At 40.7% G+C, this 235,578-nt stretch overlaps 4 protein-coding genes and 1 pseudogene across 11 annotated transcripts; 2 read left to right on the top strand and 3 right to left on the bottom strand.

Moving 5' to 3' along the window:
* The first annotated feature begins 59,132 nt into the window (after positions 1–59,132).
* Positions 59,133–64,868, top strand: ptger4c (prostaglandin E receptor 4 (subtype EP4) c). Its single transcript, XM_088320173.1, has 2 exons — positions 59,133–59,969; positions 62,665–64,868. Exons 1-2 carry the CDS (start codon positions 59,133–59,135, stop codon positions 63,226–63,228), a joined length of 1,401 nt encoding a protein of 466 aa, XP_088176299.1. The 3' UTR covers positions 63,229–64,868.
* A 3,507-nt stretch (positions 64,869–68,375) lies between these two features.
* On the top strand, positions 68,376–151,771 carry LOC148376602 (uncharacterized). 6 transcript variants are annotated; one of them, XM_088348945.1, is made up of 7 exons: positions 68,425–68,507; positions 70,968–71,059; positions 84,456–84,556; positions 102,994–103,076; positions 128,533–128,572; positions 136,031–136,142; positions 150,763–151,771. In XM_088348945.1, the coding sequence occupies exons 2-7, from the start codon at positions 71,003–71,005 to the stop codon at positions 150,805–150,807; spliced, it is 438 nt and encodes a 145-aa protein (XP_088205071.1). In that variant the 5' UTR covers positions 68,425–68,507; positions 70,968–71,002; the 3' UTR covers positions 150,808–151,771. The 6 variants fall into 6 exon arrangements, 3 of the variants coding, with proteins under 3 accessions (XP_088205087.1, XP_088205071.1, XP_088205079.1); XM_088348953.1 differs by lacking the exon at positions 150,763–151,771 and adding an exon at positions 142,758–143,205; XR_015852183.1 differs by lacking the exons at positions 70,968–71,059; positions 150,763–151,771 and adding an exon at positions 142,758–143,205 and having other exon boundaries at positions 68,376–68,507.
* LOC148376603 (uncharacterized) lies at positions 71,601–126,132 on the bottom strand. Its single transcript, XM_088348934.1, has 5 exons — positions 125,908–126,132; positions 121,203–121,459; positions 78,620–78,684; positions 77,506–77,710; positions 71,601–75,231 (listed from the first exon to the last, which is right to left on the bottom strand). Exons 2-5 carry the CDS (start codon positions 121,276–121,278, stop codon positions 74,741–74,743), a joined length of 837 nt encoding a protein of 278 aa, XP_088205060.1. The 5' UTR covers positions 121,279–121,459; positions 125,908–126,132; the 3' UTR covers positions 71,601–74,740.
* On the bottom strand, positions 149,530–208,763 carry st3gal3b (ST3 beta-galactoside alpha-2,3-sialyltransferase 3b). Of its 3 annotated transcripts, XM_088348903.1 has the most exons (13): positions 208,410–208,763; positions 201,171–201,314; positions 195,898–195,960; positions 195,419–195,460; positions 190,233–190,275; positions 188,535–188,627; positions 182,950–183,044; positions 178,343–178,406; positions 178,153–178,248; positions 176,939–177,125; positions 158,279–158,425; positions 156,414–156,560; positions 149,530–151,357 (listed from the first exon to the last, which is right to left on the bottom strand). In XM_088348903.1, the coding sequence occupies exons 2-13, from the start codon at positions 201,286–201,288 to the stop codon at positions 151,268–151,270; spliced, it is 1,185 nt and encodes a 394-aa protein (XP_088205029.1). In that variant the 5' UTR covers positions 201,289–201,314; positions 208,410–208,763; the 3' UTR covers positions 149,530–151,267. The 3 variants fall into 3 exon arrangements, with proteins under 3 accessions (XP_088205029.1, XP_088205039.1, XP_088205047.1); XM_088348913.1 differs by lacking the exon at positions 195,898–195,960; XM_088348921.1 differs by lacking the exons at positions 195,419–195,460; positions 195,898–195,960.
* Positions 194,026–194,202, bottom strand: LOC148376601 (U2 spliceosomal RNA; annotated as a pseudogene).
* Positions 208,764–235,578: the final 26,815 nt, after the last annotated feature.

Genomic DNA, 235,578 nt, shown 5'->3' with positions numbered 1-235,578 from the left:
TCTGGCTTACGACTCGCTTCAGACCCCGACCACGTTTTTGCTCTCCTGTCACGACTACTGACCGGCTCTTTCCGTCCCTGACACCGCCATCGCTCGCCACGGTGGAGCCACTTCCACGTACCAGAGCAACTTGCCTCCTGCGTCCAGCGAACACCGGATCGTGGGCACAGCCCTTTCTTTTTCCTCCAATAAAACTTGTGAGAAACGCAACGCAAGTGGGTCCTGTTTCCGTTCTGGTCCTGACACAAACTCTCTCAGTTCTTATTTGATAACATATACAGGGAGTGCAGAATTATTAGGCAAGTTGTATTTTTGAGGATTAATTTTATTATTGAACAACAACCATGTTCTTAATGAACCCAAAAGTCTCATTAATATCAAAGCTGAATATTTTGGAAGTTGGAGTGGGGCTTTTTTAGTTTTAGCTATTTTAGGAGGATATCTGTGTGTGCAGGTGACTATTACTGTGCATAATTATTAGGCAACTTAACAAAAAACAAATGTATACCCCTTTCAATTATTTATTTTCATCAGGGAAACCAATATAACAGCTCAACATTCACAAATATACATTTCTGACATTCAAAAACAAAACAAAAACAAATCAGTGACCAATATAGCCACCTTTCTTTGCAAGGACACTCAAAAGCCTGCCATCCATGGATTCTGTCAGTGCTTTGATCTGTTCACGATCAACATTGCGTGCAGCAGCAACCACAGCCTCCCAGACACTGTTCAGAGAGGTGTACTGTTTTCCCTCCTTGTAAATCTCACATTTGATGAGGGACCACAGGTTCTCTATGGGGTTCAGATCAGGTGAACAAGGAGGCCATGTCATTAGTTTTTCTTCTTTTAGACCCTTTCTTGCCAGCCACGCTGTGGAGTACTTGGATGCGTGTGATGGAGCGTTGTCCTGCATGCAAATCATGTTTTTCTTGAGGGATGCGGACTTCTTCCTGTACCACTGCTTGAAGAAGGTGTCTTCCAGAAACTGGCAGTAGGACTGGGAGTTGAGCTTGAGTCCATCCTCAACCCGAAAAGGCCCCACAAGCTCATCTTTGATGATACCAGCCCATACCAGTACCCCACCTCCACCTTGCTGGCGTCTGAGGCGGACTGGAGCTCTCTGCCCTTTACCGATCCAGCCACGGGCCCATCCATCTGGCCCATCAAGACTCACTCTCATTTCATCAGTCCATAAAACCTTAGAAAAATCCGTCTTGAGATTTTTCTTGGCCCAGTCTTGACGTTTCAGCTTGTGTGTCTTGTTCAGTGGTGGTCGTTTTTCAGCCTTTCTTACCTTGGCCATGTCTCTGAGTATTGCACACCTTGTGCTTTTGGGCACTCCAGTGATGTTGCAGCTCTGAAATATGGCAAAACTGGTGGCAAGTGGCATCTTGGCAGCTGTACGCTTGACTTTTCTCAGTTCACGGGCAGTTATTTTGTGCCTTGGTTTTTCTACACGCTTCTTGCGACCCTGTTGACTATTTTGAATGTAACGCTTGATTGTTCGATGATCACGCTTCAGAAGCTTGGCAATTTTAAGAGTGCTGCATCCCTCTGCAAGATATCTCACTATTTTTGACTTTTCAGAGCCTGTCAAGTCCCTCTTCTGACCCATTTTGCCAAAGGAAAGGAAGTTGCCTAATAATTATGCACACCTGATATAGGGTGTTGATGTCATTAGACCACACCCCTTCTCATTACAGAGATGCACATCACCTGATATGCTTAATTAGTAGTAGGCTTTCGAGCCTATACAGCTTGGAGTAAGACAACATGCATAAAGAGGATGATGTGGTCAAAATACTCATTTGCCTAATAATTCTGCACTCCCTGTACATTAGAGATGTACACTTACTTTACAGTCGATATTTATCAGACAGACAATGGCAAAAACAAAGGGCATATAATTGATCATTACCTATTAACTATCCTTATATTGTTTTTATCTTATTTATATCTTTCAAGTAGTTCATTTCATAATTTCATGTTTATTCTATAGTGCCACTTCTTATCTCACAATGTACAACAATGTTGGCTGTGTTATGATAAATTATATTATATCATATTATATTGATACCATGCTGTATTTCAAGGCAACACTAACCTTTTGAAGACATGTCTACCTGAGCAGTGCAATCGTCAGGACCAGAACGGAAACAGGACCCATGTGCGTCACGTTTCTCACATGTTTTATCAAAGGAAAGAGGAAGAACTGCGCCCACGATCCGACGTTCGCTAGGCGCGGGAAGCAAGTCGCTCTCGTCCTCGGATTGTGATCCAAACACGGAAGTGGATCTTCCGTAGCGAGTGATGGCGGTGTCAAGGACGGAAAAACAGGTTGATAGTTGGGACAGGAGGGCAAAAACGTGGTCGGGGTCAGAAACGGGTTGTAAGCCGAGACGGGAGAGCAGACGTGGTCGGGATCAAAAACGGGTCGTAACCGGAGACAGACGGGAGCAAAAACGGGACAGGTGGGAGTCAGGGTCGAAAAACGCTTGCCTAGTATACACTGAGGTTCGCAGACAGACTGACAAAAGGGGACAGACAGGACAGGGTTTAAATAGGGACAGGCAGCCAATCAGAACCCCAACGGCACAGCTGAGTCACATCAGTAATCATGACAGCAATAGAATTTTAAATTAAAAGGGAAAGAAGCAAATGATCTCATATGGCAATTAAATTGTTTCATTTTAATAGTTTTTTTTATATAAAGTTAGAAAGATACTCCTTGTGCAAAAATATGAGTTTTCCTTAGTTTTAGTCTTATTTATTTAAGTATTTGTCTTTTTATTTTATTAAAAAAGGCATTAAAGTCCTTATTTTACTGGAAAAATTGTTAAAATGTACTAAATAATACATTAAAAAAACCTACATTTTCTGCCAAAGGGTAAGATTATTTTGCTGCGTATAGCCTCTATATAAGTACACTGTATACACATTATATATGATATTGGTTATCGAGCTAAAACAGGGTTCACCAACATGGTGACGGCGGGTACCTAGTAGCCCCCGAAGAAAATAGCTCAACAGTGATGTGTCATTGTGATTTTCTAGGGGGGTTCTTGGTTTTAGCTCACTATGATGTCACCGTTTGCTGCCTTCTTATTCTGCAGGCGCAAATATGTTTAAAAATTATAGCTCTTGGAAGTATGACACAAATCACCCAAGTTTGTTTTTTGTTTTATTTTGACAAAAATATTCTTTCTGACCTGTTTCATATGACGTCAGGGTTGGGTAGGGTTACTTTAACTTGATTACTTTCAATGACTTTTGGATTACTCCAATACCAAATATGCAAATAAAAGACGAAAGAAACTAAATATGAATAAAATGACTAAATTTTGTGCAGGCTTGGGGAGTAACGGAATACATGGAACAGCAAAAATGATGTTGCCGGAGATCAAAGAGATCAAACCCAGGAGAGAAAGCTTACCACGTGTTGTGAGTCATCATTTTATTCATATTTATTTTCTTTTGTCATTTATTAGCATATTTGGTATTGGAGTAATCCAAAAGTCATTGAAAGTAATCCAGTTAAAGTAACCCTACCCAACCCTGTATGACGTACATGTCTTTCTTTTTTCCTCCTTGTATCAGCAAATCCGGTATTTGACAGATAATAAACTTGAGTTTGCTGGGCAGATCTAAAATGTCAGTCTTGGGGGGGAAGAAAAGAGTCATTTCTTTTATAGTGTTGAAGACACACCTCTAAAATGCAATTTAAGCTTTATATAACACATTGCTGCCCTGGAGCCAAAACGTCAATTTCTTCAGTTTGTCTAGCGCAAGAGGTGACTGGTTGCGGTTTGCTGAGTATGACTCACAAATCCCACTTACTGTTTACATTAGTCGGTACACACTATGTATACTTAAGTGATGGCAAAAAATACTTTGACTCCAGAAATCATTTGTTCTTTCTTAATTGCAATGTAAATTTGTTGTACTAATACAAACTCCATGGGGGTCTGTCGCAAGGCTGTGTGATACCACATTTTCAAGTAATGAAATCGACCGATAATTTTTACAGATACTATATATCCAGAATATATATATATACCGTAAATTCTGGACTATAAGCCGCTACTTTTTTCCCTAACTTTCAACCCTGTGGCTTATTCAGTGATGCGGCCAATTTATGTATTTTTTCTAACGGCCGCCAGCGGCGCTCGAGTGTTGCTACCATTAACTGCCCTGTCAAAGCTATATTATTATTGTTAAAGCTTTGAAAACTCTCTCGGTGTACCGTCTTTCTTTGTAAATATGTGTAACCCATGTATAATATGCAACTGTATATTTTTGTAATTTATTTATTTGTATTTATTTTAGACACTTATTCTGTTATGTTTTGCACGTGTGAAAGAAAAATGAGGGGCGGAACAAACGCGGGGTGCCGAGTTTAAGTGGGGACCGCTAAAGGTGAGGAACAGACAAGGAAAGAAGAGGGGGTAAAAAGATGGTTAAAGAAAAAGAAGTTGCGTGAGTAAATGTGTTCATCTGATATATTTTTCCCACCCTTACATTTGGAAAAATACACTTTTTTCCTTGGATTACTTTCAACGGGACCTGGACTCTGCAGGTCTGCATCAAACCTGAAGTACCGGTATCATTTTCCATTCATTTTGACGGCTGTGATTTTTAGACTTTGGACTTTAATGAAGGACAATTAGTTGCAATCGCGGGACTTGAAGTCGGGTTTGGGTTGATTTTGTGTTTGTGTTACATGTTAAAATGTGGGCGCATGCGGCCTATATACAGGTGCGCTCTATAGTCCGGAATTTACAGTGTGTGTGTATATATATATATATATATATATATACATGTGTGCGTGTACAGTGAAGAAAATAAGTATTTTAACACCCTGCTATTTTGATAGTTCTCCCACATAGAAATCATGGAGGGGTCTGCAATTTTCATCATAGGTGCATGCCCACTGTGAGAGAGATAAACTAAAAAGAAAAATCCAGGAATCACAATGCATTATTTTTTTAACGATTTATCTGTAGCAGACAGCTGCAAATAAGTATTAGAACACCTGAGAAAATGAATGTTAATATTTGGTATAGTAGCCTTTGTTTGCTATTACAGAGGTCAAATGTTTCCTGTAGTCTTTACCAGGTTTGCACACACTGCAGGAGGGATCCTGGCCCACTCCTCTACACAGATCTTCTCTAGATCAGTCAGGTTTCTGGGCTGTTGCTGAGAAACACGGAGTTGGAGCTCCCTCCAAAGATTTTCGATTGGGTTCAGGTCTGGAGAGTTGTGTTAGAAGACCAAGCCACGACCCTTCTTCAATGCTCTGACTGAAGGAAGGAGGTTGTTCCTCAAAATCTTACAATACACTGCCCCAGTCATCCTCTCTTTAATGCAGTGCACTCGTTCTGTCCCATGAGCAGAAAAACACCCCCAAAGCATGATGCTACCACCCCCATGCTTCACAGTAGGGATGGTGTTCTTCGGATTGTACTCTTCATTCTTCTTCCTCCAAACACGCTTAGTGGAATTATGACCAAAACATTCTGATTTGGTCTCATCTGACCACAAAACTTTCTCCCATGACTCCTCTGTATCATCCAAATGGTCATATGCAAACTTAAGACGGGCCTTGACATGTGCTGGTTTAAGCAGGGGAATCGTTTCTGCCATGCATAATTTCAAATCATGACGTCTTAGTGTATTAAGTACAGTAAACTTGGAAACAGTGGTTAAAGTCTTGCATCTGATTCAGGATGATACATGGAGTGCAGGAGGACTTTTAATGGGCGGACCAGGGTCAGAAATATAGATGATACACAGGTGTTCAAATACTTATTTGCAGCTGTATCCCACAAATAGTTAAAAAAATCATGCATTGTGATTTCTGTATTTTTCTTTTTAGTTTATCTCTTTAACAGTGGACATGCACCTACGATGAAAATGTCACACCCTTCCATGATTTCTAAGTGGGAGAACTATCAAAATAGCAGGGTGTTCAAATACTTATTTTCTTCACTGTATATATATAATATCTTCAACAAGCCTTCTTCACTTAAATATTCTAACGAGGTTGTTTCTTTTTCCGATGTCACACTCTTAGATGAGCCACCTGGAGCTGAGTCACACAAACTTTTGTTAAACAGTAATCCCTCGACACTTGGCGCTTCGGTTATGTTGGTTCACTGCTTCACGAATTTGAATTGAATTGTTTTTAATGTCAGTGATATCAACGAATCGGGCATGCATTGTGTTCAGCAGACACCACACAGCAAATGCTATTATGAGGGCAGGTTGTTTGTGTGTATGGAGTGGGTGTGACTGTATGCAACTGTGATAGGCTGGTGTATGCTGTCATTCAAATAGCAGGGCGGGTCACGGGCAAACTTGGCCACCAAAACTGCAAAGCAAAGTCACGGCTAGTATTCTAGCGGCTCATTACATTGAAGAGAAATTAATCAATGAAATCGGACACTAAAGAAAGTCAGAAAATACAGAGAAATAATGATCACCAGTGGGTGCCTCATAGACTATTAATCGGGTCTGAGAAGGGACTGTGGCGGCGTCGGTAGAGAAAACAATATCGGGGCTGCAGGTACGGCCTACTGCGGCTAGGTTACGTAAGAGGGAGAAACTATCACCCATAAAACGGATGACCTAGAGCCGGGGTGTCAAACTCATTTTAACTCGGGGCCACACGATAGAACAAACATTCTGTCGGGGCCCGGACTAGTGGATTAGAGAGAAAGAGAGAAAGAAATAAGAGAAAGAGGGAGGGAAAAGGAGAGAGGGCGGGACAAAGAAAGAAAAAGAGAGAGAAGGAGGGAGAGAGCGTGACAAACAAAACAGGTAAAAAGTCATGAGAGAGGGAGAAAAGAAAGGGAGAGGAACAAAGAAATCCAAAGGGAAATAGAAAGACAGAAGGAGAGAAACGTGAAAAGAAAGCGTGAAGTCTATGAAGAGAGAAAGAGAAAAGAGAGAAAAGGAAAAAAGGAAGTTAGAGCAAAATAAGTTAAAAAGACAGAGAGAGAAAGAGACAAAGAGCAAAAAAGGAAGAGAAAAAGAGAGACACAGAGAGTGAAAGAGACAGAGAGTGGGAGAAGAGGGGTGGAAAAGAGAGAGAGAGAGAGAGAGAGAGAGAGAGATAAATAAATACATAAGTACAGTTTCTTTGTGGGAGGCACCTGGCTTTGGCAACATCAAGTTGACATATTTCAACCTGCAGCTCGTTTTTCTCTTGCGCTTCTCTGAGTGTTGTCTCGCGGGCCGGATTCAATCCCTTAGCGGGCCTGATCTGGCCCGCGGGCCGCCTGTTTGACGCCTGTGACCTAGAGCTTCAACGCATGGGAAACCGCAACATCTGGGACAGTTGTACTTTAATCATCGTGGAGACCTGGCACAATCGAGGATGCCCAATGCTAGTGTGCAACTAGCCAGCCACTTTCTAAATCGCTTTTTTACACTGAAAGAAGAAACCCTCCAATTTTGTTATACTTTTGTATAATGACATCAAAGGCCATTCATTCAACTGCATTTTTGTCTTCTGTAAATCTATAGTTGTTTTGTGTTACAGTCGTATACCTTTAGTCGGTAAGAACGTTATCTCTGGGTAAGTTTGACCCTTGGGGGCTTTTATGGGTTTGTCGGATTTTCACCTTATGCTGGGGTTCTCGTCCCTATTAACCTTGACAACCGAGGGACTACTGTATTGTACAGTATTCCCTCTCCGCTTCGAGGTTCGGGTTTCCTCAATAGGTTCCAAGGATAAACAACCACTTTTAAGAATTACAGCTTTACTTTAAAAGTGCCAGTACACTCAAACAAATCAGAGAACTGTCACAGACCAGAAACGGACACAGGACCCAATAGCGCTCGTTTTCTCAGTTTTTATTGATGAAGAGGGAGAGTAAGGCTTGCTTCCGTGTCTGGCGAGGATTATCAGAGACAGGCGGGAATAGCAAGTCGTTGGCCGGGACTGGAGATCAAAGGCGGTGTCGAGTTCGTAAGCGAGGTCAGTAGCAGGAGGCAGGCAGGTAACGGGGCAAAACCGGTCAGGTAACAGGCAGGCAGATCGGGGCGTAGTCAGGTCCGGAAACAGGTCGTCAACAAAGATCAGGCAGAAAAAAGCAGAGCAGGAACGGAGTCGGGCGAAAAGGCTTACTGAGCTTAAGGCAACAGTTCGCATAACGATCTGACGGCTTCTTCTCTCTTGGAAGCCGGGGGTTTGAAAACAGCCAATCAGCTGTCCGGCCTTTTGGCACCAATTAAGCTGTGGCAGGTGGGCTCAATCGGCTATCATGACAAGAACTGCCTTCTTTTTCCTGGGTGCTGATTGGAGTAATCCAAATTATTCGTTTACATAAAAAGTGACGAAAAAATAACCATGTGCGCATACCGTTTCTGAGCAATCAGATCAGGGGCTTGGCACAAGCGACGCCATTAGGCAAAGCGACCTTGTTTCTGCATTTAAATTTTGACAGTCAATAAAGAATGATTACATACATATCACTCACTCACCATGCTCGTTTACCGTGCTCCACTGCCATCTATTTACAAGTTATGTGTACTTCGCGGAATGATGGCGTCACTTTAAAAGCTTTAGTATACTCAAACCATTCAGGAACCAGCCTTGGGAACTGAGCAATTTAAATGACTCATTCACATGCCTAGTGACTAACGGATTGCCTTATATACATGCCATTTACGAGCTATATGATCGGGAGGGAGGAGGACAAGCTCGAAAAAAACGATAACCCAAATAGATGGCGTTCCTGCATTTAATGTTTGATGTCAAATAAAAGATGATTTCATTTGTGTCACTCATCAAAATCATCAAAGTACCGTGCTTTTTTGCTCTCGCTGCAAAATTGCGCTCCATTGATGCGTCCTATATGTTTGCAAGTTGTGCTTATACATGGTTGTACCAAAAGAATGCACTTACACTATACATGAATGGATACAACTGTGACATACAATATATAGGGAATAGAATTATCTTTATTGTCGTTTATTACACTGTCGTGAACATTGCTTACAACAAGATTATACGTGGCACTCCAGAATAAACATGTGATAAAATAAGAAAATAAAATAAAAACAATGTGTCGGTAAACAGGAAAATATTTACAAAGTCGTGCTCATGGACTGGCCTAAGTTGTAACAGAGCAAGAGTCCAATTACAAATTGTGTAACGACATTATCAGCAACAAGTTTCCAAAATAAGAGTAAAGAAAGAAAATGTGAATACTGATTTTTCTGAGTAACAGTGGCATTTTCGCCATGTATGTATGTGTGTATATAATACATATATGAGTACGTATGTATTACTGTGTATATATATATTACTGTGTCCTGCCACGTGCAGAAGTTTGTTGATGGCTCTGCTATCGTGGGATGTATCAGAAGTGGGCAGGAGGAGAAGTACAGGAAATGGATCCAGGACTTTGTCCAATAGAGCGACGCTAACCACCTGCACCCGAACGCCACCAAAACCAGGGAGATGGTGGTGGACTTCAGGAGAACTAGAACTCACCCGGTTCCTGTAACTATCAAAGGAGAATGTGTAGAATTTGTCCAGACCTACAAATACCTGGGTTTGCAGCTGGACAATAAACTGGACTGGACACCCAACACAGAAGCTCTATGCAGGAAAGGTCAAAGCCGACTGTACTTCTTCTGAAGGCTGGCGTCCTTCAACATCTGCAAAAAGCTCCTACAAATGTTCTATGAGACTGTTGTAGCAAGCGCCCTCATCTATGCGGCAGCGTGTTGGGGAGGCAGCGCCAAGAAGAAGGAGGCCTCTCGTCTTAATAAACTGGTGAGGAAAGCGAGCTCTGTTGTGGGCACAGAGCTGGACAGCCTGACAACAGTAGCTGAGAGACGGGCACTGAAAAAGCTGCGGTCAATCATGGACAATTCATCACATCCACTACACAGCATTATCTCCAGACAGAAGAGCAGCTTCAGCGACAGACTGCTGTCACAGTCTTGTTCCACGGACAGACTGAGGAGATCATTTCTTCCTCATACCATGAGGCTCTTTAACTCCACCCGGGGGAGTAAAAGCCCACATTAAACCACACCCCCACATTGCATATTACCCAATTTTTATTAAAGTGTAAATTCTATGTAGCACTATTTAAATACTCTATTTAAATACTCAACACTATCAACACGTGACACTGGGTATTTATGTACTATATTCCTTTTACTTTAATATTGTTTTATTTTCAACACAAGGATACTGCTGGAAGTGTGAATTTCCCTACGGGGATGAATAAAGTATCCGTCTATCTATCTATCTATCTATCTCTATCTATCTATATTGCTATTTCTCACTCTTAGACATTTAGACATCATGGAGGGGTAGGTGTATGTCCACTGTGAGAGATAAACAAAAACAAAAACAATCCAGAAATCCTGATATCTTGATGCATGATATTTTTAACGATTTATTTGTGTGATACAGAAGGAAGGAAAAAATGGCTTTTGCTTGGTGTTGTGATTAATGTTGGCTATATCAGATTCATAATTTTGTGATACTGATATCCATCGAATCCCTAAAAATCCGTGCCGATGACCGGCCTGCCCAGTAATATATATACAGTGGAACCTCGCTACTTCGCGGTTCCACGATCGCGGGTTCAGAGCTTTGCGGGTCTAAAAAATAATAATAATAAAATAGAATAATAAAAAAAAAAAAGAAAAAAAAAAAAATATATATATATGCAGCACGGCGGCGCAGTGGTTAGCGCATGTGCGGCACAGTTCATGTCTTGGGAACCTCTTGCGTGGGTTCAAATCCAGCTCCAGACTTCCTGTGCGGAGTTTGTATGTTTTCCCCCTGCTTGCATGGGCACTCCAGTTTCCTCCCACATTCCAAAGACATGCATTTCAGGTGAATTGGCCGGTCCAAATTGTCCCTAGGTGTGAATGAGCAAATGAGTTGTCTGTCCCTGTGTGCCCTGCAATTGGCTGGCAACCAGTTCAGGGTGTCCCCTGCCCACTGCCCGATGATTGCTGGGATGGGCTCCAGCACCCCCGTGACCCTACTGAGGATAAGCGGTGTAGCTAATGAGATGAGATGAGATGATATATATATATATATATATATATATATTTATATATATACATATGTATATAAAATATAGGTAGATATATATAATGTAGGTAGATAAATATAATGTAGATATATATATATATATATATATATATATATATATATATATATATATATATATATAATATAGATAGATAGATATACTTTATTCAAAAACAAACAAACTATATGACAGAATTATGTTGAATAAATATTTTGTACAGTGCAATGTCTGAGACTGAAAAGCTTTGGGGTACACCTGAGTACTCAGTCTATATACAATGAAAGTGAGTCAGTCTTTTATTGAGGCATTGTGTGTGCGTAGGAGGAGCCTTGAGACACTGCCGACGAAACAAGAAGCTTCAGACGCACTAATGGTCCATCAACCAGACGAGGTAGAGACTCATCCGCTTCCACTGTCTTTGTTTCTACCATAAACGTCATTTCAGATTTTGGAAAAGAAGCTGACGTGTCTTGTACATATGATCTGACCTTTCCAAAAGTGTTTTATTGGGGGGGAGCTCGATGAACATGACACCAAATGTCATCTTTGCACCATTTTGGGTGAACTTAACTAAGACGGCGTATATCTGTGAAAAAGAGGAGGGTTTTGGCAATTGCACTAACATTTGTCAGTAGCTTTTTTAATATGAATGATTAAAAATGCAGATTTTATTGTCATTTTTAGCTTTTTCATGATTGTTTTTAAAATCCTATTTCCTACAAATACTTGCTCCAGTATCATCATTTTTTACACCTACACTGGTGTTTGAAAAACCACCTCATATTGAACACCACAAAAAAAAAAAAGAACTCATACTAGTCTTCAGGAGGAAAGGCAAGAACCCAGCACCACACATTATAAAAGGAGACTGTGTAGAGAGAGTCCACTCTTTCAAATTCCTGGTTGTGCACATCTCCGATGACCTCTCCTGGTCTGCAAACACCAGAGCGGTGGTAGGGAAGGCCCAGCAGCGACTCCATTTCCTGAGAGTGCTCAGGAAAAATCATCTGAAACAGCAGCTGCTGGTGTCCTTCTACAGAGCCACAGTGGAGAGCATTCTGACATACTGCATTACGGTGTGGCATGCTGGGTGCACGGCAGCAGACAGGAAAACACTTCAGAGGGTCATCAACACTGCCCAGAGAATCGTTGGTTGCTCTCTACCCAGTCTGGAGGACACTGCATCCTCTCGCTACCTCAGCAGAGTAGAAAACATTATCAAGGACTTTTCTCATCCCGGCCACCATCTCTTTGACCTGCTGCCTTCTGGCAGACGCTATAGGTCACACAAAACAAAAACAAACAGACTCAGAGACAGTTTCTTCCCCAGAGCCCATCCTAAATGCCCACACTTCTTATGTAAATATTGTGTAAATTATAACCTTTATCTTCTTTGTTCCTTTATCTTCTTTGTTTCTTTTATCCTCACTGTTAAATGTGAACCTGGAGTGCCACGTCCAATTTTGTTGTCACAATATGTTCAACCCATTTTGTAACAATGACAATAAAGGTATATTCTATTCAATTCGATTCGATGTATAAAGTCTGCTAAAAAAAAAACATTTAAAGGTGGAGGCGCATTTTCAAACTTTCTTACTCTCTGCCGCCATCAACTGGCTTAAAGCAGTGTCTGAAATAACGCCTGCCCAGACGCTAAGGGCGTGAATCTTTTAAGTCGGGCGAACAACTTACAAAACGTCTCCGCCCGGGTGGCCGACAACTTTTTCAAGAAAAAAACAAAAACAAACGTTTGCCTGTTCCGATTTCGAAATATTAGTTCAGTTTGGAAATTTCGGATTTTCGGTTCGTTTGGCAATTTGCATACTCTGCAGCCAATCAGAAGCCTGCATCGAATAACTTCGTGCTTCCGGACTTTCCCGAGCGTTATAAGGTCGTGCATTTGCATATCGTTTTCCAAAGTAGACGCACAGAGAACACAAGAAAAATAGAGAAGTGGTTTGGAATCAAGCCAAAACCTCAGCCCCAGAAGAAATATTCAAAAGAAGCTAAAAAAAATTGATGATGCTACAAAACGTAAATTAAAAGCATCGTGGAAAGAGGAGTTCAGGTTGCTTGTAGCCAGACGACACAACGCAAATATTGCATGAATGAAGATGAGTCAATACAGGTACATAGTGATGGCAGATGGAAAACAGCGATGTCATATACATGCAATGAATGTAATAAGTAGATTTATAATTAACTTAATTTCAAAGTGCTGTTCTGTTATATATTCTGATTATCAATCCTTAATATTTTGCAACAACGGGGTTTTTTGCGATTAGTCGTCTTATTGTTGTGAAAAATGGGGCAGGCAACTTTATGGCTGGTTGTCTGCCCTGGTGTCCGCTAACTTTTTGGCATGAGTTTTAGACACTGCTTAAATTCATGACTGCAACTCATTCATCAAGTACTCGATTTTCCAGACTGTAAGTCGCAGGTTTTTTTTGTAGTTTGGCTGGGGGTGAGACTTCCACCTGGATGCGACTTATCTGTGAAACACATTTTTACCATGTATGTAACTCTAGGCTTTTGTTGATAACTACAACCTTGCCATGTTGTCCCCCTTTTTTTAACGGAACGGGATACGAACGTTCCGAAGATACGGCGTCATTTCGCCAGAGTAAATATTTTCACCTTGCTCAAAATGGATTTCTATACAGGGAACACATGATCTGTGCTTGACAGTTCTATTACATTTTCCCCCAAAATTTTGATACAAAGTCATTTCAGAGTGATTTGTTGGCGGACAGTTTTCAGCACACACCGATAATTTATAAAAACAACTTGAGAAGAGCTGAGCAAAAATGGCACCGTAAAGAAAATCATTTTCTGCAGTTTATATGCTGCAATAAGCAGAAGGGAAGTTTGTAAAGCTTGTGTCGGTGCAAAAAGTGAGGTGTGTCATAATGGTTGCCCATTGCCACGAGAGTTTGCGCACGAGAGTGTGAATAAGAGTTCCAGTTGTGTGTTCAAAGAACGGGTGCCGACTGTGTCGCTCTTCATCGAAGCCATACGTTCTCTGTATATTTCTCTAAACCAAGGAGTGATCCAAAACCCTCCCCAAAACGACACGCTACACTTGTAAGCTACTGGCAAAAAGCGGAAATTATATCTGATGTAAGCGATATGGAGGCGGAAAGAGGAAGCGGCGCATCGCTGCCGTGACACCATAGTTGAAAATGTATTTGGATTTAGTGATTTGGAGTTGAGCTGATAGTTTGGTAAGAATGTGCTTTATGCTAGCGTTATCTGAAGAATATGTTACAGCGTTACTGATATTAATGGGCATGTCAACCATGTAACGTTACGTTCGTATACCGTACGAACTTATTTAGCCCGTTGTTCTCTTTTCTTTTAAATTGCCTTTCAATATTGATTACACGTTTGATTTTGGTGTTGAATTTTGTCAAATAAATTTCCCCTCAAATAATGCGACCTATATTCCGGTGCGACATATATATGTTTCTTCTTTTTTTAATTCTGCATTTTTGGGCTTGTGCAACTCTGTAGCGTCTTTCATTTTGGAAAATTTAGTTTGTGCCATTCTTAAAAGCACTTAAAACAACGCTTACTTTTTTAAAAGTGTTTTGGGGGGTTTGGGTTTGCAGTTGGACTGTATTTCAAACACTAATTTTCTTACTTCCGCCAGTTTCATCCTAGAATAACAGAAAGCCATGAGCACTAGCATGCATTGACTAGGATTTTCAGAATGAAAAGACATCAAAGCTACTCTATCACAGGCCTGATTACACATCCATCCATCCATCCATTATCTGCACTGCTTATTCTCAGTAGGATCGCTGGGGTGCTGGAGCCCATCCCAGCTATCTTCGGGCAGTGTGCAGGGGACACCCTGAACCGGTTGCCAGCCAGTCACACAGAGAGACAGACAACTCACTTGCTCATTCACACCTAGGGACAATTTGGACCGGCCAATAAACTTGACATGCATGTTTTTGGAAAGTGGGAGGAAACCGGAGTGGCCGGAGGAAACCCGCGCAAGCACGGGGAGATCATGCAAACTCCACACAGGACCGACACATCCCTGCTACATAATGTTAAACCCCAACAAGATATCAATGAACAAGACATGCAAGGAGTTGCTGAATATGTTGGAACATAAACCAACTTAAAGTAAGAAGGACTGCATAGGATTGTCGTGATTACCTAACTGGAGCCACCTGAGGTAATCAGCTGGTGTGCTGGAACGCGATTTCCTGATTGGTGGAGGCTTTCTACATAAGCTGTCAGCGTCCAGAGATGGACGTTCGAGTGTACTCCTCGTTTCCCTGAGTGAGCCTCCAACATTCAAGGTACCACGATCCCTTTGTGTATTCCAAGTCTGATTCTCGTTGCCTGACCCTTGTCTGTTAAAAGTTTACGATCTACTCTTCCGTCCCGGCCACCGACTTACCTGCTACGTTACTCGTCACGCGTTTTCACCACGGAGTTGCCATATCGTCCAAAGAGGCTTTCAGCTACCAAGAGCCGACGTCCCAAGCCTGCTCCACCGAACCTTGACCAAATAAATCCTTTAACTGACGCTATTGGATCCGAGTGCTTGTTCTGGTCCATGACAGAACACTCGAACCAAAAAATGGATCCAGCGTCATTTTTTCCCACCTCCGAGAAATGCGGAAATGCCGAGCAGGAACCCGCGCTACAGCGCCTACTACATACCGAAGGCGCGGTACAACAGATCGCCCATGACGTATCCACACTGGTCCGGCAAGTACAACGTCACCAACAATTTTTTGAGCAACAGTGCGAAGCTTCCCCGGCAACACGACCACAAGATCCGGTTCCGCCTCTTTCTGATCAGGTCGGCAGTGTTGAACCACGAGTAGGTTCGCCAGAGAGATTCAGTGGAGAGCCCGCCCAGATCCGCCCCTTTCTCATAAATTGCCGATTAATTTTTGATCTACAACCGCGAGCCTTTGTGAACGAAAAGACGAAGGTGGCCTATGTAATAAATCACTTGACTGGCAGAGCCCGCCTTTGGGGAACGGCAGAATACGAACGAGGGGCGACAGCATGCACCTCTTTTAGTTTGCTAAGCCAGGAAATGATTAAAGTATTTGATTCTGGTTCCTCATCAGTCGATGCTGCTCGTTCCATCTTGAACATCCGCCAGGGGAGACGCTCCATTGCTGACTATGCCATTGACTTCCGCACTCTAGCAGCCCAGAGTCACTGGAACGAAGAGGCGCTGGTCGACGCCTACCTCCATAGCTTGTCCGGTTATCTCAAAGACGAATTGGTATCCCACGCTCCTCCGGTAACTCTTGACAACGCTATCGAACTGACCGCCCGGATCGACCGTAGGGTCCAGGCAAGACGCAGAGAGAGAGAAAATCCCAGCCAATCCATCACCAGGCAAAGTCAAGACATGAGTAAGATACCGAACCCCCCAACCACTTCTACCGCACCTCATGAGATGATGGAGGTGGACCGCACCTTTCTCTCCGTCGAAGAGCGCCAGCGAAGGCGGTCCCAACGGTTATGTTTTTACTGCGGCGGCCAGGGACATAGGGTGGTCAATTGCCCGTTAAAAGCCAACGCTCGTCGGATATAGGGGACGTCCGATTGAGCTCGGCTTTAGTATCGTCCCCCAAGACTGATAGACCTGTTCTCCGGGCAAATCTCATTATTTCCGGTTCATCTCAGCCCTTCCATGCCCTGATTGATTCTGGCGCCGAAACAAATATCCTGGATTTGTCACTCGCACACAAGATGGGGATACCTGTTAAAACCCTTCCTAACCCGGTATCGGCTCGGGCTTTGGATGGTCACCTATTAGGCACCGTATCCCAAATAACTGAACCCATAGAACTACAGTTGTCTGGAAATCACAGAGAGAAGATCCGATTTCATTTACTTCACTCCCCTAACCAACCCCTTGTTCTGGGTCATCCTTGGTTGGTGCAACACAACCCCCATTTCGACTGGCGCACTGGGTCGATACTTGAATGGGGCATGGACTGTCACCAAACCTGTCTGCGAGCCGCTCCTTACCCAAATCATCCTGTTTCCACGAGGGCCCCACCCAATCTGTCCAAGGTCCCAGCCTGTTACCACCACCTACGGGAGGTCTTCAGTAAAGCTAAGGCCTCTTCCTTGCCCCCTCATAGACCTTATGACTGCGCGATTGATCTCCTGCCAGGGTCCGCTCCTCCTCGGGGCCGCCTCTACTCCCTGTCCATTCCCGAGAGGAAGGCCATGGAGGAGTACATTTCCGATGCCTTGGCGGCTGGTATCATTCGACCCTCCTCTTCTCCTGCAGGGGCGGGGTTCTTTTTTGTGGGAAAGAAGGACGGGTCACTCCGGCCCTGTATAGATTATCGGGGCCTTAATGAAATCACGGTTAAAAATCGCTATCCCTTGCCTCTGCTTGCCTCTGCATTTGAGCTTCTACAGGGGGCCACGATCTTCACTAAACTTGATCTGCGCAACGCCTACCACTTAGTCCGTATCCGGGAGGGTGATGAGTGGAAGACAGCATTCAACACACCCACCGGTCACTACGAGTACCTGGTAATGCCGTTCGGATTAACCAATGCTCCAGCCGTTTTCCAATCCTTGATAAATGACATTTTACGAGATGTGCTTAATCGTTTTGTTTTTGTGTATCTGGACGATATCTTAATTTTCTCAAAGTCCCTCGATGAACACCGAAAACATGTCCAGCTGGTTCTCCGTCGTCTCCTAGAGAACTCTTTATTTGTTAAAGCAGAGAAGTGCGAGTTTCACGCCAAGACAGTCTCGTTCCTGGGCTACATCGTGGCGGAGGGGACCCTTCAGATGGATCCTGCGAAGGTATCAGCAGTCACCTCTTGGCCTGTCCCTGAGTCTCGGAAGAAACTCCAACAATTCCTTGGCTTTGCCAATTTCTACCGGAGGTTCATCAGGAACTACAGTTCGGTGGCAGCTCCTCTCACGCTTCTTACCAGTCCTAAAGAGCCATTTCGGTGGTCTTTTGAGGCTAATGCAGCTTTCAACCGTCTAAAAACTCATTTCTCTACGGCCCCCATACTCCAGGTGCCTGACCCTGCGCGCCAACTGGTGGTGGAGGTGGACGCCTCAGATGTGGGAGTGGGTGCTGTCCTGTCCCAGCGGTCTGACAAGGACCAGAAGATGCACCCGTGCGCCTTCTTTTCCCGGCGGTTGTCCCCGGCCGAACGCAACTACGACGTGGGGGATCGTGAGTTGTTGGCCGTCAAGCTAGCCCTGGAGGAATGGCGACATTGGTTGGAGGGGGTAACGGTGCCGTTCATAGTTTGGACTGACCACAAGAACTTAGAATATATTAGATCGGCCAAGCGGCTCAACCCTCGCCAGTCACGTTGGGCCCTGTTTTTCACCCGCTTTAACTTTACTCTGTCCTACAGACCCGGATCTCGTAATGTGAAGCCCGACGCGCTCTCCCGGCAATTCCAGAATTCCAATGAAACACCTCAGGATCCCGCAACGGTCCTTCCAGCTTCCCGTATGGTGGCAGCAGTTTCCTGGGATATCGAGTCCCGAGTCAGAGAGGCGTTACCCGATCAGGCGGGCCCCAGCTCCTGTCCCGAGGGTCGACTATTCGTCTCCGAACCCTTACGGTCCGAGGTCCTCCAATGGGGGCACAATTCTCACTTTTCTTGCCATCCGGGGTCGGCTCGGACTCACAGTTTCTTGTCCCGACGCTTCTGGTGGCCTACCATGGCCAAGGACGTTAGGGAATATGTCTCCGCCTGTCAAGTGTGCGCCCAGAACAAAGCATCCCACCAACGTCCGGCCGGTCTGTTACATCCACTTCCGGTTCCCCGCCGCCCATGGTCCCACATCTCCTTGGACTTTGTGACGGGGTTGCCAGTATCCGAGGGGATGACGACTGTACTAACTATCGTGGACCGGTTCAGTAAGATGGTCCATTTCGTGGCACTACCAAAGCTCCCCTCCGCCAAGGAAACTGCATTGATAGTCCAGCAACATGTGTTCCGCCTCCATGGCATCCCTCTGGACATTGTTTCTGACCGGGGTCCCCAATTCTCATCCGCGTTTTGGAAGGAGTTCTGTCGTCTGTTGGGTGCCTCAGTCAGCCTCTCATCGGGGTTCCACCCTCAATCCAATGGTCAGTCTGAGCGAGTGAACCAAGATTTGGAAACGGCACTTCGCTGTATGGTCTCTAGTGAACCGTTGTCTTGGGCTCGGCAATTGGCATGGGTGGAGTATGCTCACAATTCCTTGGTTAGCTCCTCCACTGGAATGTCCCCCTTCCAGTGTGTATATGGGTACCAACCCCCTATGTTCCCTAGTCAAGAAGAGGAAGTAAACTGCCCGTCAGCTACGGCGAACGCACGCCGTTGTCGGCGAACTTGGGCTCGTGCTCGGGCCACACTCCTTCGGGCAAGCAAGGCTCATTCCGTCGGGGCTAATCGACGGAGGAGTCCTGCACCGAATTACCAGGTGGGCCAGAAGGTGTGGCTTGCATCAGCTGATCTTCCACTGAAGGCTGAGTCGAGGAAACTGGCTCCTCGGTATCTTGGTCCGTTTCCTATAGTAAGAATTATCAACTCCTCAGCAGTCCGTCTCCGTCTACCAAGATCTATGAGAGTGCACCCCACGTTTCATGTCTCCCGAATCAAACCCGTCAGCCAGAGCCCGTTGGCACCCATTCCACCTCCTCCCCCGGCTCCACGCTCCTTGGACGGGGAGCCTATCTATACAGTGCGCCGCCTGCTCCGCTCCCGACGCAGGGGTCGGGGCTTCCAGTACTTGGTCGATTGGGAGGGATATGGTCCGGAGGAGAGATCATGGATTCCCAGCAGGCAGATCCTGGACCGATCTCTTGTGGCAGAATTCCATCGACTGCATCCTGACCAACCAGCGCCACGCCGTGGTCGTCGTAGGTCCGGCGCTGCTACCCTTCCACCGGCGGACCCACCCGCTACCGCCCCTTCAGATGCGGACGAAGGGGTGTCTATTCACTCGGAAGAATTCTGAGGTACTGTGCTGTTTGCTCTCAGTTTACCTGTGGATGTTTTTTTTTGTTTTTTGTGCGCTGCAAACGGATTTATTATCCGTCCCCGGGGATCGCTGGTGTGATGGTGACCTTCTGGGGTTCATCGGACGACCTCTGGGCCCTCCATTTTGGATTATTGGTGATGTATTTTGAGTTTTGGGGGATTATTCGTAACTGGCCTGTGACTTTTGTTCCTTGGATTACCGGTGTTTCCATGTGACGTGTTTGGATTTTTTTTTTTTTTTCCCCTGGGGGACTTCTGGAGCCGTCCCTTGAGGGGGGGGTTCTGTCGTGATTACCTAACTGGAGCCACCTGAGGTAATCAGCTGGTGTGCTGGAACGCGATTTCCTGATTGGTGGAGGCTTTCTACATAAGCTGTCAGCGTCCAGAGATGGACGTTCGAGTGTACTCCTCGTTTCCCTGAGTGAGCCTCCAACATTCAAGGTACCACGATCCCTTTGTGTATTCCAAGTCTGATTCTCGTTGCCTGACCCTTGTCTGTTAAAAGTTTACGATCTACTCTTCCGTCCCGGCCACCGACTTACCTGCTACGTTACTCGTCACGCGTTTTCACCACGGAGTTGCCATATCGTCCAAAGAGGCTTTCAGCTACCAAGAGCCGACGTCCCAAGCCTGCTCCACCGAACCTTGACCAAATAAATCCTTTAACTGACGCTATTGGATCCGAGTGCTTGTTCTGGTCCATGACAAGGATATGTTGGAATACCAACTCATTTTAACAAAACAAAACATCAGAGAATGCGAAAAACAAGAAACATTTCCACACATTGAGAGAAAAACTACAGTGCCATGATCATGGAACCATGAAATACAATCCTGAAACACTAACTACCTCTAACTCAGGGGTGTCAAACTCATTTTGACTCGGGGGGCACACGATAGAACAAATATTCTGTCGGGGGCCGGACTAGTAGATTAAAGAGAAAGAGAAAGAAAAAGAGAGATAAAGACATAAGAGAAAGAGGGAGGGAAAAGAAGAGAGAGGGCGGGACAAAGAAAGAGAGAGGGAGAGAGTGTGAGAAACAAGAGAGATAAAAAGAGACGTCGTGAGAGAAGGGGAAAAAGGGAGAGGAAGAAAGAAATCCAAAGAGGAATAGAAAGACAAGGAGAGAAAAGAAAGCGCGAAGGGTAGGAAGAGAGAAAAGGAAAAAAGGAAGTTAGAGCAAAAGAAGTTAAAAAGACACAGAATGAAAGAGACAGAGACAGAGAGAAGGAGAAAAGGGGTGGAAGAGAGAGAGAGAGAGAGAGAGATTGAGAGAGAGAGAGAGAGAGAGAGAGAAGGAAAAAAGGGGTGGAAGAGAGAGAAAGAGAGAGAGTAGTCGTTGAGTAAAATAATGAAAATAATCCACAGAGTGCATAATTTGACCACTAGGTGTCTTCGTGAGAGGCACCTGGCTTTGGCAACATCAAGTTGACATATTTCAACCTGCAGCTTGTTTTTCTCTTGCGCTTCTCTGAGTTTTGTCCCGCGGGCCGGATTCAATCCCTTAGCGGGCCCGATCCGGCCCGAGGGCCGCCTGTTTGACGCGTGTGCTCTAACTGAACAAAAATGATATTCACACTTGGATACAACAATAACCAGAATGCCAAGATGACGAAAACAAGAAAAATATTGTTGGAGCAATAACTATTTCTAACTGAACAAAATGTGCAAGAAGTAAGACGAAGAATATATACTTACACATGGACATAACAACAACATGAGGGCCAAGACCATAAAACACAATGATGGAACACTAACTGAACAAAACATGAAACCAAGATGTGGGTATAATAATAACGGGAGTGCCATGACGGTGAAACCATAAAGTATCGAATTTACCAGACATGATAGTAAATGAACAAGGAAGAGAAACCGTGTTGAAATAAGGTACAGAGAGAAACAATCCCCCGACAAAGCAGCGAGTGTCCTTAAATACTCGAAAGAACTCTTTGTGAGATCACATTTTTACGACATCGAGGAGTAAAACTCCACTGAACGCACTGAAACAGAACATGCAAGTACAGAAAGTACACAACATGACATAATCGCAGTCTACAAACTCATTAGTCAAGTCACGTCATGTTTATTTGTATAGCCCTTCTCAATGGTCTCAAAGAGCTGCACAGATCAAAGACTATTGCAAACTACAGACTATTATGACCAATATTCCCTGTAATTTTCCACGGGTGTGAGCGTTCACACAAAGTCGGTGAGCAACGCTTGAAACAACAGTGAGCAACCGTAATCCCAAGTGTGGCAAGATAATTCATGATCAAACATGTCCAAAACTTGACATCACGTTACATTTTTCTGAGTTTCCGGCAATGCAAAATGATTTTTCTCTTTTGAATGAATTGAAAAGGTTGTAGGGCCTACAAACGTCGTTTGTTCTTACAATTCTTTCACAAGATTTCCATTTCTTTTTATTTCCTGATATATTTTGTCACATAATATTAACATTTTGGGGGGCTTATTTAGTCGGTTGTAAGATACAGAACTGTACTTAATCACATTTTTTAGTGGAAGTACAATGTTGAGATTCACTTGATATAATTGGAAATTATTTGAATGCAACACAAACTTTTTCTTCTTTTTTCCGTTTTTTTTTCCACCTTTTTTTAAAATTCCTTTAAAAAAATCTCATTGTGTTTATTTTTTCCGACCTGTTACTTTTTTCTTTTTGTTCTCTATTTACTTTTTTCCTACATTTTTTTCTTTTATTTTCTTCTGGCTTTTTTCTAAAATGTTTCCTTATTTTTTTCTCTTCCTTTTGTTTATTTTTTTCTCAGCTTTTCACTACTTTTTCATGTTGGTATTTTTTCCTTTTTTGTTCTATTCCCCCCTTCCTTTAAGTCATTTTGTGCATCATTTTACATAATATTTGGTCATGTTGGGATTAAAGAAGCAAAAACAACCTGAAGAGCCGTTTAGGACCCGAAAGAGCCGGTTCCTTTTAGTGAGCCGAGCCGAAGAAGCCGGTTCTCGACAAACTACTAACTTTACTCAACTTCGTTATACTTCGACTCGACTTCAAAATACCGCATTTAGGACGCAATGTCAGGGGAACCCGTGTATTTTTAGCTTCATGCACTGTAACTTTGACTTAAGTGGCTTCTTAATAAGTAATTTTGAGCCCTCATTTTTGTGCGCTGGCTAGATTTTCTTGTGCGCTGAGAATGTGCGAGCAGTGCAGCTTAGAGGGAACACTGATTATGACACCATCCCCTTATATTACCTTTTTCAAACCCGATGACTTAAAAGTAAATCGAAATAACAGAATGGAATCATATGTGCTTTTTTCTCATTTTCACAAGTGAAAGGCCAATGGCTAATGGATTTTGTTTGGCAACTCCCTTTCAAGAGGATAACAAGTCGACAAAGTCATTCAGCTATAGATCCAGGGCCGGCGCTTCCTCCATGTAGACTCCTCCATGTAGAATTTATTATCTTTTTATTTCCTGATATATATATATATATATATATATGTTCTACTCTTACACTGTGACTAAATGTTTTAAAAAGTGTTTCTGGTGCTACAACAGATTTTTGCTTTTGTAGAACAACAATATTCTGTTGATGGAGTTGGCATTGTAGGTGACATTATGATTTGCTTTGTTGTAATTGTAAGGGAAATTATAGTTTGATTATAGTTTGAATGTGCCTTTGTTTAATTTAATCCTCAAAAGTGACTCAACGAAGCCAAAGATTGTTCCCGTTTGCCCGTGTCCCTGCGTCCTACACGCATCATTTTTGCTGGGGACGCATAGTCTCAAATCAACGTGCGTCCCCGGGACGCAACTTTTTTGACACAAAATTGTCATTATTACCCGATTACATTTTTTTTAAACAAAGATTTACCGCACTCCAAACTTTTCGTCAGGCAGATCCGCCATTGTTGTTTTGGTCTCGCGGTTCGAGTTTTCGTCTGCACGCCGATCTCGAGTTGTGTGGTGAAAGGTCCGTCTCCTTTTAGAGAACCGGCTTTTTTGGCTCAACTCATTCAAGAGAGCCGGCTCTCAAACGGCTCACTTGCTTTGATGCATTATATTAAGAATTATGATGTTGTATAAAGAAGTAAAAAAAAGGAAATATAAAAGGAGAAAAAAAAAAAAAAAACAGGTTTGTGGTTATCCCTTTAATCGGTATATTACCAACAATAATTTGATGCAGAAAATGAATTAATAATTTGATGATTAAAACTGAATGAATATATAGATTTTTATTATATATTTGTCACCGATTTACAATTTCAACTTCGATAAAACAAAATTTTGGGGACCCATAGATCCATGTTGGGACCCATAGATTTTTGAGCATGCAAGTCCCCGGGACTCATCACTTTTCGTAGGTAAAATGAACACTGCTGTGGCTTGCGAAACTATTTGGCCCCCTTGAACTATGTGACCTTTTTGCCACGTTTCAGACTCCAAACATCAAGATATAGAACTGTCATTTCTTGTGCAGCATCAACAATAAGTGGGACACAATCATGAAGTGGAACATACTTTATTGGATATCTTCAACATTTTTAACAAATAAAAAACGAAAAAGTGAGTGTGCAAAATGATTCAGCCCCTTTACTTTCAGTGCAGCAAACTCTGTCCAAAAGTTCAGTGAGGATCTCTGAATGATTCAATGTTGATCTAAATGACTAACCATGATAAATGGAATCCACCTGTGTGTCATCAAGTCTCTGTATGAATGCACCTGCACTGTGATAGTCTCGGAGGTCTGTTGAAGCGTAGAGAGCATCATGAAGAACGAAGAACACACCAGGCAGGTCCGAGGTACTGTTGTGGAGAAGTTTAAAGCTGGATTTTGATACAAAAGATTTCCCAAGATTTAAACATCCCAAGGAGCACTGTGCAAGCAATGATATTGAAATGGAAGAAGTATCAGACCACTGAAAATCGACCAAGATCGGGCCGTTCCCCTAAACTTTCAGCTCATACAAGGAGAAAACTGATCAGAGATGCAGCCATGAGGACCATGATCACTCTGGATGAACTGCAGAGGTCTACAGCTGTCTTGAAATTTCCAGACAAACTTCAACATGTTACCTAGTGTTCTCTTTTATTGATGTTTACTATGTTTGTATACTGTAACTCAATGCAAAATCTATTTCACCACTTGTGATGCCCCTTCTCAAGGTTTCTTTTTTCTTCACACCGAGGTTTTAAGTTTTTCCTTGCCCGCATGTTGGTTTAAGATCAGGCGATGGTGTAATTGTAATCCTGTGCAGTCCTTTGAAACATTTTTGTGATTAAGGGCTATACAAATAAATGTGACTTGACTAGGTGCGAGAATCTGTCCATAGGACAACAATCAGTAGTATACTGCACAAATCTGGCCTTTATGGAAGAATGGCAAGGAAGAAGCCATTTCTTAAAGATATCCATAAAAAGTGTCGTTTAAAGTTTTCCACATGCCACCTGGGAGACACACCAAACATGTGGAAAAAGGTGCTCTGGTCAGATGAGAACAAAATCGAACTATTTGGCAACAATGCAAGGCGTTATATTTGGCGTAAAAGCATCACAGCTCATCACCCTCAACACACCATCCCCACAGTCAAACATGGTGGTGGCAGCATCATGGTTTGGGCCTGCTTTTCTTCAGCAGGGACAGGGAAGATGGTTAAAATTGATGGGAAGATGGATGGAGCCAAATACAGGACCATTCTGGAAGAAAACTTGATGGAAATCTGCAAAAGACCTGAGACTGGGACGGAGATTTGTCTTCGGACAAGACAATGATCCAAAACATAAAGCAAAAGCTACAATGGAATGCTTCACCAAAAAAACATATCAAGGTGTTAGAATGGCCAAGTCAAAGTCCAGACCTTAATCCAATGGAGAATCTGTGGAAAGAACTGATAACTGCTGTTCACAAACGCTTTCCATCCAAGCTCACTGAGCTCGAGCTGTTTTGCAAGGAGGAATGGGCAAAAATATCAGATGTGCAAAACCGCTAGAAAGCTACCCAAAGCGACTTGCAGCTGTAATCGCAGCAAAAGGTGGCGCTACAATAATTTTTTCGTTTTTTATTTGTTAAAAAAGTTTAAAATATCCAATTAAGTGTGTACCACTTCATGATTGTGTCCCACTTATTGTTGATGCTTCACAAGAAATGACACTTTTATATCTTGATGTTTGAAGTCTGAAATGTGGCAAAATGTCACAAAGTTCAAGTGCGCCAAATAGATCCGCAAGCCACTGTACATGTACATTTCTGCATGTGTATTTCTTTAAAAATGCATATATTTTTTCCTCATGCACTGCTGAGGGACTCAATCAAGACTGTACCTGCATATACAAAAAAACAAATCCATCAACCTTTTCCTCTTGGCCGCGGCCCCTCTTTGTAAATTTATGACCCAATGTGGCCCATGAGTCAAAAGGTTGCCCACCCCTGCTCTATAATTTAGACTTGTACAGTGTTCATTTGACCTGTGAAAAGTGATGGGTCCCGGGGACTCGCATGCTCAAAAAACTATGGGTCCCAACAGAGATCTATGGCTCCCCAAAATTTAGTGCGCTCCATGCCCTTACAAACTGTCGTATTTTCCCTTTTATCTTTTTTTTTTTCAAACATGTTTATTGATGTAGTTTAACATGTTGTATTGTACATGTGTTTCGTCATAATCATATATATTGTTACTTACCGGTAATATTTTGTTGTGAGATACTGAGTTGCTCTACATGAATGAGGTTTATTATAAAAAAAGTTCAAAAATGAAGCAGCTCGGACGTTCACTGTAGAAGGAAAAAATACATGCAAATATATCTAAGTAGAGCAGCACGGCGGCGCAGTGGTTAGCGCGTGTGCGGCACAGTTCTGAGGTCGTGGGAACCTCCTGCGTGGGTTCAAATCCAGCTACCGGCCTGACTGTGCGGAGTTTGTATGTTCTCCCCGTGCTTGCCTGGGTTTCCTCCGGGCACTCCGGTTTCCTCCCACATTCCAAAGACATGCATTTCAGGTGAATTGGCCGGTCCAAATTGTCCCTAGGTGTGACTGACAGAGTGAGTGAGTTGTCTGTCCTCGTGTGCCCTGCGATTGGCTGGCAACCAGTTCAGGGTGTCCCCTGCCCGCTGCCCGGAGATGGCTGGGATGGGCTTCGTGTCAAAAAAAGTTGCGTCCCAGGGACGCACGTTGATTTGACACTATGCGTCCCCAGCAAAAATAACGCGTCGAGGACGCAGGGACGCGGGCAAACGAGAACACTGCTTGTATCATTTACGGGTAGCCAGAATGATTGAGTTATTATGGATTTTATGATAGATGTGGAAGAAGATCCAGTTTGTGCAAAATATGTTCTACTCTTACACTGTGACTAAATTTGACCCTGTTTCACATCGATATGTGTATCAGAGTGTAACTTTTTATTTAAAACCCTTATTTATGAACCCCACCAACAGTTTTTTATGTGCCCCCCCTCTTTATATAAATAAAGTTGGCTGGCCTTGCCGGCAAAGTACAAAACCTCAACAACCTTAGTACTCTGAATTGCATTCTCGACATTTGTGTTTTACGCCTCACGCCGTCACAACTATGAAATATGAAATAAAAAGGCCATTGTGGAAAACAATTAAAGGGACAGTGTGTAATATTCAATGCCTCATAGAGGTACAAAAAAAAATCAGAAAAAAACATTGATTTGAATGCCAGGCAAAAATACATGAACTATCATACCAATGTTAATTTTGATAAAAAAAAAATCACAGGTCGAGAATTGTGTATTTCATTTACATAGTGGGATCCCTACTGAGTTGTCGCCGCCGTGTTTTTCTGCCATCTTGCTGCTACGCTGCGCTCCTGGCACTGGTTTTTGTTCGTGTCAGACATTACAGTTCCATCAAGTGGTCAAATATGACACACTGGGGGGTACTAAATTTGAATACATTGTTATATAATAAGTGATGTTCGAAAGCATTAATAAGGTTTCATTTTTATTTGTAATATTTTGAATTATTCAATTCAAAGGAATAGTATTTCATAATGATTTGTCACGGTTGCCAGGGCGCCCAATTTACCCCGCTCGTGTGGCGCCAGCTGCGGCTCGTTAACACATTGGCTTTCTGTCTACTTTAAGCTCAGTGCTCTCACTCTTCCTGTCTTGGGATCAAGGGATCCCAGTTCGAATCCCGGCTTGTCCGTGTTACATGTCGAAGTGTCCTTGGGTAAGACACTGAACCCCTAATACCCCAATAAGCAGGTTAGCGTCTTACATGGCTGCAATACAAGGCCGCTATTGGGAAATGTGAAGCACACTGTAAAGCGCTTTGGGAAGTCATTGACTTGAAAAGCGCTATATAAATGCAGATCATTTCATTTCAGTCAGTCCGTCATCGAACCTCTGCCCCGCAAGACGTGGGTTCTTACTCGGTCCTGTTTTCTTGTTGGTATTTTCCAGTCCGGTATTGTTCCCGTTTATTTTTGTCCTGTTTAATATCGTTTTCCAGTTTCGTTTCCGTCTACTAATGTCCTGTTTATTATTCTCTCCAGTTTTTGTTCCCGTCTTGTTTGTTCCTGTGTATTTTTGATGTCCTGTTTCATCATCTATCCTGTTTCTCTGTCCCGTCCTGTCCGGCATCGACCCCATCTGTCCTATATCAACTCGGGCAAATGAAATGTATCTCGTCGGTCTCTGGCTTCCTGTCTTTCCATGCCAGACCGCTGTCTAACGTGCATTACTCCCCATTTCCTGTATAACAAAAGGCTTGTGTGAGAACGTCACGCGTTTGGGTCCTGATCCTGTTCTGGTCCTTGACATGATTGCAACCTATTTTTAAAATAAACATTCATATTACATTATATTACCTGCCTGCCATTGCACCATTTATTCTCATTATGATCTATTAGGCTCTTGTTTTTCTTTTTAAATCTGTGCCCTTTAGAGTGTCATACAAATCTTCTCCTGTCTCCTCATTAATGCTGATGAATGTCGACTCAAGCAAATTATAGTGGGTCAAGACTTTATAAAAATAGTGAGAAGCTATCGAAACGACAATAAGATTTTTCTTACTTTGCATTCAAAATAACACATACAATGTCATCAGATGGCCCTACAATGATTAGCTGCTTGTTTTGGGGGAGAATGGATCTCCACAAATCTGTTCGGAACACACGTGTCAATATTTTAATCACCAATACTTAAATTCTTAAAGACTTAGCATTGGAGACGAACAATAACTATGTTTCTTCCCATCAATTACTGATATACAGTGAGGATACACTCTCTTGGGGGGAATGGCCGGAGAGCGATCAACTGCGCCTAATCAGTCTCAACTACCTGCACCTCATTATTTCTGCTCTTTATCGACTGGTTCCTCCGCAGGGTGGCTGGGCTCTCCCTTAGAGATAAGGTGAGAAGCTCAGTCATCCGGGAGGGACTCTGTGTAGAGCCACTGCTTCTCCGCATTGAGAGGAGCCAGTTGAAGTGGCTCGGGCATATGATAAGGATGCCTCCTGGAAGCCTCCCTCGGGAGGTGTTCCGGGCGTGTCCCACCGGCAGGAGGCCCTGGGGACGACCCAGGACACGCTGGAGAGACAATGTCTCTAGGCTGGCCTGGGAACGCCTCTGGATCCTGTCGGATGAGCTGGAAGAAGTGGCTGGGGATAGGGACGTCTGGGCTTCCCTGTTAAGGCTGCTGCCCCCACGACCCGACCCCGGATAAGCAGAAGATAATGGATTAATGGAAAAAAAAGATCATTTTGTCTTTTACAGTTTTTCTGTATAAATCGGCTCAGGAAGTATGATAAGTCAAGTATGCCTCCAAACATGGTACTTTAACAGATTTGTTATGCCACACCCATGGCAAGATCCCTGTCCATTATCCTCACTCTGGGTCAGCCTTCTACCTCAGCCAGCAAACGTGGGAAAGATCACACTCAGCCCAGCTGCAGTCGCTTTCAATGACGGTGGCAGCCTTCAAAAGCTGCTAGAGACAAGAAACCAGTGCTGGAACGTGTCAGGACCAGAACAGAGACAGGACCCACTTGCGTTACGTTTCTCTCAGTTTTATTGGAAGAAAGGAAAGGATTGCACCCACGATCCAGTGATCGCCGGTCGCGGGAAGCATGTCGCTCTGAACGCGGAAGTGGGACTTCCGTGGCGAGCGATGGCAGTGAAATTAAATGTTAAAATGTACCGTTTACCAAATTGTTCGAATTAGTTATCCGACTCCATTAACCAAACACAACCTACATACACCTAACAATGCGCGCTTGTTTCTTGATGGAAAAGATGAACAAGAGAAAGCCGACATTTTCACACGGGGGCAGATTTAATTTCATTAGCAATTTAACTAAGTGTAATCCATCGAAAATGGCCGAATTAGTCGAATTAGTGTCGTCGGAGTCTCTGGGAAACCCTCTTTTCAAGTCCTCTCGCTTTCTCCTCTCCGCCCACGTCTTTCCGCAAGATGGTGTCCCGGCTCCTCCCATGGGCGTGCCAGGGAAGCCCCACGTGGCCTCCACAACCTCGCCTCGATGTCTGGAAAACTCAAAACAGCAGAGCGTTTCTCAAAACATTGCCTGCCGTCCTCAGTCATCAGGGCCTTTCTGCGTCGTCGGGTGTGCTGATTATCTTATCAGCCTTACATCCCATTCCCGCCATTGCTGTTAACAATATTCTCCACTAGGTTGCACTGACCTCGCACCACAGCCCCGCCAGTGAATATCTTTTGCATTAAATGTAATTTGTATTCGATCATACAAAATCCTTTATAGTCAAATGTATAAAATCCCTCTGTAGCCAGGACAGGAGAGCCAAAAACATGGTCGGGATCAGAAACGAGTCGAAAGCCAGGAGAGCAGAGTAGACGTGGTCAGGATCAAAAAACGGGTCGAAGCCGGGGAACAGACGGGAGCAAACACATGTAAGACGGGGTGGAAAAAAGCTTGCCAAGAGTAAACTGAGGTTCGCAGACGGACTGACAACAGGTGACAGAAGGGAGTGGGTTTGAATAGTGACAGGGAGCCAATCAGAGTCTGAGGTAGTTGGTGCCAAGGGAGCGGGAACTGGTGCATCACATCGGTAATCATGACAGAACGTTGACCAATTTGTGACTCTCTCCGCGCCAAAAGCCTGTCTCCAACCTCTTTTCCGCCCCACCTTCGCCAACCTGAATTCATAAAGACCCCCTTCAATTTATGGTCTCCCCCACCTACACATGCCTTTTATTTCAATATTTCAACAAATCTTGTCCTGTGAAGCTGAGGTCTGTGAATCGGTTCCTTGGGTTCCTGGCGCATTTGATTACTTGCACCAGGCAGGCCTGACAATATTTACTGTATGTTTTTAGAGACCAATAACAGCTGTTAATGGAAATATCAGCGTAGTGACTTTATTATGATTTGCTTCCAAAAAAGTTCCTCTACTCCAGGGGTCAGGAACCTTTTTGACTCAAAGAGCCATAAGAGCAAAATATATTAATTTGTTTTTGGGAAAGAGCCACACCATATACTGTATTATGAGACAAATTTACTAAATTGCTAAACCTGCACCCCAAACAAAAGCTTAGTCTTCGGCACATTATTTTTTGATGATTTGATAAAAATTATGAAAAGAGAATAATGCCAGAGCCCGTGTACCAAAATCAACAATCATACCACTTTAAACTTGTCTCTTTCTTGCAATTACTCAAGATCGGTTAAACTCATTTTGACCCTTTTTTTCATACAAATTGGTTTCAAAACCAGATGCAAGCAGTTATTTTGCAAATACGTCACAACATTCTGCAAACAGGGAGCCTGATGTGCTTACCTTTGGCGCAGACGGCGTAGGGCGAGAGATGGGAGGGAGTGCTTGCACTTTTTGCATAGCTCCACCCATCCCTCCCACTCACCCAATCAAATAACTTTAAATTCTCTTCCGGTGTTTTGGCGTATTTACAGTTTGTTCTGTGGATGTCATCATAAGGTATCTGAACACTGAACACAAATTGTATATAGTGAGCTTTTATATAAAGGATTCTTTAGCGTTGTACAGCCAAAACGAGTTTTTTTTGTGTGACACCTTGACTGTAAATTGTAGTGAAAAACGTGCCCTATATATTCTGCGAAGTACTACTTTGTTATTCAGTTTTGGTTTAGTTTTGCGTGCCTGAACAGTATTATTGGTTCAAGTTTTGAACAAGATGGAGAAAATTTACATGCAATCAAATTTGTATCTGAGCCACAGGTACTCATAGAAAGAGCCATAGGTTCCCGACCCCTGCTCTACTCAGTGTGCATACCATAAACGTTTTTGTTGTTTTTGTTGTTTTCCTGCCAAATAAATTCATATCTCAAAAGCACGGATTGTAATCTCATCTCATCTCATTAGCTGCACCGCTTATCCTCAGTAGGGTCGCGGGGGTGCTGGAGCCCATCCCAGCAATCATCGGGCAGTGGGCAGGGGACACCCTGAACTGGTTGCCAGCCAATCGCAGGGCACACAGGGACAGACAACTCGCTCGCTCATTCACACCTAGAGACAATTTGGACCGGCCAATCCACCTGAAATGCATGTCTTTGAAATGTGGGAGGAAACGCAAGCACGGGAAGAACATACAAACTCCGCACAGGAAGTCCGGTAGCTGGATTTGAACCCACACAGGAGGTTCCAGAGACCTTAGAACTGTGCCGCACACGCGCTAACCACTGCGCCGCTGTGGTTACGGATTGTAATTTCTCACATAAAATAAGTTCTCAGCGAAATAAATAAAACGTCCCCGAGAAAAAAAACTTCATAAATCAACGACAGTGACAAGCCTTTTCAAAGAGTATCACAATGAGCAGACAGAATGACAAAGCTGCAGTCTAACTTTACTGTTTTGAATCATGCCGGTTAATTAGAAGCCCTGAGACAGCTAGCAAGCTCTGCGGACTGACTTTGTTCAACAGGGGAAAATAGTCTTAATTATGCAGTCCAATTACCCTTGCAATTTCATGAACTGTATCGGGAAGAGGAAAATGGTGCCAAGCATGTTGTTGTTCTTGTTTTTTTTGGTCTATGTTTATGCTTTATTGATTAAAATCCGACACTATAACACATTAGCGACTATAAAAATTAAACCATAATTTACTTCATCTATAGTATGCAATCTTATAATGTCATTTAGTCCATAGCATATAGTCCATTATACACCCATTCATTATCAGGGTTGGGTAGGGTTACTTTAACTTGATTACTTTCAATTACTTTTGGATTACTCCAATACCAAATATGCTAATAAAAGACCAAAGAAACTAAATATGAGTAAAATGACTAAATTTTGTGCAGGCTTGGGAAGTAACGGAATACGTGGAACGGCAAAAATGATGTTGGCAAGCTGTTTGGATTTATTTGCATTTTGTTTCTGTCGCATTTTATGTTCGTTTTGCTGGAGATCAAAGAGATTAAAGCCAGGAGAGAAAGCTTACCACGTGTTGTGAGTCATCATTTTATTCATATTTAGTTTCTTTTGTCTTTTATCAGCATATTTGGTATTGGAGTCATCCAAAAGTAATTGAAAGTAATCCAGTTAAAGTAACCTTACCCAACCCTGGTCGCATTTGATGTTAGTTTTGCTGGAGATCAAAGAGATCAAAGCCAGGAGAGAAAGCTTACCATGTGTTGTGAGTCATCATTTTATTCATATTTAGTTTCTTTTGTCTTTTATTAGCATATTTGGTATTGGAGTAATCCAAAAGTAATTGAAAGTAATCCAGTTAAAGTAACCCTACCCAACCCTGGTCGCATTTGATGTTAGTTTTGCTGGAGATCAAAGAGATCAAAGCCAGGAGAGAAAGCTTACCACGTGTTGTGAGTCATCATTTTATTCATATTTAGTTTCTTTTGTCTTTTATCAGCATATTTGGTATTGGAGTAATCCAAAAGTAATTGAAAGTAATCCAGTTAAAGTAACCCTACCCAACCCTGGTCGCATTTGATGTTAGTTTTGCTGGAGATCAAAGAGATCAAAGCCAGGAGAGAAAGCTTACCACGTGTTGTGAGTCATCATTTTATTCATATTTAGTTTCTTTTGTCTTTTATCAGCATATTTGGTATTGGAGTAATCCAAAAGTAATTGAAAGTAATCCAGTTAAAGTAACCCTACCCAACCCTGGTCGCATTTGATGTTAGTTTTGCTGGAGATCAAAGAGATCAAAGCCAGGAGAGAAAGCTTACCACGTGTTGTGAGTCATCATTTTATTCATATTTAGTTTCTTTTGTCTTTTATCAGCATATTTGGTATTGGAGTAATCCAAAAGTAATTGAAAGTAATCCAGTTAAAGTAACCCTACCCAACCCTGGTCGCATTTGATGTTAGTTTTGCCGGGGATCAAAGAGATCAAAGCCAGGAGAGAAAGCTTACCACGTGTTGTGAGTCATCATTTTATTCATATTTAGTTTCTTTTGTCTTTTATCAGCATATTTGGTATTGGAGTAATCCAAAAGTAATTGAAAGTAATCCAGTTAAAGTAACCCTACCCAACCCTGGTCGCATTTGATGTTAGTTTTGCTGGAGATCAAAGAGATCAAAGCCAGGAGAGAAAGCTTACCATGTGTTGTGAGTCATCATTTTATTCATATTTAGTTTCTTTTGTCTTTTATTAGCATATTTGGTATTGGAGTCATCCAAAAGTAATTGAAAGTAATCAAGTTAAAGTAACCCTACCCAACCCTGTTCATTATTTGGATTTTTTTTTTTAATTTTATTTAATTCCAGTTTAATTCCCTTAAATTCTTAGTTTTAATCCTGAGTCTTAATCTACGCTTTGGAAGCGGGATTGTAAATTTTGCAAAGCGGTATCCTTATAACTAAAACGAGAAAGTTTGATCACTTTACCAAGATTTTAGCTACCTGCATTGGCTTCATGTTAGCTTAAGATGTGATTTTAAGGTTCTGTTGGTAGTATACGAAATCATGCATGGACCTGCTCCCTCAAATCTTTCAGATTTAATTCCCCCCTTTGTTCGGGTCCGGAGCCTTCGCTCTGAAAATGCTGGTCTAGTAGTGATCCCAAGAGCCAAGAAGAGATCCGCAGGCTCAAGAGCGTTCTCTATTCGGACCCCGGAGCTGTGGAATGCTCTTCCCCCTGAGATTCGATCTGCAAACTCAGTGGAACTGTTTAAATCTCGGCTTAAAACTCACTTCTATTCTAAAACTTTTTTATAACCTATATTTCATGTTGAGAATATCTGTGTATTACTTATTATTGCAACATCTGTTGCAGCCCGGTCATACTGGAAGGGGGATTACCTTCTCAAGGTTTCTTCATTCTCCTCATTTCAAGGTTTTTGAGTTTTTCCTTGCCCTCATGTAGGTTTTAGATCAGGGGATGGTGTAATAATAGTCTGTGGTTTGCAATAATTTATGGTCTATGCATGTCAGGCACCAGGACGGAATCTAGGAACCAATTGCGTTTGTTTTAAAGGAATCTTTATTGGATTGAGCTGGCAGAACTTGCTTTGGAAGCCGATGGTTGTCGGTCGCTAGCAGCGTTGGACGGAATGGCAGCTCCGTGACAGGTAGGCAGAATCGATACGGCTTAGCGGGCAGGTCAATGGCCAGGGCAGGAGTGCAGGTCGTAATCGTGGGGCAGAAACAGGTCGATACCGAAGGCAGGCAGGAATCAAACAGGAAAGGTCTTTGGTACTGGAATCTGGCAAAACACACAGAGAGACACAAGTACGGTCTGACACCCTCCTTTTGGCCGCTGACAGCTTAAGAGGAGGGTGCCAGCCAATCAGAGAGCGCGCTCCTGTACGCCAAACGATTGCCACAGGTGTCTTCATTTTGGCAATCATGACAATGCAGCCCATTGAGACTCCTTGTGAGTAAGGGTCTCACAAATAAACTTGACTTGACTTGACTTTTGGGATCCTGTGGTGCCACCTTTTTTAAATGACATGCTTTCGACTAGTGTCCTCAAGTGGTGAATTATAACAAACCGGGTTACACGTTATTGTATTCTGAGTTGGTGATGGTAATTGCCATAAGGCGAGGGATAGAAACCTATGGTTATTAGCTCATGTTCGCTTCTGCCTTCACTTCAATGGAAGTCTTTTGGCCCATATCTATTAGATCAAATATAATAGATCAAATTTAGATCTAAAGCGGCGCCGCCAGCGAGCGGCTGCCTTTTCCAGCAGCTGACCTGTTATCTCTCACTTTTTGTGATTTATTGTTTTATTGTCTGCTCCTATCTTCGGTGTTTTTCTTCCCGTTTGACAACTACACTTTGGATGACTTTCTATCCTATGGACATGGGTTTTTGCGCACAAAAATGCGTTTATTCGAGGAATCAACTCCCTGCCCTGAAGAATTCTCGTGCTGGCGTGATGAGGGGGGCCTATGGTGGAAGAAGAGCCGGAGCTAGCTAAGCGGCTAGTGGCGTTATAAGTCTTCGGTACCATCCGTAATCATGGTAAATGTGAACTCAATCTGCTGTGTTTTGCGGAAACGTGGCTCACGTTTAGCATTCCGGACGCTAACGTGTAGCCACCCGGAGCTACCCGGAGCAATCCGGCTTCAGCGCCGCTATACAGAGACACGAAGGCCTGGGGGAATCGGAGAGGAGGCAGACTTGCTAACACGAGGTGATGTATCCCTGGACACAAGAAAAGATTTCCATCTGCCGCAGGGATATCGAACTTTTGGACTAGCGTGTGACGTCATCCACTCTGCAACAAGCACCCCTAGGGCATCATGTTAATCTGTTAATAAACAACGGGGTAGACTGCTGTATCTATCTATCTATTAAAAAAAAAATCAAGATCGTTGCGAGAGATTCTGAACCAAGAGCAAGATATAGAGCATTATGGGAGGGAGTTCAGTCGATAGCATATCATTATTTCCACTATATCGTGACGCAAACCAATAGCAAACCAGCATCTTATATTACGTCAATCAATAGCAGACAGGGATCTTAAAGACAAAACTTTGAAGTTTGTAAGAGCAACCTAAATAGTTTGATGTTAATGTCGTATGTTGAGGAAAAACATTGTATTCCAAATCGAACCATGATAATATTGTAAGCTATGAACACTATTACCTGGGGGTCGACTGTATTATATAATAAGTTTTTTTATCCCCAAAAAAGTCTGTACTTCTTTAAAAAAGCACTTTTCCCGAATGGTCTTTTTATTTCAGATGGCCTTTTCATGGATGAATTTATAAAGCCAAGGCACTTCACTCCAACCCTTACGGCATTAAAACTAGTTATGGACTCAAAACTTGACGTCTTGTACTTTTATTTGATATTTTTTTAATAAATCAGGTGCTACGGGCAAGGTATTTTAGCATCCTACACGCTTTTTCCCATAAGACTTTGGCGTTGGTCATCAGTGCATCAGTGCATCTTTGTATGCTGACTGCCCACATATACACCCACCTTCATTAAATCGCACCATTGAGCCCACTGTGCATTTAAGCGCTTGTCTCGCCTTGAATTTTTTTTTATGTTTGCTCCATCTCGCGTAAAATAACTTTTCATTAGACACGCTGAAATATAAAGACTCCTTGCCACCTACTCTCCGTGAAGTGCGATCCTACATGCATCCCACTCCGTCTAAAATGTTAATCTCATTTAGACTCTCAGCCGGGATCCGGGTTTTATTCCCACCGCTGCTTCCAACTAATTTGGATCATGTGTAAGTAATTCTCAAGAGACACATGCAGGCAACATAATAGCTAACAGTAATTCGGCAAAGCAGACTAATATTATTTGGGGATTCCGCTAAGGGTAAGAGGAGAAGACAATATTACATCTTAATTTCGTATTAATGATACTGTTGGGGGGTGAAAAGCTGTTGATGAATGTTTTTAAATGAACACCGGACCAAGTAACTTAAGATTAGCTTTAAATATGATCCGCAATTAAGTGCTTTTATCAGGATCAACTGTTCCATTGTCCCCGTAAAGATAATCAATGCAAATCAATGCTATAATTTTGTAAAAACAATCAAATTAGGACGTAATGCGTGCAATAGGGAAACAATTGCCATCGCCATGTTGAATTTGTTGGTGATAGGAATGGAGAGGTGTTGTAAAAGGATAGTGGGATGTTTGGACGCGTTCTAAGGGATGGACAGGGCACGCGTATGATGCCGCAGGGGTAAACCAGTGAAAGCTGTTGCGCCCTGCTGTTGAACAAAGAGTGTGTTGTGTCACCATGGCCCGAGTGACATGGCAGCTTTCTTGTGTCCCGTTCATCTGGAGGGACGAAAGCTTGACCAATTTAGGTGCCAAGGTGCCTAACTTTTTTGGGTGTTTGGGCATTTAGGTTGGCCATGGTCCAAAAATGTTTGTGTGTGTTTTTTTGCTATGTTTTCGCTTTTTTTGATTTCTTTGTTATTGTATGTGCTTGTCTTGCTTTCTGTCATCCCTCTTGAGGGATATGACCAATGTAGATAGATAGATAGATAGATAGATAGATAGATAGATAGATAGATAGATAGATAGATAGATAGATAGATAGATAGATAGATAGATAGATAGATAGATAGATAGATAGATAGATAGATAGATAGATAGATAGATAGATAGATAGATAGATAGATAGATAGATAGATACAGTAGCTAAATGCTAGCTAGCTAGATAGATAGATACAGTAGCTAGATAGATAGATAGATAGATAGATAGATAGATAGATAGATAGATAGATAGATAGATAGATAGATAGATAGATAGATAGATAGATAGATAGATAGATAGATAGATAGATAGATAGATAGATAGATAGATAGATACAGTAGCTAAATGCTAGCTAGCTAGATAGATAGATACAGTAGCTAGATAGATGGATAGATAGATAGATAGATAGATAGATAGATAGATAGATAGATGGATGGATGGATAGCCATAGATAGATAGATAGATAGATAGATAGATAGATAGATAGATAGATAGATAGATAGATATTGAATTTTCACTCACAAAACTCAAGGTTGATTGAAGAAGACATTAATGTAATTTCTTTCAAAACAGAACACTGAACTCTGAAATATGTCTTGTGTGTTTAATGTGTCAAAACTAGGACTTTTGCCAATCTGTGCACGTTTTGTCATTCCTCAGTTATCTTGCATTTGACATTGAAACATTATATAGATGGCCATTTTCTTAGGAATCTTAACTTTGTTCTCAAAGATGGGGGACATTTAATATGACCACTTTCCTTTCTAAAATGTAGCCAACAAATAAAATGTTCCGTTCCCCACCTCCCCATTGTGTATGCTCAATGGTTAGGATGGGTTGTTTTAAGAGGTTTCACAGAGAGGTGAGAAGGCATTTTCTTACTAATCACATACTCAGCCAGTCTGCCTTTGTCTTTTGTCGTAGTGGATCTGAGCTACTCATACTTTAGATGATAATTTCCCGAAAAGTGCATGCTTTTCACACTCTCTCAACATGCAGAGCGTAAATCATACTAAAATTCAAGGCTCAAGTGCGAAACACTTCCATTAACTAAGGCTTGAAAGCCCAGCCAGGTTGGGTTCAGGTCTGAGGCAATACTTTTACGGTTCACATTTCACGGATGCCCTACCTGCCTGGGTCGTCAAGGCACCACTGAGGACACAACTCTGGACAGCATTTTCCACTGCTGACGGTTCCTGGCCTGTTTTTGGGTCGTAGCAAAGTTGGCACCAGTCCATTCTTTAATGTTTTTGGCCCAGTCTTCCTCTCCACGGTAGTGGCGTAAAGAATCAGTAATGTCCTGCACACAATACAAAATCTAACTTACAGCAATGTTCGGATATTTTTCGACATCCCGAAAAAAATGTTTGTGTCTACTGTTTTTTGTCTAACGGTCGTAAGCAGGGGAGCGTCTGTATTCAAATTGATGTTGTTGTTTTTTTACCAAATGAACGTTTTTTTGTACCACTACAAGGTGATAAATATTACACCCCGACCCTTTAATAGAAATATTAAACTCGTCTCTGCGGCTGCCCCGTTGGCGCCAACAGCCCTGAGCACTGATTGGTTCCCTGACTCCTTTTAAACCCCCGGCTTCCAAGAGGAAGTTGTCAGACCATCCTGCGAACCTTCACTTTTGCTAGGCAAGCTATGTACCTTCCAACAATCTCCTGCCCTGTTTTCTCCTGCCTGTTACCTGTTGCCGACCTGTTTCTAGACCTGTTTCTGCCCTGCTCTTCCGTCCCGGCCATCGACCTGTTTTGCCCTGTTTCCTGACTGATACTTGTTGCCGACCCTTTTTCTGGACTCGTTACCGCCCTTGCTCCCCTGTCCCGGCTATCGACCAGCTTTCCTGCCTCCCACGACTCTCCTTGCTCGACACGGAAGTGCCACTTCCGCGTTCTGCCATCAGCTACCCGTGTCCGACGAACGCTATTGGGTCCTGTCTCCGTTTCTGGCTTGTGACAATTTTTAGGATATGTTCTACTACAAAAACGTGGCAGGTAGCTTTCTCTGTCATGATTACTGATGTGACTCAGCTGTGCCCGCTCGTTTGGCGCCAACTGCCGCGGATTTTGATTGGCTCCATGTATTTGAACCTAGTCCTGTCTGTCCCCCGTTGTCAGTCCATCTGCGAACCTCACTGAATGCTAGGCAAGCCATTTTCGATCCTGACTCCCACCTGTCCCGTTTTTGCTCCCCTTTGTCTCCGGCTATGACCCGTTTTGCTCCTAACCATGGCTCCTCTTCTGTCCCAGCTTACGACCACTTTTATCCCCAACTACCTCTTCTCTCCTGTTCTGGCTTACGACTCGTTTCCGACCCCGACCAAGTCTTGCTCTCCCAGTCCTGGCTACTGACCAGTTTTACGCCCCTGACATCACCATCGCTCGGGACGTAAGATCCACTTCCGTGTTCGGATCCTAATCCGAGTACAAGAGCTGTTTTGCTCCTGACCAGGTCTACTCTCCCGTTCTGGCTTACGACTCGTTTCCGACCCCGACCAAGTCTTGCTCCCCCAGTCCCAGCTACTGACCAGTTTTACGCCCCTGACACCACCATCGCTCGCTACGGAAGATCCACTTCCGTGTTCGGATCATAATCCGAGTACAAGAGCTGTTTCGTGACCACCTCCTCCTGACCAGCTCCTGACCACCAGGTTCCACAATAGTCTTGTCCCCCTGGCCATTAGACTGTTAAATCGTCATTCAAACACATAGTAAATCTAAACTGCTGCTAATCTGTACATCTGTTGGTTTTTGTTTGACTTTTTTGCACTACTGGCAGTTCTTTATAGCTAGCCACTCCTTGCACATCTGTTCTCCTCTGCACTATTGTACTACAGTGTTATTGTTACTGTTTACCTGACTTGTTTACCTGACTGTCCATTTTGCACATCTGGTTAGCTGCTCCTCTTGCACTCTTTGCACTACTGTAAAATACTATACATAGCCATAATTATTTAGTATATTATTAGTACTCAATACTCCAACTCAATACAACATTTTATTTATATCTGTACATTTAAAGGAAACGGGTCAGATGTGCGGGTCAGATGTATCGACATTTCGTTCTGTATACACGTGTACTAGAATGACAATAAAGTAGATCTGAATCTGAATATGAATCTGAATAATCCGAGTAAAAGAGCTGTTTTGCTCCTGACCAGGTCTGCTCTCCCGTCCCGGTTTACGACCTCTTTTGTCCCCGACTACGTCTTCAGATTACTTAATCAACTATTCGTTCAAACAATTAATTGACCCTAATATATGTTACTAGTGCCATGAGATAATGTTTCAATTTAACAAAGGTATCTTTTTATACTCGCCTATTCTAATGCTCCCGAAGAGGACTGTACGTCTTGTATTAAAGTAAAATCAATATGAAATATATCTCCTCCTTGTTGTGAGCAAACGACATCCCTAATTGTGTGTGAGACACAACCGGCATCACTTCTGACGCTCCGAAGCTCAATCACGCTGAGCACCTACGTTGTTTTGCCATCAACGTGGCTCATTTAGCCCTTCCTTAACATGACTGAAACCTCCAATATCCTCCTGCAGCTGCATGACACACAACTGCAAAAACGCCTTAGAGAGCGTAATATCCGTAAATGAATCCTCGAACCCCCCCCTCCTCGGGGGCCACATGCAACCATACAGATTGGTCCGACAACGCTTAAGTGGACAGCACAAGACTGATCACAGTACACGGTCGTCTAGAAGCCTTTCAAGGAAAAATTGGTGGAATTAGCCCGGAAACCAAAAAAAAATGAAAAGCGCAAAACAGATCAAGGAGATGGGAGGGGGGTAATAAATGAGCCTAGACTGCCTTGAGGTAATGAGCTTGGTGAGCCGTGCAGAATGGAGTAGCAAATTTGGAGCGTCAGCAGGCAAAAAGCAGGATGTAATGATGTCATGGTGGGATTGGGCTAAAGGATGACGTTTTGTGGCGTCACTGGTAGATCGAAGTTGCACACATGGCGCAGTGACGCATCTAATCCAATCAGGTGACTCAAAAAAGGAAACTTTACCTGCAATATTTGATGGTTGCCTACCTGTCAACCTGTACTTTTTTGCCGTAAAAAGTACGTTTATGATGCATTTTAAGACGTGTATGATATACAAGAAAATCTGTACGGAAAAACGCAAATTTGTCAATGATGGGTACCATCCGGTATACACCGACTATCACCAAACGGCAAATCAATCAAGTCAAACGAGTTTGCCGCGGTAGCCTCTATCTCGGTATCGTTTTTTTCGTTGCAAAACGAAGCGAGCGGTTTGATGCCACTGTGCGCATCCGTCTGCGGCCAGGGGATATCCCATCATGCATCATTCCGTGGTAGTTGTGTAGTGAAAGGAAGTCCGTCTCTTTTTAGAGAACCGGCTTTTTCGGCTCAACTCATTAAACGGCTCACTTGCTTTGATGTATTATCTCTCATCTCATCTCATCTCATTAGCTGCACCGCTTATCCTCAGTAGGGTCGCGGGGGTGCTGGAGCCCATCCCAGCAATCATCAGGCAGTGGGCAGGGTACATCCTGAACTGGTTGCCAGCCAATCACAGGGCACACAGGGACAGACAACTCCCTTGCACATTCACACCTAGGGACAATTTGGACCGGCCAATCCACCTGAAATGCATGTCTTTGGAATGTGGGAGGAAACCGGAGTGCCCGGAGGAAACCCACGCAAGCACGTAGAGGACATACAAACTCCGCACAGGAAGTCCGGTAGCTGGATTTGAACCCACACAGGAGGTTCCCAAGACCTTAGAACTGTGCCGCACACGCGCTAACCACTGCGTCGCCGTGCTGCCCTTGATGTATTATATTACGAATCATTATTTTGTATAGCACGGCGGCGCAGTGGTTAGCGCGTGTGCGGCACAGTTCTAAGGTCTTGGGAACCTCTCTGTGTCAAATCCAGCTACCGGACTTCATGTGCGGAGTTTGTATGTTCTCCCCGTGCTTGCGTGGGTTTCCTCCGGGCACTCCGGTTTCCTCCCACATTCCAAAGACATGCATTTCAGGTGGATCGGCCGGTCCAAATTGTCCCTAGGTGTGAATGAGCGAGCGAGTTGTCTGTCCCCGTGTGCCCTGCGATTGGCTGGCAACCAGTTCAGGGTGTCCCCTGCCCACTGCCCGATGATTGCTGGGATGGGCTCCAGCACCCCCGCGACCCTACTGAGGATAAGCGGTGCAGCTAATGAGATGAGATGAGATTATGTTGTATAAAGAAAAAAGGAGAAAATGAAAAAAGACAGGTTTTTGGTTATCCCTTTAATCAGTATATTACCAACAATAATTTAATGAAGAAAATTAATTATAATTTGAATAAGAAAATTCTACTCAAATATATTTGCCTGTATTTTTTCCTTCTACAGTGAATGTCCAAGCTACTTAATTTTTGAACTTTTTTTATAATAAACTTCATGTCGAGCGACTCAGTATCTCACAACAAAATGTTCATTAACAATATATATGATGTAACGAAACACATGTACAATATAACATGTTAAACTACATAAATAAACACGTTTGAAAAAAAAATATGGTGTAAGATTATTTTGTATTTTGTAAGGGAAAATACTACAGTTTTTAAGGGCATGGAGCCCTGGAGCGCGACAGGTATGTGGTTGTAGCCAGGGTTGGGGAGTAATGGAATACACGGAACGGCGTTTACGTAATTAGCATACAAAAATGTGTATCCTGTTACATTTATGGAAAATATAGACGTAATCAAACAACAAGTAACTTTGCGGGATTACAATTTTATTTCAAAGCAGAGGCGAATTTTTGTTTAGAGCTTTGGGAGTGCTGAGAACTCAGAGCGATGGCTTTCATTCGTAGATATAGCACGGACATAAAATATATTTTGTGCAATTGTTTATTACATCGATGCAGACAGCGTCTCTTTTCGCACACTCGAAGCCTAGACTGTATTGATTTACAAAGGGTTCCGTCCAGTAGATATAGGACACAATTTCAACTATAATTTATTGTCAAGGTGTCACACCAACAGACCCCCATGTGGCTGTAAATCGCTACATAATCCTTTATGTGTCATGAACCGGTACAGGAGGAGAACCCAAATGCGTGACATTTCTCACACAAGCTTTTATTTTACGGGAAATGGGGCATTCATGCACGTTAACCCAAACGGCAGTGATTCGCCGATCGTTGGGCGGAAGACATGAGGCAGCAGTCTGGTGTGGAATGACAGGAAGCCAGAGGCCGACGAGATCGATACCAATTGCTCGAGCAGATATCGGACGGATGGAGCGATATCGGACAGGACGGGACAGACGGGATTGATATCAATACTGGATACTGAAAACTGGCACTGGAGACTGGAGTCCGATAACAAGCAGGACGAGATAGACGGAAACGATACCAGACACTGAAGATCAATCTTAAACAGGATGAACTAGACGGGAACAAAACTGGAAATCGATATCAAACAGGACAAAATAGACGGGAACAATACCGGACAGGAAACGCGGGCAAGAAACCGGACAGACTCAAAACCGGACAGACTCAAAACCCACGTTTTGCGGGGCAGAGGTTCATTGACGGACTGACAAAGGGTGAGTGAGAGCACTGAGCTTAAATAGAAGGGAAGCCAATCTGTCAACGAGCCGCAGCTGGCGCCACACGGGCGGGGCCAAATCGGCGCCATGGCAGTGACATTATGTGGAAGCTCATTAAACAATCCCTATTCATTGTTAAGACACGTTATAAGGTATAGCCATAGAACAAATTTTAACCCAAAACAAATTTTTACCCAAGAGCTCTAGCAAAGCACTAGCAACAATTGGATTGGGTGAGCGGTACGAATGGGCGGAGCTATACACAGGGCGCCAACACTCTTTCTCCTTGCCCAGCGACGTCTGCACTGAAGCTACCTGTACATTGGTGTCCTCCTCTGCAGTATTTTGTGACATTTTTTACAAAATAACTTGTTTCAAAACATTTTTGCAACACCTACTTTTCAGGTTTTTCTTTGTAAATATAATATAAAATGTTGAAATCATTTGTGTCGCACTTGTTGTTGAGTCTTAGAAGATATTTTGAGTTTTTAGCTTTAAGTTTGAAGTCTGGAATGTGGCAAAAGGACACAAAAGTTATTGGGGGGGGCAATACTTTAGCTAGGCTCTGTATATGGAAACATGATTATTTGACTACATTCGTTTTTCCGTTTGATTTTACGCACAGAGAACACAAGAAAAATGGATTAGCGGTTAGGAAAACCTCAGCCCCAGAAGAAATATTCATAAGAAGCTAACAAAATTTATGACGCTACAAAACATAAATGTACATTAAAAGCATCTTGAAAAGAGGAGCTTGGAGCAGACAACTCAAAAATTGCATTAATGGGCGGCATTAGAGTTTGCAGGGTCGATTCTCGGCTCCTCACTGTTATATTTCGAAGTGTCCTATGGCAAGACACTGAACCAGATAGCAGGTCCACTGGAACTTCGGTTTTCGAACGCCTCTCAGTTCGAAGAAATCAGAGTCCCACCAAAAATTTCGAGAATTTCTGTCTTCGCTGTTTGGTCAAAAAAGTTCGAACGCCGGTAATGCGTGAGTGCGTACGCTAGGGTGCGTTGCTGAGCGGCGTACGGGTGTAGTTCGCTCTTTTCCTGACCAACTGTTATCGCGTGCGGACGTGCTTCCTTTTGCTTTCGCTTTTAATATAGGTGTACCAAGTGTTTTAGCCCCTAATTATGCCTCCCAAGAAAGTCAGCAAAGTTGCTACAGGTGAAAAAGGAAAAGTACAGTAGTGCGTACAACTATTGCATTTAAGAAAGAAATAATAGCAAATTATGAAGGAGGTGTGCGAGCGCCTTCTGCTGACCACCACAAAGGTAAGAAATCCTATTCATAATTATTTTCTTTATCCTTTTTTTTTTTTTTTACACGTTCATGTTAGCGTAATCTTTCGTACGGGAGATAACGATAACGCGAACGTACAATTAGCCTGTGTTAGCATTATGTTTACGTTGAACATTCAGGTAAACATTCAGGGTGTCGGAACGGAGCCCAACATTCAGGGTGTTGGAACGGAGCCCCCTTTCCAATGAACCACTCACCACTTGTTGTGGAGACCCGGGTGCGAAATGACTTGTAAACCACCTAATTTTTCTATTTTTACACGTTCATGTTAGCGTAATCTTTCGTACGGGAGATAACGATAACGCGAACGTACGATTAGCCTGGGTTAGCTTTATATTTACGTTAAACATTCAAGGTAAACATTCAGGTTGTTGGAACGGATTAAAACGATTTACAATATTTTGAATGGGGAAAAATGATTTCGGTGATCGAACGAATCGGTTTTCGAACAGGGTTCTGGAACCGATTATGGTCGAGAACCGAGGTTCCACTGTAGGAATAACAATTATTTTAATTAAAAAAAACAACCCGGTGACATTTTCAGCCTTTTAAATACCACATGGCAAATTACTACCTCACTAATTGTAATTGGTTGAGCACACATACAAACATCTTCATTATGGATCGCTTACCCTATTAAATCCCGCCCACCTTTTTTATGAAAGATGATTTTGAACACAGTGCTCTCTCGTGATTTGGCAGTTTGATGTTTGCGTCCTTGATGCATCGCAGACATTTTTCTAGTCATCAGTTCTGTGAATAAATACTAACTTCGCTTACGGTATTACTCAAAGAGTCCTGGTACACTCAAACCAATCAGAGAACAGCTTTCTGTGTCCTGAAAGCTGATTGGAGCATTTTGAATGACTCATTTACATGCATAGTGACTAACAAATAATCCTGTATGCATTTAGTTTACGAGCAATCTAATCGAGAGGAGGGAGACGGGAACGGGCGACATAATTCCGATAATAGACATCGTTCTGGCATTTAACTTTTGACATTAAATTAAGAATGATTTTATTTTTGTCACTCGGCAAAATCAATCAAAATCAATTTACTCTCTAGGTTCCATTGGATTTACAAGTAGTGCTCGCGGATGGCTTGTTAGAAGCATTGACTTACATCTTATATGGTGTTTTTTCTTCCCGTTTTGACAACTACACTATGGATTACTTCTATCCTATGGACATGGGTTTTAGCGCACAAAAAATGTGTGTATTCAAGGAATTTCAACTCCTTGCCCTGAAGAATTCTCGTGCCAGCGTGATGAAGGGGCCTATCGTGGAAGAAGAGCCGGAGCTAGCGAAGCGGCTAGCGGCGTTATAAGTCTTCGGTACCATCCGTAATCATGGTAAATGCGAACTCACGACCAAATAAGATCATCGAGTGCTGGTGGAAAACATCGAAGCGCACAGGGAGCGCAGTTGCTGTGTTTTGCGGAAACGTGGCTCACGTTTAGCATTCCGGACGCTAACGTGTAGCCACCCGGAGCTACCCGGAGCAATTCGGCTTCAACGCCGCTAAACAGAGACACGAAAGCCGGGGGGAATCGGAGAGTAGGCGGACTTGCTAACACGAGGTGGTGTATCCCTGGATTTTCACAAAGAAAAGTTTTCCATCTGCCGCAGGGATGTCGAACTTTTGGACTGGCGTGACGTCATCCACTCCTCTACAAGCACACCTAGGGCATCATGTTCATCTGTTAATAAACAACGGGGTAGACTGCTGGAAGTGTGAATTTCCCTACGGGGATGAATAAAGTATCTATCTATCATCTATCTATCTATCTAACTATATGTGGACTCTAGAATTTTTACCGTGGGGGTAGAGAAAACAACTTAAATACACATGCAATGAGGCACAGTCAGAAATACAAATAATTTAACCCTACATCCTATTCATCATTTAGAGAAAAGAAAGCAGTATATATGTCAGAACCAGAACAGAAACAGGACCCAATTGCGTGACATTCTCACACAAGCCTTTTATTTTACGGGAAATGGGGAGTCATGCACGTTAGGAAGCTGGGCTGGCGTGGAAGGACAGGAAGACAGAGACCGACGAGACAGATTCCAATTGCTAGAGTGATATCAGACAGATGGGGTCGATACTGGACAGGAAGGGACAGACAGGATTGACAACAAATCAGGCTATCGATAACTAACAGGAGAAACTAGACGGGAACGAAAACTGGAAAAAATAACAAACAGGACCAAAATAGACAGAAACAAAACTGGAACCCGAAATTAAACAGGACAAAAATAAACGGGAACATGACCGAACTGAAGATAGCAACAGGAAAACAGGACCGGGTCAGAACCCACGTCTTGTGGGGCAGAAGTTCATTTGACGGGCAAGAGAACGCTGCGCTTTCTATGAACAGAAAGCCAATCTCTCAACGAGCCGCAGATGGCGCCACAAGGGCGGGGCCAATTGGGCACCACGGCAACCGTGACACACAATGGCGGGGCCAATTGGGCATCATGGCAACCGTGACTCACATGGGCGCAGCCATTTGGGCGCCATGGCAACCATGACACTATAAACTATAGCAAATCACCAAACGTTTTATTGTTTTTCTTGAACCTATCAATAAAGTCTATGTGCTATGTTGAATAAAAGGATCAATAGATAGGTAATACTCCATTATGAAAACAAAGTAGATGCGATGAAGAAAAAAATACTGGATGCTTGACTTACTATCACTAATTCTGCTGTTTGGGGCTGTGTTTTGCGCCAAATCTTAGTTTAGTTTCATCTTCCTCCCTCCATCTCACTATACCCCCTGCCCGCCTCAGCACCATAGGGAGCAGAGCTTTCAGCCGCTCTGCCCCCCAGCTCTGGAACTCATTGCCGCCTGACCTCCGAAATTCTGCATCCCCTGTCCACAGACTCCCAGACTCAATACTCACCTCTTCAGACTAGACTATTCTTGACTATAAGCCTCACACACTGCTACTTTAACTATAATGTGTTTTATTGGCTATTTATTACCGTATTTTCCGCACTATAGGGCGCATTGTGTTATAGGGCGCACCCCCAAAAAATAGTTTTTGGTCCTATATCTTCCATAAATAAGGTGCACCGGATTATAAGGCGCTACAATGGGAACGTCGACAAAACAGTCAGATGGTTCAGTCCAACTGATTACCCCCTTAACATTCCCAAAGCTTGCAAAGAAGCAAATATGTGTCGTAGACACGTGCAGATGTGGTGTCCGTACGATGTCACTCAAATGCATCATTTCAAATATCAGGTTAAAGTCTTGGGATTCAAGAAATGCCAACCATTCCTTAGTTTCTATTTTCTTTTTCGCTCGCAACTTTACTGTGCATATGACAATAAACACTTGGAATTGAGTTGAATTCACTCAACTCATCACAGCAACATCAAGATCGTTCTAAAACAAGATACCGGGAAAATATTAAGCCGCATAGCTCACCTAAGTTCTCACGTTCAATAATGATACGCAACCATGGTCTTCTTACAACCGTGAGTGTAGTAAATCCAGGAGAGTAAAATGTTTACAAATACAGACTAATGAAACATGTTTCTTTATGGCGTACTTTAGCAAGCTTGCTACGCCATTGCTAAACTCGGCCGATTGCAGGGTTTGTTTTGGCCATCTAGCCAATCCGAGGCTCCGAATAACTTCAGCCAATAGCGATCGATTTAACGGATGATTGACACATCTTTTTCGGCCAATTGCAGGGTTTGTTTTGGCCCTCTAGCCAATCTGAGGCTCCAAATAACTTCAGCCAATAGCGATCGATTTAACGGATGATTGACACATCTTTTTCGGCCAATTGCAGGGTTTGTTTCGTCCCTCTAGCCAATCCGAGGCTCCGAATAACTTTAGCCAATAGCGATCGATTCAAATGATTGACACATTGGTTAGCCAATGAAACGCCGGTATATAAATCCCAGCATACACCGCGGAGTACTCCACGTTCGGGGGGAAATCGAGTCGGCGGCTGTTGAGTAAGTTGCGAGACCTTGCGAATTTAATATTGAGCCATATATAAGGCGCACTGTGTTATAAGGCGCATGGTCAGCTTTTGAAAAAAAATAAGACTTTTAGGTGCGCCTTATAGTGCGGAAAATACGGTACTTGCTTGTTTCACTCTTTCATTAATATGTCCAGCGACCTTGGGTGTCCAGAATAGCGCTTCGAAGAAAAATATATTATTATCATTATATATGTATGAATGTGGGCAGCACGGGGGCGCAGAGGTTAGCGCGTGTGCGGCACAGTTCAGAGGTCGTGGGAACCTCCTGAGTGGGTTCAAATCCAGCTCCCGGCCTTACTGTGCGGAGTTTGTATGTTCTCCCCGTGCTTGCGTGGGTTTCCTCCGGGCACTCCGGTTTCCTCCCACGTTCCAAAAACATGCATTTCAGGTGAATTGGCCGGTCCAAATTGTCCCTAGGTGTGACCGAGCGAGTGAGTTGTCTGTCCCCGTGTGCCCTGCGATTGGCTGGCAGACAGTCCAGGGTGTCCCCTGCCCACTGCCCGATGATTGCTGGGACGGGCTCCAGCATCCCCGCGACCGTACTGAGGATAAGTGGTGCAGCTTATGAGATGAGATGTATGAATGTACAGTATGTAAATGCATCATGCCCTTCACTTGTCATTGATAACAAAGCCGACAGATGACCGTAAATCGAAATCGGACCGGTAATCCCCCGCACGAGACCGTTTCTATGACGTTCGAGGATTCCTTTTAAGGACTCGGCTGTGTACGCGGAGAACCAGTGAGATACGACCGAAAGCTCATTAAAACTAAAACGGCAGACTCGATTTGTGGAAGGATTCTCCCGGCTTCTTTTTCCTCCGTCATCGCTGAGGAGGAATCCACTTAGACGGACAAAGACAGAGAGCGCCAGCGTCCGACCTCGGACTCATCCGTCTTCGGTTTCATATGACAAATTATTTCATTTCCGCAGATTCGATTTCGATTTTCGTGGTGCTCTGGCTTCCAGGGTGGTGTTTTTGTGTTTGCGTTTTATTCCTGTCTCCAGGTTCAGTTGAAATTGAACGTATGTGAGATGCAGCAATTTCCTAGCTAGAAAGCAAAGTTTCATGAGTTCTTTGGAGCGGATCCGGTGTCCATACGATGTCACTCAAATACATCTTTCCAAATATCATTCGGAAGGTTAAAGTCTTGGGATTCAAGAAATGCCAACCATTCCTTAGTTTCTATTTTCTTTATCGCTCACAACTTTATTGTGCATATGACAATAAACACTTGGAATTGAGTTTAATTTAAAAAAAGACCCATCACAGAAACATCTATATCACTCTGAAACAAGATACTGGGAAAATATATAGCCGGAGTAGCTCACCCAAGTCGTTGCGTTCAATAATAATGTGCAACCATGGTCCTCTTATATCCGTGAGTGTAGTAAATCCAGGAGAGTAAAATATTTACAAATACAGAATGGTAAAACATGTTTTTTCAACCAAACTTGCTATTCACATTCATCTTTTTCGGCCAATTGCAGGCTTTGTTTCGCCCCTTTAGCCTATGCTAGCCAGTAAATGATAAAAAGGATCCGCCCCCTTTACATCCGAATAACTTTAGCCAATAGTGATCGATTCAAATGATGATTGACACATTGGCTGGGAAATGAAACGCCGGCATATGTATCCCAGCATACACTGCGGACCACATCGCCCACGAGGAAAAATAGCCTTGAGAGCACAGCTATCAAACAGGCGGCCAGATCAGGCCCGCTAAGGGATTGAATCCGGCCCGAGAGACAACACTCAGAGAAGCGCAAGAGAAAAACAAGCTACAGGTTGACATATGTCCAAAGCCAGGTGCCTCTCACATAGACACTGTACTTTATTTCTTTCTCTCTCTCTCTCTCTCTCTCTCTCTCTCTTGCTCTCGCTCTCGCTCTCGCTCTCTCTCTTTTCCACCCCTTTTGTCCCACTCTGTCTCTTTCACTCTCCGTGTCTCTCTCTTTTTCTCTTCCTTTGTTGCTCTTTGTCTCTTTCTCTTTCAGTGTCTTTTAACCTCTTTTGCTCTAACTTCCTTTTTTCCTTTTCTCTCTTTTCTCTTTCTCTCTTCATACCCTTCACGCTTTCTTTACTCTTTTCTCTCCTTCTGTCTTTCTGTTTCTCTTTGGATTTCTTTCTTCCGCTCCCTTTCTTTCCCCCTCTCTCACGACTTCTCTTTTTATCTCTTTTGTTTCTCACGCTCTCTCCCTCTCCCTCTTTCTTTGTCCTACCGTCTCTCCCTTTCCCTCCCTCTTTCTCTTACTTCTTTATCTCTTTTTCTTTCTCTTTAATCTACTAGTCCGGCCCCCGACAGAATGTTTGTTTTATCGTGTGGCCCCCGAGTTAAAATGAGTTTGACACCCCTGCTTTAAAGCCAGCAACAATAGTTCGAAGATAAGGACTTTAGAAAAGGGTACCAATAAGTAGCTAATGTTATGGTCAATACATGCTTATTATTGTAATACATCCTCAGCCAGAACAATAGGCAGTTGAGAGGACTGTTATTCTGTATTACGGAGCAGAATAATGGACTGAGATTTCTGGTTATTAATAAAAATAAAAGAGTACAATTAATCTTTAAAAAACGATTTTATAATAATTTTACATATCGTAGAAATGGTGGACTGGCATCCTGGGGTAATGCATACCAGGAAGACAAGACAACGCCGATCACTTTCCCCTTTTGAACCATCTCTTCGTATTTGACAGAGGAGATTCAAACGCGGGGGTCTTAAACTCAATTTGCTTGGGGGCCGCCCGAGCCAGGGTCGGTGTGAGGTTAGGAAAAAACGGGTTCCCCCTGGGATGATGAAAACATAACCCTGTTTTTAAATATCCATCCATTTATCCATTATCTGCACCGCTTATCCTCAGTAGGGTCGCAGGGGTGATGGAGCCCACCCCAGCTTTCTTTGGGCAGTGGGTAGGGGACACCCTGAACTGGTTGCCAGCCAATCGCAGGACACACAGGGACAGACAACTCGCTCGCTCATTCACACCTAGGGACAATTTGGACTGGCCAATTAACCTGCATGTTTTTGGAATGTGAGAGGAAAACAGAAATGCCCGGAGGAAACCCGCACAGGGAGAACATGCAAACTCCACACAAGAGGTTTGATCTCATGACCTCAGAACTGTGCCGCACACGCGCTAACCACTTCCCCGCCGTGCTGCCCAAAAAAGTTAAATGTCTAGTAAAATCATGGGGGTGGCGGCATGATCCATCCATCCATTATCTGCACCGCTTATCTTCATTAGGGTCGCGGGGGTGCTGGAGCATATCCCAGCCATCCTCGGGCAGTGGGCAGGGGACACCCTGAACTGGTTGCCAGCCAATCGCAGGGCACACAGGGACAGACAACTCATTCGCTCATTCACACCTAGGGACAAATTGAACTGCATGTTTTTGGAATGTGAGAGGAAAACTGAAATGCCCGGAGGAAACCTGCACAGGGAGAACATGCAAACTCCACACAAGAGGTTCGATCTCATGACCTCAGAACTGTGCCTCACACGCGCTAACCACTGCCCTGACGTGCTGCCCGTTTTTAAATATGTTTGTAAATTTTTTTAAATAAGAAATCAAACACATCAGTCACAGATGAATCCATTATCCATGTGGGCCGCACTTAAAGGGACAGTGTGTATTGTTTGGCGCCTCCTTGTGGTTAAAAAAACCCAACGACAATATAGATTAAAATAAATATTAAAAAAATACATGAACTGCAGACGCTCCCCTACTCACGACCGTTCGACTTACGTAAAACGGTAGATATGAACATTTTTTTCGGAATGTCGAAAACTATCCGGACATTGCTGTAAGTTAGATTTTGTAATGTGTGCACCTTATTCCGAGTAAAGCACATTATTGTAGTACTTCTTTCCGCCTCTACGGGCGTGTGGCACTGTGAGAGGTCACCCGGCATCCAACCTGAACGAGAAATCCAGCTTCCTTTTCCTAGTTCGTGTGTAAACCTTCTATACTGTATCTCCAGCGCACTAAGAACTTTGACAGTTTTTTTGTTTAATATCTTGTGCATCCATTCAAGATGGTTGGTGTAAAGTGTAAAGAAGAGGCGAGCCGTTTCTTTTGAAATGAAAGTGGAATAAGAAAGCTTGATGCGGTTGAGAAAATGGTTGGATCGCATTGTTTTCAGCCAACCCCACACCATTGAGGAGGAAGTCTCCTAAGTCTTTAAGCTCATCTTCCAAAAGTAATTTAAACTTCACTTCATAGAGCATATTATTTTATGTAATCGTTATATGTTAGTAAAAACAATACAGGTTACTTATACAAGCCTTAATCATTCTTATATAAACCTTAAACATACAAAATATAGGACTGAAGCAACGTACGAACAAATTCAACTTACAGACGATCAACCTCGTTTCTAAGTAGGGCAGCGTCTGTATTATATTATTATTTTTTTAATTACTCGTCGGTCGAGAAATGTGAGCTTATTTTACGTAAACATGAAGCTCACCAATTGGAGCTGCCATATATATTCGTTATCTTGCTGCCAAGGGTACCACCAAAAAACTCATGTTTACACACGAACTAGGAAGAGGAAGCAGAATTTCTTCTTCGGGGTGGATTCTGGGTGAGCTCTCACAGCGCCACATCCCGCTAGTGGCGGAAAGAAGCACTACAGTAATGTCCTGTATTCGTAAAAAGGTGCACACAATGGAAAATCTAACTTACAGCAATGCCTGGAAATTTTGTGACATCCCGAAAAAAAATTTCGTATCTACCGCTTTACCTAAGTCGAATGGTCGTAAGTAGGGGAGGGTCTGGACTGCCTTTCTTTTTAAAGTCAGCTACAGTGGGTCAAACATAAGCAGTTTACAAGACAGTGCTCAGGTCATCGGATTAAATCCAGCTACCAGCCTTTCTGTGTGGAGTTTGCATGTTCTCCCCGTGCTTGCATGGATTTCTCTAGGCAGACAGGTTTCCTCTGACATTTTAAAAACATGCATATCAGGTTAATTGGCCGGTCCAAATTGTCCCTGGGTGTGAATGAATGAGTGAATGTGTATCTAATATTATCGTCAATATATGCGTATCGATGTTTTACATCCTTCATGAGCTACCAATAAACACACACACTCGAAAACACACACACTTCCATATCTGTCAACCTGTACGTTTTTGCCGTACAAAGTACGTTTATTATGCATTTTAAGACGTGTACGACGTACAAGAAAATCTGTGCGGAAAAACGCAAATTTGTCAATGATGGGTACCATCCGGTATACAACAATTATCAGGAAATGGCAAATCGATCGTCAAACCAGTTCGCCGCGGTAGCCTCTATCTCTGTATCGTTTTTTTTCGTTGCAAGCGAAGCCAAAGGTTTGATGCTACTGTGCGCATGCGTCTGCCGCCTGGGGATTTCCCATCATGCATCATTCCGATCTAGATTTAATTTGGTAGTTGTGTAGTGAAACGAAGTCCGTCTCTTTTTAGAGAACCGGCTTTTTCGGCTCATTAAAACTCGTTAACTCATCAAAGAGAGCCGGCTCTCAAACGGCTCACTTGCTTGGATGCATTATATTACGAATTATTATGTTTTATAAATAAATTAAGAAAAAAAGGAAATATAAAAGGAGAAAATGAAAATAGACAGGTTTGTGGTTATCCCTTTAATCAGTATATTACCAACAATAATTTAATGCAGAAAATGAATTCATAATTTGAATAAGAAAATCTATTATTCTACTTAATTATATTTGCATGTATTTTTTCCCTCTACAGTGAACGTCCAAGCGACTTCATTTTCACTTCACTTTTTTTATAATAAAGCTCATTCATGTCGAGCGACTCGGTATCTCACAACAAAATGTTAATTAACAATATATATGATATAACGAAACACATGTACAATATAACATGTTAAACGACATAAATAAACACATTTGAAAAAAAATATGGTGTAAGATTATTATATAGCTCAGGAGGTACAGCGCTCGTCTTGGGATCAAGAGATCGCAGGTTTGATTCCCGGCTCCTCTGTCTTATATGTCTAAATGTCCTCGGGCAAGACACTGAATCCCTAATGCCCCCAATAAGCAGGTCGGCCGCTATTGGTGTGTGAGTGTGTGTGTGAATGGGTAAGTGTGAAGCACATTGTAAAGCGCTTTGGGAGGTCTTCATTGACTTGAAAAGCGCTATACAGTGGGACCTCGCTACTTCGCGCTTCTACGTTCGCGGATTAGGAGCTTCGTAGGCCTAAAAAATAATAATAATGAAATAAAATAATAAAAAATATATATATATATTTATTTATTTATTTTTTTGAGCATTTTTGAAGGGGCGTCGCTACTTCGTGGTTCCACGTTCGCGGGTTCAGAGCTTCGCAGGTCTAAAAAAAAATAATAATAAAATAAAATAATTAAAAAATATGTATATATATATATATATACATATATATATATATATATATATATATATATATTTTTTTTTTTTTAAGCATTTTTGAAGGGGCGTAGCCGTAGCTACTTCGCAGATTTTCACTTTTCACGGGTGGTTTTGGTCCCCAGTAAACCGGGTCTAAATAATAATAATAATAAAATAAAAAATAAAAAAATATATTTTTTTTTTTTTTTTTTTTTTTTGAGGTGCACTTATCGCGGGTGGTTTTGGTCCCCATTAACCGCGATAACCGAGGTCCCACTGTATAAATGGAGACCATTTACCATTGGTATTTTTTAAGGGAAAATACGACAGTTTGTATGGGCATGGAGCCCTGGAGCTTGACAGGTATGGAAAACATACACACTTCCCCTTTACAATTTGACTCGGCTGGAAGAAATTAGATCCTCAGGCAGGGTTGGGTAGGGTTACTTTAACTGGATTACTTTCAATTACTTTTGGATGACTCCAATACCAAATATGCTAATAAAAGACAAAAGAATAGAATAGAATATAATATGTCTTTATTGTCATTGTTACAACATGGGATATGCTGTGACAACGAAATAGGACGACTCCAGTTCCACATTTACAGTGAGGATAAGGAAACAAAGAGATAAAGGAACAAAGAACTAACTGTCTTTGTTGTAAGTAGGCTTTGTTTTCCTTCGGGGAGGGGGGTGACGAGGGGGGTGAGGGACAAACAGAGTTGGTGGATACAACCAGAATGTTTGATGTTTGATCTTACATTACACATAGTCCAGTGTTTTTCCCGAATTGCTCAGTCCACATATTGAATGGATTTGGGAGTACAGTCCATAAACATGCCCGATTAAAGTCACCGTCGACGATAAAGCTCCGTTGGGGTGTGCAAGCTGCTGTTTATTGATAGCAGCGGGCAGGAGATTTAGCGCTATGCTAACGTTAGCATCCGGTGAAACGGTTAGCGGTGGAAAGTAAACTGCAAACACAAAGACCACAGTTAACTCTCCCGGTGCATAGAAGTGTCTGCACGATACTGCTAGAAACTCCATATCGAGTGAGCAGTGTGTGTCAATGGTTCGGCTGTTATTGTAGCGCGTAGTCTCCAATCCCTGTTTTTACCGGAGTCACCGTCTCGTTCGAGCTGGTGATGTAATGCGGCGTCGGGAAAGCCAAGACTCCGTGATGACAAAAGTACTCCAATTCCGGACGTTGTTGGTGGCGATCCGCAGCTCAAAGAGATCAAAGCCAGGAGAGAAAGCTTACCACGTGTTGTGAGTCATCATTTTATTCATATTTAGTTTCTTTTGTCTTTTAATAAAAGATCTCTTTGATCTCTTTGATCTCCGGCAAAACTAACATAAAATGGGACAGAAACAAAATGAAAATAAATCCAAACAGTTTGCAACATCATTTTTGCCATTCCATGTATTCCGTTACTCCCCAAGCCTAGTCATTTTATTCATACTTAGTTTCTTTTGTCTTTTATTAGCATATTTGGTATTGGAGTAATCCAAAAGTAATTGAAAGTAATCCAGTTAAAGTAACCCTACCCAACCCTGTATATAAATAAACATGACTTGACTTGACTTGACTTAATGTAGCGGAGTAAGAGTACAGTTTCTTCTTCACAAGTCTACTCAAGTAAAACCAAAAAGTCAAGTGGTTTAAAAATACTCCTAGAAGTACAAAATGTCCCAAGACGTACTCAAGTAAATGTAACTCGTTACTACCACCTCTGGCTATTCAGGGTTGGGTAAAGATTCTTTAACTGGATTACTTTCAATTACTTTTGGATTACTCCAATACCAAATATACTAATAAAAGACAAGAGAAACTAAATGTGAATAAAATGATGACTCACGACACGTGGTTAGCTTTCTCTCCTGGCTTTGATCTCTTTGATCTCCGGCAAAACGAACATAAAATGCGACAGAAACAAAATGAAAATAAATCCAAACGGCTTCCCAACATCATTTTTGCCGTTCCATGTATTCTGTTGCTCCCCAAGCCTGCACAAAATTGAGTCATTTTATTCATATTTAGTTTCTTTTGTCTTTTCTTAGCATATTTGGTATTAGAGTAATCCAAAAGTAATTGAAAGTAATCCAGTTAAAGTAACCCTACCCAACCCTGCCCACAGGGAGCGGATGGCGCGCGCACGCACGTCACACTCCTGACATCAGCGCTCCCCTTTAAATGCCCGCATCGACTGCGAGTGCGTAAAAACACCAAGTGAGCTACAAAGTCATGCGCTCGCTTTCTGTTGTGTATTTGATATCATTCGTGGGGTTATTATGCGATCTCAAAATTTAAAACTCTCCCACGCCTATTAACCCAGTCCCCCCCCCCCTGAATGACAATGAACGACACCATCGCGTTGGGCCCGAACGCATCGGAACCGGGTTCGAACGCCAGCGTCTTCCCCGCGCTGAGACTGGAGCCGCGCTCCTTGGTCACCTCCGCCACCATGTTCGGCGTGGGCGTCCTGGGCAACGTGATCGCCGTGGTGGTGCTGTGCGTGTCCAAAAAGGAGCAAAAGGAGACCACGTTTTACACCCTGGTGTGCGGCATGGCGATCACCGACCTGCTGGGAACTTGCTTCACCAGCCCGGTGGTGATCGCTACTTATGTGGCGGGACGCTGGCCCGGCGGTGCGCTCCTGTGTCATTTTTTCTCCTTCTCCATGCTTTTTTTCGGCTCGGCCGGAATGTCCATCCTGTGCGCCATGGCCGTGGAGCGATACCTGGCGATCAACCGTGCGTATTTCTACTCGCAGCATATCGATCGGACCATGGCTCGGTTTGCGCTCCTGACCGTCTACCTGGCCAATATGGTGCTGTGCGTCATGCCCAGTTTTGGCTTCGGCCGGCATGTCAGGCACTTCCCGGGAACTTGGTGTTTTTTGGACTGGAGGGCGGCGGACCCGTCCGGTGCTTGTTACTCGCTATTGTATGGCGGGGTGATGCTGCTGCTGATCGCCGTCACGGTGCTGTGCAACCTGGCCGTGTGCAGGTCACTCGTGGGGATGAACCAGAGGACCGGGATCGTCCGGACTGAGGTGTGCGAGCAGGGCGGGTCGAAGAAGCGGTTCCCGCGGTTGCAGTCGGTGTCTTCGGCGGCGGAGATTCAAATGTTCTGGTTGCTGGTTTTCATGACCATCGTTTTTCTGGTGTGCTCGATACCTCTCGTGGTAAGAAACAACTGTTTATTTGGACACCAATAACTTTTATTTACTTTTAATTGATGCATGGCACAGTGCTCTGGTCATAAGATTAAATCCAGCTACCAGCCTTTCTGTGTGGAGTTTGCATGTTCTCCCCGTGCTGGGTTTCCTCCGGTGTCCTCCCACATTCCAAAAACATGCATGTCAGGTTAATTGACCGGTCCAAATTGTCCCTAGGTGTGAATGAGCGAGCGAATTGTCTGTCCCTGTGTGCCCTGTGACTTGCTGGCAACCAGTTCAGGGTGTCCCCTACCCACTGCCCGAAGATAACTGGGATGGGCTCCAGCACCCCCGCGGCCCTAATGAGGATAAGTGGTGCAGATAATGGATGGATGATGCATGGCACAGTGCTCAGGTCATAGGATTAAATCCAGCTACCAGCCTTTCTGTGTGGAGTTTGCATGTTCTCCCCGTGCTTGCATGGATTTCTCTAGGCAGTCTGGTTTCCTCTGACATTTTAAAAACATGAATATCAGGTTAATTGGCCGGTCCAAATTGTCCCTAGGTGTGAATGAGCGAGCGAATTGTCTGTCCCTGTGTGCCCTGCGACTGGCTGGCAACCAGTTCAGGTTGTCCCCTGCCCGCTGCCCGAAGATAACTGGGATGGGCTCCAGCACCCCTGCGGCCCTAATGAGGATAAGTGGTGCAGATAATGGATGGATGGATGATGCATGGCACAGTGCTCAGGTCATAGGATTAAATCCAGCTACCAGCCTTTCTGTGTGGAGTTTGCATGTTCTCCCCCTGCTTGCGTGGATTTCTCTAGGCACTCCGGTTTCCTCTGACATTTTAAAAACATGCATGTCAGGTTATTTGGCCGGTCTAAATTGTCCCTAGGTGTGAATGAGCGAGTGAGTTGTCTGTCTTTCTGTGTGACTGTCTGGCAACCAGTTCAGGGTGTCCCCTGCCCACTGCCCGAAGATAGCTGGGATGGGCTCCAGCACCCCCGTGACCCTATTGAGGATAAGTGGTGCAGATAAAGAATGAATGATACATCTCAAAGGATCTGTCTAAAAAAAGTCCATAAAACGATCCCCCAATAGGGGATTTTAATCTTCGTATGCTTTCTTTACTTAGTGCAGATTCTGTCAAACTGTGCACCCACACATCAGTTTGAGTATTTTGACACCTAGTGTTCAAACATTACATTGCAGGTTTTTAAAAAAACAAACAATAATAATTATTTATCCTGCCATGTGATCTATGAGCCACTCTGGTTGGAAATTCTGAGTGTTGGGTTAAAATATATGGGTAACACTTCGCACACTGGTCAAAGGATGGAGTCAATTCCAGCACGTTTTATTCTTCTAATATGTATAAAAAATATATTTTGAAATGATGATGCACATATTTAAATGATCTTGGAGCATTCTCCTATCCATCCGACTTTCTGACTTTCGCACGTCCATCCAACCGCCTAGTAATCCAACCATCCATCCAATCACCATCCATCTATCATGTAATTTACTGGTCCATTTTTCAGTTCATCCATCCATCCAGCTAGCCAGCCAGCCACTCATTAATCAATCCATTCGTTCAGCCGTTCATACATCAACCCATTGTCTAATCTACCCGCCTGTCTGTCTGTCTGTACGTCCGTTTGTCCCTCTGTTTCACTGTCTCCCTGTCTCTGTGTCTCTGTCTATCTGTCTTTCTGTCTGTCTGTCGTGTAATCTACCACCTGTTCAACCATCCAGCCATTTATCCATCCACCCATTGTCTAATCTACCTGCCTGTCCGTCTGTCTGTCCATCCGTCCGTCCGTCCCTCTGTTTCTCTGTCTCCCTGTCTCTCTGTGTCTTTGTCTCTCTGTCTGTCAGAAGTGTAATATACCACCTGTTTAACCATCCAGCCATTATCCATCTTTCCAGCCATTCATCCATCCACCCATTGTCAAATCCATTCTCCTGTTCTGTCTGTCTGTCGGTCTGTCTGTCTGTGTTTGTCTGCCTGTCTGTCTCTTCTGTCTGTCTCTCTGTCTGTCCGTTGTGTAATCTACCACCTGTTTAACCATCCATCCATCCATTCATCTCTCCATCCATCCATCCATCCATCCATCCGTCCAGCCATCCATCCACCCATTGTCTAATCTACCTGCCTGTCTGTCTGTCCATCCGTCCGTCCCTCTGTTTCTTTGTCTCCATGCCTCTCTGTCTCTCTGTGTCTTTGTCTCTCCGTCAGAAGTGTAATATACCACCTGTTTAACCATCCAGCCATTATCCATCCGTCAAGCCATTCATTCATCCACCCATTGTCAAATCTATTCGCCTGTCTGTCTGTCTGTCTGTCTGGCTGGCTGGCTGGCTGGCTGGCTGTTTCGCTGTGTTGCTGTCTCTCTGTCTGTTGTGTAATCTACCACCTGTTTAACCATCCATACATCTATCCATCCATCCATCCATCCATTCATTGTGTAATCTACCCATACGTTATTTCATCCATCCATTACTACCACTGAAAGGCTGCTAACATCAGACTCCCCTCACCCCAACCACCACCTCTTTGTTTTGCTGACTTCCGGCAGATGCTGTAGGTCCCTTAGAACACAGACCAACATGCTCAATGACAGTTTCTTCCCCAGACAAAACTGTAATAAAGCATATATATTTACCTTGTGTCTGTACATCGCACCCCCTCTTCATCTGTCATTCTTGTCACGTCCCAGGTGAGAATCTTCGTGAATCAACTTTATGACCCGGCTTATATATCTGCCGGAGGGAAGCCCGACTACCGCAGCGACTTATTGGCCATCCGCTTCGCCTCCTTCAACCCCATCCTGGACCCGTGGGTATACATCCTGTGTCGGAAGAACCTTCTCCTGAAGGGCTGCGGGAAACTGAAGCGAGCGCTCACTCGTGCCAAAGAGAGCAGTGGAGAACACTTGGCCTGGATGGGAGGTCAAGATTCCCCCCCGTCCTTCAACACCAACGACACCAGCTACGCTTCCATACGCAGAAACGACCTGGGGCAGCCTGGGGCCGCGGCGTCCTTTACCAATTTCGCCATCAGCCACGCTTGGGAGTACGACACAGCTCGGGTTGACTTCCACCCGTTCGGAGTGGAAGCCGGGGTGGTACCCGGAGGCGAGCAAGAAGATGAGGCCGACGTGAAGAAAGAGTCGTTGAAGGCCTCACCTGGAACGGCGACTCCGGGGCATGTCAGTCGTGGAGAGTTGGTCACCTGCATGTTTAGCACCACTAGTTCCTGTCAGTCCATGAAATGTCTCTAATGCAGGGTTTTATATTTTACAATCGGGGGAAAATGTGATGGCACACATAGTGAACATCCCGTCAATACACTCACAAATTTTATATTATATTCAGGGTTGGGTAGGGTTACTTCAACTGGATTACTTTCAATTACTTTTGGATTACTCCAATACCAAATATGCTAATAAAAGACAAAAGAAACTAAATATGAATAAAATGATGACTCACAACACGTGGTAAGCTTTCTCTCCTGGCTTTGATCTCTTTGGTCTCCGGCAAAACGAACATAAAATGCGACAGAAACGAAATGAAAATAAATTCCCAACATCATTTTTGCCGTTCCATGTATTCCGTTACTCCCCAAGCCTGCACAAAATTGAGTCATTGTATTCATATGTCAAGCAGGACGGAAGGAAAACTGAGATCACTTGCACTCGTTTCTTGTTTTTTATTGGAAGGAAGGAATGACAAGACGTGATTCTTCGATCCGTTGTTTGACGGATGGACGAAGCTTGACAGGCGGGCGAAGGCTTGGCGGGAATGGTCGCGGACAGGCGGTGTCGTCGTGTTCGGAAATGTGGTCAGGACTCAGACGGGCAGGGCAGGTCGTAGGCAAATTCGGAAACGGGTCGGCAACGGAGATCAGGTAGAAAAACAGGAGGCAGGCAAAGAGTCGTAGGTATGAGCTTTTTGAGCAGATGGCAACAGATCGCATAGTACAATCAGACAGCTTGTTTCCGGAAGCTGAGGATTTAAATGGACAGGGTGCGCCAATCAGCTGTCCTGGCTGTTGGCGCCAAATCCTGAGCACAGGTGTTCCCGATCCGGGTGATTGTGAGATCATATTTAGTTCCTTTTGTCTTTTATTAGCATATTTGGTATTGGAGTGATCCAAAAGTCATTAAAAGTAATCCAGTTAAAGTAAACCTTCCCAACCCTGATTATATTGTACGAATGGGAGGAGATGGTTCAAAGCACTAAACAAAATTAATTTTAAAATTAGTCTACTTATTTTATGTATATCCCTCAGTGCCCTTACATAAGGAAGACGTTTTAGTGGTTGACTGAGCCTAGTTTAACCAAGTCAAGTCAAGTTTATTTGTATAGCCCTTAATCACAAAGAGTCTCAAAGGGCTGCACAGACCATCAATTATAGCAAACTACAGACTATTATGACACCATCCCCTGATCCAAAACCTACATAAGGGAAAATAATACACAGATATTGTCAACATAAAATATAAGTTATTCATGTGCTATAGAATAGAAGTGTGTTTTAAGTTTAGATTCAAACATTTCCATAACCCTACTTCTAATAAAAATAACTTGGTAATAACATAATGATAACATAGTAATAACATAATAAGGTAACAATTTATAAATGCACTTCGAACTAGTAGTCCTCCTCATCACTATCAAGCCGTTCTCAGTTTTAAAAAGGTGGATTATCCCTGGCTCAAAGCGTGATTATGTTCCTATACTGCCACCTAGCGTGCTAAGAATATATAGTATTGTTAAATCTTGGCCCTATGGTAATACAGTAATTATTTTTGGTATTATTTTCAGAATCATTTTTCATGTTTCACAATGAATTAAATTAATAATATAGTGAAATAGGAACAATAATTCTTAAAATATTTAACAAGAATTTAAATTTTAAAACGATGTTAAGATATATATAGTATTTCATTTTTGTTTCACCATAACAAAATATTGAAACACTTAGTGCAAATGATATTAAAGAAATAAAAATATAATAAAATGACAAGAAAAATCCTTATAATGTTTATCATAGATTCAATTTCAAAATTAAATGTAAATATAGTAAATTATTTTATTTTTATTGTTTCACTGTGAAATAAACAAAAGTTTGGTAAATACTTTGTATAAATCGATATAAAAAAGGATTATAAAACAACAAAAATCATAAGATTATTTACTAAAATTAGAAATTGAATAAAAGATTATAGAATTTTTTCTATATTTCTTTTTTCATATTTCTCTTTTTTAAAAAAAGAAATATATAGTAGAATAAGAACAACAGTCCTTAAAATATTTGGTATAGATTCACTTCAGGAAATACTGTAAGTTTAACATATTTGCTATTAATAAAATAATAGAGCGATAAAAAATGTAGTTACATATTTTTTTCGTTATTTCACTTTAAAATAAATTAAAATGATGCTAAAGTCAAGAAGTCTCAGAGGGCTCTACAGACAATACTCAGACATCAACATAAAATATAGGTGATAACAAAATGCCCTTTTGACAGTTTCCTGAAGTCAACATCATTCCTAAATTAGTGAATAGAATTTTTATTTAAGCCTAGATTCAAACAGTTCCAGTTCGAATCTCAGGGGGGAAGAGTATTCCACAGCACCGGGGCCCGAATTGAGAACGCTCTCAAACCTGCGGATTTCTTCTTGGCTCTTGGAGTCACAAGTAGACCGGCATTTTCAGTGTGAAGGCTCAGGACCGGAACATATGGCAAAATTAAATCTGAAAGATATGAGGGAGCAAGTCCATGCATGATTTGGTATCCTACCAACAGAACCTTAAAATCACATCTTAAGCTAACAGGGAGCCAATGCAAGTTAGCTAAAATCGGGGTCATGTGATCAAACTTTCTTGTCTTAATTAAAAGCCTCGCTGCAGCATTTCATACTAGCTGCAGGTTCTTGATTTTGGACTTGGGGAGACCGGAGAGTAGGGCATTACAGTCATCGAAACGGGAGGCAATGATACATTAGAACAACATATATGGAATATTTACCATATTTCAATTGTTAAAATTCTGGAATTGCTCATTGAATATTGTTATTTAATTTCAACAGTGCGATAAAAAAAAATTCTGGTCTCTTTCATCCAAAACTCTGCATTCGAGGTCCTGAAAAGAACGCTTGTAACTTCTGTGCCAATTTCCAAGCATGGAAATGTGAACATTAATTTTATACCCCATGGGTACATCATGTTAAATTGTACCGTGATTGTGTGTATTTTGTGTGTAACACAAAGCATGGTTGTCCTTTTTTTTTTTAAAAAAAACGTTGCTGCTAACCTTCTCTGTGCAATTAACAGGGACAAGTGAATGTAAAACAAATGGGTCTGTTTTTATAATCCAACTTGCTGTGTTTTTATAAAATATATATTAAGAAAAAATGTTCTTCTGTGATAGTTGTTGAATGTAGGCAAAGAAATAAACGGGGAGTTTCCAAGTTGTCGTGTTCCTCCCATGTAGACACTAGGTGGCGGTACAACACTTTTTAAAAACACTCTACGATCGTGATATGAATAATAAGAAGTGACATCATTTCTAATGAAGTAGCACCACCTGGCAGTACATGCCCAATACACACCACAGGAAATGGTGCCCTGAGAACCCTAGTTAAGGTTAAGGGATCTACCAACCCACCACCTACAGTGTTGTATGTTTGTACATATTTTGTTGTGCTAAATTAATAACGCTTCACAATAATCATTACACTCTATAGCAGGGGTGTAAAAAGGCCAGATCAGGCCCGCTAAGGGATTGAATCCGGCCCGCGAGACAACGCTTAGAGAAGCACAAGAGAAAAACGAGGTGCAAGTTGAAATATGTCCACTTGATGTTGCCAGAGCCAGGTGCCTCTCACAACCGCTGTACTTGTATTTCTTTCTCTCTCTCTATCTCGCTCCTGTCTCTCACCCGCCCTCTTCCTCCCTTTTTCTCTCACTCTCTATCTCTCTCTCTCTCTTTCACGCTCTAACTCTCTTTTTCTCTTTTATTTGTTCCTCTTTGCCTCTTTCTCTCTGTGTCTTGTTACCTTCTTATGGTCTGTCTTCCTTTTTTCCCTTCTATCTCTCTTTTCTTTCTGTCTCTCTCTCTCTCCATCTCTCTCTCTCTCTAGTTTCCCCCTACTCTCTTTCTCTCCTTCTTTCTTTCTATTTCTCTATGGAATTATTTCTTTTGCTCTCTTTCTTTTCCCCTCTCTCACTATTTCTTGCTTCTCTCTGTCTCTCTCACTGTCACTCCCTCTCTCTTCCCCCCCCCTCTCTCTCCCCGCCCCCCCCTCTCTCTCTTACATCCTTGTCTTCTCTCACTCTATTTTTCTCTCTCTTTCACTCTCTATCTCTCTTTTTCTTCTTCTTTGTTCCCCTTTGTCTCTTTCTCTCTGTGTCTTGTTACCTTCTTTTGGTCTCTCTTCCTTTTTTCCTTCTAGCTCTCTTTTCTCTCTCTCTCTCTCTCTCTCTCTCTCTCTCTCTCTCTCTCTCTCTCTCTCTCAAGTTTCCCCCTACTCTCTTTCTCTCCTTCTTTCTTTCTATTTCTCTATGGAATTCTTTCTTTTGCTCTCTTTCTTTTCCCCTCTGTCACTATTTCTTGTTTCTCTCTCTATCTCCGTCTCTCTCTCTCCCTCTCTCTTTCCCCCTCTCTCTCTCTTTCTTCCTCCTTTTCTCTCACTATTTTTCTCTCTCTTTCACTCTCTGTTTCTCTTTCTCTCTTTCTTTGTTCCTCTTGGTCTCTTTCTATCTCTGTCTTTTTACCTTCTTTTGATCCCTCTTCCTTTTTTCTTTTTTTCTCTCTTTTCTCTCTGTCTCTCTCTTTATTGCTTTCCCCTTTTCTCTTTCTCTCCTTCTTTCTCTCTATTTCTCTTTGGATTTCTTTTTTTTTTGCTCTCTTTCTTTTCCCTTCTCTCTCTCTTCTCTCTCTCTCTCTCTCTCTCTCTCTCTCTCTCTCTCTCTCTCTCTCTCTTTCTTTGTCCCACCCTCCCCCTTTCTCTCCCTCTCTTTCTCTTATTTCTTTCTCTTTTTTCCTAACTCTCTTATCTACTAGTACGGCCCCCAAGAAAATTTTTGTTTTATCGTGTGGCCCCCGAGTTAAAATGAGTTTGGCCCCTGCTATATACTAACACACAACTATAGACATTCTTCTTGTGTAAAACAATAAATTGTGTTCATATTTTATTTTATTATCCTCATTCTGCACTATGTTGCTGCTTATTTCGTTGCACTATATTCTGACGTGCATACAATTAATGTCAGTCTGTAACAACTACCTTGTAAATATTACCTATTCATCCCAATATTATTTTCGATCTTACTTTCTTTTATTATATTTTAAGTCTTACATTACTTGTTTTATCCAATTCCGTTTTAAACAATATACGCTGACAAATAGCAATATTTACATGTAATTAACATACATGACCATTAGTCACCAATCGAGCTATTGCGCATGTGCCAATTCCAAACCGGAAGTGCAGGATTGATTACTGAACGGGCTCGACGAAATGGATTCCAGCGATAAAACTACAAAAATCAGGTAATATATACCCTAAATAATATACAAACTAATATATTAAATATATCTTAAAAACTTGAATTTAGTAACATTGGCATAAATGCTACGAGCAACTTGCTAGCTTGCGACGCTAACGTGTTGAGCTAATCGTCCGACACCTGCGATTTAGCTTCATTAGCTTAATTAACGAACTTTTAAAACCACTTCTAAAAACTATGAATAATTTTAGTTTTTTTCTTTCGTGAATAAAATTCTCTTTTTAAGAGTGTATGGATGTAATGTGTAGTATTTATTTACACTTTTTGTTAAGTTGTGTGGCAACTAACCTTCTACAGTCTCCTTCCCTGGTTCCCTCCTTCTTCACTCCTTCCCTCCGATTTACCCATTTTCTGTAGTATATTATTTAAACTTCTATTTATCTAGTTGTAACTTGGAAAGTACAAACAGTAAATATAATTCAACTTGTGTTATTATTTTGCCGTAGCGACACCAACAGTCTTGTTTACATAACAGTAGATCCCCGGGATACGGCATCCCGCCTTACGACGTTTCCACTGTACGGTGTGGAATAGGTGTTTTTTGCCCCCTCTTTACGGTATTTTCCTTACTACACAGTATTCTTAGTACCCCAAAACATACGCAATATAAACTTTGCCGTGTTCATATGACTGAGTAACATCTCTGCTATTGATCAAAGTCAAATATAATGTTGGTTTGCGTCATAGCATAAGACAATATTCTCGACTGGATTACTTCCCACAATGCTGTTCTCTTTTTTCATTGAGTTAATGTTGCGTGCCGTGTATAGACCTTAGAATACTGTATTTTTCATAAACTATTTCATTCAATCTAGGGCTGCACTAACAATTAATTTCATATTTGATGAATGGGTCGATTATTTTTTTCATCAAGTGATGAATCGGATTTCTAATTTCCCTCCTATTTATTCAAATATTTAAGTTCTGGAAGGATAGACAACAGTGCACAAAACAAAATAATCTATGATAAAAAACAATAAAAAAATAAAATTGTTTGTCCATTAACTTAAATGCAAAGAAATGTATGCTATACATATGCAAATATGTAAGATATTGTTTCCTACCCCCTTATCTACAGATATACATTAGGATTTAAAATCCATCCATCCATTATCTGCACCGCTTATCCTCAGTAGGGTCACGGGGGTGTTGGAGCCCATCCCAGCTATTTTCGGGCTGTGGGCAGGGGACACCCTGAACTGGTTGCCAGCCAATCGCAGGGCCGACAGGGACAGACAATTCGCTCGCTCATTCAAACCTAGGGACAATTTGGACAGGCCTATTAACCAACATGCATGTTTTTGGGATGTGGTAGGAAAACGACGTGCCCGGAGGAAACCCACGCAAGTACGGGGAGAACATGCAAACTCTACACAGGAGGTTCGACCTCAGAACTGTGCCGCACATGCTAACCACTGTGCCGCCGTGCTGGGAACAAATCATCATACATCAAATTATCATACAAAACAAAAAAGAAAAAGCAATACATTTCAATTTGTGTAGATTTTTTTTAACCACAAAATTAAAATAATAATCAAAAATGTAAAAAACACTTTTCAAAATGTTTGCATCCACCCATTAACTCCGCTGTACCAGCTCAAGTTACGTTGCAACAAAAGGTAAATAAAATGTCATTTTGCCGTTGAATTGACATTATGTTTTTCGATCATACGCACATATGTGACAGAAAAGTAATACTACTATATACTATTTTGTTATTTTAGGAAGGCATTAGATAATTACCATAGGTTTCTATCCCCTCACTACACAGCAATTTCCCTTTGTGATCCCCGCCTCAGAAGGAATTAATATTTTTATCCTGGGGGTCCTCTTTACATTTAAATTGCTGTCTTGGGCACATTACAATAACATGGCAACGCAGCAAGGCTTTAATCTGATTGGACAAAAAAAAGATATTTTTTATTCTGCAATCTGTAGTAAAAGAGGATTTACATGGAGAATACATGTTTTTTTTTTAAATGAATTTATCTATGCGAATGTACTCTCAATCACAGAGGGTGGTGCTTTAATAATCTGCAATAATACTGCAATATACTTGAGGAAAGGAAGCTGGGGGGCTGTAATAGAGTCAATTTTTGCATGTTCTCAATTTTTTCTTTAATTGTAGGACGAAATGGGTGGAGTAAGTAAATGACTGTTTCAAATACAGTGGAAATGCCAACTCAAACCCCCAAAAATATGAAAAAAGAAGCAGTTTGACAGAGGCTGCATTCATGATTTCGGCCAGAAGATGGCGTCAGCGAGTAGAATATTTTGAACTGATGGACACCACCTATAAAGTATACAAAAGCTGATCGTCAGGGTTGGGTAGGGTTACTTTAACTGGATTACTTTCAATTACTTTTGGACTACTCCAATACCAAATATGCTAATAAAGGACAAAAGAAACTAAATATGAATAAAATGACTAAATTTTGTGCAGGCTTGGGGAGCAACGGAATACATGGAACAGCAAAAATGATGTTGCCGGAGATCAAAGAGATCAAACTCAGGAGAGAAAGCTTACCACGTGTTGTGAGTCATCATTTTATTCATATTTAGTTTCTTTTGTCTTTTATTAGCATATTTGGTATTGGAGTAATCCAAAAGTAATTGAAAGTAATCCAGTTAAAGTAACCCTACCCAACCCTGCTGATTGTTTATTGGCTTCTGAGTGTCACGTGACACTTTAAGTGGCAGCTATATTGGTTTATAAACAAATATGGAAAAAATGCAACTACAAATCGATCCGCGTACTTTATACGTTTAGCCTGAAGTAGACTACATACTAGGCCAAGCTGAGGATGATTAAACACATAAAACACCCATATACCTGGACATCTTGGAGTACTTAGTCTAAACCTACTTGTATGTAGTCTTCGAAACCCCGTCTAAATTTATATAAAGCGGACCGATTCGCTGATGCATCTTCTTGCCTTTTCACTTGTCATCCAATCAGGCAGCTGCTTAAAAAGTCACGTGACCCTCGGAAGCTTCTATTTCAACTTTATAGCTAGCTGCCATTTCGTCAATAACGAGGCTCAAGCGTGTAAGGTACTTTTAAGCTGGAGTATTTATTATGCACACAATGTCATTCCACCGGATTTGCGGTGAAGCTTTTATCAAGGTGTTGCTTTTACAAAAAACAAAGGATTGGGAAATTGAGCCCTTGCGTCAGCCTCAAGGTCTGGCTTCTGTTTGTTTGTTTGAAGAGTTGGAACGCTCCGGAAAAAGATTTAGCACCTTTACAAAATATGTACATTGTGATGAGCAGAAATAACGTGAGATCTGATTTCGGTAATAAATAGATACACATCTACGATACAGAGTGGAATAAAACAGCTCTCGAAACGAAGCTATAATAAATAAATAATTTATCAGAAATAAATATATTTTACTCGTATACAGTAATACGTGAAGATGCATGGCATCCATTGGGCCGAGCTCACTTGAACGTTGAACCCATTTACTTGTTGTTGAACTTCTGGGAAGAGCCGACACCGCCGTTATGTAGTAAATATTGAACGTTGGAGCTCGGTCCGTTTGCTTGTTTTTCCGAGATCAACGCTCGCTCCGTTCCCCGAAAACGGGCAGTCTTTGAATTGGACCGGCCATGTTCCCCTTGTCCGTTTTGTGAGTCCGCACCATGCATTGAGCGAGGAAAAGGGTCGGCTCGTAACAAGGAATCCTTATGGCTTTATCGTGGCCACCTGTGGAGAGCACTCGGGGATTTGGAGTATGGTACTAGTACGCTCTTTTGTCCTCACCGGTAAGACAAAAGAAAAGAGGGTCTTTTTTTTTTCGTGAGCATTTATGCTCTCTGGTAAACAACTTTGGCATATTAGGTGAATCATTATTCAGATACTCGGAGCCTGAACACAGATTTGAGAAGGAAATGTTTTTGAGGAGTGTCTTAGGACTGACAAGATTGGATAGATTCAGAAATGAAATTGTGAGAGCCAGAACTGGAGTAGTCGTGGAACCGAGCAAGCGTGTGGATAAGAGAGTACTCGGTTGGTTTGGACACATGGAGAGGATGGATGAGGAGCGAATGTTGAAGAGGATCTACAGAGCAAAAGTAAATGGAAGGAGACCAAAGGGAAGGCCGTGATTGACGTGGATGGATGGTGTTATGAGTGCACTGGAGGAAAGAGCTCTAAATGTAGTGGTAGTTAGAGCCCTTGTTGGTGATAGGAATGACTGGAGAGGTGTTGTGAAAGAATAGCAGGATGTTTGGACGCGTTCTAAGAGATGGGCAGGGCACCCATATGATGCGGCAGGGGTAAACCAGTGAAACCTGTCTGGCCCTGCTGTTAAACAGAAGAGTGTGTTGTGTCACCCTGACCCGAGTGACATGGCCGCTTTCTTGTGTCCCGTTTCATCTGGAGGGACGAAAGCATGACCAACTTAGGTGCCGAGGTGCTTAACTTGTTTGGGTGTTTGGGCATTTGGGTTGACCATGGTCAAGTTTTTGTGTGTTTTATACTACTTTTTTCTTTTCCTTGTTTTGTATACGTGTTTGTCTTGCTGTCGGTCACCCCTCTTGAGGGATATGACCAAGATAGAAAGATAGATGGATTATTGACATAAACATGAGTCGTATTTGAAAACTTCATGACACAAATGCCACGAATTTAACTACTAGATGTAGAATTGAGATGTTTACTGTGTTACTAGAAAATGTATCGTGTTAATAATTTTTTTCCATACAGTATTCCCTTGACTTTTGCATAAATGGTTTCCACAATGTGGATATTTACCTAGAAATGGATTGACCACGAAAATCGAGGGAATACTGTGAAACAGAAGGCGTTTTGGAATCTACTAGCCAGGTCATTAGCTACTAGGGCATGCCGCACATCATCAATTGGGGCCAGATATGTTACTTCTGCACTACAGTTGTAATCTAGTTAGACTTAATGATGTGGTGGCTTTGCAAAATTGGCTCTCAGATTGAAAAATACAGTATTCGTAACATTTTAGTCATTGTACTAGTATGCCAAAGTCACTAAATTGCTAATTCAATAAAACTCGTCTACGTAAACGGATTTTGGTCTGACAGTTAAACCTTTTTATCAGTCCAACACAAATGTCCTTTTAATTAAAAATACTAGTAAAATACAGATTTTGTTTTAACTAGCACATTGAATTGGGTTGCAACTCGCTAGCGAGGACAAACAGCGTACTAATAGATAGAGGATTGCAATAATGCTCAGACAGCGTTTGTCTTAGGCTCCGACCTTTGAACCCCTAGTCCAGTGATTCCCAACGAATGTGCTATAAAAGATAATCAGGGAATATATTTATGCCATTAAATGACATAATTGACCTGTGTATCGTATTTTGTAATACAATACTCTAGAAGTGCGTTGGTTAACACTGGCCTAAGATCGGTTCTTCAATGACAGTGGTCGGCAAAGTTTTCTGAACCACTGACCGGTTTAATGTCTGACTATATTTTCCGGCCGGCCAGAATGACAACATCATTAATTATAACAGTAACATTAATAGTAATACTAAGAACACGCCCAAATACAATAATCACTAGACGACTAGAGATCTAGTTGTCATAGAAAAAGGTATTCTATTTTATTTCATCATCACACTATGTTTACTCAGGGTACCACGTCGTACAACGTTGTATTGTCTGAACTCTTTCCCATAATGCGCCTTTACAATGTTGTACAATGTGGCAATGTGAGTAAGAAATAGTGTGATGATGAGATCAAATCTCATGCTTTTTTCTACTACAACAAACCTTTTACCTGTCGTCGATAACCATACTAGCCTAGTGGTCAGTATTTGGTGCTCCCCATGCAGCGTTCTGGGTTCGATTCCCTTTCCATCCAATGCTGAGCAAATAAGGTCAGCAACATTTGTTGACTGATCAATAATTGATCAATTATGGTGATATACTGCTGTAATACCTTGCCGTAACGCACACCCGAACTTTGAGGTTTTTCTGGCTGAAAAAAAAGGTTTGTGTAGTTATGAATAAATACAATATAAGCCCAGAAATAATTAATCGTAAAAAAGATTACAAATATAGTAAAAAAATATATGAATATATACAGTTTTTCTGTGTGGCCCGGTACCAGTCAGGGGCCCAGTTTTTGCCGACCACTCTTCTGTGACTGTAAAAAACAAACATGAAGTGGCCTTCATGCCTGTTAGTCCTTGGTGCTCCCACGTGACCAATCCCTGGGTGAGACTTCTTCAGCCCATGCAAACGCAGCTAGCGGCAGATAAGGACTGTATGGTCCTCCACGTGGTCTGAGCGTCCATGAAGGACACGGGTTCGTAGCGCTCGGGTCTGCAACACGGGTGGTTGCTGACCTTGCGGGAGGTACGCCGCGGAAGCGAACCGTTGTGCAGCAAGGCTTTCAAGGCCAGGTCGTAGTTAGTCCTGGACGACTGGCAGGAGCCCACGCAGAACTTAAAAAGGACGATCTCGTCCGAGTCGAATCCGAGTCCCAGGTCGCGGACTTTCATCTCTCGCTTCTCAACGCGGCAGTCCCGGCTGCTGTGTTTGGGTCGCTTGTTTTTGCCTCGGCGTTTGGCGTCTTTTCCGCTGTCCTTTTCTTTCTTCCTTTTCTTCTTCTTCGACGATGCTTTCGGTTGAGATTCGGAAGGGTCCGAGGAGCGGGGGGTGCGGCCGACCCAGCGGGCGCTAGGATGGTCGTCCTCTTCGTTGACAACAAAGGGGTCTGAAAAGGGCAAAATTGGGGTTGAGTGACTGTAGGTCATAAACAACGATCATGGAATTGGTGTTAGTATACATTTGCCGGCTGTAGTTTCCCCTCTATGTATCAGGATTTGTACATTTAAATTTATTTATAAAAGCTACTAAGGTGTATAACTAAGATAGTACCACTTGATAAAAATAGTGATATATTTTTACTACGCAAAGGCATGTCTATTGTAAATATTTGAGCACTTGTATAATGATTAGTAGGTACATATTTACAAAATTAACACATAAATAATCATCTGCATTTTCTTCAATATCTCTGTCAGTGTAGTGGTTATCATAAAAATGATTTCTCATAGTTATTAATGATTGACTGATGGGTTTTTCAGGGCGGATACTGATTTTTAGAATTAAGAGGATGCCGATAATCGCTATTTGAACCCAATATTAATTTGCTGTAAAAGCTCAAACATTGGTGTAATAAATTTATAATAATGCAATAGAAACACAAATATTTGTTATACATTCAAATAAAATTGAAAAAGCTCTCTGAAAGCCTTTACAGTGAATCAATTATAATGTTAACACAACTAGCATGACTAATCTTTCACTTAAACCAAAAACTAACAGTGCAGGAAATAAAAATTAGGCTTAGCAGCAACTCGTGTAAAGGTACATAAAAACTTAAATAGCTCCCTGGAATGTTTTACAATAAATACATAAAAATGTCAATAGAACTAACATGACTTAAATTAACTTAAAGCAAAAAGTATTGAAATTTCTACGGAGCTCGTGAATTAAAAAGTATAAACACTCCTGTTTTAAAGCCAGATTGAAGAACTAACGTTATGTTAACAGCTAATCACTCAACCTTCCACTTTTGTGTGCATTTTATGCCTTCTTTCAATCACAAACATACACGCTTAATTGACAAACTAATGTTGTGATAAGAGCTAATATATCAGTCTCCACCTTAACCTGCTTCCCTAAATAAAATGTATTGCACTTTTAATGCTATCTCTTAATCTCGCACATGCACACACACACACACACACACACACACACACACACACACACACACACACACACACACTTTTCTATCACGGAATTTTAAAAATCTTAATATTATCAGTTGTCTTGATTCGCAGGCACGAGTTAGCAGAGCTGCCGCTATAACATTATTCTTCCTGCTTCAGTGGCTTCGCCTTCGGTCGCTTATCCAATCAGAAGCCGTGGGGTGGGTATCGTCCGAGAAGAGGGAGCGGTGCTCGGCTGCATCTGAGACTAAATAACCCAGTTTTGAATATATTTGAGCAGCCGAGAATGCCTATACTGATATCGTCAAACCCTGTCCGATAATTTGTCGACCCCTAGATGAAAGTGTTGCCTTTAATGCTACCTTTTGGGGACATGGTTACCAAATCTTTTTAACGTAAACAAATCAAGACATACAAAACTCTTTGATTTTGCACTTAAAAAAAGCTATTTGGTCGGTTATTGGTTATTGGTCTCAAGATGCAGGGTTGACTTGCTTACCAATATTGGTAAGAAAAAAAAGCTATCCCTGTCTTTCTTTTATAACTGAACATTTTATGTAATATTAACAAAACAAATGTGTGATAATTTTGTTCTCCCATAACTCGTCCCAAAATAGTAACACACACTGATGATTGTTTTCCAAATTAAAAGCAAATCACCAGTCATGCCAATACTTTTTACTGCAAAATTAATATCTTTTAATCCTGGCTAAGAAACGTAATATGGGTCGATTAAATGTAAAAGTTATTACCCACATGAGTGCACACACCTATATATCATTTTCTGAAATTACTGATAACAATAAGGTATTTAACACAGTATTTGACTAGACAGTCATATAATGCCAGACGATAAAAATAAACAAATTGTAGCTTGCACGTGAAAAAAGATTCATCTCCGAAATTCAATTTAGATTGTTCAGCATCTAAATTGTCTCTCCATGGTTTTTTCAGTTTTTTAAAGAGTCACTGTTTTTTAAATCTTTCAATATTAAATATAATGTTGGTTTAATGGAAAAATCTAAATTGTAATTTTCTTTCTTAATCTTAAATGTATGTTTTTCACATCACAGCAACGATATACAAAACTTTCTAGAAGCTTAAATTAACTATTAAATGAATAAAGAATGCGTATTTCTCATTATATAAAGGTATCTAAGAAATTAATCGAAAATAAAAACAAATTAGATAATCGATTGGTTGTCCATTAATTGATCATTTCTTGTTCACACAAAATTTAAGAGCATCATTACCATACAAGAGATGCCAAGGGGAGTGTGAGTTGCGATCATATTCCTGCTCTTCATCTTCCTTCACTTCACGCAGGACAGGAAGTTGTCTCTCCTGCTGGTGTACCAGTGGGCCAGAGTGACCCGTGTCCAATACGGCCCCGGCCTCTGCTTTGACCTGGGCCCCTTGGACCAGAGGCAATAGAAATAGGAGCACCCACAACAGCACCTATGAACAAAATCAAATGATTAAAACTGTAAAAAGACGTGGTTTTAGGTACAATAAACCCTGGGGTGAAAGACATTTTGGTCTGAAGAGGGATGGGCGCCACCAGGCTCTACTTGCCCAAGATACACCACAGAAAATTGTGCCCCTACGACCCCGTGGTTAAGGGATCCAACCAACAGACCAACCCAAGGGTAGAGCAACCTTGCTTTAACAATGTTTTCAAGTTACAATGTGGAACAATATGTTTTTTCGGCCCTGTTTTCCCTACTATACAATATCAACAAAAACTTATTTTGCGTGCCCAAAACATATACAATTCAAACATTGCTGTGTTCTTCCGTATGTGGAGTTACATCTCTAAGATGCCTGTCTACCATTGGCCGACGTCATATACAACGCCGGTTAATTGGTTTGCGTCATCTTGAAAATGCCGATTAGGTATTGGATGAATTACCTAATGAATAGCTTTCTTTTTATTCAGTTTAGAATCCTGTGTGCTTTGTAAAGACAGCATTTATTTTCTCCTGTATTTTTTAGCTATGGGTCCCAAGGCTTGCAGTGATGCTAAAGGGAGAAGCAAAAATATGATAACCATGATAACTTGCGATTATCAAGAAATACTAAGAAGGCACCTAAAGTTACCCCCACTACAATACATGACTGTAGCCAATCGATGATCGGGCCTAATTTTGAAAACAAGAAAATGATTAAAGCAAACAAATCTCTACTAATGGCTCATAGGTTTCTTTCCCCCAGTGTGTGGCAATATCACTTTCCGATCCCCACCTCAGATTGGGGTAGTGTTGTATCCCAGGGGCCTTTTGTATTTGATTCGTATCATTCTAAATTCACCCAAAATCAATAAATAATCCTGATTTTAATATCAACATTTTGGGGGGGCCAACTCACCTCCGCCAACATCACAGAGGTCGTCTCCGGCTGGTCCCTTTTCTGATTCCGCCATCGAGTCCCACCTGGATGCAATAAGAATAAGAGGGAGTGAGGAACGTGAGAACAAGGCTTCCCTCTGTCAACTTTCCTCCTCCTTTGAAAGTAGTAACATAAACTAAAAGCACAACATGCGGGCCATATGATCGTCTTCCATTCAAACAATTCCGATGCTGTAAAAAAGAAACAAACACACACAAAACAAGCCCCCCCCCCACACTTGTAAATGGCGACGTGTCAAAAAACCACGTCCTCCACGTCGTCTTTGTTAGTCCTTAAAGGACCAGTGTTTACTTCCAGCTAGTGTCGGCTTGTCACGTCCCCAACAAAAGGCAACATCTGCGATATTCTTGTCAGAAGCATTCTTGGCGCGTCATACCCTAACCGAGATCCCGCTTCAGGGAGGTCCCGTCCCGAAAAGCCGCAGACATGCAGGACCGGTGATAAGAGGTGTTGCGGATGCAGATGTTTATATATAGTACGTGCGACGCTGAGGATCCAACCCGCCGCCCGTCCCGTAAATCAGGGTTGTCTGATTGCTTTGTTTGCCCCCCCCCCCCCTCCTCCACCTCGTCATCCCAAAAATGTCGGAGTTCAGCGCATCAGGTGTCAGGAAAGGTCCGGCTCGCTCATCCGTCTTGGAAGTGACACTATTGGTGTTAAGGTCAAGGTCAGAGGTTGACAACTCATTCACAATTCCATTGAGTCTTACAGAGTATGGTTACACGGGACTGGGATGGCAGTTGGATTTAGAATTTAAAAAACTACAATTGTCCTCATCATCGTCGACAACATGGTGTACATTATTCACAACTAGGGGTGCAACTATAGTGGAGGAGGCACAGACTATTGAAACAATTAGTCGAATAATAATATATATTTTAATTTAGCATGAAGTTGATTTAATTAATGCAGCAGTACAGTGGTTAGCGCATGTGCGGCACAGTTTTGAAGTCATGAGATCAAACTTCCCCATGTGGAGTTTGCATGTTCTCCCCGTGCTTGCGTGGGTTTCCTCCGGGCTCTCTGGTTTCCTCCCACAATCCCAAAAACCTGCATTGTCAGGTTAATCGGCCGGTCCAAATTGTCCCTAGGTGTGAATGAGCGTGTGACTTGTCTCTGTGGCTGGCAACCAGTTTGGGGTGTCCCCTGCCCACTGCCCAAACACTGGGATGGGTTCCAGCACCCCTGCAACCCTACTGAGGATAAGCGGTGCATACAATGGATAAATGGACGGAAGATTTAATTAAGAGGCAAATGATAATTAACACAAGAAAAATGGGCACAGTGCTCAGTCAGTAGAGACATCAATGTGGTGATGGTGGTGTGCATTTATATAGCGCTTTTCAAGTCAATGAAGACCTCCCAAAACGCTTTACAATGTGCTTACCCTTTTACACACACTAACTAACCGATAGCAGCATATGTAAATAAACATCCGTCCATTTTTTTAGGGACCGGCAAACAAATAATTTTTTATCCCTGTAAACCAAGAACATGCTCATTAGCTGCAGTAAAAAGAGAAAAAAAAACAGTAAAATGACATATATTGTGTGCTTTTTTTGAAGTACAGTCAGTGGTCAATGCAAAGTCCGTAACAAAAAAAAGTAAAAATTCTCAACTGTCTGAAATGAAACGTTTTAACAACTGACGTTTGCTCTTCGGACTGCATGCATTTAATTTACAATGTTTTTCTGGCACAGTCTGGCATGATGGTCAAAGCTCTCATTTTATAACGAAATGAATAAATGTATACAATTTATTTCATAAAAAGCGTATTGGCTTGAATGTTACTTGAATCATACCGAGGCGAGTCGGACTCTATTTTGTTCAACAGTGCGACGTGCCTTTTCTTTAAATGTTAGTGCAACACCAAGATACCGCCATGATATGCAATCTTTGAATGATGTCCTTTTTTAGTTGCCGTATCCACGTTTTGGTACACGTACTTGACGTTGACACCGTTATTTCTGTATGTTTATGTTACTGCATGAGGCAGAGACACTATGTCGCATTAGCGACTCACCAGAGAACATAATCGTGTAAGCACGTTCGCCTAGCACGCAAAAGGTCCCTCGTTCGAGACCATGTGGAAACACATGTTGGCCTGAAGAAGGATGGGCACCATCAGGCTGTACTTGCCCAAGACACACCACAGGAAATGATGCCTACGACCCTAGTGGTTAAGGAATCTGATTGACCGACCAAGATGCCTCACTATGTTGGAAAAATGTGACTGGTGAAAATAGTCGACAATAAATTCCATTCTTCTATTACAGATTTTTGTCAACAACGTCAACCAATCCATGTAGCTATTCACAAGAAGATTAGACGTGGCACTTATTAAATACTCAAAAGAAAAAAAAGTCATATAAAAAACAAAGGCAATATTTACAATATGGTGCTTGGAGAAGTTTTTAGTGCATCACAAAATACTGCGATGACATTGATCAGCAACATTGTGCAAAATAAAAGAAGTGCAATCAGGAATTCGTCTCAAATTCGTATAAGCGTCTGGAAAGGTTGAAGCACGGGAGGTCTGACACTGATTAATCGTAGTTCCTTCAAATTAAAGCAATTATTTGGTTAGCGTCCATCCACACACTTAAAATGAAATCAACAGACTAATTCTGTTGTGATTGTTTCGAACCATACATTGAGACTTGATTCAAGAAAATAGACTTGTTTGAAAAAGAAGGAAAAGGTTCCGGAGAGGAGAAAAAAAGACAAAAGAAAACAGTTTTCTTTTTTTTTTTCAAAAACAACAATTAAAAGTATATATCATTTCTGTGATATGCGAAATACTCATCTCTAATATTCACTTTTTTTTCAGGAGAATGAAAAAACACTAGTATTCCCTCAATAAGTTATTTATCCTTAAGAAAGTGATGATACAAGATGCAAAATGTCACCCATGACAGTTGCCTCCATGATAAACAGGGTGATTACTCACAAACTGAAGACCAAAGCCGGTTAATACAACCTTGGCCGTGCAGTACAACTGTAACAAATTATCTTGTGTTCTCTGACTTGACTCATGTACATTTAACTAATACTCTTCATTTTCCCATCACAACCCGTCTCAGCTGAAGAGACAATGGCACGGAAGTTCAGCACAATCCTACTTTGGCGGTTATTGAATGAAGTTCATTCAATCCCGCGTGGTTTTTCTCCCCGCAGTGCAGAGGGTTCGTCCCAAGGACAATGATAGAGACAGGGAGGAGCACGGCAAACATAATTCAAACAGACGGCCAGCACGACGGGCCTGCAACCTAAAACCAAAACATGCAGACTCCAAGCTGATTTAACCTTGCGCGTGCTTTCGTTATAACACGCAAATCGTTGGTTTCGGTTTGCGGTTGACCAGAGTGATTGTATCCTCTTATTAGTCGCATATATTAGTGTTTTGAATAGTTTTTTCCTTTTAAGTTGAGCCTTTTTTTAAAAAAAGAATGTTGGGTTCTATTGTAATTGACATCAGAAAAGTTTTCTTGAAAATTAACAGTGCTGCCCCAGCTTTCAAACTCAATTCGTTTCAGGTTGCTGGTCGTAGTCTGTTTTTATTTTTCCTATATGAAATCAACTCGTGAATCTGTTCTAGCACATGTGAAATGTCCACTTTTTTTCAATAAATTTCACGTCTAACCAGCTATTTAGGGCTTATATATATATATGAATAACTAATCAATTTATATATTTTAAAAAAACATTAACATAAACACGTTTTTCTACGGCGGCGCAGTGGTTAGCGCTTGTGCGGCACAGTTCATGTCATGGGAACCTGTCGTGGGTTCAAATCCAGCTCCAGACTTTCTGTGCGGAGTTTGTATGTTCTCCCCGTGCTTGCGTGGGTTTACTCCGGGCACTCCGGTTTCCTCCCACATTCCAAAAACATGCATTTCAGGTGAATTGGCCGGTCCAAATTGTCCCTAGGTGTGAATGAGCGAATGAGTTGTCTGTCCCCGTGTGCCCTGCGATTGGCTGGCAACCAGTTCAGGGTGTCCCCTGCCCACTGCCCGAAGATGGCTGGGATGGGCTCCAGCCCCCCCGCGACCCTAATGAGGATAAGCGGTACGGCTGATGAGAGATGAGACGTTTTTCTACTATTTTATCTATCTATCCATCTACTTTGGTCATATCCCCCGAGAGGGGTGACCGACAGCAAGACAAACACATACAATCACAAAGAAAATAAAAAAGGGAAAAAAATAGCAAAACCACACGCAAACATTTTTGGACCATGGCCAACAGGAATGCCCAAACAAGTTGGGTACCTCGCCATCTAAGTTGGTCATGCTTTCGTCCCTCCAGATGAAACGGGACACAAGAAAGCGGCCGTGTCACTCGGGTCAGGGTGACACAACACACTCTTCTGTTCAACAGCAGGGCCTGACAGCTTTCACTGGTTTACCCCTGCCACATCATACAGGTGCCCTGCCCATCCCTTAAAACGCGTCCAAACACCCCACTATCCTTTTACAACACCTCTCCACTCATTCCTATCACCAACAAGAGCTCTAGCTTCCACTAGATCTTCTACTATTTACAAACCTTTAAAGTTATGTGGGATGATATCTATTTTTTCTCCTTTGCAATTTAAGTATTGCTGGCATTTTCTTCCAAAAAGACCAGTCTCACTAAATTAAACACTTCATGAAAACCTAATTTTTCGGCTTTTATGTGCTGCCGAACGCGATCATACATCTGTTTCATTCGGTTGTTGCATGCCAGAATGTTTACAATGAACTTTTTGTTCACTTTTGGGCTTCTTATGTACAGCTCCGTCAGTTCTCTGATCACTTCTCACTTGAAAACTCTCTCGGTTTAAAGCAGGCTGTTTAGAGGGTTGCAATTCTGTGAAACCTTGATTGAGGGTGAAGCTGATCAAGTTTGAATGTGTTACAAAGCTAAAGCACCACTGAAAAGTATTTTTAATCTCACAATTTTGACATGAACACAATGCTCAAACTATTCTCAAAGGTGAACGCACCTGAAAGCTCACCTTACATCTCTGCAGCCACATGACACTTTTACTTTACATCTCTTGGTCCAAATAGAAATTTGGATCCATCAATGGACGTCTTTCAGACGATTTTGGACTTTGTTATTAGAAAAACAGGGGTCTAAAATAAGGTAGAGTGGAGCAGATTGAACGTGGACCATCTGAAGAAAAATAGAGGCACTGTTGTTTGTAACCCGTCCAATTGTGTCCAAATTTAGTCTAAATATAGTCGCTGTCTTTATCAAGCCATCAAATTAGTGTTATTGTTGTGGTTAACTGGTCCAATGTGGTCCAAATTTAGTCTAACTATTATCGATATTGTTTTTAAATAATCTGTTGTGGTTCAAATGTAGGACAAAGTATTTGATAATTGGGTTATGTGTAGCCCGTCCAATTTGGTATGGATGTAGTCCAAATATAGTTGTTGGAAAAGGTGTTAAATCCAGGATCAGAAAAGAGGTTTTTCATAATCAAAACCATTTTGAGTAGCAATAGAACTTTGCTTTTTAAATTGACCAACACATTCACGTCTTTTAGATGACTTCTGGACGTCTTTTAGACCCCTTTCAAACCCTTTTTAAATAAATCTTTTCACGCCTTGAAATAGACTCCTTTTCATATCTCCCTATTCAATCCAAATAAAGCAATCTTTTGTAAGGCAACTCTGCCGTTTTTTTAGATGTCTTATGGATATCGCATGGACGTCTTTTAGGTGTCTCATGGATGTCTTGGGGATCTCTTTATCCAGTTAGTGCTTAGTTGTTCTTATTTTCTGTATTTTTTGGACTATTACAGTGGAAGGACCCATGCGACCTCACCACGACTTTGGTTCCTGCGCTGTTCCTACACCATTGGACTGTTTCAAGATTCCCTCGGTATACTTCAAAGACCAACAGGTGCGTGATTCTGTGGGAAGCTTTGCAAACAGGACGGGAACAAAACCAGTTCTTGCGACAGTTTCAAACACCCCTTGGGACACCATCCCCATTGCCTGATAAAACCTATACGTGTACATGACTGGGACTCGTTAACAGTTTTAGAGCCCCCAAGTGAACCTAGAAAGACCAACAGGTGTACGTTTCGGCAATTGCGGTTGGACACGGACAGTTCTGTGGAGTTTTTCAACCTTCTCAGCTCATCAAATGTCAGAGTGGAAGAATAACGTTTATGCCATTATTATTTCTGTCAAACGTCAAAAGGGTAAAAAAACTGACAGCAGTGAGCGGCGGGATGATTCTGAAGGGTCAATAGTGTGCAGGTCTTCATTTGCGGGTCCAATCCCAGTCAGGGTTCTTAATACCACAGCTGGGAGTGCTTAGCTTCTCTTTCGAGACGAGGGTCTACAGGGGCTCGTTTTCTGCTTCGTTTCAGCCTGGCACTCTGGAGCTGTTTACAGCCCCACGCCTGCAGCCTTTTGCTTGATACGTCGAGGGGGTGTGGAAAAAAAACGAAGGCGCTTGAGAGTCTACTTAATTTTCGCGATATCCATCTTCAGGTTTATGTACTTTTGTGCTCTTTGTCCACAGCAGAAAGATTTTTTTTTTCATCAGTATGTCCTCGAGATGATCATATTTACAGACTGCTTGGACATTATTCCCTCGCCAATTCGAGGTTTGACATCAGCGTCTAAGGTGCATCACGTGGATAACTGCGTCCGTTGTGGAATTACAGCGTCACTTTACAAGCATCAGTACACTCAAATTAAACTGAGAACTGCCTACTGTTTCCTGGGCGCTGATTGGAGCAATAAATGAGAAGTGACAATTCAATCACCCCTCTTACACGCCGTTAGCAAGCAAACCGATCGGGTGGGTAAGCCCAAGACATCATAAAGCTAATATACCTCGTTTGGCATTTAACTTTGAATAACAGACAATACAATTAATGTCACTCACCAGAAACAAGTACCAAGCCTGTTTCCCCTTTTGCTTCAAAAGTGTGCTCAATTGCTGCGTCTATTGTATGGACAAGGTGTGCTCGTATGTGGCTTGCCAGAAGCCTAGATTTACATTATATATTGATGGATATAAATGTGACATTTTTTCCGTGGGGCAGAAAATCAAATACACATGTGGCTTTTTTAGGGAGTAAGCCGGAGTTTGTAGGTATCATTTGTTTTTGTATTAGAAGTGTCATAAGTGCCATGCGGTATTGAAATATCTCAGATGAGGGAAACTGTGCACGGGCTGTAAGTAAGTTCCTACTTTGTGGAAATTCATGTAATACTGGTGGTTATAGAACTAATTAACCACAGAAATTGAGGGAATACTGTCATACTGATGCAATGATTGTCACAGGGTTATAATGTTTATTTACCTGAATTTAGATTGAATCTGGATATTGTATTTATGTTTTAGTTTTTAATTTGTCAGTTTTTATCATTTTAAAAGCTGTCTTGTTAATTTTTTGTTTTTCTAATTTTTAAATTTAAAAGATATCAATGTACTTTTTCTTTAATATTTTAATATATACGTCAGGTTTGTTGTTTTCATAGAAATAAAGGCAACATTAGACTATAATTTCCAAACAACTTTTTAAAATCCCTTTTTTTAAGGTTGTACAGCAAGATATAAAGTCTAAAATAAAACAAAAAAAAGGAAAGAAGGGAAAGAAATAATTAGTTTCAGCAATTCCATTTATGGTATTAATTTTTTATAAACATTAGAATTTTGATTTAATTTGCGTAAAAACATTTTTTCCCTTAGTTTACATTTTGTTTTCACCCAGAATTAAATGAATTATGCATCTTTTTTAAAGACTAAAAATGGATAAGATGCATTAAAAAACTCAAAATTCAAAATGTTTTCTTTTACATGACATTTAATATCTTAATAGATAAATTAAATACATGATAAAAAAAATCCCAATGCAGAAAAATGCACAATTAAAAACTATATTAAAAATGACATTAACATTGGGATCAAGAGGTTTGAGGTTCGATTCCAGGCTCCTCATTGTTATATGTCGAAATGTCCTTGGGCAAGACACTGAATCCCTAATGCCCCCAATAAGCAGGTAGGGGCCTTGCATGGCTGACTCTATTGGTGTGTGAGTGTGTGTGTGAATGGGTAAGTGTGAAGCACATTGTAAAGCGCTTTGGGAGGTCTTCATTGACTTGAAAAGCGCTATTGAAATGCAAAACATTTACCATCTTTTAAGTATTTACAATTCAACTTCTACTCAATGTTGACTGAAACAATACAGAACCTCTGAAAAAAACATACAAATATACGTTGTGTATAAAAAAAAAATATGGCGTTTAGGAAGACAAAGTTCTATGCTTTGAGGGACTGATTCACATTTACCGTCGGTGATGGACGTTAGTGTTGGTTAGTGTTCTGTTAGGAAAAGTGTGAAGCACATTGTAAAGCGCTTTGGGAGGTCTTCATTGACTTGAAAAGCGCTATATAAATGCAGACCATTTACCATTAATGTTTTATGGAAAATATATGTACAAAGGGGGCAGCAAGGCATCGCAGTGGTTAGCGTGTGTGCAGTTGTAAGGTCTTGGGAACCTCCTTTGTGGGTTCAAATCCAGCTACCGGACTTCCTGTGCGGAGTTTGTATGTTCTCCCCGTGCTTGCGTGGGTTTTCTCCGGGCACTCTGGTTTCCTCCCACATTCCAAAGACATGCATTTCAGGTGGGTTGGCAGGTCCAAATTGACCCTAGGTGTGAATGAGCGAGCGAGTTGTCTGTCCCTGTGTGCCCTGCGATTGGCTGGCAACCAGTTCTGAGTGTCCCCAGCCCACTGCCCGATGATTGCTGGGATGGGCTCCAGCACCCCCGTGACCCTACTGAGGATAAGCGGTGCAGCTAATGAGATGAGATGAGATATGTACAAAGGGACTCTGGGGGAAAGACTGGCACCAAAAGAACCAAGATTCATTATTTGTACTACTTTAAAAAAAAAAAAAACCTTTACGTCTTCGGGCCAGGCCGTATGTTCCCGGCTGGCTGTAGTTTGCGCACCCCGGTTTAGTCAAAGCAGGTACCTTTTGATTTTTTGTCATTTCATATGATCAACCGTTATGAAAGCCTTCATCTATGTGTACAGTCAATGTTTGATGATCAACTAGTTAAGAAGATTCGAAACGGGACTGCAAAATCATTGGGTTGCAAGCACAAACTGTCATCATCATTAATGCAATTTTTACCAGCTGCTTTTGAGGGGTCAACGGAATATGTTTGCGATTAAGGATGTGGGTGCCTACTGTATATGGTTACAGGCTTGGAGCTGGCCGCTAGCCGACACTCTAAACCTCTCACCTTGTTAAAAAAAATTCTCTCTGGTTTCACCAAGCTTTCTCTCATAATGACCCCTTTATTAGGCACCAAATAACGCTGTGCGCCGCGTGCACGGCGGCTGCAAGTGCACGTACGCAAAATGACCCCGAGGGTTAACCTGTCACTAAGGTGGCGCCTGATTGCAGCAGTACAGTAAATCACTGCTGGCTCAATAAAACACACCTGCAGTGTAAGAGGAGATGTGGTAGAGGCAGAACACCGGGAGAGCTGCCCTGATCACTACCAGACAGCCGGCTATCCGTTGCAGGGGGGGTCCCTGAATATTCACAATGAAAGGAACGGCTTCGCACACGCTAGAATAGGTGTATTGTGTTGGTATTCAAAATTGCTTGCCTACTTTTCTAATATGATTTAATCAAATAAATAGTTTTTGGTGTACAAATTCAGATTCTTTTTCTGAATTTCAGCTACTGAACGCAAGACCAAAAACTTGTCAATTTTAAGTTGCAATTACCTTTCATGTCAAAGAAAAATATCATTTTTTTGTGTTAATTCTTTTGAGTGCCCAGAAACATACAAAATTCAAACTTCGTGACATTCGTTCGGGTTTGAGTGCCTCATACATCTCTGTGATGTCTAGAATTGGTCAACATAATATAAGATAATGATTTGCTATTGGTTTGCATCACAGAATCATAACAATGCCAAAATGCTATTGGCTAAACGTCTTCCCACAATGCCTTTGTAAATGTAAATGGTCTGCATTTATATAGCTTTACAATGTGTTTCACACTTTTCCCCTTTACACACTGACTAACCGATAGCAGTGTAAGCCATGCAAGGCAACTACCTGCTTTCGGGGGCATCTGGGATTCAGTGTCTTGCCCAATGACACTTCAACATATAACACGGAGGAGCCGGGAATCGAACCTGCAACTGCTTGATCCATATTTCATATTTATTCCATATTTATTTCTCTGCACTTGCTCTATAAAAGTAATATTTATTGACCATTGCAATGTTGTTTCTTAATTACTTTTAGAGCTTCTGAATGCCAATATGTTTGTAATGATCTTACGATGGTTTGTGAGTTTTTTCTACAGAATAAAATGTCTGCGTGTGAGGGCTTACCCAAGACTACTGATTCCATACTTTTTGCCAGGTGTTGTATACGCTGTCCCTCTTACTTTTTCAATGTAAAAGCTGTGTGGTTTTTTTTTGTATGTCTTTGTGAGTACCGTAAATTCCGGACTATAGAGCGCACCTGATTATAAGCCGCACCCACCACATTTTAAGAGGATAACCGTTGTTGTACTTACACAAGCCGCACCTGTATATAAGCCGCATGCGCCCACATTAAAACATGTAATACAATCACAAACGTGACCCAAACCAGACTTCAAGTCCCGCGACTGTAACTGAATATAAAGTTCAGAGTCCAAAAACCACAGCCGGCAAAATGAACGGTGAATGATACCGGTACTTAAAGTTTATTATTATATTATTATTATTATTATTATTGATGCAGACCTGCAGAGTCCAGGTCCCATTGAAAGTAATCCAAGGAAAAAAGTCTATATTTCCAAAGGTAAGGGGGGGAAAAAAAAAAATCCACTATTGTCCGCTGCGTCCAAAAACACGTCTCACCTTTACTCCACTTTCCTTCAGCCCCCGTTGTTTTTTGCCCCTTCTTTTTGATTCGCCCGTGGAAAACATATCAGAACAAGTCTCTAAAATAAATACATTACAAAAATATACAGTTGCAAATACATATTATACATGGTTACACATATTTACAAAGAAAGACGGTACACCAAGAGAGATTTCAAAGCTTTAATAATAATAATATAACTTTCATCCCAAACCGTGACTGTGACAGGTAGCAACACGCTACTAGCAACACGCTCGCAAAACGGTAAATGAGTCTGTCAAAAAAAATATACCGTACTTGTATAAATCACAGTAAACCACCCTCATCTTCCTCCGTATGACTGACGTGATCAAAGTCGTCCTTCTCAGTATCGGAACGAAACTTTGTCATATAGACGACGTCCCACGCTTCCTTGTTCCAAAACACGCTGGCAACATGCTCGCGAAGTAAAGTTTACGTCCAATAGCTCTGTTTCCTTCTTTATCGGATTGCTCGATTGCTTTGAGCTTGAAAGCTGCGTCATGTGCCTTTCTTTTTGCAATTTGCATAATGAGGGTAAGTTTAAGCTAATTTATTTGCTGTTAGTAGTGTCAATAAAATTGTTCAAACCCAAAAAACAAACGCACAAGCTAAGAAGTTGCAGCCTTCCTCGGCGCATATTTTCCAGCGGTTTAAATCTTACCTTTTGTACTCGAGCGCCGCTGGCGGCCGTTTTAAAAATTACATAAATTGGCCTCATCACTGAATAAGCCGCAGGGTTGAACGTTTGGTAAAAAGTAGCGGCTTATAGTCCGGAATTTACGGTATATTTTAGAGGTCGACCTATTATCAGGCGGGCCGATTATCTGCAGCGTTATTTGGGAATTCGACAGATATTGGTATTGCGGTAATTATGAAGCTGGTACAGCTAAGCCGAGCCCTTTTTTTCCCCCCTCTATTGCCCTCTGTCTTTGACATCCCCCACCCCGCACCTTCTGATTGGATAAGAAACGAGGGGGGAACCTTTTTTGTGACCACTCTTGACTGAAATGTCGGGTAAATGTCGTCAACGTGCAGCGACACACACGCAGAAGCAGCCAACACCAGTGTAGTGCCTAAATCCGACTCCCCTGCAGAATCTGATTCCTTCACATGAACGCGAACTCTGATTTTCCTACGCTTCTCAGTGCTGCGCTTCCGATAATACAGGTGTCGCGATCATAGTCTGTAAAATGTGTTTTTTAAGAAAAATCGATTGTTTTTGTCTATACAATGAGTTTATTAAGACATTCACACGAATGCCACTAACACCGGAGGCGACCTAATTTACTCTCCCTTTCCACCAATAACCACATGCAAACATCTTTTAAATAAGTAATATATTATAAAATGATGAATAAATAATCAACCTGTCTTCTCAAACACAAGCTGATTAATTACCAAGAAGATAAGAATTTAGTATCATAAAAATCAGTATCAATTTATTATTGTGATATTGTCCCCTGCCCACTGCCCGATGATTGCTGGGATGGGCTCCAGCATCCCCGCGACCCTACTGAGGATAAGCGGTGCAGCTGATGAGATGAGAGTAAATGGTTTAGAGATAATCCTTTAAAATGTGATAATAATGTGATCATCTGATTAGGAGAAAATACATCATTCTCAAAATACATCTTAATGCGGTGCCAGGAATCAAATGGACTGAACCATTTCAAAGCAGGGGAGTGTTTCCAATCCTGTGTTCTCGCATTTTTGTTTTGCTTTCCTTTTTTCATTATTCATCTAGCGCAGGGGTGGCAATCACGTGGCTCTAGAGCCGCATGCGGCTCTTGGCCAATAAGAATGCGGCTCTTTGCCTCATCATATTTTCCATATTGTGTTGCTCTTTGCCTTGTTTCATGTTTAGTTTTTAGTTTTTTTTTGTGTGTGTATTGAGGGTTGACACTTTCCTTAAAATCAACAAAAGAACAATACCTGTTGTATTGTAAGGAGAGGAGTGTGGTATGGGAAAAAATGTTTTTGATTGTGTGTATTTGTGTGTGTCTGTCTGTCATGGCAGGTCATTGCGTGGTGTGGCTCTTTGACTCTCACAGTTAAAAATTTCGGCTCTTTGTGACATACTTGTTCGCCACCCCTGATCTAGCGTTTTCATCATATTCAAGCTTATTCTGTCACGTATAAGAAAAAAAGTTTTAAAAATGCTAGAATTTTTTGGGGTGCTTGGGTAGAATTTGGGGGTGCTTGGGCCATCTATTAACATGCTGTAGAGCAGCAAAATGCTGTTTCACCATGTTTTCTTTGGAACCAGATTACTAACCGATTTTAACTAACCAATTCAAATTTCCATGAGTTGTTAAACATCAATCAAGACATATTTTCTTAGAAAATGACCTAATTATGAAATGCAATCTACAAAAAGTTTCAAACTTGACTTTTTCATACATACTTTTAATCATGTACAGGGTCATTTTCTGATAATGAGAAATAAAGAATAGTTTGAGAGCGAGGGCGTGCTTCATGTTTTCTAATGTCATTTTTTTTCTTAATCCTGCTTGATGTAATTATGGTAAAAATACTTATTGAAAAAGGTAATTAGCACCCTTTGACCTTTCACCAGTGCTGTACATCCCATAAAACATTCAATTTCTGTCTCCACAAAATTCACCGTTATGAAATGGGGAAAAAGGTGCCTTGGGAGTAATCGAATGATAAGGGAAGTAAAAGGACAGAATAGGTGATTGTCCAGGGGAGAGGGAATGGAAGAAGAGCTAATTGAAGCTCCGAAAGAAAAGCGAGATAACGTTAAACCGGGTTAGCAAAGGGAATGTCAAATTGTGAGCACAGACCAAAGGCCAGTCAGAGTGTAATCCCTTAATCCCGAGCGGCTAAAATATAATTGCTCGTCAGTGCCACTTTCCTCTCCAAGTCCTGTCACCGCTCGGAAAGCACCGAGGCCCTCGCCAAAATCAGAAACAGATAGGGAAAGCCGCGCAGGCGGACAAAATACACATTTTACGTCTATGGCGATTTATTTAACGCACCGGGGGGATACGGCTCACGGTAATCAAAGGTGCGGACGCAGCAGACCCCCAAGGAATATAGTGTGGAATGGCAGGTATCTTTCAGTATGTGCCCCAAACAGGGGCAGGCGATTCATGAAATTTGGGTATACATCCGATCCAAGTAATAGGGTAGTATTGATCGATACGATACTTTTTGCTTTGGAAATGTCATGGTCATCTCGTTTTAGTGTGTAATTAGACAAACACTAAATGTTTAAACTTGTATCAAATAATCACAATGCAATTCAGTTCAAAATAGAAATAGAAATGTTTCTATTACAACAGTTTCAGAACACAAGTCGGCGATGTAATGAAAGAATAGATATAAAAATGTCAAAATGACAATACTTTTCATTGCACAATATTTCGAAAATGAATTCAGAATGTCCAAACGGAGTAAACATTATCATGTAAAAAAACGTTTAAAAGTATGAAAAATGAAATACTTCTACTAAAAAAGTAATTCAGGACAAAATCAAATCAAATTTATTTGTATTTTTCAGGCAATGAATTGCCAAAGTGCTGTTTAAAAATACTCAGTGTACAATAAGATCCCCTCCTTAATTGCCACCTAACAACCACACACAATAAATAATATTTTCATCCATCCATCCATTATCTGCACCACTTATCCTCAGTAGGGTCGTGGGGGTGCTGGAGCCCATCCCAGCTATCTTCGGGCAGTGGGCAGGGGACACCCTGAACTGGTTGCCAGCCAGTCGCAGGGTACACAGGGACAGACAACTCACTCGCTAAATCACACCTACGGACAATTTGGACCGGCCAATTAACCTGAAATTCATGTTTTTGGAATGTAAGGGATAACCAGAGTTCCGGGTGGCAACCCACGCCAGCACGGGGAGAACATGCAAACTCCACACAGGAAGTTTCGCTCTCACGACCTCAGAACTGTGTCACACACGCGCTAACCACTGCCCCGCCGTGCTGGCCAAATAACATTTTTAAAATAATAAAAGTCATGTGTCAAACCATAAGACAGCGATGTAACGGAAATACAAATATTGTATATGAATGTCAACAAAATACAGTGTTTTCCAGACCTACACAAAACCCTCAAATTTGCAGTGCGCTTTTATGGGGCCAGAAATACGGTAAATAAAAATGGATATGCATAATTTCAAAGAAATGCTTATATATACAGTGACCATTTATCCACGTTAGTTGAAAAACAGATTCCGTAGTATTTACTGTATGTTCTATAAAACATGTATTTCATCTTCTGTTTTAATCTCATGCAGCTAAAAGTTCAATGCGCCTTATAATAAATAGAAAACTTGCACAAGTGGGGAATTTTTGAAAGTGCATTTTATAATCAGGTGAGCCTTTAATCCAGGCATTTGGTTCCTTTCATTGCACAATCTTTTAAAAAAAAAAATCGGGAGTGCACATAAAGTGTAACCACAGTTGTATCAAATTTGAAATGTCTAATGTATAAATCAACTCACATCTCATTAACAACATTGTTGTAGTAAGAGTTAAAATGGGAAGACAACAGTATCTATCTTAAGACAAAAGAATTGTTCCGATCGAAGTACTCGCTCAGTATCAATAATATCGATACTTGGATCGATCCATACCACCAAGGTCCCTTCCCCAACTCTACACATCTCTCACCTGTAGGTTTTATTAAGTCCCTAACAACATCTCATTCTCTCAAGTGGGGGGCAACATATGTGGAGGGGAACACGTGAGGAATAATGTGTCACCGGCCTTAAAGGCTGGAAGTGGTTTTGGATCTGAGAGTGTTCCATTCCAGGTGCTTAACTCATTCAATGCCGTTGACGGCCATATACGTCAAGATAAATCCGTCAAAGATTTATTTTACTGGAACTGAGAGTGAGTTACATGGAGTAGAAGAATAGTGTGATGTTTTGAGAAGAGTAAGTAATTCCATTACCAAGTTCATGACTCAAAACTTACCATAAATTCCGTAACACATTGTGCCGCGATAAGAACACTCATTTCAGGGTTCGTACGGGTGCTGAGAATCCTTAAATGCTTGAATTTTAAAGTTGTGTTTTCAATTTTAAGAAAGGTGCTTGAAAATGCTTAAAATATTTTCATTTGCATGTTTTCAGGCAGTCTGACTTGATGTACCACGCTTTTAAATGAAGAAAAACATAAAGCGTGTTAAAATTGACGCAGATGGTCAATTGATTTAAAAAAAATACCTACATATACCATTGCCCCCTACTGTCACATCTAAGAGGACAGGTTTATCAAAGTAGTCATGGGAATACCAGCGCTTTCAACTCATCTCACTCATCTTTTGGCTTCTAAACATCTCTTCTGATTTAAAAAAAAATTGTAATATCTGATCAATAATAATTAAAAAATATGCACCAAATTATTCAGTAAATAGTATTTTTTTACACACTGAACAGATTTAAAGTCGAAAAACAACAGAAAATCGCTGAAAATACAAAATAATGAAATATAAATGAAGTAATTTGACTTTTCTAAGAAATGCAAGTTATAATAAATAGAACAAAAAGTAAAAGATTAGCCGTCTCCAAGATTGAAATATTACTATTACTATCACTATGCTTCAAAGCAATCAATATAATTCAAATGAGTCTAAATGTGGCTCCTTATTCTGCCTTTTATACAAACAGTACTTTCTTTCTTTTTTGTTCTTTTGTATTGAACTACATTATTACCCAACACGTAAAGAGATCTTTCCTTGTTTGTAAACAAGTGTGACGTATTGAAGCTGCGCGTGCATTGTTGAAGTAGAATGGCAGAATTTATTTTAGTTTATAGCAGCCCATTGACACAAAAAGATAGTAGATCATAGATATGAACAGCGCAAAATAGCACAAAGACAAAAAGCCTTTTTTATTGTGTTGGATTTCTTCCTTTGAAAGTACTGGAAATATTTAAAAAGTGGGCTTGGAAGTGCTTGAAAAGTACTTGAATTTGGAGATTAAAAAGGTGTACGAACCCTGTCATTTGCGCACTGTGCAGCTCTTAATCTCAACCAACTAGCGCATCAGTCAATATTAATGAAATTGGCATTAAAATTTATGCACGAGTGTAACAAAAATATTCTCAAAACAAAACTCAATACTGTACTGACTAATACTCAAAAGCTAGATTTGATTTTTTGGGGGGTCGTAGTTGCAATACGTGGTGTCCTTACTATCACTTTCTCATATGCACAAAGAAGGGGTGGGATTAAGACCATGCGACTGATCACGTGACTCCGAATTTACTTTTTTGTACCAGACGTTTTTCCACTGTTCCTTTAAAATGTAAGAAATGGACGTGAATGAGTTCATTATTATGGCTGTTCATGTCTGTGGCATAAAATCCGATGCGGCTAATACAAAAACAAAGTTTATTCCTTAAATGTGTCCATGCGGCTTTTAATCAGGAATTCTGGGTAAATCATCCAGCCCCAGTATGTATTATATAGCGACCCACAGTGGTGTAAAAATATTGAATTTGTTAATATTAAATTTAATTTGTTTGATTAAAAAATTGATTCAAATAACAACAAAAAACGTATGCTGTCTCTTCAAAATGCTTTTTCAAAGCGACATTGTGTATTATTTACTGCCTACATGTGGTTATTATGAAAACATATTTATCTGAATAATAAGCTGTACGACATGAACTATAACATAAACGTACATTAAAAAAAAAAAATAGGTCCAGATATTTGCATTTATTTGACATACCATGAGCCTCACCTTGAACAAGCTGACGTAATTCTTTGCGATATTGTCTGCTAAGGGTACGCCTAAAAACCCCAAACCTCGTGAAAGGCTAAGCAATAAAATAAGAAGTAAATTGTTGCAGTTTGGTCACTTTGAGTGTCCGTAGTTTGTATTTTTTTAAAACTTGTTTTTGTTTGCAAAACACAATACAATGACATCTAGTGATGAAATATTACACACTGCAAAGACTTGTATGCTCAGAAATCTGTGATAATATTGCATAAATTAAAACACCACTGGAAGAAGCTGACATCTTACGACTATGGAAGCTCTGGTGACAATTTTGCAAAGGCAGTCTATCCCGGTGGTGCTTTTAGCACTTTACAACCACTTACTGTATATGCTCGCATATGTGCCAAATGTAGAACTATAGAATACAATACTAAATTCATCAAAAATGATGATTAATAGTACAGTAAATGGTTTAAAATTGTTCCGTTATTATTTCAATTATCAACATATTAATGTTGTCTATCTACACATTTAAAGAGCTGTCGTTGTTTCTGTGCACGTTTTATAAAATATTTGGGGTACATGTTTCTTTGAGTATGCGGCTATTTTAAAGCAGTTTTAGAAAGGGTTGGCTTATATGTTATGTAGGCTTGTATGCAAGTATACACAAGACCTTCCACAGCTGAGCCTTGCATGTGATATGAGAGGCAGCATCATTTTTTTTTTTCCAACACTAATTTCCATCTCTAGCCACTCATGTTAGCCACTCGCCTGCAGGCTGTGGATCGCAGATAGTTGCGGTTGTAATTGTTAGCTGCTCCGTACAAATAAAGTTTGCTTTGTTCCTCACAGCGTTCTTGAAAAGTCTTAATAGGCATTGAACTTATTATTCTAAAAATAAGGCCTTAATTGTCATGAAAATTTCTTAAATCCAATTTTTGAAAGTCTTAACAATGTGAACATATTCATAAGATTTATATTTGTTTGAACTAAGAAGATTGAGTTACATTTTTCAATTTTCTTTTAGACTAATATCTACTTTTACAATAACGAAACTATCAAAAAGGTTATGTGGTTTCAATCGCGCCTTTCAGAGCAGACCCACAATACACATAGCAACTTTGAACTGAGACGATTACTTTGGACCGAGGGAAGGGGTACATTGTCATGATTACTGATGCGGGGCATCTGAGTATGCTCCGTTGGCGCCAACATCCGCGGACGCTGATTTAACTGCTTCCTCTTTTTTAAACTCCCTCTTTTCTGTCAACATTTGTCGGATCGTTTGTGAACCTACGCTACACGCTAGGCAAACTTTTGTGACTCCTGACTCTATCCTGCCCTGTTCTCCGTCTGATTCCCGTTGCCGACCTTTTTCTGAACACGTTTGTTTTTGCTGCTCCGCCCCGGCCATCGACCTGTTTTTTCTCGTTGTCAACAACTACCTTCGCTCGACACGGATTTTATTGTATTGTATTTATTTATTCAGCCACTATAAACCATAAACATGATATATACAGGGAATCATTTGACACGCGAACCTCTCGACGTGACGTGTTGCCTTCGATCGGCGCCAGGTTTTTTAGACCCAACTGCTGTGTTGGGAGTCATTAGGTGACCAAATCCCCCAATACCAACCCTTAATGCCGAGCGGCAGGCAGGGAGGCAATGAGTACCAATGCTGTAAGTCTTAGGTATGACTCGGCCGAGGCTTGAACCAGCGACCTCCCAGTCTCGGAGCGGGCGCCCTACCATCTAGGCTACCGAGATGGTCCTTTTTTTTCAATTTTTTATTTATTTATCTATTTTATGTTTTTAAGTGCCACTTCCGTGTTCCAGCTATCTGCTACCCGTGACCGACGATCATTAAATCGTGGATGCAAGTCATTTTCTCCTTCGAAATAAAACTGAGCAAAACAAACGCATTTGGGTTCCGTCTCAGTTCCTGGTTCGTGATAGTACATTAAATGAAAAATGGCTGTTGATTCCAAAAGGCATTAAAAAAAAAAAGTCTTAAAAAGTCTTGAATTTAACTCGCCTTAATCTGTAGGAACCCTGACTTAAGTGTCACTCACCTTCCACAGGTGGTCTATCAAGCGATCACCGTTGACTGCAATGGTTTTTTTCACTTTTTTCATCATGCAAGCGAACGTCGCTGAATTGTGTTATTTGGAGTCCTGACATTTGACAAATTCTAGTTTGCTTTTGCAATCTTTTACGGGGGTTTTTTTGGTAGCTTTTCCTGCTAGCCGCTAAAGTTAGCCACTGTTAGTTAGTTTTTCACTCTTTTTGTAGGTGGTGAGCCGGGGGATTTTTTTGCATTTGAAATACTCACCTGGGCAAACTAAAAAATAATAAGTTTTGGTCTTTATAATTCGTCATCGTGAGAATCCATCCCACAGCGGAGCTTGTTTGACCTCAGAGTCACACTGCATTGTCGTTGGGCCTCGGTGGTCCTCGTTCTACCCCGATGCACCGAAACCGCGCCAGAAGATTTATCGTCAAGCTTGGGAGCAGATCAGCGACATGGCTAACGTCAGCTGCTCATTCATGCACCCGGGGATTTGTTTTGAATGTTTTCAAACCACCTGCTAGATTGAAATTCTTTTATTTTAATTGTGTTTTCCATCCCTGGGAAAACATCTGGCTCACTTAGCGCCGTTCGCCATTTTGAAAAGGCCGGTTTGCGATTGCACGCCATAAAACGAAAACATTAAGAGCGCTAAACACTCTGCGGGGCTGCGGAAGGGCTCATAGTTCTCCTCGGAGTCATCAAAATATTTATTGGATCGTTTTAAGATGCATTTTATGTCACACTGTGGTGATTATCTACGTGATTACTGGCTCGTGAATATTTGTACTTACTAGTGGCAGATTAAGGAGGAACGAAACACTTTTCAAGACTGGCCTGGAGTCAGACAATACAACCTGGACTTAATTAGAAGCTCCAATTAGAGGAAACATATTGGGTGCCTGATGAGGAACCTGAGTAAGTGATTAGTTATTTCCTGCCGCCTTCCCCCCTGACAAGAAAAAACCTAAAATGTCTAATGGTTGTTGAACGAGGAGAGTACCGCGTTTGAAGCCAGGCGGCGTTCACACATGTAGTTTTATGTTGCCAAAAGGTGCTCTGGTAAGATTTTGTAAAATATGCACCGTGCTAAAAATGTCAGCTCAGGTTGGACGAGCACATGAAGCAATCTGGAGCTATAAACAATGGTCACTCTTTTAAGAGGGATAGAAGATCTTGATGGATGTTGGATGAATGGTGAATTACAGAAAAAAGGAGGGGGTATTCATATAAGTTATGCTTCAAAATCTATATGGTAATAGTTTTAGAATGGTAGTCCATTTTGCGGAGAGGAAGATCATCATTTATGGTTTTATTTCAAAGTATTGTGTTTCCTTTTAACAGATATTCCTGACCAGTTTTACTTTTAGTCGTGGTTGGGGTTTTAGTCAAAAAATAGAATACATTTTGCATGAGTGTAATGATTTATAAGCAACAAGTATTTTTGACATCCTATGCAACTAACTTAGATTAGTTTCCCAGAAATGTATATTCTTTATCCCCTACAAAGAATGATTCATAGGGATTCTTTGGAGAATCGACTTTGTACTATAGCAGGGGTTGGGAAACTATGGCTTGCGTGGCCATACATTGCTCTTTTCATGATTACATTTGGCTCGGAGGTAAAAAAATAACTATTGCACATTCCTATATTGTCTTTTCATTCTGATTTTGGTACTTGCAAAGCCGAAGTTTTGCTCTCAAGACTCATGGTTTAGTCTACTATATAGGGTGTCACACCAACATACCCCCATTTTTAGTAGTTGAGCTAAAAAACCTTCTAAATAAAAGCTCATTAAACTATGTTCACTGTTGAGATGCCCTATGATGAACCACTCAGAGCAATTTGATTGGGTGAGGAGTAGAGGTGGGCAGATCTCTTGCACACAGGGCAAAGCCCTACCTCCTCTTGCTCAATACAGTCAGCCCGGAGGTAAATACGACAATATTCTTATTGTTTGCAGTATTTTGTGACATTTTTACAAAAGAACTCTGCTTGCACCTTGTTTTGAAACCATTATTCAGGACAAAAATGATGGTCAAAATAAGCCTTAACACTCTTAAGTGAAATAAAATGTGCTGAAGAATTAGCTTTTGTCTGGAGAGCGGGCTAGGTGGTTTTGTTGAATTTTGTGGTGAACTATATGGTGTGGCTCTCTCCAAATATTTTTGCTTTTATTGCTCTTTGGATTGAAATGATAATCATAATTCATGCGTTTGTTACCTCCCGTCTCGACTACTGTAATGCACTACTTTCCGGTCTTCCGATGACCAGACTCAAGAGTCTTCAGCTGGTACAAAATGCTGCAGCGAGGCTTTTAACAAGGACAAAAAAGTACGATCATATCACCCCAATTTTGGCTAACCTGCATTGGCTCCCTGTTAGCCCAAGATGCGATTTTAAGGTTCTCCTACTACTATACAAAATCATACATGGACTTTCCCCCTCATATCTTTCAGATCTGATCTCCCCCTATGTCCCGGCCCGAAGCCTTCGTTCCGAGAGCGCCGGTCTCCTGGTGATCCCAAGAGCCAAGAAGTGTTCCGCCGGTTCGAGAGCGTTCTCCATCCGGGCACCAGTGTTGTGGAATGCTCTTCCCCCTGAGATCCGATCTGCAACCTCGGTGGAAATGTTTAAATCGAGGCTTAAAACTCACTTCTACTCTATAGCATACGAGTAACCTAATCTTATATGTAATAACTTGTGAAGCCCTTAGAGACTAATTGTGATTAAGGGCTATACAAATAAAAATGACTTGACTTGACTTGAAATGTTCCCAATCCCTGTACTAAAGTGTCATCTAGGTAGTACAGTAGACCCCCAGGATACGGCGCCCCACCTTATCACAATGTGGACAGTTTTTAGAGCCCTCGTTGTAGCATTTTCTCCACCATAGGATATTGGCAGTAGCTCAGGAGGTAAATCGCTCGTCTTGGGATCAAGAGGTCGCAGGTTCGATTCCCGGATCCTCCGTGTTATATGTCGAAGTGTCCTTGGGCAAGACACTGAATCCCTAATGCCCCCAATAAGCAGGTAGGCGCCTTGCATGGCTGACGCTGCTATCGGTTAGTTAGTGTGTGTTAGTGTTGCCCACTGTTAATTGTGAACATTTTCCAAATCACTCTTCATTTAAAAAATAAATCTGCAGACCTCTAAGTTGAATCTGCTGCTGCTGCTGCTGCCATTCATTGTTACTTCAACAGAAACTAATGAGCCTTTAAAAAAATATTTTAAATTTTTTTTAACTTTATTTATTACAGTTATTAACAAACAAATATACTTATACATTTTTTCCCCATTTTAAAAACATACTGTCAGGTTATGTTTAGGTGCTTTCAGTGGTATTTTTCTCTTTGATGCTTAAAATATTGTGTCACAGAGTTCTCGGGAGTGTACTGTACAAGAGCAGTCACTGCTTTCAAAGCTTTTCCCTCTACCTTTTTTTCCGGCTATTATTCTGACAACGTTTAGGTAAGTGTTAAGTGTCATCTTTCTTTCATGTTTTGTTCAGTCACAGCTAGTTAGTGTCCTTACGTATTCTGCTTTGCCTTGCTCTCATATTTTTATTTCGTTAGAATTAGCATTCCAACATATCCTACGTATTTCCCTGATATTTTTGTTCATTTACAACTATTAGTTGGACCTGCGTTTTCTGTCCATTTTCATGTTTTGTTCTGTTAGACCTGCTGGGTGTATACATTATGCAGTCGTTCTATCCATGTGTGACTTTGTCCCTTTCATCCTCCTTTATGTTTTTTCAGTTAAAATCCAATAGTATTTGGCCATATCATGTGTGTCTTCAACATTTCATGTTTTGTTCATTTAGGTCTACATTGTGTTGCGCGGATGCATTGTTGAGGCTGTGGTGGAGCAGCTCTTAGGTCTAGTAAATGTTGTGGTTCTGTTTCTATGCACTATTCGATACACATTCCTTCTCTGCTAGTAAAACATTTTCAGAAATTGTATTTTATAGGTATTTTTATGGTTTCCGCCGGAAACAGACACACACACAGTTCATCCTATTCTTTATATTCAAATGGTGAGTATCTTGTTTAAATTTATCTTAGTTACTATGTAAGACATCTGGACATCTTTTATTTTATACAAAGTTGTTATTCTATTGTTAAATGGCTACAGGTGGACCTGCAGTTCCTTCCTGTAGCTCCTTCTATCTAATGAAATGGAGTTTAATGGTTCTGTTTGTCACTTTCTATCACCGGCAAAGCTAAACAGTGTAGAAGAATTCAACTCTGAGTATCACGTCTTGATAAAAAGCTGTTATCGCTGCCATATAGCACATCTTATTGGCAACAAGTGATAGGAATGAAGGTCAAAGCGGAGGAAAAGGTGCCAAGTGAGGAGAGAAAAAGAGCTCCTTGCAGACTGAGGAATTCTAATCGCTCTCCTGTAGGATTTTCCACATCAGCTGCAACTTCCTACTCAGCAAACGCTTCTATAAGATTAATTTTGTGGGGTCACTGGAAAGTCACGCGAGTGTGTAGTTAGACCTAATTAGGAGTTATAATTAAATACATTTTTCAGATATTAAGACTGGATTTTTTTTTTCAGCTATGCATTTAGGCCAACGTTCTAATAGTTTGTTGTTTTCACTTTGATTTTTTTTCCAGAGCCTGGCTACAATTTGAGAAAATTAGAAAAACATGTGCAGAAGTTCCACTTATAACACCCAAAAAACAAATTCGGAATTATGGTGAGTTTGATGAGTTTTTAATTTTGTGTCTATGCTGGTTGTTTGAAATATGCCTTCAAGTGAAACTGCTGGGGAAAAAAATCAATGCCATCATAGAATTATTGACTTGAGCTTGAGTTTCATCACATCATTGTATGCAAATAAAAAAATGGATACATCAATAAATAAATACAAATATTTATTCCATAGGCGTAACATTTTATTATAAGGATAATTATACATATTTTAGTATATTTCTAACTTCTAATGAAATGGTAACAACCATCCTATAAATATATAATTTGCTATTATTTTATATATATACTATAAATCATCTTTTTTACTGGGAAAAAACATACTTAAAAGTGTTTCTAACTGTATAATGAAAAAAATAAAATAAAATACGAATTTAAATAAAAATAATGTACGTTTTTTATGCAAAAAAGTATAAAATACGGTAAAATTGGGGGGAAAAAAGATCTGTTTGCTGTTGCTATTATTAGAAGTTTTTTTCCCTTTTCCTTAGTTGTTCAAACTCCGGGGCATGAATGAATGAGTGTGAACGAAAGTAAGGAGCACTTGCCGGGTTTTACTGCGTACCAAAATACTAGCAAAGCTTTGTGGGATTTGTAGTTAGAGCGGCACAGTATATACTGCGGGCCAGCTCTAATGCACATTTGATATGATCTCGCAGGCCAATTATAATTTGGCCTGCGGGCCTGAGTTTGACACATGTAGACTAAAACAAGACTTTAATATCTGCAAGTCCATTTCTTCGTCCAAAGTACCATTTACAGTGGAACCTCACTAGTTCGCGGTTCCACTTTTGCGGGTTCAGAGCTTCGCGGGTCTAAAAAATATACCTTACCTTCTCAATAAAAGCATTTATTGACTTGAGCAAGCGCGAGCTTATGTCAACTGAGGACACTGTGTGAACACTCTTATTGTGAAGGGGAGGGGGAGGCCCTGACACAATGCTTAGTCATGGTGAGTTACCGCTTTGCTCACCCCCCGTCCTTCAACTCCTCCCACCTCACCCCCTTCTTCTGTGGCGTTGTTTATCATTTAGGAACTCGGCGACGTATAATCTCTTCCGTCACATTTCATCTCAAGTTTGACTTTATTATACCAAAAGCGAGCAGTTTGTACTACCTAAACATGGCTAATTGTGTTTGGTTTCATGTATTTGTTGTAAAGGCCGTTTGATGCCGCTAGCTAAAGTATGTTGTTGCTGTTGTTGAGTCACTCAAGGCGCCTAAGGATAATCCTTAGTAGCGCTAGACTCGCTTGTGGGAGGCTCCGTAGTTCTCCGAAGGAGAATCCCAGCTGTCAGAAGGTAGCTCTTTCACTTTCATTAAAATGAACACAGACCATTTATTAACTGTTGTTTCCCAAAACGCTTCACAAACACTCATCAAATATCAGATTTTCACTGTTTTTATTTTCAATATGTAACCGGTAGTGTTAACAAGCGAAATAAGCTGCGATGGCTGCATGTGGTTTTAGGGCGGTTAATACAATCATGCTGAATGGTTCGTAGTGGTTTCGCCGCAGTCCTATTCCGTGTAAATTGTAAGACATGGCTACACTTGTTGGTCATGTTTTGGTACATTCAGTTCCAGTGTGAAGCGTTCTGGATGAGTCACCCGATAACTCCTTGCCATCATGCCTCGATAACCGAGGGATTACAGTATTTTGATAAAAGGATCGAAACAGTTCTTTCAAAGTACAGTGTGTCAGTACTTTTGGGGCTTCTGCTCACACATACAAGCAGATTACAGACTTGGACGGATTTGGTAAGGTTGACTGGATGAAGACCGAGGCGAAAACGTCCTCTTGATGTGACAAATGCGTCTCCTCGCCATTCTCTTATGCATGTCCCTGACCCTAATAACCCGAATTCCTGCCTGATTGAGTTGGTTTTAAAAAGGAAGCCACACAGAGTGCTCGGCTGGTCTTCACCTTAAATGGGAACACATTTTGGACGTGTGGGAGAGATGATCAGAGGGAAAGATTTCCTCTTTCCGGTGCTCGTCAAGGGAGGGCTTTATAGGCTGAGAGAGAGAGGCCAAGAGGGAGACAAAGGACAGAAAGAACGCTCGCGCCAATGTCTGCATCGCTTTGTCTTGCTTGTTAGTCGATTAAGTAGTCTCGGGTAATAAAAAACTGCCCCTTCCAAAAAGTGAGTGCAGTGAAGATTAATAAATCGATATACAAAAACTTTATTTTATAGATCAGCACCATCTAATCTGAGAAGTCAGGAAGCACCTGAAGTTCTTTTTTGCCGATTTTGCCAGCTTGATCGTCAGGAGCATTAGGTGAAAGTTTGGTATAGTGGGGGGATAGAAACCTATAGTAAAAACCCGATATGTTCCTTACCCCTGATACTCCAGATCAAAACATTTAAATTGTTTGTACATATTAATCATTAGTAACAAAATTGTATATAATAAGTACTGCCTATATTTAAAATACAGGTAAATGAATAAATAACATTGTAAAACTACTGTAGATGTAAAGTAAAAATTAAATGTTATTTATCTTTGATGTGACGTGACTTGGGCGAGTACAGTGGAGTTAGCGGGTGGATGCAGAGTCAGGAGGAGACTGCAGGCTAAAATGAAAACTGAATTTAAAACTTCCCCTTGCAAGGATCGTCTTGCACTTAGAAGACTTTGTTGCTTTAAATGCCTCCTCATTCTTAATAATTGTCCCAACTGTCGATTGGTTAGAGCCATATTTCTGAGCTGGGGTAGTAATGCATGTGCATTATTCATATTTATCTATTTATTTATTATCTCGAGCTCTACTTCCATTACTATCAACTTCCTGCTTCTTATTTTAGCATCACTTTAAGTTTTGGGAACCATGGCCAAACAAAGTAAAGTTTGGCACATTAGATTCTGAACTGAACTAAGAGTGTGAAAGGCAGCAGTATGGAAGGGAGTTCAGACTATTGCATTCATGAAACTTTGATGAAAACCAATAGCAGACAAGCATCTCATATGTCGTCGACCAATAGCAGACATTCATCTTCAAAACGTATGAAGTACGTAACTCACACACTCATACACATAGACATTGCAACGTTAGAATTTGTTGTTAATGTTGTATGGTGGGGAAATCATGTAATATGAGGGTATATGACTAAACCATTCATATATATAAATCAAGTCAAGTCACATTTATTTATATAGCCCTTAATCACAAAAATGTCTCAAAGGACTGCACAGGATTACAATTACACAATGACCTGATCTTAAACCAGCATGCGGGCAAGGAACAACTCAAAACCTCAGTGTGAGGAAAAAAGAGAAACCTTGAGAAAGGACCTCACATGTGGTAATCCCCCTTCCAGGATTGACCAGGGTGAATCACAATTAGCATTACTCTACACAGAATAGTAAACACTAGGTAAGATGTTGAAGATGTCCGGAAAGTGCAGGACAGCAACGACGCCCCCAGCCTGTAAACTAGTCCAGAAAGTCTATGACGGCCACGACGCAGCTTCCCATCTCTGCCAGCTGGTAAATGCAGGGGTTGACATGCCACAGGTCAGACGCTGGTCTGACCTGAAGCATAAAATTGCATGTATAAAATTGTGAAAGAAAATAAAATTGTATTTGCCTTTGGTTCGAGGTGACACACACACGCACACAATCGCACAAAAATCAGGATTTATAAAGTAGTTTGGATTTAGATTTGAATAGATAGTTAGATAGTTTGATCATCAATTATTTGCTAATTTGTCACTTTATTACTATACGTTGTTTCTTCTTTTAAAAATATTATAAACACGACATTTTATGTTGGGCGAATCAATGTAATTGATTGAATTAGATTTTTAAAAGCATTGGCAACTAATTAGATCATTGATTCATTTATGAGCCACTCATTAATTGAATCAATGCACATAAGCAGTTGTGAATTTTTGGGGGGAACATTGCAACATTACATACAAAAATGGCATGTAAGTTTCAACTTTGTAGTGTTTGACTGTTTCATCATGAAACAAAGTTAACAATTTTCAAGGGAACAGAAAGTGCTGCAGAAATACAGAGAAAATTCAATCAATTAAATATATAAAGTAAAAAGAACAATTAAAATAATGACATGTTCAACTCTACGCAAGGGGCAGAGTCTTAAGAATATTATATATCATTTTCATATTGGGAATGTTCATTATATTCAAAGATCTAACAAATACAATGAAATTTATCTTTCTTTTTTGGTTTGTATGATAAGTGCAAATATAATATGATCTTTGGATAAGGTTGTAAGAAAATAGTATCTTACATATTTGCAGCTGTATAGAAAAAATGTGTATGATTTTTTTTTTGTTTGTTTATTGTCAAGTTAATTGGCAAATACCTGGCTTTGTTTTATTGTTTTATAATATAGAATATTTTGTTGTTTTGTGCACTATTGTTCTATCCATCCATTGTCTGTACCGGTTATCCTCAGTAGGGTCGCAGGGGTGCTGGAGCCCATCCCAGCCATCTTCGGGCAGTGTGCAGGGGACACCCCGAACTTGTTGCCAGCCAGTCGCAGGGCACACAGAGACAGACAACTCACTCGCTCATTAACACCTAGGGACAATTTGGACCGGCCAATTAACCTGACATGCATGTTTTTGGGATGTGGGAGGAAACCGGAGCGCCCGGAGGAAACCCACGCAAGCACAGGGCGAACATGCAAACTCCACACAGGAAGGTGCGATCTCATAACCTTAGAACTGTGCCGCACACGCGCTTACCACTAAGCTGCCGTGCTGCCTCCAAAACTTCAATATATGAATAAAGAGGTTCATATTTAGAATGTCTTTTAAAAAAAATTCAATCAATCGAAAAAATCCTCGACCGATTCTAATCCTATTCGACAATAAATCAGGAATTGCACTGATCCAAACGTTTCAGCTTCACCTTAGTCATGACAAAAGCTTTTCAACCGAACCCCTCACAATTGGGATTCAATAGAAACGTCAACCTCCAAACGGTGACAAAACTCAGAAGCACACTTCCCTAATAACCCTGATGAAATCAAATATACATCCATTAAAATGATGGAGAGTCTCGAGGCTATAATGAGATAGCAAAGAGCTCAGGCCCCGATGTGCAGCGTTTCTCCGAGAGAGATTGATTACGCAACGCGGAGTGCCACAGGGCGACTTCAATCTGGAAGCGCTTAAAGTTGGCAGCCAGCCGCACTGACAACTCGGGGGCAAATCCAGGGAGGCGCGATCTGACAAAAAGGAATTTCCGTACATTCGACGGGCTCCCTGGGACAAACCCTTCCCATGGCTTCGTCTGAGAGACCTTCGCCTTTTGTCTCGCCGGACAATCTCCACTGAGAATCGATTCCTCCTCTGCCAAACTCTGATCTGGAGTTGTTTAGCTGTCGTGCCGTACTCTGAGCTCTTCGAGTTCAAACAGTTTCAATTATTCCGAGCGGGGCGGCAGTTAATCCTTTCGGAACATGAAATGTTTATCGTCAGATCTCCTTTAGAGCTGCCTTTTCTAAAAAATACTGAAGAATGTTAACTGGAGTGTTGTTTTTATGCATACAATAATCTGTATTCTGGTGAAATTAGCTGGTCCCGTTCATTAATCATGGGGTCTGCTTTGAACCAGCAGGGCCAGGTCATTAGAGCCAGCCTGTCTGGGGCGCAAGCGGGCGACGTGGAAACACTTTGGAGACCTCTGGTTCGCCCAGACACAAGACACGCTCATATAATCATCGCCGTCTGTGTGTATATGCTGCTTTTCTCAGCGTGGGCTTCATTTAGAGAAACGACGACGAGGGCACCAAAAGGTCAAGCGGCAAGAGCGTTGCGTACGTGTGTCGTGACTAGATCACTTATCACAATACATTTTTCTGGCGTTTCTACAAGGGCCTAATTAATTGGCCGGGTGACGGACTCGCACTCCCCCATTATTGCCGTACATTCTCGACTATAAACCAAACTTGGCCGCTCCTCTTTGTAGACTATGCACAAACGCTTTAGACCGTTGGGTTAGAGCATTTTTTACAAAGCCACAGTGGAGAGCATTCTGACATACTGCATTACGGTGTGGCATGCTGGATGCACGGCAGCAGACAGGAAAACACTTCAGAGGGTCATCAACACAGCCCAGAGAATTGTTGGTTGCTCTCTACCCAGTCTGGAGGACATAGCCTGCTCTCGCTACCTCAGCAGAGCAGAAAACTTCATCAAGGACTTTTCTCACCCCGGCTTTCTCACCTCTTTGACCTGCTGCCTTCTGGCAGACGCTACAGGTCACACAAAACAAAAACAAACAGACTCAGGGACAGTTTCTTCCCCAAAGCCATTACCAGCCTTAACACACACCGCACAACAAAGTGAAACTATTGCAAACACACTACCTCATACAGATGTAAAATTGTATTCATGCCTATGCTCACTTTGCACAATGTTGACTATTTTTGGCACAATGTTGACTATTTTTGCGCTAATACGATCCCAAAACTGTATTTAATATTGTGTAAATTATAACCATATCTTCTTTGTTCCTTTATCTTCTTTGTTTTCTCTTATCCTTAGTGTTAAATGTGAGCTTGAGTGCCACGACCAATTTCGTTGTCACAATTTTTTCAACCCATTTTGTAACAATGACAATAAAGGTATATTCTATTCTATTCTATCACGAGCTTACAGTATGTTCATGTAATGATGTGGAAACACGTTTTTGAGGGCCCCTCGGTACAGGACGGGGCTTTAAAGTCCCCGCTGTTGGTTGCCGGGTTCCGTCACGACTCTGCGCCCGCTTCTGTTTTCCAGAAAAGGGGTGAGATTGGTCTTTCATCTGATGTGGTCTTGAAAAGGTTTTCAATTTGAATGGAAAATCCTTGGAAAGCATGTAGTATGGACTGTCCGATGCCTGTCTGCTATCGGTCGAGCTCATATAAGACGCTTGTCTGTTGTTGGTTTGTGTCGCAGTTTTTTAAAGATGCCGATATGCTAATGGTAGAACTCCCTCCCACAATGCTTGCTTCCTATCTCCGTTTGGTTTGGTATCTCGTGTAACCAACTTTAGATTATTTAGCTGTGTGTCTTAAGACTTTCATTGATGATAACGCAAAAAGCAAGAAGATAATAAAAATGGAAATGAAGCATGACAAATAAATTAATATGAAGAAGGTACGCGCATCGTTACCCCAGTTAAGGAATATGGCTGTAACCAAATCACGATCTGGAAAATTATTAAAGATAAGGAGTTAATTTAAGCAAAAAAGTATTCTAAGAGCATGACGCTCATTGCAAGTGGAAGTTTCGAAATCAGTTTTATCATTACCTCTTCGTGTTCTCCCCTCTATGCATCCACCCAAAACTCCAATGCATCAGCTTATGTCACCTCAAACCAAAGATAAATACAATTTAAATTGACCTTGAAATGAAATGAAATGAAATGATCTGCATTTATATAGCGCTTTTCAAGTCAATGACTTCCCAAAGCGCTTTACAATGTGCTTCACATTTCCCAATAGCGGCCTTGCAGCCATGTAAGGCGCTAACCTGCTTATTGGGGGTATTAGGGGTTCAGTGTCTTACCCAAGGACACTTCGACATGTAACACGGACGAGCCGGGATTCGAACTGGGATCCCTTGATCCCAAGACGAGCGCTCTACCTCCTGAGCTACTGCCGCCCCTTTTCATCTATACAGTAGTTACATATTTAGGTTATTTATCATATACACGTGTATTTAATATTAGTAGTATTTTCTATTTACTGTTTTGTTACTCCCAACAACCTTAGTAAGAATAAGCGGTGCAGATCATGGATGGATGGATGTTTTGTTACTCATGTTTAATAAGTCTTATTTATTTGATTGTTTTCAATTGGGGCGGCAGTAGCTCAGGAGGTAGAGCGATCGTTTTAGGATTAAGGGATCCCAGTTCGAATCCCGGCTTGTCCGTGTTACATGCCGAAGTGTCCTTGGGTAAGACACTGAACACCCAATACCCCCAATAAGCAGGTTAGCGCCTTACATGGCTGCACAGATCACGGCCGCTATTGGGAAATGTGAAGCACAATGTAAAGCGCTTTGGGAAGTCATTGACTTGAAAAGCGCTATATAAATGCAGATCATTTCATTTCATCGTAAATGTTTGCTGATTTTAATTGTCCTTCATGAAAGAAGACAGTTTAACTTTGTATTCAAAATAAAACTGTTTATTGTCATTGAAACAAAACTTAATCACAATTAATTCACTAGGTTGACTGCTTCTTTTTAAATATTATATTACAAATGATTGACCAATATATAGTGTGAAAACATACTGTTCATGGTTTTGACCATTTAGGAGTACAGGCGAGTGTTAAGTATAGCACATTTAAGTATTTATACTTAAAGAGTATATTACACAATACCACAAAAGTGGGCTACAAATTATGCGCCCCCATAATAACACCAAGTAGTTTCCCAAAATGCATGTCTTAAGGGTTACTTGAGTAACTGGCTGACAGGAAATGTTGGCACATAGCTCAAACGTGGAATGCCGGTATAAGTCTTACATGCAAAAACTGATGGAAAGTCTGTACATTTATGAAAGGGTACGCCAAGAAATCCCCCAACCAGCGGCACCTGCCTGCAGGAATATGTCACGCTTTGGTTAAAACCGCATGTAATAATATTTAATAATATGCTTAAATAATTGATCTTGACTTCTCTTTCAGTCTGTTTCCAAAGGGTTCCCCAGTCGCGGGTGATTATGCAACCTGAGAAGTTAGGTTCGGAAAATGAAGTTTTCTTGAAGTAAGCGTGAGAAGAGTAAAAAAATGGACCAAACCGAGAGAACAGCGCTATTTGGCGATTTGCTGAAATAATCACTGATTGTGGTTAGACATATCCCCCTATAGAGGTCTGGGGTCCAGCTCTTGCGTGTTCTACTTACATATTAAATATAGTAGATCCCCGGCATATGGTGTCCCCACCCTAGGATGTTTTCATTTTACGATTTGACACCTCTCTATGGCATTTCCTCCACTATAGGACATTAACAACAAGTACTTGATCGTGCCCAAAAATGTACAAAATTCAAATGGTGTTCATGCGTATGACCATTTAAGTCCTACACCTTATACATCTCTAAGATGCTTGTTAGCTATTGGTCGATGTCATATAAAATGCTGGTTTGCTCTTGGGTTGTCTCACAGCACCATGTAAATGCCGATATGCTCCAGGCTGAGCTACCTCCAACAATGACTTTTCCTCTTCATTCAGTTCATAATCTTGTGTGCTTTGCTAGGAATTTGCAAAACTGTGATACAATTACTGTATTTTATGTACTTTATTTATCCGTTATGTAGAACAAGGCTTGCAGTGATGCTAAAGGGGGAACTTCCTTGAACCATAGGTTTCTTCATTTTCAGATGGTGTAACAATAGTCTGTAGTTTGCAATAGTCTGTGGTCTGTGCAGCCCTTTGAGACTCCTTGTGATTAAGGGCGTCACAAATAAACATGGCTTGAAAGGAAATATGATAACCATGGAAATAATGCTGGCGATTATCAAGAAAAATACAAAGAAGGCACACAAATCACCGTCCTCGCTTGATTGCAACCAATCATTAATTCTTAAGAATAAGGAGGCAATTGAATTAAGAAAATCTCCTCTGCTTCCCTTACATGTATATTTATTTATGCTATTTAATCATATACAATCCCTTCAGGTAGTACTTACTATGTCGTATTTTGTTATTTTCATGGGGGTTCAGCGCGCACTAGCTAGGTTTCTTTCCTTGGTTTCTTTCCCCGCGATATGTACCTGAAAACGTAAATACTTTTTTAAATTAATTCAATGCCAGGCGTTTTTCTCAAATTGTTTGAAGGCCCGGCGAAAATGTACCTTTGTTTACTTTTGCTCCATATGCATAGGACATACCAAAAGAAAGCTTGAACCCTCATCTTTCATTTCGAAAAGAAAATGTTTCTAGCTTTACCAAAACTTCTGAGAGTAACAGCTTTTTGTGGACGAATGCATTTCAAGCATGACTTTCACTTAGATGCTTTTGGCATTTGTCATACCTCCAATATCTAAACAATGCTTTCCATAAACACAAGGGCACTTTGCTTGCAAAATAAAATTTTTAACTTTTCAGCGCCCAATCTTAGTCAGTGAAGTGATCACACGATTCTAGTCACCATGGTGATTGCGTTCCTGCGAGCGTGCACGAAACGTCATTCCTCAATGGGACTTTGTCAGCTTTTTTGAAAGGAATAAGCTCTGTTAACCAATTAACTGCCTTTTACTATTTATCCATATCTCGGTACTTTCATCGCACTGCTTCACTACGCCTACTCGCCATATGGGGTTGCCTACACACACTCATTAGCCGGATACAGGAAGTTGGGCTTCCTCGATGTGTGGATCAGATCAAAGCCACCCCTGCCATATAATTGTGATTTATCATACTAGAATCATTCCCAGAGAGTTGATACTTAACCGATGAGCAGCACCAAACCCTGCGTAATAACTTATTGTTTAAAATAAAAAGAGGAAAAGGTATTTTTAAGTTTTGGCACTCAGGGACAATGATTCTGAAAACGTTATGGCAAACATTTGGCACGGAATGAGTTAATGATTTGGTGTGATTCATGGAAAAAGTGAACAAACCTTAGCCCTAAAATGCATGGAAAATAAGCTTCATCAACAGAATACCATTAACACTGGTAAACAAAATTCAAATCTAACTAAATACATTTATGAGAAGATCAGAAGGTAAAGCGCTCGTCTTGGGATCAAGAGGTCGCAGGTTCGATTCCCAGCTCCTCCGTGTTATATGTCGAAGTGTCCTTGGGCAAGACAATGAATCCCTAATGCCCCCAATAAGCAGACTCCCTATTAGTGTGTGAGTGTGTCTGTGAATGGGTAAGTGTGAAGCACATTGTAAAGCACTTTGGGAGGTATTCATTGACTTGAAATGAGCTATATAAATAAAAAAGCAGACCATTTACCATTCTTTCTATTAAAAGAATGTTAGTGTATTTTCCGAACTATAAGATGTTCTGGATGATAAGTCAAACCAGCCAAAAATTGCATATTTAAGAAGGAAAAAAACATAAGTCGCACTGGAGTATAGGTCGCATTTAAGGGGAATGTTTTGGGGATAAAATCCAACACCCCAAAAAATACTTGTGATCTTAAAAGGCGAATTAAAATATGATTAAAATAGAGAACAACAGGCTGATTAAGTGTAGTTTATACTAACGTGACATGATGCTAAAATGCCTGGTAATGTCAGTACCGACTAAACATATGAAGAGTTTTTCAGATAATTCTAGCATAAACAACATGCTAACAAGTTTACCAAAATCAGTTTCACTCCAAATCACTAAATCCAATCAAATCCTTATTTTGTGTGTCACCTTTAAACAACTCCCCAACTCCGGAGGCAGGTGATAGCCGTTTCCTCTTCAACGTAGCTTATGTCAGACTCATTGTCACCTTTGCTTTTCACCAGGCCTTTAAAAGTTTCTTGCTAACACCATACCTTTTCAATGCTGCTTAATTACTTTTGTCAGCTTCATATTTCACTATTTGCAGCTTGTAATCCTGCGGAATATGATTTTCTTTTCTGTGCCATTTTTGTTCAGCTCTTGTCAGTATTTTTTTTTTTTATAAATTACCGGCAATCGTGATATTGACAACACAGGGCTAAAGTTGTGCTTTAATGTTAAAATATTACGTAAAATGATATATTAATGTTTAGGCAGCATGGCGGCTGAGTGGTTATCGCATCTGCGGCTCAGTTCTGAGGTCATGGGATCAAACCTTACTTTGTGGAGTTTGCATGTTCTCCCCGTGCTTGCGTGGGTTGCCACCCGGCACATTCCTCTCACATTCCAAAAACATGCCTTTCAGATTAATTGGCCGGTTCAAATTGTCCCTAGGTGTGAATGAGTGAGTTAGTGAGTTGTCCGTTTCTGTGTGCCCTGCAATTACCGTATTTTCCGCACTATAAGGCGCACCGGGTTATAGGGCGCACCCCCAAAAAATAGTTTTTGGTTCTATATTTTCCATACATAAGGCGCACCGGGTTATAAGGCGCTACAATGGTAACGTCGACAAAACAGTCAGATAGTTCAGTCAAACTTATTACCCCCTTAACATTCCCAAAGCTTGCAAAGAAGCAAATACGTGTCTCAGACATGTACGGAAACGGTGTCTGTACGATGTCACCAATCACTCAAATGCATCGTTCCAAATACCATTCGGAAGGTTAAAGTCTTGGGATTCAAGAAATGCCAAACATTTCTTAGTTTCCATTTTATTTTTTGCTGGCAACTGTGTGGACAGCAAAGTAAGAATTTTGTTGTGCAAGGAAACGGGGTTCTTTACTGTGCATATGACAATAAACACTTTGAATTGAATTTAGTTTAAAAATAGACTCATCACAGAAACATCAAGATCCTTCTAAAACAAGATACCGGAAAAATAAAAAGCCGCATAGCTCACCTAGGTTCTCTTGCAGCCATCACGTTCAATAATGATACGTAACCATGGTAGTGTAGTAAATCCAGGAGAGTAAAATATTTACAAATACAGAATAGTAAAAAATGTTTTCTCTATGCTGTAGTGCAACCCTATGTGTGATTCACATTCATCTTTTTCGGCCAATTGTAGGCTTTGTTTCGCCCCTTTAGCCTATGCGAGCCTGTAAATGATCAAAAGGATCCGCCCCCTTTACCTCCGAATAACTTTAGCCAATAGTGACTGATTCAAATGATGATTGACACATTGGTTAGGAAATGAAACAGCGGGATATAAATCCCAGCATACACTGCGGACTACTTCGCCTTCGGGGGAAAATCTAGTCGGCGGCTGCTTGCCTTAGTTGCAAGACTGCGACTTAATATTGATCCATATATAAGGCGCACTGTATTATAAGGCGCATGGTCAGCTTTTGAAAAAAATAAAGGCTTTTAGGTGTGCCTTATAGTGCGGAAAATACGGTAATTGACTGGCAACCGGTTCAGGGTGTCCCCTGCCCACTGCCTGAGGATAGCTGGGATGGGCTCCAGCGCCCCCGCGACCCTACTGAGGATAAGTGGTGCAGATAATGGATGGACGGATGGAAATAATAATGTGTTAATCATTTCACACATGAGGTTTAGTGTAAAGTCGCACCAGATTATAAATCGCACCGCTGGCCAAACTAAAGAAAAAAAAAAGTAGTGCAGAAAATAAGGAAGTAACTGTCATTTTCTCGTTTTAATTGCGATCCCCCCACGGGCAAAACAACACTTAATAGCAAGCAAACTCTCATAAAGCTCCACGCCAGTTAAAACAAACCAGACGACACATCATCCCAAAGCACGCTGGCGGGCTGTCGCTGACCCCCCCGGTGGGGCCGGCGACCCGAGGCAACCTTTGACTGCAGGAAGTGAAAGCCGCCGCCGCGTGACGGCTAAGTGTGAGAAACACGAACGAGCCTTTGCTCGGGTGTCAGGACTCCCAAATTGGGTCCGGGTAAATATGCAAATGATAATGTGTTTGCAGAAGTCTGCATGGCATTCTCACGTGCAGGATTATAAATAATTAATCAATAATCAATTTTAGAAGACAAGGTGGGACAATAATATGTCAGCTCCGTCTACCCAAAGCTGATGTTATGTCAACTAACTGAGTATCTATATACATATATATAATATATATATATATATATATGGGTTCTCCAACGTGGTGCCACAAGCACCAGGTAGACCCCTAAGAACACCTGAGTAGCCCGCGGTCAGGGTCTGAAAATAGTTCAGTAGTGATGGGTCATTATGAATTTATCAAAAACTGGCATATTTCTGTGCTTGACTAAGCCTACTTTACCTCTTCTTAAATCACAACCTGGTTATAAAGTAATAACATCATAGTAATAACATGACAAGTTGTCATTTATTTAAACTGGTAGACGTGCGAACTCATAGGTAACAAAAAGTAGCTATCATCTTCAAAAAGGTTGATCTAGATCAATATTGTTTTTTTTTAATGACGTTTTTCTCCACTAGGAGGGGCTAAATAAGACACACTGTCCTTTAAAATGCAATACAATCACTCGGGTGAATAATAATAATAATAATAATAATAATAATTTCCTTGTATTGTCATTCTGTGTAACAATGTACACAGAACGAAATGTCGATTAGGGGGAGCATCCTGCTTTTTGGAGATTACCGACCTTTTGTACACAACATGGCAATACATAAATGAATAATGATTATTTTATGATATATTTATATTGATGCATACAAAGGGAGTGGATATATATTAGGTTAATAGATACAATAGAAAATGGATGGAATATATAAATAAAAGCAAAGTACAAAAACATGGTAGTATTATTTTTCTTTATAATGCAGGTAAATAGGATTAAATGGACGAGTTGTGCTTTATGAAGATTAACGACCTGTTTATACTCAACATTGCAATTAATAAGTAAATTAATACATGCATTTTTATTTTTTAATTCCACTTGATGCATTTTGAGGGCAGCACGGCGGCGCAGTGGTTAGCGCTTGTGCGGCACAGTTCATGTCATGGGAACCTGTCGTGGGTTCAAATCCAGCTCCAGACTTCCTGTGCGGAGTTTGTATGTTCTCCCCGTGCTTGCGTGGGTTTACTCCGGGCACTCCGGTTTCCTCCCACGTTCCAAAAACATGCATTTCAGGTGAATTGGCCGGTCCAAATTATTAATAATAATAATAATAATAATAATAATTTCCTTTGTATTGTCATTCTTTGTAACAGTGTACACAGAACGAAATGTCGATACACCTGACCCTAGGTGTGAATGAGCGAATGAGTTGTCTGTCCCTGTGTGCCCTGCGATTGGCTGGCAACCAGTTCAGGGTGTCCCCTGCCCACTGCCCGGAGATGGCTGAGATGGGCTCCATCCCCCCCCCGCGACCCTAATGAGGATAAGCGGTACGGCTGATGAGATGAGATGATGCATTTTGAAAGGTGAGTAGATAAGGAAAATAAACACATACTTTGAATAAATAAAAAAGTAATATATAGGGATATAATAAGGAAATTATATATATTCTTTTATGTTAAACCTCTTTTTTAATGAGGGGAATGATTATTTGCAGGTGGTTCTGCTTTGCTAAGATTATCTACCTGTTTGTATTAACAATACATTAGTTAAAACTTTTTAAAAGGAGAGTCAATATTTACAAATAAATACATGAAATAATATATGTTATAATTAGAAAATTGAATAAATAAATTCAGATTCAGATCTACTTTATTGTCATTCTAGTACACGTGTATACAGAACGAAATGTCGATACATCTGACCCGCACAGTTTCCTCGAATCTACAGATATAAGTAAAAGTTGTATTGTATTATGGCTACGTATAGTATTTTACCATACCATAGTGCCGATAGTGCTAGAGGAGTAGCTAACCAGATGTGCAAAATGGGCATTCAGGTTAACAAGTCAGGTAAACAGTAACATTAACACTGTAACATAACGCTGTAAGTACAATAGTGCAGAGAGCAAATGTGCAAGGAGTGGCAAGCTATAAAGAACTGCCAGTAGTGCAAAAAGTCAGATTAGCAGCCGTTAAGATTTAGGTTAACTATATGTTAACTATATGTTAGATTGACCATTTAACAGTCTAATGGCCAGGGGGACTAGACTACTGCGGAACCTGGTGGTCCTGCACCGCGCACTGCAGTACCTCTTCCCAGAGGCTAGCAGAGTGAACAGTCCATGATGGGGGTGAGAGGGGTCCCCGATAATGTTCTTAGCATGGGATAGGCAGCGCTTCTGGCCAATGTCCTGAATGGAGGGAAGTGTAGTCCCGATTATTTTCTCTGCTGTCCTCGTTACCCTCCTCACACTACCCCAGTCGGTAGCGCTGCAGCCTCCACACCACACAGAGATACAGCTGGTCAGGATACTCTCTATGGTGCCCCTGTAGAATGTGATGAGGGAGGGTGGGGGCAGGTGGGCTCTCCTCATCCTCCGCAGGAAGTACAGGCGCTGCTGTGCCCTCTTAAATATATGAATAATTAACCAAAATTTAAAATATATAATATATATTTTTAAGGGGATCCTGCCTTCGCAATTGATTATGTTCTGGGAATTACCATTATTTATTTAATTAATACATTTGAAAAGGAGAGTGAATATGTAAAAATAGGATTTAGTACAGCAATTACATTAAAATGTATACATTTATTGTTGTAGTATTTTTTTTTTTAATGCAACAACACCAAAAGAAAAAGATTACGGCATTCTGCTTTGCAAAGATTAACGACCTGTTTATACTCAACGTGGCAGCCTCGTTTAAGAGGACCCCTTCTGAAGAGGACTTGTCGCCAACGTCAAGTCCCGGGGACCACATCAAGTGGAATACGAGCATGGCCTGCGTGACACATTGCATGCACATGAGCGTGAGTCAGTGGGTCACTGAGTCAGTCACGGTTCTGAACTGAGTCAGCCAGGTGCCTTTTTTCTCCTTTCCGAATCCTGACAAATGGCACCCAAAACACAAACAAGGACATTCCGCGCAAGGACGCAGAGGTGAGGGAGAGATAGAAAGGTGAGAGAAAAAAAAAAAAAAGAGTCCCATGGCCAGAGGTTTAGAATTAAAGGGATGGTTCGGAGCCAGCAGTCCCGAAAGCCGACGCGATCAAAACAGTTTCATGTGAAAACGAAGACACACTTCAGTGAATTCTGCTCCGTCAAAACACATCAGGATTAAAACACTTCAAGTGCGGCTGATCCCCTCGCTGTTTTCAGACAATGTGCGTCTTTATAAATGAGGCAAAAAAAAGAGAGGGGGTGAAAGAAAGAGATACATAGATAGAGACAGAGCGAAAGAGAGACAGAGAAAGAAAGATGAGGGATATAGGGAAAAGGGGAAGCAGGGAAAGAACGAGCAACACAGAGACACACAGAGAGAAAGATAGACAGAGAAAGATCCAGAGTAAGAAAGAGACAGAAAGACACATAAAAACAGAAAGAGAGAAATAAAGACACCGAAGGAAAGAGTCAGGCGCATTGAGAGAGAGAGAGAGAGAGAGAGAAGGAGGGGGGAGAGCACAGAGAGAGAGTGAGTAGGGGGAAAAGAGAGAGAGGGACACATGGAGACATAAAGGCACATAGAGACAGAAAGAGAGAAATAGAAACACAGAAGGAGAGAGAGACAAAAAGAAAGACATAAAGAGACACATAACGACAGAAAGGCCCTTAGAGACAGGAAGAGAGACAGAGAGGCACCTAGCGACAGAAACGGGCACTTAGAGAAAGTAAGACATATAAAGAGAGATGGAGAGAAACAGAGACTGAAAGGTGGACAGAGACACAGAGACTGAAAAAAAGGACAGAGAGAGACACACAGAAACAGAAAGAAGGATGAGAGAGACAGAAAGAATTGGAATACAGACCCTTACCTCACATGGTCATCCTGTGCCTTCCCCTTAGTTTGTTTTTCAATTTTATGTATTCCTTCCCATTGTGTGCGCATGTTTGTGTTTTTGTAATTGCGTGTTAAGAAAGATGGGGCGGTATTTGTCTTGTTTTACACATGACTTTGAGTTGCATTTTGGTGTCTGAAAAGTGCTATGCAAATACATTTGGATTTGATTTAAGAAAGAAAAGCCATGATTATATTCAAATGGACTCACACCTGAGTTAAATAAAAGTGAACCGTATCCAGGCCTGAGTTTTTGGGGGTGTGAACTGCTACTTGTTGCCCACTTTGGGCAGTCATCAGTCCAACTCCAACCAGAAAAAAAGAACAGCAACGAACAAGCGTCCTTCTCAATGAACAGCACTCTAGCACTGGAAGATTTCCCTCTTGGACTTCTCAATCGCTTCCAACTTCCTCCCACTTGCGTTTCCCTTTCAAACAAACCCTAAATCCATCCCCATAAATGTTGACTCCAGGTTACATCGACCCACCCTGCGCCGAGCGAACCAGCTGGCAGGTGAAAGCAACAGCGCAATGAAAAAGTCATCCAACATGGGCCAGTGTTGTCACAGCAAACACGACCTGACAAATGACGGCTCTCAGCGCCGGCCTCAAAAACAGAAAAACAGAAAAACAAGCTCCCCGTCGTCTCGGAGGCTGGCCGACCATCGCCGCGGCAACGTGCTGACACCGACAAAGATCTCTTACCTGGATGTGAGGCGGGGAGGGTGCCCGCCTCCCGCCGGGTCATCCGTCGACTTCCCCATCCACGACACCGTGTCATGTTTTAGCGCTTAGTTGTCACAGTGCGCAGGAGATACCAGATGATTGTCGCCCCTTCAGTAGACTTGAAGGATCCATCTGGTGGCGGGGGCCAGTTGGAGATACCTCTCCACACCCTTTTAGGACGTTTTTTTGTGTGGCTCCCCTCTGACTTTCAAAGCCTTTCGCAGTCTCAGCCCCACCTTGGACAAGAGCAGAACGTGAAAACATCAAAATGAGTCACTTCCAGAGAGTATCGGTTCGATACCACATCCCATATCAAGATATTTGAACAAGCAAGACTAGGATGGATTGGTAGTAAAAGAAACAGGGATGATTGATACCACTTTTTTCAGACCGTTATAAAACTTTATAACAATCCTGAAACCCATTATTAAAATCAAGATTCACAAATAGGGATGCACGATACCAATCATCATGATATCAGTATGTTCAATACTAGTATGCATTGATGTGATAATCAACAAAGATGTTGGATACCACTTTTTTCAGACCGATATGAAACTTTATAACAATCCTGAAACCCATTATTAAAATCAAGATTCACCCCCAAAACTAAAGATGCACGATACCAATCATGATATCAGTATGATCAATACTAGTATGCATTGATGTGATAATCAACGAAATGTTGGATACCATTTTTTTTCAGACCTATACGAAACTCTACTATAAAAAGATACCGAATCCTGTTACTTTTGATATCAATGATTCAACTAAAACTCATGATGTACGATACCAATTGCCTCATAATATTACAGTAATATAGAATAGTATTTTTGGTAATTAAACAAACTGGAATATTCGATACCACTTTCCTCAGACTGATTCAAAACTCAACTCTATAACGATACCAAATCCCATTAGTATTTTTGATTCCCAAGATTTACCCTCATGACTAGGGATGCACAATATGAATCACGTCATGATACACAACGAGCGATACTAGTATTTATTGGTGATAAAATTAATAAGGAAGGTTGGATACCAATTTTTTTTCTCAGACCAATACAAAACCCAACTCTACAATGATACCATATCCAATTAGTACTTTTGACACGTAAGATTTGTCCCCAATACTATGGATCATGATACCGAGACACATGATAACAATTGAGACGAATCTGCTTTGGAGATTAAAGAAAAAGGGATGTTGGACACCCTTTTTTCAGACTGATACGAACAAAACTATATTCATACCAAATCTCGATAGTGCTTTTGATACCTAATATTAACCCGCAAAACTAAGGATGAACGATTCCAATTATATATATATATATATATATATATATCACTGTTAAATGTGAAACTGGAGTGCCACGTCCAATTTTGTTGTCACAATATGTTGAACCCATTTTGTAACAATGACAATAAAGGTAAAGATTCTATTCTATTCTATTATATTCCATATTACAACTACTGAGACTAGTATGGGGGCAGCACGGCGGCGCAGTGGTTAGCGCGGGTGCGGCACACTTCTGAGGTCGTGGGAACCTCCTGAGTGGGTTCAAATCCAGCTCCTGGCCTTACTGTGCGGAGTTTGTATGTTCTCCGCGTGCTTGCGTGGGTTTCCTCCGGGCACTCCGGTTTCCTCCCACATTCCAAAAACATGCATTTCAGGTGAATTGGCCAGTCCAAATTGTCCCTATGTGTGACTGAGCGAGTGAGTTGTCTGTCCCTGTGTGCCCTGCGATTGGCTGGCAACCAGTCCAGGGTGTCCCCTGCCCACTGCCCGATGATTGCTGGGATGGGCTCCAGCATCCCCGCGACCCTACCCTGATGAGATGAGATGAGACTAGTATGTAACAGGGATGTTGGATTCAAATTTTTTGTGACCAATAGCAAACTCAACTTGCTGCATTCAGCTCCAGACCTGCTTGTACACGAAAGCAGATGTTTATTGAATTTGTTGGTACCTATTGGAAATGACTAGACACCAAACCTAGCTAAAAACACTCCCAGGAGCCTAATGTACGACTGAATCAATTTTCACGAAATTTAGATCAGCCGTTTCGGAACCTATAAGCCACGCACAAACACGCAAATCGGGATTAATATATTAAAAAATCAAAACATTAGGAAATTTGGATGGATTTTGATATTACAAGGATCAATTCTAGTAAGCATTGGTGATAAGACCCTGGGATGCTGGACACCAATTCTTTATCTTCAGACCGATACCAAGCTCAACTCTATGTTGATATTGAATCCCAGTAGTACCAAAACTAGACATGCACGCACCAGTCATGTCATGATGTCGGATACCAATTTTTCAGACAAATACCAATACTCAACTCTTGTAGTCATTGATACCAGTACAAGATACCAATATCACTAGTGCACAAAGTAACTTTCCATCTCCAAAATGACTCATTATTTTTTGCTCATAATTGCAAGTGTCGTAGAATTATATTATGATTATTACTATTATTATTGTCCTTATTATTATTTTTAAATTATCTTATTCTAGTTATCCAGTAAATCGGCCTCTTGAGGGCAGGTTATACTGTTATTGCCCAATGTAGTGTGTACTGATACCTCAAATATAATGTTGGTATTTCAGGTCCAAAAATGGCCCAATATAGGCTTGATAATTATACCTGGTATCATTACCAAATCCCTACCAAAAAATGAATTCTTGGACAAACATGTTTGACTTTAAAATCATTTTTCATTTTATTTTCGATGATATAATATTAAAAAGCACTCAAGGTTGTAGTAGATGTTGTCACGGTTGCCATGGTGCCCAATTGGCCTCGCCCGTGTAACGCCAGCTGCAGCTTGTTAACAGATTAGCTTTCTGTCTAATTTAAGCTCAGCGCTCTTACTCTTCCTTTGTCAGCCCGTCAACAAACTTCTGCCCCGCAAGACATGGGTTTCGACTTGGTCCTGTCCTGTTGGTATTTCCTGTCCTATTTAATTTCGGTTTCCAATTTTGTTTCAGTCTATTTTTGTCCTGTTTATTATTTTCTCCAGTTTTCGTTCCCGTTTAGTTTGTCCTGTTTGTTTTCGATATCCTGATTCATTATCTATCCTGTGTGTCCCATCCGTCCGATATCTGATAGGGCAATTAGAATCAATCTCGTCGGTCTCTGGCTTCCTGTCTTTCCACGCCAGACCACTGCCTAACATGCTTGACTCCCCATGTCCCATAAAATAAAAGGCTTGTGTGAGAACGTCACGCGTTTGGGTCCTGTTCTGGTTCTTGACAGATGTAACAGTAACAATGACCAATTTAAGTCAGAAAATGGCTTATTAACGGCATCTGGGATCAGAACCATATTCTACCCAAAAAAACACACTGATACAAAGATGTTTGTATCAAAATTGGCTTGCTCACGATGCATGGTATCAGTACCATTGAGCTGTCCCGTCCTGCCCTTAGTATCCACTATTTTACAAAAAGGTCTGTCTTTAGGGTCATCTGCAATTTTTCGTGAGGAATTCATTTAAAAAAGCACTCATCCTAGCAGACGGTATCGGTCACAATGACTTCTCAAAGATGTGGTATACACTCTGGATGGAAGTGGTATCAAATACTGCCTTCAGAAATAAAGGGTAAGAGAGAGACAGAGAGAGAAAAGGAAGAGTTGTGGCTCTCCCATAGCTCATAATTTGCATGTTGTATGATACTTCATTGGAAGCAATAAGTCAAGTCAAGTCATATTTATTTGTGACTGCACAGAACACAGATTATTGCAAACTACAGACTATTATGATATTTCAATGAAAACAACTCCAATTTCTATTTGTCCTGGAAGCGGCTGCCCTCACAGTCAACTTTCCTTTTTTCTAGTCATACCAAGAAGACGACATTAGTCTCCGATAATGAGGATATTGGTTTTTAGAGTTGAAAAATACGCTAGTTTTCTGTTAAGGAGAAGAGAAGATGTTATACATCATTTAGATGGATATTTTATTCATCCCCGTAGGGAAATTCACACTTCCAGCAGTATCCTTGTGTTGAAAAATAAGATAATAAAATAAAGATATAGAATACAAAAATACTCAATATAACGTTTTGCTATAGAGTATTTGAATAGTGCTACAGAAAATACACACTGTAATAAAAATAGGGTAATATGCAAATGTTGTGGTGGGGTTTAATGCAGGCTTTTACTCCCCCGGATGGAGTTAAAGAGCCTCATGGCATGAGATAGAAATGATCTCCTCAGTCTCTGGTAACAGATTTTGGTGTAGAAATATACAATATTTAATTAAATGTTATCCATTATGACACATTTAACACTCCAGCCTCTTCTTTTCAAATGATTTCTTTGATTTAATGTCTAAATAATGTTTTATGAGTATTTATTTCTCGTAGTGAAAAATAAATACAATAATACAATTATTGCGTCTTAGTAAATTTAAGATTATTTAGATGAGTTTAAAGCGTGGTTCTTGAACTCTCACGTGTTTGAGAACTGATGTAAGCGAATTAAAGAATTATAATTGTGCAAAAGTTACAGTACGAGACCAAATCAGTGAAAAACAACATTGCAGCCTAAATTCACTTTAAACATAAAACAAAACGGGGAGGAAGAACAGACGCGCACTAAATATTTGCCGTCAATTTGCTGCCGGTGCCGACTCATGCGGTGTTTTTCCCACTTTCGTGGCTTCCACTAACCTGTTCGGTCCTGCCTCCAATCAGTACGGGGGAAAGTCTCACAACACGCGTGAAAAACAAAAACAAACAAAAAACACTTCCAATAGAGCGTCTGCGTCTTTAGTGATCCCCCCAAAAAGCCCGTGCGTAATTTTACGCGCGGCCAAATGCGGCGAGGGCGCCCACGCGGGTGAAAAATCTCACGTCGTGCGTGCAGCGCGGCGTGTGCGAAATGTTCCTCGAATGGCCTGCGGTGCTCTCCACTCGAAAAAGAAAAAAAGGAAAAAAAAAGGGAGCGCTCCGCCTGTCAGTGAAACTGGAGCGCTCCTCAAGCTGTTGCGGCTTCTCGCTCGCCCCCACCTCCGCGCGCATTCGAGTGTCTTGTTGTTCCTCGAGGGGGTGAAGAAGAAAATGGGATGTGGGGTGGTCACTTTGGGTCAACGTGGGGAGGGCTGGATTCACCTGTGTGCAATGTTCCCTCTAACTTTCCACGGGCCTGGCGTTCACACAAAGTCGGTGAGCAACGCTTGAAACAACAGTGAGCAACCATAATCCCAAGTGTGGCAAGATAATTATCAAACATGTCCAAAACTTGACATCACGTTACATTTTGCTGAGTTTCCGGTAATGCAACATTATTTTTCTCTTTTGAATGAATTGACTCATGTACTATTGCAAAGGTTGTATGGCCTACAAACATAGTTTGTTCTTACAATTCTTTCACAAGATATCCATTTCTTTTTATTGCCTGATATATTTTGTCACATAATCTTAACATTTTGGGGGGCTTATTTAGGAAGATACAGAACTGTACTTAATCCCATTTTTAGTGGACGTACAATGTTGGCAACAAGATTCACTTGATATAATTGGAAATTGTTTGAATGCAACACAAACTTTTTCTTCTTTTTCCCTGTTTTCTTTTTTTTTAATTCCTTTATAAAAAAATCTCATTGTGTTTATTTTTTCCTAGCTGTTACTTTTTTCTTTTTGTTCTCTATTTACTTTTTTTCCTTTGTTTCATTCTTTTCTTTTTTTCTGAATTTTTTCTTCTTTTTTCTCTTCCCTTTGTTTCTTTTTTTCTCAGCTTTTCACTACTTTTTCATTTTGTTTTTTGTTTTCTTTTTTGTTCTATTCCCCTTTCCTTTGAGTCATTTTGTGCATTATTTTACACAATATTTGGTCGTGTAGGGATGAGAGAAGCCAAAACAACCTGAGGAGCCGTTTAGGATTTAAACATCCCAGTATCCTTTTACAACACCTCTCCACTCATTCCTATCACCAATAAGAGCTCTAGCTTCCACTAGATTTAGACCTCTTCCTGCAGTGCACTCATAACACCATCCATCCACGTCAATCCGGCCTTCCTCTTGGTCTCCTTCCATTTACTTCTGCTCTGTAGATCCTCTTCAACATTTGCTCCTCATCCATCCTCTCCATGTGTCCGAATGAACCGAGTACTCTCTTATCCACGTGCTTGCTCAGTTCCACTACTACTCCAGTTCTGTCACTCACAATTTCATTTCTCAATCCATCCAATCTGGTCTCTCCTAACATGCTCCTCAAACACTTCATCTCAAAAACATTCAATTTCCTTCTCAAATCTGCGTTCAGGCTCCAAGTCTCTGCACCAGACAACACAGTCGTCGGCACAATCACACTCTCATACAATCCCCTCTTAACATCCGTACTCATACTCTTGTTGGTCATCACTCTCCTCAGAGCACCCAAAACCTTGCTTCAAACGCTACTTACCTGATTGTAATTTCTGTTGATCAACTGGCAGGGTCCTCCACCAGGGTGCCTGCTGGCATTCGGTAAAACCCTTAAAAGAGAGATGGGCAGGCCAGTCCTCAGGGGCTGCTTGCCCCGCACGATTTTGGAGGTTTCTCCTCTTCAACTCAGATGATACAAATTATCAACTTGTTAGTAAGCTTGTGACTGATACTGGTGATTGGAATTATCTGTATTGGAGGAGAGAAGCTTCAAAAATCAGGCAGGACATGCAGCCCCCGGGGATCAGGGCTCCAAGGTTTGCCTTTGTAGTTCACGGACTGGTTCTGACAATAGCTCGCCAGTGATGGATCAATGTGATTTTTCTAGGAAATTTGATTTCTACCTGGAATGGGTTTTTTATCCATCCATTATCTGCACCGCTTATCCTCAGTAGGGTTGCGGGGGTGCTGGAGCCCATCCCAGCAATCTCCGGGCAGTGGGCAGGGGACACCCTGAACTGGTTGCCGGCCAGCCGCAGGGCCCACAAAGACAGACAACTCATTTGCTTATTCACACCTAGGGACAATTTGGACCGGAAAATTAGCCTGAAATGCATGTTTTGGGAATGTGGCAGGAAACCGGAGTGCCGGGAGGAAACCCAGGCAAACATTGGGAGAACATGCAAACTCTGCACAAAAAGGCTGGTAGATGGATTCAATCTCATGACCTCAGAACTGTGCTGCAGTCGCGCTAAGCACTGCCTGTGGTTTGATCAGACTTTTATTAATTACAACCTGGTAACTGAAACCGGAGTTGATCCGACATATGTCTAGAAATTGTTTTTTTTTTTTCAAAGTATTTTCAGTTCTGTTCAGTTAAATGTGTTTTGAATGTGTTTTCAACCAATTTTTTCTCTGTATGTATGTACAGACGCTGCCCTACTTCCGAACGAGATTCCGGACAATTGTTCGTAAGTTGCTTCAGTGCTTTATTTTGTATGGAATTTATGTTGAAGGTTTATATTAGTATGTTTAAGGCTTGTATAAGTAACTTGTATTGTTTTGAAACTGAAAAATAAACGTTTAATAAAGTTATATGCTCTATAACGTTACATAGCAGGCTGAATGATAAAGCATAGTACTGAAAAACAAAGCTACACATCCGGCGTTGGCATTCTTTGGTCTGTGAAGCCCTTTGAGACTCCTTGTGATTAATGGCTATATAAATAAACACGACTTGACTATAAAGATAAATAAAGTTAAGTTTAACTTACTTTTGGAAGAGTTAGGCGACTTCCTCCTTCGTGGTAAAAAGTGTCAGAGAAAAAACGATCCGACCATTTTCTCAACCGCATCAAACTTTCTTATTCCACTTTCATTTCAAAAGAAACGGCTAGCCTGACATGACTTGAATATAAAGATAAATAAAGTTAAGTTTAACTTACTTTTGGAAGAGTTAGGCGACTTCCTCCTTCGTGGTAAAAAGTGTGAGGAAAAAAAAAACGATGCAATCGTTTTCTCAACCGCATCAAGCTTTCTTATTGCACTTCAATTTCAAAAGAAACGGCTTGCCTCCTCTTTACACTTAACACCAACCATATCGAATGGATGCACGAGCTATTAAACAATAAAAATGTCAAAAGTTCTGGATATACAGTATAGAATGTTTACACACGAACTAGGAAGAAGAAGCAGATTTCTTTTTCGGGGTGGGTGCTGGGTGACCTCTCACAGCGCCACACGCCCGTAGTGGCGGAAAGTAGCACTACAATAATGTCCTGTACTCTGAAAAAGCTCCACACAATTTAAAATCTAAACTATATATTTCAACATCCCGAAAAAAAATGTTTGTATCTACCGTCATTTATAATTCGAATGTTCGTAAGTAGGGGAGTGTCCGTATTAATTTTTTTTCTCCCCATCTTTGGCCTATTAAACGGGGTCAATATTCTAAAAATTCTGTTCAACTAAACCAGATAACTAGTGCACATTTTTCTTGGACGAGTTCCTTCATTATTATCCTAAATTTGATCTGAAAGAAGTCTAAAATTCTTATTTATTTTCTCATCTCATCTCATTAGCTGCACCGCTTATCCTCAGTAGGGTCGCGGGGGTGCTGGAGCCCATCCCAGCAATCATCGGGCAGTGGGCAGGGGACACCCTGAACTGGTTGCCAGCCAAATGCAGGGCACACGGAGACAGACAACTCACTCGCTCATTCGCACCTAGGGACAATTTGGACCAGCCAATTCACCTGAAATGCATGTTTTTGGAATGTGGGAGGAAACCGGAGTGCCCGGAGGAAACCCGCGCAAGCACGGGGAGAACATACAAACTCCGCACAGGAAGTCTGGAGCTGGATTTGAACCCACGCAGGAGGTTTCTTATTTATTTATTATTTATTATGTGTTTTTTTTTTAACCAAATTTAGTAACGAAAATAGTAGTTTCAAAGGTTGTTGTTTTTTGACATTTGCATTTTTTCTTTAATTTCTTGAATTTATTTATAAATCTTAAACTTTCTATTGGAGCAATCTAATAAGCATCATTTTACTGTCAGTGCATTCGATGAATGAACTCGCAAACACCTGAAAGCCATTATTAGCCTCATTAGCGAGCTAGCCAAAACTGCTAACTGATGCAACGATACATACAAGGCCAACAAACTTGTAATGTGTATGCTATAAACTTACTTTTTGGCATGTCCACGCCAAAGGAATTGTTCCAAAATACAGGAAGTTTGTAAATGCGAGTTTGTTTCAGTTTTTTTTTTGTTGCTAGCTGCTTGGAGAGTGATAAAACCGCTTGTTTGCATTTGGCACAGAAGTCAAAGTGCATTCAATGCCAGCTCGCTAAGTGGAAAATGTTGAATTAGAAGCAAAAATGAGTACTAAAGTTAATTATTAGTCCGTATCCATTTATTGGTAATTATTTTAAACTATGCGAGCTAAAAATGTGCACTTCTCATTTTTTAAGAAAACGCCTTGTATTTTACCTATTTTTTTAGTTTTGTTTAAAAAAGGATGTATTTGAGTGTTTTTTTTCCGCCATTTTACTCAAATTAAAGAAGTCTAGTCACGTTTATTTGTGACGCTCTTAATTACAAGAAGTCTCAAAGGGCTACACGGACCACAGATTGTTGCAAACCACAGACTATTAAGACACCATCCCCTGGTCTAAAACCTACATGAGGGCAAGGAAAAACTCAAAAACCTCAACAAAAATGAAGAAACCTTGAGAAGGGACAGTCTCAAAGGGCTGCACAGACCACAGATTATTGCAAACCACAGTCTATTATGACCCTGATCCAAAACCTACACGAGGGCAAGGAAAAACTCAAAAACCTCAACATGAGGAAAATTAAGAAACCTTGAGAAGGGACCGTACATTAGGTCATCCGCCTTCCAGGATGACCAGGCTGAAATGGATGTTGCATTAAAAAACAATTTAAAAAAAAACATTAAAGAATATGTAATTAAAAAAAATCAAATAAAGAAGATGACCAAGTATGCAATGGATGTAGCATTAATAAATGCCTGCAGGAAGAGATTTCTAACAACCATGTAAAAAATGCTCGAGGTGGTGGTTGCCCGGTGATTCTTTTCCCGAATAAATTACCTTTCAATTGATAATCTTAGACCGGTGGTGAGTAGAGCCAAACCGACTACTTGCCTGTTTGACCCACTCCTGGGTTCGCTGAGTAAAGGTCTTTTTGGGTCCTTGGACCTTCAGTCATAAATATTATAAACATATCACTCTCCTCAGGTGTTGTTCTAGAAGCTTTTAAGTCCTCTGTCATTAAACCTACACTTAAACGACCCAACCTTGATCCAGAAAGCTTATGTAACTGTAGACCTGTGTCAAACCTACCATTTCTTTCTAAAGTACTTGAAAAAGTGGTGGCACATCAGCTGAATGATTTTATATCCGAGTACAATCTTTTTGAATCTATGCAATCAGGATTCAGGGCTAACCACTCTACTGAGACAGCCCTGATTAAGGTGATCAATGATCTTCTACTGGCAATGGACTCCGGCGCTTCATCACTCTTGCTGCGGCTAGACCTCAGTGCTGCCTTTGACACTGGGGACCTAGACCGGCTGGAAAAATGGATTGGTCACTCATGAACCGTGCCATCATGGTTGAAGTCCTACCTTTCAGATAGGACGCATTGTGTTAGGTACGGTGAAATGACATCTGAGCCCTTTCGTGTTACCTGTGGTGTTCCGCAGGGTTCAGTACTTGGCCCCCTTCTTTTCAACATTTACATGCTTCCATTAGTTGCTATGATTCACAAGTATAATATCAGTTTCCATTGCTATGCAGATGACACTCAACTGTATCTTCCGATGGAAGAATCTGCTCTACTAAACTAAAAAAAGGATGAGCAAGTATGTTTATTGTTATTTTTCATAAGTTGTACTGTAAAATAATTAAAACTTAAATTATAGGTTTTATACTAAATTTAAAAAGATGCTGCTATGATATAATATCTGCAATAAATAAAAAAATTATTACAAAATTATTGTGATAAATCCTTGATTTTTGTTTTGTTCTGCCAGCATTACTATTTTTCGTATTTTACTGTAATAAAGTTGTATAGTATGATTTTATATATATATATATATATATATATATATATATATTATTTTACACCAAACTGTTTTGATATATTTTTCCATTTTACTATAAGCCTATTTTAAGTTTTTGGCAAAATTTGTATTATTAATAGTTGTAGAATTATTTTTCCCGTTTTACTAAAAAGAGTTATATAGTCAAATAAGCCCTGCGACTGGCTAGCAACCAGGTCAGTGTGTCCACTGCCCACTCTCCGAAGAGACCTGGGATGCGCTCCAGCACCCCCGTGACCCTACTGAGGATAAACGGTGCAGATAATGGATGGATGGATGGATAGTCAACTAAATAAAACAAAAAATACCCCAAAAATAGGTTTTATAGTACAAGATGAAAATATTTTCTATTGAACCTAATTTTCGAATTTAAGTGAAACTTTCGGAATTCTTAAGGTTGAAATTGGCAACACACCGAGGCTGAATTCTGATTGGATGAGAAACAATCATTCACAAATGCCCTCTGAATGCTACAAATTGACAAAAATATTTCTAGGGAAAACACGTATACAATGTTATGGAACAGTTACAGTATTTTTGGAACGCGGGATGCAAACGCCGGCCCTCTGCACAACGCCTAGGCACTCCCTCGCACGGTAAACAGTGCCTGCACAAAAGCTGGGTAAACCTGGGCCCAATGCAGGGAGGATCCCCGTCCTGCACCGTGGCAACAATGAGTGAAAAACGCTGGAATGTACAGTCAGATAATAAGATGAGATGTGAAGCAATAAGAGCAGGTGAAAGGGGACAGAAAAACAAAGTCCTTCATGTTATGTTTGGCACCTGTGACGTCATGGGACACGGCAAGAAGAAAAACATGGCCTAAATGTGGAAGGCAAACTACATCATAAGTAATTCTATAATTATATGAAGATTTAAAGGTGGTGTCCGTAACGTCAAAATATTATACTTGCTGACACCTGGCAGAAATCATCATTGCAGGCTCTATCAAGCTGCTTAGTTGCGCTGGAATAAACTCTTCTTTTTTTCATCTTTTAGGGGGTTTGGCTTGGCACTTGGACTTTACCTGAAACAGTCCTCTTCTTACTTTCACCATTTTCATCCTGGAATAAAATAAAACTGCACCCATGTGCGTGAAATCACTCTCTCTCCCCCGTCCCTCCTCTTCCTTACCTCCAGTATAATGCACTGTGTGGCTGGAACACCATTAAAAGATAGGCGTCATGAAAAACAATGTATACAAAGGCTATTTGAACTCAGTTCGGCATTGTTAACACATTCCTAATAGAGAAAATATTTAGTTTTAGACTGTTTAAGGACACCTGGAGCTACTGGAGATGGCGGCAGAGTAACACATAATTAGCATTCAAGTACATGGCATTTCTTAGATGTGCTTGAATAAACTCTATTTTTCATCTTTTTGGGGGGGTTTGTTCCCTTCTGAATAGTTCTGATAGAAGTAAGACATAAGTACATAGGAATAATGGCAAATAAATGAACTCAGTTGGTCATTTTTAACACATACTAACGTATTTATCTTTTATTTTCAAGCACACCACAATTTATGTAAATATCAATAAATGGAAAGAAAAATGGAAGAAAAACAATCGTTTGTTTTTTTTATCCCGACCAGAAATGACTGTACTCCTCCAACCCAGAAACTAGCATTGTCGTCTTCTACGGCAAAAGTCAGCCTATTCTTCTCAACTTACAATTAACGTACTTCTCTTTGATGCTTGACAAAAACTAGCGTCTCTTTTTTTCTCCAAAAGCTAGCGTTGTCTTCTTCGCTAAACACTCGTAATGCTTTCTTTATTGAAAAGTAGTGTCATTTTTCATTCTATGCAAAAACAAAATTCTTTGCTTTTTTGCTGAAAACTAGCGTCACCTTCTCCCAAAAGTCACTCTTTTCCGAAATCTAGCGTACTCTTCTATACTGAAAAATCTTAATTGCTAAAAGCAAGCATCATTTTCTTCTATGCTCAAAAGTCGGCGTACTCTTCTTCTACACTTAAAAATAGCATCTTCTTTGCTAAAAACTAGTAGATTTTTTTCTTCTCCCGGGTGTCATCCTCTTGGTAACCTAAAGTTGGTGTTCTCTTCTTCTACTCTGAAAACATTTGTATTAACAAATACTACTGCTATTTTTTTCTATCCATCCATTATCTGCACTGCGTATCCTCAGTAGGGCCGCGGGGGTGCTGGAGCCCATCCCAGTTATCTTCGGGCAGTGGGCAGGGGACACCCTGAACTGGTTGCCGGCCAGTCGCAGGGCAGACAGAGACAGACAACTCACTCGCTCATTCAAACCTAGGGACAATTTGGAAACCGGAGTGCCCGGAGGAAACCCACGCAAGCACTGGGAGAACATGCAAACTCCACACGGGGAGGTTCGATCTCATGACCTCAGAACTGTGCCGCACACGCGCTAACCACTGCCCTGCCGTGCTGCGGTATTTTTTTCTATTTCATATTTATTCTGAATTCCTTTTCAAGATGAAACAAAACCCCACCCCCTTACCGCCAAAATGCGACTTATACTCTAGGTGTTACTTATATATACTTTTCTTTCTTAATCTGGCATTTTTTGGCTGGTGCGATTTATACTCTGAAGCAATTTATAGTCCAGAAAATACAGTACTAATGACCTCATTGCCGGAAACTAGCGATTTCTTCTTTACCATAAACCACCTTCTTCTTCTTAACAGAAAACTAGCGTATTTTTCTACTCGAAAAACCAATATCCTCATTATCGGAGACTAATGTCGTCTTCTTGGTATGACTAGAAAAAAGGAAAGTTGACTGTGAGGGCTGGTGCTTCCCGGACAAATGGAAATTGGAGTTGTTTTCAGTGAAACATCATAATAGTCTGTAGTTTGCAATAATCTGTGTTCTGTGCAGCTCTTTGAGACTCCTAGTGAATAAGGGCGTCACAAATCAACATGACTTTACTTATAGTCCAGAAAATACAGTACTCATCTGCTACACCTCAAAATAGTGTCCTCATTGCCGGAAACTAGCGATTTCTTTTTTACCATAAACCAGCTTCTTCTTCTTAACAGAAAACTTGCGCATTTTTCTACTCGAAAAACCAATATCCTCATTATCGGGGACTAATGTCGTCTTCTTGGTATGACAAAAAAAAAAGGAAAGTTGACTGTGAGGGCTTCCGCTTCCAGGACAAATGGAAATTGGAGTTGTTTTCATTGAACTCTCATAAATCTGTAATTTGCAATAATCTGTGTTCTGTGCAGCCCTTTGAGACTCCTAGTGAATAAGGGTGTCACAAATAAACATGACTTTACTTATAGTCCAGAAAATACAGTACTCATCTGCTACACCTTAAAATAGTGTCCTCAGTACCGGAAACTAGCTATTTCTTCTTTACCATAAACCAGCTTCTTCTTCTTAACAGAAAACTAGCGTATTTTTCTACTCGAAAAAACAATATCCTCATTATCGGAGACTAATGTCGTCTTCTTGGTATGACTAGAAAAAAGGAAAGTTGACTGTGAGGGCTGGTGCTTCCCGGACAAATGGAAATTGGAGTTGTTTTCAGTGAAACATCATAATAGTCTGTAGTTTGCAATAATCTGTGTTCTGTGCAGCTTTTTGAGACTCCTTGTGAATAAGGAGTTTAAACTTGACTCGTGCGAAAACTAGTGTATTCTCTCAAAACATGTGTCCTCTTGAGTCCTGTTTAAACTGTTGACACAACACACATTTTCTTAACCTACTGTAGTGTTTTTTCGTGTTCTACACACACCAAACAATTGTCTTTTACTGCATAACCTCACCAACATCATGCAATTACTTTGCTTTTCGCTCCTGTTTGCAGGTTGTGCCCGCACGTGACCCGCCAAGAGCATGGACTTACACTATACACGGACGGATACGACCGTGGGCGGGAAAATAAAATGGGAACTTCCTGCAGAAATCCACCAATACACGTGAGTCTTATCTACCGCGAAAATGGAGGCCATGCCGTACTTGTCACCAAATAGCGCTAGCTAGCTGGTTCAGCGTGTGGGGTTGAGGACGGGCCGAGGCTAAAAATAGGCTCAAAGGAATGGCAAAGCGGCCCGGTTGCTGCAGAGGCCACAACATGTAACAAGTGAGTCAACATCATCCATCATTTGTTAAGTGTCGTTTGAGGCTTTGGAGCGTGATGCTGTTTGCACAAGCGCTAACGTACGTCACGAAAAAAAGTCTTCCATTTGTGGAAAAATGCAAGGACTAAAAATAAAGAATTGGAGGGTAATTGTGGAATGTCGACCTTGGGGTTTTTTTTTCCGTAGAGGAGAATATTCAAGTACTTACTAGATAGTAAATGGTAAACCAAGGTTAGTGTTTAAAAAACATTTTTCATGTCTGTTTTTAATGAGTCACTCGTTACAAAGGAAACAATGTAATTATTCAATCCGAATTGCATTGGCATTTATTTTGAGCTAGTAATAGGCCATTTTCTTTTTCGCTATAATTTAACGGGGAATCATATTTCTAACCAGAAAATCTAATAAAAAAAGATGGATGGATAGATACTTTATTCATCCCCGTAGCGGCAGCCCTCACAGTCAACTTTCCTTTTTTCTAGTCATACCAAGAAGTCGAGATTAGTCTTCGGTATTGAGGATATTAGTTTTTAGAGTAGAAAAATACGCTAGTTTTCTGTTAAGGAGAAAATAAGATGGTATACATCATTTAGATAGATAGAAAGATATACTTTATTTATCCCCGTAGGGAAATTCACACTTCCAGCAGTATCCTTGTGTTGAAAAATAGAATAATAAAATAAAAGATAAGGAATACAAAAATACCCAATATAACGTGTTGATATGGACTATTTGAATAGTGCTATGGAAATACACACTATAATAAAAATAGGGTAATACACAAATGTGGGGGTGGGGTTTAATGTGGGCTTTTACTCCCCCGGGTGGAGTTAAAGAGCCTCATGGCATGAGGGAGAAATGATCTCCTCAGTCTGTCCGTGGAACGAGACTGTGACAGAAGTCTGTCGCTGAAGCTGCTCTTCTGTAGTACAACTCTATTTGACACCATTATGAAATGAAAATACTCAAAACTAGACAATTTTCGGATATTCTTTTCTATTTTTTTCATTATTTTTCAAGTAATAAGCCAAATTTGCTCAATGAATTTTTTTTTTTTTTCATTTTACTCAAAGAAAATGGCGCGTAGTAAATTTTACTTAACAAAGTCAAACTACCTAATAAAAATACTTATTATATTTAATGATTTGTCTATTTCACTGTATTATTTTCAAATAAAAACATATTTTTTTTATCTGATTTAAAAAAAGAAAATGCTTGAACAAATCGACAACAACAAAATGCAGATTGCAATTTTTTTTTTTAATTTAAGTATTTTTCCAAATTCACTAGAAAAAAGCAAATAGTGAACTTTATATAAAGTATGTTTCATACATATATAGTACATGATTCTACCAGAACAAAAACTTTTTAACAAAAAAAAATTTGGTCTTAGGGCAGCACGGCGGCGCAGTGGTTAGCGCTTGTGCGGCACAGTTCATGTCATGGGAACCTCCTACGTGGGTTCAAATCCTGTGCAAAGTTTGTATGTTCTCCCCGTGCTTGCGTGGGTTTCCTCCGGGCACTCCGGTTTCCTCCCACATTCCAAAGACATGCATTTCAGGTGAATTGGCCGGTCCAAATTGTCCCTAGGTGTGAATGAGCGAATGAGTTGTCTGTCCCTGTGTGCCCTACGATTGGCTGGCATCCAGTTCAGGGTGTCCCCTGCCCACTGCCCGGAGATGGCTGGGATGGGCTCCAGCCCCCCCGCGACCCTAATGAAGATAAGCGGTACGGCTAATGAGATGGTCTTACCTTTTAAATGCGACTTCTGTGTTAATATTGGGGCCATAGTGAATGATTGAGTCATCTCGGTCCCTTCTTAAGGTTTCTTCATTTTCCTCATGTTGAGGTTTTTGAATTTTTCTTTACCCTCATGTTGTTTCCAGATCAGGGGATGGTGTCATAATAGTCTGAAATAATAGTCTGTGCAATAACCTGTGCAGCCCTTTGAGACTCTTTGTGATTAAGGGCGTCACAAATAAAAATGATTTGACTTGACTAATATGATGCTGCCCTTTTAAAAGGGGCGGAGTTTGCGCTACGCTCGACTCTAACACAGGCAACACGGGAGAGAAGAAAACAAGGAGAGGAAATAGGCGGCAAAGGCCTTCAAATGTTATATTTGTTCTAAACATTTTCACAGCATTGGAAAATGTTAAGTTGTGTCATATTACAATATTATTATTTTTGTATTATTTTCTCAATCATTCGAATTTGTATACATCTTCGGAGAAGTGCTAAAGAGCCACATTGTGGCCCCTGAATTATGGGTTGCTGACCCCGTAGCTAGGCTGATTATTGTTGCATTCGAGGACTAAACGAGACTCTGCTGCTATGTCGCGAGTGAATGTCAAAGAGGGGAGGAAGTGAGATTGGGGCTAGGAGCCAAATGGACTGAACCATTTCAAGGCAGTGGAGTACATCTTTTTTTTTCATTTGATGTTTTTAGCTTGTATTTTTATCCTATTTAAGCCTAATTTGTCCTTCATTAACAAAAAGAGAGTTTTAAAAATGCTAATTTTCGGGGACGTTTCGGTTGAATTTGGGGTACTTGACCACCCCTGGTTGGAGACCTGGAGGTCCCGGCCCCTTCCTTCTGAGTCTTCAGAGAGGAGGCGGGGCCGGCAACCTGTCACCTGGAATAAAAAGCCCCCCGGCTGAAGAGGCCCAGGCCCCCGCAGCCTCCTTCCTGTGCCGTTTGCCGGACCAAGAGTTGGCCCTTGGCCTCCGGGACATCCCAGGTGGCACATTTCTTCCGTCCCACCCACTGAAAAGCTGTTGAGGAACCGTAGCTGCTCTCAGGCGTGACTTTTCAGGGGGGTCCGGCACCCTGTAAACAGCACTCGGCAGAGAGGTGGCAATGGTTTTTCACTGAGTACAAATTCTTTAGTACTAAAGTGGATTTTTCTAGTTTTTGAACATTAGTGTTTCCCGTACCAGAAACAAATCCTGGCAGTTTTAAGTATAATATATATATATGAAATATAGATGGTAAATGGTCTGCATTTATATAGCGCTTTTCAAGTCAATGAAGACCTCCCAAAGTGCTTTACAATGTGCTTCACACTTACCCATTCACACACACACTCACACACCCTGCTTAGATTCAGTGTCTTGCCCAAGGACACTTTGACATATAACACGGAGGAGCCGGGAATCAGACCTGCGACCTCTTGATCCCAATGTTAATGCCTTTTTAAATATAGTTTTTAATTGTGCATTTTCTGCATTGGTTTTTTTTTAATCACGTATAGATATGAATCAAATGTCATGCAAAAGAAAACACTTTTGAATTTCAAGTTTTCGAATGCATCTTATCCGTTTTTAGTCTTTAAAAAAGATGCATGATAGAGGTAAGATCAGGTCTCAAAAAGCTCTGCCCGACCCGACTTGAGTCCCAGGTATTTCAAACCGAACCCGTCCAAACCGGACGGATTAACTTGGTTTGATAACCGAGCCCAAATTAAACCCAAAGCTTTAATTTGCTGCCAAAGTAAACACTCTATTTTGGCCGTGCGTACTTCAGCGCTGAACTGCCTTTCGGCTGAACTACGCAGCTTGGGGTTTCCTTGGCAACGTGCAGCGAACAAAACTGAAACCGAACGAAACGGCACCGAAAATAAAATCCTACTCTGCAGATCACAAGCTGCAAATAGTGAACGATTTGGCCAAAAAGCAGAAAGTTTGTAAAGCTTGACAGATATTGGCAAGAAGCGGAAATACAGTCTGACATGAGGGAGGTGGAAGGAGGAAGCCGTGTGTCATTTACCCCAACACAGAGGATGAACATTTTTTTTGGATGTTGTAATTTGGAGTTAAACGGCATTGTATTTAACTAAATAGTTACTAGGGTAAAAGTTAGTGCAGATCCTCCACGAAGGGCGGAAAAAAACGGTGAGAAAAAAGCCTGACCGGCCTGACTTAATGATTGACATTTTAAGCCAGGTTTTGGGGCCCGGGCCCAAGATAATACCTCTAATATGAATAAACAGTGCTTTATACATGCAAATTGAACACAACAGGAACAGTTCAAGCAAGATTGCATTACGGAGGACAAGCAGGAATTGATCCATATTTGGACTCATTTTAATGATATGAATGGTTCCAAAATATTGTGCATCGTCTATCACCGACGGTAAATTTGAATCAGTCCCTCAGAGCATAGAACTTTGTCTTCCTAAACGCCATTTTTTTTTTTATACACAATGTATATTTGTATGTTTTTTTCAGAGGTTCTGTATTGTTTCAGTCAACATTGAGTAGAAGTTGAATTGTAAATACTTAAAAGATGGTAAATGTTTTGCATTTCTATAGCGCTTTTCAAGTCAATGAAGACCTCCCAAACTTACCCATTCACACACACACTCACACACCAATAGGGAGTCGGCCATGCAAGGCCTGCTACCTGCTATCGGGGGCATTAGGGATTCAGTGACTTGCCCATGGACACTTCGACACATGACAGGGAGGAGCCGGGAATCGAACCGGCAACCTCTTGATTCCAAGACGAGCTCTCTACCTCCTGAGCTAGTGCATTGAAGAGTTAATATTTCTAATGGTTTGTTGTCAGGGATTCTGTGTCGCCTAACTTTAAAGTTCTCATCTCATTAGCTACACCGCTTATCCTCAGTAGGGTCGCGGGGGTGCTGGAGCCCATCCCAGCAATCATCGGGCAGTGGGCAGGGGACACCCTGAACTGGTTGCCAGCCAATCGCAGGGCACACAGGGTCAGACAACTCATTCGCTCATTCACACCTAGAGACAATTTGGACCGACCAATTCACCTGGAATGCATGTTTTTGGAACGTGGGAGGAAACCGGAGTGCCCGGAGGAAACCCACGCAAGCACGGGGAGAACATACAAACTCCGCACAGGAAGTCTGGAGCTGGATTTGAACCCACACAGGAGGTTCCCAAGACCTTAGAACTGTGCCGCACACGCGCTAACCACTGCGCCGCCGTGCTGCCTAAAGTTGCTTAGTTTAAATACATTTGAATGAGTTCCCTGGACACGCCCCTGGACACGCCCATGGACACGCCCCTGGACACGCCCCTATATCTCACTTGTTAAGTCTCCCGATTTGGTCGGGAGACTTCCGCTTTGGCTACGATTCCCTCTGCCTACCGATCTGAGAGCAACATCTACCGATTTCTAAAAAAAAAATTTTTATTTTTTTTGGGTCGCCGAAATTTTTATATGAACAAAGTTTTGCCGATTAAAATGTAGCCGAATTATCCATAGTGTTCGTCATCGTCTTTTTCGCCGTTCTGCACCGGAAAAAGCTTTGATCGAGACTCGGCAATCATAATGTCGAACTCCACGTGATCTCATTCTTTCGAGAGCAGCAGACAAATAAGAGTGCTATATATGACTATGTTAAAGAACACCAGAAAATTTGGAATAAATAAACATTGTAATAATCGCACGTAAACATAAAATAACAATAAAGTAGATTGAAGAACGAATTTTATTGCTGTCTTTTTAAATAATAGTAATAATATTCGTGTCGAGAAAAAAGAATCTCCCGATTTCCCGTTTCTGAAACTTAACATGTATGCTATATTGCCTACGCACCTGGGTCTCACAAAATGTATGGGAAACACTGGAGTTAACCCCCAGGTGGCGCCGGTTTACGATATTTTTACCGTGTTTCTAGTTTGATATTTTCGTGAATTAGTGTCGAAGGTGGGGTGCAGATTTTGAAATGTCCTTTAAAAGTTTAAAATGTAATATTTTTCTATCAAGTATGTGTTCACAATGCCCAACTGAGGTCAAAGAGCCTTTATATATATTTTTTCACCGCGCCTATCTGCTTTTATCTTACTTTTACCCTCGGTGTTCCAGCCACGGAGAGCATTAGGTCGGACGAAAGGAGGTGAAGGCTGGAGAGTGATTTCACGCCGATGCTGGTTTTCCTTTATTTGAGAATGAAAATGGTGAAAGTAAGAAAAGGACTGTTTCAAATACAGTCCAAATGCCAACCCAAAACCCCCAAAGAAGATGAAAAAAAAGAATTTATTCGAACGTGTGAAATGTATGTGCCCGCGGCACACAGGCAGTTTTGACTAAGGCCGCAATGATTCAGATTCAGATATAATTTTTTGTCATTCTTGTACACGTGTATACAGAACGAAATGTCAAAACATCTGACCCGCACAGTTTCCTTGAATGTACAGATACAAATAAAATGTTGTATTGAGTTGGAGTATTGAAGTACTAATAATATACTAAATAATTATAGCTATACAGTAGTGCAAAGAGTGCAAGAGGAGCAGCTAACCAGATGTGCAAAATGGGCAGTCAGATGATTTCGACCTGAAGATGGCGCCAGCAAGTAGAATATTTTCAAAGTTACACTACCATTCCGGATATTTTCACACAATACACAGCTCCTAAATTACGATATTTTCATAAATGATAGAGTTTGAAGTTTTGATATTTTAACGTTTCAGAGCGGGAATCTGGTCCTGCCTCACCTCTCAACGGTGTAAGAAAGCCACAGCTGGACAGGATGGGGACACTCCTCTAAACCTCGAAGACTTTTATTGTGTAAACCACAGAGACGTCACCGCTCACAGCTGAACAAGTTCGTGTATTTCTGGATTTTGGGGAACAGGTCTCAAACATGTCCCTCTGGGCTGAAACCGGATCGAAAATTCCGGACAGGAGAAAAATGTTGACGCTGAATAATTCATGGGGTCGTTTCAAAGCAGGAAAACCATTTGTCATTCGCAAGATTCCCCGTTTTCCCAGAATTCCAGGTTTTACGGAATATCCCCTTCCACGTTTTTCTTCATTTGATTTACCAATTACCCATAAGTCCCTACTTGCTGTTTGATTCTACATTTCTATGTTTTCATCATTCCCATCTATTGATATTCATAATTATTCCTATCCTTCCATTTTGAATATTTTTGACCATAATGCTCACATTTTCAATGTATTCAGACCATTTCGTCAACATTTTTAACTTCTACTATTCTGGATTTATTGTTAGTCAATATAACATGTTTAACCCCTTCATTTCCAATACCGTCTCATCCTTTTTTTTCAGCCGTTTTACAATTTTTTGTCATTTTCTTTTTCATAGGTTTCAGTGCTTTTTCAGGCTTAGTACAATTTCAGAATTGTTTTTTTAATTTTGTTTACCATGAGCGTGACTTTATCTTTCACTATTGAAATCGTTCATGCAACACTAACATAATAGCCAGGCGTTGCCAGGGCTCTTGTTGCTGGGCATTCTACTTGAACGAGGTTGTCGGGGCCGTGGTTCATAAGGGAGTGCCCGAAGAGCCGCTCGCATACAAATGTTTATCAGTTTTGTCAGTATTTATTGAGAGTGCCTTGTGACGGGCCAAAGACACTCACAGACAACTTAAGTACAGTGGGACTTCGCGCTTCGACGTTCGCGGGTTCAATTAAAAAAAATAAAAAATTACTAATAATGAAAAATCTTACATTCAAATTAGAAATTACATTATTTTACAAAAAATGAAAACAAAATATTCAATTGGAATTAGTAATTGCATCATTTTACAAATTTCTAAAACACGAAGAAATGCACGTAGACGCTAAGCGTCACGGCCATAAACGCAAGCTCATTGGCAAGCACTCGCTGAATACTCGACTCCCCATTGGCCCATTCACTACAGTAGACTACGCTTCTCGCCATAGCTCGCAGTTAGCCTTTTTCTCGCGGTGAATTTTTAAGTCTAGTTTTTTGAAGCCCTTCGTGATGCCTCCCAAACACTCTTTATCCCTCGGTGCATCTAGTGAACCGAAGAAAAAGCGAAAGATGCTAACAATTACCGAAAAAGTGAGTTTTTTGGACAAATTGAAAGCAGGAAATAGCTACGCGAGCGTAGCCCGACAATATGGCCTGAATGAATCCACGGTACGGTACATAAAGAAGGAAGAGAAGAACATCCGCAAAACTGCTGCAATATCTTTCACGAAAGATGCCAAAAGGGTTGTAAACACCCAGAATAAGACCATGGTGCGAATGGAAAATGCACTGGTTATTTGGATCCACGATTGTAGGGCGAAGAAAATCAGCCTGGATGCAAACCTAATCCGAGGTTAAAAGAAATTATTGTAAGAGGTAAGTTAAATTTTGTTTGATTGTTTAACAAGAATCCCTCCCTCTAACTGTATTCCATATGGTGTACTTTATTGTACTGTATACAAGGGGGGGTGTACTGCAAAGGTGTTTTTTTTGGAAGGGGCGTTGCTACTTGGCGGATTTTCTCTTTTTGCAGGTGGTTTTGGTCCCCATTAACCGCGATAACCGAGGTCCCACTGTACATCCGTGTATATGTTCACGAAAATCGGTTCAGCTGTTTCGAAGCCTATAAGTCACATACGAATACATACACGCGCACACTTTCATGAATATCAAGCCTAGTGCCGTCTTAAGTGACCATGCAGCTGTCTCCTCGCTTGAAGAGGATTGTCATGCGGGTATGAAGGCATGTAGAGTGCATCACGTAGATGTGCTCTGTGTTTTTGTCCAGCGTTGTCTAGTAGATTCATCAAGTCCTTTTTATTTTGTATAGCCCTTAATCACAAAGAGTCTCAAAGGGCTTCACAGGTTATTACAGACTATTTTTTTCAGACTATTATTACACCATCCCCTGATCTGGAACCAACATGAGGGCAAGGAAAAACTCAAAAACCTTGCCTCATATGCTTCTCGAGGTTTCATTTTCCTCATGTTGGGGTTTTTGAGTTTTGCCTTGCCTTCATGTAGGTTTTAGATCAGGGGATGGTGTCATAATAGTAGTCTGTAATAGTCTGTGCAGCCCCTTGAGACTTCTTGTGATAAAGAGCTATACAGACACTCTATTTACGAACAAGATTTCGGACGATTGTTCGTGAGTTGAAATTGTTCATAAGTTGCTTCAGTTCTAAATTTTGTACGTTTAAGGTTTGTTTAAGTAACCTGTATTGTTTTGTACTAAAAAAATAAACATTTCATAAAATAATATGCTCTGTAAAGATAAAGTTAAGTTTAACTTACTTTTGGAAGATGAGCTTCAAGAGTTAGGCGACTTCTTCCTCTGTGGTAAAAAAGTGGCCGAAAAAAAAGCGATCCAACCATTTTCTCAACCGCATCAAGCTCTCTTATTCCACTTTCATTTCAAATTGAACGACAAGCCGCTTCTTTACACTTTACACCAATCGTTTCAAATGGATGCACGAGATTTTAAACAATAAAAATGTCAAAGTTCTGTGTTTGCTTGGTTGGTTGGTTGTATCCCGTAACCACTTGGGGCACCATTTCCTGTCGTGTGTCTTGGGCATGTACAGCCTGGTGGCGCCCATTCCCATTTTCTTAGAGTATTTCAAACTATTGACCTGCAACTTTTTTGGGAAGTAACAGAAATGGTTACTTCCGCCTGGTAACTAGTTACTTTGACTATAGAGTAATTGTGTTACTCAGTTACTTTTTGGAAGAAGTAGTGATTAACTGTAACCGATTACCTTTGGAAAGTAACGTTCCCAACACTGCCCATTACAAACCATTTTTATTGAGTTGCAGAAAGCAATTTACACTTGGATCGAAACAAACAGTAACACCTTCATTTTGATCACTTGACATCGAAAAACAGAAATCGGAATCGACACGATCGGATTGAACGCGCTCGACGGCATCGAGGAGATTCGGGCCCGCTCCACCTGAAAAACAACTGCAGGGGGCGCTATCGAGAAAACAGCCATCTCAATAGAACTGATATGCCAAACGCGTCTCCGGCGGTGCGTTCAAGGACCCCGGTTGAAACAAAAGTATGCGAGTTTTTGACATTGTACAGCAGTAGCGAGCGGAAAGTGACTATATAGAGAAAGACAACCAGCGTCTTCCGAGTGTCCCTGAACGCATCCACTGCCGGTTCAATGATTTCCAATAGGGATTGCACAGCAGATAGATTACATACGAAAGGGACAAAAATGGAGCGGACCCAAAACTCCCGAACGACGCCCGGCCTGCCCGTTCTCTTGACGCTTTCCTGTTGACGAAAAATCAAAGGGCGGAAAGAGGTGAAGAGAGTACGGAAGCCCAAGAGGGTCAAAAGGAAATGAGTGATAATGGCTATTTGAACTAAAATATTGATATAAATTGAATATCTTATGGAGAAATATGTAATTATTACTCCTTTTCTTCATAAATACATTTCAGAATAGTGTTTTACAATTTCAGTTTATAAGGAAGAATTACCGTATTTCTTCACACTTTTTTCCCCCCAAACTCTAAATTTGGGTGCGCATTATACGTGAGGATTTACGGTACTGCCAATGGAAGCAGACTGGAACTAGTTTTATGTTAAACATTTGTTTTTGTTTTTTTGTTTAAGTCGTTTACAATTTTTGATTCCAACACTGCATCTGTCAATCAAACCAGGAGGCGGAGCTACAGGACAGGAATCATGTGGAGGCCCAACCAACCAACTTTAAATCACTTATGTTTAAAATACTAGTTTTAAAAACATTGGTATTTTAGAAAAATGAGAATGTTTCTGTTTAAAAACTTATATTTTTCTTATATATACTATTTATAATGACTTGTTCCATGTTTTATTCAATTATAATTATAAGTTATTTCGAAACATAATTGTCCATGATGTTGTTGAGGAAGCATTAACCCTGCTGTCAATCAAACTACTGAGGGCGGGGCTAAAGGGCCCAATTTATTTTACATATCCGTATATATTTAAATATTTAAATGCATTACTAAGAATTGGATGTTACAGTTTTCCTATAATATTTTTTAATACGTATTTAATTTTCATTAAAAAGAAAGTGTTTTTATCACGTCATTTTCTACAAGGACTTTTTATATAAGAACTCATCATGCCGTCAATCAAACCTGAGGGGCGGAGCTACAGGACTAAAATGACCCAACCCACTAACTTTGATTGACAGGTTGTTAGTTTTGAAATAAAATTGTCCTTAAAAAAAAAAAAATAATAATAAATAAAAAACATGGAATTTCAAATAAGACATTAGATAAAGAATGATCTTATAGTAATATTTTGTTACAAAATGTTTAATTTTTAAATGCGTAAAGGTGTAGGAAGAAAAAACAAATTTGCGCCTTATATAGGTGAATCAAATTGGAAATTCATAGATATAAATGATACTGCATATGGTTAACTGTTCTGCCCTTGAGACACATATCGGGTGGTCTTTGAATGCCCTCTTGTGGGTAACACGTTAACTGTTTCGCAAATGAATTTTGTGTAAGATCCTGTCGTCATTGTTATTTTTTGTTGTATGAAATATATTTAAATGTATTTTTTACGTATGAATTTCATGCACCTTTTGTGATATATTTTTATACATATGACTAATCAAAATGGCACCATCGCCTGTTATTTCACAACAGCAAAATGAAACGGTCACTCGAATCTTTTCTTTTTGGCACTCTCGGGCTTCCGTAGACTAAACTGATGATGTCATTCGCAGGTAGGCAAGGTAACGGATAACGGAACATTCCTACGTGGGGATTGGATACAAAACCAAATCGACGCGTTTGGGAAGGAAGCGAATGAGATCAAGTCAAAGGGATTCCGTTTTCTGGGAAGGCGCCAAAGAAAGGTCAGCAGGCCCCTTCCGCCTCCACCGTCTCAATAAATAACGCAAAACAAAATATACTTCTCTTTCTTTCGACAATCGTAAAGCCGTTTCCGAGCGCTGCAGCGATGGGCGGGATGGAAGACGTTTTTAACATTCGGCTCGCTAGCTCAAACACAAACACGCTAACGCAAACTTGGGACAATCGTCTACGATATTTTGGGATGTAACTTATTAAGATATTTTAAATATAGTCTAAACAAAGGACCAGGAAAAATTGCCAGTGTTGAGATTAGGGTCCAAATTTCACTTTTTGCAATATTGCTTTTTAGCACCTACCCAGTGTTGCTCCAACACTCTGTAGAGTGGCGAAAAATGAAGACAATACATAACAATAATTGATATATCACCGGCCCCAACTCAATGAAGTGTTCGAGTGCTATAAAGCAACAATGCAAAAAGCGTGTCTGTGTGTTTATGCACTGTATGTATATATACATATATAAACTAAAAAAAGGACTGTTCAAATGAAAAAAAAAATCAAAAGTAACACAAAGAAGTGTTAAATTAACACCCGTGGATGTGGGCAAATATCAACACATTCTAGTGTAATTTAACACTTTAAAGTGTGGCTTTTTAGTGCGTAACTGGTGTTGGAGCAACACCAATAGAGTGTGTTGGGGGAGGGGGATGTAAATCTAAAAAAAAAAGTAACACTGAAATGGTGCTAAATTAACACTCATGACTGGTGAAATATAAACACATTCTGGTGTTAATCTAGTGTTAATATTTAATTCCCATGAGTATTTTTATATGTTAACACTTACAGTGTCAATTTTTTACTTGGCGTTGCACCAACACACTAAAGTGGGGGGTGTATATAAAAGTAAGATAATTTGAAAAAAGTAACACTGAAATGGTGCTAAATTAACACTCATGACAGGTGAAATAGTAACACGTTCTGGTGTTAATCCAGTGTTAAGATTTAATTCCCATGAGTATCATTATATGTTAACACTTTTACAGTGTCAATTTTTCACCTGGCGTTGCACCAACATACTCGCACCTAAAATGGAACTGTTCAAAGATTTTGGAAATAAAATACACAGAAAACTGCTAACATTTGTCCACAACCATGAGTGTTAAATTAACACATTCTAGTGTAATTCCGGTTTAACACTTTACAGTGTGGCTTTTTAGCGCGTAACTGGTGTTTCTCCAACACACTATAGAGTGGAGGGAGGGGATATATATATAAATGTAAGATAAAGATAAAGTGGGCAGCACGGCGGCGCAGTGGTTAGCGCTTGTGCGGCACAGTTCATGTCATGGGAACCTGTCGTGGGTTCAAATCCAGCTCCAGACTTTCTGTGCGGAGTTTGTATGTTCTCCCCGTGCTTGCGTGGGTTTCCTCCGGGCACTCCGGTTTCCTCCCACATTCCAAAGACATGCATTTCAGGTGAATTGGCCGGTCCAAATTGTCCCTAGGTGTGAATGAGCGAATGAGTTGTCTGTCCCTGTGTGCCCTGCGATTGGCTGGCAACCAGTTCAGGGTGTCCCCTGCCCACTGCCCGATGATTGCTGGGATGGGCTCCAGCCCCCCGCGACCCTACTGAGGATAAGCGGTACGGCTAATGAGATGAGATGAGATAAAGATAAAGTAACACTGAAATGGTGCTAAATTAACACTCATGACTGGTGAAATAGTAACACGTTCTGGTGTAATCCAGTGTTAAGATTCAATTCCCATGAGTATTAGTATACTTAAACACTTTTACAGTGTCAATTTTGTACCTGGCCTAAAATGTACTGTTCAAAGATTTTGGAAATAAAATACACCAAAAAAAACTGCTAACATTTGTCCACAACCACGAGTGTTAATTCAACACATTCTAGTGTCATCCAGTTAAACATCAGTGTCCCTTTTCAACACTTTAATGGTGTTGTTCCATGACACTAAAGATTTGATTGAAATTGGTGTAGAAATAGGAACGCATCCTAGAGTTAACTCAACAACACTGGCCATTTTCCCGATTCAGGTGTCGACTACAATAATTACGGTAAAGGGTTCGAACTGTTTCGTTTCGTGGTGCGCCCCCATTTTATTTTTTGTCTTTTAATGTAACAGCACTCGTCTAAATTAGGAGTGTCAAACTCATTTGAACTCTGGGGCCACAGGATAGAACAAACATTCTGTCAGGGGCCGGACTTGTCAATTAAAGAGAAAGAAAAAGGGAAATAAAGAAATAAGAGAAAGAGGGAGGGAAAGGAGAGAGGGCGGGACAAAGAAAGAAAAAAAGGGAGAGAGGGAGAGAGTGTGAAAAACAAAATAGATAAAAAGAGAAGCGGGAAAGAAAGGGAGAGGAAGACAGAAATCCAAAGAGAAAAAGAAAGACAGAAGGAGAGAAAAGAGAAAAGAAAGTGCAAAGGGTATACAGAGAAAGAAGAGAGAGAAAAGGAAAAAAAAGAAGTTAGAGCAAAAGAAGTTAAAAAGACACAGAGAGCGAAAGACAAAGAGCAACAAAGGAAGAGAAAAAGAGACACAGAGAGAGAAAGACACAGAGAGAGTGGGAGTAAAGGGCTGGAAAAGAAAGAGAGAGAGAAATAAATACAAGAAATAAATGTGAGGAACCTGGCTTTGGCAACGTGAAGTTGACATATTTCAACCTACAGCTCGTTTTTCTCTTGCGCTTCTCTGAGTGTTGTCTCGCAGGCTGGATTCGATCCCTTAGCGGGCCTGATCTGGCCCGCGGGCCGCCTGTGGTCTAAATGGTAATTGACCTGGATTGACTGATTACTCCAAATAACCCCAAAAAACAAAACTGTTATTTTGATCTTACCCACAAAACGGGGTTTTTAACTCAATATTTCCGCATGAATCGACAGGGGATAATGGATTTTCGTCCCTGGTTCCACCCATATCACCGGTGAGGTGGCGCATCACCAAATCCGACTTCGCACGGAATCAAAAGGAAATCCCCATCAAAACGTCTTCCCGTAACGCCGACCCATCGGCCGGTGCCAAAACGAAACCGGAGGGAAAGAGGGCGGGGCCTCCGGCGCCGCAGCAGCTCGGCACAAAGTCCGATTCTTTTTAGCTATTTACACGAGGAAAGTGAATACATTCAGGCAGCAGAAGGAGGAGAAGAAGAGCGCCGCCTCTCCCCCGTTCGAGGTACATTTGGCACTGCGAATACTCGCCCCGTCGGTGGTCACGCGGTGGGCGTGTCCTTGAGGGCGGAGCCGTTCGGCGTCTTTGGTTCGGAAGGCACGTCGTCGCTTAACTGATATTCCGAATGAAAAGCGGCACCCCCCGGTGGTGCGGAGGCCACCCGTTCCCCGGCTTCCTCTGCGGTAGTCCAAAGGGAAGGAAAGAAGCAGCCGTATATGCTCAGATGCCGTTGGTGAGGTCCGAGATCACGTTGGCTTTCACCAACTTGCGCAGGAACTCTTTCTCCTTGGATATGTTATGCGTCCACGACTGAGGGAAAGGAAAACAAAACAAAGAGTTCATTCGCAAGCTTTGACAAAAAGGAAAGGAAATCATGGGGTCCGGTGCGCCTCTTCAACCAGAGGGTCACAAACCTATCCCTTATTACCCCAAGCCTTCAAAAGGACATTATGGACAGAGCCTGTGTTCAGATCATCTTTGTTTTCCACCATCACCTTCAAGTTCAACCCTGCTTTCCGAGGTTTGGTTTTTGTTTCCTGGTTCCGACAGTTTTTTATAGTTGTTTTTGACCATACTTTGTGGATGAGTGTGTGATTAAATATCATCATTTGTGAGCACCTTGCTTAGCTTCGTGCGTTTGGGTCCACCGCATGAATCACAACAAAAAACAACTATACAGAATTTTCAGTTTTAAATACTGTGGTGTTTTGGAATGAAGTACCTGTCAACCTGTCAATTTTGCCGTACAAAGTACGTTTTTTATGCATTTTAAGACGTGTACCGCGTACAAGAAAATTTGTCAATGATGGGTACCATCTGGTATACACAGACTATCACGAAATGGCAAATAAATCAAGTCAAACGAGTTCGCCGGGGTAGCCCCTATCTCAGTATCGTTTTTTTCGTTGCAAACGAAGCGAGCGGTGTGATGCTACTGTGCGCATGCGTCTGCCGCCTCGGATTTCATGTGGTAGTTGTGTAGTGAAAGGAAGTCCGTCTCTTTTTAGAGAACCGGCTTTTTCGGATCAACTCATTAGAGTGAGCCGGCTCTCAAACGGCTTACTTGCTTTGATGCATATTACGAAAGATGATGTTGTATAAAGAAGTTAAGAAAAAAAGGAAGTATAAAAGGAGAAAATGAAAAAAGACAGGATTGTGGTTATCCCTTTTAATCAGTATATTACCAACAATAATTTAATGCAGAAAATGAATTCATAATTTGAATAAGAAAATGTATTATTCTACATAATTATATTTGCATGTATTTTTTTCTTTTACAGTGAACGTCCAAGCGACTTCATTTTTGAACTTTTTTATAATAAACCTCATTCATGTCGAGCAACTCGGTATCTCACAACGAAATGTTGATATATATGATATAAGGAAACACATGTACAATAGAACATGTTAAACTACATAAATAAACACGTTTGGAAAAAAGATATGGTGTAGACACACAGAGAACACAAGAAAATGGAGAAGTGGTTAGGAATCAAGCCCCAGAAGAAATATTCAAAAGAAGCCAACACAATTGATGACGCTGCAAAATGTGAAGGTACGTTAAAAGCATCGTGGGAAGAGAAGTTGACGTGGCTTGTAGCAGACGATGCAACGCAAACATTGCATGAATGGAGATGAGTAAATACAAGTACATACTGATGGCAGATGGAAAACAGTGATGTCATATACATTCAATGAATGTTATAAGTAGATTCATAATAAACTTAATTTTAAAGTGTTGTTCTGTGTGTTATATATTCTGATTATCAATCCTTAATATTAATTTTTTTTTTGCGATTAGTCTTATTGTGTTTCAAGTTGGGAAAAATTGGTGTCCGCTAACTTCTTGTCATGAGTTTCAGACACTACAACTACCCAGGATTTTCAGTTTTAAATACTGTTTCGCTCAGAAATGTAGATAGAACATAAACAACTCCTTAATATCCGATTTATCTATCAATATCAAACAGAATAATGACAGATAAGTCACCGAAATCTTTCCAAACGTCGACCCTGATAAGAAACAGGCTTTCCCTTTATCTGACCTGAGAAGACCAAACATAGCACGTAACAGCAGCCGTCAACAATGAATGGCTGACGACGATGACAGCCTTGATGAAGAAGATAATCGACGCAGCGAGGTTATCATCGAATGGCGCTCATGGTTCACGCACGTCAACGCTCGATCCACATGGCCGACTCAAAACGCTTTGCACGTGTAAAGCAAGGAAGGTGATTGATAGTTGGCCCTACATTGACTATGTTGACATGCAGGAAAAAGTCCAATTGTGGTGTTCCGCAGGGTTCAGTACTTGGGCCCCTTTTCAGCATTGACATATATTATTCGCAAGCAGGGTTGGGTAGGGTTACTTTAACTGGATTACTTTCAATTACTTTTGGATTACTCCAATACCAAATATGCTAGACAAAGACAGAAGAAACTCGATAGGAATAAAATGATGACTCACAACACGTGGTAAGCTTTCTCTCCTGGTTTTGATCTCCGGCAAAACGAACATAAAATGCGACAGAAACAAAATGAAAATAAATCCAAACAGCTTGCCGACATCATTTTTGCCGTTCCATGTGTTCCGTTACTCCCCAAGCCTGCACAAACTTTAGTAATTTTATTCCTATTTAGTTTCTTTTGTCTTTTATTAGCATATTTGGTATTGGAGTAATCCAAAAGTAATTGAAAGTAATCCAGTTAAAGTAACCCTACCAAACCCTGTTCGCAAGTATAATATCAGTTTCCATTGCTACGCAGATACAATTGAAATAGTAGGGTTAGTACTTCTGTTTGATTGCAGGAGTGAATCATAGCTCATCTGGGAAATGTTTGGTGCCACAAAAAATTGTGGACTTGTAATACAGAAACAAAAAGATACACGCAAACTCCGGTCTACTCCCTAAAAATAAACACTTGGCTGTAGGTTCATTTTGATATTCTTCACCTTCAGCGAAAATGCCCCAGTTGTGTCTATCCTTATATAGTGTAATTCCATGCTTCTGGCAGGCCACAAACAGCAATGGAGCACACTTTTGGGGCAAATAAGCATTTATTCTGAATAAAATCATGATTTTATATCAAAGACCTCTTGAATGGACATCTACTTTGCCACTGTGAATATGCACATATTATATATCAATAACGTTGTTTAGCGTTTCTCTTTTAAATTCTTTTACACATCTTAAATTCTTAATTTGTTTTACTAAAGTTAGAGTTGCTCAAAGATCTAGGCGACTTCCTCCTCTGTGGTAAAAAAGTGGCCGAAAAAAAGCGGTCCAACCATTTTCTCAACCGCATCAAGCTTTCTTATTCCACTTTTATTTCAAAAGAAGCGGCTCGCCTCTTCTTTACACCAACCATATTGAATGGATGCACGAGATATTAAACAATAAAAATGTCAAAGTTCTAAGCGCGCTGGAGATACAGTATAGAATTTTTACACCCGAACTCTGAAGAGGAAGCAGATTTCTTCTTCGGGTTGGATACAGGCTGAGTTCCCACAGCACCACACGCCGGAAAGTGAATACGACTATATGCTTATCGTTTGCAGTAATTTGTGACATTTTTACAGAAGAACTTTGCATGCACATTGTTTTGAAACCATTAAGGACAAATTTCATGTAACAAGTAAGTACAGTACTTACAGTAATGTCCGGATATTTTTGGACATCCTGTAATTATTTTTCGGATGTACCGTTTTTCTTAACTCGAATTTTCACATGTAGGGGAGCGTCTGTACAAATAAACATGACTTGACTGTTTTAGTAAACTTTAAGGTAAACCCTGGTCAAAGAGGTCCCCACAGTGTTTTGTGTTTGGTTGGTTGGTTGGTCGTATCCCTTAACCACTAGGAGCACAATTTCCTGTTGTGTGTCTTGGGCAAGTACAGCTTGGTGGCGCCCATCCCCATTTACTTAGAAAATTTCAAACAACTTTTTTTATGAAGTAACGGAAATGGTTACTTCCCCCTAGTAACTTGTTACTTTGACTATAGAGTAATTGTGTTACTAACAGTAACTAACTGATTAACGAACTAGGAAGAGAAAGCGGATTTTTTTTACTTCTGGGTGGATGCTGGGTGACCTCTCACAGCGCCACCACATGCCGGTGGCGGCAAAAAGCACTACAGTAATGTCCTGTACGAGCGTCTGTACTTGTATAGTGACAATCAGGGTTGGGTAGGGTTACTTTAATTTGATTACTTTCAATTACTTTTGGATTACTCCAATACCAAATATGCTAAGAAAAGACAAAAGAAACTCAATATGAATAAAATGACTAAATTTTGTGCAGGCTTGGGGAGTAACGGAATACATGGAACGGCAAAAATGATGTTGGCAAGCTGTTTGGATTGATTTTCATTTTGTTTCTGTCCCATTTTATGTTAGTTTTGCCAAAGATCAAAGAGATCAAAGCCAGGAGAGAAAGCTTACCACGTGTTGTGAGTCATCATTTTATTCATATTTAGTTTCTTTTGTCTTTTATTAGCATATTTGGTATTGGAGTCATCCAAAAGTAATTGAAAGTAATCCAGTTAAAGTAACCCTACCCCACCCTGATGACAATCTAGGCCAGGGTTAGGCAACCTACGGCCTGGGAGCCATATATGGCTCTTTTCATGAGTACATATGGCTCAGAAATAAAATGTAACTATTGCACATCTCTCTGTGGCGTTCCAAAGTCAAGTGATTTCGTCCCGATTTTGGTCCATATAAAGCCGAAGCAACTTCATGCAGAAGTTTGATAAGAAACCATTTAAACTGATAAATACAAACGCTGGCAAACAACTTTGATTGGGTGAGCAGTACAGGTGGGCGGATCCCTGCACACAGCGCAAGGCACTTCCTTCTCTCTCTCTCGCTCAGTGCAGTCTACACCGAAAGTGAATATGACGATATGTTTGCAGTCATTTGTGACATTTTTACAAAAGAACTTTGCATGCACATTGTTTTGAAACCGTTATTAAGGACAAATTTCATGGAAAAAAAAATGGCCTCAACACTCTTAACTGAAGGTGGAAGACAAATGGTAAAAGGCATATTTACATCGATTTGGGACACAGGATTTGGCATGATTATCATTTCATACATTTGATGAAATCATCAAATGACACACAGTGAAATAAAATATGCTGAAGAATTAGCTTTTGTCTAGAGAGCGTGTTTGGCAGTTTTTTCAAATTTGTCTGAAAATATATGATGTGACTCTCTCAATTTCTTTTTAACACATTTTTTGCCTTTATAGCCCAAAAAGGTTCCCGACCCCTGATCCAGGCCATTCATTCATGAGAACAACCCAAACTATCAGAAGTCATTATTTCATCCAATGATTAATCATCGCAGCCGCACGGCTTACCTCTTTGATAGCAGACATCTTGACGGTCTCGTAATAGTGAAGCGGCGCATGCGGCGTGTTCATGTCGTAGCCGAAGCCGGCTACCGCCACCTCGTCGCAGTTGTGCAACGCCATGGTGATGGCCACCGTGCCCAACGTCGGAATGTTCTGCAAGCAAATACATACAAAAGTTTTCGACCCGTTTCACATCCTACACGATTTCCTTCCGTTTCCGGCTAAACTCGGGTGACCATTAGCGCCGTGACCCCCGCTGCGTCACGATGATCTCCAGGCCTGAACCGTGCTTCCTTATCGCCTCGGGCAGTCTCGGATGGAGTTAAGGTTTTGGGGATTTGTCCAGATTCTGTGTGTGTTTTGTTTAAAGAAGAAAGAGTGGGAGGGAGGCTCCGTTTAAATCATTACCCTGATTTGCAAGCCCTCGGGTGAGGTGGACCTAAACAAGCAGCTGGCTAGTCCCCTACCGTGCGCTCTAATACGTTAATTTACGCCGACTGGCGCAACCAATCAAGCTACTCCTTCATTTCCACGTAGAAAAACATACAGTGTGATGGTCAAAAGGAGAGACGGGAAGAAGATCAGAGTAGGGAACCTCGCGGGAATCGAACCATGCACAGAAATGCAGGCGCGCTAATACGAATGAGCACTCCCACATGTTGAACACATGTCGGGTTCACGAAGGGGGTGTTCCGACGGCGCCCGATTGAAATTCACTTCTCAGAGTTACAGGCACGGACACGTAAACAAGCGGGGTCAAGCACATCAATCAACAAATGGGTCAAAGTCCAATGCAAGAGATTGACTGCCATATTATTTCGCTCTTTTTGGGATTCATTGTTTTAATCGTCTGCTTCTATCTTCGGTGTTTTTCGTCCCATTTGACAACTACACTTTGGATTACTTTCTATCCTATGGTTATGGGTTTTAAAGCACAAAAATGCGTTTATTCGAGGAATCAACTCCTTACCTTGAAGAATCCTCGTGCCGGCGTGTTGAGGGGGCCCTATCGTGGATGGAGAGCCGGAGCTAGCTAAGCAGCGTTATAAGTCTTCGAACGCGAAGAAAGCACACACATCTTTAACCAAGAGAAGGAATATGTCTGTAAGCCATAGACTATCAGGATATTTATCAAGGAGGTGATGAAAGCAACTCCGTCTGCCAAGGGCGTAAATATCCACACAAGTGGAAGTTTTAAAATCAGTTATAATACACCGCATCCTCCCTCTTTGGCATCCACCCACTAACTCCACTGTACCAGCTTGTCACATCACACCAAATTTTAATTTAAAAAAACTTTTCCTTGATATGTATATTTATTAATAATCTTATTTAATCATATACCCATATATTGCATACAAGTACTACTTACTATTTCGTTACTAATGTGTAACATGCATATAAAATTTTAATGTTTTTATCTAGGATACGGAAGGGCTTGGACAGTGTCAGCTAATTAACATAGGCTTTCATTACCCGGCATATGACAATTTCCCCTGGGGATCCCCACCTCAGAAAATACAATTGTTGTATTCCGGGGGTCTACTGCACGGCTGAAGTAAAGATTCCCCTCCAAACCATGGCTTCATGTGTATTCATCGACTTACCCCCACAACCCTATTTCTCTCCTTTGCTTTCAAAGATTCCTCGCAAAACCAGGTGGGAGCATTTTGCTCCCCGACGACTGCCAACTCTCGATCACTTTAGGAAGGTGAGTATTTTGGCTCTTCCCTGTGATCCTAAACAAATTCCTTATTCGGTCCTTCCACGCAGATAAGGGAATTATAAAGCCATTTCCGGGCGTAATTCGGCTAATTCTCGACTGCTGGCTCACCGCAGAGCTGCGGGTGTGCGCCTGCGATACGACTCACCCCTTTTCCCATCATGCCGTTGTTAATGGGCAGGCCAATGAACTGGAAGGCGGCCTCCTGGATGAAATGCGGGTTGAGGATTCTCATCTCGCTGGGCTCTCGGGGAACGTGCTGGGCCACCGACTTCCAAAATCCATCCGTGCCGCGCTGCAAGGACATCAAAAGTATTGTTATATTAGAGCACATTTGTCAAACTCCCGGCCCGCGGGCCACGTCCGGCCCGCCATGTTATCATATCCGGCCCGCAAGACCATTTTACATGATTGTTATTAATGACCCGTCAATATGAACAACGCCGTCTCACCCCTGGACATCATATTCTGACATTTTAGTCACTGTACCTATTCCTTCATATATGACGAATACTGTACTATATACTAGGGGTCGGGAACCTATGGCTCACGAGCCAGATATGGCTCTTTCTATGAGTACCTATGGCTCAGAGACAAATTGAATTGCATGCAAATTTTCTCCATTTCGTTCAAAACTTGAGCCATTAATCCTGTTCAGATACACGCAAAGCCAAACCAAAGCTGAATTGCAAAGCAGTACTTTTCTGAATATATAGGGCACGTTTTCGCGAATAGATTTACAGTCAAGGTGCCACACAAAATAAAACTCGTTTTGGCTGTACAACGCTAAAGAATCCTTCATATAAAAGCTCACTATATAGTCTGTGTTCAGTGTTCATATACTTTTTGATGAATCCACGGAACCAATTGTAAATACGCCAAAACACCGGAAGAAAACTTAGTTATTTGATTGGGTGAGTGGGAGGGACGGGTGGAGCTATGCAAAAAGTGCAAGCACGCCCTCCCATCTCTCGCCCTACTCCGTCTGCGCCAAAGGTAAGCACGTCAGGCTCCCTGTTCGCAGAATGTTGGAACGTTTTTACAAATTAATTTGTGTAGCATTTTCATATTTTTTCTTTTGACAGAAGATATTAAGGAGAGCAAAATCTTTTGGGATATTTAAGTTTTTTTAAATACATACATTGACATAAGAGCAAAGGAATTTGAATGTTATTTTAATGTTAAGTGGTTTAAGTTCCAAGTTGTATAATTTGACAAGCTATTTTTATTTAGAGCAAAATAATAAATACTGTATAAGTATTTTAAAGTTTAAATTTAATATTCTTGTCTGTTTTTATTCATATTTATGTTCCAAAAACATTCAGTTTAAGTGTGTTCAATAGATGTTTATCCTGGTTGGCCCGCGATCTTAAGTGTGTTTTGAATTTTGGCCCCTTGTGCAATTGAGTTTGACATCCCTGTGTTAGCGGCACCAAACCTTGAAAATCATATTGTAAAATGTAGCAAGAGAATTTAAGAGCACCATTTAAGTCGAAAGTGGTTCTTGGATAAAACTAAACTGCACACCAAACCTGCTGTAAGTGCAAGTGTCCAGCAGATGGCGCTCAGGACCATAAATGACCAAGGACCAATTAACATTGTTGGTACAAAAATGAGCTATTTTTTATTTTATTATATTTGCTATAAACTGGCATAGTAAACTATAGAAGAGTAGTATTTGGTAGCACTCATATGATACTAGATATACATAATGTATTTTGCGCTAAATAACAATCCTGTAAAAGCTGTTCTTAAACTGTTTGTTGATTATTTTGAACTATTTTGCTGATTTTAAGTACGTCTTTTATTTTACAAAAAACAATTTTATATAAAAAAAACATCCTCTTTTTTTGTAAAAATTGCCCTTACAAAAAGATTCTTTTATGTAGATACAAATATATTAATTTTCCTCAAAAAAATGAAATAAACCAATGAGCATAAATAGGGGCAGCACGGCGGCGCAGTGGTTAGCGCGTGTGCGGCACAGTTCTGAGGTCATGAGATTGAACCTCCTGTGTGGAGTTTGCATGTTCTCCCCCTGCTTGCGTGAGTTTCCTCCAGGCACTCTGGTTTCCTCCCACATTCGAAAAACATGCATGTTAGGTTAATTGGCCCGTCCGAATTTTCCCTAGGTGTGAATGAGCGAGCGAATTGTCTGTCCCTGTGTGCCCTGCGACTGGCTGGCAACCAGTTCAGGGTGTCCCCTGCCCGGAGATGGGCTCCATCACCCCCGCGACCCTACTGAAGATAAGCGGTGCAGATAATTGATGGATGGATGAGCATAAATATCTGCAGCGGGAAGATCATAATTCACCTTGGGGAAAAAAAAGATCATTTATGTTGATGCCCATTTCAACTATATCTTAATTTTCTAAAAATATATTTTTCATTTAAAATAAAATCTTTTAGGGGGAAAATCATCTCCCAATGATAATTGTCCTCGGGAACAAACCATTATTTTGAGTAAATACAAGTATATCTTGTATTTAGTATATTTTTTAAATAAGAAAAATAAAATCTCTCATGAGCAAATTTTCCTTGTGAAAAAAATATTTTACGTAGATACATCATACAAGTATATATATATTATATATATACATATATATATATATATATATATTACTAATATATAAATATTAAATATATAATTTTCAGATAGGAAAACATATTGATGACTGGAACAAGATAATGTTACCACATTTTTATCACTACAATCCAAGATGACATTTGAAGTGCAGACACATAGATATGTCAAGGGACAGAAAGGACTAAAGAAAAGATTTAGAAAGAAGAAAAAAGCTAATAGCAGCAGATTGAATGACCCCTTAAAGTAAGAAAACTCAAACTAAACCAATGTAATGAATAATCACCAAATAATGAAAAATAACCCATTATCTAAAAGTGAAAACTGTGGGGATTTTGTAACAAACAGAAACATACTAAAAAAGAGGCAACATTATTTGTGAATTCTTTACAATGACAAATTAAAAATATTCTATTTCACAAATACATTTCAAGCATTTAGAAACACCCAAAATGTAAGCACCTTTAAAACCGTGAAAACACAGCATTAATATTCAAGGATTTCAAGCACTCGTACGAACCCTGGGCTATGCTAGAACTTTCACCTGAAGTGACATCAAAGCTTGAATATGTTGTTTCAAAGGAAGTGATTCAAATCACGCCTTGACCTGGGGGCATTGTAGACTCTTTCTTTTTTTTATGCGGCATAATCATCATTAGTTGACAAGGAAGCCAGACAGAAAATTTCAAATCAACGGAATGCACTCACTCTCGTCAGATTTTTCAACAAGAAAACTCTAGAAAAAGTCCAATAAATGTTTTTTTTTCGGACTATAAGTTTCACATTAAAACGCCAAATGGGCCAGAAATTTGGAAGTGCGCCTTGTAAATTCAAAATACAGGTAGTATACACCGAACTTTTCCGGTATACCATTATATTTGAGCAATGATTAATCAATGGATTATCATCACTGGCCCAAAATCGCAACACATAGAATTCAACGGGATTTGAACTCGGGTCCAGCAGTGAGGGTGCCAATACTTGACTACTGGACCACCAGTTGATCAGAATATATACAAAAAGGCATTAGAGATGATCTCATTATTACAATATTTTATTAATGGGGCCAGTCACACTGATTTGCATAGTGCATGTTGTTCTTTTCTATTTTTACAATTTTGAAAGAGCCATAAAGGATCAAAAATAGGAAAATCAAATATGTCCGGAGCAACACAAAAATTAAAAGCTGTATGCAATTTATTTTTTGTTAAGAGAAAAGGTGATTCACAAATAAAAGTCATTCAGTATTAAATTCTGATGAAAACCATTACAGACGCTGCCCTGCTTACAAACGACGATTGTTCGAAAGTTGAATTTGTTCGTAAGTTGCTTCAGTGCGATAATTTGTATGTTTAAGGTTTGCATAAGTAACCTGTATTGTTTTGTACTCAAAAATAAACTTTTAATAAAATAATATGCTCTGTAGAGATAAATAAAGTTGAGTTTAACTCACTTTTGGAAGATGAGCTTCAAGAGTTAGGCGAATTCCTCCTCCATGGTGAAAAGTGGCCGAAAAAAAGCGCTACAACCATTTTCTCAACCGCATCAAGCTTCCTTATTCCACTTTCATTTCAAAAGAAATGTCTCGCCTCTTTTTTATACTTTACACCAACCATATTGAATGGAAGCACGAGATATTAAACAACAAAAATGTCAAAGTTCTTAGCGGGCTGGCGATACAGTATAGTATGTTTACACACAAACTGGGAAGAGGAAGCGGATTTCTTTTTCGGGGTGGGTGCTAGGTGACCTCCTTACAGCGCCACACTCCAATAGCGGCGGAAAGAAGGACTACAGTACTGTCAGGTACTTTGAAAAAGGTGCACACAATACAAACTCTAACTATATTTTGCAAAAAAAATGTTCGTATCTAAGGTTTTTCATAAGTCAAATGGTCGTACGGAGTGTCTGTACGCACAAAAAAAAACATGATTCCCTCCACAATCTTTTTTCCATTTTGAAACATTTCTTTAAAATCCACTAGGGGGCGCTTTAAAGAGCAAGCAGCTCTACAGCCGCAAGTTGCTGACCCCTGAATTAAAGTCTCTCCACTTCTTTACCTGTGCGTCAAAAACGTTGCGAAAGACTAACATAAAAAAAGTCTTTCAACAAAATACTATACAAGCTCTTTTATGAACGTATTGATGCACAGATGGAGAAGTGGAGAGACTGTTTAACCTATCAGAATCCAGAATAAACTGCAACAATGTAAATCAGTGCTTCTGGCAAAGAGTAAAAATAGTGTGATAATGAGATAAACTCTAATGGCTTTCTATATATCACTTGTGCCATTGGTAGTTTTGTGGTCAGCGTTCAAGTGCTGTTACAAATAATGTTTTGCGATTTTCAACAGCAACAATAATCGATTATTTCACTATTATATGCCGTATGAATAAACACGATAGCCTTTACTGTAGTCTCATTTTCATGGAGGATTTCTTCATTTTACTCATGTTGAGGTTTTTGAGTTTTTCCTTGTCCTCGTGTAGGTTTTAGATCAGGGGATGGTGTCATAAGTCTGTGGTTAGCAATAATCTGTGGTCTGTGCAGCCCTTTGAGACTCTTTGTGATTAAGGGCTGTACAAATAATTGACTTACATAAGCAGGGGGTGGGATGAACTGACCTTTTAGGCCAGCTCAACAGAGGGGGAGTTAAAAACTTTGAATCAAAAGCTCAAGTTTAGTTGACTGACACTTAAAGCTACTCAAACGGGTAGGATTCTTAGATTAAGACTCTCAGGTAGAAGACTCCAGCTGACCTGCTAGGTTGCTGTGACCGTCCTTTCGTGGTGTATTACTATTTAAAATCACTCTTGCACACATTATCTAGTTTGAACAGGTTACGACCGTAGGCACATGGAAGAGGCCGTGTTGCCCACTCTCTCTGCGTGGGAGGGCAGCCAAGACAGTATAAAACTAGGCACTATCTTGAATAATACAGCAATTTTCTGCGTTATGTTGTAAACAGCTACATGTGCATTCTATCTTTCTGGCATCCAGTTGGAGGATTTTATAAATTTGACTAGAAAGGATTTTATACAATTGAACACAAGTTACATTTATTGAGAGCAATGAAGATTTTCACTGAGTAGGCTTCGGGTCACGCTGTTTCAAATACAGAATATTTCGACAAGGGAATTTTGATGACAGGACTCTGACGGAGGACGGCAGGCGCTGTTTTGAGAACAAGGCCCTGATGACTTAGAAACGCTCGGTGTTGTTTTGGTTAATTCCAGACATTGCGGCGCTCTTCTCAGAGGTGGTGGAGCCCGGGGGGCTTCATTGGCGCGCCCATGGGAGGAGTCGGCGCGCCGTTGAGCAGTGAGAGGATGGCCAATTAGAGGAGAAGCGAGAGGACTAGAGAGAAGGCTTGCCGGAGATACCATCAACACTAATTCGGCTAAATTTGATAGAGTTCACTTAGTTAAATTGTTTAAGAAATTAAATCTGCCCCCGTGTGGAAATGCCGGTCTCTTGTCCATCTTTTCCATCAAGAAACGAGCGTGCATTGTTAGGTGAATGTAGGTTGTGTTTGGTTAATGGAGTCAGATAACTAATTCAAACAATTTGGTAAACGGTACATTTTAATATTTAATTCCCAACACAGTACAAACTAAAGGAGAATATGCAGTCTCCTGGCCAACCTTTCACATCTTATACAGTGTTCATTTTACCTCTAAAAAGTGATGAGTCCCGAGGACTCGACATACTCAAAAATCTATGGGTCCCTACAGAGATCTATGGGTCCCCAAAATTTAGAGTTATCGAGGTTGAAATTGTAAATCGGTGACAAATATATAATAAAAATCTATATGTTCATTCAGTTTTAATCATCAAATTATTAATTCATTTTCTGCATAAAATTATTGTTGGTCTTTTTTCATTTTCTCCCTTTTTTCTTAACTTCATTATACAACATAATAATTCGTAATATAATGCATCAAAGCAAGTGAGCCGTTTGAGAGCCGGCTCTTTTGAATGAGTTGAGCCGAAAAAGCCGGTTCTCTCAAAAGAGACCGACTTTTCACCACACAACTCGAGATCGGCGTGCAGACGAAAACTCGAACAGCGTGACCAAAACAACATCTGCCTGACGAAAAGTTTGGAGTGCGGTAAATCTTTGTTTAAAAAAAATGTAATCGGGTAATAATGACAATTTTGTGTCCAAAAAGTTGCGTCCCCGGGACGCATGTTGATTTGAGACTATGCGCCCCCAGCAAAAATGATGCGTCTAGGACGCAGGAACTAGAGGTAAGATCGGGCCCAAAAAAAGCACCCGAGCCCGACGCAGGCCCGAGGGGTATTAAACCCGACCCGGACCGAGACCGACTAATTAACTGGATTTGCTGGCCCGGCCCGAGGGGGCCCGAAATTACATATTTTATTTATAAGGAGGGGTGATTTATGATAACAAATTAAACTCTGCCTTTTGTTACAACATCTAGGCCTAAGTTAAATAAAACTGTATAAACATTTACATCTTTTATATTTCTGTGTCTGCACTGCAGATGTTACATTAAGCGACAATCTGTCATTGACGGGTTTTTTTTTTTGAGGTAGCGAAAACATTTAAGGGCGTCCGTCATTTTGACGACTTGATCATTGGGCCATAATCCACAGCAGCAGTAGTAGTACGTCCTTAAGATTTTAGCGCGGCACTATCATTGAGGGGGTGTTGACGTGTTGTGCCCTTTTCCGACTCCTATGCAAATCCCCCCCCCCCCCCCCCCCGATCGTATTCTATATAAAACGCTTATTAAAACAATAAAGCGAGCTAATTATAATAATTGGGAGATCCTAGTCTATATAAGCGTGATTTTATTCTGCAAATTGCGTTTTTTAACGCGGATGAAAATGTCACCAACGTCAATGTACACTTCCGACAAAAGCGATCGTATTCTATATAAAACGCTTATTAAAACTCTTACCAGAGTGCGTTTTCCTCGTCAGTTCTCCTCTCGAGTTTATCCTTAACTTCTTGTTGGTCCGACTCCATATCGGGGATACCAGGCCAAAAACACGCGAATTTGCGGAGGGGAAGATTATTAAGAGGACAGCATTCACGTCACGTCACGTGCACAGAGCATGCTCTGGCTCCGTTAAAAGCAATTACAGCTCCTTCTCCGTTTTATCCAAATTATTTATTTTATAACAAGTATTCCTTGGTCTAGTATCCATACATAGTTTAAGTATATATTTTTAATGAACATATATTTATAATTATTACTTAATTAAAAAAAAAAAAAAAAGCAGGACCGAACCCGACCCGACCCGACCGTATGACTGACATTTCAGGCCCGACCCGGCCCGAAATTGCCTCGGGTTCGGGTTCGGGCTCGGGCCATGAATCTTAGCTCTAGCAGGAACGCGGGCAAACGAGAAAACTGCTTATAGTCTGGTGCGCCTTATGTATGAAAAATATTTGAAGAAAGACCGTTTTTGGGGCTGCGCCTTATAGCTCAGAAAATACGATAGTCTTATCAATGTCGACTGACAAATGATGGGAAAACAAAACGGCAGCGTGTGATCAACCTGCCTGATCATGTGACTTCTTAAAAAGAATGAAGCGGCCCGGATCATCATAAGATGTAAATGGCAATCACCTGTTCAAATAGCGCCCGCTGGGTTACCTTTGATATATTCATGCATGGCTGTGTGCATTGGCAGAGACAAACAAGTCTGCTGGATCCAACAACAGTGGCGGCTCTTTTGCTTTTGGCAAGCTGTAACAGGATCGATGGCTCATCTCTCCAGTCAACACAGCTTGTGTTTGCCAGAAATCTATTTATCAATGCGGAGATGTGTATACATCTTAGTTAAGTTGAATAAAGACGGTGGAGCATATTTTCCTTTATTCCAAAGACAGAGACGAGCTAAACGGACAAAATACACGCACCCTGACTTAGCACCGCAATGACCCGGAATGATAATGGAGCAATGTGTCAGGGGTGGAGAGCCCTTTCATGATCTTCTTGTAGGCTGCCAACAATTTATCCCGAGAGCAATTTCTCGCCCGCAGCTTGCTAGACTGAAGTCTTGTAAATAACTATAATTTAGTAATATGTGCCATTCAAAAACAGCTTGATTGCTAAGCATACCAATAACCAATAAAATCCTGCTTAAAATTAAAAAAAATTCAATCTGCATGTTATATTTAGAAAAAAAAAACACGTCTGAACAATCATTTTTATCTGAGTCATTATTTTTAATACAATAACATTATACAGCTTCTGTAAACATTTTTCCTAAAAACCATTGTTGGAGAGACCAAGGAGCTCTCCTTTATCAATCAAGAACTTACAATAGTGACTATGTAGTGACAAGATATTGTAATAAAAACCATAACACGGACATACTATGGTAAATATTGCAGAAAGTGCATATAATTATGAGCGTGTTCATTGTATGAAAACAAGTCATTTCTAAATGTTATAAAAGTGCTCAAATACTTAATGTCACACATGCCTTGGCCCAAAAAATATATATCACTCATTCTTATTAAGTGGCATTACCAAAGCTGTACACATTAGTGGATATAATAAATTCAAGATATATCCATCTATCAATCTCAACTCGTATATAAAACCCTACTTGGGTGTGTGTGTGTGTTTTCGTATGTAGCTTATAGGCTTCAACACGGCTGAATCAAATTTTGTGAAAATGTACACAAATATACTTCAGGCCTCTGAGAGTGTTTTTAGCTAGGTTTCGTGTCAAGGCAATGAATACCCTCAATGTTGATAAACATGTGGCTTCGTTGTGGAAACCCAAAGTCCCACCCTACAAGGCAGGCTGTACCTATTGCGTGAAGTTATGAACCACCGTTAACTCCTGGTACACGCCCTGCGATCAATTGGCTCCGGCAGTGTTCACACCTAAGCTCAATCTACTAAATACCCAGGGAGCTGTATTTAAGGACAGCTTTCCAGAGATAAGAGTAGATTTTCAAACTGGGGAAGAGAGAGCACCAGTCCTCCCAAAACTCTGGGATAAGCAGCCAGGGTTTGAATCTTTTTTGGGGAAGTAAAAGGAGTTCAGTTTTGTTTAGAGTGGTGAGAAGTCAGAACTGGACGAAACGCTGATCTTTCAGGGAGCACTGGAAGGCAGGCCTGATTTAATTTTAAGTCAAGTCAAGTCATTTTTATTTGTATAGCCCTTAATCACAAAGAGACTCAAAGGGCTTCACAGGTTATTACACAGACTATTTTTTCAGACTATTATTACACCATCCCCTGATCTGGAACCAACATGAGGGCAAGGAAAAACTCAAAAACCTCAACATGAGGAAAATGAAGAAACCTTGAGAAGGGACCGCACATCCCCCTTTCAGGATTACCAGACAGCAAAGGATTTTAACTGTTTGCACCTACCACAGGAAGCCTACCTTGGATCGAAGAAGAACCTTCGTTTTTTAACGGTCATCCCCCATTTCCCTGAAACATTTTGAAGTATTCAATAAACCTTTTGTTCGGATCTAGAAAGTTGCCTTTTGGTTGTGTGGTTCCAAGTGTGAAACCTGCCTTTGATTCCCCAGGTTGCTACATCATGTGCAAACGGCTCTGGAGGTGCATGCGGCCATGTGTCTCTTTGGCACTCCCAAGTGGCTCCCTAGTGCTTTTTTAACAAACCACGGGCTATTTTGCTTGTAAATGCATAGATGCTGATGCACAGACAGGAAATTACATCGGGCGAATATAACCTTTAGCCAATTATACCTGTAGAGGTATAATCACATTTATGGCGACATTCCGCTAAAGAAGCACAAAACTGCAGTATATGTACAGTACACTGCATTTCTAGTGTCATGATTAAGCGACTCGTTTGCAGATTGCGTCCAGCTCTCAATCTCAAATCCAAATACACGCCGAAAAAAAAATATTAAAAAAAAACCAATGTACTTACTCACATTCAGAAACCAGAACAATCACAATAGCCTGAACTCATCCTGAACCATGTGACCGATTATGGCTGAGCTCTTTAATGCTTTGGGCAAATCAGGCTCATGCAAGCACTGGTTACTTCCATTTTCCTCTATGCTTCAGAGACATGGACCCCCACAGCAAAACTGAAAAGGAAATCAAGGCCATGGAGATGCGATGCTACAAGAAACTTCTGGGCATCAGCTACTTAGCCCATGTGAAAAACAAAATCAGAAGAACTCTTGTCAACTGTGCGCAGACATAAACTTCTGTGGTATAGTCACATCACAAGATCATCAGGACTGGCCAAGATCATTCTCCAAGGCTCAGTCCAAGGAGGCAGGAGGAGAGGAAGACCCAAAAAGAACTGGCCCGACAACGTTAGGGAATGGACAGGTGCCAACTTTGCCACGACCCAAAAACAGGCCAGGAACCGTTAACAGTGGAGAAGTCCAAAGGTGCGTCCTCATTGGTGCCCTGAAAACCCAGGCGGTTAAGGGATCCGTGGACCGTAGAGACGAGACAAAACCAATCCGCTACTACTTCTGTATAAAAATCAAAATATATTATAATGACAAACATAAATGCTAAGAATTTTTCTAACAAGATTGTCAGAGAATTAAATAATATAGTTTAGTATTCAGTGATGTATTATGGAATTGAGTAATATAGTGTACCACAAGCACTATATATATATAAATATAATGTAATGTATAATGTAATATAATGTATAATAATATATATAAATATAATGTACCACAAGGTAAACTCAAACAGAATTCCTGACAGAAAAGATTACAAATGTTTGAGATACCCAGGAACCAAATCTCAAAGCAAGCTTCCACTCCATTACTAGGAGTTGAGTAAGCATTATTAAAAAGGTTAAATGCATAGCTGTGTAAGACTGAATAGAAGGAGAAAGTCCAGTGAGAGTAGCGGTCCAAAAGCTTTCACAAACAGCCTCAAGGGAACAGGATGTTGCCTCCACTTGGCTTGACTGCTTAGCCCTGTGTGAGCATGTTGGACAAGACAATCACTGCGGGCCGGTAGCATTTTGCTCACTGGCAGGATGCAGCAAAATTGACTGAGGATCCGAAGAGGCACACATACTCCAAAAGTGGACAGAAAAGTTCCACTGTAATCGGAGCTTTGGGTGGCATCAGGTCTTTTGAGGAGGCGATCGTTTATACTCTTCAATAGTTTACAGTTTAATAGGTCTTTGGCATGAGTCAGTGTATGAGTGTATTTTTCTCTAAAGTAAAACACCTGTGAAAACAAGCCAGGAGTTGCAAAGTAAGACTGCAACAACACCAATATTCATGCGCAACTGTATGAAAATGTTTAAATTTGACTCGCTCTAAACTAGAAAGCTTACTTTCTCACATGTGAATGATGGCTGAATTTCTAGTTGAGAATGGCAAGTACAAGTTTGTCCATTGATAGTATAAACAAAACAATTGTACCAAACGCAAGAAAAGCATACTGGGGGTTTTGGTTTTAGGACCAGATTTCATAACACTCAAGTCACCTTCTTGCACCTTAACTCTGAAAAGACTGGAATGCTAGTTACCTATCTTTGTGGAAGTGCACCTTAATTGGTTTTAAACACTTTAAAACCCTTCCAAGTTTAGTTTCCCTGTGTCAACCACAACACAGGATTTAGAAAACCTTTAGTTCATTTGTAAGGAAAATCATGGCCATAGAAATAATCACTTAAGAGCTTAATGCTTAGGATTAGGGCGAGATATCGTCAAAGGGCGGGAAGACCTCGTATAAGCCATTAGAAGTGGGGGATCAAACGCGTTTTGTAGGAATGAAGGCTTGAGTGAATGAGTACTAAAGTGGAAAATGGGCAGCAATTCAATATGAGAGAGTGAATTGTGGTCTACTAAACAAATATATACAAATCTTACCCATTTTCAGGAATACATTTTACTAAAATCAAACAGGTTATAGTGTTTGGACTAAATGATTATTGTGATTTAAAAAGAAAAAAGCACACACACATCATTACCCTTGCTATGGAATATTGCCATAACCAAACCACGATCAGACAATTATTAAGAATAAGGAGGCGATTAGAACAACAAATCTTCTATGGGCATGAAGATGCTCACAAGCTTTAGTTTTAAAATCAGTTTCAATTTCAACCCGACATATACTCCAACCTCTGCATCCACCCACTAACTCCACTGTACCAGTACAAGTCACGTCATACCAAAGGTAAACATTAGGTTTTTCCTTCACATGCATATTTATTTTAAAATGACTTCATCATGTACATGTATTTTGTATGAGTAGCACTTATCTTATACCAATTTGTTATTTCAATGGTTGTATCCGTTTGCCAGGGGTTTGGAAAACATTTTCTAATTTCCACAGGTTTCTATACCGCGTCATGACAACTCCACCTTGTGATGCCCACTTCAAAGTGAAAAAATGTCATATTGTGGGGGTCTACCGTTACTTTATTAAAAGTATAAACTGATCCTAAGGATTCAGACATAAAATAAGTGCTAAAAACGTGAACTATCAATTACTTGCATTCTGAACTGAATTTCAGTCAAATAATTGCCAAGCACTAAAAAACTTGGGAATCACTTTAACATTATGCTCATATTGCAAAACTAGCATCAGTGGTTGTGGCAGATGGGGTATTTCTCCATGTTTTTTGACTAAGGTTTTCCTAGTTGGACAAAATAAGACTGCCATAATATTATAAATCTGACGTCAAGTTGCCTTTTGAGGAATGAGAGCCATGACGGACGGCAAGAGGCACCTTCGTGGACAGAACCAGAATGAGCATTTGAGTTGAAACAAATATCAATAAGAAGAATATCATCACAACTTTTTATGATGGGGATTACCGGCAAAGGTTCTAAGCTCGATTTGGAATTATATTGTATCCCTTTTAATTAAGTTTTTTGCTTTTCCTTTTTTGGTCCTTTTTCCTGGCTTTTAATTTTTTTTCTTGCTTTTATCTTTTTAATCGCTCATTTTTCTTCTTTTCCTAGCTTTTATGTTACAGTACATGCTATTAACTGTGCAGGAAATGCAGCAACAGGAACAAAAAGGATTTGGATCTTGGTCCGGACAGTTCCCTATGTCCAAGAATAAGCCAAAATATTCAGAATATAACCATATATTGTTTTTGGCAGGTTCATCCCAAGTGCTTTCCTTTTGTTACTGTGTTGTATCATCAATGTGATTTTTAGGTAAGTCTCCAAACATAATGTGACATCTTGAGTTTTTCCTTGCCATCATGTAGGTTTTAGATCAGGGATAGCTGTAATTAATGATAGTCAGTAGTCTGTAATAGTCTGTGGTCTGTGCAGCCCTTTGAGACTTCCTGTACAAATAAACATGACTTGACTTGAATAGAAACAAAAAACATTCATGACAAAAAGAAGGTGCCCTCGATTCTTTGACAAGCCAACATGGTATAATTTTAAATGCAAGCCATGTGAACCACATACTGAGGATGTGGTTGGTGAGAGTGGTGTTTATTATGGAGTGGCACAACCACAAAAGGTGGATTCCGGAAGGCGGACTTAAGTCGTTTAAAACCGAAAACCGAAAACTTTGAAGGGCTATCAAACACAATTTCTGCCGTTCGGATGTTTTAAGTGCAACATTTATGCTGGCCAACTGCTTGAAATAAAAATGTATTTTCCTAAACATCAAATATAACATGTATATTTGTTATATTTTAAGGATTTCGAACTAAAAAAAATTAAAATACCGACAGGCAGCTCTATCAACACAGAGTCATATGTTCAGCATTAAATAACTTCAATTTTTTAAATTCTTAGTATGTTTTCCCAGCAAAATATGATTTGTAAACTGACAAGTTACACAGTGTTCACATCCTGTGCTGTGATCAGAGGGAGACCACCGGGCACTTCAGAGAAATACACATTTAAGTAAATGAACAGGAGTAACACGATACTAAACACTCAAACCATTTGCCTACTGCTTGTTGTATAGAATTTACCATTACTGTTTAAAAATATGACCGCGTATACAAAACACTTTTGGTTTATGAACACCGAATGCAAACCGAGGGTAGGACAATAAGTAAAATCATTCGTCATTCTCCTTTTTGAGGACTACATGTAAATAACACTCAGGTCATGTCCAGGTTTAACCACGCAGTAGCATTGAAACGAATAAAAACATAAGAACGGCATATTGTGAATTATTCTTGGGGTAAAGTCTGTGTCGGTGAGATTTGATAACTTTTCTAAATGCCTCATGCTGTCTTCTAAGGGATGGGCAGGGCACCCGTATGATGCGGCAGGGGTAAACCAGTGAAAGCTGTCGAGCCCTGCTGTTGAACAGAAGAGTGTGTTGTGTCACCCTGACCCGAGTGACAGTTGCTTTTTTGTGTCCCGTTTCATCTGGAGGGACAAAAGCGTGACCAACTTAGGTGCAGAGGTGCCTAACATGTTTGGGCATTTAGGTTGGCCATGGTCGAAAAATGTTTGTGTGTGCTATTTTTTTCCGTTTTTTATTTTCTTTGTTATTGTATTTGTTTGTCTTGCTGTCGGTCACCCGTCTTGAGGGATATGACCAAGGTAGATGGATAGATAGATATATAAATGCCTAATATATTCTCTTTTTAGCCAGTCAAGACAAGCTCGGTGACCAGCGGCTAAGTGAGAAAAATGAGAGTACAGCCTTATACTGTACTTTAAAAAGATCCGACAGCAGCTTTCATAAGCACAGTAAGGAATGAAAAGGCCCCACACATTCCCTCTAGCTGTTATTCTAAAGGTTTTACAAAGAAAAAAAAAGTAAAAAAAAAGAAAAAAAAAAAGAAAAAGAATGTTATAAAGCAGTACAAAATGACTTGAAAGCTTTCTCGCTGGTATGGCATTTTCTCCACCATACGACGACACCAAATTATTTTGCTTGCCAAAAAAACATAGATAATTCAAACTATGTCGTGTGCGAACATACTATTGTGTAACCTTGACTCCGATTTACCATCCTTTTCTTACCTGAGAATGGATTAATGTCGTATCTAGGGGCCTTCTTTACTTAATACATTCTAACCATTCTAAACCTTAGATGATGTGCTATTGAAACAAAAGGGTTATATTTGCAAAATCTGTGCACTTTTACTAATTCCATACGTACGGCAACGGGAGAAAATGGTTTGTAATATATGTTTGTAAATAGCAGCTCGTTGAAACGCCAAAAACACGGTTCAAAAAGATCAATCATCTGTCTTTAAGGCCCGGTCACACAGCCTTTCGCGTCTGTATCGCGGGTAAAATTTTGCGATTTTTTTTTTTTGCCCGTGGTTGTCCGCGGTGGAAAATGTGCAAAATTGGCCGGCGACTGTTCCGCGTCCTTATCGCGGGTAACCGCGGCTGCATCGCTGTGCCGCCCGCGGTTACCCGTGGTCTAAATTTTTGAGCAGCGCAAAACTTTTTCGTGCGGCCAACTGCGTGTGAATTTCTTACCGCGTGTAAAGCACAACTGTATCACGTCTGTATCGCGATCTCAAAGCGGTCTGCTTCACGGGCAGAAATTTCTGGCCGTGATTCAGCCGCGACACGCCCGTGAAAGGCTGTGTGACCGGGCCTTTACGCAGGGAGTTTGAACACATCACAGATCGCAATGGGAAACAGGTGAAAAAGTGAATGAGAGTACTGGTAGTACTGTTATTGTTCTTTTTTTGTCTCTCAGCCTCTCGGTCTGTGTCGTGCTGCTTAAAGGGATTAAAAAATTCTAAAGCATACAAGATGTGAGAAAATATTTTGCATTTTATATATTTATATATAATGTGATTGGTATATTTCAATCATTTTCCGAGATAATGCATTTAAGACAGTCCGTCTCTTCTTTGACTTTCTGAGCTCTCATGTCATGTGAAGCACACCAGCACCCTAGCAAGCCAGTCACCCAATTGGTTTACACGTTAACTAATCGAAAAGGTTTTGAGTGTTTAAAGGTATGTTTTGGCAGTTTTTTAAGGAATGGCTAGGCGTTGTGTCGCAGATAGATGCAGTAGGGTACAGTAATGGCAATCAGCCAAAACGGATCAAACTGGGAAAAATAACACACACAGAGCTAACAGGGGCTGAACCAGCCGGCTAGCCAGCTGCCATAGATGAGGAACCGGGACCAATCAGCGTGAGAAAACGGGAGTCTGGCTGACCAAAAACATGCAGTAAGCAGCCAGGATAACAGTGAGCCGACAACAAAACGCTAACACAGCAACAATCACAAACCCAGCCGGGAGAGAAAAAAAAAGAACACGTCAGGCTGGCCAGCTAGGCAACAGCAAACAGGGCTAACCTAGAACATACAAAATTGGAAGCCTTCGGGAGTCCGCACGCTCACAGGGAGCTATCTGAACAATGTTATGTTAAAATTACAAGAAATGCGGCAAAAACGCGAGGGGAAAAGTCACAATCAAATACTTAAACGGAGGCGAAGTCAAAAAAGGAAGCACCTTTGATGATCAACCTGGACTAAACATTCAGATGTCCCCAGCGACACGGTAAGCAAAGTTCCAATTACTCCAAACTGACATGAGCACTATGCATTCGCTGATTACTACAATCACTGTCTGTATTTTAACGGGACATTTGTATTGCTTCTCAATATCATCAAACGTTGCGTCCAGCTCTAGGAGATATGAACTAGAACTGTCTACTTTGAAAATGAGTTTCCTCGAGATCCATTTGCCTGGAATATTTTGGAAAATTTGTGCCAAATTGAAAAAAAAAATAAGGGTCTTTTATAATCTCTTTCAGGACGTACTGCTGCTGTGGTTTATGGTCCAATTTTTAACCTTTCAAAACGATTGACTGCCTTAAAATTGTTCAGACAACTTTTTAAAAAAAACACGTAAATTGTGGTAAATTGCCAGTTAATGTAACCTTTGCAGACACAGAAATATACAGTAAAAGATCTTTATATAGTCTCATTTAACTCAGATTTCGTTACAAAAGACAGGCTTTAATCGTCACACGTCCAAGCATGTATATATGTATTAGCGAGTGTAAGTAAGCCCTGATAAACGTATTTTAACAAGACTAAGTCTGCTTTCAAACTAGGGCAAAAATTGAAAAACTTCTTTGCACTGTAAACGGATATTGTTGCTACAGCAACAAGTTTTGTTTTGGGAAAATGTCTCACAGGCTCAAATTTTTCCCACTTGTCAAGATAGAACATACTAAACACACACCAAGCATGACACAGTTATTGGAAATGCTTTATGACAGAAAATTGTGTATGTGAAGTGTAGAAGATCTTCTGGTCGTTAAAATAATGAAATGTCATTGAAATGACTGCCAAGTACAAATCATTATAGGTGAGATCACAAATCCTTTCAGAAAGTGGAAGCAGATTTTTGATAGAGCACCTCATAATCCGGGTGGCCTTAAATTCCGGAAAAGAGGGTGGATAAAATTGGCATTAAAATTACAATTAAATGATACTGTATGCAGTAACTGTTCTGCCTTTGAGAAACAGAATGGTTAATTGCTGCTAAAGGAAACACATGGAAGTGCATAACTTGTGCTTGCTTTGAACAATAATTTTCCATAAGTATGAAAGGTATTGTGACTACTTGAATGAAGATTTTTGTTTGTTGTAATGTTTTGTGCTCTTACTTACTTAAAATTGTTGTTAAATGGTACTGCATATGGTAACTGTTTTGCCTTTTAGAAGCACATTAAGTGGTCTTTGAGTGCCCTCTCCAGTGGTTAACATGTTAAATATGTTGCTAAAATTCAGTTTTGAGGTAAAACCAGATGTGATCATGTTAAAATTATGTTGTATGAAATACATTATTTTAATTTCAATTATTTTGTTTTTTTATGCAACCTCAGCTTACTGTAGCTTTAATTCCATGCGCCTTATAGTCCAGTGCGCCTTATATATGAAAAATATATCCCAAAAGACTATTTTGGGTGTGCGCCTTATAATCCAATGCGCCCTATAGTGTGAAAAATGCAGTAAATGCTTTATGTGATGTAAGTTTTATAAAAAAGGCTTTGAGATTTGCCCTATTGTCTATTGAAGGAATTTTTTTAAAAATTCAGTTGTAAGGACACTGATTGCTCCTGAATGTTGTGGATTGATCATGAATAGGAAGGTGTCTACACAAAAGTTAGTTGTCCGTTAAATCCAGAAAGATAAGGACACAATATATGACCAGTCAGAACGTTCAGAGCCTTTCAAAGACCCACAGAATAAATCATATCAGAGTTTTAAATGCAATAAATTTCTACAATGCCCATTTATAAAAGACAGCAAATTTGAGAAACTCTCAGATAAAACTTACCAGTCTCTCCTTGAAGACCATCTGCCGAAGCCATTTGAAGTCCAAAGGTTTGAAAGCTGTAAAAACGAAAAGGGAATCCTTTTCGTAGTGTTCCATCTTCTGAATAGCCCCCTCTGGGTAGGTAATTCTCATCGTAGTTTTGGTCCCCACGTCCTTGCCGTAACCAGCCACTGGGGCTTCATTCAATCTGGAATGGAATTAAATATGTCAAACTGATTTTTGCAATATCCATCAATCCATTATCTGCACCGCTTATCCTCAGTAGGGTCGCAGGGGTGCTGGAGCCCATCTCAGCTAACTTCGGGCAGTGGGCAGGGGACACCCTGAACTAGTTGTTAGCCAGTGAACTAAAGCCAGGCAGACTGGACGATTTGGCTAGATCTGTGAGTATTTCTGGAGGAAGACTGTATAGGTCGGTAGCTGGCATCAGTCAGTCCGTCCATCCGCTGTGTAATCTACCGTCTGTTCTTCTGTTCAACCATCCATCCATCTATCCCTCCTTCCAGTCATCTTGTAATCTACACGTACATTCTTTCTTCCATCGCTAACACAGAAGTGCCAAAAACATTAAGGACTCCTCTCACCCCAACTATCACCTCTTTGACTTGCTGAGTTCAGGGAAATGCTCTAGGTCCCTTAAAACAAAGACTAACAGGCTCGTAGACAGTTTCACTAAGTTTCTCTTTGTGTGCCCTAAAACTGGCTGGCAACATGTTCAGGGTGTCCCCTGCCCACGGCCTAAGCTGGGATGGGCTCCAGCACCCCATGGCCCTACTGAGGATAAGCGGTGCAAATAATGTGTGGGTTTTGCAGAAGAAAAAGCGGGTTTGTGTGCCATGCAACCCTTCATCAGCAGAAAGGCCTGACAGCATACACTGGTTTACCCCCTCCACATCATATGAGTCATTCTTTACTATCATTCTCCATTCAGATCTATCCCTGGCACACACTCTTGCATCCAATAAATTAACCAACTTCACATCCAGAACACGTGTTATCCCATCCATATTTCTCTCATTCCATTTCCCGACAAGTGGGACTTACTTACTTCCAGGTGGGACTTACTATACATTATTTCGTCATTTATATTTTTATCTGGGATACAGGGGGTTTTGGAACCCATTGCCATACTCTTCAATCCCTCCCACAGAAAAGATTACATTGTACCCCAGTGGGTTTACAGTCTTTAATATAAAAAAGTACGAATATCTTACCTAATCACGACGTCATAGTCATCTATACGTGATCCCAGAGACTTGTTCGACAGGATACCGCCATTGCCCACAATGATACATCTTTTACAGCTAAGACTGAGATTGACATAACAAGGATTATTAGACTGAGCATAAAACAAATAAAAAGATGCTTCATTTTAATGAGGGGCATTTTGTGTGGACCATTTACCTGTCTAGCTCATCTCCAAGTCCAAATTTTTTGGTAGTAGTTAATATGCTGTCTATAATTCTCTCTGTGGGAAACACACAAAAACATGAATACAAAGGTAAAATGCATTCAAAAAGCAGACAACAGATTTTTGCAATCAGAAAGCAGATGAGTGACCAAATTGACCCTCTGCGATACAAGCGATAATGTGTAGTTTTCTTTCAAAAATGTATCCTAGAAGCACCCCAAGGAATGCAGTTTTCAAAAATGCGAGTTAAGTGGGTGATATTGAGCTCATCTCCCTGCCTGTTGAGAGTCTTGTGATCATGGGTGAGGAATGGGAATGTTTAGTCATAGCACACATTCCTGCCATGTTTGACAGTGTATAGCGCAAGTGTCATGCTATCAACATTAAACGATCAATGTATAACCTCCCCGAAAGGCCATGTTTACTCATCTCTCATCCTTCTCCTTAACATAATATACAAATATATGTTATAATTGAAAATGTACTGGTTCCTTAAGATACATGTTTAATTTCAAAACATTTTGTAATGTGTGTAGTAGAATAAAACAGTTAATCACATTAATAACAATATTTTCATCTTTAACTAAGTGTCCTTCAAGGTATTGAGAGCATTTGTACTGAGTTTAAAAGTGACACATTTTCACATAATGAACACAAACATAATAATAATGGTCATATGGACTTTCTGCGATATCTATGTCAGTATTCTGGTGCTCAAAACAATATATTGTTACCATAGTCCCAATAGTCATTATTGACGAACAATGAAAGGTTTACCAAAATAAAACGCACACACACACACACACAAAAATTGGATTTTATGCGTGTTTTGACTCTTTTTTCTAAAAACAGCATGCAATTAAATGCTTTGGTTATTGATATTGGCCTCCAGAGGCAGGATTTTATCAGTTAGCTGTAGGGAAAAACAGTTATTGTGGATCTGTACATTTTAGCGTTTTATTTTACCACAAATATCTAGTTTTTAAAGCAAACACACCATAAAACTATTTCAAAGGCATTATGCATTGCAAACATTAAGCAAAACAGATTTTGCAAAGGCAACCCATGTGGTTGTTTGAAATACAAAATGTGCATTTCTTTCCTTTGTTTAGAACGACGGTAAACTTCATCTCAACGGCAATAAACAGAATCAAACTTCTTTGAAGAATTGTTAACTACCTGCCAAAATAGAGCATGTTGTGAAAAAAAATCATGTTCATTGTCACAATACCGCTATCATGTCTTACATGCAACATATGCCGTATTTTAAAAACAAACATAGGGAAGTAATGCAAACTATAATAAAAAACATGAAAAGGGTAGCTTTGTAATGTAGAAGTGAATTTTGCAGTTTAACTAGGGAGAACTAAATTGAAAAAAAAAGGTTTTAAGTCCTTCAAAAACTTCATTCACACTAGCCAATAAGTCAGAACAGAGAAATCCACCAGGCGATTGTTTGGATGTGGTGTCGATGTCTGCAGTCAAGCATCACCCCGAAAGGCATAAACACACGTTTAAGGACCACACTCGGATCCAAGCAGGTCAAAGTGACAAATCTCAACGGGTAGGACTCACTTTCCAGCATGATATGATAGCTAATTATTCTGAGTGTCTGCCTGTAAACATTTCTGTGGAGTATGTGACATGGCACGGGCAAAGACAAATAGATGCAAGTTCACAGATGTCTAAAACACTAGTCATGAAAGACAAAAATCTTTAATGGCAAAGACCAAGAAATGGGAGTATTGTGCATGATATAAACACAGACTACTTTCTGGACATATTACAGCAAAGACCATATAAAACAAAGAATGGTTGGTATTTTGGCCTGTACTTTTGTAGCCCTTCAGACGCAATGTGAATGAGGACAACAGAAATATTACAACTTCTATAAAACCACTCATCACGTGGCCTGTGGACTATATTCTACTTAAACTTGTGCGAGATGCAGCATGTACACAATTATAGGTCATACTAAAACAAATAAAGATTCATTTAAGAATGAGACTGCCTTAAGATTTACCCAATTTGAATTAATCCATCCAATGACTCCATGATATAATACCACTGCTACCGTAACAACCTCCCCAGACAGCCAAAAACAGCAAGCAAGCGAGTGCATTCCAACTGGATGCATCATATAACAGCCGTAACATTTCAGCACTTCTGGACAATTAATGAAATGTGGGTACTTTATTATGTAGGAAGTGTTTATTATAACATGTCATGCACAAACGTTGCGTCCAAACGCTCACTGAGTGGAGGTCATAGAAACTACTGAGCTACATTAAGAGTTACCTTATGCACCCAGAAGACAATTAAGGTTTCAAACGGATATCAAAAAACCTGACACATTTTATCTATTAGAAAAAAATAGTAATAGAAACAGCTGACAAAAAGCACAAACACCGAAATAATTTGCTTGTCCTTTTTTAAAAAATTATGTTATATAAAAGCCAGCCCAGTTTATATTAGCATAACATAAGTATATTCACATTAAAATAATTAAAGAAAAAGCAACAAATGCAAAACAAAGGCTGAATTGTAACTTCTACCAAAAATAGAGTACTATTTTGTTGTAATGCCTGGAATCTAGACCAACCTTTTTTTTTAATTACAAGAAACACACTCCCACCGTATCCAAAATGTTAGGGGCACATGGAGAAAGTTTAGGGGGGCGCATTTCTTTTTTGGGGGGGAGGAGGGATGATTTGGGGGCGCATTTTAAGTCAACATGAAAATGTATACTTGCCACTGATTTGAACTATATTGTGAACAAATTATTTTAAGTGTGGTTAAGAAGTGTTAAAAATAACACTTTAAAGATAAAATTCAGAGGCATGAATAATTAGTTAATCAAATCAGATCAATATCGGTATTGGACACTACTCCTGACTGCGATATCTGTATTAAAGGTCGGGGAAATTTCAGATTCTCTGATGCATCGCTTGTTTCTGATGTGAACAAATCTGAATCGACTCATTGAAGTCCAATATTTTCGATCATGAAAACATGCCACTTAAAAAAATGAACATAAAAAGGCCAGTTATATATAAAATGGAACTACAGAGTGAGATTACGTTTCCACCTGGACACTTAAGTGGGCATGCGCGTTACCAAAAAGCATCGCACTCAAATGCTTCCAAGGAGTTCAACTTCTGCAGTGTCGACTGTGAAATACAACAGGACAATTGTCATATTTTTAACCAGCTGTGTTGCGTCAAAATATAAACCCCACACAGGCGTGCAGGTGACGGCCCACCGGGGTATCAAGCGAAAAACTTGCCGACATTTTTTTGAACGTGTTTGATCTCAGGTAGGCAAGACCACCTGATGTTATTTTACCTATAATATATATATAATATATACAAGTTTTTGATGCAACTAAAAATGCACTAGATGGGATGTGGTGTATGGACCTGTCAACCGAATAATTCTACTGGAACTGCAACCAGATTTACGCAATAAACACCCTTGTTTTTGCAGAGGTTGGAACACGCTTAGTTCTATAATACACACAACATCTCAAGGCGAAATTTAAACTCTGAAAAAAGATTTTCATTTAAATAAATGAAAAGCAATCAAACAGGACATTTAGGTACATTTTGACTCAAATTAGTGTTTATGTGCTGTCTTGTAAACTTGCAGTTTGCATCAACTGTAGTGGAAATTAATTACCTTCTTGGTTACTGAGTTACAAATGCCAAGTTATTCAAAACGACACGGATTTAGATAGATAGATAGATAGATAGATACTTTATTCATCCCCGAAGGGAAATTCACATTTCCAGCAGCATCCCTGAGCTGAGAACAATCGAAAATAACACGGGAGCTGCTGGAGTGGCTGCCATTCGTGACGGCGCCGGAAGAAACGATTCAATTTGAATCATGTACAAACAAACAAACAATTGAATCATGTACAAACAAACAAACAAAATATTTAAATCTTAGTGATGGGGAAGATATAAAAATAAATGCTTCAATAAGTATTTTATAATGAGAGTCGTACCTCCTAAATCGTAATTGAAATGTGGAGTGGCAAAATATCCCCCCTTTTAATCAGTATTGAATCAAGTGAAAAACAAAAAACACCATTGATCTTCTATCGTAATTGAACAATGACTCTCTCGATTTTACCACCTCTGCCTACCGTCATTTTGCACGTAGAGAAAACAAACCAGGTGGAAAGCTTACACAGAGTACATTGATGATAACCGTTGTGACAGTGCGGGCATGTGAATAACACAAAAACTTTGAAAAGAACAAGATAACATTCATTGTACCAATGCTTAGAAGTACGTAACTGCTCCCTGTGTAAAGTTTTCCATTATGTTTGAATGTAATCGTGAAGTTGTTTTGCATCTGATATACTTCATGCATTGTCAGGCTTGAATCAATTATGCCATCGGATGAGGTCAACTCTTCTTTTGAATGTGAAGTGCATTTGAACTCACCAATCTCAATAAAACGGTTACAAATAAAATGTATCATCAAAACTAAATGGACATGAGATTATCATCATCAAAAGAAAGCAGCTTTGAGAAAAGATTGCTCACGCGCTTAACAAAAGATGCCAAATGAAACAATTACAATTCTTTACCTTGTGTTTTGAATCCGAACGGAGGCAAGTAATTGCTGACTTTTGGGAGACGTTTGAAGTTTTGGTCAAGAAACATGGGTGCCGTTTTAGTGAACCTTTGAGGAGACAAAGGAAGATGGGAAAAAAGCATGAGATAAGTTTAGTAGGTTCATCTGAGAAAATCAACTCATCAAAACATATGTATGGATCATTTAGTCTTTTGTGAAAATACCCACTTGTCTCCCATCCAAAATAATGAGGGCAGAAAGAAAGAAAGCAAATCATTGTAAAATAAAACAGATACCCAAGGGCCAATGTTTTTAATTAACTACGTGACCTCCGAATTCTACTATCGCTTCTCCCTTATCCTGTGTATCTATGACAAATTGATGCTGTGTTAATCAAACGAAGCCATTTCCTGAAAGTCACACCCGGAACGAAGAGCGCTGAAATGCGGTTCTCTTTTGTTCATCGGCGCTGTAGGATGGATGTGTTTGTTTGACCTACAGCTAGTGTGGCCAAACCGGGAAGGCATACACTCAAATCTGCAGAACTGTTTCTGGATTTTTGAACACATGTTGCTATTAGAAAAAATGTTCAACATCTAGAAGAGATCTAAATAGCAGGGATGCAACAAATTTTTAGCACTGAAAATATTTCTGACCAAAGGGGCACCAACTTAATCTACCATCAATTCCCTCCTCACGTGTTTTTGTCTGTTTTGCCCAAACAGTATGTATTTTACAGAAGTAGAGTGAGATTGTGCAGTGTAGCAGCCATGAGCTATTTAATTATATTTTTAATCCGCCACTTTACTGAAGGCGTGATGAACTTTCTAGTGTTTTAGATAAGGAACAAGAAAAACTTTGAGGTATTACTGGATGGATTATTTTTAGCACTTCAAGGCTTGTTTCATGAAAATTGTATCAAAGTATTTCAAACAAAGTCAGTTTAATGATTTTAGATTATGCCTTTTAAGCAAGTCAGTCAGCAAAATAAGATTTTCTTCTTGGTGACCAATTTTGGTGTGTTTTACATTTTCAGTTTTGGCCCAAAACTTTCATTACGGTGCATCCCTGCTAAGAATCATTTACAGTGCCAGTTTGAGAATTCCTGGCTGTTGTATTAGGAAAAAGGAGTCCTGACTGAGCCCTAAAACTTTATCTAATGCCTAACCTCTCAGGGCGCAAGAGGCCAGATTGAGTAAGGGTAAAGTCAAATCAGTACTACCTATAGTTCATCCAGAGTGTATAGACCATGTGTTTATTATCCCATTAAGGACTGATGATTGGAATTTGAATTCTGATAGCTTGTTGTGAGAAAGTTGGGGTTCACAAGAACAACAGAATGTGGAGCCGAGCTGCAAAATGACCAAACATGGCAGAAATTAAGGAACGGCCTCGTAACTCGAGTCTCTTTCCATGCACCCTAATCTGTCTTTCGATAGCTTAATTATCCTCCGGCTTCAAAGAGGTCGATTTAGAGAGGACAAGTAGCAGCCCTTTCTTGACGTTTCCAGACATTCATGTGAGAATTCTGTCAGAGCGAAACAAATGTGGTCTTCATGAACCTATCAGACCTGTAAATAAAACAGGACCCCGCGCAAATCGCTTATGCCAGACTAACAGTCACTCACTGACAAGAGGAGACAGAGGGCTGCTTGTTGTTAAAAAGTGAGGGCTTCCAAAAAATGCCAAGAGGTTTAAACACATTGTCTACATTTCCTTTGCAAAAGCCATCTCTCACTGGCAATATTTTTATAACCGTGCCTCTAAGTTTAATGGCAACACTTAATCAAGATAGTGGTATAAATGGATGACGGGACAAATGTGGAAAATTATTTGAATCTTTAAAGACAAGCATGTCAGAAGACTAAGTAAGCAAACAAAATAAGATCAGGAGAAGACGCATGCACATTTAAGGGTTATGTTTTCCCCCCCTTTAACACCTGAACAATACTACTTACACAATACATTGGAACATTTAATCTTTGTCAAACATTGTAAATGCTCTATTTTTTTCCCTCTTAAATAATAATCTTCTAAAATGCATGCATGCAAATGTACAGTGAATGAATCTACAGTGAGTCATATGGGACTAATCGTGCATGTTGACCTGTGTGTAAATAGGGGTCAAATGCAGTCGTATAGAGCTCCCATTGGGGGGTTCTGTGTTGGACGGAGCTTTAAAGGCGAAGCGTGTGGCTGGTTAGAAAAGTCATTAAAAGGAAGGAGATTGTTAACACAATACTGCGTTGTCTGTCTTGTTAAAACAAACAATAAATCATATTACATCTGAAGGATCTGGTTACATAATGTGGGCATGTATTTTTTTTTTTGGTACAATATGTATTGGCTATAAGTCCCAAGGCTCACAATGATAATATATGGGGGGAGCAAAAAAATAATAACCCTGGAAACAAAGCTTGAAATACGGAGAAGGCAAGCGAATAGCTACCCTCATTAAGTTGCCTATCAAAGATCGAGAAAATATTAAAAATAAGAGGTGATTAAAGAAAGGAAATATTCTAAGGACATGCTAATTCTCAAAAATTGAAGCTTTAAAATCGGTTTCATTTTTAATTCACCAGCGCCATCTTCTCCCTCGGCATCCATCCGCTACTCTACTCAAAGAGGTCAAGTAGAGTCACACCAAAGGTATATAAAATTTATTTTTTTACTGACATGTACCTTATTTCATATATTATAAATTGGTCCAAATTCTAAATCGCACAAGCCAAAAACAGCATAATTAAGAAGGAAAAACATATCCAAGTTGCAGTGGACTGAGTATAAGTTACACTTTTGAGGGAAATGTATTTGATAAAATCCAACACCAAAACACATATGTCATCTTGAAAGGCAATTTAAAATAAAAATAAGAACAGGCTGAATAAGTGTATGGTATACTGTACTAGCTTTAAATGACTGACATGCCTGGTAATGTCAGTAACGACGTAGGAGTCATTCAGATAACTATCATAAAGAACATGTTAACAAGGTAACCAAACTATAATTTTCACTCCAAATCCTAAATCTAATGAAATCTTCATCCTCGGTGTCACTTTTGAACAATGATGTGCCACATCATCTTCTACGTCTCTTACGTAGCCAGCAGTTGCCCAAAGCACTGGGGACGCACAAGCGGAGGCTGGTGAAAGTGTGTGGGGGAACCGGGACTGTCCGGGGATTCGATATGTCAGGTGTCTGTGACAGAGGTCCGTGCTCTACTGGCCCCCGCCAGGACGGGTTAAGGGTGTCAGCTAGGTGATTCCTCCCACTCATTCCCTGGTACATCCAGATTCCAGTTATACTTAAAATCACTCAACCACAGGGGAGTAAACCTACACTTTCCCATCCCAAAATTACTTTGGCGACGACAGCAGGTTGTCCATGAAGCACCAACGTAATGCTGCGTTTTAGAAAAGGCGGAAACCTGGACATTGTGTCTTGTTTTACTTTGTGATCAATACTTAAATAAACTACAATCTAGCACACTCGTATGCTTGTCTGTGTTGTCGTAAGGCGGTCGCAGTAGAGGGCACCCGCGTTGTATCGTGCAGTATGTGTTAAATACAGAAATAGGACCAACTACAGAGACTGCGCCTTTTGACACGGTGCGCCCTATGGTTATGAAAATGCCGTGACTTGTTCTCAAAAACGGCTCTGGACATTAACAAATGTAATATCACCCAGAGTGACTCAGTCAAAAATGTAGGTGTCATATTTGACTCCGATCTGTCCTTTCAAACACACATTAAGAATATTACGAGAACAGCTTTTTTCCATCTTCGCAACATTGCTAAAATTTGCCCTATGCTGTCTCCGTCTCGATGACTGTAATGTACAACTCTCCGGTCTCCCGAAATCCAAAATCAAGAGCCTTCAGCTGGTACAAAATGCTGCAGCGAGACTTTTAGCTAAGACAAGAAAGTTTGATCACATTTAGCTAACCTGCATTGGCTCCCTGTCAGCTTAAGATGTGATTTTAAGGTTTTGTTGGTAGTATACAAAATCATGCATGGACTTGCTCCCTCATATCTTTCAGTTTTAAATTCCCCCTATGTTCCGGTCCGGAGCCTTCGCTCTGAAAACGCAGGCCTAGTGATCCGAAGAGCCAAGAAGAGATCCGCAGGTGCGAGAGCGTTCTCTATTCGGGCCCCCGTGCTGTGGAATGCTCTTCCCCCTGAGATTCGATCTGCAACCTCAGTGGAAATGTTTAAATCTAAGCTTAAAACACACTTCTATTCTATAGCAGCTGAATAACCTATATTTTATGTTGAGAAAATCTGTGTATTATTTGCCCTCATGTAGGTTTTAGATCAGGTGATGGTGAAATAATAGACGGTGGTTTGCAATAATCTGTGGTCTTTGCAGCCCTTTGAGACTGTGATTAAGGGCTATACAAATAAACATGACTTGACTTGTCTTGCCTATTTTGTAATTTTAATGTATTTACCTGAGTACTGAAGGATTGGAATGAATTAGGGTAACTGATGAATGTTGATGAATGAATAGTGGTCTACTGTATGTATTTTAAACTCCTAGTACTAAAGTAGTGTTATTCCAGTGAACAATACTGGAAATTGAGCTGATCAATTTGGTGCCCTGGAAAAATAGCCTGCATGTCAAGCAAGTCCCACAGGACAGAATTCCATTCACTACCGTAGCGCCAAGAATCCTAATGGGCATAATGCACTGTATATTAAACTGCACAGACAACAAATAAAGACTCTTAGAAAGAAAAAAATCCAAATGACAAAAGGCTGTGGATTTTTTGGAGTGGGACGGGGTTAGGCAGAAGTAAGAGGGTGGTGAGTCATGATACTATAGACAGGAAGTTGGTTGCCCAAGTTCACAGAGAAAAGTCTGTGAAGATCCAGGATTTGATAGACATAAGATGGGGGACCTCGTCTTCAAATGACAATGACCCTTTTGTGTCCGAGTGGAATAATGAGAACAACACTAAAATGTTGCGGTTGGGAACTAGATGATAGAAACATGACTAAAACTGGAAGATTGCACAAGAATGTGAGGGGTTTCCGTTTCGTTCTCGAAACCCTTGGGGGCGCAGTCGGCTGTTAATGGTGTCATACTTCTTTAAAAATCTTTTAATTGGTGACATTAAAGTCAAATGAATACAGCTATTTTGCAGACATCAAAACACACACAGTACTACTTTTGACACATCTGTAAAACTCGTGGCTTGCTTGTTTTGGTTGTATCACGTCTGATCTCATTTCATAAATGTAAATGATAAGATTTCCATTTGTGGCATGTTTATGGACAGCATTGTTGCTAGAGTAAGGGGCGGGGGGCTGAGAGGGAAAAAAATGAAAACGTGAAATGTATATCATGATTCATACCATGTGATCATTTGTGAATTGACTGGTAAATAATGTAAGACAAGGTTATGAGTTGAAATAATAAAACATGTGTCCAAAGCTATTTAGGGACGGCTCTCCTACACTATCCTATGAGCCGTCGGCTTCAACATGTGATCCTTTTTTTAGGTCGTTTGTTAATTTGGTGATGTGATCTTTCTTGAAATATGCACAAAAAAATAAATGGGAGAAAAATGGGTTTAAATGAGAAAGGCAATCTCACTTTGGGTAGATGCTTGTCATCTTGGCTGCCGCATATCCTGGCTTGCACGTGCCTTCACTGAGATTGCCATACTTGTACGCCAACTCCAGTGGCCTACAAAAGAAAAGAAAACAAAGCTAAATATAAAGACAAATAATGTCACATTTGGAGGGATGGACAATAAATCCAATAGAAATTTGTTTGAATTACCTCAAACCTAGTACTATTAAACAGCACGAATTGGTGAATTGTGGCATTCAAGCAAATTAGGCACAAACTATCAGTATCTATTTTATGCATGACCTATAAGGTTTAAGTTCAAACTGAATTTAAATTAGTATTCTAACACGAACATTTTGCATAATCTCAGATTTGTATTGATTGTGTTAGGTGGGGTTTATCGTTTAAAATCCATGAAAAATGTACTCATCTAGAATTACTGATAAAATTGAGATTTTTGGGCCATATTGTCCTAACCGATTTGTTTGACATACAGGCAATTATTCTGCATTTTCATTTATGAATTTATTTATTTGCAAAAGTTGAGGGCAAGCGCAGAGCTGTGCTGCAAATTAAAGCCCACTGAATCAATGGAAGCAATGACAAAACTGTTTTCCCCCTCAGTTTAGAGCAAGGTGATTTCGCCGCAGAAAATTGTCAATAGATTTAAAACAACAATCCCAACTTGCTAAAATGTTTTAAATACACTTTTATAGAGAAACAATACCTGTGAAAAATGTTTAAACAAGAATAAGTCAATTTTAATCAGTTTTACATTAAGGTTAACAGTCATTCTATCTATCTATCTATCTACCCTGGTCATATCCCTTGAGAGGGGTGACCGACAGCAAAGAAAATTAAAAAAGGGAAAAAGTAGCAAAAAACACAAAAATGTTTGGACCATGGCCAACCCAAATGCCCAAACACCCAAACAAGTTAAGCACCTCGGCACCCAAGTTGGTCATGTTTTCGTCCCTCCAGATGAAACGGGACACAAGAAAGCGGCCATGTCACTCGGGTCAGGGTGACACAACAGACTCTTCTGTTCAACAGCAGGGCCCGACAGCTTTCACTGGTTTACCCCTGCCGCATCATAGGGTTGCCTTGCCCGTCCCTTAGAACACGTCTAAACATCCCACTATTCTTTTACAACACCTCTCCACTCATTCCTATCACCAACGAGAGCTCTAGCTTCCACTAGATTTAGACCTTTTTCCTGCAGTGCACTCATAACAACATCCATCCACGTCAATCGCGGCCTTCATCTTTGTCTCCTTCCATTGACTTCCGCTCTGTAGATCCTCTTCAACATTCGCTCATCATCCATCCTTTCCATGTGTCCAAAACAACAGAGTACTCTTATCCACACGCTTGCTCAGTTCCACTACTACTCCAGTTCTGGCTCTCACAATTTCATTTCTCAATCTATCCAATCTTGTCACTCCTAACATGCTCCTCAAACACTTCATCTCAAAAACATTTAAATTTAAGTTGACGGTTATAGCATGTGCAAACAACAGCTACCTATAGCTTAACATAATTAGTTACTTACTATTGTTTAATAATCAGCACCAGGTTTTAAATGATTTTACGTAACACCTGAAATTCCTAATCTTGGGGTCAATTAGTAAAATACATTTCTAACAGATATATGTACGGTATGATATCAGTTGTTACAAAGAAAAGTCACTAATTGCAAACTAAAAATAAAATACTCACAATTTTGTGTCCAATTGCAGCAAAAAGCCCTGCTTGTCATACACTAGAAGAGAAAAACAAAGAAGATAGAAAACAATCTTATGTTAGCGTGAGCTCACAAAAAAAAACATTTCGGCTTAAACTGTAAAAACTGGTTGATCTGCGACAGTACACATCATCCCCCGCGGTTATTGTACACAAACAGAAAGCGCACTGGAATTAAAGGAGTGCGACGGACAGGTAAGGTTAGGGAGAAGCCAGCCAAAACAATCTGTTGAGTGGAAAAATAAAGTGAGAGTTGGAGTTAGCGATCACCTATGGACAACCAAAGTGGCGGCCAATAGGTGCCTGCAATGGTTGAGAGCAAAGCCATTTGTAAGCAGAGAGAAAGTGAAAACATACTGTTAATAAAAGGGCGTATCCAAAATATATATTTAGCACTTTGAATAGATAAAATATATTTCATTTTTAACACAACAAAATTAAGCAGTAATACAGTTTAACTTGTTATACTACTCTAGAAGTTCGACAGTATACGGATTCCTTAACCTCCTGGGTCATCAGGGCACCACTGAGGACTCAACTCTGGACAGCTCTGAATAAATGTATAGTTTACAAATCATTCTATTTATTTAAAGCTTAAACTGGATGAAAAATTTAGTTTCCAAATCGTTTCTGTCGATTCATGCAAAATCAAATAATGGAGGTGTTCAAATGAGTGTGAATGCTTCTAGACCAGGGGTGTCAAACTCCTTTTAACTCGGGGGCCACACGATAGAACAAACATTCTCTCGGGGGGGGGCGGACTAGTAGATAAGTGAGAAAGAAAAAAAGAGCGAAAGAAATAAAAGAAAGAGAGGGAGAGAAAAGTAGAAGGTGGGAAAAAGAAAAAAATAGAGAGAAAAGGAAAAAAGGAAGAGAGAGCAATAGACACAGAGAGAAGAGACAAAGAAAGAGAAAAAGGGACAAAGAGAGGGAAAGAGAAAGAAATACAAGGCACCTGGCTTTGGCAACATCAAGTGGACATTTCAACATGCAGCTTGTTTTTCTCTTGCGCTTCTTTGACACCCCTGTTCTAGACACACCAGGATTTATAATGCGATGAAAACGGATATATTAACTACAAAGGCATGGTCTAAAACCCGTCACACACCGAATGAGGCAGCCAAAAACCCACCGAAGTGGATAACCGTTCAAAATGAAAAGAACAGTCAGGTGATTGACTCTTTGACATAGAAGTAAAACCGCAATGATTCGAGTTGCCGCATAGCCTAAAGCTTCAATTTCTGTGCTTGTAACCATAAATAATATTGCAAAATTTTCAAGCAATAAGAGATATAACTTTCCAACTATCACCATTATAATATAAGTACAGTAAATAAAACATAATTAATAGACCTAGTGTAGACATTTTAGAATTTAAAGGCTGTTGTTTCTCCATTTAATCATTTTCGTGACCTAATTGCAATGCTTGATTTTTACAACCGCAGAGGAATACAAAAAATACACTACAGACGCCTAGGTTACGTGACTAAGTGGAATGTTTTTTTGACATTTGTCCCACCATATGAGATCAACATCAGATTTTCACATTCCCAAAAATCTACCCATACATATATGAATGTGCCTCATACATCATATAAGATGCTGGTCTGCAATTGGTTTGTCACAGCTTCCAATATGCCATGAGCTGAACTCCCTCCCAGTTCAGAATCTTGTCTAACAAACTTGAATTTATTTACCTATGGGTCCCAAGATTTGAGAAGAAGCAGGAATATGGTAACTATGGAAAAGAAGCTTGAGAAATAGAGGAATAGCAAGGAGGAACACACATTGTTACCCTCATTCGGGAGTAGGGCTGTAACCAACTATTGATTGGGCAGGGTTGCTTTAACTAGATTACTTTCAATTACTTTTGGATTACTCCAATACCAAATATGCTAATAAAAGACAAAATAAACTAAATATGAATACAATTATGACTCACAACACGTGGTAAGCTTTCTCTCCTGGCTTTGATCTCCAGCAAAACTAACATAAAATGCAACAGAAACAAAATGAAAATATATCCAACATCATTTTTGCCGTTCCATGTATTCCGTTACTCCCCAAGCCAGCACAAAATGTAGTAATCTTATTCATATTTAGTTTCTTTTGTATTTTATTAGCATATTTGGTATTGGAGTAATCCAAAAGTAATTGAAAGTAATCAAGTTAAAGTAACCCTACCCAAACCTGGGATTGGTACAATTAAGATTGAAGAGGCAACTTTTAACAGCAAAGTCTTGAAAGGGCATTAAAATTCCCACAAGTTTTAAAATCAGTTTTCATTTTGACCCGCTGTTTCCTCCAACCCTGCATCCACCCAAACTCCCCCGTACCAGCTCAAGTCAAGTCACACTAATGTATCGATAAATACAATTTCATATGCATATGATGTTACTAATCATATTCAAGTACTGTAATATTGAATTCTTAGCTAATTACGAGGTTTACATCCCCCCGCAACATAAAAGTTTCACCTTGTGAACCCCACCTCAGAATGGATTGATATTTCTTGCAGATAAGGTTCATTCTGAAGAAAAGTATGAGCCTAGTTCACTATATACACAAAATCGAACTGGTTCATGTAAGTAAATCAAAATTATTCGCAAATGTGCCAGCCCAGACCTGCAATCTAATATCAACTTTTATGACATTGCATGTTTTGGTTGCTCAAAATAAATTTGTGGTTAAAAGTTAAAGTTAGGTCGTGCTACTTGGCATGTGACGGGTTTTGATTGACCACAATGTATTCCACGAGGCCTTTTTTAAAGTTTTAATATATTACTGATGTTATTGCACTGATTATTCAACGAAAGAGTACTCCAGAAATCAGCGTAAGTAAAATGGTTAGTCTTCAAATATAAATCAAGATTATTATTTACATACTGCAAGCTCACACATAATGAAAAGAAGACATAACAAAAAGCAAAACCTGCCACACAAAACATTGTGCTTACAGTTCTACAGAATGTTTCAAAAAGATAAACATTAGAGAAAAAAGTCAAGAGCAAAGTAGTATGTATGCCTGTGGTTCTGGACTTCATCTTCGCAGAGAAGCTGAGAGGGAGAAAGATAAAGACAAGCAAAATAGGAATACATGACAGCTCATTGGAGATGGATCCAAGCACTGCCCTGGAGAATGGCGACAACTTCTACCAAAGCAGTGGGGATGTGAGCAGGAATGTGAGGAAAAATAAAGCAATCGAGGTGGATTGCCTTTTGTAGCCCAGACAGCAGGGGGCAGTATTTTATTACAAAGCAAGTGGAGGGGAAGGATCATCACAGCACATAAACATTTTACTGTTTGGACCAAACACGTTTTAGAGAATAAGATTTCCCCCAAAAATGTTATCTTTTCTGTATTCTTAAAACAGTTTCTTTAGTGGAGGATATGTTCAGCTAGTTGTAATGGATTGGCTCAAAGAGAGGAAAGCTTTTTTACTAGTGTTTTGATTTGCGCAAGAGGAGTCAAAGCAATGGTCCCCAAACTAAAGCGGGCCTCCACATTTGGTCCAGCCCCCAGAACAATAAGAGAACATTTTGACGCCTTTTTTTTTTTTTACATAGAAATTAACTCAAAAGTCTGGGTGTGTATTGGATTTGAGGGGTTTGGGGGTTTTTAAGGGTTATTGATCTATCTTCGTTATTCATTATCCATTATCCGTTATCGGTCAGTTCATTATATGCTACAAAGCCTAGGAGCCGGGACACTTACTCTCAGCCAAAAGGCTAAGCCAAGGTCCTAGCCCTAAAGCCTTGTTGCGATGATTGCGAATGCACCGTTCCCGGAGGTACTGCAATACCGGGCCGATGCGTGGAGTGGACAGAGCAAGCTCTTATTCCATCTCCGGAATGCAAAAATCAAAAGGCCAAGCTAAGGACCTAGTATCTAAGGCAAAGCTAAGGACCTAGCATCAAAGCCAGGCCAAAAGGCCAAGCTAAGGACCTAGCATAAAGGCCAAGCTAAGGACCTAGCAACAAAGCGCCAAGCTGACTCATTTAGAATCTCACAGTCGGTGTGCGGTATGTTTTTTTTTAACAGACCTGGGTTGCAGCAGTGTGGACAAACAGTGATATAGATGACATATGAAAAGGCATTGTTTTTATCTCATGATAACACTATCTTCAGTCGCGGTAGAGGAAGCAAATATTAATTTTGTTGTGCATTTCACATGTTACAATGACAATGTATTTGTCTCTTACAATGCTTAGAATTGAAGAAAAGAATATGATTTAATGTCATTGAAACGTGTGAAACGCACAACAAAATTAACATTCGTCTTTGGTACTGTGACTAAAAGTAGTGACTTAATGAATAAACAACAATGCCTTTTTGCAAGTCAAGTTTCTTTGTATAGTCCTTAACCACAAAGAGTCTCAAAGGTCTTCATGGACTTATTTTTTCGGTTTCTTTCTCTTAAATTATCTCTCTGTTTTCTCTCTTTCCCCACTTAGTTTTCTTTTCTGTCTTTCTCATTTTTGCTTCTCTTCTGCTCTCTCACTCTTCTCTCTTTTTCTCTACCAAATAAAAGTTCAGAATAAACGTTGTTTATTTCAAATATAATTACTCTACGGTCAAATAATTATTTTTTAGTCAACCAGAATACAGAACATAATGCACGATGCAAGACCGTGAAAAGTGAACCTTGTGTAAGCAAGGGTATACTGCACTAGTTTACACAGGTCGCCAGAATTAATTTCAGAAGTGTCTTAGAACTCTAGAAAACATAAACAACATATGAGAGGTGGGATTCGACCCAGAACTTCATAAATGTAAAATAAGCGCACTGTATATGATACATTATACATTTTAATGATATTATAGCAAGCAGTTACACCACTAGTGGTCCAATACTCTGACAAGTAAGCTGTTCTGTTGACATTTTTCTGTGATGAACCCACAGAGTGTTATTTGGTTAGTATTTATTTCATAAATAGTGTAATTTACTGACTTACTCTTGTTCTGAGAAGAATCCAGAGAGTGTTATTTGTTAATTCTTTATTTCCATGCTATTCATTTTCGGACTTATGTTCTATGAAGAGGGTTATTGGATTGTGACCCCGGCTCTTCATCAGAAAAACAGAAAAGTTATGTGGTTCTCACAGGAAAAAGTTTGGGGACCCCTGGGTTAAAGTTTGACCTGACAGAGCTGCAGATGTACCTGAGCCTACTATTCGTCCCACGGAGATATCCGTTTCCAGCTCTGAAACACAAAAGGGTTAGTCAGCAGCGTTAGAGGCCAGTCTTTGTCAGAAGCATTTCATTTGAAAATAAAGCTAAGGGAACCAAACGAGGGCACAGGAAGGAGAAAAATGATTTAGTAGATTTATTACCAGCAGGCCGAGTTGTCAATGCCCGATTATATATTTAAAGCCAGATGAAATGGAAACCGCATTAAATCCAAACGCACACTTACTGTGCTTAGGATATTATTGCAGCTTAATGTTGAGCGTCTCATGAAGACGAAACAAACAAACAACCACCTCAGAAATGAAAAGGAAAGGGCGACGGAAAGGTAAAGGCGCAGCATCATTTGTTCAGTTAGGAGTGATTTGAATGCCATGGAAATCAAGGACCATCACCAAGCATCCCAACGCTCGACAAGTCACCGGGTTAAATGGGCGGCCCCGGGCCCACTACCTGCAATTTGTTTCACTTCATTGCTGTTAGAGACGATTACAGACGTCACTTCTGCACCAAGCTCTGAAAACAAAAGGGGGTTAAGATACTGGGAAATGATTACGGCTATAGACTTGTGAGGACTGATTGAACACGGAAAAATGCAGATATTGACAGAAAATGACTTTTAAAAAATGGTTGTTTGGGTTGCCATTTATTATGAGACGGGTGATGGTAATGTGATGTTTTCTACACACTCAAGGAGGCCTGGTAAACAAAAGTATAGTTGGAGAACATTCTTTTAGAGATCTTTTTTTGTTTCGAAGAAGGGACAGGAAATAAAAACGACTTAGTCTCCTCAAAACGAGCTGCTGGAAATCCTGCCACTCGTTAGAACTGTTGACTGAACCCTCAACACTATACAGAAGTCAAGTAAAGTCAAGTCATGTTTATTTGTATAGCTCTTAATCACAAAGAGTCTTAAGGGGTGCAAACAACACCATTATTATATCATCCCCTGATCTAAAACCTACATGAGGGCAAGGAAAAAGCCCATTAAACAGAATGCAACATCAGGAAACACAAAACAACATAAAGAACCTGGTGCACATTCAATTTCACATAGATTTAAAAGTTAAAGATGCTAAATTGAGAATAGACCTGAATAAATATGTTGCATTGCTTTATAGCACTACTCTTAACACAACCAGTTCAAAAGAAACATAGAGTACCAAGAAATTTTAGTACATTACATAACATTTAACTAACAGGGTTCAATCAATATTGATACTAGCTTGAAAACGAGCCTGGCCATTTATGGAAGCTCAAATTCCTCTGGTTGATCACCCTGATCTCAGTTTCAGCTGAAACGAAAGATGACTGGCTCAGCACTAAAGGTAGGATAAAGTAAGACAATCCATGGAGAAAACCAAGCTGGGCTTTAGGGATGAATTACCAAAGCTTCTTTGCAAAGATGTCATGTTTAATGAATGACCTATTAGAGCAAAACATGATAAAAGTTATCTTTTGAAAAATAATCAAAAGATAAGGCTTTAGCATGCCCATATGCTATTGGGTGAACTACCTTCCACAGTGCCTCTCTCTTAATTCAGTTCAGAATCTTGTGTGTTATTTAAAGACTTACCGAGTTACTGGAATACACTAGTGTATTTTTTGTACTTTATTTTTACGCTATGGATCCCAAGGCTTCCAGGGAGATTGAACTGAGAATCAAAAACATGATTGAAATGAAACCATTGAAATAAAGCTTGAAATTATCAAGTATTACGAAGAAGACCCACAAATCAATAACCTAGCGAAATTGCATGACCGTACCCGATCGACATTTGGGACAATTATTAGGAATACAGAGGCGAATAAAGCAAGGGAATCTTTTTAAGGCCATGACAAAATCAGTTTAATTTTTTTAATAAGCCCTCGTTTTTTCTTCCTATTCTCTGCATCCAGCCGGTTCTCCACTTGACCAGCTCAAATCATTTCACACCAAAATCAAATACAATTATATTGCACCTATGTAGAACTTACCATTTTGTTATTGTAATGTGTTGTATCTGGGGCACCCGTGGTTCAGAATTATAACAGTATTTATTCATCCGCATGTAAATGACTTATATGTAGTACTCACTATATTGTGTTTAGTTACTTTCATGTTTTATATATGGTCCCGGGGGGTGTTGGATTGTATTAGCCGCGCATTCCCATGAGTTTCCATCCCCCTTTATTGCGATCCCTACCTCAGAACGATTTAATATTGTATCTAAGGGCTCTACTGTATTAACAATGACATATAGCAATAAATATGGTAGATGAGACAGATCTTGAGACTGTTAAGATTTAATTTAAGAAGTTGTATAAAATAACACATGGCCTAAAACCACTATAGCTATAGCGACCATCTGGCTGATCTGCAGTAAGCAGCCGGTTGAGTACTTCTTCATCATTGCTAACTATGTTTAAAAGGTCAACAGAGCGGCAAATGTATCTGTATGGATTACAGATCAGACGGATTCCACAATTTAACAGCCAGATAAAATATGACTAAACATCCACATCCTCTTAACAATCTGTGAGTCCACAGCAGCATTTCAAAGAATAAGACAAAATCCTCCATAGGAGTATAAAGCCATTCTTCCACTGGAATCCAGGGTGAAATGGCCGTGGCATTTCGAGTAAATATTGAGCGAGACAAAAAAATTTCAGCTGATGATAGCAGAAGGTAGATAAGATTTGTTACATCGACCTTTTTTGACCAAATATTGTGCAACGCAAGGTCGCAAACAGCAGTAACTAACAAGATACGTGTGTCATCCAACTAATATAGTTTACCCATCCAACCTCTCACAGTGTAACCTGCCAATGGCAGCCAAGAATAATTGGAAGTTATGAATTGGAGTTGAGCATAATATTAATCTATGGCTTGTTTGGCAAAAGTGACACAATCTGTACAATAATTTGAGACCATTGGGCTGTGCAGCATTGTATGCACAACAACAACAACAACAAAACTTGTTTTGACCGATCGTGTCAATTGATGGAAATATTGTGCAAGATGTGCAACATGTTAAGGTTATCAACAATGCTCTTTTTCCCCTGGCACACCACAAATGGTAATTAAATAAAAATAAACTGGTCTGTTTTAGTTTCGGGGACCTCGTGTCATCTTTACCAGACTGAAGAATACCGGTAATCCTACAACATTTGTCTAGATTTTCTAAAATACTGTATCACAAAATTTGTTTATAAATAAATAACTGTTAAGGCACCATTAGGAATGGGAATTATCTAAGTCCTGACCACTTCAGGTTATCAACACTAAGTATTCGTTGATTTATTTATTTTTTAACAGTCTTTGATAGACACAGTGTGTTTGCACTAAATTGAAATCAAAACATTTCAGCATTAAAATGTAGTTGTAATGTTGTGTACCCTCGTGTGTCATGTGTGTTTTTGTTTAGTATTTTACGCATACTGGCTCATCAAAAGTTTGAAAATCCAATGATATGGTTTGTAGGAGCAATATGTTTTGGTGACTTGGTAAAAGTGTTTTCGGAGGTAGATTTTATAAGGTTTTGTAGAATGATCATTATGAGATGACCTATATTTCAAATTTCAAATCCTTAGTAAATGCATTGCTTAAAATAAAATGTTTGTTGACTACCTACAATTGTCACATGACAACATATTATGATTAAAACATAATAATAGTTGAAGAAAAAAGATGCTGCTCTATTGAAAGAAAAATTTGCTAAGGGCAAGTTTTCAAAAGAAAAGAGAGAAAGAGCAAACACTTTCATCAGTTCCAGGCTTTAGTACAAAATTGGGGCTCGGATTTTAAAAAGATGTTGTAGCCCCCTCTGCTGGGATATAATGCATTTTCAGGAAGTTCATAAATAGATACCAGAACACAAAGCCTGTGTCCATTGGCAAGTGTCAAGGCTTAATGGGTCCAAATCCTTTTCCAAACTATGTGTTCACTGTCACGTCAGCGGTATTCCAACACAAACCTTTAGAAAAAAAAGTAGTAAATAGGACTTTTTTGTTAGCTAGTAAACATTGAAAAGGAACCTTTCTGAAAACAAAAACTGAAAACGTTCATTCATAAATGGTAGAACGCAGCACTTCATTCAGGTTATATCTGTGCACATGACCTAATGTTGAGCAACAAATTTTAAAAAGCGGATGTTAATGTAAATTATGTTTCATTCATGATGACACTGAAGGATGCATAACAAATAGAGTACAACACCCCATGTTACTTCAAACCTACCTTACGATAGTTTCACTTTAAGTCTGGAATAAGATGTGTTTACAGCATTTTCCTCACTATACCACTACAACAACGAATTATTTATTGCCTATGAAATACTAATTTTGCAGCATACTAGCGTTTCACGAGATATGTCTTTATGTCCGTCTGCTATTGTTTGAAATAATAGAAAATGCTGGTCTGCTATTCGTATAAGTCAGGGCATCATGAAAATACGATATGCTATTGGCTCAACTACCTCCCACAATGCCTTCCCTTTCTTTATAGAGTTCAGCATGGAGATAAGATCTCAGGCCCAAGCCAGACCTGAAATTTGTTTCAAAAGCACCCCTCCTCCCCGAGTCCTCAAATATAAAATATGAAAATTTGAGTTTGCTTCAGGATTGGACTCTCAAATCAAGTTAATTGGTACGGCTCAGGCTTCAATACCAGAGGTCCCGATCAGGTCAGGCTGTATATTTTAGGCCATATCTTACCTCCAGTTCAGAGTCTCGTGTGCTTTGCAAGTCAGTGTTAGTATACTGTATTTTTTGCACTGTATTTATTAGTTATAGTTCCAAGGCTTGCAGTGATGCTAAAGAGAGAAGAAAGAAATATGATAACCGTGGAAACGAAGCTCGCGATTATCTAGAAATACAAAGAAGGCCATGAATCACCGCCCTCACTTTGTTGCATGGCCATAATTAATCGGGACCATTATTAAAAATAAGTAGACGATTAAAGCAAGAAAATCTTCTAAGGGCATGCCAATCCTTGCAAGTGAAAGGTTTCAAATCTTTTTCTTTTTAATCCCCATCACCGCGTCCTCCCCCTTCTCTGCACCCATATGCTACTCCACTCAACTCGCTTATGTCAAACCAAAGGGAAATAAAAATGCATTTTTCCTCCACATGTATATTCATTTATATTATTTATCATATGCACATATATTACACATAATGTAGTACTTGCTACAAACAATTGTTTTAATGTTTATTTCTGGGGTACCGGGTTTCGGGAAGCATTTACTAATTACCATAGGTTTCTATCCATTGCTATATGGTAATTTCACTTTCCAATCCTCACTTCAGTAAAGATAAATAACTTAGCCCGGGGTCTACTGTGCGACATTTTAACTGGGGAAAACACGTTTTTAACTTTTACAAGTAAAAAACGCCTAATTCCCTCACTGCGGATTGTTTGAAAAGTCAAAAGGAAAGTCGAAATGATGTCATGCTTGCACAACCTATTCGGGTGGTTCAAGTGTTTCCAACATGCCAGCAATGGAAAGGCCAATAAAACATGCACAAGGAAGTCTCGTGTTGAGTGTTCCTTGCAATATCCATCGTAGGAGGGGTCAAACACACGTTAAAGGTTTGAACAAACAGTAAAGGAGTTGATGAAAAGAAGAAAATATGTAACCAGACAGAAACTGACAAATGATCATGCGTAAATCAGCACAAAAGCAGAAATGTCAAAGTTTAACCGAAGGAAAAGAAAACTACTGATGAATAGGATTGTGACTTACGTTGCTTCTGGCCCCATACGTTGAGATGTAACTTGCCCGATGAGTAATAAATAAAGCCCAGGACCAGCATGGGGCACAGGACGAACAGCAGCTTGTGTGTGGGCTTCATGGTCTTCATTCACATGGCACTACCCAGGTCATCACCTGAAAAAAGGGATAGTAAGCGTTTGAATTTCTGATAACCGAATTTGTCAGGAAAGCCGTTTCAAGGGTGTGGGGGAACTGTTGTCGCATGGTGCAGCAGGGCAGGAGCTAGATCATCCAGATAGAACATGTGAGGATTAGGACATGCAAAGGATTCCTTTAAAGCCGGGGTGTCAAACTCATTTTCATTGAGGGCCACATCAGCATAATGGCTGTCTTCAAAGGTCCTGGTGTAACTTATAAATATAACCTAATGTAATTGGTATGTAAAATAAATAACTACTCCATTTAAAGTAAACCTGAATGTATAAAATCATTCAGTGCCATAACATATAAACACGTTTTCAGGAGCACTGTGCCTGAGTGCCAAAATGTAAAAAAAAGATTTTATTTTTTTTAACTATTCTCTGGCGCAGCTTCTCGGTTAAATATCAACCCTCTGGGAATATTTTCAGTATGATAAAACGCCAGTGGCTTTGTTCAAATTGTTGTTTACATACATCGTGCCGAGTTTTGCTTCCTGTATGACACTTTATGGCAGTGTACTCCGTGCCCCACATGCTGAAATTCGGCGGCAGAGTACACGCAGTCTGTTGAGAAAAGTGACGATAACAGTAGTGACCGTTAATGCTTCAAAGCTCAATTCTTTTTTAAAAAAAATAAGAGGACCATGTGCATTCGTGACAGGGAGGAGGGACGACGTTTAGTGTACGACCAAGATCGCCTTCACAACCTAAATCTGGTGATCACGTCACCTAAAACATTGAGGGCTGAAAAGTTCTTGCAATGTTCATGCATAATTTTAGTGTTCGTGCAATAAGATGGTATTTTGCAAGCAAAGTGCCCTTGCGTTTATGCAAAGCATTGTTTGGATATCGAAGGTATCACAAATATAGGTTTTTGATGGTGGGATGGTGTCATAATAGTCTGTAGTTTGCAATAGTCTTTGCAGCCCTTTGAGACTATTTGTGATTAAGGGCTATACAAATAAACATGACTTAACTTGACTTAAAAAAAGCACCGAAGTGAAAGTCTGCGTGGATTTCATCCAAAGTACGAGCAATTTCAGACACAAATTTATTTATCTTGTATGTAGAGGTACCACTGTACAATAAATCTTCCTGGACATTTTTAGGGTAATTTATTTCTCAATTCTGGCGTAATTTTGAGAATATTGTAGTTGTCAGGCATTGTTGGAAATGTAGTTTACAGTCAAAGCACTAATTTCATCGGTTTATGTTTAAAAGCTCAAACACTATAAGCCAGGGGTGTCAAACTCATTTTAACTCGGGGGCCACACGTTAGAACAAACATTCTGTCGGGGGCCGGACTAGTAGATTAAAGAGAAAGAAAAAGAGAGATAAAGAAATAAGAGAAAGAGGGAGGGAAAAGGAGAGAGGGCGGGACAAAGAAAGAAAAAGAGAGAGAGGGAGAGAGCGTGAGAAACAAAAGATAAAAAGTCGTGAGAGAGGGGGAAAAGAAAGGAGCAAAGAAAGAAATCCAAAGAGAAATAGAAAGACAGAAGGAGAGAAAAGAGAAAAGAAAACACGAAGGGTATGAGGAGAGAAAGAAAAAAGAGAGAAAGGGATAAAGGGAAGTTAGAGCAAAAGAAGTTAAAAAGACACAGAGAGAGAAAGAGACAAAGAGCAACAAAGGAAGAGAAAAAGAGAGACAAAGAGAGTGAAAGAGACAGAGACAGAGAGTGGGAGAAAAGGGGTGGAAAACAAGGAGACAGAGAGAGAGAGAAAAAGAAATACAAGTACAGTGTCTTTGTTCGAGGCACCTTTCTTTGGCAACATCAAATTGACATATTTCAACCTGCAGCTTGTTTTTCTCTTGCGCTTCTCTGAGTGTTGTCAGCGGGCCAGATTCAATCCCTTAGCGGGCCTGATCCGGCCCGCGGGCCGCCTGTGCTATAAGCAGTCGTGAGCCACATTGATATGACCAGTTAGATATGCATTTATAAAATAACAATCAAGTTATTGCTATGATATTATTATGTTCTTAGCAAATTGTAATTATGAGAAGGTTAAAATAGGGTTGCAGAGCAGAAGTAAATGGAAGGAGACCAAGAGGAAGGCTGCGATTGACCTGGATGGATGGTGTTATGAGTGCACTGGAGGAAAGAGGTCTAATGTAGTGGAAACTAGAGTTCTTGTTGATGATAGGACTGAGTGGAAAGGTGTTGTGAAAGGATAGTGGGATGTTTGGACGTGTTCTAAGGGATGGGAAAGGCACCTGTATGATGCAGGGGGTAAAGCAGATAAAGCTGTCGGGCCTTGCTGTTGAACAGAAGTGTGTTGTGACACCCTGACCCGAGTGACATGCTTGCTTTTTTGTGTCCCATTTCATCCGGAGGGACAAATGCATGACCAAATTGGGTGCCCAGGTTCTTAACTTGTTTGGGTAATTGGGCATTTGGGTTGGCCATGGTCATTTTTTTGTGGGTTTTTTTTGCTACTTTTTAACTATTTTCTATTCTTTGTTTTTGTGTATGTGTTTGTCTTGCTGTCGGTCAACCCCCTCGAGGGATATGACCAGGGTAGATAGATAGATAAAATAAGGTCAACCAGTTAAACATCCTACCAATGAAAAATCAAATTTCTGAGAAAATGACTATGACCCAGCACTAGTGAGCTATTCTAAGAACCAGGGCTACTCAGGTGTTTCTCGAGGACTTGCTGGTACCTGCAGGCACCACTTTAACCCCTGACATAAACCCTATACAGACATTCACTGCGTTCGCAAAATTCATTATTGTGCGAGTTTGTATTATATATTTGACATTTAAACGGTACTCAGGGTTCTATGACTAACCCTATTCATGTGGAAAGCCTGGCAGCCTAATTGCCACAACCAGGAGTGGCTTTGGATCTAGGTTAGAATCTGACCACCTAAACCTCATAGGCCTCCCATTGTTAAGATATTCAAAAGTTTCATTTCTGGACACAGAGGAGTTGGATCATTTTCCTAGCTTCATGAATTCATGACTGTTTCTACATCCTGGATTGGTTGCCAATCCAGTTTTTTTGGTGACACTCACAATCACTATGTAAGAACAGGGTTCGTACATCACTCGGGCCTACGGCGGATAAAAACATTACTTGGAAAGTAGGCCATGCGTATCCTGGCAGTAGCTCGGTTACGCAAGAACGTTTAAAGAACACGCCGGACAGTTGAACGAAATGGAGTCTGACTCGCCTCTGTAAGATTCAAGTAACATTAAAGCTAATGCTATTTTGATGACATCAATTGTACCATTTATATGCATATATTTTGTGACAAACGAAAGCTTGAACGTAATGCCAGACTTTGCCTGCCAAACAAATTCAAAATAAATGCATGCTGTCTGAAGAACAAATGTCAGTAGTTAAAACGTTAAAAACAACAAACATCAGTGGAGGAGCCGGGAATCGAATTTTATTATCTTTTTTTTTGTATTTTTCAGTACATTGTCATTCAAGCAAAGACACCGAATCCCTAATGCCCCCAATAAGCAGGTAGGCGCCTTGCATGGCTGACTCCCTATGTGTGTGTGTGTGAATGGGAAAGTGTGAAGCACATTGTAAAGCGCTTTGGGAGGTCTTCATTGACTTGAAAAGAGCTATATAAATGCAGATAATTTACCATTTGATTTCAAACTGTAAAGAATAGGGTTGATTTCCAGACTGCAAGTGTGAATGCATTTCACAAAATGCACATGGTATTTGTTTTATTTACTGTTCTACTGCTGTTAATGAGCCTATTTGTGTTTTACAGGAATAAAAGGGGTTTACTTGATTTTTATTTATTATTTATCTGCCTGTACCTAAAAAAAATGGACAGAGGTTCATTTGTGGATTTATGTCTCTACTTACTTAGCACTGTAGTAAATTATTATTGTTTATTTTTCATTTTTGTATGAATCTGCAGTATGTTCGGTAAAAGATGCATTTTTCTTAGTACCCATGTTCTTGTACTTGTTCATTTTCGACATAGTTAAATCAACGTTGTTACACTAGAAAAAAAATTTTTATTTGCATGTTTTAAAAACAAACTGTTTTGAAAACAAAATTGTTTTTTGTTGTGTGTTTCTTTACAAATTAATATTGATTAGATAATGTTGAACTGGTTTTTCTTTGCAAATAGTTCTGAGAAAATTGATCACATCCATACCCAAGTTTATTTTTCTATTGTAGGTTTTTATTGTTTGATATTCCATGACACTCCAAATGTTGTTGGATTATTGTACATTTGATTTCCACGTGTAAGGACATTTATCAACTCTGCTTAAATTTAGTCCTTTACGATCATGGTTCCTATCTACATGACAACAAGCTGTAAATTGTATTTGGTTTTTAACCATGTGAATATATTTAAAAAAATGTAAATTGTGTGCAATACTTTTCAAAATAAGTGTTGACCTTCATCAAAATAAGGTTAAGTTATCGCACTCATTTATGAGGGTCACACATTTGCAAAACTACTTTAAACCTTTGCTTGAGATTTAAGGACATTTATCACAGTTCCACGATTTTTTCTTTAAAAGGTTGTTTTATGTGCTTTTTGTGACTGCACTTTGAGCTGCAGTTTGTTGTGTTTTGCTATACAAATAAATTGATGTGATGATGTCACTGTATTCTGTGTGTACTGTAAATGGCCAATTCAAGAACATTTTTCAGTTAATTTATTTATAGGTTATTTTTGTGTGATATTTCGTGATAATATAACTGAAAATAATATTTTATCGCCCAAATGGACAGAGAAAGAGAGAAAACTTACATTTATGGGTGACTAATTAAAACCTTTGCTTGAGATGCAAGGGCATTTATCACGTTTAGTTCTTTTTGGGGTTGCTTTGGTGTGATATTCCTTAACAATGTATCCAGCACACCAAATACCGTTTAAATTCTCGTGCATTTGATTTAATCGAGTAACTTTTCAGCATTTGTTAAAACTATGCTGTCTCAGTCGGATGCGGGTATAATTCATGAGTTTGTTACCTCCCGTCTTGATTACTGTGATGCACTACTCTCCGGTCACCCGAAATCCAAAATCAAGAGCCTTCAGCTAGTACAAAATGCTGCAGCGAAGCTTTTAACTAAGACAAGAAAGTTTGATCACATGACCCCGATTTCAGCTAACCTGCATTGGCTCCCTGTTAGCTTAAGATGTCAGTTCATGGTTCTGTTGGTAGTATACAAATCATGCATGGACTTGCTCCCTCATATCTTTCAGATTTAATTTCCCCCTATGTTCCGGTCCGGAGCCTTCGCTCCGAAAATGCTCGTTTATTAGTGATCCTAAGAGCCAAGAAGAGATCCATCTAAATGCCGTGACTTGTTCTCAAAAACTGCTGTGAACATTGACAAAGGTCATATCACCCAGAGTGACTCAGTCAAAAATGTAGGTGTCATATTTGACCCCAATCTGTCCTTTCAAACACACATTAAGAATACTACTAGAACATATTTTTTCCATCATCGCAACATTGCTAAAATTCGTCCTATGCCAACGTAATGCTGCGTTTTAGAAAAGGCGGAAACCTGGACATTGTGTCTTGTTTTACTTTGTGATCAATACTTAAATAAACTACAATCCAGCACACTCGTATGCTTGTCTGTGTTGTCGTAAGGCGGTCGCAGTAGAGGGCACCCGCGTTGTATCGTGCAGTATGTGTTAAATACAGAAATAGGACCAACTACAGAGACTGCGCCTTTTGACACGGTGCGCCCTATGGTTATGAAAATGCCGTGACTTGTTCTCAAAAACGGCTCTGGACATTAACAAATGTAATATCACCCAGAGTGACTCAGTCAAAAATGTAGGTGTCATATTTGACTCCGATCTGTCCTTTCAAACACACATTAAGAATATTACGAGAACAGCTTTTTTCCATCTTCGCAACATTGCTAAAATTTGCCTATGCTGTCTCCGTCGGATGCGGGGATTATAATTCACGCGTTTGTTCCAGTCTCGATGACTGTAATGTACAACTCTCCGGTCTCCCGAAATCCAAAATCAAGAGCCTTCAGCTGGTACAAAATGCTGCAGCGAGACTTTTAGCTAAGACAAGAAAGTTTGATCACATGACCCCGATTTTAGCTAGCCTGCATTGGCTCCTTGTTAGCTTAAGATGTGATTTTAAGGTTCTCTTGGTATTATACAAAATCATGCATGGACTTGCTCCATCATATCTTTCAGGTTTAACTTCCCCCTATGTTCCAGTCCGGAGCCTTCGCTCTGAAAATGCTGGTCTACTAGTGATCACAAGAGCCAAGAAGAGATCCGCAGGTTCGAGAGCGTACTCCATTCGGGCCCCTGTGCTATGGAATGCTCTTCCTCCTGAGATTCGATCTGCAACCTCGGTGGAAATGTTTAAATCTAAGCTTAAAACCCATTCTATTCTATGGCATATGAATCACCTATATTTTTTTTGTTGACAATATAAGGCAATGGTGTCAAAAATAGCAGCCCTATGAGACTTATTGTGATTATACAAATAAACATGACTAGACTAAAGTTACGTTTGCTTGAAATGCTTTATTGAACAAGTAGAAATTTCAACTACTATACCCGCATTAATTAATACAGTCATTAAAATCAACTTATATCTAATAAGCGCCACAGTTGCTAGCTAAACAAACATAACGGAACTTTGCGGTCCCCACTCAACACGTCACCCTCGCCGCGTACATACGACCGCCATCGAAATAAATGACATATTTGCCCGTGTCGTGCTCCCCTCAACAACCAAAATATCCGAAAAATAGCCGTGTGAGCATCTTTTTAATGCGAATGTATAGGAAGGCTAACGTTTAAACGTTAGCTTCCCCATGCTAACCGAAGGGGGGTATTTAGCCTCAGTTTGTAGTCTCCGGGCCTGCGTTCACATCGTTAAATACGACCGGAAATGGCGCTTCATTGGGGTAACCGCAAGAAGCGAGATAAGTCGAGGAATTTTTAAGGTTAGACAAAACAAATAAAACACGCGCGCGTGTGTGTTTTATCAGTGGTGAGAGGAACCCCGAAATGGCTGGAATTTCCTATTCGACGCGTAGAAAAGAAGGTAGAATGAACAAGTAAAACTACCCCACGACGAAAAATGCTCTTTACCTTATCTCCTCCTCCGAGTCTCCCCGGTTCTTAATTGCTGTAATGGATGGGGTGATAAAAGAAGCGTTTCCTCGCTCCCCTCCAGGCCATGACGGTGAAACCCGAGAAAGTAACCCGAGGGCTCCAGTCCGGACGCGCAAGAAGGAGAGAATTGCCCGCTTCCACCGTTCGACCACGCGTGCATCAAGACGACGAGAAGCGGCGAAAGGAGGACTTCCAGACCGGACCAGAGGTGAGACTGTCACCGTTGGTCACATGAGGCGTCCCGGGGAATTAAGAGTTACCACCAACCACGTCTTCTCCTCCTCCTCCGCCTCCTTTCGTTTCTTCTTCCAACCCCTTCGCTTTCGTTCTCTTTCCTTTTCCTCCAATGAATGCGCCCCTTTATCCGGGTAGGGGAGGGGGGGCTCGAACGGTGCGACCCTCCTCCATCTAGCCGTCTCCCTATTAAACTCCACCGGTTGGCCCATCCGTTCATTTTTATGTGTTTTTGCTCATCCAATCACCCATCCCTCTCGTCTTCTATCCAGCTAATTATCCATCCATCATCAAGCTGTCTCTTATTCTATCTGTCTGTCTGTCTGTCTGTTAATCTTTCTCTGTGCGTCTATCCTTCTCTTTCTCTCTCACACTCTCTCTCTCTCTCTCTGTCTATCTATCTCTTTCTTTCTCTCTCTGTCTCTCTGTGTTGATCTCTCTCTCTTGCTATCTCTGTGTCTATCTCTCTCTCTCTCTTTCTCTGTCTATCTCTCTCTCGCTCTGTCTATCCAATCTCTCTCTCTCTGTGTCTATCCCTCTCTCTTTCTCTCTCTCTGTATGTCTCTGTCTGTCTTTCTCTCTCTCTGTGTGTCTCTGACTGTCTTTCTCTCTCTCACTCTCTGTCTATCCCTCTCTCTCTCTCTCTCTCTCTCTGTCTATCCCCCCTTCTCTCTCTCTGTCTTTCTCTCTCTCTCTCTGTGTCTCTGACTGTCTTTCTCTCTCTCTCTGTCTTTCTCTCTCTCTCTCTCTCCCTGTCTATGTCTCTCTCTCTCTCTGTCTCTCTCTCTCTCTGTCTCTCACTCTCTGTCTGTCTATTTTTCTATTTATCTATCTATCTCTCTGTGTATCTCTCTCTCTTTGTATATACTTGACTTGACTTGACTATCTCTCTCTCTCTCTCTGTATTTCTCGCTCTTTCTCTCTTTCTTTCTCTCTTCCTCTCTCTCTGTCGAGCTCTCTCTCTCTCTCTCTTTCCATCTCTATCTTTCTTTCTCTCTCTCTCGCTCTCTGTATCTCTCTCCCTCTCTCGCTCTCTCTGTATCTCTCTCTCTGTCTCTCTCTGTCTATCTCTCTCTTGCTCTCTCTCTCTCTCGCGCGCTCTATCTATCTATCTATCTATCTATCTATCTATCTATCTATCTATCTATCTATCTATCTATCTATCTATCTATCTATCTATCTATCTATCTATCTATCTATCTATCATTCCATTCATCATCATCCAACGACAACAACAGCAAGTCAAGAAACAGTTCAGATTGGTAGGGTCTTGGCCCATGACACGTTAGCTCATCGTTGCAAGCTCATTGCAACATCATGTGAGAGGAGGAATCAAATGCTTAAGTCAGCTGCCTCTTTCAATATTTTCCCAGAAGTGGGCGGCGTACAGTGACAATGAGGACACCAAGCAATGCTTTTAGTGCGCAACGTCTTTGGTCTGAATTATTGCAGGCAATTTGAGAGGCTTTTAGAAACGCCGGTAGTGATCAAAACTTGCAGGATGTGGTGGGAAAATATTGTGGACCCACATTAAAGCTATACTACAGCACATAAAATCGAATCCAAAGGCTTGTGTATTGAATTGATTTATAAAATGCTACAAAACATAGAATTACTGTATTATTTTCCTGTGAAAATGAAATGATTGAGCAATCGGATCATATTCATGTCATGATTACTGATTAGCGTCACCTGTGTCCGCTCATTTGGCGCCAGCCGCTGCGGTCTACCTAATTGGTTCCGTGTACTTTTTAAGCCCAGTCCTGTCACTCTCCCGTTGTCAGTCCGTCAGCGAACCTCTGTTGTTACAAGGCAAGCATTTTGACCCTGACTTCCGCCTGTCCCGTTTTTGCACCCGCCCGTCCGTTCCTGAACTCCCTGTTTGTCTCCGGCTCCGACCTGTTTTTGATCCCGACCACGTTTGCTCTCCCGTCCCAGCTTACAACCCGTTTTTGATCCCGACCACGTTTGCTCTCCCGTCCCAGCACACAACCCGTTTTCGATCCCGGCCACGTTTTTGTTCTCCTGTCCCGGTTATCGACCTGTTTTTCCGTCCTTGACACCGCCATCTCCCGCTTCGGAAGATCCACTTCCGTATTCGGATCAGGATCCGATTGCATGAGCGGCTTGCTTCCCGTGTCCAGCGAGCACCGGCTCGCGGGTGCTGCCCTTCCTCTTTCTATCAATAAACTTGTGGTTTTGGGTCCTGATTTCGTTCTAGTCGTGACAATTTATCATTTGATTTCACAGCTTTTCAATAATTTCATTTTAGGGCTTGCTTGCACTTGATTGGGACATTTTTTTGCTAAGAAAAAAATTGAATAATCCTCAGGTTCCAGTTGTGGGGGAATGCCATAAGGAGAGGTCGGAAAGACATCTTATTTCACATCGTAACGTGAAAACATCTAAAGCTAGGAATGCCGTAACCCGGGGGGTCTACTGTATAGTTTTAAATATAGTTTTACTATCCCTGAAAATCCCCAAACTATTTTAGGCAGGAAACCACAACTCAAATCAATCATCACGAGATGCTTTTGTCTGTGGGGATTTTGTCAGCAGAAGCAAATCGGTGCAGGCGATTCCTCGCGCCTCCTCGAGTTACGCGATTAATTCAGTCGTCCTCATTTTCATTCATTGCCATGTTATCCATCGCGAGGCCTCGCATGCTACAGAGTAGTCTGCAGGACCGGGTTACCGAAACGCGTCCGGGATTTGGAGACGGCGGGTGGACGTCCATGTTGGCAATGCAGTGTGTGTGGCAGGGTAGCAAACTGATCTATAAATATGCAATCAAACAGGAAACATAATCTGCACGGACGCTTGTTCTCCCTTTGGTCCATTACTAGGAGCCAGGAGAACAGACTGCACATGAAAACACGATACAATGCTAGAAGATCAATGCAAAAAACGTATTCCTACCCAGGGCTGGGGAAATCTTTTCAGTCACTGGCTGAATTTTTTTGAAAAGTTTAGAAAGGCGGCCAGGCTAGGAGGAAAAAAAAACGATAGATTTAATCGTACGGTATATCAGTGGGAGTGTTCTAAGAGTAAGGAATTTAATTTTAAAAATAAGAAAGAAAAATAAAAAAACACTCAACAAAACAAATACCGTAAATCCCGGACTATAAGCTGCTACTTTTTTCCCAAACTTTCAACCCTGCTGCTTATTCAGTGATGCGGCCAATTTATGTACCGTATTTTCTGCACTATAGGGCGCACCGGGTTCTAGGGCGCACCCCCAAAAAATAGTTTTTGGTCCTATACCTTCCATACATAAGGCGCACCGGATTATAAGGCGCTACAATGGGAACGTGGACAAAACAGTCAGATAGTTCACTTTAACCTTCCGAATGATGGAACGATGCATTTGAGTGACATCGTACGGACAATTTATTACCCCCTTAACATTCCGAAAGCTTGTAAAGAAGCAAATACGTGTGGTAGACATGTGCGGATGCGGTGTCCATACGATGTCAGTCAAATGCATCGTTCCAAATATCATTCGGAAGGTTAAAGTCTTGGGATTCAAGAAATACCAACCATTCCTTAGTTTCTATTTTCTTTTTCGCTCGCAACTTTACTGTGCATATGACAATAAACACTTGGAATTGAGTTTAATTTAAAAAAAAAGACCCATCAAAGGAACATCGAGATCACTCTGAAACAAGATACTGGGAAAATATATAGCCGGAGTAGCTCACCGAAGTCGTTGCGTTCAATAATAATGTGCAACCATGGTCCTCTTATATCCGTGAGTGTAGTAAATCCAGGAGAGTAAAATATTTACAAATACAGAATGGTAAAACATGTTTCCTCTATGCCGTAGACAACCAAACTTGCTATTCACATTCATCTTTTTCGGCCAATTGCAGGCTTTGTTTTGCCCCTTTAGCCTATGCGAGCCTGTGTAAATGATAAAAAGGATCCGCCCCCTTTACCTCCGAATAACTTTAGCCAATAGTGATCGGTTCAACTGATGATTGACACATCTTTTTGGGCCAATTGCAGGCTTTGTCTTGCCCCTTTAGCCTATACGAGCCTGTAAATGATAAAAAGGATCCGCCCCCTTTGCCTCCGAATAAGTTTAGCCAATAGTGATCGATTCAAATGATGATTGACACATTGGTTAGCCAATGAAACGCCGGTATATAAATCCCAGCATACACCGCGGACTACTTGGCGTTCGGGGGAAAATCGAGTCGGCGGCTGCAAGTTAGTTGGAAGACTTTGCGACTTAATATTGATCCATAAATAAGGCGCACTGTATTATAAGGCGCATGGTCAGCTTTTGAGAAAAATAAAGACTTTTAGGTGCGCCTTATAGTGCGGAAAATACGTTAATTTTTCTAACGGCTGCCAGCGGCGCTCGAGTACAAGAGGTAAGATTTAGACTGCAACTTTTTAGCTTGTGCACAAATTAAATTAGCGTAGACATATTTTCACCATGCAAATTGCAAAAAGAAAGGCACATGACGCAACATTTAAGCTAAACGCAATCGGGCAGTCCGATACAGAAGGAAACAGAGCTATCGCGCGCAAACTTCACCTCGCGAGCGTGATGCTAGCGTGTTGTTGAGTAAGGGAGCGTGGGACGATGTCTATATGATAAACTTTCCCAGACTAAAAGAAGACTACTTTGGTGACGTCAGCTATAAGGAAGAAGATAAGGACGGCTTACCAAGCTCACTACAAGTACGGTATGTTTTTTAACAGAGCTGTTTACTGTGTTGCGAGCGTTTTGCTACCCTTCACAGGCACGGTTTGGGATGAAAGTTATAATATTATTATTAAAGCTTATTAAAGCTTTGAAAACTCTCTCGGTGTACCGTCTTTCTTTGTAAATATGTGTAACCATGTATAAGATGTATTTGCAACTGTATATTTTTGTAATGTATTTATTTTAGAAACTTATTATGAAGTGTTTTGTACGAGCAAATGAGAAAGAAGGGGCGGGGCAAACGCTGTTACGTACGTTTCATATCGGGTACCTTTAGCATTTTATTTCAATAGATCTTTCTACTTCTAATTTTCCTCAAAGCGGAATTAAACCGAAATTCAGTACGGTAATACTTTGTTTTTTATTGGGTTGTCTAAACATGTATTTATTTTTGTAGGATATTATTAAAATTGTATATATTCAACAGCAGGGTTGGGTAGGGTTACTTTAACTGGTTACTTTAAATTGGATTACTCCAATACCAAATATGCTAATAAAAGACAAAAGAAACTAAATATGAATAAAATTACTAAATTTTGTGCAGGCTTGGGGAGTAACGGAATACATGGAAAGGCAAAAATGATGTTTGCAAGCTGTTTGGATTTATTTTCATTTTGTTTCTGTCGCATTTTATGTGCGTTTTGCCAGAGATCAAAGAGATCAAAGCCAGGAGAGAAAGCTTACCACGTGTTGTGAGTCATAATTTTATTCATATTTAGTTTCTTTTGTCTTTTATTAGCATATTTGGTATTGGAGTAATCCAAAAGTAATTGAAAGTAATCAAGTTAAAGTAACCCTACCCAACCCTGTTCAACAGTAACAATATAACTTTTATATTTTTGACATAAAAACACAGAACACACAATTACAGCTGGTCTTGATTGTCATACTATAAATAGTACAACAAAAATTGTAGAGCTTCTCCTTTCAATTGGGGGCGGCAGTATTTCAGGAGGTAGAGCGCTCGTCTTGGGATCAAGGGATCCCAGTTCGATTCCCGGCTCGTCCGTGTTACATGTCTAAGTGTCCTTGGGTAAGACACTGAACCCCTAATATCCCCAATAAGCAGGTTACATGGCTGCAATACAAGGCCGCTATTGGGAAATGTGGAGCACGTTGTAAAGCGCTTTGGGAAGTCATTGACTTGAAAAGCGCTATATAAATGCAGATCATTTCATTTCAATGTAAGAAAGCGATTGGCTGTACACTAGCATCAGGGATCATTGGATTGACCTAGGTCTCTGTGATGGTTAAAAAACAAGCGATTTCCACCAGTTGTAGCTCCAGGTTATCTACATCATGAGTAATGGATCTGGCATTGGTGAGATACATGCTCGGCAAGGGTGTTTGTGAGAGTTGTTACTTAGCCTAGCCGCAGTAGGCCAGACCTGTGTTGCCCCGATATTGCTCTTTCTCTCGACGCTAGCTCCTGGACCCAATAACAATCTACGGAGCACGTGGTGGTGATCAGCATTTCTTTGAGCTTTTCTGACTTTCTTTAGAGTCCGATTTAATTATTTATTAATTTTCTATGTAACGAGCCGCTAAAATACTCGCTGTCGCCGTGCTTTGTGGTTTGTTTTTGGTGGACCCATTGACTTGTGCGCCCGAGCTGTTTGACTGACTGACCTATCACAGTCGCGCACAGTCACAAGCCCACCTACCACATTCACACACATACACACACACAGCCATTCACCACTTTCCCCCTTGATTGCATTTGCTGTGTGTTGTCTGCTGCAGAACACAATGCACAGTGAAAATCCATGAAGTATCCAAACCTCTGACAGTATACCACGATACAGCGAGGGACTACTGTATTTCACCTGGTTAGCAAGCACGGATAAAAATGCTAAAAGTCAACAAGATAGACAGGAACAACTGACACTATACAAAAATGATATGTAACAAACTAAAAACAACAAAAGACATTATCAACAAGAACATCTTGTTAAAAGGTTGCACATCCAATGTGAACAGGAACTAGTGACTCAGCGTTTCGGTCTTTCTTTAAATGTGTGACGAGGAACTTCTCCAGACATGGAAAGCCTTGTTTATTTTCTCCTATTGTTTAAGCTTAACGGACATCCGAAGCTAAGACGCCAAAACTGAAAGTACACAAAGTCTGAGATCGATACGAGGAATAATGACTATGATCTGTGTTTGAAATGTATTTATAGGTCGTATAATGAAAGGCCCTGTCTGCCAGGAGCATTTTTCAGGTGTCGGCATCGCTAGCCAGCTAATAGCTAGCGCTAATGTGTCATTTTACCAAAAATTTTTGCACCCGTTTTTCCGCCCATCCGTTCCTAATCCACCCATTAGTCTCCGGCTCCGACCTGTTTTTGATCCCGACCACGTTTGCTCTCCCGTCCCGGCTTACGACCCGTTTTTGATCCCGATCACGTTTTTGCTCTCCTGTCCCGGCTTTCGACCTGTGTTCCAAAAATTCTGAAAGACTAAATTAGGGAATTGTTTTATTCAAAACACATACTGTAGAATCATTTTAATTTATCTTATTTTTTTTAGTTTTCATAATGGAAAAACCTTTTTTTTCAACGTGTAGGCTTAGCTGGCCTGCTAATAGCTAGCTCTAATGTGTCACTTTAGCTAAGCTACAAAAATTCAGAAAAACTGGAATAGTTGAATGGCGGTTGCAAACCATACAATAAGAAATCTAATTGTATTCCTCATTCTTATAATGAAAAGGCTTCCTTGCCAGTAGCATTTTCATTATGTGGGCAGCACTAGCCAGCTGATAGATGGTGCTAATGTGTCGTTTTAGCTAAACTCCCAAAATATATAAAAGACCTAAATGGTGAAATACATTAATTCTAACCACAACTTTGACAACAATATGCATTTGAAGTGTATCTCTAGTTCCTAAAATAAAAAGCCTTTGCCAGAACATTTTTGAGGTGTAAGCATCTTTGACCAGCTAATAGCTAACGCTAATGTGTCATTTTTTCTTAGCTCTAGAAAAAGACTAAATAATGGTTGCAGCCTGGTCATCCTGGAAGGGGGGTTACCTCACGTGCGGTCCCTTCTCAAGGTTTCTTCATTTTGTTGAAGTTTTTGAGTTTTTCCTTGCCCTCATGTAGGTTTCAGATCAGGGCATGGTGTCATAATAGTCTGTGGTTTGGAATGACCTGTGGTCTTTGCAGCCCTTTGAGACTCTTTGTGATTAACAGCTATCCAAATAAACATGACTTGACTTAAATGCTAGCCACAATATATAACGATTTGTACTTTTATTTTTTAAATTTGCCAATGACAATAAAAAAAAAATCGCCTTTATTTCATTCGCATGCTTTTTAATATTTCAAAGTCGTTCAATTCCAGGAAATTCAAATTATTTTATACCCTACTTGACTCAAGGGTGTGAGTTATGAATGTTATCTGTAAAAAACACATCATAAAACATGGATTTGTTTAGCTGTTCGAGCAGGATGCTCGTAATCTCGAGTAAACACGAGATGTTGACATTCGAATATTATTTGAAGGCTGGAATTTTACACAGTTATAAAAAAACTGATCATCGCGAGGGTTTATGGATTTGCATTCAAATGCCAACACAAGGAATTTAAGATCAAATTTTGGATTTGTTTTCATCTAAGGACACCGTCTTTTACAAAAGCATAATTGATGTATCATATCGGAATGAAATGAAAGATAGACAGTAGAGATGCGACAAGCAGTAAAATGAATCGATTTTGTTTAGTCAATGAGAAAAAAACACCATTGACGTTTAAAAAGAGGAAAACAAAGCCTACACAACAAGGACAGTACAAACATCTTCTTTGTTCCTTTATCTCTTTGTTTTCCTTATTCTCACTGTAAAATGTGAAACTGGAGTGCCACGTCCAATTTCGTTGTCACAATATATCCCATGTTGTAACATCGACAATAAAGGTATATTCTGTTCTAAAAAGATCATTATTTGTCTTTTTTTTCTTTTTTTTTAACCAGGGCAAAATAATGATTCACCTCAAATAGAGACTCAATGTACAATATCTAATGTATGTATTTACAGTGGCTTGCGAAACTATTTGGCCCCCTTTAACTTTGACTTTTTGCCATATTTCAGACTTCAAACACAAAGATATAAAACTTATTTCTTGCGAAGCATCAACAATAAGTTGGACACAATCAAGAAGTGGAACACACTTTATTGGATATTTTAAACTTTTTTAACAAATAAAAAACGAAAAAGTGGGTGTGCAAAATAATTCGGCCCCTTTACTTTCATTGCAGCAAACTCTGTCCAGAAGTTCAGGGAGGATCTCTGAATGATTAAATGTTGATCTAAATGACTAATGATGATAAATGGAATCCACCTATGTGTAATCAAGTCTCTGTATAAATGCACCTGCACTGTGATAGTATCATAGGTCTGTTTAAAGCGCAAAGAGCATCATGAAGAACGAGGAACACACCAGGCAGGTCCGAGATACTGTTGTGGAGAAGTTTAAAGCTGGATTTGGATACAAAAAGATTTCCCGAGATTTAAACATCCCAAGGAGCACTGTGCAAGCAATAATATTGAAACAGAAGAGGTATTAGACCACTGCAAATCTACCCAGATCGGGCCGTCCCCCTAAACTTTCAGTTCATACAAGGAGAAAAGAGATGCAGCCAAGAGGCCCATGATCACTCTGGATGAACTGCAGAGGTCTACAGCTGAGGTGGGAGAATCTGTCCAACAATCAGTCATATACTGCACAAATCTGGCCTTTGTGGAAGAGTGGCAAGAAGGAAGCCATTTCTTAAAGATATCCATAAAAAGTGTTGTTTAAAGTTTGCCAGAAGCCACCTGGGAGACACACCAAACATGTGGAAGAAAGTGCTCGGGTCAGATGGGACCAAAATCGAACTTTTTGCAACAATGCGAGACGTTATGTTTGGCGTGAAAGCAGCACAGCTCATCACCCTCATACACCATCCCCACAGTCAAACATGGTGGTGGCAGCATCATGGTTTGGGCCTGCTTTTCTTCATCAGGGATAGGGAAGATGGTTAAAATGGATGGGAAGATGGATGGCGCCCAAGTACAGGACCATTCTGGAAGAAAACCTGATGGAGTCCGCAAAAGACCTGAGACTGGGACGGAGATTTGTCTTCCAACAAGACAATAAACCCAAAACATAAAGCAAAAGCTACAATGGAATGGTTCACCAAAACATATCAAGGTGTTAGAATGGCCAAGTCAAAGTCTAGACCTCAATCCAATTGATCCAACCTCACTGAGCTCGAGCTGTTTTGCAAGGAAGAATGGGCAAAAATATCAGTTTCTCGATGTGCAAAACTGATAGAGACATACCCCGAGCGACTTGCAGCTGTAATCCCAGCAAAAGGTGGCGCTAGAAAGTATTACCTCAATGGGGCTGAATCATTTTGCACACCCACTTTTTCGTTTTTTTATTTGTTAAAAAAGTTTAGAAGATCCAATAAAGTGTGTTCCACTTCATGAATGTGTCCCACTTATTGTTGATTCTTCACAAGAAATGACAGTTTTATATCTTGATGTCTGAAGTCTGAAATGTGGCAAAGGGTCACAAAGTTCAAGGGGGCCAAATAGTTTCGCAAGACACTGTATATCCAAGCTATTCAACTTCCTTTTTTGTTATTCTCACACCAAGTGCCATCTCATAAAAATACGCAACTCTTAGAGACAACCTTTACACCCAACAATAAATTTAAATGTATTTCACATTAAAGAAAAACTTTTTTTTTAAACAGAATAATGCATATGTTCTAAAAAAGATTAATACAGCTGAATACCAAATATTTGTTTTTATTCAAATAGGCATGTACAGCTTTCATTAATTTGCATATTTATATAATTTTTATGATTTATATAATTTATATAATATGTTGTGATAGCCTAAAATAAATCAAAAAATAATTTGCCGTATCAGTTTCTTGTGTGCTCATTTTAAGTGATATTTTTGATTGAAAAAATATTTTGTCAGAAGAATAAGCAAAACACATTTGCCAAATCAGAGATTTGCCCATTTTAAGGAAGATTTTTAATGGGAAAATATATAAGTAATAATAATTAATAATAAATATTTAGTAAATTGAGAGAAGTGCACTAAAAAACATTGATTTTATAGGAAAATAAGAAACCCCACAAAAATGTTTACATATTTTGTTTTAAATAAAAAGCAACAAATACTTGCCAATATATGATTTGTTTAAGTAAGATTTTCTCAATTTGCGTTAAAACATATTTAAAGATATATTTAAATGAGATTATTGTTATATATAAAAAAATTAAAGCAAAAACACACCAGATTTTTTTTCATTTTAAGTTAATATTTTCTATATGTACTAAAAATTGAAAGTATGGTAGAATACAAATAATTTCCCCTAAATATTTTACATATTTTGTTTAAAAAAAAGGAATAAAACATTACTTAGGCATTTTGAAAATTACTGGTCAATTAAAGATATTTTTTTTATGATTGCATAAACCACATCACAAACAGAATTGCCAAAATAATTCTTGAAAGCATGAAATTATTGGCAGCAAAAACAGATAAAAGCTAAACACAAACAATACTAAAAAAAAGATAGATAGAATAGAATAGAATAGAATAGAATATACCTTTATTGTCATTGTTACAAAACGGGTTAACATATTGTGACAACGAAATTGGGCATGACACTCCAGTTTTACACATTCACAGGTGAGATATGAGCCAAGAAGATAAAGGAAAAGAGAAGATAAGGTTATAAAACAAGGGGGATAAGGCTATAGTTATAATTTACATGGTATTTACACAAGAAATGTCGGCATGTGGGATGTTACATACAGTTGTTATCGTGATACCGTTGGTATCGTAAGGGGTGTGCGATATTGCATTTGGTGCAAAAGTCATCATAGTGCAAAAAAATAGTCAGCATATGCATTGGTGCAAACATAGTTATCATAGTGCAGAAAAAAAGAAATGCTCAGACATTGTGCAAGGTGAGCAGTAAACGTAGTGCAGTCGACATGTGCAAGAACATAGACATGAGTACCATTATATTCGTATAAGGTAGTTTTTTGCAAGAGTTTTCAGTTTTTTTGTGCGGTGTCTGTTTAGGGTGGTAATGGCTGTGGGGAAGAAACTGTCTCTGAGTCTGTTTGTTTTTGCTTTGTGTGACCTGTAGCGCTTGGTGGTGGCCGTGGTGAGAAAAGTCCTTGATGATGTTTTCTGCTCTGCTGAGGTAGCGAGAGCAGGCAATGTCCTCCAGACTAGGCAGAGAGCAACCGACGATTTTCTGGGCTGTTTTGATGATCCTCTGGAGCTTTTTCCTGTCTGCTGCTGTGCACCCAGCATACCACACCGTAATGCAGTATGTTAGAATGCTTTCCACTGTAAAAGTCAAGTCAAGTCATGTTTATTTGTATAGCCCTTAATCACAAAGAGTCTCAAAGGGCTGCACAGATTTATTGCAAACTACAGACTATTATGACACCATCCCCTTATATTATCAACATAAAATATAGGTTATTCATATGCTATAGAGTAGAAGTGTGTTTCAAGTTTAAAATGCTATCATTTTTGGGGGTGCACCCCTCAAAACGGGCTGGTTACGCCCCTGTACATAGATAGATATTTTTATATCAGAATTTTTATATAATTTCTTTAAATTTAAATGTTTTTTTGTAAACTGATATACCTAAATAAATAGGCAGCACGGTGGCGCAGTAGTTAGCGCATGTGCGGCACAGTTCATGTCTTGGGAACCTCCTGCGTGGGTTCAAATCCAGCTCCAGACTTCCTGTGCGGAGTTTGTATGTTCTCCCCGTGCTTGCGTGGGTTTCCTACGGGCACTCCGGTTTCCTCACACATTCCAAAAACATGCATTTCAGGTGAATTGGCCGGTCCAAATTGTCCCTAGGTGTGAATGAGCGAGTGAGTTGTCTGTCCCTGTGTGCCCTGCGATTGGCTGGCAACCAGTTCAGGGTGTCCCCTGCCCACTGCCCGGAGATTGCTGGGATGGGCTCCAGCACCCCCGCGACCCTACTGAGGATAAGCGGTGTAGCTAATGAGATGAGATGAGATGAGATATACATAAATATTTTACCAATAAAAAATGCATCATAAAAGCTCTCTGCTATTCCAATCATTCAAATTCATCCTCCATAGCTAAGTGGACCGGCTTTGGGTAGAAAACATTACATTAAAACTAATTATAAGTCTCGAATAATAAAAAGAAATCAAATGAATTCAAACATACTCCAATCACCGCTAGCATTTGAAAACAAAACCATTGAAACGACAGTAGTTGCTCATGGCTACGTCCTAGGACGGAATAATCGACAATCGTCCACTCGGTCGCAACAAAGACGAAAACACAAAGAGGCCACTTTCAAATCAGACATCATAAACACGGCGTAACATGAGCCGTGTAACCGGAGCGCCTTTTGCTTGGCGTCTGACGGATGCGAGTACAAAAGCCGCACCTGTGTTGTCTCTGACTGAGCATTGTGGGAGTTTACATACGAGCACAATGGGCGGGAGTTTGTCCCATAGCTACATCCTAGATCCAAGGTTGTCATGCGAAGCGGGTCCTGTTTGACGAGTGAGACGAAACAAACGTCAGATGAGAGTGTTTGGTCATAATAAGATCCTTATTGTTCGTCTCTGGAAGGTCATTCTACTTTTACAGCTGTAATATGTTTGCAAAAGTCTGCACACCGTCTTACACGCCCATGTTTATTTTACATATATACTTTCAAAATGGACTGCAGGAGTCCAAGATACCAGAATAATCCATTCTGAGGTCATACGGCGGGGGATAGTAACTCCTATACACCCGATACCCCAGGTAAAAGCATTAATGTAATGAAATGAAATGAAATGATCTGCATTTACAGTGCATCCGGAAAGTATTCACAGCGCTTCACTTTTTCCACATTTTGTTATGTTACAGCCTCATTCCAAATTGTATTAATTTAATCTCTTATCTCAAAATTCTACACAAAATACTCCATTATGACAATGTGAAAATTATTTTTTTTTACTTTTTTGAATTTATTAAAAATAGAAAACTAAGAAATCACATTTACATAAGTATTCACAGCCTTTGCTTAATACTTTGTTGATCCACCTTTGGCAGCGAATACAGCCTTAATTCTTTTTGAATATGTTTAGCACACCTATTTTTAGGCAGTTTTGCCCATTCTTCTTTGCAATAAGTCTCAAGCTCAATCAGGTTGGATGGGAGACGTTTGTGCACAGCCATTTTCAGATCTCTCTAGAGATGTTCGATCGGATTCAAGTCTGGACTCTGGCTGGGCCACTCCAGGACATTCACGGAGTGGTTCTGAAGCCAATCTTTTGAGATCTTGGCTGTGTGCTTTGGGTCGTTGTCCTGCTGAAAAATGAACCTTTGCCCCAGCCTGAGGTCAAGAGCGCTCTGGAGCAGGTTTTCATCCAGGATATCTCTATATATTGCTGCATTCATTTTTCCTTCTATCCTGACTAGTCTGCCAGTTCCTGCTGCTGAACCACATCCCCACAGCATGATGCTGCCGCCACCATGCTTCACTGTAGGGATGGTATTGGCCTGGTGATGAGCGGTGCCTGGTTTCCTCCAAACATGGCGCCTGGCATTCACACTAAAGAGTTCAATCTTTGTCTCATCAGACCAGAGAATTTTGTTTCTCATGGTCTGAGAGTCATTCAGGTGCTTTTTGGCTAATTCCAGACGGGCTTCCATGTTCCTTTTACTAAGGAGTGGCTTTCGTCTGGCCACTCTACCATACAGCCTGATTGGTGGATTGCTGCAGAGATGGTTGTCCTTCTGGAAGGCTCTCCTCTCTCCACAGAGGAACGCTGGAGCTCTGACAGAGTGACCATCGGGTTCTTGGCCACCTCCCTGACTAAGGCCCTTCTTCCCCGATTGCTCAGTTTAGAAGGCCGGCCAGCTCTAGGAAAAGTCCTGGTGGTTCCAAATGTCATCCATTTACGAATAATGGAGGCCACTGTGCTCATTGGGACTTTCAAAGCAGCAGACATTTTTCTGTATCCTTCCCCAGATTTGTGCCTCAAGACAATCCTGTCTCGCAGGTCTACAGACAGTTCTTTTGACTTCATGCTTGGTGTTTGTGCTCTGACATGCACACTCAACTGTGGGACCATATATAGACAGGTGTGTGCCTTTCCAAATCATGTCCAATCAACTGAATTTACTGCAGGCGGACTCCAATTAAGCTGTAGAAAGATCTCAAGGATGATCAGTGGAAAAAAGACCTGAGCTCAATTTTGAGCTTCATGCCAAAGGCTGTGAATACTTATGTAAATGTGATTTCTTAGTTTTCTATTTTTAATAATTTCACATAAAGTAAAAAAAAAAAAAAAAATCACATTGTCAGTATTTTGTGTAGAATTTTGAGATAAGAGATTAAATTAATACAATTTGGAATGAGGCTGTAACATAACAAAATGTGGAAAAAGTGAAGCACTGTGAATACTTTTCGGATGCACTGTATATGGCGCTTTTCAAGTCAAGACTTCCCAAAGCGCTTTACAGTGTGCTTCACATTTCCCAATAGCGGCCGTGCAGCCATGTAAGGGGCTAACCTGCTTATTGGGGGTATTAGGGGTTCAGTGTCTTACACAAGGACACTTCGACATGTAACACGGAGGAGCCGGGAATAGAACCTGCGATCTCTTGATCTCAAGACGAGCGCCTCCTGAGCCACTGCCGCCCCAAAGTCAAGTTCTGTTTATTTTTGACGCCCTTAATCACAAGAATTCTCAAAGAGCTGTACAGACCACAGGCTACGACTACACCATCCCCTGATTTAAAACCTACATGTGTCAGAACCAGAACAGGAGGAGGACCCAGATGCGTAACGTTTTCACCCAAGCTTTATTTTATGGGAATGGGGCAGTCATCGCGTGAACACGAACGCCAGTGATTCGGCGATCGCTGGGCGGAAGTAGTAAGACAGAAGTCCGCCGTGGAAAAACAGGAAGCTAGAGGCCGACGCGATCGATACCAGATACCGGAAAGGACAGGACAAACAGGATCGATGCCAGATACACGAGCAGATACTGGACAGACGGGGTCGATACCGGACAAGACGGGACAGCCAGGATCCATACCAGATACACGAGCAGATACCGGACAGACGGGATCAATACTGGTCAGGATGGGACAGACAGGATCGATACAAGATAGTGGAGGCTTGAGTCAGATATTTGACAGGACGAGACGGACGGGATCGATACCGGAAACTGGATACAGATATCAGACAGGACAAGACAGACGCGATCGATACCGGATACTGGAGACTGGCACAAGATATTGGACAGGACGAGACAGACTGGATCAATACCAGACACTGGAGACTGGAGTCAGATATCAAACAGGACGAGATAGACTGGATCGATACCCGATACTGGAGACTGGAGTCAGATATCAAACAGGATGAGATAGATGGGATTGATACCGGACAGAGTCAAAACACACGTCTCGCGAGTGCAGAGGTTCGTTGACGGACTGACAAAGGGTGAGTGAGAGCACTGAGCTTGAACAGGAGGGAAGCCAATCAAGCAATAAGCCGCATCTGGCGCCAAAGGGGCGGAGCCAATTGAAGGTAATGGGCAACCGTGACAACATGAGGGCAAGGAAAAGCTAAAAAAAAAAAAAACCTGAGCATAAGAAACAAGAAGAAACCTTAAAAAGGGGCCAGGATGACTCAACTTCGACTTTCCTGTCAACATTCAGCACAGATGAAATGACTTTTTCTTCCCCACGTGTAAACATGCAATAAATAAGTCACAGTATGAATAACAAATGGAAGGTAAAAAAGATCATATCAATTATAAAAATATGTCAGGTTTCAAATAGCAAAAAAATGTGCAAAGTATAGCCGTAATCTAAACCGAGCAGTTTTGCATTGGGTAGGAACAAGGTTCAGAGTTCTGACATCCTGATGGAAGAATCCGTCCTTGAGCCTGTTGGTTCTGGCTCTGAGACTCACAGTCTTTTCCTTGAAGGCAGCAGAGTGAGGAGGCTGTGAGATGGGTGGATCTGGTCATCTGCAATCCGGGTGGCTTTACAGGTAAGGTTCTCACAATAAGCTGCAAGTCTTTCAGCAGATATGGAGGTAATCCTAGGCTGCAATAGATGTTGCATTGTGTAACAATACTCAAAACTTAGTCGACATCACCAAAAAACATAGGTAATAATTGAAATAGTTCCAAGAAGCCCAAGACAGCGATGACGCAGCTTCCCATCTCAGTAGGTTAGTCAATGCTGATGATGAAATGCATTAGGTCCTGGTCCTGGTCTGCTGACTCATAACAGTCATCCTGACTGTTATGAGTCAGCAGACCAGGACCTTGTTGGTGCCTGTGTAGAATGAGAACATGATCGGGGTCGGAGCACTCGCTCTCTTGAGTGTCTGAAGAATGTTAAGGCATTGATGGGCTTTTTTAGCCTGGGAAGTGATGTTATGGTTCTATATACATAGCAGTGTTCTCGTTTACCCGCATCCCTGCGTCCTCGACGCATCATTTTTGCTGGGGACGCATAGTCTCAAATCCCTGGGACGCAACTTTTTTGACACAAAATTGTCATTATTACCAGATTAATTTTTTTAAAACAAAGATTTACCGCACTCCAAACTTTTCGTCGCGCAGATCCGGCAGATGTTGATTTGGTCTCGCGGTTCGAGTTTTCGTCTGCACGCCGATCTCGAGTTGCGTAGTGAATAGTCCCTCTCTTTTTAGAGAACCGGCTTTTTCGGCTCAACTCATTCAAGAGAGCCGGCTTTCAAACGGCTCACTTGCTTTGATGCATTATATTAAGAATTATGATGTTGTATTAAGAAGTTAAGAAAAAAAGGAAGTATAAAAGGAGAAAATGAAAAAAAGAGGTTTGTGGTTATCCCTTTAATCGGTATATTACCAACAATAATTTGATGCGGAAAATGAATTAATAATTTGATGATTAAAACTGAATGAATATATAGATTTTTATTATATATTTGTCACCGATTTACAATTTCAACCTCGATAACACTAAATTTTGGGGACCTATAGATCTCTGTTGGGACCCATAGATTTTTGAGCATGCGAGTCCCCGGGACCCATCACTTTTTAGAGGTGAAATGAACACTGACATAGTATAAATTACTAACAAAATAGTATGTAGTATTAAAGGGAATTGACTTTATTGTCATCGATATGAATGTTGTAAATAGATAGATTGATAGATAGATACTTTATTCATCCCCGTAGGTAAATTCACACTCCAAGCAGTATCCTTTTGTTGTTTATGAACCGATTAACAGGATGGCCTCGGGGTGCTGTGTTGTAGTTTAGCAATAGCGGCGTGGATGACGTCAAACGCTAGGCCAAAAGTTCGACGTCCAAGCAGCAGATGGAAATCTTTGTGCCCAGGGTTACACCACCTCGTGTTCACATAGATAGTGAGTCCACCTCCTCTCCGCTTCCCGCAGGCTTTTGTGTCTCTGTCTGTCCTAACAGCGCCGAAGCCGGGTAGCTCCACGTTAGCATCCGCGATGCTAGACGTGAGCCACGTTTCCGTAAAACACAGCAAACGGCACTCCCTGTACGCTTTGATGTTTTTCACCAGCACAGCCATTTCGTCGGTCTCATTTGTAGAGAGTTCACATTTCCCAGGATTACGGACAGTACCGAAGGCTTATAACGCCGCTAGCCGCTTAGCCTTAGCTCCGACTCTGCATCCACGATAGGACCCCCTCATCACGCCAGCACGAGAATTCTTCAGGGCAAGGAGTTGATTCCTCGAATAAACGCATTTTTTTGCAATAAAACCCATAACAATAGGATAGAAAGTTATCCAAAGTGTGAGATTAGACATGTCACTCTAGTGTTAACAGGTAATATAGACTTTAAGGAGAAAAATGAGAAAAGACTGTCAGGATAAATAGTTTACAACGTAGTGCTTAGAAACTGTCCCAAGTTTTCATTGTAGTGCAATGAAAAGAACTGGTATATAATAATTCCAACCTATAAAAAAATATGTGTAGATAATTTATAAAACATTGTAAATAAAGAAGGCAGCACGGCGGAACAGTGGTTAGCGCGTGCGCGGCACAGTTCTGAGGTCATAAAATCGAACCTCCTTTGTGGAGTTTGCATGTTCTCCCCGTGCTTGCGTGGGTTTCATCTGGGCACTTCTTTTACTTCCCACATTCCAAAAAAACATGCATGTTAGGTTAATTGGCCTAGGTGTGAATGAGCGAACGAATTGTCTGTCCCTGTGTGTCCTGCGATTAGCTGGAAACCAGTTCAGGGTGTCCCCTGCCAACTCCCTGAAGATAGTTGGGATGGGCTCCAGCACCCCCGCAACCCTACTGAGGATAAGCGGTGCAGATGATGGATGGATGTAAATAAAGATACACATAAAGGAAACGTTTTATTCACCTTCGGTGCAACGTGAATTGAGCTGGTACGGTGGAGTTAGTGGGTGGATGCAACGGGAGGCAGACGGGGGATTCAAATTCAAACTGTTTTTAAAACTTCCACTTGTGCACGTGCGGCAGGTTTCAAACGCTATCTTTTAGGCACATACACTTTGAGACAAGTGGCTGCATGAATAACAGGAAACGCACTCTTCCTCCTTGCAAGTGGATCGCCTGGAGGACGGTTGAAGAGATAGCGGAATCTAACACCTGTCATGTTGTAAAGCTAGCCTTCCTGCGTGAGGTCGCCTAAAAAAGTTTCATGTTCCGTTGAAGGTTGCGGTGTTTGAAAACACGACTCAACCTTTTGCGCAGCGTGAAAAAACTCGAAGAGCTGTGCAAACGTGGCCCAGAAAAATACAAACTTTGAAATTGTTTCGAATGATGATGTACAAACAAACAAATCTTTGAAAACATGTTTTTCCCCTCTGATACAAAAAAAAGGAATATCCTAGTTTTTTAGGTCAGGGATGATGTCAAACTCTGTTTGGTTCTGGGGCTGGATCCAGACTTCCTGTCAAGAACCAGAACAGGATCAGGACCCAAACGCGTGACGTTCTCACACAAGCCTTCATTTTACGGGGAAATGGGGAGTTATGCACGTTAGGCAGCCGGTCTGGCGTGGAAAGACAGGAAGCCAGAGACCGACGAGACCGATTCCAATTGCCAGAGTTGCTATTGGACAGATGGGGTCGATCCCGGACAGGACAGGACAGACAGGAGAGATAATGCATCAGGATATCGAAAATAAACAGGAGAAACTAGACGGAAACGAAAACTGGAGAAAATAATAAACAGGACAAAACTAGACGGAAACAAAACTGGAAACCGAAATTAAACAGGACGAAATAAACAATACCGGGCAGGAAAAACCAACAGGAACAGGACCGAGTCGAAACCCACGTCTTGCGGGGCAGAAGTCCATTGACAGGCTGACAAGGGAATCGTGACAGCTCAGAGCTTAAAATAGACAGAAAACCAATCTGTTAACGAGCCGCAGCTGGCACCACACGGGTGGGGCCAATTGGGCGCCATGGCAACCGTGACACTTCCAGTTCTAAAAGAGGGCAGAGCAATAAAATAATGTCACTTCCAAACCTTAACTGTTTTCATTTTCACAGCTGGTAAAAGTAATTTTACACCTGAACCAACTCACTCGCTTGAAAAACTCAACACTGCCCTCTAACTGTCGAAAAGAGCACTTAGGTTGCATTTGTTTAAAAAAATATCATAGCTTTTGATAGAAATTATCAAGAGCAGGGGTCATGAACCTTTAGACCAAAAGAGTCTGAGAGCCGAACCATATTGTCAGGACCAGAACAGAGACAGGACCCACTTGCGTAAGTTTCTCTCAGTTTTATTGGGAAGAAGGGAAAGGATTGCACACACGATCCGGTGATCGCTGGTCGGGGGGAGCAAGTTGCTCTGAACGCAGAAGTGGTATTTCCGTGGCGAGCGATGGCGGTGTCGGGAGCGGAAAAAACAGGTCAGTAGCCGGGACAGGGGAGCAAAAACCACTGCCACCGCTCACCCAATCAAATTGCTCTGTGTGCTTGGGTAGTGTTTTTTTTTAATTATAAAGTGTCTCAATATGTATGTGTATATACATATATATATATACATATATATATATATATATATATATATATATATAAAGACACTTTAAGTATCCCGCAGACTGGTTCTGAAAATTTATCATCGGTCATGGTGAATTTCTAGAAGATTATTAGATTAGATTATTTTTCTAATTAGCTTTATTTTTAGTAGTTGACTCGAATTTTAACCTTTAATAATTATAATACAGTAATGACATAGTAATAACATGGTAACAATAAGAGATCCGTCGGTCGGATTATCTGCATTGATATTTAGGAATTTGCCGGGTATCGGTATTGGCATTTTTAGTTATTCGACGAGCCGATTAAATATATTCAGAACTGGTTTATTTAGGATCAGATGCAGCCGGGCCTCTCTCTCCCTTCAGTTTCGGACGCTACCAACCTTATGATTTAAGGTAAACGATCAGTTACTTTTATTAAGGAAATAAAAGTCGTCCAACACTCAGGGACAAAAACAAAAACAGGCTTACAGGAACTCAGACTAGGAATACTCACAAAACATGCTTTTACTCAGAACGGGCAAACACAGGCTTCCTCAAGTCAAACAGAACAGATTAATGCAGAACAGAAAACGCAATGAACCAGCAACCGGCAATCCCCAAAACCCGCCTTTAAGAAGCACACACGCAAATTAGACGATCTGCTACAGCCGGTGCCCAGGGGGCGGGCTAGCTGGTCGCCACGGCGACCATGCTGGACATGACATTTCTGTCGCATTTTATGTTAGTTTTGCCGGAGATCAAAGAGATCAAAGCCAGGAGAGAAAGCTTACCACGTGTTGTGAGTCATCATTTTATTCATATTTAGTGTCTTTTGACTTTTATTAGCATATTTGGTATTGGAGTAATCCAAAAGTCATTGAAAGTAATCAAGTTAAAGTAACCCTACCCAACCCTGGCCGTACGTTGCAGGGATTCCGTTCCATCCATCAGCTTTTCGCAGCTAAACTGGTCACTGAGTTGAAGCCGACTCTATTAACCCCTCCCTCGCTGAGAAACACGCCATAAGAAGATTACACAACATCTCTGCAGCAGTTCTCCACCAAAGCAGCAAGACATCAAGTATGCGCATAGTATAGAATCAGAGACAAGACTCGAGAGCCCTCAAAAATAGAAAATACAATAATATGCAATGAAAAACTCCGCTAAACTTCATCAAGGGTTAATCCTTTGTTCCACTTTGTTCGATTATACATCAATTTTGTGATTCATGGAAGACTTCATGGGTTATTCTTTAGATATGTTTGGTTTCCAGCAGGGTGGGCAAACAAGATCCCCCGGGCCACATTATGGCCCATCGTTTTTTTAATCTCGGCTCTTTAATATACGGATTAAACAAAAGGTGAAATGAAATGATCTGCATTTATATAGCGCTTTTCAAGTCAATGACTTCCCAAAGAGCTTTACAGTGTGCTCCACATTTCCCAAAAAACGCAATGAACCAGCAACCGGCCTTGCAGCCATGTAAGGCGCTAGCCTGCTTATTGGGGGTATTAGGGGTTCAGTGTCTTACCCAAGGACACTTCGACATGTAACACGGACGAGCCGGGATTGGAACTGGGATCCCTTGATCCCAAGACAAGCGCTCTACCTCCTGAGCTACTGCCGGCCCAAGGGACTGGCCGAACTGACTTACTGTCTCATCGTGAATGTGAAGAATATTTTCAGGTACTATGTTTTTATCATAGCACCTCCCCTTGTGACCAACTTTGACTGAAAAGTCAAGTCAAGTTATGTTTATTTATGTAGCCCTTAATCACAAAGAGTCTGAAAGGGCTGCACAGACCACAGATTATTGCAAACCACAGACTATTATGACACCCTTCCCTGATCTACAACCTACACGAGGGCAAGGAAAAACTCAAAACCTCAACATGAAGAAAATGAAGAAACCTTGTAAAGTCATGTTTATGTGTGACGCCCTTAATCACAAGGAGTCTCAAAGGGCTGCACAGACCACAGATTATTGCAAACCACAGACTATTATGACACTATGCCCTGATCTAAAACCTACATGAGGGCAAGGAAAAACTCAAAAACCTGAACATGAGGAAAATGAAGAAACCTTGAGAAGGGACCACACGTGAGGTAATCCCCCTTCCAGGATGACCAGGCTGGATGTTGCAATAACGAATAATACACAGATATTGTCAACATAAAATATAGGTCATCCATATGCTATAGAATAGAAGTGTATTTTAAGCTTAGATATAAACATTTCTACTGAGATTGCAGATCAGATCTCAGGGGGAAGAGCATTCCACAGCACCGGGGCCTGAATGGAGAAAGCTCTCGAATCTGCGGATCTCTTCTTGGCTCTTGGGATTACTAGTAAACCAGCATTTACAGAGTGAAGCTCCGGACCGGAACATAGGGGGAAATTATATCAGAAAGATATGAGGGAGCAAGTCCATGCATGATTTTAAATACTACCAACAGAACCTTAAAATAACATCTGAAGTTAACAGGGAGCCAATGCAGGTTAGCTAAAATCGGGGTCATGTGATCAAACTTTCTTGTCTTAGTTAAAGCTTCGCTGCAGCATTTTGTACCAGCTGAAAGCTCTTGATTTTGGACTTCGGGAGACCGGAGAGTAGTGCATTACAGTCATCGAGACGGGAGGTAACAAACGCAGGAATTATAATCTCCGCATCTGACGGAGACAGCATAGGACGAATTTTAGCAATGTTGTTCTAGTAATATTCTTAATGTGTGTTTGAAAGGACAGATCGGGGTCAAACATGACACCTACATTTTTGACTGAGTCACTCTGGGTGATATGACATTTGTTAAATTTCAAAGCAGTTTTTGACAACAAGTCACTGCATTTAGATGGACCAATAACTAGCATTTCGGTCTTTTCAGAGTTAAAGCGCAAGAAGTTGAGTGACATCCATTCTTTTATCTCAGTGAGGCAGGCCTCCAAATTTCCACAGTTTAGTGTGGCAGATTCCTCCATCGGAAGATATAGTTGAGTGTCATCTGCGTAGCAATGAAAACTGATATTATACTTGCGAATAATAGATAGATAGATACTTTATTCATCCCCGTAGGGAAATTCACACTTCCAGCAGTCTACCCCGTTGTTTAATTACAGATTAACATGATGCCCTATGGGTGCTTGTAGCGGAGTGGATGACGTCACGTTAGTCCAAAAGTTCGACATCCCTGCGGCAGATGGAAAACTTTTCTTTGTGAAAATCCAGGGATACACCACCTCGTGTTAGCAAGTCCGCCTCCTCTCCGATTCCCCCCGGCTTTCGTGTCTCTGTATAGCGGCGTTGAAGCCGGATAGCCCCGGGTAGCTCCGGGTGGCTACACGTTAGCGTCCGGAATGCTAAACGTGAGCCACGTTTCCGCAAAACACAGCAACTGCGCTCCCTGTGCGCTTCGATGTTTTCCACCAGCACTCGATGATCTTATTTAGTCGTGAGTTCGCATTTACCATGATTACGGATGGTACCGAAGACTTATAACGCCGCTAGCCGCTTGGCTAGCTCCGGCTCTTCTTCCACGATAGGCCCCTTCATCACGCCGGCACGAGAATTCCTCAGGGCAAGGAAATTGATTCCTTGAATAAACGCATTTTTGTGCGCTAAAACCCATGTCCATAGGATAGAAGTAATCCATAGTGTAGTTGTCAAAACGGGAAGAAAAAACACAGAAGATAGGAGCAGACAATAAAACAATAGGGCAGCTGCTGGAAAAGGCAGCCGCTCGTGGCAGCGCCGCTTTGATCTTTTTAATATCACCTAATGGAAGCATGTAAATGCTGAAAAGAAGGGGGCCAAGTACTGAACCCTGCGGAACACCACAGGTGACACTAAAGGGCTTAGATGTCATTTAAGTCGAGGAAATTAAGTCAACGTGTAGCGACGCGAAAGCGGAAGCTGACAACATCGGCACTCTGTTACGTGGTCACTATAGCGGTGCAACTTTTAGCTTCAAAATCACGCACCACTTCAGTATTTCGGACACATTTTAGGTTCATACCAACGACTGCCGTAGGCCCCAAAATACAGAAGAAGCGGTCTGCAAACTTTCTAGTGAAAGGAGCTAAAACATCATCTGAAGCAGCATTTGGAGTCCAGTCACCCGGTACAATTTGCCGAGCTAGTGGGCTAAGGAAGAATGGCCGACGATCCAGGGTTTGCAGCTTGGCGATAGGATGTGCGTGGAGTTTACACGACAGTGTAAATTTGCTGCTCAATACGGTTGACGAACCAGCGTTCGGAGACATGCTGTACAAGATTGATAAGCGGTCCGACCACCAACCAACCCCCCCCCCCCCCCTCCCCCGACTTCGCACAAATACTCAGGACATCAATCACACCCACTAACTAAAGATAACTGAACTGGTGGCACTACTGCAGTACTCAATCATTAATCGCCACTTCTTTCCATCATGATTCTTTTCATCATGTAAGACGCTAACCTGCTTATTGGGGGTATTAGGGTTCAGTGTCTTACTCAAGGACACTTCGACATGTAACACCGACAAGCCGGGATTCGAACTGGGATCTCTTGATCCCAAGATGAGCGCTCTACCTCCTGAGCTACTGCACTTTTACTTTGAATGTTGAAGGATTTTATACATTTGACTATAAAGGATGATATATGATTGAATACAAGTTACATATGTTCTCGTTTGCCCGCGTCCCTGCGTCCTCGACGCATCATTTTTCCTGGGGACACATTGTGTCAAATCAACGTGCGTCCCCGGGATGCAACTTTTTTGACACAAAGTTGACATAAAAGTTATCAGGTATTAATGACACCAAATTGTCATTAATACCTGATAACTTTTATTTTTAACAAATATTTACCGCACTCCAAACTTTTCGTCAGGCAGATCCGCCATCGTTGTTTTGGTCTCGCGGTTCGAGTTTTCGTCTGCACGCCGATCTCGGCAAACGAGATCTCGTTGCTTCGAGATGACGTCATTGTTGTGGTGCTTGTCGTCGATTTAAGGTGAAAATCAACACAAAATTGTTAATTTCTTCAGTGTCGGTAATAAGTCGAAACATAACACAGAAAGCGGTAAACGCGGCAATAATTCCGGCACGAAAAAACGGCGGAGAAATTCTTCAGAAGATCGCGGAGGCAAGGAAAACACGTGTGTTGAAGCGAACAACTCGACGAAAGAAAATAAACAAAATAATACTCCTAAGCGAGATAAGGACTTTTCTGCCAAAATGGACTTAATTTTATTCCTGGTTACCCTATGAGGAGGATGATAATGGATTGGACCTTGAGAAGGCATTCCCGCGAACGCCAAGTAGTCCGTAATAAATGCTGGGATTTATTTACCGGCGTTTCATTGGCTAACCAATGTGTCAATCATCATTTGAATCGATCGCTATTGGCTGAAGTTATTCGGGGGTCAAGGGGCGGATCCTTTTTATCATTTACAGGCTGGCATTGGCTGAAGCGGCAAAACAAAGCCTGCAATTGGCCGAAAAAGATGAATGCGTATAGCACATGGTTGACGGCATACAGAAATCATTTTTTTACTATTCTGTATTTGTAAATATTTTATTCTCCTGAATTTACTAAACTCACGGATATAAGAGGACCATGGCTGCACATTATTATGAACACAACGACTTCGGTGAGCTACTTCGGCTATATATTTTCCCTGTATCTTGTTTCAGACTGAACTCGATGTTTCTGTGATAAGCGGTGCAGATAATGGATGGAATGGAGTGTCTATTTTTAAATTCAACTCAATTCCAAGTGTTTATTGTCATATGCACAGTAAAGTTGCGAGCGAAAAAGAAAATAGAAACTAAGGAATGGTTGGCATTTCTTGAATCCCAAGACTTTAACTTTCCGAATGATGGAACGATGCATTTGAGTGACATCGTACGGACACCGCATCCGCACGTGTCTACGACATATATTTGCTTCTTTGCAAGCTTTGGGAATGTTAAGGGGGTAATAAGTTTGACTGAACTATCTGACTGTTTTGTCGACGTTCCCATTGTAGCGCCTTATAATCCGGTGCACCTTATGTATGTCAAATATAGGACCAAAAACTATTTTTTCGGGGTGCGCCCTATAACCGGTGCGCCTTATAGTGCGGAAAATACGGTATATATATTAGTGTCACCTT

The sequence above is a fragment of the Urocampus carinirostris genome, chromosome 1 (genome assembly GCF_059441175.1).
Source record: "Urocampus carinirostris isolate Australia breed hairy pipefish chromosome 1, RoL_Ucar_1.0, whole genome shotgun sequence".
Lineage (NCBI taxonomy): Eukaryota > Metazoa > Chordata > Actinopteri > Syngnathiformes > Syngnathidae > Urocampus > Urocampus carinirostris.
This window is presented reverse-complemented; position numbering and strand designations above follow the sequence as displayed.

Bases quoted from the DNA above. Each gene is read 5' to 3' on its own strand.
- ptger4c (XM_088320173.1), top strand. From the start codon at position 59,133: ATGACAATGAACGACACCATCGCGTTGGGCCCGAACGCATCGGAACCG. The intron at 59,970-62,664 runs GTAAGAAACAAC...GTCACGTCCCAG, and splicing joins TGTGCTCGATACCTCTCGTG to GTGAGAATCTTCGTGAATCA.
- LOC148376603 (XM_088348934.1), bottom strand. From the start codon at position 121,278: ATGACACGGTGTCGTGGATGGGGAAGTCGACGGATGACCCGGCGGGAG. The intron at 77,711-78,619 runs GTGAGTTGGCCC...TTTTGTTCATAG, and splicing joins CCTCTGTGATGTTGGCGGAG to GTGCTGTTGTGGGTGCTCCT. The intron at 75,232-77,505 runs GTAATGATGCTC...TGCCCTTTTCAG, and splicing joins CCCTTGGCATCTCTTGTATG to ACCCCTTTGTTGTCAACGAA.
- LOC148376602 (XM_088348945.1), top strand. From the start codon at position 71,003: ATGATGTTGCCGGAGATCAAAGAGATCAAACTCAGGAGAGAAAGCTTA. The intron at 84,557-102,993 runs GTGCGTGATTCT...TTTTTTTTCCAG, and splicing joins TATACTTCAAAGACCAACAG to AGCCTGGCTACAATTTGAGA. The intron at 103,077-128,532 runs GTGAGTTTGATG...ATGTATGTACAG, and splicing joins AAAACAAATTCGGAATTATG to ACGCTGCCCTACTTCCGAAC.
- st3gal3b (XM_088348903.1), bottom strand. From the start codon at position 201,288: ATGAAGACCATGAAGCCCACACACAAGCTGCTGTTCGTCCTGTGCCCC. The intron at 190,276-195,418 runs GTACATCTGCAG...TTTCTCTTCTAG, and splicing joins GGGACGAATAGTAGGCTCAG to TGTATGACAAGCAGGGCTTT. The intron at 188,628-190,232 runs GTGAGTATTTTA...TTTCTTTTGTAG, and splicing joins CTGCAATTGGACACAAAATT to GCCACTGGAGTTGGCGTACA.